A 239,516-nucleotide genomic window follows, 5' to 3' on the forward strand; every position below is an offset into this window, starting at 1 on the left:
CAGGCAAGAATACTGGAGTGGATTGTCATTCCCTCCTCCAGACGATCTTCCTGAGTCAGGGATCAAATCCAGGTTTCCTGCATTTCAGGCAGATTCTTTACCACTCAGCCATTTGGGAAACCAATGAACTAATAGATCTAGGCAATAATCATCAATAGCAGATGGCATTGCAGAGAAGAGACAGTGAGTGGAGGTTATGGAAGTATAAGATGCCTCATGAGTCGACATATATCACCTGGGTGATGGATATTCATGGAGGTTCATTATATTGGGTTGGCCAAAAGGTGTGTTCAGTTTTTTCCATAAGATGGCTCTACTAGCACTTTATTGGAGAAGGCAATGGCAACCCACTCCAGTACTCTTGCCTGGAAAATCCCATGGGCGGAGGAGCCTAGTAGGCTGCAGTCCATGGGGTCTCGAAGAGTCGGACACGACTGAGCAACTTCACTTTCACTTTTCACTTTCATGCATTGGAGAAGGAAATGGCAACCCACTCCAATGTTCTTGCCTGGAGAATCCCAGGGACGGGGGAGCCTGGTGGGCTGCCGTCTATGGGGTCGCACAGAGTCGGACACGACTGAAGCAACTTAGCAGCAGCAGCAGCAGCACTTTATTTTCTTTAACTTTATTTGGAACAATTTTTTATTGTATTGTGACAGCTGTTGTATCAGCCTGCATTTAAATTTTAACATCAAAATTGGTGAAGTTCATGTAGCTATTTTAATACTGAAAATGGGAAAGAAAAAAGCAACATTTTGGAATATTATACTTTATTATTTCAAGAAAGGCAAAAATGCAACTGAAACAAAACAAAACAAAAAAATGACCTGTGCAGTGTATGGAGAAAGTGGTGTGTGTGTATGCTTAGTTGCATCCGACTCTTTTTCAGCCCCACAGACTGTAGCCCGCCAGGCTACTCTGCCCATGGGATTCTCTAGACAAGAATACTGGAGTGGGTTGCCATGGCCTTCTCCAGGGGATCTACCCAACCCAGGGATTGAACCCAGGTTTCCAGCATTGCAGGTGGATTCTTTACCATCTGAGCCACCAGAGAAGCATGGAGAGGGTGCTGTGACTGATGAAGCATGTCAAAAGCAGTTCGCGAAGTTTTGTGCTGGAGATTTCTCTCTGGATGACGCTCCATGGTCAGGCAGACTAATCGAAGCTGATAGCATTCAAATCGAGACATTCATTGAGAACAGCCAATATTGCACCATGTGGGAGATAGCCGACATACTCAAAATACCCAAATCAAGCATTGAAAATCATTTGCACCAGCATGGTTATGATAATCACTTTGATGTTTGGGCTCCACACAATTTAAGTGAAAAAAACCTTCTTGATCCTATTTCCACATGCGATTCTTTACTTAAACATAACGAACAGGGCTTTCCTGTTGCTTCAGGGGTTAAGAATCCACCTGCCATTGCTGGCGACACCGGTTCCATCCCTGGTTAGGGAAGATTCCACATGCTGCGAAGCAACTAAGCCCATGAGCCACAACTACTGAGCCCATGGGTAGCGACTACTGAAGCCTGGGAGCCCTGGAGCCAGTGCTCCACAGCAAGAGAAATCACCACAATGAGCAGCCCATGAACCACAGCTAGAGAGTAACCTCCACTCTCCACAACTACAGAAAGCTTGCATGCAACAACAAAGACCCACAGTAGCCAAAAATACACGAATAAATTAAAACTACCTTGTTTTTTAAAAAGCATAACAAAAATGTTCCATTTTTTAAAACAAATTGCGACAGGCAGTGAAAAGCAGATACCATATAATAATGTGGAACAGAAGGGGTCATGGGGCAAGTGAAATCAACCACACCAAAGGCTGGTCTTCATGCAAAGAAGGTGATGTTGTGTATATGGTGAGATTGGAAGGGAGTCCTCTATGATAAGCTCTTTCTGGAAAACCAAACTATTAATTCCAGCAAGTACTGCTCCCAGTTAGACCAACTGAAAGCAGCACTTAACAAAAAATGTCCAGAATTAGTCAACAGTAAACACATAACCTTCCATCAGCATAATGCAAGACCTTTTATTTCTTTGATGACAAGGCAAAAATTGCTACCGATTGACTGGGAAGGTCTGCTCATCTGCCATATTCACCTGACATTGCACCTTTGGGTTTGCATTCATTTTAGTCTTTAAAATACTCTTAGTGAAAAAAATTTCACTTCCCTGGAAGACTGTAAAAGACACCTCGAACAGTTCCTTGCTCAAAAATATAAAAAATTTTGGGGAAGATGGAATTATGAAGTTGCCTGGAAAATGGCAGCAGGTAGCGGACGAAATGGTGAATACACTGTTCAATAAAGTTCTTGGTAGAAATGAAAAATGTGCTTTTTATGTTTAACTTAATAACTGAAGGAACTTTTTGGCCAATCCAATTCTCTCTACTTTTTAAAAATGTGTTTATTTTTAATTGGACGATAATTGCTTCACAATATTGCATTGGTCTCTGCTGTCCCCTCCCTCTTGAACCTCCCCCCCACATCCCACCCCATCCCGCCCTTCTAGGTCGTCACAGAGCACCAAGTTTCAGTCCCTGAGTCACACAGCAAACTCCCACCGGCTATCTGTGTCACATACGGTAATGTATACGTTTCAGGGCTACTCTCCCAGTTCATCTCACCCTCTGTGTCCACAAGTCTGTTCATTATATCTGCACCTCCATTGCTGCCCTGCAAATAGGTTCATCAGTTCCATCTTTCTAGATTCCATATATATATACGTTAGTAAATGATATTTGTTTTTCTTTCTGACTTACTTCAGTATATAATAGGCTCGAGGTTCATCCACCTCATTAGAACTGACTCAGATGCATTCTTTTTTATAGCTGAGTAATAGTCCATTTTATATATTACTACAACTTCTTTATCCATTCATCTGTCAATGGACATCTAGGCTGCTTCCATGTCCTGGCTATCACAAATAGTGCTTCAAGGAACACTGGGGTACAGGTATGTTTTTCAATTTTGGTTTCCTCACCATATATGCCCAACAGTGGGATTGCTGGGTCATATGGTAGTTTTATTCCTAGTTTTTTAAGGAATCTCCATACTGTTCTCCATAGCGACTGTATCCATTTACATTTACACCAACAGTGCAAAAGTGTTCTCTTTTCTCCACACCCTCTCCAGCAATTACTGTTCATAGATTTTTTGATGATGGCCATTCTGACTGGTGTGAGGTGATACCTCATTGTAGTTACATTTGCATTTGTCTAATAATGAGCAACTTTGAGCATCTTTTCCGGTGCTTGCTGCTGCTAAGTCACTTCAGTCATGTCCGACTCTGTGCGACCCCATAGATGGCAGCCCACCAGGCTCCCCCGTCCCTGGGATTCTCCAGGCAAGAACACTGCACTAGGTTGCCATTTCCTTCTCCAATGCATGAAAGTAAAAAGTGAAAGTGAAGTCGCTCAGTCGTGTCTGACTCTTAGCAACCCCATGGACTGCAGCCCACCAGGCTCCTCCGTCCATGGGATTTTCCAGGCAAGAGTACTGGAGTGGGGTGCCATTGCCTTCTCCTTTCCGGTGCTTATTAGCCATTTATACATCTTCTTTGGAGAAATGTCTGCTTAGGTCTTCTGCCCATTTTTTGACTAGGCGGTTTGTTTTCCTGATGTGGAGCTGTATGAGTTGCTTATATATTTTGAAGATTAATCCTTTGTCGTGTTTCCTGTTTCATTTGCAACTTTTTTTACAATTTTATTTATTTATTTATTTATTTTGGCTGTGTTGAGTCTTCACTGCTTTACAGGCTTTTTCTGCAGTTTGCTGCACGGGCTTCTCATTGCAGTGGCTTCTCTTGTTGCACAGCACAGGCTCTAGGAAGAGAGAGTCAGAGTAGTTGCTGCACGCAGGCTCCATAGTTGCAGCTCCGGGGCTCTAGAGCACAGGCTCCGTAGTTATGGTGCATGGGCTTAGTTGCTCTGCAACATGTGGGATCTTCCCAGACCAGGGATTGAACCCATGTCTCCTGTTGTGGCAGGAAGATTCTTTACCACTGAGCCACCAGGGAAGCCCAATTCTCCACATTTTTGAATATACTTGAAATGTTCTGTTTAGGAAAAAAGGTTAAAAATTATTTTGCCCTGTATCATTTCCTCAAAGCAGGGTGATTAGGAGCTCATTGGTGCTGGGGAAACATTTCTCAGGAAGTGCCAACATCTGACCCGTTTACCTCACACTCACTCTTGACCTCTAGCATACCGACGAGGGTCGAGCTCACGATTTTGCTGCAATATCCAGAGTGCTCAGTTGCAAAACCCCCTCCTCTCTAATTCCAGGTGTTGAGAGATTAAATCTCACCTCTAGTCCCCCAGAGAAAAGCAACTGAAGTCAACCTTTGCCCACTGGAGAGTGTAGAATAACACCAGCTGGAAGCTGTGAGGTCACTCTTACACATCACAAGTTGTTTTCCCCTTTGCAAAATAGATCTGATCAATTCTTGGAGCAGTCTGCCCTGGATCTAACAATTTGGCTGTGATTTCAGACTGTCTAAGGCCTAGCTGGCTGCTAGAGGTGCTGGGAGGGGGCCAGTGGGGAAGACTTGGCTTGATAAGGGCCCCAGATGCAGAAATAGTAAATGACTGTGAGTCTGGACTCATCCAGGATGTGGGAGTCTGGCCATAATAGATTGTCCTGTGGGCTGGCCCTCTGCTGGGGAGGCCGGGACAATCAGGTAGATGGGCAGAAATGACTCTACTTATTGAATACTTTCCACACCCTGGCACAGTTATTGTTCAGTCGTTCAGTTATGTCAGATTCTTTGTGACCCCATGGACTAGGGACGCACACTAGGCGTCCCTGTCCTTCACTGTCTCCAGGGGTTTGCTCAAACTCATGTCCATTGAGTCGATGATGCCATCAAACCATCTCGTCCTCTGTCGCCCCCTTCTCCTCCTGCCCTCAATCTTTTCCAGCATCAGGATCTTTTCCAATGAGTTGGCTCTTCGGGTCAGGTGGCCAAAGTATTGGAGCTTTAGCTTCACCATCAGTCCTGCCAATGAATATTCAGGTTGATTTCCTTTAGGACTGATTGATCTTGCAGTCCAGGGGACTCTCAAGCGTCTTTTCCAGCACCACAGTTTGAAGGCATGGTCCTTCAATCCATTTTGCGTGGATCTCCTCATTTAACTCTCTGAGCCACCAGGGAAGCCCATTTAACTCTCACAATAACCCTATGAGGTTGATACTACTCTTCCACTTCAGAGATGGGCAAAATGGGGGCTCGAGACTAAGTCTTTCTCTAGTTAGTAAGGAACAGAGTGAGAATAGGAATCTGGGTGGGCTGGCTCAGCAGGAGTCAGCAAATTTTATCTAAAGGCCACATGAAGCTGAATGAAATGAAATTACTCCCCAGAAAGTGCCGAGGACCAGCCCCGGCTGATCCAGGGTATTCGAAGGGGAGACGGCGTCGGCGACTATTTATTTATTTATCAAAGATATAAACAGTAATAGAATGAGGATAGCTCAGTAGGAAAATTCAGTGGAGAAAAGAGGCTGAGTAGCTTGGTTTATGCGGGAGACCAATAAAACTTCAAGACAAGAAGTTTGCACCACTTACGTAGGCCGCAGGCGCCCTCTCGAATAGCGGAAGGTGCCCCACCCTAGACACCTTCTCGAGTGGGTCTTAGAAGCCCAGGCATAATTAGTAAGCGTGGTGGGTTCCGCGCTCCAGATGGAGACTCAGCTGGAAGTTAAAGGGAAGAATGACATGGGGAGACCAAGCGTTGGTGAGCAAGGCCCGTAGCTTTATTTTTAACAGGGGCTTTTATACCCTAAGTTACACATAGAGGATAATAGGGGATGCAAAGTCAGCAGTCTTTGATTCTTATCAAAAACCAAGGTTACTTTCCTGCAAATTTATCGTATACAAATGGTTTAGGTGATTTACAACATCTTCTGGCCAGAAGGCCTACTAACATTTTATGACTCTTGACAAGAACTTATCAACAAAGACTTATTTTCTCTAAGAGTAATTATTTTAAGGTTTGGCACCATCTTCCAAAGATAAAATTGCATTCTTATAGGGCGGATGTGTAATGGGCTTACAACAAAGAAAAGAATTTATTACCTTAAGGGTCTAAAGTTACTAACACCAAGGCCACTACTTATTTTTTCTATATACCAACTATTAATTAATACACATTCAAGGATACAATTTAGGGGATGTGAAAACTTGGCAACAAGCATTGACTCATCAATGAAATCCTTTACTAGTTTATTCTGACAGTTTCTAACTCTCTGAGAGGCTCTAAGCTATTTGAATATCTTAAGCTTCCCGTGCCTCTGGAGGCTAGGAGACTGTAAACAATCGTATGCATAGCTGCAGGAGTCCGGGTAAACTTGTCAGGCGAGTTAGAGAGCCATCTGAGGGGTTTGGATTTAAACACTCCTAATTGCCCAGGAACTTTATTAATTGGAGCTGTAAGTTAACTCTTTGACAGAGAGAGCGAGATGGTGGTAGGGGACAGCCCCCAGTAAAGTCAGAGGTGAGAGCACAAAGCAATAAAGTAGGCAGACTCTGGTTTTTTGGGGGGAAATGCTCGAGAATATCCGGGCGGACTCCTGAGGCTCGATCCCGCCTTTGCGTATGCCGAGCCTCCTTCTTCATGACCTTTGTCACGAGTGGAATGCCTCACCGGCTCCCGGCAAGAAAGGTTTCTGCACCCCATGTTCATTGATGCATTTTTTTTCATAATAGCCAAAACAGGGAAACAAGCTAAGTGTCCCTCAATGGATAAAGAAAATGTAATATGCTTATAATATACAAGGGCTTCCCTGATGGCTCAGTGGGTAAAGAATCTGCCTGCAATGCAGGAGACACAAGAGATTTGGGTTTGATCCCTAGGTTGAGAAGATTCCCTGGAGAAGGAAATGGCAACCCGCTCCAGTATTCTTGCCTGGAGAATCCCATGGGCAGAGGAGCCTGGCAGGCTACAGTCTAAAGAGTTGCAAAGAGTCAAACATGACTGAGAGACTAAGCATGTATGCATATTATATATATATATATATATATCACAAATGTGATATATATTTATTTGTATTTATATAAATTGTGATATGTACAATTCAGGCATAAAATATAAGAAAGTCCTGCCATTTGCAACGGCATGAATGGAAGTTGATGGCATTATGGTAAGTAAAACAAGTCAGACAGAAAGACAAATACTGTTTGGTCTTGCTTATATGTGGAATCTACAAAAGAAAAAATGAACTCATAGAAACAGAGAGTAGAATGGTGGTTGCCAAGGGCAGCAAGTAGGGGAAACGGGATGATGTTGGTCAAAGGGTACAGACTTTTAGCTATAAGATAAATAACTTCTGAGAACCTAATGGACAGCACGGCGACTACAGTCACCAATTTTGTATTCTTGAAACCTGCTGAAAGAGTAGATCTTAAACACTCTCACCACCTACACATAAAATGATAACTCTGTGAGGTGAGGTGTTGGATGTGCTAACTAACCTTGTTATGGTAATCATTTTGCAATATATACCTGCATGAAATCATCACGTTGCATGCCTTAAACTTACACAGTGTTTTATGTCAATTATATCTCAATAAAGCTGGAGGTGGAGGATGCACATTGTAAGCATTTTCAACTTTGCACAGCAAATGGTCCCCATTGCAGGGACACCACTCTGCTGTTAGAGCATGGAAATAGTCATAGGCTAATGTGGAAACAAGTGGGAGAAAATGTATTCCAAGAAATCTTCCTTTTACATAAACAAATTGTGCTACATCCATAGAATGGAATGTTACTCAGCCATATAAAGAGTGATTCATAATAAAATGCATTGATTCAGGCTACAACATAAATGAAATTTGAAAACATTATGCTCCATGAAAAGAAAAAGCCAGACACAAAAATCACATATTGTATGATTACATTGATATGAAATATACATAATAGGTAAATCCAGAGACCAAAAGATTGGCAATTGTCAGGGGCTGGTAAATGATGAAAAAGTAACTGTTTATTGGGTACAGGGTTTTATATTGGGATGATGAAAATTTTGGTAGATCAGATACAGGTGATGGCTGAACAAAATTATAAATGTAATAATGCCACAGAACTGTACACTTTTAAGTGGTTTGCTTTATGTTAGGTGAATTTCACCTTGAAAACAAAAAACAACTGTTTACAAAAACAGATGATCAATCCACAGACTGTGGCCACTCCTGCTTTAAAACATCTCTTCACAAAACCCAGAGCTGAACTTAAAAATGTAGGCTTATACAAAACATAGAAACAATTTAAATGACCATCGAATGGATAAAGATGTGATACATATGTACAATGGAATACTACTCAGTCATGAATAGGAATGAAATGATGTCATTTGCAATGATGTGGGTACAACTAGAGGGGTTTCCCTGATGGCTCAGATAGTAAAGAATCTGTCTACAATGCGAGAGACCTGGGTTTGATCCAGAGAATCAGACAGGATGGGTATGACTAGAGATTATCATACTATAATGAAGTAAGTTAGAAAGAGAAGAACAAATATCAATACCACACGATATCATTTATACGTGGAATCTAAAATACGGCACACATGAACTTCTCTACAAAACAGCAACAGACTCACAGACATAGAGGACAAACTTTCGGACACTGAAGGGGAAAGGTGGAGGAGTGAAGGATTCCAGGATTGTTGTTGTTTAGTCACTAAGTCATGTCTGACTCTTGTGGCCCCATGGACTGTAGCCCACCAGGCTCCTCTGCCCATGGGATTTCCCAGGCAAGAATACTGGAGTGGGTTGCCATTTCCTTCTCCAGGGGATCTTTCTGACCCCCCCCCCGGATTAGCAGATGTAAACTATTATACATAAGATGAATAAACAACAAGGTCTTACTGTATGTCACAGGGAACTATATTCAATATTCTATAATAAACCATAATGGAAAAGAATGTTCTAAAAAATAGTATGTATATGTGTATAACTGAGTCACTTTGCTGTATAGCGGACACTGACACGACATTGTAAATCAGCTGTATTCCTGTAAAGAAAAAAATGTTTAACATGGGCATATGAAATCTTATCTTGGCCTTCCATGATGCTCAATGATAAAGAATCCCCCTGCCAATGCAGGAGACACAAGTTCAACCTCTGATCCAGAAAGATCCCATATGTCTCAGAGCAAATAAGCCCGTGCTCCACACCTACTGAGCTTGTGCTCTGGAGCCCAGGAGCCGCAACTACTGAGTCCATGTGCTCCAACTGCTGAAGCCCACACTTGCCCCAGAGCCTGTGCTCTGCAACAAGAGAAGCCACTGAAATGAGAAGCCTGGGGTCCGCCACTGGAGAGTAGCCCCCGCTTTCAACAACTAGAGAAAAGCCTAAGCAACCACAAAGAGCCTGCACAGCCAAAAATAGATCAAGAAAATTAATTTAAAAATAAATAAATAAAACCTTCTCTCAGAGACCCGTACACAAGTTTATCAGGGTCTTCACTCTTATTATCGTTACTGTTACCAAAGGAAGTGTAGTGAAAGTGTTAGTTGTTCAGTCATGTCCAACTCTTTGTGACCCTGTGGACTGTCACAAAGTTCAGGCTTCTCGGTCCATGGGATTCTCCAGGCAAGAACACTGGAGTGGATTGCCACGCCTCCCGAACCCAGGGATCGAACCAGGGTCTCCTGGATTGCAGGCACATTCTTTACCATCTGAGCTACCAGGGAAGCCCACTGTTACCAGAGAGAAAGTTATTAACTCCGATCTTGGCCCCAAACCCAGCCCTGCCCCCAAGCTCCTTTTTCTCTGTCCTCTGGCCTTGATCCCAGCGTCACTTTAGATCCAGATTCCAGGGCTCTGCCGGTGTGTGCTGAGCCTGGACCCAGGCGCCAGGTACTCTCATAAGACCCCTGGCCTGTCCTCAGCCTGGAGGGGCCTTGACCTTCTCTGTCACTGGGCTTCACAGAGGTGGGAGGGACGCGGGGGCGGGGGATGACTCATCATGGGAATTCCAGCCTTCCTGTCGCCTCCCAGGCCCAGCCCAGCCCAGGTGCCCTGGTGTGTGGGTGCCTGCATGTGCCTGTGTTTTAGAGCCTGCCCTCAAACTGACCCTACGTCCTCAAGAAGGCCTATCCTATACTCAACAGTCACTCCCTGCTACCCATCTGGTCTCTGAGCTGTGGTGGGCATTCTTGGACAGCCTAAGAAAATTCAACATCTTCTAGTCTGGGGGAGATGGAACCCCAGACAGAGAAACTCAGGGTTTTGTATGAATAGGTCTGGGTCAAAGGTAGGAATCCTGGGCTAGGGAACCAGAATGGAGAAACTGGGGGCCAGGGGTAATCAGGGAGGTTTCCTGGAGGAAGGGTCCTACCCAAGAAAGTCACTAATCCCAGACGGACCCTTAGGGAAATGCTGGCTGGCCGTGTCCCTGGCTCCAAAACAACCAAGCTCCTACCACAAACTTCAAGCTTTAAAAGGGTATCAAGGCTGCCCATCTGGCCCAAGAATTACTGGGTGCGAAGTTGATCTGTCGCCAGTCTTGCCTCTGACCCTGATCTCGCCACAGGATGGTGAACACACCACTGAGCTTGGAGCTCTCCCCAGGTTCTCACTGTGTGACCTTGGGCAAGTTATTTAACCTCTTTGAGCTCACCCTCCTGCTGGGTAAAATGAGCATCAGTGGGTGGTTAAGTAAAACTTCAAGGGACTTAGAGAACAAACTTATGGTTACCACAGGAAGGGGATGGTAGAAAGGGATAGTTACAGAGTTTGGGATGGACATGTCCACACGGCTATATTTAAAATGGATAACCAACAAGGACCTACTGTATAGCACGGGGAGCTCTGCTCATGTTATGTGCCAGCCTGGATGGGAGGGGAGTTTGAGGAAGAATGAATACATGATATACAAATGGCTGAGTCCCTCCGCTGTCCACCTGAAACTATCACAACTTTGTTAATCGGCTATGCTGCTGCTGCTGCTGCTGCTAAGTCGCTTCAGTTGTGTCCGACTCTGTGCGACCCCATAGATGGCAGCCCACCAGGCTCCCCCGTCCCTGGGATTCTCCAGGCAAGAACACTGGAGTGGGTTGCCATTTCCTTCTCCAATGTATGAAAGTGAAAAGTGAAAGTGAAGTCGCTCAGTCACGTCCGACTCTTTGCGACCCTATGGACTGCAGCCTACCACGCTCCTCCTTCCATGGGATTTTCCAGGCAAGAGTACTGGAGTGGGGTGCCATCACCTTCTCCATAATCTGCTATACTTTGATATAAAATAAAAAGTTTAAAAAAATAAAATGGATGACCAACAGAAAAATTATTTTTAATAAAACTGCAAGTGTCCCCCGACAGCCACAAGAATCAGAGAGACAAACCCAGGGTTCATGAGGCCTCATCAAGGTCATTTCCAGGCTAGGAATCTCATGGGATGGTCTACCTGGCAGCCCCTGGGGGGTACCCCCAGTGGATCCAGGGCCTGAATGAAGATAAAGTAAGTGAGCCACAAAGGCTCTGATGTTTTTCTGATGTTTTTCCTTTCACCTCTGGCTCCAATATGTCTGAGCACAGCACTGCCCCTGATCCTGTCTTTACTAAAATGTTGCTAATTTGTTCATCATGGATTTTTTTTTTTTTTTTTTGCTTTGCTTTTAGTCTTTTAAAACATTGCATTATGAAGTAGGGCGCTGAAAGCTGGTGCTCTGTGACAGCATAGAGGGATAGGATGAGGAGGGAGGTGGGAGGGGGATTCAGGATGGGGGACACATGTATACCTGTGGCTGATTCATACTGACATATGGCAAAAATCATCACAATATTGTAAAGAAATTATCCTCCAATTAAAATAAATTAATAAATCTTTTAAAATAAATAAATAAGTAAAACACTGCATTAGCAGGACTTCCCTGGTGGTCCAGTGGTTAAGACTCCATCTTACAATGCAGGTGGTGTAGGTTCCATCCCAGGTCTGGCAACAAGGATCCCACATGCCTCGGGGCACAGCCAGAATAAACAATTGCATTAGAATATTATTATCTTGATGGCTGAGATTTCCACCACCACCTTAAATTCTACACTCCCCACTCTAGTCCTGCACCCGACAGACACACAGCCCACATCCTCCACATGGTTCTACCAGGCAGAGCCCTTGACCCCAAATCCTCAGAAACTGGGGCTTGGGGGAGGAGATTTCCTCAGAATCTCCTGGGGAGCAGGCTTTGGGCTAAGCACCCCCCTCCCTTAGCACCTAACTATGAGCCCCCACTGTGTGCCCAGATTTGTGCTAAGCCATGCTTCAAATTTTGGAATTTTGGCAAATTTGAGGTGCCTGCTTGGTTGCGTCCGACTCTTTGCGACCCCATGGACTGTAGCCCTCCATGTTTCTCTGTCCATAGGATTTCCCAGGCAAGAATACCGGAGTGGGTGGCCATTTCCTTCTCCAGGGGATCTTCCCGACCCAGGGATCACCTTCCTAACCCAGAGACCAACCCGTATCTCCTGCATATCCTGCATTGGCAGGTGGATTTTTAACCACTGAGCCACCAAGGAAGCCCATGCTGGGTGACCAGAAAGAGGACTCTCAATAGCTAAGTAGGCCCCCTGGGGAATCCCAGGCCTGGCTCAGCCTGATTATTCCCAGGCCCGCCCAGGGCCTGCCCTCTGTTGAATGCCCAGCCTGGTGGGTCTCCTGGAAACTCCCTGGGCTGGTTTCGAGATGGAAGGCCCACAGTGAAGCAATATCCATGGCAGCCCCAGTCACGTTGAGCCCATCCCACCTGACACCAGATAAAGGGGAGACGGGCTCTCTTCAGCAGGACTTGGCCACGGACACCAGAGGAAAAGGGAGAGAACCCCTCACCACCAGCCCAGGTGAGCCCAGAAGTCAGGTCCGGGGACAGAGTCAGGGTCCCGAACACCTCCCCCGAGCCCAATTCCTGCTCTCAGCTATCCCTAGTGGCATGGGATCCGGAGCTGGAACCAGATGAGAGGTGACATCTCCGAGTCCCCCTACGCTCCCTCTGCCTGAGGCTAAAGCACTGGCATCAGATAAGGCAGGAGGTATTGTCAACTTCAGGCAGGCCTCTCCTTTCTCCACTCTCAGCACAGCCTGTCCTACCAGTTGGGCAGGCACTTGAGAGTCCCCTCTGGTGGCCAGAAGCAGCCACAAAACTATCACCATAGGAAGGGTGGAATGCTGGATGGGCCTCAGTCTACCTCTCTTGGGGAATGGGCTGACTCTGATGGAGTCTGAACTATCTGGTTTCCAACGCCCTTCCTGGAACTTACTGATCCTTGACCTCAGCCTGGGAGGAATGGGATAGGCTAGGGGAGCCCCTGAGACCCAGATGACCTTGAGGCACGGCACTCTGTACCCATGCCTCTGCTGCCTCGGGTCCACAGCTCTACAAGTGGCAGCCGTGTCATTCACCGCTGGACTTTGACAGTAGCCAAAGGTACTATTTGTTTTCCCTGTCTCCTTCCAGCCCTGCTGAGATCTCCACTGAGGTCAACCAGCTATGTCCTTTGGAAACTGGAAGCCCACAGTGGTGGTCCAGGGTATACTCTGGATCCTGTATGGATTGCTGCTGCAGCCGGAGCCAGGGACAGGTGGGTCAGAAGGCAGAGGCCTGAAGCCAGGACTCTTAGTTCAGTATATTACTGCCCCTCTGTGCCCAGCTCTTTACAGGGTGAGGTTGGACTCACAAGGCTCAAGTCTCTAGGAAACTCCAGTCTGGGAACACAGATGTTCCCATCCCCATAGGATCCGGGCAAGGGTTGGGGGAAGAAACTGGAGCCAAGAAAGCAAAAATTAGGAAGACTTCCTGGAGGAGGGGACATAAATCTAGGACAGGAAGAAGAATTTTACTTGGTGGTGAAGCAGTAAAGGACATTTTAGGCAGAGAGTAAAGCAAAGTTATAGAGGAATTACTATGTGAACTGTCTGGAGAAGAGTCTGAATTGCAGCAGATGGTGGAGTGTAAGGATTAGGACTTCCTGTGTTCAAATGCTGCCTCTGCCACTTCCTCGCTGTGTGATCTTAGGTAGGTAATTTAACCTCTTCACGCTCATAGGGTCCTTGCGAAGATTAGATGTGTTCAGTTATATAAGTCACCTACAATGGTGCCTGGCACATAGTAAATATTTAATTAATGTCAGCTATTATTCAACAACTCACCCTAGCTCTGAGCCCCACACTTCTAAGTTCCAAGTTCAGCCACTGACATTTCTCCCACATGGCACAGGCTCCCCCTCCCCTGGGCACCCTTCAAGACACCGTTCCCTCTATACTTGTGCAAACTCCAATCCACTAAGAAAAACTGTCCATCATTCCCTCAAGATACCTGGAGACACTGCCCACTCTTATCCTTCACAGCATCACCATCCTGGCTTCAGCCACCTTCACTACTTACCTCCACCCTCTCTCCCCTTCTCTACTCTGATCTGCCCTCCAAAAAATTATATTCTTCATACAGCACTCAAAAGAGCAATCTTAGAATTTCAACCTGGCGGTGTATCTCTCATGCTCATGAAGCTGTCCTGGCTCCACAGTGCCCACGGATAGTCTAAGCTCCTTAACCTTTTGTCTGTGTCTCAGCTTCCTCACCTACACAAGGGCAGTGTCAGACATCGTAAAGTTGTCCAACAAAGAGCTGGGGGCATTGAGAAGATGCAGGAGCAGCAGGAGGAGGCTGAGGAACAAGAGGTACTGGGCTGTTGGGTTAATGCCATCCTTCCTCCCACAGCGACCCTGCCCCTGCTCATGGACTCTGTCATCCAGGCCCTGGCTGAGCTGGAGCAGAAGGCGCCAGCCACTGAGGCTGGCCATAGTGCCGCTGCATGGCTGCTGACAGCCCAGGGCTCTGGTACCCACAGTCCCCTCTATCACTTCCTGCTGGAGGGGAAGAGTCTCAACACCACCGAGCTGGATCCTCCTTCGCTGAGCCCAGAGCTTCGAGGCCTGATGGGAGAGGTGGCGAGACACAGCGTGCAGGATGGGAAGGAATATGGGGTGGTACTAGCACCCGATGGCTCGACCGTGGCTGTGGAGCCTCTTCTGGCAGGGCTTTGGGCAGGGCTTCAGGGACACAGAATCGTAAACCTCTCCTTAGAGAGCACGGCCACCCCTCCGGATGCTGGAGTCACCTTTCCAGACCTTGGACCCACCTCCCCAGGGCTCAGCGATGCCTCTCCTGATGTCACCTCTGAGGATGTCAGAGCCGTGTCTCCAAATGTTAGCACCAAAGATACAGATGTCGGAGCCACCTCTCCAGAAGTTAGACCTGGTTCTCCAGATGTCCAAGCCTCCTCTCCAGATACCAAGGCCAAGTTACCAACTGCTGTGGACAGCCTCCTTGTGGTCACCCTGGCCAGAGGCCTGGGCCTGAACTTCCTCCAGGGCCCCCAGGCCTGGAATCATTCTGGACTGGGAACTGAGGGATGCTGGGACCAGCTCTCTGTTCCCAGGACCTTCACGCTCCTGGATCCTGAGGCATCACCCCTCACCACGGCTTTCCTCAACGGTGCCCTGGACGGAGCCCTCCTTGGTGACTACCTGAGCCGGACCCCTGCGCCCCGGCCACCCCTCAGTCACCTGCTGAGCCAGTACTATGGAGCCGGGGTAGCCGGAGACCCAGGATTTCGAAGCAACTTTCGACGGCACAACGGAGCTGCTTTGACTTCGGCCCCAAGCCTGACCCAGCAAGTATGGGGGGCCCTCATCCTGCTACAGAGACTAGAGCCAGCACACCCTCATCTACAGGGCATGAGCCAAGAAGAGCTGGCACAGGTGGCCACCCACGCTACCAAGGAGTTCACTGAGGCTTTCCTAGGTGAGTAGGACCCCCACCCACTGAGACAATCCTTCTCACAGATAACCTCCTCAGTGCCAGACAGGTCAGTGGGATCTATGGTTAGGGGATTCCAGAGGGGGCTGACAGGACTAGGATGCTGTTAGATTTAGTTCCCAGTGGGGGCCAGAGTGGTGTGATTGAAAAGTGAAAAAAGTAAAAAGTGTTAGTCGCATTGGACTCTTGGTGACTCCATGGACAGTGGCTAGGCTTCTCTGTTCATGGGATCCTCCAAGCAAGAATTACTGGAGTGGGTAGCCATTCCCTTCTCCAGGGCATCTTCCCCACCCAGGGGTTGAACTCGGGTCTCCTGCATTGCGGGCAGATTCTTTACCATCTGAGGCACTGGGGAAGACTGATGTGAGAATGAACCGTCCCCAAATCTGGGAGGAGACTGGACGGATGATCCTTACTTGCCCTCTTAGTGTGAGAGAAGGCTGCAGGCAGAGAAACGCTCGCTGACTCCCACTCTGGATTCCCTTCCCCTCAGGGTGTCCAGCCATCCACCCGCGTTGCCGCTGGGGTGCCGCACCGTACCAGGGCCGCCCGACGTTGCTGAAGCTGCCGCTCGGGTTCTTGTATGTGCACCACACGTACTTGCCCGCGCCACCCTGCACCAGTTTTGAGAGCTGCGCCGCAGACATGCGCTCTATGCAACGTTTCCACCAGCAGACACGCGGCTGGTCCGACATAGGATACAGGTGGGCGGGAACCTGCGGAGCGCTGGCAGGGCAGACCAAGGGGCGGTGCAGTGGAAAGACTGGATGGGCGGAGCCTGACTCAGGGGGCAGGGTTTGAAACAGAGCGTAGCAGTCAAAACAGAGGCGGAGTTTAGGGTGGGTGGAGCCAGGGTGGAGAGGGGCGTGGCCTAGACTGGGGTTGGAGTCTACTAGAAAGCTCAACAGTGGGACTCTTTTTAGTCTGGGGTGGGAACCAGGAAAGGAGTCCAGACTTGGGAGAAGAACAGGACCTGTGGTAGCGGCTAAGTCTGGGACCGAGCAATGATGGATATGATCTCAGCCAGAAAAGGGTCAGAATTGCGGAGGAGTTAGACTTGAAATAATGGGGAGGGAGCTGGGTAGAAAGAGACCGGGCTAATGTTGAGGACAGATCCAGAGAAACGGGAGTATTTCTGGAGCGGCATTTGGAGGGAGAGTGGGACATGGCTGGACCAGGTGGAGTCTGCGTGACCGGGGGAAACTTGGGGTGACGGTGGCCCTTGGCACGGGTGCGGAAACTGGGGTAGAGGGCCAGATGCGGAGCGAGACCTCACGCCGTCTGGTTCCTGCTTCCCTCTCCTCCGCAGTTTCGTGGTGGGCTCAGACGGCTACGTGTACGAGGGCCGCGGATGGCACTGGGTGGGTGCTCACACACTCGGCCACAACTCCCGCGGCTTCGGCGTGGCCTTGATAGGCAACTACACCGCGGTGCTGCCCTCAGAGGCCGCGCTGCGAGCGGTGCGAGACGAGCTCCCGCGCTGCGCTATACGCGCCGGCCTCCTGAGGCCAGACTATGCGCTGCTAGGCCACCGCCAGCTCGTGCCCACTGAGTGCCCTGGCGACCTGCTCTTCAACTTGCTGCGCACCTGGCCGCAGTTCGACAAGGTGAGTCCCCCGACGCCCGCACTACCTCGGCCTGAGGCCCCTCTGTTCACACAAGCTCAGCGCGTGCCCTGATCCTTGCCTGCTTGCCTAACTCCAGCCGGCCCCTCTCACTCCTTCCTGTAACCCTGTGCCCACAACCTCAGCCAAGACCCTTCACTCCCTTGCAATCTATTCAGGCAATCTAGACCCAGACTTCAGTCATTCTGCTTGCAACATAGCCTACTGCCCCTGCCCCTCTCCCAGCCACCCAACCTTGCCCTCACCCTTGCTCTCAACCCAAAGTCTCTCTGTCCACACAACAGTGATCAAGCCTGTGATCCTCTACAGAAAACGTCTTTGCATAGGACAGCTTCTGTGCTGTATGCTAAGTCACTTCAGTCATGTCAGACTGTTTGCAACCCTGTAGCTTGCTAGGCTCCTCTGTCCATGGGATTCTCCAGGCAAGAATAGTGGAGTAGGTTGCCATGCCCTTCTCCAGGGGATCTTCCCAACCCAGGGATGGAACCCAAGTCTTTCATGTCTCCTGCATTGGTAGGTGGGTTCTTTACCACTAGCACCACCTGGGAAGCCCACACAGCTTCTGCCCAGCCCCTAACCCAGTTGTTGCAATCCTCTGCCCAGAGCATCTCAGTCCCAAGGATGCTTGTTCAGCCCCAGGCTCCCTGACCCTTGATGACAACTTTTATGCTGGAGCAATCTAAGCCCAGTCTGCACATTCTCACCACACCACCAACAATAATGACAAAGCCACCTCTATAATCACCCCTGTACAATCAAGTTCCACTTTCAAACTACCACTCCATTTCAATAAGCTGGCTTGCAGTTGAGGTTTTACCAACTTCCTCATTTTGGGCCCCTGTCCTCTTACCCATCCAGGGTGCCACCATGAAGAGGGCAAACCCAGCTCCACTATCACCACCACCACCACCATCCCCACCTAAACTCTCTTGTCTTTTTCAGAACGTGAAACCAAGAACTGCCAGGAGGGCCTCCAGCAGATCCAAGAGAAGACCACCTCCAACGATACTGCTATCCACTGACCTCCAATAAAGAGACCTTGGAGAGACTTCCCTGGTGGTCCAGTGATTGAGAATCCACCTGCCAATGCAGGGGATATGGGTTTGATCTCTGGTCTGGGAACATTCAACATGCTGTGGAGCAACTAAGCCTGTGGTCACAACTATTGAGCCCCGGCTCTAGAGCCTGCAAGTCGCAACTATCGAACCAGAGTGCTGCAACTATTGAAGCCTTGCACACCTAGAGCCCCGTGTTCCACAAGAGAAGCCACCACAATGAGAAGCCTGAGCACTGCAATGAAGAGAAGCCCCCACTTGCTGAAACTAGAGAAAGCCCACCCACAACAACAAAGACCTAGCACAGCCAGAAAATAAAATGATTTTTTAAAAACATTTAAAAAAAAAAAGGACATGAATAGAAAGCCTGTGTTCAAGCACCATCTGCATTTGCACATTCAGTTATAGTTTGGGGTTGCCCAGAAGCAGACCCTGGGACAAGAATCCCAGTGGAAGTAGTTTGTCTGGGTGGTGATCCCAGGACATATCACCTGGGGAATAAGGAAATGACACAAGGAAGGGAAGTCATGTTGATATGGGAGGCACATGGAGCTCCATCCTACTGGGGACGTCTGGGGGACCATGTAGGGCATATACCTCACAGACATCCCACTTAAAGGGCAAGGGAGCGGGAGTACTGATCCTCCAAGTCCCATAGTCATTGGTTGAGGGCAGCCCCCTGGTTATTTTCTCTTTTTTCTGTTTAGTCACTCAGTAGTGTCCAACTCTTTGCAACCCCATGGACTGTAGCCCACTTGGCTCCTCTGTCCTTGGGATTTCCCAGGCAAGAATACTGGGGTGGGTTGCCATTTCCTTCTCCAGGGGATCTTCTCATGTCTCTTGCTTGGCAGGTGGATTCTTTACCACCAAGCCACCTGGAAAGCCCCGAGCTCCCAGGGAGGTGTTAACGTGCTGACACTTTGGGATTGCTAGCTGTACGGGCAATGTAGACTCCACCTGTCAGAAAAAAGTCCTCCAGCAAAAATGCAGGGAGTGGGGCCAGTGCACAGTGAAGAGGTGAAGGCTCAGAGATCCAGCAGAACCCTGGGAGAAGCTACCTGTGTGTGCAGTGAGTGGACCGAGTGCCGCATGGATGAGGAGGGGCGTAGCTAAGGTGTGTGCACCTGCGTGAACATGTCCAGCCCCTGGACAAGGGTTTTTGATCCTCATTGAAGACCCTCCTCCTCAGGACAGGTTATAGAATGTTCGAGGCCCTGTGCAAAATGAAATCGCAGGCCCTTTGTCCAAAAAGCAGAAACTTCAAGACAGCAACAGCAGAGCATTAAATCAAGCTCAGTGTAGAGCCCTGAGCATGGGGCCCTGGGTGACTGCACAGGCCACATGCTAATGAGGGCAGTTCTACCCATCCCATCACCTAAACGCTGGTCACCCTTGCCTTTGCACAAGCTGTTCGCACGACCAGCTTTTTCTCATGCTTCGGGTCACAAATGCCAGCTCATCATGGAGGCCCTCCTGGGTTTTTCCAGTTCAAAGTGGGTCTCTTGTGCTCAGCCTCTGCTCTAGTCTGTTTGTTTTCTTTTAAGTCCTCCCTCCTCACCAATGTAGAAGTGTCCTGTTTAGGACACTTGAAGAAGTCATGTTTAGGACTTGTCTGTCTTGCTGTACTGTGAGTTCCAGAAAGGCAGGAATCAAGTTCATCTTGTTTCTTGTCGCTTCTCCAGTACCAGCACATAGCAGGCATGAAGGGAACATTGGTTGAAGAAACAAGGTGTCCCATTATAAATCTTTTGAAACTGATGTTATCATCTTGTACAAATCAGGAAACCAAGACTCAGAGAGAGGAAGTGACTTGCCTGAGGTCACACAGTGAGAGAAGGACCAGCTGGCACTCAAACTCACCCTGGGACCAGTGGGCCAGTATTCTACTGATTCTCGCATTAACTCACTCATTCCTTTGAACAGCATTTGGACACCCTTTTTTTTTCCAAGTGAACACTTATTGTGGCATAACAGAGATGCAAGAAAGAGCACCCAAATGTGTGGTTAATGAATTTTCACAGCAGAACACACCCATGTAACCAACATTCAGCTCAAGAAATAAAAGAGGTTATATTTATACTACGTGAAGTTCACTTCATTTAAAAAAAGTGATCGGCTCCCCAAAGGCTCCCTAGTGCTCCTCCACCTCCCCGGTATCCAGCCCCTCCAAAGGGAAACCCGTCTCCTGACTTGTTACACATGTTTTGCCTGCTTTGGAACTTCATATAAATGGAAATACATAGTGTTTAATCTTCATTGTTTGTATTTTTTTGTTCAGCATTGTTTGTGATTCATCTGAGTTAGATTATTCTTATTGTTACATAATATTTCACTATGTGAAGAGACCACAATTTATCCATTTTACTGTATATGCACATGTTGGTTGTTTTCAGTTTGGGGTATCAGGTGACACAGTGGTAAAGAATCTGCCTGCCAGTGAAGGAAATGCAGGAAACACGGGTTCGATTCCTGGGTGGGGGAGATCCTCTGCAGGAGGGTATGGCAACCCACTCCAGTATTCTTGCCTGGAGAATTCCATGGACAGAGGAGCCTGGCAGGCTAAAGTCCATAGCGTTGCAGAGTTGGACACAACTGAAGCGATTTAGCCTGCAAGCATGCAATCTTTATAAGGGCTTCTCTGGTGGCTCGGTGGTAAAGACTCCACCTGCTAATACAGGCAACAGAGGAGACCTAGATTTGATCCCGGGGTGGGGAAGATCCCCTGGGGTAGGAAATGGCAACTCGATCCAGTATTCTTGCCTGGGAAATCCCATGGACAGAGGAGCCTGGTGGGCTATAGTCCATGGGCTTGCAAAGAGTAAGACAAAGAGTAGAACATGACTGAGCAACTGAGAGCACACACACACATTATGAATAGGGCTGGTGGGCATGTGTGTTGGGTGTTTACCTAGCATATACACCCAATATGTGGAACTCCTGAGTCAGAGAAGAGGTATATGGTCAATATTCAAAGATCACACCAGGTTTCCAGCTTGGATGAGTCGGTCTACCCTCTGACCAGCAGTGGATGAGAGTTCCAGCATTTGATCTGCATGTACCCATTTTGCAGAGAAGGCAACTGAGGCTCAAAGAGGGGCATAGGCTGCCTCCTGGTCACTGAGAGATTCTGGGTCCTGCTCTGTCACCTCCTCTCCTCTAGCATCCTGCCCCCTGTTGTGCCCTCCCAGCCTGGCTGTGGGGTGGGGTGGGACAGACAGGGTCACGTGGAGTTGCGTTCAGCCGGAGGAAGCCGGGCAGGGTGCAGACGGCTGCTGATTCTGAGGCTGGTCAGGAAATCAAGGTAAGAAAGGGAGTGCATGTGGCCCCCAAAGGGGGTTCCCTGGGGGCAGAGCTGAGGGTGAGGAGGGGGCGGAAACGAAGACAGCACAACCCTGTCTGGTGGGCAGACACTGGACAGAATTATCACCCTCTCATTCCCCCAGGAGAATCTCTGCCATGGACCCACCTTCACCAAGCCGGGCCTCCCAAACCCAGCCTGCAGCCCCATCTCCTTTAACCTCCTACCGCTGGCACTCAGGGGGTGGTGGGGAGAAGGGGGCTGGGGGGTTCCGCTGGGGCCGCCTTGCAGGATGGGGGAGGGCACAGAGCCACCAGGAGACCACGGCCAGCAGCCAGCCGGCCCCGCGCTCGCTGTTTCGTCGCGTCCTCTCTGCACCCCCCAAGGAGTCACGCACGAGCCGCCTGAAAATATCCAAGAGCCTCTGGGGGAAAAACAAGAGCCCACCGCTGGATTCAGAGCCGGAGCCAGAAAACCCAGGTACATGGCTCCCCCACCCAGGGCTGGGAGGCCCGGATGCAGGGAGGTTTTGTCTGCCTCCGGAGCATCAGCCTTACAGACACAGGAAGTTGTGGGGAGTGCAAAAGCCCAACAGGAAGTGGCTGGGGGCCCGGCTGGCTGCCCTCTTCCCTCTTTCCCCCTCACCCCAGGGGCCTGGGCATGGTGGGAGTGACTAGGAACCTATGAGCTGGGGGTCCATCCAGGGGAAGGGGCAGGGAACAGACTGATGGGGCAGCACTGTCCAGATGCCAAATGGCTCTTGGCCCTGGTAGGTCTCTCCTCATATTCAGTGGCCCAGGCGTCTTCTCTCCTGCCTGGATACCCATTTCTGCTGTCTCCTACTCTCCTGCCCTCCAGCCTCAATGTCTTAGTATCTCCTCTTCCTTGAGCTTCAGTTTCTCCACTGGTTAAAATGGAATCATGACTCCTATCCTGAAGGGTATATCATTCATTCATTTGGTCATTCAAACAGAGGTCTGTGAGCATTTACTATGTCCTAGGCCTGCCCTGACTTAGACACTGAGGACACAGCAGGAACAAAACAGAGGAAAGTGCCTGCCTGCCTCATGGAGTTCATGGTGCAGTGAGTGTGACAGGCAGTAAACAAGTAAATGAGGAGATGACAGATGGGGCTAAGTGTCACACAGAGAGACCTAGAATTGCAAAGGGTACCATGAGGGTTGGAGCTCAGGAATGCCTGGGACTCAGCACATTTTATGTGATCGTTAGCAAATGGAGTTATCGCTTATTCCCCTGGTGGTAAAACAGTAGGACAGATGGGTCCTCTGGGAGGGTTGATGCTGTCCTCCCATTTCTGAAAGCTCATTTAATTCTCATCACTCATATCCCCATTTTGCAGGGGTATCCCTTCAGCCCCCTCCAGGGTATCAGGTATTGCGCACTCCATAGCATCCGGTGAGAGCTCTCTGACAAGCCCCCCCCCCATTCTTCCCCTACTCAAACACCTCCCATGGCTCCTTAATACCTTCAAGATGAATCCCCATCTCCTCTAACTGACACCCAAGGCTTTGCCAATCTCTTCCTTAACCTTCCCCTCCAGCCTTTAAGCCCTCCAAGCCCTCCTCATGCCTCCCTTTATTTCTCTGGACCAGGCCATGTGCCAAATCCCAGCCTTTCCTCAAGCTGTGTGTGTGTGTGTGTGTGCTCTCAGTTGGTCAGTCATCTCCGAATCTCTGTTATCCCGTGGACTGTAACTCACCAGGCTCCTCTGTCCATGGGATTTTCCAGCAAGAATACTGGAGCAGGTTGCCATTTCCTACTCCAGGGCATCTTCTCAACCCAGGGATTGAAACTCCGTCTCTTGCATCCCCTACATTGGCAGGCAGGTTCTTTACCCCTGAGCCAGCTGAGAAACCCTGCTCACTCTGTTCATGCTACCATCTCCTCAATCTCTGTCAAATCAAATCTGCTGTTCAAGATCCAGTGCAGGACATTCCTTGGTGGTCCAGTGGTTAAGGGGTTTCCCTAAGTAGCTCAGTGGTAAAGAATCTGCCTGCAGTGCAGGAGACCTGAGTTCAGTCCCTTGGTCAGGGAAATACCCTGGAGGAGGGCACAGTAACCCACTGCAGTATTCTTGCCTGGAGAATTCCATGGACAGAGGAGCCTGGCGGGCTACAGTCCACAGGGTCACAAAAAGTCGGACACGACTTAGTGATTAAGCAGCAAATGGCAGCAGCCTTGGTAAAATGGGGGTTATAATAGCCCTTTGAATGGCTTTTGGAGGATTAAATGAGAGAAAGAATGCGGAGTAGTAAGTACAGTACCGGGCACATAGTCTGTGGGGCTGCATCCACTCCCCATTACTACCCAGGGCTACTGGAGACAAGGCCCAGAGAGGGGTAGAGGCTTGTCCCCCACCTGATATGACTGCTGGGTGGGTTGGGAAGAGGAGGCACTTAGGAGGGAAGCCTTGATGAGCCTTGGTGAGTGGAAAGGTTGTCCTGAGGGAGAAGAAAGGACTCCCAGGCCCCCAGCACCGCCTTCTCTACCCAGAACCTGAGCCGGAGCTGGAGCCCCTGGCCACACAGATCCCAGAGGCTCCCACCCCCGACGTGCCCGTCTGGAACATCGAAGCCTTCACACTACTTGATGGGAAGCTGGTGCTGCTTGGGAATGAAGATGAGGTAAGAGGGGCCACACAGGCAAGGGAAGGGGAAGAAAGGAAGGGAGCAAGAATAGCAGTAAGGGAGCATGAGGGGTATAACAGAAAGGTGTCTGCCTCTCCTTCTGTCTGTCTGCCTCCCCTTTCTGACCATCCACTCCTGCTGGGGGACAGGGTCCTCGCCAGCCCCGGATGGGGAGCGCTAGCTCTGAGAGCAGCATCCACGTGGCCTCGGGGAATCTCAAGGATCCAGGTAAGCTTGAGAGACAGGGAGAGCTGGGGCATTTGGGAACCTGTTAAAGTGGGGCAGAATCCAAGGTGATCCCACCCACCCCCACAATCTTCTACCCCTGACCACCCACAGATCGGACCCCTGGAAAGACAGATCCAGAGGCTGCTGGCCCCCACCAGATCCACAATGTTCGTGTAAGTGGTGGGTGGAGGGGGGAGGAAAGATTTCAGACCCTCAGAGGTGAAAGGGCAGACTTTTCCTGGGTGATCTTTTTTCATTAATTTCCCGGGATTTAAAAAAAATTTTTTTTCAATTTATTTGTTTTTATTCTTGGCTGTGCTGGGTCTTTGTTACTGCTCATGGGCTTTCTGTAGTTGCTGCGAGCAGGGGCTACTCTTCCTGGAGGTGTGTGGGCTTCTGATAGCAGTGACTTCCCTTATTGTGGAGCATGAGCTCTAGGCACATGGGCTTTAGTAATCACCAGTTGGGCTCCGTAGTTGCAGATCGTGGGCTCTAGAGCTTGGCCTCAGTGATACAATGCTCAGGCTTAGCTGCTCCACAGCATGTGGAATCTTCCCATACCAGAGACGGAAGCCGTGTCCCCTCCAATGGCAGACGGATTCTAACCCACTGAACCACTAGGGAAATCCTCCTGGGCAGTCTTGACCAGGTCACTGACCCTCTCTGGGCCATAGTGTCCCCATCTGTCAAATGAAGCTGGTGAGAGAAGCTCCTTCTTGGGGCTGTTTATGAAAAGTCTATAGACAGTGAAGGAAAGCACTATGTCAGGTGCTTTAGAAATGGCAGCTGTTGATTGCCTTTAATATTCCTGCAAACATAGTCCGAACTTGTGATTTTCCCCAAGATCAATAGATATTCCAGGACATCCTGGGTGGGGCGAGGAAAGGACCTGAGGAGGGAACATAGGGTTCTGCCCAGCTGATGTCCCCCTCCCCACAGGGGCTGCTGAAGCGGTTGAAAGAGAAGAAAAAGGCCAAGTCAGAGCTAGGAGCCAGTGCTTCCCGAGATGGGTAAGGGTCTCTGAGGAGCTAGAGGAGCTGGGATTCAACACTGCCCCTCCATTCCTCCTGCCGATAATTCTGATCTTCACCAAATATACCCTGTGGGCCTCTGTGTCCTGCCCCTTGTTGGGCAATGCTGGCGCCACTGAAAGACCCTTAGCATGGAGTCAGCCCTCCACTGAAGGGTGGGGGCAGAGTGTGACACAGTAACTCCAAAATAGCAGCCGAGTCAACACCTTGGTTTGGGAGTGAGTGTCTCAGAAAGGGACACTTGATCTGAGACGTGAAGGATGTGTGTGTGTGTGCGTGTGTGTGTGTGTGGTCAAGTCTGACTCTTTGCAATGCCACGGACTGTAGCCCACCAGGCTCCTCTGTCAGTGGGATTTTCCTTGCAAGAATACTAGAGTGGTTTGCCATTCCCTCCCTCCGGGGAGATCTGAAGGCTGCTGCTGCTGCTGCTAAGTCACGTCAGTCTAGATGGAAGTTAATCAGGCCAAAAAGGACAGGAAAAGCATTCCAGGCAGAAGGAACAGCAAGTGCAAAGGTCAAGAGGACAAATGAAGTGACAAAAAGAAGGCCAGTGTGACTGGAGTACACAGACAGTGAGGAATTCAGTGTCAAAGGATGGATTCACGTCCAACTTAGGTTCAAGTTCCCTCTGGCTTCCTTCCACCCTTTGGGCTGTAGGGGGCAGGTTGTGGAGGTCAAGGGAGTGAGTAGGAATGACAGCTTGCTCACGTGCGCCTTCGCCAGGCCCCCCAGTGCTCTGGGCTCCCGGGAATCGCTGGCCACGATTTCCGAACTGGACCTCGGAGCCGAGCGGGACGTGCGGGTCTGGCCACTGCACCCCAGCCTGCTGGAGGAGCCCCACTGCTTCCAGGTAAGTAAAGGCAACTCTCCACCTCGCAACCTTTTGGCTCAACCTTTGGCCTCAACCGCACTCTTCGACTCCCCCTCCTCAACAGGTAACATGGGCGGGCGGGAGTCGCTGCTTCTCCTGTCGCTCAGCTGCCGAGAGAGACCGCTGGATCGAGGACCTTCGTCGCCACTTCCAGCCTAGTCAGGTCGGTAGTGCGTAAGCTCGGACTTGGAGGCCCCGCCCACAGCCCGGGCCCCGCCCCTTCCACCCAACCCAAATCCCACTCGTGCCAAAACTTTGACCCTTGGACACATCTGCCTTCCTACACTTTTGCAACCACTCCGAGATCCTCCGCCTATTCCATGAATTACCAGCCCCTTCCACAGCTCGGATTGTATTCAGTCCAAGCCCTATTTGCACCCCAGGGAGTCGCCAAGTTTCCACCCCGCGGTTACTCCTCCATTCCCTGGACCCCGGATCTTTCCGGGAGGACCCAGAAAAGCTAGAGGATCATCGTAGGATCCCCATAGTCCCGCTGTCTTCCCCCAGAGGTCCAGCGAACCTCCTGGGAGCACGCGTCCCGCGCCTCACCTCTGGTGCGCCATGTGGAGCACCGAAGCCACGCTCCTGTCTCTGCTTTGGTCCGCAGGACAACGTGGAGCGGGAAGAGACGTGGCTGAGCGTGTGGGTGCACGAAGTGAAGGGGCTGCCCCGGGCGGCGGCGGCGGCGCCAGGAGTGCGCACGGAGCTGTGGTTGGACGGAGCGCTGCTGGCGCGCACGACTCCGCGGGCCGGCCCGGGCCAGCTCTTCTGGGCAGAACGCTTCCATTTTGAGGCGCTGCCGCCAGCGCGTCGTCTGTCCCTGCGACTACGCGGAGCGGGCCCCGGGGACGCGGTACTGGGCCGGGTGGCCTTGGCGCTGGAAGAGCTGGGCATCCCCCGGGCGCCCGCCGCAGGTCTGGAGCGTTGGTTCCCGTTGCTCGGGGCGCCAGCCGGCGCGGCGCTGCGGGCACGAATCCGGGCGCGGCGCCTGAGAGTGCTGCCGTCGGAGCGCTACAAGGAGCTGGCGGAGTTCCTCACGTTCCACTACGCGCGCCTCTGCGGGGCTCTCGAACTCGCGCTGTCCGCTCAAGCCAAGGAAGAGCTGGCCGCCGCCATGGTGCGCGTGCTGCGGGCAACCGGCCGGGCTCAGGTGCGGCGCCGCCACGGGACGAACCCGGGTGACCAGGGGCTGACCGATCGTGTGCTCCAAGGGGGGAGTTGGCGGGGACCAGCACCAGAGTGGTACTTTCGAGGGGCGGGGCACCGTGAGGGGTGGGGTCTGAACTGAGCTTCTGCACCGTGAGACCCAAGTTTCTGCTTTGATGCGGAGGTTCCCGTTTAGTTAAGAACCCCAGCAGCGAGGCCAATGGGCCTGGGCAGCAGCTGCGAGGGGCAGGGCCTGTGCCCCAAAGGTGAGGGACCCGCCAAGAGCAGGGATTCTCACGACTCAGTCCGCGCCCAGCTCAATGTAACCCCACTATGCCTAGGCCTTGGTGACAGACCTGGGCACCGCAGAGCTGGCACGCAGTGGAGGCCGTGAGGCACTGCTGTTCCGGGAAAACACATTGGCCACCAAGGCCATCGATGAGTACATGAAGCTGGTGGCACAGGATTACCTCCAAGAGACGCTGGGTGAGCAGAGTGGGGCAGGGGTCAGAAGCTTAGTTGAGCCCGCTAGGGCAACCCAGGAGAAATCTGAGAACCCTTGGGTAAACTTGGATTCTGGTAGTGGGTGATGCCCTGGGGATGCTGGGATTCTAGAGCGAACTGGAGGTTCCCCAAGATTTTAGGTGCCTCCGAAGTAGGTTGGAGATGGAACTGGAGGCTGGGTGCTGTGGGTTGTGGTCATGGTCCAGGCCCTCTCTGGTTGTGCTGGACTGCAGGACAGGTCGTGCGGCGTCTCTGTGCCTCCACCGAGGACTGTGAGGTGGACCCCAGTAAATGCCCAGCCTCAGATCTGCCCCAGCACCAGAGCAGACTGCGAAACAGCTGCAAGGAGGTCTTTGAGAACATCATCCACTCCTACAAGTGAGTGTCAGGGCACCACTGCTACAAGTGAGTGTCAGTGCTCTCAGTCACTATGCTAGCTCTGACTCCAAATTAAGGTTTCCAGATAAAATATAGGATGCCCAGTTAAATGAGATACCATATTTGTGACATACCTTTTTATACTTAAAAAAAAGTATTCAGTTTTTTAAAATCTGAAATTCAACTTTAACTGTTTTTCCTAAAGTTTTATTTGCTAAATCTGGCAACTCATTCCAATGTCATGCTACTTAACCCCAAGTAACATAGGACCTGATTCTTTGTCTTCTAGACTACAGGTGACCCCATACCCTAATTCCATGCCTCCTGACCCCAGTTAACATAGGGTCTCAATCCTACTGGGGCTTCCCTGGTAGCTCAGATAGTAAAGAATCTGCCTGCAATGCAGAAGACCCGGGTTTGATCCCTGGTTTGGGAAGATGCCCTGGAGAAGGGAATGGCAACCCCACTCTAGTATTCTTGCCAGGAGAATTCAATGGACAGAGGAGCCTGGCAGGCTTCAGTCCATGGGGTTGCAGAGTCAGACAGGATTCAGCAACTAACGCTTTCATTTTCACTCAATCCTATGATCTCTGATTCCAGTAATGCCATACTCCCAATCCCATGATCCCTGACTTTAAGTAACCCTGTATCCCAAATCCCATGTAACTAGAATTCCTAGGCTTCCAATTCCTTGACCTCTGACCCTAGGTTAACCTGTGTGCCTAATCCCATGTCACCTAGGACATCAATCTCATGATTTCTGAATCTAGATGACTCTGTGACCCAATCTTATACTACTTCATATTATGTACTCTGTCTGGCATCCCAGTTTCATATCCAGTTATAGCTGGACATGAAGCTCATGACTTCTGTCCTCCTGTGAACCTATACCCCCAAATCTAAGATTTCTGACTCCAGAAGTCACCACAATGAGTATACCACCAACAAGCCCTGACCCCAAGGAGACCTATAACCCCAACCATCATTATCCCCAACGTCTTCTATCCTGGAACTTAGCATGCAGGCATCTATTGACCCCAACCTTAGGATTTCTATAATCCATGAACCTTATGCTCATATCTTTCCCCTCTGACTATTGCCTCTTCTCTCCCAGCTGGTTCCCAGCAGAGCTGGGCACTGTGTTCTCAGGCTGGCGAGAAGCATGCAAAGCACGTGGCTCTGAGGCACTGGGGCCCCGACTCGTATGTGCCTCTCTCTTTCTGCGGCTCCTGTGTCCTGCCATTCTGTCACCCAGCCTCTTCGGCCTAGCACCAGAGCACCCGGCACCTGGCCCAGCCCGCACCCTCACACTGATTGCCAAGGTCATCCAGAACCTTGCCAACCGTGCTCCGTAGGTGCTGGGAGGCTGGGTAGCCACACTGGGGCGGTGGGGGTGGCAGATGCTGGACCTGACCCACCCACTTGGGCTCTGATGCAGGTTTGGTGAGAAGGAAGCCTACATGAGCTTCATGAACACCTTTCTGGAGGATCATGGACCTGCCATGCAACATTTCCTGGACCAGGTGGCCACGGTGGATGCAGACACAGCACCCAGTGGTTATCAGGGCAGCAGTGACCTGGCCCTCCAGCTGGCAGTCCTGCATGCCCAGCTCTGTACTATCTTTGCTGAACTTGACCAGGTGTGGCCTGAGCACAGAGCCCAGAACATGAGGTAGGGAGGCAAGAGAGTAGGGGTCTCTGGTCCTGGAGAGTTTGCTCAGCATCCTCCCTGCATGCTTTACCAGGCCACCCGGGACAACCTGGAACCGCTGCCCACTATCCTGCATGCCATCGAAGAGGGCCGACCTGTACCTGTGACTGTGCCAATGTGTCTCCCAGCACCCCGCACCCAGGGCCATTCCAGGTATCTACTTGCCTCAAGTCTGACCTGATCCAGTTCTGATGGGTGGGAGTGGGGGAAGGGCCAAAGGCATGCACAGGGTCAGAGGTGAAGACAGGATCATGTCAGGGATCAGAGACAGGGTCATGTTCATCATCAGAGACATTGTAGGATGGAGGTCAGAGGCTAGAGACAGGGTCATCTTGGGGGTCAGGGAGAGGCTCACAGTGCCATCAGAGAGGGGGGCATCAGGTCAGATTGGACTCTGAGGTGGGGATTAGGCATTGCAGAGAGAGGGTCAGAGAGATGTCTAGGGTCAGAGAAAGTGACATTGTCACTTTCAGCAATGAGGGGCAGATCTCAGGTCAGGCCCAGGGGGAGATGGGGTCAAAGTTTATGGGCAGAGTCATTTTGGGGGTCAGAAGTCAGGGATCATGTTCTTTCAGAAGGCAGAGACAGGTTCAGTTGAAGGTCAGAGGTTGGGGACAAGAGGGAGTCAGATTGGGAAGGAAGAGGGTAGAGTTTTGAGCACAGGTCAAGCTCCAGGGGGGTGGTGCTAGTGGTAAAGAACCTGCTTGCCAATTCAGGAGATGTAAGAGATGTAGGTTTGACCCCTGGGTTGGGAAGATTCTCTGAAGGAGGGCATGAGAACCCACTCCGGTATTCTTGACTGGAGAATCCCATGGACAGAGGAGCCTGGTGGGCTACAGTCCTTAGGACTGCAAAGAGTCAGGCAGGACTGAAGTGATTTAGCATGCAGACAAGTTCCGGCAGATTGGAAGTAGAGATTACACAGAGGCTCAAGTCAAGGGTAACACTGTGTCAGAGCTCCGGGACAAGGCTAGAGAGGAATCAAAGATTAGATTGAGGTCATAGAAGGGACAGTATTATCGGAAGTCCAGGACAGGATCAGAAGTCAAAATGGGATCCCTTCAGTCACAGGGCTTGCAGAGAAGTAAAAGATCAGGGGTGGAGTTATTTCTGGTGGAAGGTAGAGGTGGGGTCAGCTCAGAAACCGGTGGAAGTCTGAGCTCCCCATCCCACCCCCAGCATCTCTGCAGGGGAGAAGCCTGGCTTTCTGGCCCCCCGCGACCTCCCCAAGCACACCCCTCTCATCTCCAAGAGTCAGTCCCTGCGCAGCGTTCACGGCGCAGGTAGTTGGGCCCGGCCCCGGCTGGAGGAGGAACAGCCCCCTCGGCTGCCTCGGCCGGTAAAGCGCACTCAGAGTGTCCCGGCTGGCCGCCCCGCTCGCCGCCGCCCGTCTGCCGGACCGCGGCCGCGACCCAAAGGCTCCCTACACGCGGGACCCGCGCCCCGCGGCCGGCCCTGGACTGGAGCCTCAGCATCGCTGCCTCGGAAGCCGTCGGTGCCCTGGCAGCGCCAGATGGACCAGCCAAGAGACAAAGACCAGGCGCTGGGCACCCACCGACCCGTGGGCAAGGTGAGGTGTACAGCTCAGGTCTGCGCATAGAGTGGGGAAACAGGATTGGAAAAAGACTGAAAGATAGGCAGGTCTCGGTTCAAACACCGAGCTTGCTGTGGTCTGTGATTCAGACCTAACCCAACCCTCTCTGAGCCTCAGTTTTCCTCTTCTGTACAATTAGAGCGTCATTACCCCATAGGGCGGTTAGGAGGAAGAGCAAACGGAACAGGGAGGTCAGTCAGTGTCCGTGGGGAGAAGGGGCAGGACAGTGGCTCAGGTTACAGTTGCTCCCTCCCCACAGCTGGCGGAGCTTCAGTGCGAGGTGGCTGCCCTGCGTCAGGATCTGAAGATGCTGTCCGGCCTCGTGGAGTCACTCAGCACCCACATCCGGTCCTTGAGCGAGCAGCAGGAGCAGCTTCGGACCCAGCTTCAGCTCCTGGATTCCAGGCTCCGAGAAGGGTAAGCCCCGCCCTCTCTATTAGCTCCGCCCCAGGCGGCCTTGCTAAAGAGAAATCGGCTCAGGCCCCGCCTCCCAGTAAATCCACCCAAATCACGCCTGGCACGGCCACGCCCCCTCTGTAAGACCCGCCCCTACACATCTAAGACCCGCTTCTTGGTCACCTCCATCCACCCCAAGTCGCTGGGAGGTCCTCTCGAGCAGTCCCTCAGTCAGCTCCTTCCAAACAAGTTGGGACAGACCCGCTATCTCTTAGTCTAGGCCCGCCCCTATCCTGCTCACGACCTCACGCAGGACTGGTTGATTGGTCCTTTCATCGCAGCCAGTCCAGGTTCTAATTCCGCAGTCCCTTCTTGAAATGTATCTAGGCCCCACCCCCAGGCTGGATAAACCCCACCTCCATCTCAAGCTCCGCGCCAGAGTCCCTGACTCCAACCAGGAGCTCTAGGGGAGTCTCTCAGCCTCTGACTCTTTCCTTTCACCCGTAATTCCTACAGGACCGCGAAGTTGGATCCAGGGCGCGATCGTTCAACCAATGAGGGCCACAGGCTGAAAAGTCTGGTGAGACCCATGCCCTAGCCCTGGGACAGATTTAGGCTGGGTGAGGGAACGCGAGTTGGGATGCAACCCTCACCCGGCTCTGAGTCTACTGCCGCTGCCTCCCCAGGAGTGCCGACTAGCTGAGATAGAGAGTACTCAGGCCCAGCTGAAGGATACCATCCAGAACCTGCAGCTTCTTCCCAGGACATCGGAGTCCCAGAGCCAGCCCGTGCCCCTCAAAGCTCCCTGCATCAACGGAGACACCACTTGAGTTGCCCACTCGGCCCGATGTGCTTTGGGAGCAGAGAGAAAGCCGTCTAAGGGGCCTGTCCACCCCCTGCCTCAAACCCACGTGGCCTACAGTAGGGAGTGGAGCTGTAGGTACCAAACAGTCTGGCACTATCAGGTTCCCCAGTAAAATCTTGATTTCAGTAAAAATCGATGGTTTTTTTGCCCCTGAATTTTGCCAATCAGAAAGCAAACTCCATCCCCTCAATCCAGCTCTCTCAAACTCTCCCCTAAATTGCAGGTCTCAGGGGAGTGGGGCGATGCAGGGAGATTCTCATGAGCTCTGTGACCTTAGTCCCTCACTTTTCTCAGAGCCTTGATCTCATTTGTAAAATTGATTTAAAGTTCCTTATACAGTAAAAGACCTAGAGTTTAAAATGTTTGATAAAAGGTATCGGTCATTGTTAGGGGTAGCAGTTGATTCTCAGTAAAGCCCAGATCTCATCTCCACTAATTTCCAGGTCTCGGATGAGAGCATCTTCATAACACTCCAATTCCAACATTGGCTCCTTGATTCATTGAGGGCGTGGGTCTGGGAGACAGATGAAAGGAGTGGGTAGATATGTAGAAAGTTAAGCTCTGTGTGTGGTGGTTGAAAAAAATGAATGGGCACTTGAATCATGAGTGGGTAAATGGGTGAGGATGAGGGTGGATAGGACAATAGGCAGATGAATAGGTTAGCATTTGCTGGATGTTTGTCCTGGTAGGTGAGTAGTTGAGTAGGTGGTTAGCTGGGATGGGTATGTCTGTCTGGAAAAGGCCTGGTTCATAGTAGGAAATAAATATTTGAATTAAATGAGCAAGCAGTTATATGTACTGCATGTACATTTGTTGAGGTCTCCTGAGACTCTCAGGCTGGGCAGTGGGGAAACAATAATGAACTCCACAAACAGACTCTTGTACTCATGGAGCTTACACTCTAGTGGAGAAGACAAACATGCAATTGATGGATAGGTGTTTGGGTGACTATCTTCCCTGGTGGCTCAAATGGTAAACTGTCTGCTTACAATTCGGAAGACCCGGGTTCATTCCCTGGGTTGGGAAGAGCCTCTGGAGAAGGAAATGGCAACCCACTCCAATACTCTTGCCTGGAAAATCCCATGGACAGAGGAGCGTGGTAGGCTACAGTCCATGGTGTCACAAAGAGTCGGACACAACTAAGTGACTTCACTTTTGGGTGACTGGATGAAAGGATTATGAAAGGATTATGTGCAGGGATGGGTGGATGTTTGCTTGGTTGTATGGATAAGTAGGTATTTACATTGGTAGTGGATGGATGAGTAGGTAGATGGGAGGTGGATGGTCATTGAGTGAGTGAGTGGATGGATGGGTGGATAGATGAATGGATGGATGGATAGGTGGTGGGAGAGGTGGACGGCTAGGTGGTTAATCGACTGGATTGGTAAATGAGTTGTTGGGTGTGTGGGTGAATGGGTGGAGAGATGAATGGGTAGTTTGGATATGTGGATGGGTGATGGGTGGGAGAAGTAGCATTGTGTACATTATGGGGTCGCCTTGGCAACTGTGATCTTGGGGGTTGGGTGGAAAGGGGGGCTTTGCACTGGGGACCTAGGCCAGCTCTAGGGGCATGAAAGTACTGAAGTCCAGTGTAGGTAATGGGGAAGGAGGAAAGGAGCTTGTGGTTGGAAGGTAGCAAGGGTCTGAAGGCTACGGATTGGCCATGTGGAATCCTCAATGACCTATGAATGACCCATGGGGGAACTTCTCTGCCCCCTCCCACTCTTCTGGTGCTATTAGCGGGCCTAGCATTGGAAGAACCAGTGGGGTGATGAAGAGCCATTAGGGACAGGAGGACAAGAGTGTTGTCATGGTAACAGAGCCTCTCCCTGGACTCTCAGGTCGCGCGGGCCCTTTAAGGGTCACCCTTCTGGCCACTCCCAAAATGGCGGCGCGCCTGCTGGCTGCCCCCCCACCGGGGTGGCGCGGGGGGGCGCCCCGGACCTCCCCATCATGGCGGCGCGGCGGGGCTGTCGCGCTGAGGTCACGGCGGCGCGCCGGGGGGGCGGGGCGGCGGGGGGAGCGATTTAAAGGGACAATGTCCCCCGAGCGGTGGAGGCGGCGGCGGCTGCGGAGGCCGTGGCACCGGCACCGGGAGCCGCAAGGGCGGTAGCGGCAGCGACGGCCGCACCAAAGAAGGGAGCGCCGAGCCCCGGCACCCAGCTGGCGGCGCCGCCTCCCCGGTGAGGCCCGGCCCGGCCTGGGGAGCCCGCGGGCGGGGCGGAGCCGGCACTGGGAGGGGGAGGCCCGGGCCGGGCCGGGCCAGGCGGGACCCCCCGGGGCGGGGGGCGGGGGCGGGGCCTGTAGGGGCGGGGCCTGGTCGGGGGCGGGGCCGCACAGGTTGGGGGGAGGAGCGGGGGTCTTGGGGCAGGTGTCCCCCCCCCCAACCTCGGCGCGTCCCGCGGGGTCTCCCGCCCCGAGGTGCACGGGCGGAGGGCGCATCGCGTGGACCCTGGCGCCCCGAGGGGTGTGCTGGCGCGGCGCCGCCACCACCCCTACGACCTCCGGGGGCGTCCAGGAGGGAACCCCCTTCCCCACGCTGCCAAAGTGCTCCGAAGTTGCGGTCCCGCCGGTTCCCCGCGGGCAGTGCCCACCCGGTGGGCACCCGCAGGTGGTTCCTCGGGGCCTGGGCAGGGACCCCCACCACAACGGCCAGTCCACGGATAGGCCCCCTGGGAGCCCCCAGGCCCTCGAGGGCAGCGCCTGCAGCCAGGCCTGGAGCCCCGGCCCCGCCCCGGTTGCCTGGGATCGGCCTCCCTACCATCTCCCTGGGGAGGGCGCCTCATTCCTGCCCTTCACTTTCCGCCGTTACCTTGAAGGTATTTATAGGTGGAGAAGACAGCCCCCACCCCCCATGGCCTCCCCAGGGTCCTCATTTCTGGACCAGGAGCTCCATCCTTCCCTTTTGCCCGCAGACTGGAGAGATCTTGGGAGGGTGGGATGGAGGAACCCAGGCTGGGTATGCATGAGGGGTAACGTTGGGGTGAAGCAAAAGGGTGAAGGCTGGGGTCACTTGCGGCTGAGCGTGAGGGTGAAAGGGTTAATGCTGGAGAACCCTAAGGTTGTGTGTGGACGGAGGGTTGGAGTGTGGGAAAAGTGAGGGGTAACTGATCCAGGCAACAGGAGTGAGAAAAGTGCAGGGGTAATGATGGGGAGACTTGAGACAGTGTATGGGATCAGAGTGTAGCAGTGCTGAGGCACACGCATAGGATATGCATGTGCATGGAAGTGAGTTCACAACTGGGAAAAGTGCAACCATGAATGAATGAAGGGAGGCATCTAAGAGAAGTAATAAGTTTAATGCTGCAGGAAAGCAAGGTGTCTAAGCGTGAATGCTGTAAAGTGGGGGAAACTGAGGCAGTGCAAAGAGAGGAGTTGTGGACGAAAGCCGAGGTGTGCTGAGATTAGAGACCATTGAGATCAATGTGTAGGGATAGGGCCTCAGCACTGGGACTTGCTCATCTGTGCTTGGGGGTAAACTGAGGCACCAAACCACAAGGGTGAGGACAGAGGCTTTGAGGAAGGAGAAACTGAGGCAGAATCCCTTTCCAGCCTCCCCTGAGCACCTGTCTCTCTGCCCCCACCAGACCTACAATGCCTCACTGAGCCGGGCCAGCAGCTGAGTGGAGCCAAGCAGAGAGCATCTATGGATGGGCCCCTGGCAGGCGGCCTGGCCGCCCCAGATCGTCCTCGAGGTCCTGAGAGACTGCCTGGCCCAGCGCCGAGAGAGGACATCGAAGGTGGGGCCGAGGTTGCTGAGGGGGAAGGTTGCATCTTCCGGTCTACCCATTACCTGCCTGTCACCAAGGAGGGCCCTCGAGACATTCTGGATGGCAGAGGTGGCATTTCTGGTAAGAGGGTGGGCCCTGTGGCCCTGATGGGAGCATCCAGCCAGTTCCCCAAGGCTCAGGGAGGGCCAAGTCACCCAGCCCATCAGGAGCTGAGTTGGGATCCTGAGTCTGCCTGGGTTCAGAGCCTTTGCCTTCTGCTTGGTTGCCCATTTTACAGTTGTGAAAACAAAGGTCTCGGGAACTAATGACCTGACTAAGGCCCACCCCAGTGGAGAGCAAGGAGCTGGGACTTGACTCAGGTCTGCCTGGCTTCCTTCTCTGCTCATACTAATGGGGTCCAGATGCTCAGCTTAGCACCCCTGAGCTCCCCTCCCTGAACCCACTTGTTCTCCAGGTATGCCCCCATTCCCGTCAGTCTATTCCAGTTCTGTCTTGCTACAAGGTCTTGATGAGTCCCACTTCTGAGCCAGGGGCCCAAACAGCTTATGCCCCCTAGTGGCTGGGGAGAGACTGAGCAGTCAGGGATGACAGCCATCCCTTTATGCCTCTGTTTCCCATCAAAAGGGGATCTCGCACCATCCCCACCTAAAGAGTTGTCATTCCTTCATTAAATACTCAGCAACTACCATGTGCCAGGCTCCGTTCTAGCTGCTGGGGATACAGCTGTAAGCAAAAGCGACAAGAGTCCCTGCCCTCAGGGACCTGACATTCTAGTCGGGGAGACAGACAACAAGCAACTACACAAATAACATAAGGGCAGGTAGTGACAGGTGCTGTGAGGGTATTAAACAGAGTGCCAGGATCATGCCTAGGGGAACCTGGGAAAACCTCCCTGAAGGAGTGGAATTTGAAACAGCAGGTGCAGAGGCCCTATGGTAAGGAGGAGCCTGGTGTAGCTAAAGAGTGGTGGGTGCGGTGTAGGCTGATGTACCCCGTGTCTCCCTTTATCTCCTTGGTCTGCTCTAAAGGCCTTGGTTTCTAGGAATCTCCAAGCACCTCATCATGGGTCTCCTACATGCCAAGCCCTTTACGTGATCATCTCCTGTCATTCTCAAAAGAACTGTGTGGGGTAACCTGTTATTATTATCCATTGTTAGAGATGGGGAAACTCAGATCCTGAAGTGTCAAGTCAGTTTCCCAAGGGCCCACAGCCAGGCAGTAACCTGGCTTAACAGCCTTCATCCTTCACTACCACCCTATGTCAGGGCATCCTTGACCTGCCCCAGCTCACCTTAGTGAGGCTCATGAAGTCCAGTTACTTACAGAGCATGGCATGCTCACCTCCTCGGGGCTGGACACTGGTGCGCAGCCAGGGACCAAGCACACACACCACCTCCGCCCCTGCTGAACCCTACCATCTGGGGTCAGACAGACAGACCAGCCACCAGCTGTTAAGACGTAGTTGCACAGGTTGCAATGGGGGATGGCCAGGCTGGGGGACATCCCAGAGTCCTGGATGAGGAACCGTGAGTCAGGCAGGGGACAGGGGACATCCAGACAGGGGGCTCCACGCATGCAGTGGTGTGGAGGTGACTAGTGGTACCCAAAGATGTCATGTAGGAGCACGAGAGGGCAAGACCCCTGCTCAAAGAACCATACCCTCCCCCATACTCTTAGGAACCAAGGCCCAAAGAAAGGCAAGACTGTGTCCCAGGTCATGCAGCTGACCAGGGCAGGTCCAGGACTTTGACTCTGTGGGAGTCCTGGGGAACGGACTTTGGGACCTAGGACCCTCTTTGGATCTGGCTCTGAGGAACTGGGCATTCTGCTTTACTTGGCAGAAGTCCTAGGTCTGAGGACTTCCCTGCTGGTCCAGTGATTAAGACTCCACGCATCCACTGCAGAGGGTGTGAGTTCAATTCCTGGTCAGGGAACTAAGATTCCCATGTGCCACGTGGTGTGGCCAAAAAAGAAAAAGAAGAATGGCAGGTCTGGAGAGAGGGAGCAAGTAGGTAGGTGGGTAGATGTGTGCTCACTCCCCCTGGGGAGTCCACCAGGGTCCAGGGCATGTGCCTGGGGAGGAGGGGGGTTGTGGCTGCTGAGAGGGGACAGGTCTACTCCTAATGGTACCACTGAGCATCTAGGGCATGGGGCGAGGGCTTGACTTGGAGTAGGGCCATGGCCTGGAAGGTGGAGAAGGGTCTGGGCTTCAGACAGAGTGTCTGCCACACTGCCCTCTTAGCCCGTTCCACCCCGCCTTCCCTAGGCACCTGCCCTAGGAGTCTTGTGATGCCTATAAATAGGAACAGCCTCTGAGGCTGCCATTCCATGCTGAAGCCTGGGTCCTCCCTCATCCCCACCTAGTCCTGGGAGGCCCTTAAGAGCACCCCTGGAGGAGCTACTGCAAACTCCTCCACCTAGACATGGATGAGTCCACTGCCTCCTCTGTCCTCCATTATAGCTGTTGGCCTTGGCCTCACCTGCAGCCCCTCACCCAGTGCTTGGCTTCTCTGGTTGGCTTCCTGGGTGCACCTGAAGCTTGGGGGCTGGGATGGTCCATATGGATTTCTGAAGAGTCTGGTGCATGCCTGGCATTGGGACCAGGGAGCTAAAGGACGAACAATGCATCCTTTCTGCCCTCATGGGGTCCCTGAGTGGGCCTGAGGTTCTCGGTCAAGCCTCCACCTTCCAACTTGGGGGGTGTCTGAGCCAACCCTAAACCCCAACCTGGGCAAACCACCCCCCTTCCTCCCCCCACCGCCGACTCTCTGGATTGAGCATTTACTCTGTGATCTCCCTTGGCGCCCGTCTCTGGCCCTTCCAGACTGGGGCCGTAGCTGTTGCCCTTATATCGAGGAGGAAACAGGCTTGGAGCGAAAAAGGCATGCCCTTCAGTTTCCTGCATGGCCTTGAACTGGATCTGTCTGACTCTGATGTCTAGACTCCTGGCCACTTTGCCAAGCTGCCTGGCTTGGGCTTCAAGCTGCTCACGGACACCCTTCTCATTTTCAGTTGCTCACTTTCAGACCCTCTTGGGGACGGACCCCAGATGGCAGGAGCCAACGAGGGTGCCTCAGCACAGCCATCACTGGGGGCCGCATCCAGAGTGCCTTGTCTGACCCATAGGGACTTCTGAACCCCCTTCCAATGGTGGAAGCTGCGGATGAGCCCCCAGTTCCCCCAACAGTCTTGGATACGGCACCCTGCTTGGTCTGCTTCCTCCAAAGCACCTAAAAATAGGTGCTTCACTGGAGCCGCTCAAACAAAGAGGCCAGTACAGCCCCCTGGCTCGCGGAATTCTTAGACAACAGCAATCGCAGAACCATCGAATCTGGGACACTCGGAATCTCAGGAGCTTGGGGTCCCAGAATCTCAGAATCAGGACATCTGGACCCTCGGACTTACGTGAACTGGCTGGCCTCTCCCACGAAGCTCACGTCTGGGACTCTTGTGTTCTCAAGAGACACATTTCTTGGGGTCTCACTCCCTTAGCTGGTCCAGGCCTTCATTCCCCAAACCTCAAACCCTCTCCAGCACTCCCCTGACCCTTGCATCCGGGCTCAACCCTGACCTGGCCCTGCTCCCCATCTGTCTACCACAGAGCTTCTCAAAGGAAGGAGATTCTACCCCCAGGGGACACTGTGGCCATGTCTGAAGACAATTTTGATTGTCATGACTGCAGGTTCAAGGATAGGGGTGGCTCCTGGCATCTGGTGGGTGGAGCCCAGGGGTGCTACTGAAGATCCCACAACGCACAGGATGCCCCCCACTCCAGAGAATGATTCAGCCCCTCAAGTGAGCAGCACCACGTTTGAGAAACTGTTCTAAATGATGCAGACTCCTGTATCCCCATCACACTCTCACCTCCTGGAGGCCACGTGCCAGTCATGCGCCTTCTCTCAGGCTCCACAGAAAGACCCTTGTGGCGGTGATCACAGCCTGCTGACCCTTCCCCTCCACCCTCATCAGCTCTGAATTCTTTGGCCCCTGACAGTCGGCTCTCAATCTCCTGGGCAAATTGGAAAGTAGAGGATTGGGAAAAGTATCAGTACTAACCCCAGCACTTAGCCCTCTTTCTGGACCATCCTCAAATTGAAGCTGATCCAGCAATTGCATCTGTTGGGCTCTGGATGGGGCACAAGATCTCCCAGTGTGTTAACCTTGGCCCCAGCAATTGGCCTGTGCCCCGACTGGCATGCTTGCCTGCATCAGGCGGGCGTGGCAGGCAGAGGAGGCACAGGCCAGGATTCCTGTGGTCACTCCAGGCATTGGCTCCACAGGCGGATAATGGAGAGTTGGCTCTATCTGTGTGAGGTTTCCTAGGAGGGACGTGATTCCAAGTCGTAGGCCTGAAAGGGGGTCTGGGAGGCAGGAGGCAGGGATGGGCCCTCTGCAGCTCAGGCTCAAGGGCTCCTTACTCTTCATCTGGCAGCTGTTGGTTGAGTACCTGCCCTGTGCCAGGCACTGAGATGCTGCAGTGAGCGAGGCCCCTGGGGTGGGAGTGGGTGGCTTATGTGCCAGTGGAGGACCCTGGCAATTTCAGAGAGTGCTAAGGAAAGAAAAGAAAAAAGGCAATGAGTGAGGAATCACAGAGGCTCAGTTTAGCAGGTGGCCAGGGAAGGGTTCTCCAGGCAGAGGGAATAGCCAGTGCAAAGGCCCCAAGGCCAAAAACAGTGAGGTGGGCTTGAAGCTTCATGAGCTGTCTGGGCAGAGTGAGAGAGGGGTGAGGAGAAGGCGGCGAAGCTGGAAAGACCCGCAAAGGTCTGACCTCGCAGGGCCTTGCAGGTGGTAGTTGGGAATCTGGCTTTTATTGGAGATATGATGAGAAGCCAGGCAAGTTTTTACCAGGGTGTGACTTAAAAAAAAGAAAAAAAGATCACCCTGGCTGCTAGGTGGGGGACAAAGAGAGGAAGACTGAAGGCAGCAAGCCCTGATGGTCCCCTAGGAAAGCCAAGAGGACCCCTCCAGAGAAACCCTTTCGGGGCTCAGGAGTACAGAGGCCAGAGGCCTCTCAGGGGAGAGGGATGGGGAGCTAGCTGGGCCCTTCCAAGGTGCCCGGTTGGGCTCCCAGAGCTGGGGTGCTGTGAAGGGCCCCAGCCAGGGGGACCCCAGCCCCTCAGGGTCTCCCCTCTCTGTTGCAGATGGGCAGCCCCACCCTGGCCTCAGCGAAGCCCTTCCCCGTGCCACCTCCGCCACCCATCGGATCAGCAGCTGGTGAGTTGCCACGCTGGCCCTGACCTCAGGGAGGGCAGGGGGGTGAGCAGGACATACCTAAGCCCAAGAGAAGCCCCTAGGAGTGAGACGGGGTCAGGAGGGAATCAGGATGCTAGGCAGGAGGAGGTGGCTCCTCTCAGGCAAGCCCCTGGGCGCTCGCAGGGGGTGGTGGGAGGACTGGGATGAACACAGACAGTCAACTCTCATTATCCCTGCCGGGAGCAGGGCCAGAAGGCCAGGAGCCTGGAGGTTGGACCCTCGGAGTCCTGTCTCTGCCAGGTGACCCTTAGAATAAGGTTCGGCTTCTCTGAGTCTCAGTTTCCTCATCTGTAAATGGAGTCCTTGTAGCGCATCTCACAACCTCACCTCGAAGACCAGAGGGATGTAGCGTCGGAGCAGGAATCAACAGCAGTGCTGATGGCAGCAACCTTTTATTAAATGGCTTGAAAGTGAAACTGTTAGTCGTTCAGTCATGTCCGACTCTTTGCAACCCCATGGACTGCAGCCCGTCCGGCTCCTCTGTCCATGGGATTCTCCAGGCAAGAATACTGGAGTGGGTAGCCATTCCTTTCTCCAGGGGATCTTCCTGACCCAGGGATTGAATCTAGGTCTCCTGCACTGCAGGCAGATTCTTTACCATCTGAGCCACCAGTGAAGCCCCCTATTAAATGGATGGGCAGGCGCTAATGTGTAACAACATCCATATTGGGATTAATAATAGCTCTGTTATTTAGCACTTTCTGTATACTGTGCTCTCAGTGTGGGACTTTACCCCACTGAATCTTTGCCATAGCCCTGTGGGGAGTGGGCCCGTTAACATGGAGGTAACCCCATGATTTCTGCTCAGCCTCGCAGTAGAGCCCATCTCCACATCTGTTCCATGGGTGTGAGTCATAGCCGCTTATGGAGGCCAGATCTTGAAAATGAGAGAAATCGATCAGGAACAGTCATAATAAGAACCCACACTGGTTGTGGGCCTACTGGGAGCTAGGCTTCAGGCCAAGTGAAGCGTTTCCCAGCACTGAGTTGTGTCACATTCACCCTGCACTTCACGGGGTCAAGGTTCCCATTTGAAAGCTTGTGGTTGCCATCATTTAAATAAGCACCTGCAGCGTGTTAAGTGTTCTTTGATTACGGTGTGAGAAAACTCCCTCAGTCACTGCATACAGGCACGGAAGCTCTTGGTTCTCGGGACTTGTCCCCATTTTTAGGGCTGGAAAACTGAGGCTCAGTGAGGTTGCCGCGCCTCCCCTTGCCCCTCAAAGGAGGTCAGGGGCACTGGAGCCACAGGCTGCCCAGGGCCTGACTCTGCCCTCCTCCCAAGACGGGAGACGCAGGGAGGAAAGTGCATTCTCTTGAATGGTTCCTGCTGCCGAGTTTTACCAAATTTGCTGGAAAGAGGAAACTCAATGCACAAATAACTCCAATTTGGGGAGGACCAAGACAAAAAAAGCAGCCTGCAGCGTAACTGAAATGGGAAAGTCATCTAGGACCCTCCCAGGGGACAGATGAGAGTTGACTGTGCCACCAGACTTGGAGACATTCCTTGTGATCCCCGCTGTGGTCTCTGCACACTCCGCCCCTGCCCCCACCCCCCACAGTGGGGGGTTCCATACACAGGCATGAGCCCTGGGAGCTGAATCTCATATTTGACCCAACTGCTCTGGAAGGGTCCACACATACTCCCCCGACCTCCCAGCTGACACCCACACACTCCCCGCCTCAGTCCCCGTGGGCTGAGTTCTCTGGAACCTGTCTCAGACCGCCTGGGAACCACCCCCCACCCCCTCACTGTCCCTTGCCCAAGGAAAAGAAACCGAGGCCTGTGGCTAACCTGTCCCCATTGGCCCTTCCTTGCAGCTGCTGGGATGGAGGCAGCCTGGACTTCCAACCAGGCTCCCCCTCACCCCATCCCCTGGGCCACTACCCAGGCCCCCTGGATGGCCGGGGGCCTTGGGAGCACCCCCTGATTCAGGAGGCTGGGGAGGACCTCGCATCTGAGCAGAGGTTTGAGGACTCCGTCATCATGAGAACCGTGAAGCCCCATGCTGAGCTGGAGGGCTCCAGAAGGTTCTTGTACCACCACCAAGGGGAATCAAAGGTATTTGAGAAGGTCCCCCGGGGCCGCCCCAGGTTCGACTGGCTGCAAGACGCAGATGAGGTGGTCCCGCTCCAGGATGCGGGGCTGGACATGGACTTGCCTCCCCAGCCATCACCCCTTACCTCCTTCAGGACAGTGCTCATGCCCGTAGATGATACCATGAAGACGTTGGATGGGCCGGTGGTGGGCACCAGAGAGCACCTGGCAGGCCTGGAGGGCCTGACCCAGCCGTCCGAGTGGAGCCTGCCCCGGTCCGCCTCAGAGGTGGCCACGCAGACCTGGACGGTGAACTCAGAGGCATCTGTGGAGCGGCTGCAGCCATTGCTGTCCTCCATCCGGACGAGGCCCTACTTGTGTGAGCTCCTGGAGGAGGTGGCCGAGGGGGCAGACAGCCCCGACGAGGACGAAGACGAGGAGCCAGCTGTGTTCCCATGCATCGAGTGCAGCATCTACTTCAAGCAAAAGGAGCACCTCCTGGAGCACATGAGCCAGCACCGCCGAGCCCCGGGCCAGGAGCCACCGGCTGAGCTGGCCCCGCTGGCCTGTGGCGAGTGTGGCTGGGCCTTTGCTGACCCCGGTGCCCTCGAGCGGCACCGCCAGCTGCACCAGGCCTCCCGGGAAAAGATCATTGAGGAGATTCAGAAGCTAAAGCAGGTCCCAGGTGACGCGGGCCGGGAGGCACGGCTGCAGTGCCCCAGATGCGTCTTTGGCACCAATTCCTCCAAGGCCTTCGTGCAGCATGCCAAGCTGCACGCACAGGAGCCACGGGGCCCAGCGGCCCAGGAGCCCTTCGGGGGCAGCAGCGGGGCGGGTAGCCCAGGCCCCGACGCCACCTCCCTTGCCTACCAGCCCTATGAGGACCCCTCGGGCCTCAGTGCCTGTGTTTTCTGTGGCTTCCCTGCGCCCAGTGAGAGCCTGCTCAGGGAGCATGTGAGGCTGGTGCACGCCCATCCCCACTGGGAGGAGGAGGATGGTGAGGCTTTTGAGGAGGAGGGCCCTGCCAGCCGGCCGGGCACCAGCCAGGACGCCTACACCCGATTCTCTGAGGCCGCCGACTACTTTGGCAAAGCTGAGCCGCTCTTGGCCCCCACGTGGCAGGAGAATCCGGCTGGATACGACCCCAGCCTGGCCTTTGGCCCAGGCTGCCAGCAGCTGGGCACGAGGGATTTCCCACTGTCAAAGCCACTCCCACAATGCTCGAGCCAGAGGCCCCTGGGAAGGCCAGCCTTCCCCTCGCCACTAGCATCCGCTGCCTACTCCTTACAGGCAAGCAGAAGCAAGAGTGTTGTCCAACCTCAGGGGCTCCCAGGCCACCTGGAGGACCAGAGGCACCCATGGAGTGAAGAGGAAGATGAGGAGGAGGAGGAGGAGGAAGAATTACTGCTGGCCTCAGAAATGGACTTTCCCCCTGAAAACAGGGTCTTTGCGCCGCCAGCCAGCCCCGGCCTCATCCCACAGTCAGCCCTGGAGCTGAAGCGGACATTCCGAGAAGCCCTGCAGACGGCGGTGGCCTCGCGGGCACAGCAGCAGCAGCTCTGTGGGATGGTGCCTGTAGTGCTGGTGGCGAAACTCGGGCCGCGAGTCATGGCTGCGGCGGCCAGGGCCCCCCCAAGGCTGCAGCCTGAGGAGCTGGGGCTGGGGGGCGCCCACCCCCTGGACTTCCTGCTCCTGGACACGCCACTGGGCGGCCCTCTGGGGCTGGACCCATTCCTGGATGGGGACCCAGGGGTGACACTGAAGCCTGAGGAGCGGAAATGCCCCTATTGCCCTGACCGCTTCCACAATGGCATCGGCTTGGCCAACCACGTGCGGGGCCACCTGAACCGCGTGGGTGTCAGCTACAATGTGCGGCATTTCATCTCTGCTGAGGAGGTAAAGGCCATCGAGCGCAGGTTCTCCTTCCAAAAGAAGAAGAAAAAAGGTAGGGTGGCTCCACTCCAGCACCCACCCCCCTCCGAGGCCAAGGCCGGGGAGATGCACAGCTGGGTGGCTGAGTCCTGAACCAACAAACCCTCAATCTAAAGCCTCCCTGTAGTGCCCAGCATGGTGAAGGCAGGGAGCTGGGGCCAAGGTCACCACATCAGAGGAGATATGGGGACACCCCAACTGTCTGGCCCTTCCAGTAGCTAGAGTGTAGCCCCAGGCAGAAAATATCACTGAATCCTTCATTCGACAAATCTTTACTGAGTGAGGTCACCACAATGAACAGAACAGGAGTCCCTGCCCTTCTGGAGTGCACAGTGCCAGAGGCATGGTGGGACCCTGGCTGACTTCAGAACCCCTGGGGCTGCCTGTGAGGTATGCTGATTTCCAGGCACCAAGGTTCTGATTCCAGAGGTCTGTCTCCACATGAGTGCCCTGAGGAGTTCTGATACTGGCGGACATGGAGCCTACATGGGGAGGGGCTGGTATGGTGTTTGAGAGGGTGTGTGTGTATGCACACTGTGGGGAACGGGCAGGGGACCGACTGCCACAAAACTAGGCAGTTACAATGTTAAGGGACCTGGGCTGTGATGGGGGCAGCTCAGGGAGGGGTTTAGGGAAGCCCAGAGAAGATCCCCAACTCTGGGGGATCTGAGCAGATTCCCAGAGGAAGGCATGCCACCCACTGATCCATTGCTTCATTCAGCCAAGGTTTCATTGATAACACTGGGGTGATACAGACATGAGCTCTAGAGGAAAGAAGGGTATTAATCAAACACTTGTCCAAATGACTGCAAGTCGATCCTGGAGAAGTATTTCTGGGGGTGAGGTCCCTGATGCTTTGAGTTGTGTGAAGGGAGACAATAGAAGGCCAGGAAGAGAAAGCTTCTTTAAGTGAGCAGATGCAGGCAGGAGCGTGTACAACAAAGGGCAGGGAGGCATCCAGGGTGAGGACCAGCACGGGGTGTGTGATCCACTGGGGCAGTGGCCCTGGGAACTGGAGAGCGGAGGATGTAGAGTAACACACACACACACCCCGCCCCCTACTCAGGCAGTCTATTTCCTCTCTCTCTCCACAGTGGCTAACTTTGACCCGGGCACCTTCAGCCTGATGCGCTGTGACTTCTGCGGGGCCGGCTTTGACACTCGGGCTGGCCTCTCCAGCCACGCCCGGGCCCACCTGCGTGACTTTGGCATCACCAACTGGGAGCTCACTGTCTCACCCATCAACATCCTGCAAGAGCTGCTGGCCACCTCGGCTGCTGAGCGGCCCCCCAGCCCGCTGTGTCGTGAAGCTGGGGTGCCGCCTAGTGGCTTCCTGACCTCCCGCCGGCCCCGTTTACCTCTTACAGTGCCCTTCCCACCCACCTGGGCTGAGGACCCTGGGCCAGCCTACGGAGATGGTAAGGGGAAAGGGGGCAGGCAGGCTGGAGCCCTGACCCTTCCCAGGGGCCTGGAGGGATGGAGGAGTGGGAGGTGGGCCGCCACTCTGCTTTCCTGCAAGTGTTTTCAAGTCACTTTACCAAGTAGGTTGACTACTGTCCCACCACTTAGGGGTCCTATTTTACTCAGTGGCTGGGCCAGGGCTCTGTCTAGGTCCAGTTCCTCCCTGCCCTGCCTGACAGTGGTTTTAACAGAGGCTTACTGATCTCTTTACTAGGAGCCAGATACTCTTCTAAGCCTTTTACAAATATGAACTCATTTATATTCTCATAACAACCCTTTAAAGGCAGGTGTTATTATCCCCATTTTATCAATTAGGAAACTGAGGCTCAGAGATCTTCATTAATATGCCCAGGTCATACAGCTGAAAGCATGTGGAGCTGGGGTTTGAAAGCCCAGAAAGCATAAGCTTCAGAATCCTTGATCTTAATGATGTCTTTTACCTGGAGCAGCACTGTCTGGTGGAACTTCCTGAGGCAATGGAAATGTTCTCTAGAGACTCATACTGTCCTACAGGGTCACCACCACTGGCCACATATGGCTGTTGAGTCAAAGGCAGTTAGTACAAGGTTAGTGGTAATCCAAGTAGACAATGTAGATCTAGAGTTTACATTCTAGATTTTCAGTGGTGCCTACAGTGTCCATCTGGGCTTCCCAGATGGCTCAATGGTAAAGAATCCGCCTGCCAATGCAGGAGCCACAGGGATGCAGGTTCGATCCTTAGGTCAGGAAGATCCCCTGGAGGAGAAAACGACGACCATTCTAGTATTCTTGCTGGGATGATCCTGTGGAGAGAGGAGCCTGGTGGGCTATAATCCACGGGGTGACAAAGAGTCGGACACGACTGAGCAACCGAGCACACATGTATGCACTGTGTCCAGCAGCATTGATAACCCCTCCCTTAAGTGAGTGCTTGCTGTGTCCCAAGGTTTCACCTCACCTACACCTCAAAACAGTTCCATGCAGCTAAGGGTTTCTGTGTTCCTGTATTTTGGATAAGGAAACTGGGGGTCATCGGCTCTGCCACAGCCACCAAGCAGCACAGCTAGACTTCTGAGCACCACGTCAGGTGCTATCGTCAGAGGCTTGGGTGATCCAGAAGTAATATTTTGGTGAAGGAGCCTGGGGCAGGACTCCATGGAGGAAGTGGAAATATGAAGGACTCAGCCCGACAAAGCCTGACTTTGTGGGAGTCTTTACTGAACCTCACAGGAGAAAAACTCAGCAGTGAGGAGAAAGTAGGCTCTGAGGAATGGAGAAGGTACCTGGACAGGGGAATTGTCCAGGGGCTGCTTGGGGCTAAGGGTTCCTTCTGTTTCTCCTACCTGGAGTTTTCAGGGTCCTGGGCTTCCCAGGTGGTGCTAGTGGTAAAGCACCCATCTGCCAATGCAGGAGATATAAACGATGTGGGTTCAATCTCTTGGTCAAGAAGATCCCCCGGAGAAGGGCAGGGCAACCCACTCCAGAATTCTTGCCTGGAGAATCCCGTGGACAGAGGAGCCTGGCGGGCTACAGTCCATAGGGTCTCAAAGAGTCAGACACGACTGTAGGGACTTAGCGCACACGCGCACGCGCGCGCGCACACACACACGCACACACGCATACCTCTAGATCTGTACTCTGCCTTTGCTGGATCCATCCACAAGACCGAAGGACATTTGAGGGTCTGCAAAGGGAAGAGTGTGGCTGTTGAAGCCCTCTCCCCTCCTTGGACAAGGAAGAGATTTGAGGCACAGAGAGAGGATAGTGGTTGGTTGAGGTCACACTTCAGGGAGAGGCGGAGTGGGGCCGTGACCTCAGGCTTCTTGCCTCTGTGAAGGCTATCCCCTAGGCAATCAGCTCAGATACCTGGCTAGGTTTCCTGGTGTCTCAGTGGTGGCTGGGAGGTGCAGTTGCTCTGAAGATGGCTAGTCGTGGGTGGGAGAGGGGAAGGAGGTGAAGGAGGGGACAGGAAGCAGTTTATAGGCTCCAACCTTGGCCCCTTCTTTCTCTGAGTCCTGGATGTCAGGCTTACACCCTTTACTTGGCACCCGGTTCAGGCACCCAGGGGATGACAACACGCAACCAGCAGCCAGGTTCTGTTTCTACCAGAAGACCAATGTACCAGCCCCCAGTTAGTGCTGAGGAAGTTGACCATGTCACTGGGACAAAGGAGTCAGCCTGCTACCGCACTGGCCCTGTCCTTGGGGGGTTAGGGGTATGATCAGTCTTTCAGTGAACATGTTGTGGGTGAGGGTGTTAAGGAGTGGTTGACAAGATCCTAGAAGCCTTGAGAAACGATGTCCAACAGAAGGGCCAGGTCCGGGCACCAACCACGAGAAGCGGCCATTCTTAGAAGGATCTCCCATGCCTCCCAAAGTGGGCGGTGGGGAGCGGACTCCAAGTTGGGGGCGGGGCAGTAGTCAGATGCTAGTCCCACCCAGCTGTCAAGTAACAGCTGGGGGCAATCCGTTTAGTTTGGGGGAGGGAGAAGCAGGTTCCGCTTGAAACGCGCGGTGCCGGCCTTGTGTGGAGTTCAGTAGGATTGCCAGAGAGCGCCGTCAGGGGACAGCTGGATGCCAGCATGATGTTGGGGGATCCTCCTGGTTGGGAATCAGGTGTCTTCCAGGATTCCTGACCCGGAGGGGAGACTTCCAAGGAAGGGAATGAAACAGTGTCCCCAGGCAGGTCCTAGGTTCGCCCTTCGGGCTCTAGGAGCCTGGATGCTGTTAAGGCGAATGCGTGTGGCCGGAGGATTCCCATCGTAGTCTTAGAGATGTCCAGGGTACGGGGAGAATGTCTCGGGCCGTTGAGACCCGGCTAGAGCAGCAATTGGCAGCCGCCAGTAGCACTGCGTGCGTGAGTGCGCGAGCTCTCCTCTGGTCGGGCGGGGACAAGGGGGCGGGGGGGGGGGGGTGGGGGGGGGGGGTGCGTTCGCGGTGCTCGGCGCTCGGCTGGCTGCCCTGGGCGCACCCCGAGGGGTGGGGCGGAGCGGAGCAGGCTCTGCGGCGGCGGCACTCGGCGTTCGGCTGCTCTCGCCTGGGGCGGCCGCCCCGCGTGCGCCGGAGCCAAGATGGCCGCCTCCACCGCCCAGTGCCGAGTGACAAAAGCGGAGAGCAAGGCGGCGGCGGGGCCGCGCGCGGGGGGCGCCCGTGAGCGCGCGCCCGCGGGGGCGCCCCCGCCGGGCCCCCCGAGCCCGGGCCCCGCGGCTCTTCCCTCGCCGCCGCCGCCGCCCCCACCCCCGCCGCCGCCGCCGCCGTCGCGGGACGGGCCCAAGGCCGAGCCGGAGCCGGGGCCCGGGCCCGCGCCCGCGCCGGGTAAGAGCCCGCGCCGGGGAGGGTGCGGGGAGGGCAGAATTGGCGTCCCGCCCGGCCCCTGCTGCAGCCGCCGCCCCAGACACCCGCCGTCCAGTCTCCGGGACTTCCCCTCCCCCCAAGCGCTCCAGTCGCGGGGACCCTGGGCCTCCTGTCGCGGCTCGCAGGGTCCCGAGCTTCAGGAACACTCTCCGCCGCCACTTTGCTGAACCCTCACCCCATCTGACAGATAGCCGCTAAGCTCCTTGGAGCCCGTGGTTTGCTTCTCACCGCAGCCTCTGTTCCTCCGGCGCGGAAACCGACTCCAAGTCACTTCAGCCTTGACACGGTCGCTGCCCCGACTGACAGATGAGCCCACTCCACCCGGAGACTTTGACAAAGTCCTCGGCGTCCCAGGCGCCCACCCCCGTCGAACCCCAACTTCCTTTCTCTTTGCCTCTGTAGGACTCAGACTGAGCCCGGGACCTACCTGTCCGTCCCTCCCCACCTCCCACTGCTCATAACACGGAGCACCTCCAGGGCCCCATCTGACACACCATTCCTTCATTCTGACCTCTCTCCATGCTCTGAACGCTAAAACTCGGACTCAACAGGCCTCTCAGGCTCCTTTCTCCAAAAAATTAGACCATGAAAACTCACTTTTGATTCTGTGTCCTCATACATCTTACCCAGAGAAGCTTTCCAGCCTGATGGATGCCTCAGAAACTTCTGAGAAAGTTCAGTGATTCCCATTCTCACTGTCCCCAGTCAGGTCCCCGGCTGTTCCAGGCTCACAGTTCTTACTTTTACCCTTTCCTTGGGCTTAGCTTGAGATTAGAAGACCAACCTAGGGCCCCCAGTTGTCTTGCCTGGTGGAGATTCCCCACAAGTCTTTGGGAGCCTCCCTTCCAGTCCTGTGCTGCCTGCCTCTGCACTGCCTCTGTGGCCTCTGACCTTGGCCTTTTCTTTCCGAATTCCCTTTCTGACTGCCACCTACCCGTACCCCCATGACTGACAGATGCTCCGCTCCGCAGAGAGGAGCCCAGAGACATCTCTCTGCCTGGAGAGATATTTTCTCTGAGATTAGCACTGCGTCCGGTGACCTGTCTGTGCTGTGGTAGGTGGAAGCTGTTCCTAGTCTGTGCTGTCAGTTGGCGGCCTCGACATCCCTGCATCGTATCGGAGCTCGGGGTTATGGATGGAGCCTCAGCTTTCATGGGGTGAGCTGCGTCCCAGAGTGAGAGCAGGCACCAAGGATGAGGAAGAAGGCTCCCACTACTGCCAGCCCTACGCCCCTGGCCCTCCGTCCTCACAGGGGTAGACAACCCACACCTTACCTGGGCTGAGCCTGTCTTCCCAACCTCACAGGCCTGGGTTCTGAGGAAAACGCAATGGTGGCCATGGACTTGGGCTCCCCCCCGCTTCCCAAGAAGAGCCTGCCTGTCCCTGGGCCCCTGGAGCAGGTGGCCAATCGGCTGAGCAGCAAAATGGCTGCAGAGGTTCCTCATGGCAGCAAGCAAGAGCTGCCGGACCTCAAGGGTGAGTGGCGCAGGTGACAAGGGTGCTGACCAGGCTGGTCATGCTCTCAGGGAGCTCTTGGGCTGGAGGGTTAATGGGGGGTAGGCCCTCGGTTAGCCACAGCTTTCTCTCTGGCATCTCATGGTACCAAGGAGACCCCCGGCTGTCTTCTCTCTTGAGTTTTTGCTGCCACAGGCATGCTTGGCCTCGAGCCCTGGTCAGGGGAGGGGCATCCAGAGAGGCAGTGGGCACTGTCATCAGGAGCGCACCCCCAGACCCAGTTCATGTGCTGACTTTAATTGTCGGTAGCTGTCTGATCTTCTCCATGAAACTGCCTTGTCCTTCCGTTGATTCTCAGGTTGTTACTCAGTAACGGCAGGCACTGTGCTGGACCCTTGGGATGTGAGAGACGCAAAAGAGACCTGGCCTTTGTCTTTGGGGGTCACTGCCGTTGGGGGACAGCAAGGCAGAGAAGTAGAGATGAGGGCTCTGCAGAAAAGCGTGCAGACAGGGCCCCACGGAGACCATGGCTGAGGCCACCAGCCTAGCATCTGGGGCACGAGTTAAGCTACTCTTTAAAGTGTGTGCCTAGCAGGTCAGCGTCTGTGTGAAAACTTGCTGCCAGGACACCCTGGTACATTAGAAATGTGAACAGCATGTCACCGCGTGGACCACCAAGGGCTCTGCCTCCTGCTGTGTGCCTTTGGGCACAACTTTTCCTCCCCCTCTCTCTGAGACTCAGTTTCCTATATTTGAAAACTGAACAGGCTAAGTCCTGCCTCATTAGGGTCATTTTAAGTGTGGGAGGGGCTGACGGAAGCCAGGAGCCTGCGTGAGCGGGACCCCAGGGGGAGGAACAGCGGGAGAGCAGAGCCTGTGCAGCCTCACAGACAGCTCTCCCGGCCTCGGTCTCACCCTCCAGCCCAGAGCCTGACCACCTGCGAGGTCTGCGGTGCCTGCTTTGAGACACGCAAGGGCCTGTCCAGCCATGCGCGCTCCCACCTGCGGCAGCTGGGGGTGGCCGAGTCGGAGAGCAGCGGTGCCCCCATTGACCTCCTCTACGAGCTTGTGAAGCAGAAGGGCCTGCCTGACACACCCCTCGGGCTGCCCCCAAGCCTGACGAAGAAGTCCAACTCGCCGAAGGAGATAGTCGCTGGAGCCCCACGACCTGGTCTGCTCGCCCTGGCCAAGCCCCTCGATGCCCCTGCTGTCAACAAGGCCATCAAGTCGCCTCCCGGCTTCTCAGCTAAGGGCCTGGCCCACCCGCCCAACTCCCCACTCCTCAAGAAGGCATCGCTGGCCCTGGCGGGCTCCCCTACCCATAAGAATCCTGAGGACAAGAGCCCCCAGCTGTCTCTGAGCCCCCGGCCAGCCTCTCCAAAGGCCCAGTGGCCCCAGTCTGAAGACGAGGGGCCCCTGAACCTCAGTGAGTGCGGGTCCTGGGAGCCAAGGGAAGGGTGGGGCCTCAGGCTGGGCCTCGGGGCCCGGGGCGGATGCAGTGGGGACCGTAGCGCCTGCGTATCCTGGGTCGGCTGGGTCAGAGCGTGTTAATTAAGGTGCTGTGTCTCCGTTTGGGCATATTACCTGTCTCCCATTTCACTTCGCCATTCTTCCCCCTGGAAGTCTGGCGGTGGCTACTAAGCCTGCCAGGGTCATCCTTGCCCCTTAGAGCTGCTTTTGACCTTCTCTGGGCCTGAGGGTTGGGGCAGTGAAGGTAGCCAGGGTTCCCATGGGGCACCTGGGGTCCTGCAGGTAAACAGGTGGTCCACTAGCCAGGTAGGCCCATGCTTGGCCCTGTCTTCACATCCTCTTGTTCCTGGTGTCCTTTGCAGAGGTACCTCCGTGCCCAGGGCTGGAACTATACCTCTTGGGCTGCCTGTGGGCATGGCAAAGAAGGGCTTGGGAAGCAACTCCCAGGCATGGTGAGCAGACTTAACAAAGGCCATGTCAGGAATTCAGACCTCCCCGCACATTTGTGGGCCTCAGGGTCTGAGAGTGAGCCTAGGGTCTGGCCCCCTGACCAACAGGGCACCCCAGTTGCACCTCATGTTCCAATGAAGCTGCTTCCACGGTCTGTGCTTCCAGGAGCAAGGGTCTGAGCAGGTGTGCCCTTGGTTGTGTGATGCCTGGCAGCCAGTGTGCCCCTGCTTTGTCACCTCCAGCCCATCCTGCACAGCTTCCCTGGCTGAAGGGGGCCTGGAAGCCTCAGATTGTGCCATTAGAACTGGGCCACTGCCTCTCTACCCCGCTGTCTCCGTAGCCTTAAGCTCTCTACACTCACCTTGACGCCAAAGGCCTAGGCAAGGAACATGACTTTCTGCTGCCCCAAACCTCATAAATCCACAGCAGTGAGTCTTGGACTCCCACCAGCCTGGGCCGCCGAGACTCACACCAGGCCTTCCCGCCTCAGTCCCGGAGGGCCGGCCGAGGTGGCGGCCGTGAACCGCCCCCCTGTGTTTTGTCTCCGCAGCTTTAGATAGTGACGGGGGCAGAGAGCTGGACTGCCAGCTGTGCGGTGCCTGGTTTGAGACCCGCAGGGGCCTGTCCAGCCACGCCCGCGCCCACCTGCGCCACCTGGGCGTCAGCGACCCGGATGCCAAGGGATCCCCCATAGACGTGCTCCACGGGCTCATCCGGAGGGCCGGCGTCCAGATCCGCCTCCCACTCGGGCGGGGCGCCCTGGCCCTGCTGGGGCGGCCTCCTCCCGCTTCTGCGGCCCTCTCCTTGCTCCCCCCCCCACCGCCGGCCAAGAGGGCCAAGCTGAAGGCCAAGGGTACGGCCAGCCCCTGGGGGAAGCAGGACCTCCCGGCCGCCGCAGCCGCTGGCATTTTCTGGGCCTCTGATGTGGAGCCGTCTCCTCTCAACCTCTGTAGGTTCTCGCTTCAGCCGCCCCGGTCCTCCCTGCGGGCCCTGGAGCCCCTCCCAGGGTGGGGAGTCACAGCCCTGTCCCTCCTCCTTCCCTGCTGAGGCCGGGAGTGGACAGGGGCCCTTAGCAGTGGCCCAGTTCTGCCCAGAGATCTTGCTGGCCGTTGGCTGCTAGGCCTTCTCTCTCGGCCTTTGACCTTCCCTCAGAATGAAGGCCAAGGGTGGGGTGCTGCCTCTTGGTATAGAAGGTGCCCATGGTTGCCCCTGGTCTGGATGGCAGGGCTACCACTTCCTGCCCCCATCCCGGTTGGGACCCTCAGGGCTGTGGCGTCTTGGTTCTGTCCTTTTTCCACCAGGACCCAAGGCCCGCAGGCTCTCTCTAGAGCCTCCCTGCGCTCCTGCCGGGTGTCTGCCCCCACCCCCAGCCCGCTCCTCAGCTCCCTCCCTTGCACTTATCCTCCATCACCACCCCGGCCCCTGGACATGCTGCTGTCCACGCCCAGCCGACCAGGAGACCCGCAGGTGATGATGCTAACAGTGCCGGTGAAGCTGACCGCCCCTCTCTCCCGCTGCAGCCTCGGGCCCGGAGCCGGCACGCGACATCCGCTGTGAGTTCTGCGGAGAGTTCTTCGAGAACCGCAAGGGCCTGTCGAGCCATGCCCGCTCGCACCTGCGTCAGATGGGCGTAACCGAGTGGTACGTCAACGGTTCACCCATCGACACGCTGCGGGAGATCCTCAAGAGACGGACCCAGTCCCGGCCTGGCGGACCCCCCAACCCATCAGGGCCTAGCCCCAAAGCTCTGGCCAAGGTGGTGAGCAGCGGAGGTCCTGGCAGCTCACTGGAAGCCCGCAGTCCCGCGGACCTTCACCTCTCACCCCTGGCCAAGAAGTTGCCACCGCCACCAGGCAGCCCCCTGGGCCACTCACCAACTGTCTCTCCTCCTCCCACGGCCCGGAAGATGTTCCCAGGCCTCTCCTCACCCTCCCTGCCCAAGAAGCTGAAGCCTGAACAAATGAGGGTTGAGATCAAGCGGGAGATGCTGCCGGGGGCCCTTCATGGGGAACCGCACCCATCCGAGGGTCCCTGGGTGGCACCTCGGGAAGACATGACCCCCTTGAACCTGTGTAAGTGTGACCCTGGGGCAGGACAGGGAGAACAGGTAGAGGGGTCTTCCCCTCACTTCCCTCGGGGGTACCCGGAACACCCAGGGTTGAAATGGAAAAGGAAGTAGTACACAGGTCCAGAGAACAAGGGGCTAACTGAGAGTTCCGGCTATGCAGACCCCCAACTGAGTGAGCTGCTGCTTGATGATTCTACATTCCTGTGAAGGAGGCAGAATTGTGTCATTAGGCAGGGGTAAAGAGATTCTCTCTGCCATCTTTGACTGGTAGTGGCTACCATCCAGATTTCTAGGGGAAAAAAAAACACGCTTGTAGGGATCAATCAGTGATGTCTGCCATGGGCAGGAGTGTAAGTGCTGGAAATGAGTGTCTCTCTGATATTCCCGGTCACTAAGCACTTGGCATTTGGAGTTCAGGTTAAGGTCTCAGCTGCTCCAGAGTCCTACCAGTACTTGACTTTGGACAGTTTCCTCTTTTGGAAGATGGAGATGCTCATGCTCCCAACTCGACAGTTTTCTGAAGTGGTGTAAAGCACTTAGCTTTAATGCTGAAACAAAGCCCCACGTATGCAGTAGTTGTAACATCCCTATTACAGCAAGCAAGAGTGCTCCCCTCTCGAACTCTCACTGTGTTCATTCTGCTCCAGTTGGTTGAGCTGCTGTGTGCCGAGCAGGTAAGGAGGGCCCAGGCCTCTGCCTTAGTGCTCACATGCATTCCACGACTGCTGTAAACCACATGTTTTGAATTGCTCCGCTTTAGACCCCAGGAACACAAGAGAGGTGGTTTCCATCTCCCATTTTGCAGAGGAGGAAACTGAGACTCCCAGCTTCACATAGGGAGTCATAGCCAAGCTTGCAGCTGAGTCCAGGATCCAGGGAGCACTTGCCCCTCAATCCATCACAGCGTCAGGGAGTCATCGTGAAGCCAGCTAGAATTTGAGGTGATAGAAGCAGCAGAAGGGCTGGATCATGTACTCAAGGGCCTCTGGAGGCAGATGAGGGAGTGGGTCCATTCAGGTCTGGGACTGCATGGATGGGCAGCGGGGCACTTAACACTGACCTTGAGCTTGCAGGCTTCCTGCCAACAGCCGCCGCCTCCCTCTCCTCCCCCTACCCCGACCCACTGCAGCATCCCGGGCAGAGCCGGTGCGTGACATCCGCTGTGAGTTCTGCGGCGAGTTCTTCGAGAACCGAAAGGGCCTGTCAAGCCACGCACGCTCACACCTGCGGCAGATGGGCGTGACCGAGTGGTCTGTCAACGGCTCACCCATCGACACGCTGCGGGAGATCCTCAAGAAGAAATCCAAGCCATGCCTCATAAAGAAGGAGCCGCCGGCTGGAGACCTGGCCCCTGCCTTGACCGAGGACGGGCCTCCCACAGTGGCCCCTGGGCCCATGCAGGCCCCCTTGCCCCTGGCGCCAATGGCTGGCCGGCCAGGCAAACCCGGAGCTGGGCCAGCCCAGATTCCCCGTGAGCTCACCCTGGCACCCATCACTGGCACCAAGCATTCAGCTACCGGCTACCTGGGCTCTGTGGCAGCCAAGCGGCCCCTGCAGGAGGACCGCCTCCTCCCAGCAGAGGTCAAGGCCAAGACCTACATCCAGACTGAACTGCCCTTCAAGGCAAAGACCCTCCATGAGAAGACCTCCCACTCCTGTAAGCAGTGGGCGGCAGGGTCCAGGGAGGGCATCTGCCAGGGCCTGTCGGGCTGGGCAGTGCCATGTCGCTCAGCCCCAGTGGGGGTCAAGGCGCCTGTGGGAGGCGGGACTGACTCCCGACCTGGGCAGTGCCTTCTGGGTACCCCTGCTCCCTCGGGGCTGGGGCTCAGCAGCACCCCCTCTGCCTGCAGCCACTGAGGCCTGCTGTGAGCTGTGTGGCCTTTACTTCGAAAACCGCAAGGCTCTGGCCAGTCACGCCCGGGCGCACCTGCGGCAGTTCGGCGTGACCGAGTGGTGCGTGAACGGCTCACCCATCGAGACACTGAGTGAGTGGATCAAGCACCGGCCCCAGAAGGCGGGCGCCTACCGGAGCTACATCCAGAGCGGCCGTCCCTTCACCAAGAAGTTTCGCAGTGCCGGCCACGGCCGCGATGGCGACAAGCGGCCGCCCCTGGGGCTGGCCCCTGGGGGCCTGGCTGTGGTGGGCCGCGGTGCTGGGGGTGAACCAGGGCCCGAGGCTGGCCGGGCAGCCGACAGTGGTGAGCGGCCTCTGGCGGCCAGCCCGCCAGGCACTGTGAAGGCCGAGGAGCACCAGCGTCAGAACATCAACAGTGAGTGCTGGTGGAGGAGGGTCACGAGCTGCCCCCGGGTCCTCTGCCATGCATCTCCCCTCAGGTCACTTTCCCAGCCACCCTCCTGTTCAGTCATCCACCGTCTGTCCCACCTGTCCCGCGGTCCAGGAGGTTTCCATTCACCAGCAATCCTGACTTAAAATTCCCGCAGCATCTGCCCCTCACTCGCTAAAGGCGGGAACCTCTTCGGGGGCCTTGCCATCCGGCTCATCTCCCGTCCCACTCCCCGCTTTTCCCCACCTCAGAATTTGAGCGCCGACAAGCCCGCCCTCCAGATGCCTCTGCGGCCCGGGGCAGTGAGGAGGCCAATGACCTGCACCAGAAGCTGGAGGAGGTGCGGCAACCTCCGCCCCGGGTCAGGCCAGTCCCCGCCCTGGTGCCCCGGCCCCCCCAGACATCACTGGTCAAGTTCGTGGGCAACATCTACACCCTCAAGTGCAGGTATGCAGCCCTCCCCTGGGGGAGGGAGGAGACCGCCCGCCCAGGGCTTGGCCTCCAGAGCCTCTGGGCCAGACTGGGGTGTGGCTGGGCCCAGGGTGGGGGCTTCTCACAGACAGCGATGCCCCACAGCCTCAGGCCCTTGAGCTTTATAACCTGCAAGACCTGGGTTCAGTTGCCGGCTCTGACACACAGTTTAGTGACCTTGAGCAAGAGTTTCTTGCTCCATACCTCAATATTCCCACCTATAAAATGGGATTGATAACAGATCCACCAAGTAGATTTGTTGTCAGGATTAAAAGTTGTGTAGTTACAAAACACTCAAACTGTACCTGTCACATAGTAAGCAGTTGGCAAGTGTTTGCTGGATTAAGGAGGAAAAAAATAGGTCTTAGTTCATTGTTAGTAAAGTCCACGCATCCATCAGTGTCCAGGAAACTGAGAGTCTGGGATGCAGTGTGCCTGCCTCAGGCCACACAGGCCAAGTCAGAAGTAGGATTCAAACCCAGGGCTCAGGACCATGAGCTTGGGTTCTGTATTTGAGGCTGAGAGAGTGAGGAGTGGGTGAATTGGGACCGTGAGTCAGGTGGGTTGGAGTTGGTGTCCAAGCCCCCTTTCCCTGGCTCCCATCCTTCTCTCCTGGGGCCTGGCAGGGTTGCATTTGCTTCCCTGGGGTCCCTCTCCGCCTCAGAGCACATGTTTCAGTCACCTGGCAGAGGTGTTTAGGAAGCTCAGTGACTCATACCCAGCACCTGAGCTGGCAGACTGCCCTGAGCATAGGGGGGGTCTCTCCAGGGGGCCCTAGCACGACCCCGTGATGGATAGAGGTAGCTGTACGTAGGAGGACACCTAACTTCTGGGTCCCCCTTCCCTCACATCCTGGGCCTGCTCTGTTCACAGTGAGGAGCAGCAGGTGTGCCTGATGCTCAGGGTGCGGCCAGGGCTATGGTTCTGCCTCTCCTTACTGCAATGGCCACTTTTTCCTCTCTCTGTTCCCCATGCCCCCCCAGGTTCTGTGAGGTGGAATTCCAGGGGCCCCTCTCCATCCAGGAGGAGTGGGTGCGGCACTTACAGCGGCACATCCTAGAGATGAATTTCTCCAAAGCGGACCCCCCGCCGGAGGAGCCTCAGGCCCCACAGGCACAGACAGCGGCAGCAGAGGCACCCTAACACAAAAGCATTCCAGACCCCCTCTCACGCCATCTTTCTCTCCTTCTTCTCCTCTCTTTCCTCCCTCTTTCTTTTCTGTTTCCAAAGGAGCAAGCCAAAACCTCAAACCGGTACCTTTCACGGGCCGGGCACACTACAGCCGGGGCACCGGAAGCCAGCTAGCCACCCTTCCCCTAGCCCAAGGACTCTGGGGCCACACACAGGGCATCTTCCTCCAGCCCACACCCACCTGCCCATTTGGTTCAGCAGCGGCAGCGGCCAGGTGTCTGGCGGCAGCCAGTCGGTTCACAAGGGAGGAAGACCAGCGTTCTCCCGTGTCCAGCAGTCAGGCGGGCTATTTTTCCCATCTGTGGCCACTTGCAAAGACCCCAAGGACCCCTGTCCTGGTTCCTTCTTGCCCTTGCCCCTGTGAATATCCTCACACACGCACGCACGCACTCACGGACCTCGTGAGACCCGGGAATCGGCCCCAGCCCTCCAGTTCCCGAGTTGAACGACTACCACATCACGCCACGGTGCTTGCTCAGGAGAAGGCACACTCCCTCTGTGGCCCTCTGCCAGGGCCTGGGAGCCCCCTGCCTGAGCCCACAATGCCACGGAAATCCTTGTTGGCCGCCTCCCCCTCATCCCTTGCAAGAGGGGCCTTCCCAGCCAGGAAGAGCTCAGAGCTGACAGCTGCCTCCTGCCGTGTCAAGGCCCTCCCAGAGTCTCGGGGGCTCTGGGGCCTGGGAGGGGGTGGGGGTGGGACTCTCCTTCCCCACCCTCACCCCCCCCCCCTTTTCACTGTTGCTTTCTATGTATAGCTCCCTAGACCTTTCACTTTTTTAAAAACGCGTTTTGTGTAGAGAATAAGGAACGTCGATCTTTTTATTTTGCAATCCTGGGCCAGCTAGAAACCGGGAGCCGATTGCCCTTTTAACTTTTTTCAGTGGCCACATTTTGGTTATCGATGTACCTAGAAGTATGTAAATTAGATTAAATTTCTCTTCTGGAAACACCCCGGGGCAGGCAGCCAGCGTTGTGTTTTTCTGTCGAGTGGACAAGCTGGCATTGTCTGTCTGGCAGCCAGGGCTGGGATCAAGCACCTCCGCCAAAAGCCCCTGGAAGCCCTGGGTTTTCCTGTTGGCTGCCAAGCCCACCAGACCTGTCTGGGGATGAGCCCAAGTTCCCAGCTGTTGGCCCTCCATGGCATGGCTGGTGGTTGGGGGAGGGGGCGGCGGGTGGGTCTCTGGCCAGCTGGTGCGGCAGCTCCTGTGAGCCAAGGAGAGGAACCAGAGCCCTGGGCAGCTGGTCTGGGAAGGGAGCCAGGATTGAGCCGTGATTGAGGCCTAAAGGGCTCTCCGAGGGCAGGAGCTGTCCATTGAGGGTGTGGGGACCTTCACTGGTGGGGAGGGTGAAGTGCACAGCCGCTGAGACTGCCCTGCCTTCAAGACATGTGACCTGTGTGGGGAGATACACACGCTTCCTGAACCCAGCTAACACAAGGGGGAAAAAGAGCTGCTGGCTCATTTTCGTTGTTATTTATTTTCTCATTCTGCAAATGTTTATTGAACGTTTCTGAGATTTTAAGAGATTTTGTTGGCTGCTCCTTCTTGTTTATTGCATGTGATTTTTTAGCTCATTATTTTCACTTAAAACAGCCAGGGGCTGCAAAGTGGGAATGACCTCCTGGGGCAGAGGCCTCTCCTACCCCAACCCCATTATCCTGGGCCCCCAACCATGCCCCTGACTGGGAACGGGGGACTCACAAGCTGTGACAGTATGTACCCCCTCTCCCCAAGGGTGGTCTTGGCCTGCACACTTGGCTTTTCTGCTCCTATGAGATCAGGATACATATCTTGCCTGCCGGAGGAGGCCCTCTACTACTCATGTCTAGTGTGAGACTTTGAATGCTGGTAGAGCCTCTCTTGGAATGAGACCTGACCCAAAGGCACCACCTCTTTCAGCTTTTCGTAAGTTTTTTTTTAAACTAATACATTAGTTTTAAAAAGTGATGTAAGCTGGATGTAAAAAAGTTCAAACTATACAAGAACTTAGAAAGGAGGAGGTCCTGCGCCACCCACAGTGATGCCATGATAAGGGCCAGTCCTCGAAAGGGTTGAATGCTGTTCTTGCCACAGAGGGATCTTTCCCTAAAACTTGTGATCACACCCCTTCTCATAAGCAGTTCTACTACTTGTCTCAGAGGCAGAGCATTAGATATTAGTGAAGTCAACATATGAGGGTAAAACATAGCTGTGGTACACACCATGAAGGAAGCTATGGGATCCAGGAGAGGTGTCCTGGGACTATGCCTTAGTTTGGAGGGCAGGCAGGTCTCCCTGAGGGTGACACTGAAATGAGCCCCACAACTGGAATGCACACTAGGCAGAACTTTATGTACTTCATATGTGGAGTTTTTCAATACATTGTGAACTTTGTCCCACGTGGCAGCAAGTTTTGCATAGGCCCAGGGTTGGAGGAGTTGCTAAAGCCTTTCATGGAGAATCCTAACCACACAAAAGTGAAGTAGTAAAATGAACTGTCACCTACTCATCAGTTGTAAACTCATGACCATCTCTTCAGCTACAGCCCCTTCATGTCCTTCTCTCCATATGAATTACAGTTACCAGACCAATTAATCTCTTAATGTTTCAGCATATTTCTCTGAAGGATACGGACTTTTAAAAAGTGCCATCGAAATGAGAGATTAATATCAAAAAGTCAGTAGTGGCATACTTTAAAACAAAAAAGTACAAGTCACCCAGCTTGATGAATTTTCACGAACACATTAAGCACAAGTTTCAGTGTCTGCAGCTCCCTCAAGTCGTCTCTTAGCAGCTATAAGATGGCTCTGACAGTGGACACGTCCAAAGAGGCTGCTAAGGACACAGCGCTGGAGCCTGGCTGGGCTTCTTACTGTAGGATCTCTAAAGTCCAGAACAAACGGAGAAGGGTTTAGAGTGGGTAGTTCCAGCTTTAACACTTAAGTGTCAAGGACCCTGAGCAAGTCATGAATTTCAAGCTTCAGTTTTCTTATCTTTTTAAATGGGAGTTAAAAAAAAACCAACTTCCTCACAGAGCATTTGAAATAATACAAATATATATTTATTACATATAGTGATATAAACATGATGTGTATCTGTTATCTTTATGTAACGGTGGATAACAAAATGTAACATTTCTTTAGATCACCCGGCACCGGACTGAATTCTTCACATATGTTATTTCACATATTTGAAACTGTGCCCAGTATCTTGTTTGGCACTTAAATGTAATTTTCATTCCAACATGGCTTTACCTTGTTCGTTTTGGAGCTGAAGGCCAGGGAAGTTAGGAAAGAGAGTAGATTGGCACGACACCCCCGTGGCAAAGCCGGGACTGGAGGAGTGCCCTGTCCTGTAGACCCAGCTCCCTCTGGCGGGCCTCCAGGGCACAGGCCTTTCCCGCCTGGCCGCGCTTGGGCCTCAGGTCTTTCCGTAGTGAACAGCTCCGCCCCTTCGAACTCTGCGGGAGTCCACCTCCAGGCCGTCTCCTCTAGGCCAATCCGCGTGGTCTCAAAATAACGGGAGGCGGGATTAGGGCGGGGCTCTCATTAGATTGGCAGAGCCCTCAGCCACGGGGCTAAGGAGGCTTAGAGATGGACAGCGAGGCTATCCAACAGGCGTGAAGCCAGGGTCCGGCGCGAGCCAATGCTGTCGAGGGGCGGGGCTTAGTTGTGGGTAGAAGGGGCTCGGGGGATTGTCTCCGCTAACGCGGCGGCGTCCGACGTGTGGAGCAGCTGCCAGAATCTTCGGGTGCAGTTTTCGCTGCTGCCATGAGCTATACAGGTGGGCCCGGCAGGGTTGGTGAGGAGAGGGGTCAGGCTTCAGGTGGAGAGGGATAGGGATGTGCCGGAGCCGCGCCGGGCTCGTCCGTGCCTCCCACGGGGCTTGGACACTGCCCTCTCTGCGGTCACAAAATGGCGCCGGGGTCCCGTCGCCTCAGTATCGCGCCCCTCACGCCTCGGCGTCTCAGTTCTTTGTGCTGGCCACCTTGCGTCCCGGCTCCCGACCGCCCGAAGTTTTGGCTTCTGTCGCCGGTGTCGGTGAGTCTTGGTTTCGGCACCTGAGTTCTCGCCTCCGTCCCTGGCCCGGCCCCCTGGGCCCTCGTCGCCTCAGGTCGCCCTTTCTCGGGCCTCGGCCCTTCAGGTCGATCTGCGGACTCGGCTGCCGTCGCCATTGTCCCCCGCGCAGTTTCCCCGCAAATACCGTGGTTGCCCGCCCCACCCCCTCGCCTTTACCTGCCCCAGGCTGGGAGAGGCGCCAGCCCCTCCCTAGAGTGGGGATGTGAGTGAATAAATACATGAAGCGTTAGAGCCGAGTGGGGAACCTCGCATCCTTAGGGACTGAGCCTTGTGAAGAACGGCTGGCTTCCGTGTTAACTCATTGCACAACTGTCAAATTCATTGTGGCGTCGGGGGTTGAATAGACACTGACATACTGACGGGAATTCCTCAAGTGTTTTACAGAAGAAGGCAGACCATAATCGGGAAACGAACGTAGTATGTGTTGTGGAGTAGTCAGTACCCTGAGGACCTTGTTCTATTACGTGGGGGTGGTTGGGGACCTCTGGAGAGCATTGAGCATTTGAGCAGAGACCTGAATGGAACGTGGGAATTAGGGATATCTGGCCAAAGGGGCCCTCCATATAAAGACCTAGTGACAGGAGCTGCCTGGCGTGTTAAACGATCAGCCCAAGGTGATCAGTGGGTCTTGAGCTAAGGGGAGGGAGGGGATGATGAGATTAGAGAGGGAGCCATAGGATATGCCTGGGTGATTACAAATCATCCCTGAATGAATTCAAAGGCTGGCCTGGGACTGCTTTCGGAATAACTGATGAGGCTTTTCAGCCAAGAGCTTCCCTTGTTAATAGGGCTTGAGCTTGTGTGGTTGCTGGGTAAGCTGCATTCTACTTGGAATGTTTAGGACTGAGAATGGAATCTGAGCCTCTGGGGCTGCTCCATAGACAGCTGTATGTTGGCCTTAGATGAGAAGGTAGTGTTAGCTGTCCCTCCTCCAGGTCAGGAGCTTGGCAAGAACTCCAGTTTTTTTTAAGCAACCATCCCTTAGCCCAGTGGTTCTCAACCAAGGGCAAGTTTGCCCTCCAGGGGACATTGACAAAGTTTGTAGCGTGGTATTCGGTTGTCACTTCTTGGGGTGGAAGTTGCTACATGTGCATCTAGTGGGTAGAGGCCAGGAATGCTGCTAAAACATGCTATAGTGCAAAGGGTGGCCCCACCCTAAAGAATTTTCTGGCCTCAAACATCAATAGTGCCAAGGTTGAGCAACCCTGCCCTAGCCTTTGTGTACCTTTTCTGGTTCACCAGGGAAGTCAGTCGGGTTGATACTAACATAACTGAAATTGAAAACTGATCCTATTCACCAAATCTTATCAAGAACTGGAAGACAGTTCTGTGGTTCTTAGGGACAGGACTGCTGAAGAAACCAGGGGAAGACTGGTTGGGTGCTGGTGGATAGCTTAATAATGATCCATTTAATTTCATAGACAAGGAAGCTGATGTATAGAGGTCACAGATGGTCAAGTTTGAATTTCAGCTCCATATCTTGTAGGCTGTAATTCTGTGTTTGAGTTGGCAGTGAGGTAGCCAAGCTAATGAGGTTATGATTAGTTTTCCCCTGATCTTGACCAACTGAAAACCACAGTTGCTTTATAACGTGTGACTTTCCCTTTTAAGAAGCAGACCACTAAAGTCAGAGGCATGTGAGGACTTCCCTGGCAATCCAATGGTTAAGATTCCACTGCAGGGCCACTGGTTCATTTCCTGGTGGGGGAACTAAGACCCCACATGTCAGGAAGTGCTGTCATAAATAAATAAATGAATGAATGAATGTCAGGCATTTTATGTCACATTTTAGACAACTCGTTGCCTTTAAGAGGAATTTCTGGAGGCCTTAAAGAAAATGTTAGCATTATTAGTAAGGGTAGAAGGTGATTTAAAATGTATCTTTTTGATAACTTATCTAATTTTTTAATCTAATTTTATTATGTATACTTGAAAAAGAAGGTTCTGTCTCTACCACCAAGGGGAGGAAGATAGGAGCAGTGGAAAAACAGGACAAAAAATCCAGAATCAGATCTTTAAACAAAGGTCTGAAATGCTACCAGTCTTTTTATAGGAACATTCATCATGTCATATATTTTCTCTGTGTTAGGAATGCACAGGTGGTTTAGCTGGATGGCTCTGGCTTGGGATTTCTCATAAGGTTACATTTTGGATGTTAGTTGGGACCTTAGACATCTGAAGGCTGAACTTGGGCTGAAGGTGACTCAGACTAATGTGCCTGACAGGTTGATGCTGGCTATTGATTTCTGTACTATCTGGAGCTCTCCACAGGCCTACTAGAGGGTCCTTACTATATGCTGGCTTATAGTAAGAGTGAATAATCTGAGAAAGAATGAGGTGGAAGCCTCAGAAGTTGCACTGGGTCATTTCTGCAATATCTTCTATTAAACTGCCTCCCTCTATTTGGGAAGAGACAACATGATGTCAGAAGGCTAGAATCATTGGAGGCCATCTTGGAGGCTGATTTTCACTGGATAGTGGAGGTTGGCTGCAACCTAACCTCTTTCCTATTGTCTTCCAGTTTTTGTCACTTGATATTATTTTTTCAAAGAATCCCCTTCTAAAAAAAGAAGGAAAAGAATAAAATAGAGAAGCTTTGTGTGTTTTTGAGCAAAAAAGGTATCAGAGAGGCTGGCCAGTAGGGAGGGGCTGTGATACACAGTTATAAACCCATGGTCTGACCTTTCACTTTATAGGACCAAAAATTTGCTTATTTTATTTTTTCACTCAGAGCTTATTTTTTCATTCAGAATTTAATCAAGCTGAAAAATTGAACCAAGACAAGATCGATACTCAAGCCAGATAAGAATTGGTTCATAATTGGAGCATAACTAGCTAAAGAAGGTCCTGCCCTGGGGGCAGTGTTGTGGCACAGAATATTAATGTAGAGAGGACAGAACTAGAGCTGAGTTTGCCTTTGAACTCTGAAGGTTTGGTTGACTGATGAATTATCTTTCCTTTTTCTCAAAGAAGAATCAGGGCCCTCTCCCCTGAATATACATAGATCTTTTGCTCTATAGCTTTAATACTGTGTATTTAATCCAGTATGTATTCCTGTTAGCTTGTGGTACGTTCTAGTTGCAGCTGCAGTACCTTCAGACCATGTTACCTAAAGTCTGGAGTTGTTTTGCCAGTGGCACTATTGCTGAACAAACAGGTTTCCAGAAGCTAGTTGACCAAACAGTGGAAAAGGCCAGTGTAAGGTGGTACTTACATTGGGAGCCTTCCCCACAGGTGAACCTTCTTTAGATTACTTTCAATGTTTCTTGTGTATAGTTATTATCAGCGTTACAGTTTGGGCATCTCAGGAAGGTTCTGGGTCCCTGGAGGAAATCCATTCCAGTGTGCCCTCTTTAATTAGGGTATGTAGGAAATGTTGGATTTATATGCTTCTGTCACCAGCTCTGTTATTCCCCCGTGCCCAGTTTCAGCTCCCTCCTCTGGGAAGTAAAGTGTGGATCCACTGATCTTTGTTTGAAACCCTTGGAGCTGGGTGTGTTTTGGAATTCTAGCTTAAAAGGACATTGCATGACACCTGTAGTGGGGTTTGGGGCAGCACTTTGTAATTAAATGAAGAAAGATAAAGAATGTCCTCATGGGTCAGTTTTTCCCAAAATGCACGTTGACACCACATTTGACGAAAACACTTGGTTTTCAGACCTTTTTGGACTTTGGAATTGGCAGGGTAAGGGATCTTGGCCCTGTCCCTTTTGTTGGCTGTGGTGAGGATGAAGCAAAATAATGCAGATGAACCCCTTAGCACCCTGCACGAAAAACACTTGTTCAGTGTTGGCTGCTGTTGCTGTCCTATTTGCCGCTATGGTCTTAAGAAATGAACTGGGAAAAAAAAAAAAAAGAAGAGAACTAGAAAGAGTGTCAACAAATACTTGAATGCCTGCCCAGGGAAAGGCACTTGGTGTATGCTTTTATTGTGAAAGCTACTGGAGGTGCTGGCTTTAATTTTTAGGTCATGAGTTGGGTCTTTATGGGAACAGGCAAATGTTGCCTCTTATGGTGTCTATCATAATTTCAGTGCTAAGGGCAAATCACTTAAAAATATTTTACAAAAATATTTTAAAAGTGTAGATTAAAAGATAATCAGCATTTGAGACCAGTAGTTTCTGGTAGAAGTTCAGATTTTCTGTACTTGTTACTAATTCATTAGAAGTTGAGAAATAGTATAAGATTTGAGAAGATTGGAAATTATACATAGAATCTATAATGCTTGTTCCATATAAACATGCTAACCCCAAGTAATTACATTTAAGAGGTAATTGTAATACACTTTTTTTTTTTTTTAATGGGCAGATGAAAAATATATATAAGCTTTAGATTTGGGGGAATGGAATAGGTATTATTTACCTTAACATTGTTCAAAATTAACCCCCATTGTTATTTGAATTGGAGCTCACCTTTCAGTGATATAAACACTTTCTTCATTTACCTGAATAATTTGGGTACCCATTTATCAAAACAGGGTACTGGTTTAAAGATTTAAAAATGTTTATCCAATTCTTCTGACATAACAAGTTAAATATAGCCTGCCTTTCCTTTGGTTGATATGTTCTGGAGGTGTTCAGAAACCAAAAGTTTTGGTGGTTTTCCAGTGAGGGGAGGGTCTGCCAGGCAGTCTCCACTGAAGGGTAGTCTTAGGTCATCTTCATGTGGCTTTTTTGGAGAAATTAACCACACTGTACATATATTTAGGCTTTGTCCAGGGATCTGAAACCACTTTGCAGTCAACGTACTCAGACACAAGCGCCCAGCCCACCTGTGATTACGGTAAGTGTGGGCCCCTGGGAATTGGAGGGTGTGTGCTCTGCTTTTAGTGGCAGAGCAATCCACTGGTTTATTAGTTGCCTTTAACATTGCTGTCACACTGTCTTTTCCAAATGCAGACTTGTGTGAAATGGTATGGTGGGCTCTTAGAATAGCTTCAGGGGGTTAGAATTGCCCTTTGGGGGCAGTTATGGGAAAGAGGTCTGTTATTGAGCAAGCTGGAATTCTTGACTGTATATGATTGGTTCTTTTGACCCTTTGACAAACTGTTAGAAGTACTTGTGGCCTGTGACAAAGATGTAGGTTCAGAAAATCCCCTCGAGGGAGGGTCTGGGGAGGAGAGCAGCCAATCAAAGTCCAAAGGATTGATGTGAGCAGAAACCAAGCCATTAACTTAACCCCAGGGTAGTGCATGAGATTCCAGTGTAGGAGAGGCTGCCTGTCTGAATCTAGATGGCTTTTAGAGACACAGTCAGGCTGGTAGGCTCCTCACACACAGGGTTGAAAGTTTCTCATTGATTTCTCAACTGTGGACAGACACACTGAATCTCTAATTCAGAAGGATCCATAGATATTCTATTGGTGTCTCTCAGCAGTCCAAAACTGCCAGTAAAGCTGTTTCTCTGTGATTTGTGACCGTGACCCTAGTTCTCTGTCACGAAGGAGCTTTCTTCAAAGGGTTTTGCCTTGGTTATTGAGATGGGTAATTGGTTTTACTGCCAAGGTCTAGGGAAAGACTGAGTCTACACAGTCACATTCTCTCAGGAGTCACTGATTAAATGGAAATAAGTAAAACTCCCTGAAGGATTGTCAGATTGTCCCAGGGGAGAGAGAGACTTAAAAAAATGTTCTGAAAATGAGTAAGGAGGTATCAAATAGTTCATAAGGAGGAGAAACTTTGTTTGCATGGCTTCTCTGTCCTGCCCTCCCTGCCTCAACCCTTTTCATTAGACATAATCCCAAATTACACATCTTTTTTGAACCATTTTCTCTCAAGTTTATATATTCTAGTCCAGAGCATTTTATAAGATGTGGCATTTGCAAATATTTTCTCCCAGGCTGGGGCTTATCTATTTGTTCTCTTGATAGTATCTTTTGAAGAACACAAATTCTTAATTTTGGTGAAGTCCAATTCATCAGTCTTTTATTTTTGTTTTAAAAATCTTGCAGCTGTGCTGTGTGGCATGTGGAATCTTAATTCCCTGACCAGGGATTGAACTTGAGTCTTAACCACTGGACTGCCAGGGAAATGCCAATCTTTTTTTTTTTTTTTTGCACCGACTCTTCTTTGCAGCGCAGGAGCTTCTCTAGTTGCAAGATGTTTCTCTAGTTGTAGAACACAGGCTCTAGAGCGCATGGGCTCAGTAATTACAGCACATGGGACTCTAGTTGTGACTCTGGAGCTTAGTTGCCTGACCAGGGTTTGAACCCAAGTCCCCTGCTTGCGCTGGAAGGCAGATTCTCAACCACTGGATCACCAGGGAAATCCCCCCAGTTGTATCTCGGAAATTTATACTTAACCCAAGGTCACAAAGATTTTAAGCACTTCATAGTCTTAGGTTTTACATTTATTTTGTGATTTTGAGTTAATATTTCTACCAGGTATACAATGTAAGTCAAGATTCTTCGTTACCTTTGTTGAAAATTAATTGAATGTATATGTGTGGGTCTGTATCTGGATTCTAATTCTCTTTCATTGATTTGCCTGTCTTTAAGTTTCCTCTAGTACCTTACTGTCTTGATCACTATAGTCAGTCTTGAAATTTATGAATATGAGTCCTCTAGGTTTATTCTTTTTCCAAAATTGACTTGGATATTCTTGTTCCTTAGCTTGTACGTATAAATTTTAGAATCAGTTTGTCAATTTCTATAAAAATTCCTCTGGAGATTTGGAGTGGAATGGTCTTGAATCTATAGTTTGGGAGAATTGAAATCTTAACAGTATTAAGCCTTCTAATATGTGAACACAGTATGTCACTTCATTTGTTCATGTCTTTTTTTTTTTTTTTTTTTTAGTGTTTTGTAGTTTTTGCACCAAATCTTACACATATTTTGTTCAGTTTACAGCTAAGCATTTCATGTCTTTAATGGTATGGGATATGATAGTTTTCAAAAATTCAGTTTCCAATTGTTCATTGCTGTTATGTAGAAATTTGATTTTTTTTTTCTTTTTGTATGTTGATCTTGTAATAAAACCTTGCTAAGCTCACTTATTCACAAGTTAACTTTTTTTTCCACTAGTAACTTTTTTTTGTATTTTTTTTTTTTTTGGAGAAGTTTTACATCATGTTTTGAAGGAATAGTTTTACTTCTGGCTTAAATTGTAAGACTAATATAACAACGTTTAAATAACATTTTGAAAAACAGTCAACCAAGGTCCCACCATTTTATACTTGTCAGCATAGTTATTTTAGGTAGTTGAATAACTTACAGGCGGCTAGAACTTGTTTTGTTGTGCTGTTAGAGCGTTTCCTTGGGCAGCGTAAGGCTTAGTAGTTTCTTTTTTGATGCCTATGTGATATTACTGAGTAGGTTGACCGTAATGTGATTAACTATTACCTTAAAATCAAACATTTACATAGTTCTCTATTTTGCTCTTTAAATACTGTTTTCTATAACCAGCTCCTTTTCTTTACTTTTTCTTTCCTTCTTTCTTTTTTTGGTTTCCTTTTTAAAAATAAATTACATTCTTAAAATAGTCTGTCAACTATGGTCTCATCTCTGTGGAGATGAAGTGAATTCCAGTGTTCTTTTGCAAGGGAGTCACCAAAGAACACAGTGTAGACAAAGATTTCCCCTGAGGGGATCTGGCTGGGGAGCCCACCAGGATTACTCTAGGCATAGCAGGTAGCACATAGAGAGTGCTTGCCTGCTGCTGTCATAGGAGCCACCAGCCTGTGCTTGTGTTCAGAGTTAACGCCTACTGCTGCTTCCTTTCTTTGTGCTTCTTTGCTGGTCTGGCAAGTCCTCAGTAGTGGAAGCCTGGAGTAAGGCAGGGACACCATATTTGGGACTCAGGCATAGCCTCGATGGGCTGCCTTTGTCTCCCAGTCCTGTCTCTTTTTGAATAGCCAGTGTCCACTGTCCTGGTTGCAGACAGCCACGTGGCCAGACCCTTTTAGCTGTTGGGACTAAGTGTGCATTATTCCTTGTGTGGCTGTGCCAGCCACTCTTCTTGCCTGTTTGAATGCCTCATTCACCACTCACTCCTTGCATGATCTCCACCTGCTGTCCCTTGCTGCTCTCTAATTATTTAGGGTCTGCTTTACCACACAGTGCTCTGGGCCTGAGGAGTGCCTGGGACTGCTAGCTTCTGTTCTGTGTGCTCTGAGCATGATAATCGTTGAATAAACAAATGAATGAGAAGCCCCTGCTTTGATTTCCCCAGCTGTAGAGGATTTTTGCTTTGTGAGCTCTAGCATGTCCACGGTTCATTAGTGTTCATCTCTAGGTCGTTGCTGGTTTCCAGTGTCTCCCTATTCATTTGTGCAGTAGATCGAGGGGAAACCTGAGTATAGGATCTCAGCTTGCCCCACCTCGCGTGTTCACTCTGATTCATCTTCTCAGTGTATGCACTCTTGCCTTCCTGTGGCTGGATTCTTTTGTTCCTCACGCTCCTGTCTTGCTGAGCTTTGGTCCTGTCTCTGTTCTGGGACAAGGATGACTTGTCTCTCTGCAAGGTAGACATTGTGGAATAGGAGATAACTCTGAGGTCCCACCAGAGACACTGGGAAAGTGGTCTCCTGTTCTCATGTACTTCCTTGGGAAAGAATCGTGTGTGCTCGACTCAGAGATTGCCCTTTGCTTTGCACTTGGTCAGTTTTCAGTGGCTTTATGTTTTCGAAGGAAAGAATTTTTCTTCAGTTCAGTTCAGTTCAGTTCAGTTTCAGTCGCTCAGTCATGTCCGACTCTTTGCAACCCCATGAATCGCAGCACGCCAGGCCTCCCTGTCCATCACCAATTTTTCTTATGTGCTATAATAAAATGCAAAATACTTTTAGTTTATAAGCCAAATTGTATTTTCATCAATTCTTCTCAAGAGTGGTGTCCTGTCTTTCCCTCTGCTTATGTGTTCCAGCACAGCATACTTACACAATTCAAGGGCTTGATAGTTCTCCCTGTTAAGGCAGACGTTTGAGGGACTAGGGTGGTTATTTTCTCTGCTCCAGTTGGCTTTGTCGGGTGATCTGATTGACAGGATTTTGGAGTGGATATGAGCTCTTTGCTGAGCTTCTTTTACAGCATGGAATCAGTGTGAGGCACCAGAACTGCTTGACTCTCCTCTCATTGGTGCTTAGCCAAGGGCGAGAGTAATCTTCCAATTCTGACTTATTGCGGAAGCCATATAGGAGCTTGCAACACTCCCTGAGAGTGTTAGGAGTCGGGGGTTCCTTAAATAGCAGATGGTCAGAGCCACGAAAGATTGGGCACCAGGGCAACACGTGGCCTGGGTCAGTTATATAGTGCTCTCAAGCTCAAGGCTTCTCAGTTAGGGGAGGTTCAGCCTCCTATAACCGCTCAGGTTCTAGGAATCATTGTTTTTATGCCGGAATTAGACTCTCATCATACTGTAAGCAATTATAGATATAATTGCCCTTTTACTTTTTTGTAGGATATGGAACTTGGAACTCTGGGACAAACAGAGGCAAGTATTATTCCCATGATCACTCTTCTCTCCCTTGGGATTGGACTGGTTGAGTCTTTCTGCCACTGTGCAGCTTAACCAAGGTTTCGGAATGGGGCTTGCCTTTGGGGGTCCAAGGTGCCCTGGGGCTGGCTGTTCCTTCCCAGAAGGCTGGGCCCATCCAGCCTTGGGTGGCTAAAATCCAGGCTTGTCTCTGTGACCAAAGGTGTTCTTGTCTCTTTGTTTGTCTGTCTCTCCTCGCCCCCTCCATCTTGTCTGTCTGTCTGTCTTTCTGTCTCCATCGTTGCAGGCTACGAGAACTATGGTTATGGCTATGGCTATGGCCAGGATAACACCACCAACTATGGGTATGGTATGGCCACTTCAAACTCTTGGGAAATGCCTAACTCTGACACAAATGCAAACCCTAGTGCCATGGGTAGTGCCAGTGCTGATTCCGTTTTGTCCAGAATTAACCAACGCTTAGATATGGTGCCGCATTTGGAGACGGACATGATACAAGGAGGCGTGTACGGCTCAGGTGGAGAAAGGTGAGTGGGCACCAGCCTAGGGGCGAAGGCTTTGCAGGGTCACCCTCTGCCCCCTGGCAGTCTCCCTCTCCTGAACTTCCTGTTATATCTGTCTGTTTTCTCCTTCTTTGCTGTACTGCTGGGGCTTCCCAGAGACTGTGTAGGGTCTGTTTCACATTCCTTCTCTGGCTTGTGTCCCGTCCTCCCTCCATCCTCACCCATTGCCTGGTGGTGAGCCTCTTTTCCAGCTTGCAGAGGGCCAAGCAAGCCCACTCTGGGCTGGTTTCACTGTGACCTCTGAGTGGCTCTTCTCAGGATCATTGTTGAATGACTCTTCCCTCTGGAGACAGCCATTTGAAGTCCTTGCAATACTTTGCACCCTGCACTCTGTCAGGGCACGACCGTTTGGGTTGTGTATGAAGGATGGGGTGAGCCCTCGGGCTGAGCATGGCGAGCTGTGCCGTCCCATGTAAGGCACGGGAAAGATGGGGGCACATCCTGGCCACCCTTAGTGCCTTATCAATGTGTAGCTGTTGAGCCTCAGAAGTGCCCCTGTGGGGAGCTGTTGATGTCCTCACTTTGTAGATGAGGAAAGTGAAGCGCCCGTGGGTTGCATCTCTTACCCAGAGGCACACAGGAGCTGGGCCTCCCACTCAGATCTGCCTTCAGGTTTGTGCTTGTCTGATCTGGTGCTGGCCCAGGAGTTCTGTGCCCTAGTGAGAGGTTTCGGTGAGAAGGGCACATGTATTTCTACCACGGGATGGAGTGAAGTGGCCTAATGGCTCCAGTTGACAGATGGGAGAGAGTAAGGAGGGGCCTGGCCAGACACCGATAGGGCCAAGTGAGGCTCCAGGAGCACTAGGGCTGAGGGTGCCAAGGAGACTTCTGCTTGCATGGGCTCTCTAGCAAGCAGAAAGTGTTAGGGGAGGCCCAGCACATCCCCTCTTCTTGTGCCTGATAGTCATCGTGTTGGATCTGAGGCTGCCAGATGGTGGGGCCGGGGCAGGGGGGTTTGGGGGGTGGTTGGGCAGACATTGCTGCTGGTGCCAGCTGCCTGTGTACCATCTTGCAGCAACCTAAAGCTGGAAAGCAGGGTTCAGAGACAGAGTGACAGTTGGGTCGCCCTGGCCTCTTCTTTCATGCTGCTGGTGCTTCTTAACTACCCAGCTTTGGCAAAGAGACGTGTGGGGCCTGGGCCTGTGGGCTGCAGCCGAAGTTAGAATAGCTGTCTCTGATTCCACAGTCAGAACGTCTGGCTTGCTTTCCCACTTGCTGTGTAGGCTATGATGCCCTGTCCTGGGCACCAGGGATTATACGAGCTCATAAGAGTTCTGTTCTTGTCATTGGGCAAGCTTGCAGCGTCTTTCCTGGCAAATGTTCTGTATTCTTTTTTGTTTTCAGTGGTGAGGGGGTTTGAAGGTTTCCTGTGAAAGTTACCAGCCCCAGTGGACAAAACACTGATGCTCTGGATTGCCCACGTATTACGGGATGTTGGGATGCTTGGCTCTGCCCCTCGAGGAGCGGCCTTGGGCATTGTGACTGCCACAGACACATGCACATTTCCTGTGGCCCCGCTCTTCCCCTGAGACCTACTCTACCCTAGTAGTCAGTCCTTGTTAGGGTCTGAAAGCTGGTGCGTGGTCATATGCAGGCTTGGGGACATGAGCTGAGGGGACCTGCTAGCTTCTAGAAGTCTGCCCCGAGAAGCCTTTTAAGTTGGCATTTCTAAACGTTGGTTCTCTACAGTGGGCTGGGGTAGTGCTGGAGTGGGTCTTCTGTCCCTGAAACGGGACGGTTTGCTGGAAGGCAGGAACAGAAGGGTGAGGGGACCCGAGGCCCCCTTGATGCTTGTCATCTGCCTCTGCAGGTATGATTCCTACGAGGCCTGTGACTCGAGGGCTGTCCTGAGCGAGCGTGACTTGTACCGGTCGGGCTATGACTACGGAGAGCTTGACCCTGATATGGAAATGGCCTATGAGGGCCAGTACGATGCCTACCGCGACCAGTTCCGCATGCGTGGCAGCGACACTTTTGGCCCACGGGCTCAGGGCTGGGCCCGGGACTCCCGAAGTGGCCGGCCGATGGCCTCGGGCTATGGGCGCATGTGGGAAGACCCCATGGGGGCCCGGGGCCAGTGCATGCCTGGTGCCTCCCGGCTGCCCTCCCTCTTCTCCCAGAACATCATCCCTGAGTACGGCATGTTCCAGGGCATGCGTGGCGGGGGCACCTTCCCAGGTGGCTCCCGATTTGGCTTTGGGTTTGGCAATGGCATGAAGCAGATGAGGCGGACCTGGAAGACCTGGACCACGGCTGACTTCCGGGTGAGTGAAAGGGGCCCCTCCTGGTCTATGACTGAGAAAGTGAAGGGCCTGAAGCCGTTTACCCTGACCCTGCTCACTCTTTCTGACCCAGACCAAGAAAAAGAAGAGAAAGCAATGCGGCAGTCCTGACGAGCCAGACAGCAAAGCCACCCGGACGGACTGCTCTGATAACAGTGATTCAGACAATGGTGAGCCCGGGTGCTGGGCCCATGACCCTTGCCCTCTGCCCCATGGGCCTCCTGCACTGAGCTTGCTTCCTCTTGCCTTTCAGACGAGGGCACAGAGGGGGAAGCTGCAGAGGGCACGGAAAGCGCTGAGACTGTGGAGAAGGGCTCCAGAGCAGTAAGTGGCCCCAGCCCTGCACTCTTGTCTGTCTGTGGGTGAGGCCTGCGGACAGGGGGCTGCTTGAGCCCCGGCGCCCCAGAGCAGGCCTCTCCCAAGAAACACAGGCCAGCCTGAGTTATCCCTGCATGCAGACATGATTAGCACAAGGGAGTGGAGGTCTGGTAGAGGGCGCAGGCTGCCGGCAGCCGCTGATCAGAGGCTGGGTTTCCTTTTCAGAACATGGCCCAGTGAGGCCTCTGTGCAAGGCCTGCTGGGAGGCCGTGAGGCGCCAGCTCTATGCTGGCCTGGTACAGGGCCTTGTCATTTACAGCTGTTTGGAGCGACTGCACAGGCTTTAACACTGACAGTCTGAAATTGTGTCTTAGGAAGGAGAAGACGAAGAGGGAAAAGAGGAGGGGAAGGAAGGTGGCAAAGAGGATGCAGAGAAGGGTGAGTCTTCTGAGTGACCGGGCACTGGGGACTTTTCCAGATGGCTTGTGGCGGGAGGGGGCCAGCCAAGGGCAGGGTCTTGGCAGAAATATGCCCAACTTGGATCGTCCCGGTGTGGCTGACTATGTACTGGTAGGGAGTAACCTCTCTTCCTCTGCCTGGTTCCTACTCTGGCCCTGATCTCGAGACAGTACACTGGTTTTGCCTTCAGGTGGGCGGGGCAAGCAAAAGTGTGGGGGAACCCCAGGCTCAACCTCTGCCCTCAGGCCCTTAGTAACATGCAGTTCCAAGTCCTCAGTGGCTGGTGTCCAAGCTGGGACCCTCGGTGCAGTTTTTACGGCTCTGGTTTGCATGTCCTTTCCCTTAGCACCTCTACAGCCCCTGTTGGGAGTCCGTGTCTCCCTATTCGAGTGATGAGCGCCAGCAGGTACCTAACCTAAATCCAGCCTCAGCCTACTGTTGCCGCGGTACCCAGTGTGGGTGGGCAGGGCCATGTGAGCTTTGGGGCCTTTACCCTTGGGGGCTGCACTCAGGCCCCACCTGAGGCCTTCCTGCATTCTGCCACCTGGGTCCTCTGAACTTTTGCCAGTGTCCCCACTGAGACAGCCTCTCTTTACCTTCCAGCTTCCCTGTGGCTCACTGCAGAGTGTGGATGTCCTGGAACGTAGTGGGGTCAACTCCCCGCCCATCCCAGGGCACCCGGTCCTGCTCGCAGCCAGAGGCCTTGCTCGGACAGCTGCTTTCAGAATGGACCCCCTGGAGTAGACAGTGGATATCCAGCCAGAGGCCGTAGACTGGTAACCGTATCCTTCTGTTCCCACAGGGGTCCTGAGCGCCCAGGATGAGAGTGGCCAGGCCAAACGCAAGTTGCAGGCAGGCAAAAAGAGCCTGGACAAGCAGAAAAAGCGGCAGCGAGACCGCATGGTGGAAAGGTAACCAGCTTCCCTCCACCCCTTTGCCTCTGCCTCGCTCTGGGGCTGCCTCCAGGAGAGCAGGGCCATAGCTCTGCTGCCTCACCGCCCTCTGGCCTCCCTTGGGAGCCGTCACCTGCTCGGCCGTGCATGGACCCTGCTTTCCGCCAGGCCCAGCTCCCAAGGCCTGATTCGTCCCCTGCCCCTGTGCGGCCGCCTGGCGACCGCTAGCGACTTTGGCCTGAGATCTCACCCTGCTCAGCACCGTTGCCCAGAAGCTCCGGCGCTAGGTCACTCGGCACATGAGCCCCGAGGTGTACTGGGGGCCTGATGCCCCTGCGGGAGGGGGCCAGCTCAGCAGAGACTCAAGGTCCAAGGCGCCTGTGCCACCCCAGCTAGCTGCCAAGAGGCCGTCACCGTGCTCAGGAGAGATGGCAGCACCTGTGGGCTGTGGCAGCCTCGGGCCTGCCCTCTGCCCGGCCCGCCGGCCCTGTCAGGCCGGGCCTGTCTGCGGCTGAGCCCTTCACGCCCCTTGGTCGGGTCTGTCTGCCCTCAGGGCTCCCGCACTGGCGCTTGCCTCCTCCTCCTCCGCCTCAGACTCTTGCTCTTGCTGGACCTTCCTCAGCCTCGCCGGCGCCCGGCCCCTGGGCTCTCCAGACAAAGCTGACCCCGTGGCCCAGATAAGGACGTCCGGCAGAGGTAGGGACCTGCCCCGAGGCCTCGGTGGCGGCTGGCCTCTTCCGCCCCTTGCCACGGCGGCCTGCTCCGGCCCAGGCCCCAGACCCCGGGCTTCTGCTGTGGACACGCGGCCCAGACAGAGCACCTCGCTCAGGTGACTCCAGGCTGCCCTCTGGCAGGCCGGGCAGGTGCCCTCCTTCCAGCTCAGACTGGTCTCTTCTCAGAAGAGGAAGATGAGGCAGCAGGTGCCCAGGCCTGCTTGCCTCCCATCCCTCCCGACACTACCCCCAAGCATTCTGAGCAGAGGATGGGCTGGGTCTTTGAGCCCCTCAGCCCCCACAAGGAAGATGCAGCACCTTTCCGGGCCCTGCCTCAGGACTGCGTACTTCACTCTGCACTCAGGGCCACCTGGCTCACGCCAGGGCATCCTTCCTTCTGCTCCCCAGCTGGGCCAAGTGCACAAGCTCCTGCCCAGCCTCGGTAGAGAGGCCCTCCAGCAACCTTCCAGCGACTCCTTGCCTGTTGCAGCAGCTGCTGCCTCAGGCTTCAGCCTCCTGCCTGTGGGAAGGAAGAGCTCCTGCCCTGTCCCCTACGTTGCAGTAACTGCAGCCTGCAGATGTTCTGTCCCTTTGCACTCCCAGCCCCACTGGTCCTAGCCTGTCCCCCTGCTGGGACCACACCTCAGAGGCCCATGAGCAAGGCCTGTTTCAGGGCTCGCAGCTGGGTTGGGTGAGGCAACAGCACCCTTCCCCGGAACCCTCTTGGTCTCAGCTCTGCGTTTCCCTCCTGTGGCAGGATCCAGTTCGTGTGTTCTCTCTGCAAATACCGAACCTTTTATGAGGATGAGATGGCCAGCCACCTTGACAGCAAGTTTCACAAGGAACACTTTAAGTACGTAGGCACCAAGCTCCCCAAGCAGACAGCTGACTTTCTGCAGGTGAGCCTTGGAGTGGTTGGTACAGCTGCTGTTACCCTGCAGACATAGAGTGGCCCACACAAAGCTTGCTATCTCCTTGGTGTATCCGGCAGGAATATGTCGCCAACAAGACGAAGAAGACAGAGGAGCTCAGAAAAACCGTGGAGGACCTTGATGGTCTGATCCAGCAGATCTACAGAGACCAAGATCTGACACAAGGTGAGGAGGTTCCATCCCAGTCCTACCAGGCCGGACCTCAGCCTTCCCTCCTCTGGTTTTCAGAGTAGGGTCACAACACCCCTCTGTTCCCCCAGGGAGGGTCAGTGAGAACAACCTCAGGCCCACGTGGAAATGGCAGGGTGAGGTGAGGAGCTGGTCTGGCATTTTCCCCCAACTCCTGGGTCTTTCTTAGGTGTCTGGGACCAGTGGCGACTCCCTCCTTCTCCCCTCTACAGAAATTGCCATGGAACATTTTGTGAAGAAGGTAGAGGCAGCCCACTGCGCAGCCTGTGACCTCTTCATTCCCATGCAGTTTGGGATCATTCAGAAGCACCTCAAGACCATGGATCACAACCGGAACCGCAGGGTGAGTGGCCACCAGTGCCCTCCCACCATCCTGTGGGCTAACTGGCTTAGGCCTCTGGGGAGGTGCTGGAGTCATGACCCCTGCCTGCTCATGAAGAGCTGCCAGGGGCAGGAATATAGACACATCTCCAGCCCAGAGCAGTCAGCCACGCTACAGAGGGATGGGAATTGGTGATTCTGCCTGGCAGGTGGTGGCATCAGAGCCAGACCTTAAGAAGAAGTAGGCTGTGGGAAATGGGGACCTGCGTATGCATAAGGGCCAAAGGCCAGATTAGGTTCAGACACCAAACGGAGAAGCATATGGTACAAGTGTTGTTGGAGGAGGGATTGGACATAGTTTACAAGGGCTGGGCTGAGGGGCTTGGTCTTGCTCCTGTAGGCAGCAGAGTTTTTAAGTGGGGGACTAGAAGGATTAGGGAGAAGGCAATGGCACCCCACTCCAGTACTCTTGCCTGGAAAACCCATGGACTGAGGAGCCTGGTAGGCTGCAGTCCATGGGGTCGCTAAGAGTTGGATACGACTGACCGACTTCACTTTCACATTTCCCTTTCATGCATTGGAGAAGGAAATGGCAACCCACTCCAGTGTTCTTGCCTGGAGAATCCCAGGGACTGGGGAGCCTGGTGGGCTGCTGTCTATGGGGTCGCACAGAGTCGGACACAACTGAAGTGACTTAGCAGAAGGGTTAGAGTTGGTATTAGACTAGAGACTTTGGGTACCTGTTCTGGGAAGGAAGTGGGATCAGTGAAGGGCCTTGGGAGATGATGGAAGAGCAGTTTAAGAAAGTGAATAGGAGTTCGGCATGAGGGAGTGATGAAAGTCTGGGTTATTGCAGATTTCTGGCTTGTTTAACTGGTGGACAGTGGTGCTGCTAAGATGAGGAGGGTGGGGTAGTATATGGTACAAGAAAAGGAGCGAGTTTGGCAAGAAATTGAAAAAATTCTGTCTTGCATTCCAGTGTATTCCCAGGGCCTAACACAGAAGCCAGAGTGGGTGTTCTTTTGGTTGAATCGGTGACATCCTGAATTAAAGCTGGCTGTTAGAGATCAAGTGAGCGGGGTGGGGCTTTGCAGTAGGGAGAGAGCTGGGAGGCCCAGGGCCAGGTCTGGGCTAGAAAGAGAGGCCTGGCTGCCGTCACCCTGGATGATGCTGATAGACCTTATGAGCAGATGTAGCAGTCAAGGGGAGTGTAAGGAATCATTTCTCAACCTTTTTCCATGCCCATCAAATTCATCTCTGTTCTTTCTCAGTGCAGTGATTCTCAACAGTGGGATGGGCTTAGAGATCTGGCTGGGGTGGTGGAGGAGATTCGGGATTGGCACATACCGTTGACAGATCTGAAAAGATACAGAAAATGTCCGTTGGCTTTGGCAACAGAGAAGCTGTAGGGATCTTGCCATGGTGAGATTCTTGGATTGGTAGCTGATAAGGGTTGAAAGAGAACAGAGAGCAGACTATAGAGACTGGATAGTGCATGGTATTAAAACTTGGAAAATTTAGGTGAAATGAATGATAGCTAGCAAAATATAAACTGATTCCAAAGCAAGTTGCAAAAAAAAAAAATTAGCTGTAACAACCAGCAGCCATAGAGGGGATTGGAAGGGTACTAAAAGATACTTTGAAGACACCAGAAGTAGTTGGTTATAGAGAGTTCAAATATAAATACTATAGTCTGTAAAATGCCAGATTTAGAAGTAAATAAAAAGCTTCTAGTTATTATTAATTTTGGTAACAGTTTTATTGATGCTCAATTCCCATACCATACAATTCATCCATGTAAGGTATACAAGTCAGTAGTTTTTAATATATTCACAGTTGTGTAGCTGTCCGCACAATTATAGAACATCTTCATCACCTCAGAAAGAAAGCCACACCTTATAGCTGTCACTCTGTAACCACCATACTCCCCAAACCTTAGGCAACCACTAATTTACTGTCTGTCTCCATGTATTTCTAGGCATTTCATATAAATGCAGTCACCATAGTATGTGGTCTTTTGTGATTGGCTTCTTCCGTTGAGCATGTGTTCAAGGTTCATCCATAGTGTAGCGTATCAGAACTTCATCCCTCTGTGTGGCCTAAACCTTTTCTCTTGTATGGATCTATACCACATTTAGTTTATTCATGCTTTAGAATTTGGATTGTTTCCACCTCTTGGCTATTATGGGTAATTCTATTATGATGCAAATTTTTGTATGGACATGTGTTACGGTTTTTTTAGACAGGAGTGGAATGTCTGGGTCAAATAGTAACAGTTTAACTTCTTCAGGAACTGCCAGCTTATCTTCCAAAATGGCTGTACCATTGTATATCCCCAACAACAATGTGTGAGTTTTGATTTATTCATATGTCACCAGTACTTCACCAATACTTGTTATTATCTGACTTTTTGATAACAGCCATTCAGTCATTGAGGTGTGCAGTGAGTTGTATCTGTTGTATTTTTCATTTGCATTTCCCTGATAACTGACCAATGATTTCTAGCATCTTATCATGGACTTGTTGGCCATTTGTCTGTCTTCTTGGAAGGGAAGAAATATCTGTTCAGATACTTTATTTTTTAACTGTGTGGTCTTTATGAGTTAAGGTTCTTTATATATTCTAGATACAACTTCTTAATCACACACATGATTTGCAAATATTTTCTCCCATCCCATGGCATGGGTTTTTTCACCTTGATGTGTCTTTGCAGCACAAAAGTTTAATTTTGATGAAGTTCAGTTTATCTAAATTTTTTTCTTGTGCTTGGGGTATCATCTAAGAATCCATTGTCAAATAAAAGGTCACAAAGATTTATCCCTTTGCCTTCTTATAGTAAGGGTTTTACAGTTTTAGCTCCTACAATTTGGTTTTTAATGCATTTGAGTTAATTTTTGTATGTGGTGTAAGGTAAAGTTCAACTTCATTCTAGTCCATGTGATTTTCCAGTTGTCCCAACATCGTTTGTAGAAGAAAGTATTCTTTCTTTGTTGAATGGTCGTGGCTCTCTTGCCAAAAGTCAGTTGACTACAGCTCCCTGGATTTATTTCTGGACTCTTTATTCTATTGTTCTCTGTGTTTATCCTTATGCCATTAGCATACTGTAGCTTTGTAGTAAGGTTTAGCATCAGAAACAGACACCTGTAACTTCTGCTTCTTTTTTTTTTTTCAAGATTGTTTTGGCTATACTGTGTTCCTTGAGATTCCACGAATTTTAGGACCAACATGTCAGTTTCTACAAAGAAGCCAGCTGGTGTCCTAATGGGACTATATTCAATTTCTGTATCAGTTTGGAGAGTATTCCTTTCTCAGCAATATTAAGTCTTCCAATCCATGAAAATGGAATGTCTTTGCTTTATTCAGAATCTTTAATTTCTTTCAACAATATTTCAGTTTTCAGTGTATAAGTTTTTTATTTGGGGGATTATTAGTTTATTCCCAAGTATTTCATTCTTTTGATACTAATATAAATGGAATTGTGTTCTTTAATGCCATTTCTGAGTTGTTCTTTGTACCTGTTTCAAAATAGAGTTGATTTTTGTTTGTTGATACTGTATCCTATAACCTCACTGAAGTTGTTTATTAATTTTAATCATGGATTTTTTAGCATGTTCTGTATATCAGTTGTCTGCAGATAGAGATAGTTATAGTTTAACTGTTTCCTCGCCGATATGGATGCTGTTTAATTTTTTTTTTTTTTTTCTTGTTTAATTGCCCTGGCTAGAACATACAACACAGCCTTGAAGAGAAGTTCCTCCCTGCCCCTCCTCTTGTCCCTAGGGGAAGCATCCATCTGACCGCCCCTCCTCTTATCTCCGGGGGAAGCATCGGTCTGACCGCCCCTCCTCTTGTCTCTGGGGGAAGCATCAATCTGACCGCCCCTCCTCTTGTCTCTGGGGGAGCATCGGTCTGACCGCCCCTCCTCTTGTCTCTGGGGGAAGCATCAATCTGACCGCCCCTCCTCTTGTCTCTGGGGGAGCATCGGTCTGACCGCCCCTCCTCTTGTCTCTGGGGGAGCATCGGTCTGACCGTTGAGTGCGCTGCTTAGCTGTGGGTTTCCCATAGGTGCTCTCTGTCTTGTCGTTGAGGTCCCTTCTGGTTGTTGAATTCCAATCTGGTCGTTGAATTCCCTTCTGGTTGTTGAATTCCCTTCTGGTTGCATCTTGTTGAGTGTTTTTATTCTGGAATGGCATTGGAGTTCGTCAGATTCTTTTTCTGCATTTATTGAGATGATCGTGTGGTTTTTGTTTTTTATTTATTGATACAGTATATTTCATTGACTTGAGGGTGTTAAGCCACCCTTGGCGTTGTTGGGAAAAATCCTATTTGGTCATGGTGTATAATTCTTTTTATATGTTGTTGAATTGGCTTTGCTAATATTTTGTTGAGAATTTTTGTATGTGTACTCATGAGATATTGGTCTGTATGTTTTTTTGTGATATTTATGGGTTTGGTATCAATGTAATACTGGCCTCATTGGAGGGACTGATGTTGAAGCTGAAAGTCCAATACTTTGGCCACCTGATGAGGAGAGCTGATGCATTTGAAAAGACCCTGATGCTGAGAAAGATTGAGGGCAGAAGGAGAAGGGGACAACAGAAGACGAGATGGTTGGATGGCATCACCCACACAATGGACATGGGTTTGGGTGGTCTCCAGGAGTTGGTGATGGACACGGAGGCCTGGTGTGCTGTGGTTCATGGGGTCACAAAGAGATGGACACAACTGAGCGACTAAACTGAACTGAACTGAATACTGGCCTCAAAAAATGAGTTGAGAAGTTTTCCTTCCTGTTGTTTGGAAGTTTGCGAAGAATTGGTATTAAATTGGTAGAATGTGCTCTGAAGCTGTCTGGACCTGGGCTGTTCTTTGTGAGTAGCTTTTTTTTTTTTTTTAAATTACGAATTCAATTTCTGTACTTCAGTTCAGTTCAGTTGAGTCGTTCAGTCATGTCCGACTCTTTGCGACCCCATGAATCGCAGCACGCCAGGCCTCCCTGTCCATCACTATCTCCCGGAGTTCACCCAGACTCACGTCCATCGAGTCAATGATGCCATCCAGCCATCTCATCCTCTGTCGTCCCCTTCTCCTCCTGCCCCCAAACCCTCCCAGCATCAGAGTCTTTTCCAATGAGTCAACTCTTCGCATGAGGTGGCCAAAGTACTGGAGTTTCAGCTTCAGCGTCAGTCCTTCCAAAGAAATCCCAGGGCTGATCTCCTTCAGAATGGACTGTTTGGATCTCCTTGCAGTCAAAGGGACTCTCAAGAGTCTTCTCCAACACCACAGTTCAAAAGCATCAATTCTTCGGCACTCAGCTTTCTTTATAATCCAACTCTCACATCCATACATGACCACTGGAAAAACCATAGCCTTGACTAGACGGACCTTTGTTGGCAAAGTAATGTCTCTGCTTTTGAGTATGCTATCTAGGTTGGTCATAACTTTCCTTCCAAGGAGTAAGCATCTTTTAATTTCATGGCTGCAGTCACCATCTGCAGTGATTTTAGAGCCCCCAAAAATAAAGTCTGACACGGTTTCCACTGTTTCCCCATCTATTTTCCATGAAGTTATGGGACCAGATGCCATGATCTTACTTTTCTGAATGTTGAGCTTTAAGCCAACTTTTTCACTCTCCTCTTTGACTTTCATCAAGAGGCTTTTGAGTTCCTCTTCACTTTCTGCCGTAAGGGTGGTGTCATCTGCATATCTGAGGTTATTGATATTTCTCCCGGCAATCTTGATTCCAGCTTGTGCTTCTTCCAGTCCAACGTTTCTCATGATGTACTCTGCATATAAGTTAAATAAGCAGGGTGACAATATACAGCCTTGACGTACTCCTTTTCCTATTTGGAACCAGTCTGTTGTTCTATGTCCAGTTCTAACTGTTGCTTCCTGACCTGCATATAGGTTTCTCAAGAGGCAGGTCACTGGTCTGTTTAGACTTTTCTTTTTTTTTTTTTTTCACCTTATTTCTCTGCACTTGGGATCTTAGTTCCCTGTCCTGATATTCAACCTGGGCCCCAGTAGTGAAGGTGCCGAGTTCTAACCACTAGACTGTCAGGGAATTCCCTCTCTTTCTGAGTCAGTTTTAAGTCTTTCTGGAAATCTGTGCATTTAATCTAATACTCAATTTACTATCATGCATTTATTCCTAGTGTTCCATTATAATCCTTTTTATTTCTGTATTGTCAGTAGTCCCCTTCTTTCATTTCTGATTGCTTTGAGTCTTTTTTTTCTTGATCAGTCTTGCTGAGGTTTAATTTTGCTGACATTTAAAAAGAACAAACTTATGATTTTGTGGGTTTTTTGCCCTTTTTTTTGTGTTCTCTGCTTCATTAATTTCTGTTTTAATCTTCTGCTTGCTTTAGGTTTTTCTCTATTTTAATATAGCCTTTTATAACTGTAAGTTTTCCTCTGAGTACTGCTTTCACTGCATCCCATAAGTTTTGGTATGTCTCGTCCTCACTTTCACTCATCTCAAATTATTTTCTAATTTCCCTCTGCCTTCTTTTTCTTAGACCCATTGGTTATTCAGCAGTGTGTCATTTAATTTTAACATACTTCTAAATTTCCAAAATTCCTCTCTGTTATTGATTTCTAATTTTCTTCAGTGTAGTCAGACGGTATACATTCCATTATTTCAGTCCTTTTCATTTACTGAAGCTTGGTTTATGGCCTAGTAGTATAGAGTCTGTGCTGTTTTGTACATTTGAGAAGAATGGATATTCTGTTATTGTTGCAAAGTGTTCTTTAGATATGTTATGCCTGTTTGGTTTTATAGTGTTCAAGCCTTTTATTTCCTTGTTGATCTCCTGCCAAGTTGTTGTTTGCATTATTGACAGTGGGATATTAAAATCAGCTATGGTTGAATTGTTGTCCGGTGTGTCTATACTTAAATATCCCCCGATGGAGAGACCCTTTTATCATTATAAAATGTCCCTTTTTATCTTAGTAACATTTTTTACAGTCTGTTCATCTGGTATTAGTATAGTCAGTTCATTTTCTTACGGTTGATGTTTGTATATCTTTTCTCATCCTTTTCCTTTCTATTTATTTGTATCTTTGAATCTATTGGATCTAAAGTTTGTCTCCTGTGGAGAGCATATTATTTGAACTTGTTTTTCTGTCCAGTTTGACCATCTTTGCCTTTTGACTGGATTGTTTAATCCATTTACATTTAACGTTACTATTTTTTTCAAATATTTATTTATCTTCTTTAATGGTTTTTTTGTAAAAATTCGGGGGGGCATTATTAGTGGTTTCTCTAGGCCTTATTTTATATATATTAACTTCAAAAATTTCCTTTAGATACAGTCATTTCAGTGGGATTAAGTTACTCCTGTGAACCTCTCTCTGCATAGGTTTTTGTTATACAAAGTGGTACATCTATATGTGTTACAAACCCAATAATGTAATACAATGTAATTATTATTTTATATAATTTGTCTTTTAAGGATGCCAAAAGAAGAAAGGAGAATAGCAGTTACATATTTCTAGCTTTTATTAACCTAGACTTCTTATTGCCCATTTCTGGTTGTCTTTGAATTCTTCCTGTGGATTCAAGTTACCATCTGTAGTCATTGCCTTATTAGCCCAATACAGTTTTATTCTCCCGACCTTCTTTGTGCTCTTACTGGCAAATATATTACATTTCTCTATGTTACTACAGGTCAAGTAATACAATTATATAGATTTAAGAGGTATATATATATATTTAATATTTAAATATTTATTGTTTTATATAACTCCTTTTAAATTAGTTGAGAGGACAGGAAAAGATACTGCATTTATAGTATTTCTTTATAATTATATGATTATTGTTGTTTTTTGTGGATTTGCATTACTATCTGGGATCACTTCTTTTCATCTTGAAGGACCTCCTTGGGTATTTCTTTAAAGGTCTGCCAACAGCAAACTCAATTGTTGTTTGTTGTGGACTGTTATTGTTTCACTTTCACTTTTGAAAGATAGCTTTCCTGGGCACAGGATTTTTGGTTGACAGTTTCTTTGAGCATTTTAAGTATGTTATCCCACTGCCTTCTGGCCCCATTTCTGGTAAGACATCAGCTTTTAACTTTACTGGGGTTCCATTTTAAGTAATGATTCATTTTTCTTTTGCTGCTGTCAAGATTTTTCCATTGTCTTTGGCTCTCAGCATTTTTATTATAAGATGTCTTTTTGTGGGTCTTTTTATGTTTATTTGGAGTTTGTTAGCTTTTTGGATGTGTGGTTTAAAGTTTTTCATGAGATTTACAGTTTATAGCCATTATTCAGATTTTTTTTTTTCCTGCTCCTTTTGTCTTTCTGGTAATCTCATTATGGGTGTGATGCGTCACCTAATGGTGTCAAGGGTTGTTTGAGATTATTCATTTTTCTTCATTCATTCTTCTATTCTCCAGATTGTGTGATCTCTGCCAACCTACAGATTTTGCTTATTCTGCCTGTTCAGATCTACTGTTGAACCCCTCCGTGAATTTTTCATTTCAGTTCATTGTATTTTTCAGCTCTAGGATTTATATAGTTAACTTCTGTCCCTTTATTGATGTTCCCTATTTGATGAGACAGTGTCATCTTGTACTTCAAGCATGTTTCCTTTTAGTTCTTTAAATGGATTTATAATGGCTGCTTTTAAGTCTTTAAGTCTGACATCTGGCCATGGGCACAGGCAGTTTCTGTTGTTTGCCTGCCTTTTTTCCTGAATGTCAGTTTCCTTTGCACATCTCATAATTTTTTGTTGAAAACTAGACAGTTTATATAATCTCTTCTAGCAACTCTTTGTTCTAGACCTCCCCTATTGTAGGTCTTGTTATTGTGTTTGTTTGAGTGAATAGTCAAAATCTTTTAGTGAAATCTCTTTAATTCCCACAGTGCAAAGCCTGTTACTGTACCTCAGAAGAGGAAGCCATTGGCCAAGTGCACAGCCACTTGGCCTATGGTGGTGGTATTTTGGTGGTAGGGATGGTGGTAGTTTTGATAGGACCACATTTGTCTTTTTCTCATATTGCACCAAGCTGTTCTTCTCCATAAGTTGTTGGCTGATAGCTCTGTTGTTTTCAACAATGCCTAAAGGCATTAAATTGTTCTAATCCAACTGAATTAACCTAATCCAATTAAATAACTTTAATCCAATTAAATTCATTGTTTGAGATTTATCCTGAACCCTAGGGAGGCTCCTTCTACCTGTTTTACTGGTTCTTTTTGGAGACAGCAATGGCTTAGTTTGTGCTGCTTATCAAATCCATGCTCAGTTCAGTTCAGCTCAGTCGCGTCCGACTCTTTGTGACGCTATGGACTGTAGCCCACCAGGCTTCTCTGTCCACGGAATTTTCCAGGCAGGAATACTGGAGTGGTTACCATTTCCTCCTCCAGGGGATCTCTCCCACCCTGCATCGGCAGGTGGATTCTTTACTGCTATGCCACCTGGGAAGTATATCTACCATCCTTTTAATTGCTTTTCTCCACACCCTCCATTGTTTTGAGAGAGCCCTTAGTTTTGAACTCCCCACACTTTAAAAAAAGGAGTTCCTTTGGGCAGAGATTTGGGAGCTCATAGTTTTAAAGTCTGCCTTTCCCTCAGGCAAAACTCCTGAGTCCAGGCTTCTGAGCTAGGAGTGGTGACAAGACTCTGGACTCTGCTGCTTTAGAAGAGAAGGGTTTGGGATTTCCCTGGTGGTGCAAAGACTCAGCGCTCCCAGTGCAGGGGGCTCGGGTTCAAACTCTCTTGGGGAATTAGATGCCACATGCGTCAACTAAAGATCCTCCGTGCTGCAAATAAGACCCAGTGTAGCCAAATAAATATATATATTTAAAAAAAAAAAAAAGGAGAGAAGAGGTGTGGAGGCAGCTGTAGCCTCTGGTCAAGTTGGTTTGGTTTGCCTCTCTAGGCATGGGGCCTCTGCCTTACGAACAAGCCAGGGTTAGAGCAATGCATGGTGTTAAACTTCCATTCCATGAGTGGGGCTCGATAGGAGGGAGCCCCACCTCTCAGCTGAATTTGCCCAGAACTTAGCCTCAGCAGCAGGCAGTTAGGGACAAGATGAGAAATGTTTACAGTCCTGCTTCTGGGAAGATACACCCCTCAATGGTGATAGCAGAGTAGAGAGGGAGGCCTTTTTGTTATTATTGCTGTTGTTGTTTTTAATTATTATATATTGGCTGCGCTGGGTCTTCGTTGAGGTACAGGGCTTCTTCATTGCTGGTCATGGGCTTTCTATAGTTGGGATGAGCAGAACCTATTCTCTTAGTTGCGGTGCGTGGGCTTCTCATTGCACAGGCTTCTCTTGTTGTGAAGCACAGGCTGTAGGGTACATGCTCTTAGTTTCCCTGTGGCATTTGGGATCTTAGTTCCCAGACCAGGGATCAAACCCATGTCCCCTGCATTGGCAGGTGAATGAACCACTGGACCACCAGGGAATTCCTTTAGGAAGTCTTTTTAACCTTAATTCCAAAAATCTGGTAAGGATAATAATGAGATGAAACTATAGATTAGTTCATTGAAGAATAAAAGTGCTAAGTAAAATTATGTTGTCAAGGATGTGAAGCAAATGAAACTTTCATCCATTGATGTGGTGGTTGGTGGTTTAGTCGCTGAGTCATATACAAGTTTCCCGACCCCACGAACTGTAGCCCACTAGCCTTTTCTGTCCATGGGATTCTCTGGGTAAGAATATTGGAGTGGGTTGCCATTTCCTTCTCCAGGGGATCTTCCCGGCCCAAGGATCAAACCCACATCTCCTGCATTGCAGGTATATTCTTTACCACTGAGCCACCAGGGATTCCCAAAATATTCCTAGTTATCAATCTAGTGGTGAGTCAAATACGTAACACACTATAAGTAAAATTTGCTTCTGGAATACAAGGATGGTTCAATAAGAAATTAGCAACATTATCAGTATAAAGTCCTGGAAATGAAAACTGTTTATGTGCAAATAATGTGATTATATTCCTAGAAAAGCTGATGATTCCAGCAAAAAAAAAAAAAAAGTGTTCTTAGAATTAATAGAATTTGGTAAGGGGTTGAAAAAAAAAGTGTGAAAGTCGCTCAGTAGTGTCCGACTTTTTGCAACCCCATAGAGGGTTAGGACATACCAAAAGTAGGCTTTCCTGATAGCTCAGCTGGTGAAAAATCCACCTGCAATCCAGGAGACCTGGGTTTGATTCTGGGGGTTGGGAATCTCTGCTGGAGAAGGGATAGGTTACCCACTCCAATATTCTTGGGCTTCCCTTGTGGCTCAGCTGGTAAAGAATCTGCCTGCATTGTGGGAGACCTGGCTTCAATTCTGGGGTTGGGAAGATCTGCTGGAGAAAGGATAGGTTACCCACTTCAGTATTCTGGCCTGGAGAATTCCATGGACTGTATAGTTGCAAAGAATCTGGGGTTGCAGAGTCACAACTGAAAGACTTTCACTTTCAAAGTAGTAGTAGTTCTTATCCATTCTAATAGTAATAACCAATTAGAAACATAAATGAGGAAACATCTATTCACAATAACCACAAAATGTGTGAAATAACTGGGAATGTAAAGAAGAAAGGTATGGGATCTTAAATTCAAGGATATGAAACAAGCAAGGCCTCAGTGAATGGAAGGAAGTAGTAAGTTCTTAGATGGGAGGTTTAATAGCAAAACAAAACAAAAACCAGTTCCTCCCGTATTACTATTGACAGAGTTAAGTCTAATAGCCAGGAAAATTATACAGCAGTCAGTGAGTACAGGGACTTGCTGTGACAGATATATGACTCATGTAGAGTCATTGTAATTGAAAATAAGTGATACTGGCATAGTGATTTAAAGAATAGAGTCTAATGAAATAGCCCTCTTTGCTTTGGTTTTGGAACTCAGTATTAAAGTCAGTTGCAGATCCCTTATCAGAAACCTGAATGTTTTTTAAAATAATTTTTAGATTTCAGAACAGCTACATGATAGTATTGCCAACATCGCCAGCAGAATCTGGGAAAGTGCCTTGCAGTTAAACCATCAACAATTCTTCAAGTGACTTGTTTAGATAGGATAAATAAAGATGGTATAAAAATATGTCAGCTCATCATTTGCACCAAATGAATTTTAGAAGAAAAACTTTTCCTTTTGGATTTCAGATTTGCAGATAAGGGACTGTAGACCTCCATGTCAATTTGATGGGGGGAAACAATGGTTTATCTTACACATTTCTGGAAAGGAAAGTTGGACTCCTACCTCATACTATATATTAAATTCTCAAGATCTTAAATGTGGGGGGAAAAGAACATTTCGAAGATTGTTGACCTTGACATTAAAGGAAGCCTTCCTGAACAAGCTAGGAAACCAGGAGACCGTGGAAGAAATGACTTCATAGAAATCCGGACAGACAGCTCAAGTGTGCATATCGGATTCGCTGGTGGGCAGGGAAATGCCACGGAAGGCAGCATACATTCTTTTCTCTCACCCTACAGGAAAGACATTCAACAGTGGTAACCTCTAATGCTGATGGAGAGGCGGGGACAAGTCCACTGTCTTAGGACAGGTGGAAGAAGCACAGCCTGCAGTGTTTTTGCAGAGTACTCAGGCACTGTCACTGTAGGGATCGTGTTTAGTAGGATTAAAAACACTAGCATGGAAGTATTTAAGTTTATTCTTAATTTGGATATTATAGCAAAAATCTGAAAACTATGTTAAAGTTTGCTCAGTTGGGAGATATTCTGGTGTGTCCGTCTGTGCACCTAGAGGGCGAAAGATAGTGTGTCAGCGAGTAAGATGTAGTAGTATCCTAATTGTGCATAGTTTTTTTTTCCATTCATAAAATTATTCCACATTATATTTGGATTATTCATAAAAATCTTATAAGACATTAAACAAAGCCATCATCTCAAGTTATTTCCATGTTAACTATTTTTTTTTTTACAGCATATGCATGTTAGGCAAGTATATTTTTTAAAAAATCACAAGCAAAAACCCTGAAATTTAAACATATGAGATTTTTGTTTTATTGCTGTGCTTGATATACATGAAGTAATAGATATCAAGCAATTCACTTTTATTGCATATTTGTATATTTGTTCTTGAGTTACCTGAATACAAAGAACATGAGTGTAGCAAAAGTGATGAAAGCAAACAGCTGGTGACTTTACAAATAATGGAATGTGACACGTTTCTGCCCTTATCCAGAGAAAATTGAGTCACAGCTAAAGGAACACTTCTGTAGCTGTAGTCAACGGTGTGCACATTGAGAGTGCGTATTCCACAGATAACACATGATTTAACATATAATACCCACAGGATATCCATTTCTACTACAGCCTTGTAAGTGCTCCAGAGTTTAAAGTACCCGCAACTACACCTGTGATTAGAACCAGTTATCCCTTTTATTCCCCACCAGGGGAAACCAGTATGTAGGCAGTTTTCTTTTGTGCATCTTTAACTTGTTTCATTTTAAGCATACATGAGGACTATTTTCCCCAAGTAAAAAAGAAAAAAAGATGAAGGTGGGGAAAGGGAATAGAAACAGACAAATGAAGTGATTTTCTGAAATTCGAGGTAAAGAATTGGCTAGGGTTGAGTAGAGGTCCCAAAGGTCAGTTTCCCCACCCCTCCAAAAATAGCTTTACTTTTTTTTTTTTTTTTCCTGTTTATGACTTTATACTTGGGTTACCATTACTTGCGTTAATGATGGAAGTGAGAGTTGCCTTCACTCATGGAGAAAATCATGTAGCATTTTGATGTAAATCCCCCCAGACACTGGCATGCTCCGCACTCTGTCCCATCACACATCTTATGCCAGGGGAGAGAGAAGCCCTGTTTTAAGACTGCATGGTGGTGTTGTGAACATCTGGTTTACGTAACCACTTTTCCACTGAAGAACACTAAGCTGCTTTCCAATTTTTCACCTCTGCAGCCAGTGTGCTTGCATGTTCCCAATTTTAAATTTAGGCTAGACTCCCGGGAGGAATTGCTGAGAGAAATTTTTACTTTTGATTATTGTTCAGTCGATGAGTCATGTCCAACTCTTTGCGACCTCATGGACTGCAGCATGCTAGGCTTCCTTGTCCTTTACTATCTCCTGGAGTTGCACAGACTCATGTCCATTGCGTAAGTGATGCCATCCAACCATCTCATCCTCTGTCGCCCTCAATCTTTCACAGCATCAGAATCTTTACCAATGAGTTCTATCACAATGATTTTTAAGAAAATAAACACTTGAGCCTCTCACCAAGAGTGTAAGTGTCTCTCTTTTCAACCTTTACATTTGAGGGTATAATTCTTTATCTTGGGAATCTTATGGATTAAAAGGATGTATATCACTTAAGGGCTTCCCTGGTGGCTCAGATCGTAAAGAATCTGCCTGCAATGTGGGAGACCTGGTTTCAGTCCCTGGGTGGGTAAGATCCCCTGGAGAAGGGAATGGCAACCTACTCCAGTACTCTTGTCCGGAGAATCCCATAGAGGAGCCTGACGGGGCTACAGTCCATGGGGTCGCAACGAGTTGGAGACGACTGAGCAACTAACACTTTCATATCACTTAAACATACTGTTTGACATTCTTTTCCTGCTTTTATATCCTCCCTGTTTATCCTGCAGAGTTGTGTGTGTTTTAGGGCAGTTGCCCTCTTGTTAGGAGTTGCACATTTGGTTTTTAGTATGTTTGTTCACTGCTTATGAATTTTTATGTAAGCAAATCAGATTGCTGCAGTACAGCTGTAAAGACATGACTTTAATCAGTTATAGTTAAGTATGGCGTGGAAAGATGGACCATTGGAGCAAAGATCAAATCTGGTCGTGGCTCCATGCTTGTAGAGTGAACCCACGCTTGTACTCAAGGGTCCAGTTACAGACCTAAGGCAGTCTGGTTGTAGTCACTGGCAGTGCTGGGTCCCGAGGTGGAGGTGGAGAGGTGTGCGGGGGTGTGGGCTCTACCCGACCCGGCGGTGTGAGGGTTGGAAGCTCCTTTGGAATGCCTGGGTCAGCCTCTGCAGCCCTGCCTGCCTTGCCCGCAGCTCATGATGGAGCAGTCTAAGAAGTCCTCGCTCATGGTGGCTCGCAGCATCCTAAACAACAAGCTAATCAGTAAGAAGCTGGAGCGCTATCTGAAGGTGAGGTGCACGCCCCTGGCACGCCGGCCCAGTCCCCAGCCGTGACCCCTGCGGGTTCTCCCTTTCTTCATGTCGTGCCCCTCTCCGCAGGGTGAGAACCCTTTCACTGACAGCCCAGAGGAGGAGAAGGAACAAGAGGAGGCCGAGGGAGGTGCCCTTGATGAGGGGGCGCTGGTCGAAGCGGCCGGGGTCGCGGAGGGTGCAGAGGCCGCGCCGGCGCAGCCCCCAGTGCCTCCAGAGCCAGTACCCGGTGCCGCGCCCCCGCCCCCGCCCCCGGAGGAGGACGAGGAGGCCGTGCCCCTACTGGGCGGGGCGCTGGAGCGCCAGATCCGAGGCATCCCGGGCCTCGACGTGGAGGCTGACGACGACGAGGAGGAGGGAGGAGGAGGCGCTCCATGACTTGGGACGGGCGGGGCCCGCGGGGCCCGCGGGGCCGAGGCTGGAAGCTGAGTCTAATAAAAGTTCTTCCCATCCCACCTCGTCGTCTTTTGTCTGTGTGCTGCACGGTCCACCTGGGCGGGTGCAGGCCTCACCGCTGGGCTGTGTGTCTGCGGGTGGGACCTGGGGCTGTTGGGTTACGCCTGCGCATTGGCGGCGAGAAGGGATACGCCTGCGAGCGGTGAGGCACTTAGCACAGGAGCAAAACTAGCAAGCTACGAACACCGACCCGGAACAACCGGAAGGCCAGCCGGGGTGGTAAAGGAGGGCCCGCCGTGAACTACGACCAATGGTATCGCGTAACAGGGGTGACGTATGCGCCTGGTCTACCAGTAGAGGACGGCGGGAAGTGCGTTGAGCGCATGCGTCCTGTGGTAGCCTAGAAAAAGGAGCTGCTTGGCGGGCGGAGCTGAAGACATGGATCAGGGCTACGGAGGTTGGTGTGGGCGACTCTGCGGGGTGGGGCGGGAAGGTAGTGTCCGGGCACAGTTCCGACGCGGTGCAGGGGGCCGCGGGCCGGAGACTACACCCGAGCGCGGTTACCGCAGTTTGGTTTTGCGGAGAGGCGGCCGGGACGCGCGCGCGCAGCTCATTGGACCTCGGCCCTGTCGTTCCCGGGGCGCTGCGTGCGATTGGCCGACGGGGCCTGAGGACGTTGGCCGAGTTCGGCGGGCCGACGCTGGGGCGGACTTCGGGGGGCGCTTCAGGCAGTCGGGGTCGTTTCAGTTTTTCAGCCCCGGCTGGGTCGGCCGGGCCCTGCCGAACCCCGCCGCTCGCAGGCCCGGTGTCCCTTTTGGAAGACGCCACAAAATGGCGGCGCCGGGAGGCGGAGCCATGACGGGACTCGTGGGGCACGGGATCTGTGGCTTGGGACCGAGACGAGACCGCTGCCTCTTCCAGGGCTGTCGTGCCTGCCTGTCTGGGAACCTGCGGGGTTGGCTGGGGCCTCCGTACGGCACAGGAGGCCTGGGGCGCTGATCCCGAAGGCCGTGTGGGCTGCGCAGATTCCGACCCCTTGCCGCCAGCCGGGCGGTGCAGACAGCGGGACCTAGTGCAGCCTCTGCAGTGATTAGCCTCACTGGGCGCCTGTCGCGGACCTGGCTCAAGCACATCTGGGACAAGATACTGAGGGTCAGATGCGGGGTACCTTCTTGATCAAAGCCTGGAAACTCGTTGTGCTCTGGGGTCGTGACAGACGGTGGTTCTCCTAAAGGTTGTCTTCTGTGGTGGCCTGGAGACGCCAGAGGGGTTGTGTGAGGTGGAAAGTGCCCTTTACCCACTTGGATTTCAGGGTCTGCGGCAGGACGGACCTCGAGCGACCTGCTCTGTCTCTGGAATCTGAGCCTCCTAGGAGGCCTTTGCTGCGTGCTGGAAGCCGCGTTTACCTGCAGGGAACAGTTGGAATATGCAGGACTGGGCTTGACCCGGCGCGGATCTCTGTCCGGGCTTGTGAGGTTCAGACACGGGCGATCAGATCTTGGCTGCTTCAGGGAAGGCGCGTGTTTTGAAAGGGCAGCATTAGCAGGAGGCCAGCAGCTGAAATTGCAGAGAAGCAGAAAGGTCCTGATGTCCTGGTGTGCTTGGGTGGCTCCAAGGTCGTTGAGTGGTTCAGCCTGGTTCTCCGGTCTTTTCTGCAGTCTGACTGGATCTCACCATTCTTTGCCTGCTTCCCTAACCAGACTTTTCAGCTAGTAATAATCCTGCCTTACCTGTGCTCATAGCTTAGAGGGGTTACACCCTGCTCCCCTTCCTACCTACCAAAAAACCTTTTCAGGCTCGGTTTAAGTGCAACGGCCTCCCAGAATCTGTAGCTTTTCCACCTAGAGTTGTTTATTTCTTAAGACTTGTTGCAGTTTAAGAGTTGCTCCTTGGCCAGCGGAGGCACCTCGATCTGGGTCCAGGTCCTCCTCTTCCTGCTCCTTAACATGTTCTTGGGCAAGTGACTTATACTCTGGAACCCCTGTGTACAACAGAGTGAACAGTACCTATTTCAAGGGTCTTGAGGTTATGTGAACGGTTTATGCTTCTTAGTTAGACCAGTGCCACAGAATTGGTCAGTTGCTATTAGAATCACTACTCTGCTTTTCTGCTGCATAGACGTGGAAATCTGTGTGACGGGAGATAACCTTCAGCAGGGTGACTTCAGTTCAAGTCCCATAACATCTGAGCCTTAGCTCCCTACCTCCCTCTGAATGGCATTCTGGGATCACCAGCTGAGTGTCAGTCTCGTGTGGGCATACAGTAGGCATTCATCTAATGGTTTGGATTGTCTTGGTAAGAACATTCGTGCTCAGTCGCTAACTGACGTCCAGCTCTTGCAACCCCATGCACTGCAGTCCACGAGACTTTTCTGTCCATGGGATTTTCCAGGCAAGAGTACCGGCATGAGTGGCCATTTCCTACTCCAGTCCTGGTCGGAGAAGGCAATGGCACCCTACTCCAGTACTCTTGCTGGAAAATCCCATGGACCGAGGAGCCTGGTGGGCTGCAGTCCATGGGGTCGCTAAGAGTCGGACATGACTGAGCGACTTCACTTTCACTTTTCACTTTCATGCATTGGAGAAGGAAATGGCAACCCACTCCAGTGTTCTTGCCTGGAGAATCCCGGGGACAGCGGAGCCTGGTGGGCTGCCTTCTATGGGGTCGCACAGAGTCAGACACGACTGAAGCGACTTAGCAGTAGCAGCAGCAACTCCAGTCCTGGTAGGAGAGAAGGGAGGTATTTGAGAGAGAGGAGGCTTTGCAGAGTTGAAGTCATTTAGCAGGTGTGAATGGTTACCTGCGCCCAGCTCAGTGCCAGGCTGGAGACACAGATGAAGAGGGACCAGATAGATGCTGTCATGGGAGTGTCCGGAGGGGCCGGGGGAGCCACCAGAGAGGAATGCCATCTGATGCCTCAGGACCAGGCTGAAGCCCTGGGACTTCAAGGCCCAGGGGAGCATTGGAGAGTTCAGAGTCAAAAGAAGCAAGGCCTATAGAGGCACAGCTGTTGGCTCCAGATAATCAAAGTTTGTTCCCAGTTATGAGGTTCTTACGGCTGCTGGAGGGGCTGGGGGTGGGGACTATGTCCTAATGGTGAGTGAGCTGGTAGCTAGTCCTGTGTCTTCCTCAGTTGTGGGTTGAGGCTTAGGTCAAGGTCCCTCAGCAGGCGATGGACCAAACTGGCGCGGAGGCCCATCCTCCTCCTCTTTTTTCTGCTTTGACCTCAGGCAGGTGGAGTGTGATAATGCAAAAGCCAGCTGTGGGGTGACTTGGGGGGCATTGTTGTGGTTGTGCTGCCTTCTTGTAAGGGTGGCACTCATCCCCTTCAAGGAGATTCCTTTATGCTCCTCAGAAGCACTTGTTCTCTGGTGTGAGAAATATGACTGTAACTCACAAATATGTTCACAGGTTATGGGGCGTGGAGTGCTGGACCTACCAACACCCAGGGTAAGTGAGACCTGCTTGTCAGGGAGGCATGGGCTACCCCCCGCCAGCACTAGCATGAACATAGCTGGAACCAGGAAGCCTTTTTTGTAAAGGGCCAGATAGTAAATTTTTTGACTTTGCAGGCTACATGGTCTCTATAGTGCAGAAGCCACCATAGACAGTTTATAAACAAGAAGGTAGGACTCTGTGCCAGTAATGTTCACATAAAGACACTGAGATTTGCATGCCATGTGATTTCCATTATGTCATCGAACAGTCTTTATTTTAACAATTTCTGTTGTTCTATCTTAAGTCAATAGTTGAAGGTATAACCAAAGATTTTTATAAATAATACTTTTCAGTAGTTGTAGACTTAATGGGATTGATCAGATAGTACATAGAACTTCATATGCACACCCACAGCCTATCTTCGACCCAGGCACAATTCCCCTAATTATTATAGTTAGCAGAATGTGTTACAGTTTATAAGCCAGTGTTCATACAATGTATGGTCTATAGTTCACATGAGTTTTTACTCTGTTACACAGTTTTGTGAGTTTTGACAGATATGAAAATGTGTCCTTTGTCAGAATTTGCATTTTATGGAGTATTCGTTTAAAAACATAAAACCCATTCTTAGCTTGTGGGCCCTACAAAAACAGGGCTGTGGACTAGATTTGGCCCTGGGCCCGTCCATGGACGCTGCTCAGGAGTCCTCATCATGGTACTTAGTGTGTTCGAAGAACTAGAATGTGCTCTCTGGTGGGCCAGGTTTTCTGCTTTTTGCCAGCATTTGTTCCAGGGGATTGGTTGAAGGTTTCCTTTGTTTTCTGAGCCTGGGACTTGGCCCTTGCCCCACTGGCAGCAGGGTCGCTTTTGAGTCGCTTTTCCACCTATCACCTAGTTTCCCAGCAGGAGGCCTTCTGTGTTGCTCAGGCACACAGTGTCCCTGCTCAGTTGAGCTGGGGACATGATTCTCCACCAGTGCACTCCATGCTGTTGGCGGTGCCTTAGATCTGGCGCCGGGTGAAAACTGGCACTTTAGAACAGCTCTGCCTGGGGACCTGGCCTGGCAGCCTCTTCGCTGCTCGCCCACGCTGGACAAGCTTCCTGGGAAAAGACTGTAGTGTCCTTTCTGTTGCCCTAAAGGACAGCTTACTTAGGAGAGATGCCCTGGTTATGCTTAGCTGAGCATTTCTGTAGGAAGTGAGTTTTACAGCTAGTGGACCGCACCTTTCCTGACCTCAGTGGGCAACCAAGGGGGCCTCCTTGCAGCACTGACCTAGCCACCCCCGGCTCTGGCCCTGTGGATGGTGGAGTAAGGTGACAACCGTCCTTCAGTGTCTGGGCTGGGGCTGGGGTTGGGGTGTGGAACTAGGTCTTACATGCCTTCGTTTTGTAAACCGACATCTTGTATGTTTTTGTTTCTTCTAATTTAAGGTACATATGGAACTGGTGTGGCCAGCTGGCAAGGTAAGCCCTTCTAGGGGTCTGTGGGTGGGTAAGTAGGCCTCTGACCAGCTACCTAGAGGGGCTGGGGTGCAGGGACCCCCATCTCCCATCCTTGGTGTGCTCACAGTTGTCCTGAAGGCTCAGCAGACTGGATCTGAGATATGGGGGAGTGCTGGGGGCAGGCCTCCGAGGGAGCTTACTGGAGGTAGCGGGTAGGGAGGGTTGTGGTGGTGGTCTGTTCTTTGGTGGGTCCATCAGTCTTCCAACTGCCAGCTCCTGGGCTCTCTGGCTTTGGATGAGAAGCAAGTCCTATGATTCGGTATAAAAAACCCACTGCTCAGAGTTGAGGCCGTGCCCTCCTGCCGCCTGTTGGCAGGTGACGTGTGCAGTGCTGGGGCAGGGGCAGTAGCCCTTGATCCCAGGACCCTTTTCCTTCTTCACAGGCAGTGGGTGCTCCTTGCCTGACTTGTCCCCCAGGGACTGGTCTTGTAGCTGCTGAGATCTGACTTAGCTCTTCCTCCCTCCATCAGGTTATGAAAACTACAATTACTATGGTGCCCAGAACACCAGCGTCACCACAGGAGCAACTTACAGCTACGGCCCAGCCTCATGGGAGGCCACCAAGGCCAGCGACGGCCTGGCGCCTGGGGGCCCTGCCATGCACATGGCTTCTTACGGCCCAGAACCATGCACTGACAGTTCTGACTCCCTCATCGCCAAGATCAACCAGCGTTTGGACATGATGTCCAAGGAAGGAGGAAGGGGCGGGAGCAGCAGCGGTGGGGAGGGCATGCAGGACCGGGAGAGGTGATTATAGACCTGAGTCCTTCCCCGGGGTCCCACGTGCCCCGCTTTGTATAGAGGAAGTGGGCACCTGCTCGTCCTGGGAGGGCTCTTCCCCAGCTCCCTCCTCAGTGTAGGGCAGATAAGTTGAGCCTTTGTTGGGGCAGAGGCATTTGGTAGGACTTGCTGGTTTCCTGGGTGGTGGGCCTTAGGGCATGCCCGTTAGCTCAACTATGTAAGACCCCTTACTTCTGCATCAGGCACCCAGCATCTTCTCCCTGTTCCTGCGGCCAGGGTTTCACTCCCCTTGTTCAGTGGTGTTTCAGAGGGATTCAGTATGTTTTACTTTGTGAGCATCTCAGAGGGGTGCATGGCAGTTTGGTTTTGCTGCTCTGAATGTAGGGAGGTGTGCTTTGCAGGAGGCGTTGAGATCGTGCCTGGACAGTGTGGTGATGGGTTGTGCTTTCTTTGCAGCTCCTTTCGCTTCCAGTCGTTTGAGTCCTATGATTCCAGGCCTTGCCTGCCTGAGCACAATCCCTACCGCCCCAGCTACAGCTACGACTATGACTTTGACCTGGGGCCCAATCGCAATGGTGGCTTTGGTGGTCAGTACAGTGACTGCCGGGACCCAACCCGTGAGCGGGGCTCCCTCGATGGCTTCATGCGGGGCCGCGGCCAGGGCCGCTTCCAGGACCGGAGCAACCCCAGCACATTTATGCGCAGTGACCCCTTCATGCCACCTGCAGCCACCTCTGAGCCTCTTTCTACTCCGTGGACAGAGATGAACTATGTGGGTGGGCGGGGCCTTGGAGGCCCCTCCCCCAGCAGGCCCCCACCTTCCCTCTTCTCCCAGTCCATGGCCCCTGACTTTGGCATGATGGGCATGCAGGGGGCAGGTGGTTATGACAACTCTGTGCCCTATGGATGTGGCCGGTCACAGACCCGGATAAGAGATCAGGTAAGCCTTTGCCAAGCTCTAACCTGCCTTGTTTGTGTTTTTTTATATGTTTATCTTTAAAGTATTTTAGAGATCTTCCGAGACCTTATGTCACTTTTTTAAAGTGCAGTTCAACTTCTAGTGAAAATGTGCAGAGTTGTGCAACCTTCATTTTTCACTATTATGTAATTAAGAGTGTTTCCATCATCCCAGAAAGAAACCTGTCGTTTCCTCTTCTCTCCCTCAATGCATGGCAACAGTTAATCTAGCTTTTGTCTCTCTAGATGTCCTTCTGGACATTTCATATGAAGGCAGTCATGTAATACGTGGCCTTTTGTGTCCAGCTTCTTTCACTCAGCATAAAGTTTTTGTGTTTCGGCGGGGGGGTGAGGGTGGGAGAGGTTCCAACTATGGTGTCTTCCTTTGCTTTCTGAAAGACCTTTTTTGCCCTTGCTCTCTGACCTGACAATCCCTTTGTTCTTCATTGCTCTGGGGACAAATGGGGACCATCAGAGTAAGCAATACATGGGAGTGTGCTTCTCTTTGTAGCCTCGGCGGAGAGGGTTCAATCGCTGTGGTCCAGAAAGCTTGGGCAGGAAACGGAAGCAGCTGCAGATTTATGACGAGCCTGACACCAAACAAGCTCGAGCTGACAGTGAGGGAGATTTTTCTGAAAACGGTATGCCCTAGGGCCAGTAGGCCAGGGTGGGTATAAGATGGGTCAGCTGCATGTTTGGTGTTCTGCCTGCCTGTCTGGACAGCGCACACAGGGGAACTCAATGACGTGTGTCACTCGCAGTGCCACAGTCCCCACTGTAGTCAGGATGAGCACAGTCACTCTGGACAGTGAGTTTGGGAAGTGAAAACAGGGAGTGGGCCCACTGCCAGGGGCTGACTTTCTTTATTCCTTTGTGTTTGGTAGATGATGGAGCTGGTGACTTCCGATCAGGAGATGAAGAATTCAGGGGTGTAAGTTCGCCTTTACCGATCAACCTCCAGTGTCTCTAGTGTGGGATTTCTTCCTTTAGTGTCTTCCTCACAGAGAGGCAGGAACAGCTGCTGTGGTAGATTCAACTCCACCTTATGAGTCAATTTAATAATCAGACTTGCAGCTCGGTTTCTGAGAGTTTTCCACTTGAAACAATCCTTGTTTTCCTGAAAACGTTCCCAGCCCTCTCCCCAGCCATTCCTAGGTCCTCACAGTGATGTGCCTGGCTGCCACATGGTAACTGCAGTGGCCACGTAGGCTGAGGCTTTCAAATAGGCACTGAAGACTCATTTACTTACCAGCTCTATGCTGGTGCTGAGTTGTATCCCTGTCCTTCAGCTCTTAAAACCAGTCATGGGAGATGGGTGTCAGAGGCTGGCTCTTAGCCAGGACCAGGCACAAGTACCTGGGGTGCAAGCCTTTGCTGCCTCCTGCAAACTCTAATCCAAGTCTGGGGCAGGACAGGAAATCTGGGCGTGTGAAGCTTCATCCCGGGGCTTCTGATGATCAGATGAGGTTAGGGGCGGGGAGGAAGGCCCTGGGTACAGTGACTTTTCAGCTCCTCTGATTATCTTGCTTGTCCCTTGTCTAGATTGTTTAGATGTTGAGTCTGGGAATTTCTGTATACCTGCTGATAGATCTGTATATCAGCTTGATGTCTAAGAACTGGGTTCAGTTATATGAGTTTTTATCTATACCTGACTCGTTATCATTTTTGGTAGATGTAAATGTAGCTGGGAAATGTCATAAAGCCCATTTTCAGGAAAGAGTGCTAGGACTAGCTTTTTCTACAAATCGGGGTTTCTCGACATTGTTGATGGATGCACTTTGGGTATCCCATGTGCAGAGGTGTGCATTTGCCAGAGGTAGGAGCCTGGTGGGCTGCCGTCCACGGGGTCACACAGAGGCGGACATGCCTGTAGCAGCAGCAGCAGCAGTTCTCTAGATTTAGAAAGAACTGAAAGCTAGTCTGTGTCTTTAATTTAAAAAAAGCAAGTTAGTTGTTAGCACAGAGCCTCAGAAGGCAAGCAGGACTAGTGGCAGGACGCTCAGGCCCCATCCCGTGGCCCTGGGACTTGTCCTGACGCGCTGTGGCTGTGTTCCTGGTGGCAGGGGGCTTGGCTGCTTGTGGAGAGCTCTAAAAATTCCACCTCACATTGTGCCTTTGTGCCCTTTTTCAGGAGGACGAATCCTTTGACTCCGGGAGACAGAGAGGTAGGCATCCCCCAGCATCCCTTTGAGCTTTCTTGTGTCTGCCCAGCTGCCCTGTACTCACTGCCTGATACCCAGCTGAGCTGGGCTTCTGAGCAAGGTTGGAGGAGGGGCTGGAGACTCAGGGCAGAAGAGGGGCCGTGGCTGCCAGGTGGGCCTTGGCCTTGCCACTCACTCTGAGGCTTTGCCTTGGTGTTTGCAGCAACACTTGCTGGAAATGGGTCTGTTTGCCTCACTCAATGCAGGCCCTGGAGGCAGGGGGAACTCATCGCTGGGTGTCTGCAGTAGCTTGAAGTGGTAGGGAGGAGAGAGTCTCAGAAATGCAAAAGAGAAGAGAAAAGGCACCCTCCAGCCTGTCTTCTCTGTTCCCCCTTTGGCCAGTGCAGGTCCCTGTACTGTTTGCTCCTGGGCTTCATTCTGTCCACAGCCCCCTTGCTTGCCAGGCCAGGGCCGTGCTTCTGGCCTCTGTGGTGGGGACACTGGCACAGTGTGGGGCAGAGATCAGATGCCTGCCTGGGAGGGGCGCAGGGGGTGGGGGGCCTGGATCCTCCAGAGGCAGGCACTGCTCAGCAGGCCCCAGCAGTTCCAGTGTGAGAGACTTAAGAGTCACAAATGAGTGGCAAGAACAGAGGAACGTTGAGCCCTTTAGGAGGGGTGTGGAGAGGCAGCCACTTGTTTCTCTCCTGTTCCCGTGGGTATGTCCATAGCTGGTTTCGCACAGGCTGCTCCCATTAATTATGAAGGCCCTGACTTAGATGCTCCTTCTCTTACATGTTCAGGTTTAGCCAACCCTCTGAGGTCCTCCTGCCCTGTTTATTGAAGCGATTACATCCATAGCATGGGACCACAGAGCATTTAGCGGCTCGTGCAGCGGGGTAAATGCTAAAGCAAAGGTGACATGTTTATTGCGCACAGGTCCTGCTGCCTGCCCGGGATGACTTTGCTATTAAACAGCAGTAATAGTTTCAGGCAGTGATCTCTTGCCAAAAATCCCACACGCCCTTTTGAGAGGCTTCTGAGCAGCGCACGCCGGTCGCCATCTTCGTGGGACAGTCTCGTGACTGGCATCAGGGGTAGGGGTTACAGTTCAGATGCTTATCCAACCTTGTTTCAGCATCCGGCCCTGGCCCTGAGCCACGGTGAGGCAGCCTGGCCCAGGCTGCACCTCTGGGCTGCACGGCTCTCTCCGGAGCTCCCGCGCTGGCCCCATGGGGTGGACGGAGGACCGTTTGGTCTCTTCCCATTTTTATTTCTGGGATTGCTTCCTGCATATCGCTGGGAAAGCCAGAGATTGATGGTTCTTGTGAGTGGGAGGTAGAGTCTGGGCCAGCAGGGATTGTCAGACCTGCTGAGGCCCTAGCTCAGAGGAGGCTGGCAGGACGGCTGTCATAGCCCACCTGGCAGTGGGACAGAGGGCGGCAGAGTGGCTGGCGTCACTCTCTGAGGCCGTCCAGCTGCTGCCTGGGGAGAATCGCTTCTGTCTCCTTAAGTAACATTGGGAGAAGACCCAATGGTAGGGTGCTGGACCGGAAAAGCAACATAAGGAAGGACAGAGCAAGTGGGCCGTAGTGTGAGTGGGGTGGGCGGGCCGTGTCCCTGGCCCATCCCAACCTTATCAGGCCCTGGGGGGGGAGTGATGTGACTCCCCTGGGAACTGCTCAGGGTTCTCATCAAAGGCCCACTCCTTTTGGGAGCCTTTGACAGCCCCTTGCTGCCTCAGGGTGTCCTGACCCTGCCATGCGTGGAGGGCACAGCAGGGCATGGGGTATGGTGGCACAGCTGTGGCCCCCGTCAAAGCCCTGGTGCTCAGCACCTCTACAGGCTCCTCAGAGGGTCTGGAAGGGACTTCTCTGTTGCAGGAGAGAAGGACGACGAAGACGATGAAGTGAAGAAGAGAAGGGAAAAGCAGAGGAGGAGAGACAGGATGCGAGACCGAGCAGCTGACAGGTGAGGAGGTGAGGAGGCAGATGAGGTGAGCATAGTCAAGGCTCTCCTGAGCGCATCTGTCTTCACTCCGTAGTGTTGGGGGTGAGGGGCCTCGTCACCTCATTTCCAACCCCCCCACCCACCCCTCAGGGCCTGATAAGGTTGGGATGAGCTGGGGAGACACGGCCTGCCCACCCCACTCATACTACGGCCCACCTGCTGTCTGTGTCCTTCCCTATCTTGCTTTTCCAGTCCAGCAGCCTACCATCTGACTCTGGGTGTGTGTCAGGAAAGCCTTGTCAGGTCAATGGGAGACAAAACTTGGGAAACATACTGAGTCTTATCCTTGTTGGTGTTGCTTGCCCTCCTGCAGGCCTGTGAGGAGTTCCCTTGTCTCTTGGCTGTCATCCCAGACAGGTGAAGTGTATTTAGCCAAGCTGCCAAGGTGTTCTGGGTGCCTTGTCCATATAAATCCAAACCACTTGTGGAGTTTGACATGTATAGAAGTCAAACTTCAAGATTTAAAAGCAGCAGTGCAAACCGCAAAGGGCATTGGTATGAGCACACTGCACCTCTCCTCATAAACCACTGGAGTACATGGTTGATGAGGCCTTGACCAAGCTGGCTACTTCCCTGTGCGCAGGTTCTCTTGAAGACTTGAGAGGAAATCCTTGCCCTTAAGGCTCAAATGGGGATAATGGTTTTCCTGTGCAAGTAACACTTAGCAAAAGAACAAACAGTAGAGGCTGGAAAGCGGGGAAGGAGGAGTTCCAAGTATTGCAGAATTCACTGAAATCTTATCTTTAAACAGATGAATAAAAATGACAGTCATTCTAGATCTGTTTTCATGCCACATGGGAATTGAGATTAATTTTAAAGGAATCTTTAGACTGCCCTGGGCTTCCCTTGTGGCTCAGCTGGTAAAGAATCCGCCCACAATGCAGGAGACCTGGGTTTGATGCCTGGGTTGGGAAGATCCCCTGGAGAGGGAAAGACTACCCACTCCAGTATTCTGGCCTGGAGAATTCCAGGGACAGTCCATGGGGTCGCAAACAGTCAGACACGACTGAGCGACTTTCACTTAGACTGCCTTAGTGACTAATGATCCTCAAAAACATTGGAGAAGCTGTCACAGGGGAGGTCAAGATGCAGCAGAGAACCGGGAACCCTGTATTTATTTGGTGGCTTCCTGACAGTTGTGCACACAGGACCCAGGAGATTTTCCTCTTCACTCCTCTTTCGGGGGTATCTGCAAAGGCAAGGCTGTCTTGTGGCACTTGTCCAGCAGAACTCTGATTTGGCAGAGGAGGATTCCTGAGTGGCACAGGGCCTCTGCTCTTAGACCCATGAGGAGCAGAGCTGAGGGAAGCAACACCCAGCTCTGGGTGTTTGGGAGTCTGTCTGTAGGGTGCTCTCACCTGGTCATACGGCATGTATGTATCTGGTGAGATTTTGAAAGCACACAACGAAGAAACCTCAGTTTTCATCCTTAGGTATCATGTGTCCTTCCGTTGAGTCCCATTGGCGAACTGAGATCATGTGAGTTTTGAATTTTATGAGATCATCAGGAATTCTGTGGTACTAAATGGGGTCAGTTGTCTTGTATCTTCCAAGTGGCTGCAGAAAGAAACATCTGAGAAGCTATGGAGTTGGGTTCTAGGTCCTCAGAGCAATGGGCTAGAGACTTAGGGAATCCACAGTTCTGAAAAGTCTCCACCTCTTTGGGCCAAAAAAAGTGGTATGGTAGTAAAGTGCTACAGTAATCATTTTCCTGAAATACTTGCAAGGTTGTACTCTGATTCTTTTTTTTTTTCTTCTTTGTACTCTGATTCTTAATATGGAGAAGCTTGGAGTAACTGTTACTCTGATGCAGAGATAAGCTGGTTATCTCCAACACTGCTTTTCGTTTTGTCTTCCTTCTCCAGGATTCAGTTTGCTTGTTCCGTGTGCAAGTTCCGTAGCTTTGAAGATGAAGAAATCCAGAAGCATTTGCAAAGCAAGTTTCACAAAGAGACACTGCGCTTTATAAGTACCAAGCTGCCTGACAAGACGGTGGAATTCCTCCAGGTAAATCACACTCAGCCTCCATCACGGCGTGTCCCAGTGATCCTGCAGGTGTTGAATCCCCGGCGGAGAAGGGAAGCCTAAACTAGGTCCAGACTTCTTTTTCCAGAATAGCAGCATGCAGGTCCCTGAGGCAGAAGGACAGTGAGAGCTCCACTCATTGTAGTTCGCATTAATTCTGCCCATGGAGCTGCTCTGATGGCTGTCTTCCAATCCTGAGATAAGATAAGACAGCTGAGATAAGGCTGTCACCACCCACCGTGGGCTTGGCAGCCACCCTTGGTGAGCTGCCGCTGGTACAGTTGGAAAAATACCCACATGCGCCATCTCCCCTCATTTCATTCTCCCCTCATTCACTCCCAACCTCTCTAGGAATACATTATAAACAGAAATAAGAAAATTGAGAAACGGCGTCAGGAACTGATGGAGAAGGAAAGTACAAAACCAAAACCAGATCCTTTCAAAGGTGAGTTACGATCTGAGGTGGAGGGTGGGTGTTAGTCCAGATCACAGAGCCCAGGTCAGAGTGGCTGAAAATGTGACAAAGTGAAGACAAATGGGAGGGGCGCTTACCAGGAGAAGGAGACCTTCATGTGTGGCCTAAGGTAGATGACAGTTCTACAGGCAGCTTATTGGGGTGCTATTTAAGCACTCTGATGTTTTTCCTGCTTAGCATGAAGAGAAAGGACCGAAGGATGAGAAAAGTTAAAAATAAAGTTCCCAGGTGCGGAGGCCTTGTGTTCTGTCTCCATGTACCTGCTGGAGGGCAGGTGATGCGTGTCTCAGATTCTGGCCTTACTAAATCCTTAGGGCCATGGGGAGAAAATGTGAGCCCTGATGGGGAGTGAGTGGGAGAGAAGCATCACTTGGATGCCGACCCAAATCCCACAAGACTGGGGTGTTGTCAACAGGGATTGGCCAGGAGCACTTCTTCAAGAAAATAGAGGCTGCTCACTGCCTGGCCTGTGACATGCTGATCCCGGCGCAGCCCCAGCTCCTCCAGCGGCACCTGCACTCTGTTGACCACAATCACAATCGCCGGGTGAGTGCCCCCCTGGTGTGGGGTGGGGCAAGCAGTCCTGGCTGTAGTGCGAGGGGTTCAGAACTTTGTGTGTCTCATGTGGAAGTGAACATCTTTAGGGGCTTTTGCCATATTCCATCAAGTCCATCATTTCATGAAGTGATTGTAACATGCACCCCAGTTTCTATTAAAATGTGAGGAAAATGTGTTGCTTAAGATTGACTAAACACAGTAGCTGGAAATTTTCCCAGGTTGAGAATATTCCCTGTAAGTCACATGAGTAAATTCCCCAGTTGCTGAAAAACTGGATTTCTTACAAGCTGAGGCTGAGGACCACTCAGAGCAGAATGGTCTGGAGGACTCAGGGTCAGGGATTGGTTTGATCCTTACTAGCTGATGGGGCCTGAGGCTAAATGCCAGAGTATTGGCAGGTGGTTGTTGTTGTTTTTAAATAAAGGGTCAAACTGTAAATATTTTTAGCTTTGCCAGCCATCAGGTCCCTGCCTTAACTTGTTAATCCTCAAGTCTGTGGCTAATGGGCAGAAATGGCCACAGGCCTTAAGTAAAGGGAATGGGTGTGGCCGCATCTGGCCTGCAGGCTCTAGCTTGCCAAGCCCTGGTTTAGCATCTTTGTGGTTAGTTTACCTGACTACCAGATTGGAGCTACCTGGCTGCCCATCATCTCCTGGTATTACTAAAGACCAGACAAAAACCACTGTACAAACAAGGGATTATCATCTGAGTTAGGCTCTAAAACAGTCAAATGTTTGCAGCATTCAGACTTTTCCTATAGAATTTACTTGTAAAGTCAGAATAACTCAGAAAACTGAAAAGAAAAAGCTTGGCCTTCTCCCCTACTGAGTCCACATAGCTTCTGATCTGTAAATGTTTTTATTTCTTCCTTGCTTGTACGTGTGGTACTTGGACATCAGTGGTGTGCCTGCGCTTTTTAAGGTCTCAGACTTATCCCCACTATTTCACAGACTCAGTTCTGATTCTTCTCCAGTGCTTGCTTGCTTTTATTATTGGAGTCCAGCACTTGGGGACTTGCCATACTGAAGAAAGATTTTAGTTGCATAGGACGAATCTCAGAACAACTCAGTGTACCCAGGCTGGTTTATTCTCTCGCTCCTCTGTGCACACCATTTTTAAAAACTCATGTTTGATTCCCTTTGTAGTTGGCTGCTGAACAGTTCAAGAAAACAAGTCTCCATGTGGCTAAGAGTGTTTTGAACAACAGACATATAGTGAAGATGCTGGAAAAATACCTCAAGGTTTGTGCTTCAGAGTCCAGTAGATGGGAAAAGCTTTGGAAATGGAGGATGAACTAACTCTCTGGGTTTGGAATTCTATCCAAAGTGCAGTGTTTAGCATTTCTGAGTCTTTTGAAGAATTGAGAGATGTTGGAATGTATCAGGCTTGGAGATTCCACAACTGTGCATTCCCTGAGACTCAGTGCTTGTCTGGGAACTCTGGGAAATGGTCCTGCTTGATTAATCTGTGCAGTAGTGCTGACTATCACCATGACTGTCTCTTCATAAAATAGCAACCCAAATGATGGTGAAATGTTTACAACAAAACAAAAAAACGAAGTAGATGATAATTCTTCATGTAGATGCTAAAACATATTTTTGCTAGCAGAGACAACCGTAAGATGGGGAACAAGGAAGAGGGAAGAGCTAGCAGTGCCATGGTATCAGGAGCAGAGTAATAAAAAAAAAATCCCAAGGAGGATACCCTGGAGAGGAGTCTGGTTGGAAGAGTCTCTGGTTCCTCCTTCGGAAGCCCATTTTGCTAAGTGCTCAGACCCACGACTTCAACGTTTGGGGCTGGCAGTTAAGATTCAGCATAACCTGACTGGGACGTGTTTGCCCTCCTCTCAGTTATTAATTGCTTCAGTATTTGAAGATTCATTTCATCCGTAAAGGGATAGAATTTAAACAACCAGTGTAAGAACCAGGACTGGTCAGTGTTTTACCTTGAGGCTTAGACAGACTTAAAGTTTCTGGAGTCAGCTGTTAACTCAAGCTTCTAAATACTTGGTTTCGTTTTGGCCCTACCTCATAGCTTCTGGAATCTCAGTTCCCTGACCAGGAGTGAATCCAGGCCGTGGCAGTGAAAGCTCAGAATCCTAAGCGTGAGGCCACCAGGGAACTCCCTACACACCATTATTTTTTTGGTATGTGGGATCTTAGTTTCCCCAACCAGGGATCGAACGCACGTCCCCTGTAGTGGAAGCTAGGAGTCTTAACCACTGGACTGCCAGGAAAGTCCTAAACACTGTATTTTAAAACATTTTCTGATCTGCTAGTGGTACTGTTTAGTAAGTCTCATTTTCTTCACTGTAAAATGGGGGTAACCTTCATGCCTGGGCTGTGTGCTTAAATGAAACTTTAGAAAGAGCCTTGGGACTTTTCCTGGTGGTCCAGTGATGAAGAATATGCCTTCCAGTGCAAGGGATGCTAGTTTGATCCCAGGTCAGAGAACTAAGATCCTACATGCCACGTGGCCAAAAAATCAAAATACAAAAGAGAAGTAGTATTGTGTTAGATTCAATAAAAACTTTAAAAATGGTCCACATTAAAAAAAAAAAAAAGCCTGAACTTCCTGTTAAAATGAGGTTTGGGGTTTTGGGTTTTTTTTTTTAATTGGGTTAAGAATATCTATGACTTTTTAAACCTTTCCTCATCATTGTATGCTTGAATAACAAGTGCAAAATAGTGCTCATGAAGCTTTTCTGAGATGTTTTTTTCTGAGCATGTGTAGGATGGACTCACTTGATGTGATTTAAAATGTTTCTCTTATTGACTCTGCCCATCATGAAAACATGAACTCCCAGCAGCCTGAGCCTCAGTCTCTCGTTTGGACAGTTGTTTAGACCGCACTAACCTGGGTTTCCTCTTCTTGGCCAGGGTGAAGACCCTTTCACCAGTGAAGCTGGTGATGCAGAAATAGAAGGAGATGAGCCTTTAGGAAGTGAGGATAAGGAGGAGACCCCTGAGGAGGTGGCAGCCCAGGTCTTGGCTGAGGTGGTTACGGCAGCAGTGAGGGCAGTGGATGGTGAGGACGCTCCTGCTCCAGAAAGTGGGGAGATGCCGGCCGAACGGGACGGCCCCACAGACACGTCCGAAGCCACCAGTAGTCCCTACCCCGAAGCAGAGACTCCCTGCAGAGTGGCGCCTGGGAAGGGCAGCACTGACGGAGAAGCTGCAGGTGAAGCTGCGGAGGCTGGAGTCGAAGTGGAGGCCATGGCAGCAGAGTCAGAAAGCACCGTGACAGCCACAGCTGCTGCAGAAGCCACAGTGGAACAGACTGATGCAGAGTCCAAAGATGCTGTTCCCACAGAATGATCCTTCTTTCCCTGTTTCAAGGGATATGTTATATAATGCATTATTCTCTCTCCTTTGGTTTGTAAGTAGTACTAGGGTATGTGATACTGGAATATTATTTTGGCAAAGAGACACAGCCATTTCCTTCAGAAAAGTGTACCTCACAGGCTTGTCTCAAAGAGTCGTGTGGCTTTCTGCCTTGGTGTGAAGGCTGTAAAAGTTGTACATTCCCCCAAGTGGCTGTGACATCTCTCTTTACATGATAGTTGGAATAATAAAAGTTGGATAATTAGACCTTGCTGATACTTTGCTTGTTAAATACAGCCACTGGCTGAATGCACCCCTTTTTATTTTTTGGTCTGGGAGCAGTTCAATACTAGGATGTATCTTGCTTTATAAAGCTTTTACTGTTTTTGTTAAAGTTTCAAGAATTTACTTTGGCTTCGGTTTTTGATCTCTGCTTTTGTGGTGCACTGTGTGGTGTGTGGTCCTCCTTCACAAGAGGCAGCAGAATCTTGGTAACATGTGATTTGATTCTGTCACGTCAGTGAATTCTCAAAGGCCTGAAGAATCTTACACGTGAACCACTGGAAGCACACCTACTTACCCTCAAGAATGAGGATATTTTGCTTGGGGCATTGTTTCCCAACTTTTAGTCCTTGGTGAATCACCTTTGCAATGTTTTACCTCATTTGTGACCCACCTCTGCATTACTTCAGGGTTTCTTGTTTTTCTTTAAATTGAGTTACTTTTACTTAAATATATTTAAAAAGAAAATTTGATGTCTTGTGAATGGAAAATCAATATAAATTGCCATAGAGATACCTATCTGTGGAAAGTGAATAAACATTTTATTTTAGATAAATATTCCTTTGGAAGTTTCTGAATCTGTAAGAAAGAAAAGCTAGCATGTGTTGAAGGTTAGTAAGCAACAGTTACACTTTCATATAATCAAAAGAACTGGAAGATAACCGCCCTTTTGAAATGGTACTGCTGGGTCTGTTTTCCTGTAAGCCTTTGAGCTGTCACACTTAGGAAGGCACTGGCCAGCGGGACGTTATTAGAAAAGAGGTGATAGAAAAGAGAGCACCTGGTATACAACAGGTGGTAACTGATTCATGACAAAACTTAGGTTGTGTGCACTGCTCTCAAGGAGCCTTATTGGAGACGTGAGATGGGTATTTATGAAAAAGTCAAATGGTAGAACTAAAAACAAATAAATTGCTTAGTAAGCAAGAAACGGTGCCTCTGAATCTTTTCTACTAATCATTCCTTAATACTGCATTTGTTTTGTTCAGTCACTAAGTTGCGTCTGACTTTGCAACCCTATGGACTCCAGCATGCCAGGCTCCCCTGTCAATCTCCCAGAGTTTGCTCAGATTCATGTCCATTGAATCAACAATGTTATCTAACCATCTCATTCTCTTCCAGCCCCTACTTCAATCTTTCAGGATCAGGGTCTTTTCCAATGAGTCAGCTCTTCGAATCAGATGGCCAAAGTATTGGAGCTTCAGCATCAGTCCTTCCAAGAAACTTTCAGGGTTGACTTCCTTTAGGATTGACTGGTTTGATCTTGCTGTCCAAGGGACTCAAGAGTCTTCTCCAACACCACAGTTCGAAAGAATCAATTCTTCGGTGTTCAGCCTTGTTTATAGTCTAACTCACATCTGTATAAGACTACTGGAAAACCCATAGCTTTGACTGTATGGACCTTTGTTGGCAAAGTGATGTCTCTACTTTTTAATACACTAGGTTTGTCATAGATTTCCTTCCATGGAGCAAGCGCCTTTTAATTTCATGGCTGCTGTCACTGTCCACAGTGATTTTGGAGCCCGAGAAAATAAAACTTGTCACTGTTTACATTTTTTCCCCATCTTATTTGCCTTGAACTGATGGGACTAGATGCCATGATATTCATTTTTTGAACATTGAGTTTTAAGCCAGCTTTTTCACTCTCTTTCACCCTTATCAAGAGACTAGTTCCTCTTCACTTTGTGCCATTAGAGTGGTATCATCTGCATATCTGAGGTTGCTGATACTTCTCCTGGCAATCTTGATTCCAGCTTGAGCCTGGCATTTCCCATGATGTACACTGCATATAACTTAAATAAGCAGGGTGACAATACACAGCCTTGTCATACTCCTTTCCCAATTTGGAACCAGTCAGTTGTTACGTCTGGTTCTGTCGTTTCTTGACCTGCATACAGTTTTCTTAGGAGACAGGTAAGGTGATCTGGCATTCCCATCTCTAGGAATTTTCCACAGTTTGCTGTGATCCACAAAGGCTTTAGTGTTGTTCACGAAGCAGAGTAGATGTTTTTCTGAAATTCCCTTGCTTTCTCTATGATCCAACAAATGTTGGCAATTTGATCTCTGATTCCTAGGCCTTTTCTGAATCCAGCTTGTATATCTGGAAGTTCTCGGTTCCAGAAGCTCGAACGGACTGCTGAGGCCTAGCTTGAAGGATTTTGAGCATAACCTTACTGGCATGTGAAATGAGCACAATTGTACAGTAATCTGAACATTCTTTGGCACTGCCCTTTAAGGTTGGAATGAAAACTGACCTCTTCCAGTCCTGTGGCCACTGCTGAGTTTTCCGCATTTGCTGACTAATACTGCATATACGTGGCTTAGTCACAGGTTATGCATGCCCGTTGAAGCTTGTTTTCTTGAGGCAAAAGTGTCTGAGAGAGAATAACAAAACTATGTAACTAGGTTTTTTTGGCCATGCCATGCGACTTGGGGAATCTTGGTTCCGCAGTCACCGGTGCCCTGAGCAGTCAAAGCATGGCGTCCTAACCTCTGAACTGCCAGGGAATTCCCTTGTTTTTCTTGTAAAATTAATACAAGGCCTGCCATTGAATCTGAATTTCTATTAAGTTCTTTTTACCACCACCCTTACCACCTACCCCCAGTATGAAATGACATGGTTCATTTTATTCCTAAATTTAGGTTTAAATGAGGCCCTCATTCCCCAAGATGGGGAGTCATTACTTGGTTGCACAAAAGGATGTCTTAATATGCCTGAGATGACAGGAATAAGTTGCAGGCTCACTCATTGGAAACGAATATTTATCAGTTATATCTTATCTGTAGGGGAGAAACCTGAGAGGGAAGTTAAGTGACTTCTAAGGCCCCACATTAAAGATGTGGGAATACTGTGACATCCCTGGTGGCTCAGTGGTAAGGAATCTGCCTACCATCCCTGGTCCAGGAAGATCCCAGTGCCTCAGAGCAGCCAAGCTTCTGTGACACATCTGTTGAGCCTGTGGTCTAGAGCCCGGGAGCCACAGCTAACTGAAGCCCGCAGACCCTAGAGCCTGTGCTCCACAACAGGAGAAGCCACCACAGTGAGAAGCCCACACGTCACAGCTAGATAAAAGTCCGTGCAGCAACGAGGACCCAGCACAGCCAAAAATTTTAAAAGTTAGTTAAAAAAAAATCCACCTTCCATGCATGGGACACGGGTTCAATCTGTAGTGGGGAAACTAAGATCCCACATGCCATGGAGCAATTAAGCCTGAGTGCTTCGGGGCCCACGAGCCACAGGCGCACAAGCCACAGCTAGAGAATCTGTGCCACAACGAAGATCCCACTACCCACAACTAAGACCCAATGCAGCCAAAAAAAAAAAAAAGATGTGGGAATCTGAAATACTGAGATCAATACACAGGTCTGTTTGGGACTTCCCTGGTGGTCGAGTGGCTAAGACTCCAAGCTCCCAAGTGCAGGAGGCCCAGGTTCGATCCCTGGTCAGGCAGGGAACTAGATTCCATATGCCACAAACTAACAGTTTGCATGCTGCAACTAAAAACAACAACAACAAAAAACAGGTTTAGAGAATGTATTCTCTGCTGCTGCTGCTGCTAAGTCGCTTCAGTCGTGTCCGACTCCGTGCGACCCCGTAGACGGCTGGCAGCAAAAAAATAATCTTACGAATGTCAACCTATTAATAGTTTCAGCTTTAGGTAATACTGTGGGTCTGTGTGATCCAATTGGGTTTTTATGAAGTTACTACAGTTGCTAAAGAGGAAAAAATACAATGTAATAACCAAAGTGCTCATTCAAGAGTACATAATTAGTATTTGTAAATCTTCTCTTAGATTTTGGACCATAAAGAAATCATGTCTACTGCTGAAAGTGATCCTGGCTCACCAAAAAAGAGGCCAGGAGTGATTAGACAGGCACCACAGAGTTCCAGTAGAATTTTAGAACAAAGTAGAAGAGACTTTTAGAACTGGGCCACTTCCTTCATCTTGTACCAGGACCCTGAGGCCTATGAGGTTTAGTTGGTTTTCTATAATCAGACTTAAGAGTCTATATACTTCCTCTCAAAACGCCATCTGGTCGAGTGTATACTTTATATGTATTCGAAAGAAACTGGAATTCAGCTTGGAGGATAACATAATGTGGTGGGGTAGGGAGGAATCTGTCCATTCTCACAGGGCTGGTATCAAAATTAAGTGACATAAGGGGACCTGCCTTGTGGTCCAGTGGATAAGACTCTGCACTCCCAGTGTAGAGGGCCAGGGTTCGTTCCCTAGTCAGGGAACTAGATCCCACATGCCTGAACTATTATATGTGTTTACATGCTGCAGTGAAGATCCTGCCTGCCACAACTAAGACCCAGTGCAGCCAAATAAATATTTTTTAAAATTGTATAATAAATACTTGGCACTGTTGGAAAAAAAAGTGGTTTATAAGTTTTTTCCGCCCCAAGAGGTAAAATTCATGTGACAAAATGGGCTGTTAACCACTTTAAAGCTGATGGTGCAGTGGTATTCAGCACACTCACAAAGTTGTGCAACCATCTCTTATAACTGGTTCCAAGACATTTCTCTCACCCTTCAAGGATACTCCTGATCCACCAGTAGTTTCTCCCCACTCCTCCTCCCTAGTCTCCTGACAACCACTCATCTGCTTCCTGTCTTCATTTATCAATTCTGGTCGGCTTCTTAAGTAAGCATTCATGTTTTTGAGGTTCCTCCATGTTGCAGCCTGTATCAGTAGTTCATTCCTTTATATGGCTGAATATCCCATTGTAAGGACACACCACATTTATTTATCCAGTTGTAGTATATATATATATGATGAGATATTCAGTCATATAAGGGGATGAAGTATTCATTTATTCAGCTGGCTCCCCAGGTGGCCAGAATCTGCCTGACAATGCAGGACACGCAAGTTCAATCCCTGGGTCGGGAAGATCCCTGGAGGAGGAAACGGCGGCCCACTCCAGTATTCTTGCCTGGAAAATTACATGGACAGAGAAGCTTGGGGTTGCAAAGAGCTGGACACGACTGAGAGACTGAGTATGTACACCACATGTCATGTGGGATCTTAGTTACCTAATGAGGGGTTAAACCCATGCCCCCTGCATTGGAAGCATGCAGTCTTAACGACTGGACTGCCAGGGAAATCCATTGAGTACCTTTTTTGAGGGAGGGGGCTTTGCGGGGTCTTTGTTGGGGAAATCGGGGGCTTCTTGAGTTGTGGAGCACAGGATCTAGAGCACGCAGGCTCAGCAGTTGAGGCACATGGGTTTCTCTCTAGCTGTGATGTGCACATGTGGGATCTTAGTTCACCTCCAGGGATGGAACCTGAGTCCCCGCATTGGAAGGCTGATTCTTAACCACTGGACCACCAGGGAAGTCTCTGAGTACCTATTTTCAATTTTGCAGGGTATATACCTAGCACAGAAATTACTATATCATATGGTAATTCTTATGTTTAAAATTTTGAGGACGCACCAAATTTTTTCATAGCAGCTGTACCATTTTCCATTCCAATCAGCAATTTGCAAGGGTTCCACTTTCTCTACATCCTTCAGTTCAGTTCAGTCACTCAGTCATGTCTGACTCTTTGTGACCCCATGGACTGCAGTATGCCAGGCTTCCCTGTCCATCACCAACTCCCGGAGTTTACACAAATTCATGTCCATTGAGTCAGTGATACCATCCAAACATCCCATCCTCTGCCGTCCTTCTCCTCCCACCTTCAATCTTTCCCAGAATCAGGGTCTTTTCAAATGAGTCAGTTCTTTGCATCAGGTGGCCAAAGTATTGATTGGAGCTTCAGCTTCAGCATCAGTCCCTCCAATGAATATTCAGGGCTGATTTCCTTTAGGATTGACTGGTTGGATCTCCTTGCAGTCCAAGGGACTCTCAAGAGTCTTCTCCAACACAGTTCAAAAGCATCAATTCTTCAGCGCTCAGCTTTCTTTATAGTCCAGCTCTTACAACCATACATGACCACTGGAAAAACCATAACTTTTGAAGTGGTATGTGTCTCACTGTGAGTTTTTTTTTTTTTTTGATGACACTGTATGGCATATGGGATCTTAGTTCCCTGACCAGGGATTGAACCTGGGCCCATGGCAGTGAAAGCATGGTGTCCTAACCACTGGATTGCCAGGGAACTCTTTTACTGTGGTTTTGACCTACATTTTCCTAATGACAAATGATGTTGGGCTCCCTTCCATGGGTTTTTGGTCCAGTCCAATTTATCTTTTTTTCTCTGTTGCTTGTACTTTGGGTGTGATAGGTAAATCATTGCCAATTCCAAGGCTGTGAAGATTTACCCCTATGTTTTCTTCTAAGAGTTTTATGGTTTTAGCCCTTACGTTTAAGTCTATGATCTATTTTGAGTTAATTTTTGTATATGGTAGGAGGTGGTCTTGCTGATGCTGCCGATAAGTTGCTTCAGTCATATCTGACTCTGTGCGACCCCATAGACAGCAGCCCACCAGGCTCCCCCATCCCTGGGATTCTCCAGGCAAGAACACTGGAGTGGGTTGCCATTTCCTTCTCCAATGCATCAAAGTGAAGTTGCTCAGTCGTGTCTGACTCCTAGCGACCCCATGGACTGTAGCCTACCAGGCTCCTCTGTCCATGAGATTTTCCAGGCAAGAGTACTGGAGTGGGTCGCCATTGCCTTCTCAAGGAGGTAGTCCTACCATATACAAAAATTCTATTCCATGTGATATCCAGTTTTCTCAGCACCATTTGTTGAGAGAGATCATTCATCTTTCCCCATTGAATGATCTGGGACACAGTTGTCAAAAACAAGTTGACCATAGCTTCATGGATTGATTTCTGTACTCTGTATTTTTTTGCTCTTTATATCTATCCTCATGCCAATACCATTAAGTAGATTTATAGTAAGATTTGGAATTAGGAAATGTGAATCTTTCAATGTTCTTCCCCTTTTTCAGGATTGTTTTGGTTATTCTGCATGTGAAGTCGCTTCAGTTCAGTCCAGTTCAGTCGCTCAGTCGTGTCCGACTCTTTGTGACCCCATGAATTGCAGCACACCAGGCCTCCCTGTCCATCACCAACTCCCGGAGTTCACTCAGACTCACGTCCATCAAGTCAGTGATGTCATCCAGCCATCTCATCCTCTGTCGTCCCCTTCTCCTCCTGCCCCCAATCCCTCACAGCATCAGAGTCTTTTCCAATGAGTCAACTCTTCGCATGAGGTGGCCAAAGTACTGGAGTTTCAGCTTTAGCATCATTCCTTCCAAAGAAATCCCAGGGCTGATCTCCTTCAGAATGGACTGGTTGGATCTCCTTGCAGTCCAAGGGACTCTCAAGAGTCTTCTCCAACACCACAGTTCAAAAGCATCAATTCTTCGGCGCTCAGCCTTCTTCACAGTCCAACTCTCACATCCATACATGACCACAGGAAAAACCATAGCCTTGACTAGACGGACCTTTGTTGGCAAAGTAATGTCTCTGCTTTTCAATATGCTATCTAGGTTGGACATAACTTTCTTTCCAAGGAGTAAGCGTCTTTTAATTTCATGGCTGCAGTCACCATCTGCAGTAATTTTGGAGCCCAGAAAAATAGTCTGACACTGTTTCCACTCTTTCCCCATTTATTTCCCATGAAGTGATGGGACCGGATGCCATGATCTTCGTTTTCTGAATGTGGAGCTTCAAGCCAACTTTTTCACTCTCCTTTTTCACTTTCATCAAGAGGCTTTTTAGTTCCTCTTCACTTTCTGCCATAATGGTGGTGTCATCTGCATATCTCAGGTTATTGATATTTCTCCCGGCAATCTTGATTCCAGCTGGTGCTTCTTCCAGCCCAGCGTTTCTCATGATGTACTCTGCATATAAGTTAAATAAGCAGGGTGACAATCTACAGCCTTGACGTACTCCTTTTCCTATTTGGAACCAGTCTGTTGTTCCATGTCCAGTTCTAACTGTTGCTTCCTGACCTGCATACAGATTTCTCAAGAGGCAGGTCAGGTGGTTTGGTATTCCCATCTCTTTCAGAATTTTCCACAGTTTATTGTGATCCACACAGTCAAAGGCTTTGGCATAGTCAATAAAGCAGAAATAGATGTTTTTCTGGAACTCTCTTGCTTTTTCCATGATCCAGCAGATGTTGACAATTTGATCTCTGGTTCCTCTGCCTTTTCTAAAACCAGCTTGAACATCAGGAAGTTCACGGTTCACGTATTGCTGAAGCCTGGCTTGGAGAATTTTGAGCATTACTTTACTAGCGTGTGAGATGAGTGCAATTGTGTGGTAGTTTGAGCATTCTTTGGCATTGCCTTTCTTTGGGATTGTAATGAAAACTGACCTTTTCCAGTCCTGTGGCCACTGCTGAGTTTTCCAGATTTGCTGGCATATTGAGTGCAGCACTTTCACAGCATCATCTTTCAGGATTTGAAATAGCTCAACTGGAATGCCATCACCTCCACCAGCTTTGTTTGTAGTGATGCTTTCTAAGGCCCACTTGACTTCACATTCCAGGATGTCTGGCTCTAGGTGAGTGATCACACCATCGTGATTATCTGGATCGTGAAGATCTTTTTTGTACAGTTCTTCTGTGTATTCTTGCCACCTCTTCTTAATATCTTCTGCTTCTGTTAGGTCCATAGCATTTCTGTCCTTTATTGAGCCCATCTTTGCATGAAATGTTCCATTGGTGTCTCTAATTTTCTTGAAGAGATCTCTAGTGTTTCCCATTCTGTTGTTTTCCTCTATTTCTTTGCATTGATCACTGAGGAAGGCTTTCTTATCTCTCCTTGCTATTCTTTGGAACTCTGCATTCAGATGCTTGTATCTTTCCTTTTCTCCTTTGCTTTTCGCTTCTCTTCTTTTCACAGCTATTTGTAAGGCCTCCCCAGATAGCCATTTTGCTTTTTTGCATTTCTTTTCCATGGGGATGGTCTTGATCCCTGTCTCCCGTACCATGTCACAAACCTCCGTCCATAGTTCATCAGGCACTCTATCTATCAGATCTAGTCCCTTAAATCTATTTCTCACTTCCACGGTATAATCATAAGGTATTTGATTTAGGTCATACCTGAATGGTCTAGTGGTTTTCCCTACTTTCTTCAATTTCAGTCTGAATTTGGTAATAAGGAGTTCATGATCTGAGCCACAGTCAGCTCCTGGTCTTGTTTTTGTTGACTGTATAGAGATTCTCCATCTTTGGCTGCAAAGAATATAATCAATCTGATTTCGGTGATGTCCACGTGTAGAGTCTTCTCTTGTGTTGTTGGAAGAAGGTGTTAACTTTAGGGTTATCTTATTTTCTACACATAAGTCAATGATACTCTGGCAGCAATTACACTGAATCTGTAGACCAATTTGGAGATTACTGTCATCTGTAAAAGATTAAGTTTTTCAACTCATGATTATGGATGTCTTTCCACTATTTAGTTCTTCTTTAACTTCTTTAAGCAGTATTCTGTAGTTTCCAATGCATAACTTCTGCACTTACTTTGTCAAATTTATTCCTAAGTATTCTTTTGGTGCAACTGTAAATGGAATTGTTTTCTTTGTCTTTTAGCTGCACTGCACAGCTTGTGGGATTTTAGTTCCCCAACCATGAACCAAACCCGGGCATGGATCGAACCTCAGCAGTGACAGCAGAGTCCTAACCACTGGTCCACCAGAGAATTTGCAATACATTATTTTTTATAAAGTTACTTATATCTTTAGTAATTTCTCCTTACTGTGAATTGCATTAAGTTTATGGGGACGACCGTGTGTCTAGGTTCCTGCAAATACTCCTAATTCCAGCCAATCCATTTAAGCTGGATTCTTTAAATAAAGAACGTAAAGTATACAGCAGCTTCTTTATGAGTAAGGTCAACACATTGACTGCTGAACGCCTGCAGGGCCAAGGCATTGTGGATGCATGCATCAACTCTTTGTTCAGTAACCTGCCCACAGATACAAACTCAGGACAGAGCCTCAACTTGCCCCATGGGAAATGCTTGGATATTTTAGCCTCTTAGATGCCTACAAAGATTTGGGAGCATTTCTCTAAAGAGGAGTGAAGACAGACAGCTCACAAATATATCATAGATTTCCCTTATTTGCTGCCTTGAAATTATCTTAGGAAAAATTCCTCTGTAGAGATAAGCCCCAAGGGTCAATGACTGACTAACTTCAGGGTAACAGAATGTGTGAACTGTTTACTACAATAGTCCCCAGAAGGAAAACTCTAGCCTCCTTAGAGACCTAAGTTCCTAACTCATTCCCATTGGAAGAGAACTTAAAGATTATACTGTTTGTCTCAAAAGAACTAAGACCACAGCAATATCCCCCAGTGACTGAAATACACTTTGTCTAGTTTAACAATGCAAAACCAGGGCAACTAAAGGGGATATTTTGGGAGAAGGAAGAATTTGCTTGCCACACTGTTCATCAACCCCACGAAGGCTGAAACATGTCTTCCCTAGGGGAAAGGGTATTTGGTCCCAGGATGTGTTATTAGTTATCTACTGCTGCATAACAAACTACTCCAAAATTTACTGTTAAAAAATTAAAGCACACTTAGCATTTTATAATTTCTGGAAGTCAGATGTCACTTGGTTGGGTCCTCTGGTTGGAATTACAGGATTGTAATCAAAGTGTTGGCCTAGGCTGTGGTTTCTTCTGAAGGTTTGACTATGGATCTACTTTCAAGGGTATTGATGTGTTTGCTGGCAGAACTAAGTTCCTTGCAGTTGTTGGACTGACGGCTTTAGTCCAGTGCTGGCATTGACCAGATGCTACCCTCAGTCCCTTGCCACATGGGCCTCTCCTACATGGCAGCTTGCTTCATCAAAAAAGTTGAAGCCGAAAAGGCAAAAAAGAGTCCAGCTGGAAAGTCAGTCTTTTGTAACCTAATCATGAAACAGATACCCTATTGCTTTTGCCATAATTTTTTTGTCATCAACAAGTCAACAGACCACACTCAAGGGGAGGAGTTTAGATAGGGGTAATCTTTGGGGGCCATTTTTGAAAGCTGGCTACCAGACAATACTAGTATAAATCTAGATACAAATGCTTTTTTTTTTTTTTTTTGGCTGCACTGCTCAGCATGGGGGATGTTAGTTTTCTGGCCAGGAATCGAACCTGTGCCCCCTGCATTGGGAGCACAGAGTCTTAACCATTGGAATGCTGGAGAAGTCCCCAGATGCAAGAACCTGCTTCATCAGCGCATTTGTCTTGAAGATGAAAGAAGCAAAAAAGATGTAAGCTTTCAGTCCTGATATGTACTTACTCCAGTTAGAGCATTCCAACATGGGCTTATCCATGAAGTCCTTGCTGAAATAAATGGTCAGGTATCCTTCACCAAAATAGGCTGGCTGAAATTATAGTGAAGATCTGTCAAGATACCTTTTCTGCTCAGCAAATGCTGAAGAGAATTTTTGAGCAGTTGGGGCAATTTTACTTGACTTGTCTTTCATTTTGATGCCATGATGATTCCAGAACAGCTTGAATCCCTGTGACCACCAGTAGCTCATGATAAAAATTTTACTTCCTGGCCATACACTCAGAAGTTTGTCCATGTCAACTTCATCATTACCTTTTTCTGTTCAGTTCTCTTCACTTAGGCACAGTTTTCTTTGTTTATATAATTTATTCTTTTCTTTCCTTAAAAAATGAATATATGATACAAATATGCATAAAACATTGACCAAATAATTACAAAGTAAACACATAATCAAGAAGCAAAATACTTTCCAGCCATGTAAGATGAAAAAGACCCCTGTACAACACTGTGCTTATACTTAATGTACTATACATGTAACAATTTAAAAGGGTAGATGTAATGTTTTTTTACCACACACACACACAAGTGAATCAATAGGACCATGCGAGGTTTTCGATCTAAAAAGTTTTAAAGGAAAAGAAATAGAATACTGCTATACCTCAGAAATCGGTTACCAACCCCATTCTCTTCATCCCTTCCTGATCACCCTGTCAAGTAACCAGTGGTAATTACCTGCTTGTTTTTTATAGTTCCCACACTCCACTGGTTCTTGCCCAGAACACATCCAAATCAAGGAAAGAAGCAGCAGTCCTCCTATCTCCACAGGATTTTGTGATGCTGGATCTCAGGTTCAGAGCTTCTCAGGTGACAGGAAATTGTATAATTTCCCTAAAAATCTCCACATATTTTTATCTGTTTTAGAAATCAGCATAGAAATGGAATCATCACATATGCCTTGCTTCTTTGGTTTTCCTCTGTGCTATTGTGAGTTTCATCTGTGCTATTGTGTGTGGCTGTGATTTGTTCGTTTTCATTATACTACATTCTACCAGGCAGACATTTAGGTTGTTTTCAGTGTGGGCTCTAAGGACTATGCTGAACTTTCTTAAGTACGTCACTGAGAGTTTCCATGGATTGGAATTAGTGGGCCATGGAGTGTACAGAGCTTCAACTTCACCAAACAAGGCCAAATGTATTCTAAAATGATTGAACCAAGCAATGAGCAGTATATAAGAGCTCCTACTATCATTCCTTTGACTTCCAGACTCCTTCCTCTTGAATACTTTTATCCCATGTGTAATACTTGCATTTTCTTTCCACTTTGAAACTTAAAGAAAAAAAAATCACTTCCTTTTCAAAATTGCAATTGTATGGTTCTTCACACTAGGTCTTCCAGCACTCTCATTATTTTAAGTGTTATAGTGAATGATATTTGTAAATAATTTGAAACTAAGCAACCGCAAATAAACATGAACAAAGTAGCAGAAACCAAAATGACCCTTAGAGCCACCTTGTACCTATTTGTGGCTGACAGAATTACAGTGCTTTATTCTGAAACTTATTTTTGTTCTTAGCTAGCTTTTGAGTTAAAAAATTGGCAAGCATAATGGTTGACGAGTGTGTCGTTATATGTTTGTTAATACCCATAAGACGCACAACACAAAAAGTGAACTCTAATGCAAACTGTGAACTTTAGTTAATAATGTGTCACTATTGGCCCATTGACCCTAACCAGTGTACCACATTCTGCAAGATGGGGAAAGTGAAAGGTGTAAGGGAACTCTGTGCTTTCTACTCAATGTTAAATCTAAAACTGCTTTCCCAAAACTATTAATTAAACAAACAAACTGTAAGCAGAATAGCTTCTGTATAATGGTAAAGAAATTTCCATTTCTCTAAACTTGAGGTTCAAGAGCAGAGATCAGCAAATGTATGGGACAAATCTGGACTGCTGTCTGTTTTTCCAAGGCCTTCCAGCAAAGAATGGTTTTCATATTTTTTCAATGGTTAGGGGAAAAAAAAAAAGAACAACATTTTGTGACTTTTGAAATTTACGTGAAATTCTCATTTTAGTATCCATAAAGTTTTATTGGAACACATATTAATTATGGCTGCTTTTGTAGTACAATGGCAGAGCTACAGACTGGTTATGTTACAGAGATTGCATGGCCCACAAATGCTACCTGGCTCTTTATAGAAAACATTTATTAGGAGTACCCTGGCAGTCCAGTGGTTGGGACTCTGTCCTTTCATTGGGGGTTAGGAGGGGCACAGGTTTGATCCCTGTTAGGGGTCCCACAAAGCACATTAGGTGAGCAAAAAAAAAAAAACCACAAAAAACACAACAACAAAGAGTTAATTCCTGGGTTAGAGAATGCAGCCTTTGTGGAGTCATGAGATCTGAGTTCTAACATGTAAACATGTGATCTTGGGTGAGACATTGCTCTCCTACAAGATTTTTGGACAAAGCTTTTGGGACTGCCTTCACAGCTTGTAAATTCTCTTCAGGTTGGATTTGACTTCCAGTCATAGCCAAAAGCCCTGTAGTAAGGCCCAGTAAATCAAGCTAGATATTATGGTTTTGTCTAAAATGAAGTGTAACAAAAGACTTTGTTATGTGACTTGCAAACTGGCAGTTCCAAATGCTTCCCAAAACATGTTTACAGCAACAACAATAAATTAAGTAGATAATGCAACTAGGCTACTATGGGGAAGATGAGCTTTAAATGGATATACTCTGTTTTGTCTTTTTTTTTCTTAAAAAAGGTTGTTACTCCATATTCATTTATCCCTGTGTACTTTCCTATTCTTTTTCCATTTCTCATCAGCTTCTGCAAATTGTCAGATATGTGACATTAGGAGCCAGAGATATTCACAAATTTCAATATTCTGTAATACAGTACTAGAATAAACCTTATTAATGAACCTGTTATAATTACCTCCTTTGTTGCTGGTACTTAATAGTTTGTTACTTTATACTTTGTTAAAATAAAGGGCAAAAGTCTTTACTTTGCCCAGGACCTATCATTAATTTATAATTGACCTTAGTGAAGAGTGAGCAAACCCCATCAGTCAGGTCAGTTCTCAGTCGTGTCCAATTCTCTGTGACCCCGTGGACTGACTGCAGCATGCCAGGCTTCCCTGTCCATCAGCAGCTCCCGGAGCTTGTTCAGACTCATGTCCATCGAGTCAATGATACCATTCAACCATATCTCATCCTCTGTTGTCCCCTTCTCCTGCCTTCAATCTTTCCCAGAATCAGAGTCTTTTCCAATGAGTCAGTTCTTTGCATCAGGTGGCCAAAGTATTGGAGACTCAGCTTCAGCATCTGTCCTTGCAATGAATATTCAGGACTGACTTCCTTTAGGATGGACTGGTTGGAGCTTCTTGCAGTCCAAGGGACTCTCAAGAGTCTTCTCCAACACCATAGTTCAAAAGCATCAATTCTTCGGTGCTCAGCTTTCTTTATAGTCCAACTCTCACATCCATAGATGACTACTGGAAAAACCATAGCCTTGACTAGATGGACCTTTGTTGGCAAAGTAATGTCTCTGCTTTTTAATATGCTATCTAGGTTGGACTTCCCTGGTGGCTCTGATGGTAAAGTGTCTGCCTACAATGCGGGAGACCTGGGTTCAATCCCTGGGTTAGGAAGATCTCCTGGAGAAGGAAATGGCAACCCACTCCAGTATTCTTGCCTGGAAAATCCCATGGACAGAAGAGCCTGGTAGGCTACAGTCCATGGGGTTGTAAAGAGTCAGACACGACTGAGCGACTTCACTTTCACTTTCAGGTTGGTCATAGCTTTTCTTCCAAGGAGCAAGCATCTTTCAATTTCATGGCTACAGTCACCATCTGCAGTGATTTTAGAGCCTGAGAAAATAAAGTCTGTCACTGTTTCCATTGATTCCCCATCCATTTTCCATGAAGTAATGGGACCGGATGCCATGATTTTAGTTTTTTGAATGTTGAGTTTTAAGCCAGCTTTTTCACTCTCCTCTTTCACTTTCATCAAGAGGCTCTTCAGTTCCTCTTCACTTTATGCCATAAGGGTGGTATCACCTGCGTATCTCAGGTTATTGATATTTCTGTCCGTAATCTTGATTCCAGCTTGTGCTTCATCCAGCCCAGCATTTCCTATGATGTACTCTGCACATAAGTTAAATAAGCAGGGTGACAACATACAGCCTTGACGTACTCATTTCCCAATTTGGAACCAGTCTGTTGTTCCATGTCTAGTTCTAACTGTTGCTTCTTGACCTGCATACAGGTTTCTCAGGGGAGCAAACCCCATAAGAGAGTCAAAACTATTTGACTGCTATCCTAGTGTATCAATATGTTCTGAAAGAAGGGGACATCAGGAATTTTTTTAAATTACCTAGACTTTTTTGAAGAACTGAGTTTGCTATTTTTAAAGGATGGGACTTAAAATGCTAAAAGAGTGATAATAAGGGCAAAAGGGGAAAAGAGGTTATGGCTCTCCATATGAAAATTTTAACAGGATTACCACATTAAATTGTAAGCAACCTAAACCTAATCTCTTTGTTTTAGGGAGCTGGCTTGTGGTTTGGATTTTAAGGATGAGAAGGTCAGCTGGGGGCCAACTGCAGGGAGAGCGCCCTAGGCATAGAGTCTGATACCTTCCAGTCCTTAGATCCCAGTGGCTGGCGAGCCAGCCAAGAAAGATGCCACCCCAGCCTTGCTAACACCTCCTCTCCCACCTGCCTTCCCTCACCCCAGCGCCCCCATCGCAGCTCTCTCCCTTAACGTTCAAGCCCCATCCTACTCCAGCCTCCTCCAACACCCTTCAACCTCCCCTGCAGCGCGGCCTCCCTCAGGCAGGTGTCTCTCCCGGCCTCTGCCATCAGTCTGTGGAGCCTATCCTCACTGTCTTCCCTCTCTTTGAGGGCCTGTCATCAATCCCTTTTTAAATTTTTGGACGTCTCCCTCTGTTTTCAGATGTTTTCCCTCAGGCTCAATTTTCAGCCTTCCCTCCGACTATTCCCTCCCTCAGTCCAAGGGATCCCCTTTCTCAGCCTGCATGTCTCCTCGCTCGCTCTCAAGTGTTTCCTCTCCGTCTTCAGGATCCCAACTCTCGGTCTGTGAGGTCCCCTCTCAGTCTGAGGTGTATCCTTTTCGGTCTTCGGGGTCCCCTCACGGTCTGGGGGGGGGGGTCCCCTCTAGGTCTGAAGTATCTCCCCTCTCGGTCTGCGAGGTCCTCTCTCCCGGTCTGAGATTACTCCTCCCTCGTTCTGCGGGGCTCCTTCCCTCCGAGGAAGCGGTCCCCTACCTCAGGTGTGCAAAATCTCTCGTCAGCACTCACCCTTGGTCTGGTGTGGGGTGTGGGAGGGTTGGGGGGGGGGGTGGAAATCTCATCTCTCCGCGGGCCGCGAGCACCTGCTTTCCCCACTCACCGCCCAGCCACCAGCTCGCTTAAGCTCGCTCCCGCTGGTCACGGTTTGGGGCGCGCACGCCGGGCGGCGGCAGCGCGTGACCGCGCCCGCAGCGTGCGCGGTGACGTCAGTGCGCTGGCGGCGGCGGCGGTAGCGGCGGCACGGCTGTTTGTTCTGCTCTCCCGCAGCCGAGGAGCCGAAGCGGGGGCTGCGGCGGCGGCGGCGGCGGCTGCCGGCAGTGCCCGCGGCCGAGCTGGGCCTGTGAGCGCGGCGGAGCGGCGGGCGGGCCCCGGCGCCGCGCAGGCAGCCCGAAGAGGAGGGGGCGGCGGCGGGCGGCCGGCGGGGGCGGCGTGCGGCCTAGCGTCTCAGGTGAGGACCGGTGCCCTTCGGGGCAGCAGACGGCGTGGGGCAGCCTTCTGGGGCCCGCGGCGCGGTCCGCGTAACCTGCATTGCGTAATGGGGCTGGTGCGCCAGGAGCTACGCCATCGGCGCGGCGCGGGGGCGGGGAGGCCGGGGCGACGCGGGCTCCGGCCTGCGGGCCTCCCGCGTCCCCGCGCCGCTCGCGCCGGGCTAGGGCCGCTTGCGCCGTTGGCGTCGGGGCGGCAGGGCGGCTCGCGAGCGCCCCGCCGTTGGCGCCAGCGCGCCCCGGCTCTGGCTGGGCGGCCGGGCAGGGGCGCGGGCGGGGGGCGCGGGCGCAGCGGCGGGGCGGGTGGCCGGGGGCGGGCAGGGGGCGGGCCGAGGCGCCCGGCACTTCCTGTCGCCGCCATTTTGTCAAGTGAGGAGGAGGAGGAGGAGGAGGGAGGAGGAAGCGGCCGCCGCGGAGTCCGCGGTGCGCCAGGCCCGGGTAAGTCCGGGCCCGGCGTGGTGGTCACGAGCGCCGCTGTTTCCGGCCGCGGTCCCCGGGGCGCCCTCGGCCCCGGTGTTCACGTGGGGCGGCCCGACGCGCCCTCCCTCTGGAGCTTTGGTCCTCTGGCTCAGGCCGGGGCAGCGCGCCCCCGCCCTCATTTCCTCACCTTCCGGACTGTCCCTCGGAGCTCTGCGGAGAACGGAGCTGGTCCCCAGGTGGAGGGAGGAGGCTGCCGCCGTACACCTACCCGGAGAGAGGCCGTTGGGGGCGGGAGCCGTGCTCCGAGGGGCGAGCCTGGCCCCCTTTACCCACCCACTCCCGGCCCGGCAGCCCCTCACTGGGTGCTTTGTTTTGTTCGGTCGGTGCTCGCTGGCGTCCTTGCCACCGTCTCGTCTATTTGCAGTATTGTGCGTGGTGGTGGTTTGGGGTGGGGATATGGGGGAGTTGTGATTCAGCGAAATAAAATGACCCTCCCCTCCAAAACGGAAATAGCACAACTTCTCCCGACTGAGATACCCGTAAGGCCCAGGCTTGGATGAGGATGGGAAATCCCACTCTGGTGTAGTGGACTGTACAGATACTTGTGTTTAGGCCTATGGATGAGTCATGTGCTTTTACTGTGTGGCTGACCTCTCTTTTACTCAGGATCACGCACTGTATTTTGAAGTGTTATTTTTGTTTACTCATTTAACGTTTTGTGCAACCTGGTCCTATGTATGGTCTTGGCCCTTGGGTTACTTTTTATGTGTGTGCTGGATGCAAGAGGTAACCTCTTGGAGTCTGCGCCTCATGAGAATTAAAGTGCCTTTGCTTACCTTCAAGAGGGTTTTCCCTGCCCGTTGTTTACAAAGACCATCAGAGTACCTCTAAGCCAGTGGCTCTTAGGTGCTGTACTAATATTTGGGAGATTTCTATGAATGGGGCTGTCAGGTTCCTTAAATTGTTGGTTCTTGGGATTTAGTTCTTGGAGGTTGTAAAGAAAGGAATTCCCAATAGGATTTATGAGTATGTTACCAGTTTCAAGAAGTTTTTGGATGGCACAGTCTGTTTTATGACCTTGCCAGTAATATGATAAAACATTACTTTCTGTTGAATTTGGATGGGGTTTATCTTTCCACCAAGGTTTTAGGTAACTGACCTGTTCTCCCCCCAGTCTTCAACCTGGGAAAGATAAACTTCTCCGATGATTTCCCTCAACCAAATCGAGAAAAGTGTGATCTGAAACAAATGCATTGCTCCCTGTTACCTGCCATACCCACTTAACCTTAGTAGGAAACAGTATTTAAGGGCTCAAGCTGTGGAGTGAGTCTCTTAAGGTGGTTTTAGTTTGTCTTATCTGAGGACGTGAACCCACATGTGTGCATCTTGCTAGAATTCAGCCCCAACCAAATTGCTGAAGATAAGAAATTTTGCCAACAGATGAAAAGTTAGAACGCAAAAGTGACTGCATTTTAAGGATGGGTTGGCTGTTTGAGGTGTCTTTAAGGCTACTCTTCCTGGTTGAGAGGGTGATGAGAAAAAATATTACTTAAGAAGTGCAAGAGAATCATTGGCCACTTTGTAAAATTTCCACTAAATTATTGAATTGTTTAATGGAATTTAGACTTTGTTTCCAAAAGTTACCCTTTTGAGCCAGTTGTTGTGATCTTGGAACTAAATTGCACTTTTGCTTTTGGAGGTGGAGGGGATGCAATATTTTCGTGTTACACAATTCAGGTTATTGAATGACTTGAGATTATGAATTTTAGAGGGAGATTGGAGTCTTTTTATTTAAATTTTCAGTAAAAACCATTTGGTATCAATGATTTGAAAACCTTGGGCTGTTAAATCTGCTCTGAGAGCCCACTGTCGTCTGTATCAATAGACGTTGTCTATATCAACGTTTCAGATTCTGATTTTGAATAAAATTGTAAGTTAGACACGTTTGTCTTTATGTTCCAGGCACATCTGTAAAACGGGGGAAAAAGGGCTTGTCATTGAAAACTGCTGCTGATGTTTAATAAATCTTCGTGATTTTTAGTGTTTAGAAAAGACTGAACATTTGCAAGGTGAGAATTGGGATTCTTTGCTGATGCTGACATTTATTTCATAAGACATGAGTTTGTTAAAAATAAATAAAATTTCTTTAAATCATACTTTAAAAACAAAACTGGAATGTGAGTTCTATGAGGGCAGGGTTTTGTTTGCCAGTCTTTGCCTATTTTTATTCTTTAGTGTATCCTCAGCACCTTTGAAGAGCAGCTGTAATATTCCTTGAGTGAATAAACTGGAGAGATAATTGAAGAAGAATTTGGTATGCCCATAATAACATGCAAATAATTTTTCTTAAATCAATAAAATATTAACAGTGGGCATAATTAGTAGTGACTTTCAGGGAATGTGAATTTTAACTAAGGTAACGTTAAGGTCTCTAATTATGGTAAACTTATTAATAGTCAAAGCAGCATGGCATGCAGTTGCCTCTGTGCCCTGTCTACGGTACATTTCCCGCTTTGCACTTTGAAATGTGGTGAGTGGGTTTGGGTTGTGGTTCAGTCCTGACCTGGGAAAAGTATTTTAAGAGGGAGATGAAGTGGGTAATGTTAAGTATGGGTAGCATTTCTTAATGTGAATCTCATTTTGTCAGTAAAAAAATTTTAAAAAAACATCGAGCCCTGATTTCACGTGATTGACCAATCTATTTCATCAATGATTTTTTGAGCTTCTACTATGTATAAAGGAAGACAAAAAGATATTTGTACGATTATTTTTTTATGGCTTATATAATTTTAATGTATCTACCCCCAAACATTTATTGAATATAAATTATGTATATTTTGAGCATTATACTATTGTAAAATCTTACTGTTTTGTTTTTAGTCATTTTGTAATAGCTTTATTGAGATATAATTCACAAATGATAGTTCACCAATTTACAGTGTACAATTCAGTGGTTTTTTAGTATATTCAGAATGGTGCAGCCACCACCACAACCAATTTTAGAACATTTTCATCCCTCCAAAAAGAGATCCCTATTCATTAGCAGGCACTCTCCATCCCTTCAATCCATGGCAACTACTAATGTACTCTGTGTGTCTATAAATTTGCCTATTCTGGATATTCCAGAAATTGTACAATATATACAACCTTTTGTGTCTGGCTTCTGTTACTTGGTGTAATGTTTTCAAGGTTTTACATGGTGCAGCAGGAATCAGTACTTCATTTCTTTTATGAGTGAATACTATTTCCTTATATGCATATGTCACATTTTATTTCTCTGTTCTTCAGTTGATGGGTATTTGGGTTTCCACTTTTTTGAACTATGGTGAATGGTGCTGCTCCAAACATTCACGTACAAATTTTTGTGTGGACATTTTGTATTAATTTCTGTTGGGTGGATAGCTAGGAGTGGAATTGCTAGGTCATGGTACTTAACCGTGCTCAATGACTTTATTGCAGTGATTTTTCTAGTACTTTCATGGAGGGGTTAAAAAAGAAAAACCTTAATAGAATGTGGTGTAGCCATCTAAAAGAATGGGGAATGGAAGTACAAGGATGTCGGCGTGTTGACCTGTGGTACAGTCTGTATGGTTTGATCCCCATTTGATTTCTTAATTGTAATTGTTAGAGAACAGCGCGAAGTGCTGATGAGGCATAGAGAACAGTCAGGAAGATGCACTCCAGACTTGTGCCGTTGCTGTAAAGTGTTTAAAAACACTTAGGGTTGTTTTTTTCCCTCAGTCCAAACAGGCTACAACTGATTAAACTTGATTAAACTGCATGCACGTCTCCCAGTGTAAATCATGGGATGTATTCCATTCTAAAGAAATAGATGAAGAGTGAGTTCAGTCTCAAAGTTAGGGCAAAGCAGCCATCTGTCCATCTGTCCTGTAATAGCACTGGTTGGTCCACATCATCTGCAAAAGAGATTGTAAGGGTATTTTGTGCTTAACTTTTCAAAAAATATTGCACTGTGAACATTTCCAAAATGCTCTATTTTAAGTCGGTGTCTAAAATTCTATTATGTGAACATACCATAATTCTGCTGTTTTTGGTCATGATTTTCAAGTTTTCCCCTTTTTTCATATCTAGAAATGAAATTACCAGACCAGAGGGGGTGTGTTTTTGGAAACTTGGTACAATTTAGTTTTCTGGAAAAGTTCTATGACTCTCCTTTTATCCAGTCAAACTTTACAGTGTCTTGTTTATAAGGATGAGGCTTTTAACAGTCCCCCAACCCCCAACAAATAGCAATTAGGTAAAACCCAAGTGTGGTCTTTGTGTTCTGTGAAGCGTTCTGAGAAGCAGAAGTGTCTCCGAGATCTTGCCCTTTGACCTTTCTTCTCTCCTGCCCAGAGTTGGACTTTGCTTCCTGAAATCAGGTCTCAGAATTCCTGACTCCGTGATAGAAGTCCAGTGTAATATGAATGCTCTGGGAAAGGCTTGAACAGCCTCTTGGCATCCAGTCCTGTCTCATTTTTGCTGACCTTCTCCAAGGACTGATACTGCCAGGGTGGTACTGTTAGACCCCAGTTTGAATCCTGGCCCTCTTGCCTGCTGTGTGACCTTCAGCCTGTCACTCAACCTTCCCCAAACTTCACTTGTCCATCTTTCAGTTAAGGGTAAAGTGAGGTGGTGCTCTCTCAAGGTTATTTGCTGTCATTACCCAGGGTGAAGAACAGAAGTGGGGAGAGGCAGCCAGATATTAGAAAGTGGAGCAGCTGAGGGTTCGGAAGATGTGCCAGCTGACATGCCTGGACACTGTGTCATCAGGTGACACCAAGATCAGCGAGGTGCCTTTCAGATCCCCCTTTGTGCTGTGTCTTCCTTCGAGTGAACTCTTGAGTAGAGCTCAGTGGGGGAGGTGATTTAAAGTGTGGATTGGGTTTTTTAAGTGAGAATTTGTCTTTAGCTGATAATGAGATTAAAAGTGGAGGGTAATGGGATTAATGGAAATTCAGCAAGCTCTGGGGGTGCCCACCTTGGGCTATTGTTGGCTGCATAGTTTTGGAGAAATGATCCAGCTGGGGAAGGTGGTCCAGTGTATTTTCAGTCCTAAGATGAAACTTAACCATTTCCTTAAAACCTGGTTATGTGAACAATGGCAACAGTCGTCCAAAGTTGCTGGTCGAGGAAGTTCTTCCAAAGCACAAGCACAGCATCTTTCTATATCTTCCCTGCCTATTTTGACTCTAAAGTATGTTGATATTTGGACTTGGTGAAAGGATTCTGGTCTCCAGGAAGGTTTGTATCACAAGTCAGGGACTCCTTGGAAAGGAGGCAGGCAGTTGTATGGTGGGCCAGGAAAGTGGAGTTCCTGGCTGGGAGGCTAAATCCCTGCTGATGGACTCTGGGCCTATTGACCAGAAGAAAACCAGTCAATGCCAGTCACTTTTACTAGGGGCTGTCAGGATCCAGTTCCATGTGGAATGCGTTTTGTGTATGTCTGTGAAACCCAATTGAAGAGTCTGTTTTTTTCAGATATTGATCAGATATGAGCATTTAACTGAAAATTCAGAGCACCTAAGTGAATATGCATTTCTTCTTTTTGATCTGTGACATACTTACAAATAAAGGCTTTTTAAAGGTCATCCTAGGTATAGGTTATTCTGTGATCTGTTCCTTGACAAGTGTTGGCCTGTTCTCAATGTAGGAAGTTTCAGGACTTTGGGCTATGGCTAGCAGAGTTGGGCTTGGGTGGAGCTGCGTACTGAAAAGGGAGAACTGAGGAGTCCATGTCGGGGGATCAGCCCCACCTCCTTCTGACCTTGACCTCAGCCTCAGGCAAGTTACATAATCTCCCTACACCTCAGTTTCCTTACTGGTAAAATGGGGTGTGTATGTTTAAGCATTGACTGGGTAGACAAAAGATGGGGGTGCCTGGCATCTGGGTTGTATTAAGATGGGGAAGGGAAGGGGGTCTCTGACTTGTACTATATTTGTTTGGGGTGGGGGAGAGTGCTGCTTTTGCTTTGCCGAAGGGGTTCAAGAATAGCTGAGCAGGCCTCACTGTGCCTGTGGTCACTTCTCTTGTCTTGGTGTGCACTTAAGGCTGAAACTATTTGTTTCTAGTTGCTGTCATGCCAAGAGACACTGGCACATTGTGGAAGCACTGCCAGGAAGAGGTGTTGGGTTTGGTATTATGCAATTTCTAGAAACAGGAATTAGTAGTTTCTGTGTCTTTGTGTGTGGCTAACATCCCCAGTTGTCATACCCCAGGCAGTAACACATACATGCCTACAGGCGAGTTGGCCTTTGAGATTATTTTGTGTAAAAGAGAGAGAGTAAGATAAATTGGGGGATTTTACACTTAAAACATTTCCCACTATGTTTGAGGAGACATACATTTCAGGTGAGCAAATTCTGAAGGTTGAAACCAGAGGACTGCATGGAGTGTGAACCTGCCAGTGCACGTTGTGCGAGCATGTGCCGGCGCTTCCGCGCGCAAGAGGGAGAGAAGGAAGGAGCTGGCCTGGACTCTGGATCTGCTGTGTGCCTCCCTTGGACAAGTTGCATATCCTTCCAGGCCTCAGTTTCTCATATGTTCAGTTCAGCTCAGTTGTGTCCACCTCTTTGCGACCCCATGGACTGCAGCACGCCAGGCCTCCCTGTCCATCACCAACTCCCGGAGCTCACTCAAACCCATGTCCATTGAGTCAGTGATGCCATCCAGCCATCTCATCCTCTGTCGTCCCCTTCTCTCATCTTCAGTCTTTCCTGGCAAGACGGTCTTTTCAGATGAATCAGTGCTTTGCATCAGGTAGCCAAAGTATTGAGTTTCAACTTCAGCATCAGTCCTTCCAATGAATATTCAGGACTCATTTCCTTTAGGATGGACTGGTTGGATCTCCTTGCAGTCCAAGGGACACTCGAGTTTTCTCCAACACCACAGTTCAAAAGGATCAATTCTTTGGTGCTAAGCTTTCTTTATTGTCCAACTCTCACATCCATACATGACCACTGGAAAAACCATAGCTCACAATGTAAAAACAATACCTCATATGTAAAATGAGGTAATAGATTTGGGCTCCAGTGAACTTTGACCACAGTCTAGGTTTTAAGAGAAAGTAATTCTTGTTTCGGGTCTTGTTTTTCAAACTCTGGATTATGAAGTGAATTTAGTAGGTTGCAATCATTGTTTAAGGGGGGAGAAAAAGGAAATGTCAAAGGGTGTTACACATTCAAGGGTATTTCATAAAACATTTGCTGTGATTCTGTGTATTGTGTACACGGCGAAATCTGTTTCCTATTGTGAATCTTTTCAGACTAGTATGAAATAGCCTTATTTTAGATACCACTCATTGTTAACTGTGGGTACCTTGAATTTTTTTTTCTTTCTTTTTTTGGTGGTTATTTTACAATCTATTTCTTTATCATTTGCCCAAGGTGATTATCCTGGATATGCTTTCTAGTAGCATGTGAACTGCATTGATCTTTAGTTTCTTTTCTTCCTTGTGCTGTGCCTGCTAGAAGCTCTTTGGAGGGTAGAGTGGGATGGGGAAGTTGAGGAGGAAGCATGTGGGGAAGGCTGTCAGCAGATTGCAACAAGCAAAACAGTATGTAAAGAGTATTTTGTGTATGTGTTGGGGGGGGCAAGTTATTTTTGCTCTTGAGATAGTGTCCTCCCAACTTTTTAATCAAGAAAGATGTTAGTTCTAAAGGAAATGGCTATATTGGTTACTTACTTACGGTATCAATAACAAACATGAAACAAAAGGGGATTTGTTGAAACAAAATGGAATTTGCTGGTTGATGTAGTAGGTCTAGAGTGGACCTCAGGCACAGCTGAAATCAGGGACTCAAATAGGGACATCAGAGCTGTTTTTTATCTCTAATATCCTGACTTCAAGGTCAAGAATGATTCTTCCCCAGTAGTGCTCTGATGACAGAAGACACTGGCTTGGATGATTGCCCATCCCTGACCATGTTCAGAGTGGGAATGCCAAGCCACCTCACTCGAACATAACACATTGATTCATCTCTGCCCTCCACTTGCTTACCTCCAGTGGTGACCCCAGCAGCATCTTGCTCCTCATTGTGAGCCATGCTAGATGGGATATTTTTCTTGAACAGTCTACATTTTATGTTTGAAGTAGAGTGTATCCCCTATCTTGAAGCAATAAATTTTGGATGGCTGAAGGGAAGTTAATTTTCCATACTTGGTAATAAAAAACCAGAATTAGCTGCAATTAGCTTATAACGAGTTACTCAAGAAAAAGGATAAAGTGAAGATAGTTAAGGATGTGGGTATTCCAAATCCTTGGTCCAGAATTAAATGAAAGACATGATTTATACCAGGTTCAGGTACAGAGGAATTTGCTATGGGGACTCAGGGAGGAGTCAAGCCAAGTCTCAGTAGTCTCTTGGGTGGGCAAGAAGACTCCAGCCGCTGGTGATAGAGCCTAATTTGATCAGTAAACAGCCCTCAGAAAGCACAGGGGTGAGATAGGCTTATAACATGGAAGGAAGTGCAGGGGAAGACTGGGTTAATAGACCAGGTAGGTAAACATCAGCATATGCATTCATGAATGAAATTGTAATGGAGAATATTTCAGTAGACTGGATCATCTTTGTCCACACAAAAACTACATTTGTAATTTTGCCATTTGTTAAGCTGTTTCTATACTTAAAGTCTTGTAAAGTCTGCTGCTTGGCATTCCTCTAGTATTACAGAAAGCTTACTCAGATTTCCATAATCAAAAACAAGTGTTAAACATTGCCAGAGTAATCATCTTCCTACAGTTCTTTCTGTTGGATTTATTCAGTTCTTTAAGGAACTCAAAATAATTGAGGATCCAGTGGCCAAAGATAGATCAGCTCTGCTTCTCATTAGAGCATCAGTTCTTAACTTAAGGGGAGGTTGGAGGTCCCTTTGAAAAGGTGACAAAGCTGTGGATCCTTTCTCCAGAAAAATGCGTATGTGTGAACATTGAATAGTTGGGGGTAGAGGCATTTCTTAGAACCCTAGAGCCCATCCAAGAAGCATGTACTAAAATGAATTTCCTGGAGTTTACTTTGAGAATGAGAAATTATTATGTTATTAAATGACCCTTGATGATTTTGAAGACTTTTGTTTTTGCATGTATCCTGCTTTTCCAAACATTTGCAATTTTTATGACCCTAGGAAACAATGTGGAGCACCCATTTTGGTTTATCCTTGTGGAAAATCCTCCAGAGACTTTCTCAGAGCTGTCAACCTGTGTCAGCTTTGGTGCAGATCTGCCCAGGAGCCTTCTACACCCCTCTTTTTCAACTTGCTCTCTTTGTTGGGTATGAGGAATGTCTCAAAATGCCAGACTGGGCCTATTGCAGTGGCTGCAGATGAAGGAAGGTTTTTGTTCTAGGGCTCTTCGCTGAAGCAACTTCTGCTGTTCATAAAACTGTTTTCCAGGATTTGGTGTTGGCTTGGAGGCTTTGCTGCAGAAGGTAATCCAGTGGCCTGCTAGCTAGCCTGATCATTTGGTCGTGCTGCATATGGATAGACTTAGAAAGACTCGTGGCTGTGGTCCCTTCTGTGTCTTAGTGCTTGCTCTTAGCTGTGAGACCTTTTTTCCATGCTTGCATTTGAACCTTCAGACTGAGGGAGAACTTGTGGGATGAGAAAATAACCATTCTTCAGCGTGATATGTTTGTGCTTAGGGATTGAAGCATGCTGCACAGGTGGTGTGCATGATACCATTCTTCTCTCTTCCAAATCCTTTGTCTGGTACAAGGAAGGGGAAATTCAGTGTTATTAACTTGAATAATTCATGCTTTGTAATTGGGGCAGAGTTGTCAAAGGATGGAAAATAACTTGTATTACTTCTAGGAATAGTGCATGTTGTTTTAAAAATTCAGTGGAGTAAATTTTAAGATCTTAGTGACTTTCTTCAGTGATTTGTGAATGGAACAGCATTCTATCTAGCAGATACACGGAGCTGTACAGAGGAAAGACAGAGTGCGGTGGGGGAAACTAAGCTGTCAAAAAACAGATTGCTTGTGGCAAGGTCACTTTCTTTTTAGGGATGGCAGGGGTCTGTCAGGCAGATTACCTCACTAGTGCTGACCAGGTGATTCCTGATTGACTGGTTTTAAGATTCCATTTCTGGGAGAGCTGAAATTAATTAAGCTGTGGTTTGTTGACATGGGGCTCATTTTGGGCCTGTTGTCCTATTTTTAACAATATCAAAACCTCTTTGCTCTCCCCTAATCTCTAAAGTTTGAATTAAATTTATATGTGCTAATGGATATTTCCCCTGTTCATTTTCTGCTGGTCTTTGGCTATAATGCATTCCTTTGCTCTGCCCAGTTGAGTTACAGTCTTATGTATTGTACACACTTGGCTTTGTTGTTTAAACAGGTTGCTCTTTTTATTCTGTAATTAAAAGAAATAAACATAACTTATATGAAGGAGTTTTATAAGAGGTAGTATCATCCATGTGTAGGTTGTTTTCATTCATAATCTTCATTTAAAGTTATTTAGCTTTGAAATGCTTTCAGTTATATATATTAAAAAAAATGGCTAAGTAGTGAAGTTTGCATATTTGTGTCTTCATTTTCCTTTTGATTCCAGGAAACTGTTGAGCTCACAGATGAGTTGTCTGGAAATAACACCACCTTCATGTTCGTCCACCTTCATGTTCGTCTGTTTCAAGATAATAGCTCGCATATATTTGTAATCCCAGGAGTGCAGTTTTGAGTTCTTCACATTGGAGCTGATAGCCTGCATCTTAGCTTGCCTGTCCTCAGTGTCATTTCTCAGGACGCCTGTGGGCCTGTTTGCTCTGGGAGCCCATCTGAGTACCCTTCCCTTACACTTGGGAGAGCTGGGTTCCTCCTTTGGCCTGTGCCTCTTTAAACACCCCCGCCCCCCAATTGTTCACCTTGAGACAGTTGCTTGTCTTTGATCATTGACTCTTTGTGAAAAGGATTTCTAGCAAGTAGTTGCCTATGAACAGATTTCCCTTCAAAGGGTAGAAATACCTTTTCTGAATAGGTCTTTTTTTGTTTCTTGTTGTTTAGTTACCAAGTCGTGTCCAACTCTTGCGACCCAATAGACTGTAGCCCACCAGGCTCCTCTGTCCGTGGGGTTTTCCAGGCAAAAATACTGGAGTGGGTTGCCTTTTTTTTGTTTCTTCAGTTCAGTCGTGTCTGACTCTTTGCGACCCCATGGACGGCAGCATGCCAGGCTTCCTTGTCCATCACCAACTCCCGGATCGTACTCAAACTCATGTCCATTGAGTCAGTGATGCCATCCAACCATCTCATCCTCTGTTGGCCCCTTCTCCTCCTGCCTTCAACCTTTTCCAGCATCAGAGTCTTTTCTAGCGAGTCCATTCTTCGCATCAGGTGGCCAAAGTATTGGAGTTTCAACTTCATCATCAGTCCTTCCAATGAATATTCAGGACTAGTTTCCTTTAGGATACAGTGGTTGGATCTTCTTGCGGTCCAAGCGACTCTCAAGAGTCTTTTCCAACACTACAGTTCAAAAGCATCAGTTCTTCGGCGCTCAGCTTTCATCATAGTCCAACTCTCACATCCATACTGGAAAAATGACTACTGGAAAAACCACATGACTACTGGAAAAACCATAGCATAGCTTTGACTAGACGGACCTTTGTTGGCAAAGTAATGTCTCTGCTTTTTAAAATGCTGTCTAGGTTGATCATAGCTTTCCTTCCAAGGATCAAGCGTCTTTTAATTTCATGGTTGCAGTCTGTTTCTTACTGCTGGCCTATTCTGAAGTGGTAGATTTGCACAGAAGTCACTCTGCTTGCTGTCTGAGTCAGCCTTCATGTATGGAACTGCAGTGTGAATCACTTCCCTTTCTCCACTGTATTCCCCTGCACAGATGGAGCTTGTGCATCCATTTATGATCACTCCATTTTAGTGAATATTTGAGTGATTACTGTGTGCCAGGTGTACTGTTTGTTGAATTTCTAAGACCTTCTGTATTCCTAAAGTCCTCTGAAGATAGGTACTGGTATCATTTCTGTCTTAAGGATAAGAAATTTGATGTCTGGAGAGCTCAGTCACTTGGACAGGGTTGCTGTTAAGTGTCAAGGCCTGGCTCTAGACCCCAAGTGTTCATGACTAGGGAGGAAGGAATGTAATGCATGCAGATGGTTGGAATGGTACCTAATAGCATAAGGTAGATCTTGGAAGTACTCCCTGAGAGGTGCAGGCCAGGCACTCCTGGAAGGAAGAGTCCATCCAGCTGTGAACATTGGAAAAGAACTGATGTTTAGGCTGGTCTGTCAGTGAGGATAGCTGAGGCTTGGAGGAGACCTGGATAGTGTTGCAAGCAAACACCTGTCCTTTGGAGGTAGTCCGCATGGCAGAGAATTATCAGAGGAGAGTCATTGCTTTCACTGGATAGATCTTTTCATCCAGAATTCTGTGCCACTCTCCTGAAGAGTCTTATGAGGAAATTCAAACAAGTGGAATTAAGCTGCACCCTGAAAAGGTTTCCACCAGTGCTTTGATTTGGTTTCACCTCCATTTTCCCCTTGATAATCCAGTGGAAGTATTATGAGTACAGAAGAAGAATTTTGGGGGAGTAGTAAGCTGGAGTGTCATCTTTTGCCCAGGCACTCCACCCGGGCTTGTTAAATTGGTGTGAGCTGGATGATCTCGTATGATTACTGTGAGCTGCACAGTCTCTAAGCTCTGCTTTTTGTAGGGTGAAATTGAATTCCAGCTCTTGGGCGCTTATTTCCCACTTAGGGACTCTTATTTACAAGGAATTTCCTGCCGGAAGCAAACTTGTCGACTTGGATGATTCCTTCATCGTGTGCGCATGGGACTTTTACGTAATCAGATACTGTGTTCAGTATTCTTTGTGTGCAGTGAGGATTCAGTGATGAGTAAAAGTGTCTCCCATGTTTGTATGCCTAGTACATTTAAAATGTGATTGGGGCTTGGGGGAGTGAGACAGGTGTTTCAGAGATCTTTCTATCTTCAGTGGTGAGCAGCAACCCAGTGTTAGAACGGTGGTAATTCATTTAAGAAGTGTGCCTTGAAGAAATAGATGTTTCATTTTACTTTTAAAACTTTTCTTTCAATTTGTAAAATGACAAATGATCTCATTAAAGGTTTGGTTCGAGTATATGTGAAAAAAATATCCAGTCAAGAGAAAATGGTAGATGTTAAACAAATTCCCTGCAAAACTTGACTAGTAAGCTAGTTGGAAAGTATTGGGTTGGCCAGAAGGTTCATTTGTTTTTTTTCCATAAGATAGCTGTGGTAGTGGTTAGCTGTCTTTAATGTCATCCGAAACAACTTTGTTAGATTGTATGGTGATGGCGGTCATATCAGCATGCATTTAAAAAAAAACTTAACGAAATTGGTGAATTTTTGTGTAGTCGTCTTAAAAAAGAAGATGAAATAAAAAGCAACATTTTCAGCATATTCTTTATTGTTTCAAGAAAGGCAAAAATGCAACTGAAAAGCAAAAAGATTTGTGCAGTGTATGGAGAAGGTGCTGTGACTGATTGAATGTGTCAGAAGTGTTTTTCGAAGCTTTGTGATGGAAATTTCTCACTGCACCGTGCACCATAGTTGGGTAGACCAGTTGAAGTTGCTGGCAGTCAAATTGAAACATTAGTGGAGAATAATAATCAATGTTACACCACTTGGGAGATAGCTGATATACTCACAATATCCAAATCAAGCATTGAAAATCTTTTGTACCACCTTGGTTATGTTGATCACTTTGATGTTTGGGTTCCACATAACTGAAGCAGAAAAAAACCTTCCTGACAGTATTTCCACCTACGATTTCTCTACTGAAATGTAACAAAAATGTTCTGTTTTTTAAAACAAATTGTGATAGACGATGAAAAGTGGATACTGTACAGTAATATGAAATGAAAGATTGTGGAGCAAACGAAATGAACCACTACCAACCACACCAAAGGCCAGTCTTCATCCAAAGAAGGTGATGTGTCTATGGTAGGATTGGAAGGAAGTCATTTTATTACAATCTCCTTCTGGAAAATGAAACAATTATTTCTAACCAGTACTGCCCCCAGTTAGACTAGCTGAAGGCAGCACTTGATGAAAAGCATCTGGAGTTAGTCAACAGAAAATGCATAATCTTCCATCAGGATAATGCAAGACCACATGTTTCTTTGGTGATTAGGCAAAAATTGTTACAGCGTGTCTGGGAAGTTCTGATTTGTCTGCTGTATTCACCACACATTGGACCTTTGGATGTCCATTTATTTTGGTCTTTATAAATTCTCTTAATGGAAAAAAATTAATTCCCTGATAGACTGTAAAAGACACCTGAAACAGTTCTTTGCTCAAAAAAGGTAAGTTTTGGGAAGATGGAATTACAAAGTTGCCTGGAAAGTGGGAAAAGGTAGTAGAACAAAATGGCAAATACATTGTTCAATAAAGTTCTTAGTGAAAATGGATAATGTCTTTTAGTTTTACTTTAAAAACCGAAGGAATTTTTTCCCCAACTCAGTACATTATCAAAATATAATAGATTTATTGCTGCATAATTCTGTTGCTCTAAAACTTTAAAATTGCATATAGGATAAAATTGAAATTCCCATCCTGTGGTACTGTGAGCTCCTGGCTTTTGTCACAAGACCATCGCCCAATTCCATGTCTTGATTCTTTGCTGCTTCTGTACTCCCTCCATATTTTAGGGTCCAGTTTGGAGCATTCTTATTTTACAGTGATCTGCCCAGTTCCTAGGGTTTCCCTTGTGGCTCAGCTGGTAAAGAATCCACCTACAATACGGGAGACCTGGGTTCCATCCTGGGTTGGGAGGATCTCCTGGAGAAGGGAAAGGTTACCCACTCAAAGCAGTGGTCTCCAGTGGAACTTTCTACAGTCATAGAAACATTTGTTTTCTGGGTTATTTAGTGTGTTAACACTACACTCATGTGGCACATAAGGCCTTGAAAGTGGCTGGAAGACTAACACTGTGCTCGGTTTGACAGATTTTAGAGAAGCTGGACTCATTTTAGTCCCATGGTACTTTCAGGTATCTATGTTAACATTGGCCTGTGGGCAGGTGGCTGTGCAGTTCTAGAATTCAGGGGAGGGTTTGCCAGACTTGGAGACTTTGGGCAATTGTCAGGAAGGTGAGAGAAGTCTCCCTGGGGCTGTGGGGGTAGAAATGAGGGACCTGGGGCCAGCATTTAGATGAGAAGATAGTGGGGACTGAATCCTGATTTATGGATAGGCAGGTTTCTCCTCTATTCCTCTCTCCCACCCCTAGGAGGTTGGAAGAGGAATCACAGAAAGGGCCTGGACTTGAGAGCCAAGCCTGTGCCGGATGAGAACTCAGAGAATTAGCCCTCATCGGAAACTCCCATGGATGGAGGAGCCTGGAAGTCTGCAGTCCATGGGGTCTCGGAGGGTCGGGCACGACTGAGCGACTTCACTTTCCTGCATTGGAGAAGGAAATGGCAACCCACTCCAGTGTTCTTGCCTGGAGAATCCCAGGGACGGGGGAGCCTGGTGGGCTGCTGTCTTTGGGGTCGCACAGAGTTGGACACGACTGAAGTGACTTAGCAGCAGCAGCAGCAGGGTGAGGTCTTTGACTTCGGAAACTATTCATCCTGGAGTTATCTGGAAAAGATGATCTCTAGTCTCTGCCTGTCTTTATAGCCTAGAAAATCCCCCACCCCTCTTTGGAATTTGCTTTATCTGTCATCTTCCCTTCCACTCTCATTTTTGTGACCTTTAGGGGCAGGGCTGGGTCATTTGGCCCCATTACCTGTGTGGAGAATGTGAACTAAGGTTCAAGCAGAGACTGAAGACTGAGCTGACTAGAAGGTGCCGGTGGTGAGTCCACCTGGAGTGAATCAACTGAGCAAGGTGGGCAGAAACCTGCCCACTGAGCTGTTGCTAGTGGGCTGCCTTTGGTTTTACATGTTTCGTGGTTTACAGCTCATGAAATGTGAATATTTTCAGAGTTAATAGTGTTTATCGAGCAATTTCTGTTGCATCTCATTTGGCTCTTACACAGGCATTGTAAGGGCCATATTTCTATTTTAGAGTTGAGGAAGCTGCAGTGATGCCATCTACCTATGTTTTCTGGTCAAAAATGCATAAGACAATTTTGCCATCTTAACATTCAAGTGTACGATAGTGTTAACTATGTATACATTGTTGTGCAGTAGATCCTGAGAACTTTTTCATCTTGCCAAAACTGAAACTATAGCCACTGAAAACTCTCCCCTTTCCTCTCTACCTAGCCACTGGCAACTACATTCTACTTTCTGTTTTTAAGAGTTTGACTGTTTCAGATACTTCGTACAGTGGAGTTATGCAGTATTTGTCTTTTTATGACTGACTTGTTTCACTGTGCATAATGTCATACAGGTTCATCCATGTCATAAATGCCAGCATTTCCTTACTTTTTAAAAGGCTGATTACTAATCCATTGTATATACACATACCCATTTTCTTTATCCATCCATCTGTTTGTTGATGGACATTTAAATTGCTTTCACCTCTTGGCTATTTTAAATACTTGGCTATTTATTTATCTGTTGCGTCTTTGTTGCATCACGTGGGATCTTCATTGCGGCTGGCGGGCTCCATGCTTGAGGCATACGGTCTCTGGCTGGTTGTGGTGCGTGAGTTTAGTTCCCCATCCAGGGATCCAGCCTGTGTCCCCTGCATTGCAAGGTGTATTCTTAACCACTAGACCACGAGGGAAGTCCTGGCAGTTTTGAAAATAAGAACTTGAAACAAGCTTGCAGAGGACTGTAAACTTTTCATGTTCTAATTTTGCTCTGAAACTGATTTGTGGTTAGGGGATTTTTATCAGGCAGCTATGAAAGATGGTCAAAAGGTATAGGATATGGTTCAAGCGGTGGCACTGTGGTATTCAGCCAGCTGTCTTTCAGGGCATCCTAAAAGAAGTGACTGGTTAAAATTGAAGTGGATCCCACCCCGTCTTGGTTTCTCAGGGTCTGTCAGTTACCCCACAGCCCTGGCTTCTCAACCCCCAAAGTACCAAGACAGCCTTTTCCATAGCAATTGGTTTGACATGTCTTTTTTTCAATTGTGGTATAGTTGATACACATTATTATATGTTTCAGGTGTACAACATAATTCACACTTTCAAAAGGTTATATTCCATTTATAGTTCTTAAAAAATATTGGCTATATTCTTCGTGACTTGTGTCTTGATTTCAACCAGTCGAACCCTAAAAAGACTCACAGAATTATTGTAATTGAACATTTCTCCATGCATTGCCTCAAAATGTGACCAGAGCAGCTTACGTTTTAAATCCTGTAAGTGGGAGGGCCCTTACCAACTCATGAGCAGACATATCAGAGTTGAGAGGAGCCTATAGCACCAGTCTCAGCAGACCACGTCTCTGCATTCAGTGTTCTGTGTCTTAAGCCTGGACAACTTTAGTAATTTTTAAATTTATTTTTGGCTGTGTTGGGTCTTAGTTGAAGCACACAGGATCTTCCTTGCGGCTCATAGGCTTCTCTCTTCTTATGGCATGTGGCTCAGTAGTTGTGACCTGGGGGCTCAGTTACCCGATGGCATGTGGGATCTTACAGGGATGGAACCCATTTCCCCTGTTTTGGAAGATGGACCACTGGACCACCAGGGAAATCCCAAGCCTGGGTAACTTTAATTGCTTCATCCTGCATCCCTGTGCCTCCTGAGTACCAGGCATCTCCTTCAAAGGGGAGTGCAATAAGCTAGACAGTTTGCTCCCCCAAAAGGAAGCAGCTTAGATCCCCCCCCCCATTTTCAGAAAATCTATTGTATCCTTATGAATAGGACGATCCATTCATCAGTTCATGAACATTTCAGTTTCTACCTTTTGGCTTTTGGGAATAATGCTGCTGTGAACATTCATTTGCAAGTTTTGTGTTTTTCTTTCTCTTGGCTTTATATCTACAGTAGTATTTCTGCATCATACGTACTTTTGAGGAGCTGCTGGACTGTTGTCGGAAGTTGCTGCCCCATTTTACATTTCCATCAACACTGTATGAGGACTGCAAAACCCCATATCCTTTCTGGCACTTAAGAATAATTTTTTGTTTGTAGCTTTTTAAACCTAGCAGAAGTTAACTAGTTTTCAGCTTTTGTCCTTTTTTTTTTTTTTTTTTAACTTCCTTCTGTTCTGTGAGTTGACCAGGGATTGCAGGATTCTTTGTTTTCTCAATGTTCTTGAAGGCTGCTTCCACCCAGATGAGTCTTTTGTCATGTGACACACAAGTTACAAGGTGACTCTGAATGCATGTGAAGCACCTGGATGCGGGATGTTTTAAAGAGGTTGAATTTTAAGTGTTTAATGGACTCACTTTCTGTAAACTTTTAGTCTAGTAGTGTCTTGATTTGTTTTTAGATAATACAGTGTTGGAATCTTGGGGTGAGCGTTCCAATCCACACTCTCCTTCCCGGTTTTTAGTCATAGGCACACATGTGCATCTAAATATAAAGATGTGTTTCAGAATCCATCCTGTCGTACGTGTTGCCAAACAGCTTCTAGTCGAGGCCAGAGGATGCAGACTTGATTCTTAAGGATCTTATGCAGACTGTGCATCAAGTTTTGAAGCCAGCTGTAACTTTGAAGTCACTTTTTTTAACTGTTAAACTGCCAGTGTCATTTTCTTGTCCTGGGAAGGGAGTGAGCTAGTCACTAAGTGTTTATGCTTAGCTGAAGTTCTCTGTACCTCCAGTGTGTTTTATGCTGACCATTAGAGCATGCTGAAAATGGAATGTACTACCTGAGGAGGTGAGCAGATGAGCTGTGACTGATGGTATTGATGCCGAAAATGGACTCAACGGCTTTTGGCAGTGATCTGGCAAAGACTGCTTAACCTCTGTTCCCCTATCAGTAAAATAGGGTGATAGAAGCACTCCACCTGCCTGGAGATGGTGAAGATTTGTCTGAGGTCAAGTAGCCCTACTGTTAGGAGCATCGGGGGCAGCAGAGCATTGCTTCTGCCTACTCTGGGGTGGTCTGATTGCACAGAAGATACTGTAGTCATTCTGATTAAAGCTGCAATGGTTTTCACTTTAAATTTGAATGATTCTAATTTGTTTCCCAATTCAAGGGGACCTGGGACTACCTCATTCATTTCTGGTTTGCGTGTGTTCCTTTTCCTACACATTTTCTTGCCCCATCCTGAATTTTGAGGAGACCATCTGATACTTTTGTCTCAGTTGCTTGTATTGCTGAACGGTATGTTGTTCAGTCTTGTTTTGCAGCTTTGTTATCAATGCTGCATACCATTTGCAGACTTCTGCCACTTCTTCATTTAAAGTTCATCCATGTTGTGGTAGCTGTCTATGGTTACCTTATTTATTTTCACCTAAGTTTGAGTGTATCAAAATTTATTCCTGTTGGTGGACGTTTAGGTCAGTAGATTTGCTTTTATTGAACAGGGAAAGGAGGGTGGAAGAGGCGCTGTTAATAAGCATTCTTGCTCTAGCATTCTTCTGCGTGCTTGCGTGCATCCAAGGGGTGTGCAGGTGTCTCAAGTAAGTGCCCCGGGAGTGGGATTGCTAGGCCATGGGGGATACCTTAATGCCAGGTTACTTAAAAAAAAAAAGAAGCAGTTGCATCTGTTTACCTTCCCACATGGGAAAATGTTGAACCGTGTTTTCACCAACATTTTGACATTAACAGACTTCTTATATTTGCAAGTAAACTCAGCTCTGAGTATCTTCTCATGTTTGTTTATTGTACCTGTTTGAAATACCTGTTTCTGACTTTTGCTCATTTTCCTTTAGCTTGTTTATCTTTTAAAATTGATTTGCAGCAGTTCTTTATATTTGAGTACCAGATCTTTGTGGATAGTACATTTTACAAATATTTCCTCGTAGTTTGGTATCTCTACCACCACCACCACGTACACACACTTTTTAGTATCTTTTTTTAAAAAAATATTTATTATTTGACTGTATCAGTGTTTAGTTGTGCCACACAGAATCTTTTGCTGGGGCGCTCAGTCTGTCCAGTGTACTTGCGGGATACAGGCTTAATTGTTCCGGGCAGGTGGGATCTTATTTCCTTGACCAGGGATTAAACCCACATACCCTGCATTGCAAGGTAGATTCTTAGCCACTGGGCCACCATCTTCTAAAATTGATCGGGTTTTGCCTTTCGTCCATCAGGAAATGATTTGGAGGTATAGGGTGAAGAATCATGCAGCCTCTGAATTCCTTGCTGGCTTGGTGGCCTCATGTAAATGACTGATTTCTTCTACATCAGTGTCCTTGGCTACACAGTGAGATTCTAATCCCTACTGTGTGCAGGGTTCTTGTGAGGTCAGACAGCAAGCCTCAGTAAGCATTCAGTAATTGCTCCTTGTTCTGAGTCCAGCTGCATTCTCTAAGCATGTGGACACTCAGGGAAAGTTGGCACTTAACTGGGAAAGTTGTTGCTAGTACATTGCCTGCCAACTGCTACAGCCATCGCAGCCAAGCTGGGTTTGACTGCTCAGCAAATCCCCCGGCAGGGCACTGGTGGCTTGCAGAATGTTTAGCAGCTTGCAGACGTGCCTGGTGCGGGCAGGTGTGCGATCTTAGAGCTTATTGGTGTAGATCTCATGCATTGTAGAAGTGACTGCTTCCTAACTCCCCCATACAGTTACAGAGTTGAGTTTGGACATTCTAACCAGGGGCTGTGGTCCTTGAAAGGAGCTTAAGTGACTGCCGGTGACCACATGTGCAGACATCCAGTGAGCAGGTCCTGTGAGCAAACGGAAGGCTGGGGATCTGGTGATGTTTGGCATTTGTGTCACAGTATGCTTTCTCTGACTCGTGGAGAGAATGGGCTGGGATTGTGTGAAGTACAGTTAGAGATCCCTGTGATCAAAGAGGCTTTGCTTTTTCCTCTGGAGGAGAGTAATGACAGTGAAGGATGGGTGGACATTTTTCCATGTGTTCTGGGAGATCAGCTGTCAGAGGAGACTGAAGGCATGGATTTCAAGCATTGCTCATGGAGTCTATTATGGTGCTTACTGGTCTCTCTTGAGCCGTTTCTGGTTTCACTCTCCAGCGTTCCTGCTGCCATTTTGATCAGGGGCTTGTCATAACACCTTTCACGGAGGAGACCACTGAGCTGAGCAGCTAATATTAAGCCATCAAACATTTGTTGAGCCTTCCCAATCATATAATGTCCACACTTGAAAAACTGGAGATGTCCCAGTGTAAAAGTGCTGAGGAGTAGTAAACTTTGCCCTTTGGAGTGGCTGTCAGGTCCCGTGTAAAGGTGATAGGCAGGGTCTGTACACGTGTCCCATCAATGCCAGAGCATTGATTGTAAGTGACCCTGTGAGTTTACCAATGTGAAAATAGGTGTTCATGCTTTAGGGTGACCTTTCCCCTACTTGTGGCTTTGTTACATTTTGTTATAATAACAGCTAAATGTTTTAATCAAGAGCTCTAAAAATATAGGGCAGAATTACCCTGTTTGTTTTAACATTGCTTGTTCCCGCTGAACTGGAAGGTATTCTTTTGTCAGGGCTAGTAGGCCGTTGCTTGGTTCTCTGGCACTTGCTGTCTGGGAGTCCCACTCTCAGCCCTGCAGCAGCAAATCTTTACTAGTTTTGAGATTTAACCAAAATTGTAAAATTGGACTAAGGTCCTCAAGGAAATATTTACTATGAAAAATTGCTCTGCAGAATAGCTTTGTTCTATAAGGGTAAGTTAATTTTCTCAAAAGATTAATAAACTTTCTTGTACATTAAACCTCTTGAACAGCTGGGTATCAACTTTCTGAGCTAGGAGTAGCCTCATGTCTGCACTGATGTGAGTGCAGGAAATGTTGTGGTTGTGCAGCCCACAAGGATTTTTTTGTTACTCCTTTAAGATTGTTAGTCTCGCTGTTTTGCTGTCTTAAATGTAAACCACAAGTCATAGAACCTATTCTTTATCTTAAACTTTCCTTTCAGAAAAGCACTTCATAACAGTTGTTAAGCAGTGCTCCAGTAGCTACTGTCATCTTGGAGGTGTTTCCAGTTTGCACAAGGTGGATGGATCATTCCCAGAAAGTAGAGCAGTTTGGGTCTTTCTCAGCCCCGCCGCCCTCCAAAAGCTGTGATTGAACAGCACTGGGCACTGCACATAAGGCAGGCACTGTTTGTAAGCCTTCGAAACTTGAGACGGTCCTAAGGATGGGCCCTGTTAGCCACTCTGATTCACAGCTGAGGAGTCACAGGTCTAATGACAGTGTCTGTGGCTAAAAGTTTCAGAGATTAGCTCTGGAGGTTGACAAGGCTCAGGCCAGCCTGCTTTTGTTCTTCATCTGCAGGTCTGTCTCCACGTTCCCTGCACAGCGTCAAATCTGAAGTAGGTGGGGGCACAGACATGATTTGTTTGTTTATCCATTTTCTGTATGGGTATAGAAATACATGCTATAAAATTCACTCTGACAAATACACCACTGCAGTCAAGATAGAGTGTTGCCAGCATTCCCCCAAACTCCTTTTGTGCTTCTTTGCAGTCAGCCCTTCCTCCTGTCCCCAGCTGTACACATGAGGGTTTAAAGCAAGATCCCTAAACAATTCTCTGTGCAGCCAGAGATGAGTACCACCACCTTATGAGCTCTCTCCGGAGCGGCAGTTATGTCATGATTTTGCCTGTGAGCCTGGTGGGTAAGATGCAGAAGGAGGTGACCAGTTGCTGTAAGAAGAGAGAGCCCTGGAATATCGGGCCTTGTTCTGAGTGGTGGCTGCCTGCCTGCTGTTGTCGCTGCCTTACCTGGGGAGGGAGGAGGAAGCTTGAACATGATGCCACAGCGTGCACTCGTGCTGAAAGCTATAAAAGTGTGTCCCTCTTGTGTGCCTCTCTGCATTTGTCCATATTGGGAGTTCTGCCTGAGGCGAAGGCCTCTCTTGCCTGGAATCACAGAGTAAACTGCTTCTTAGCTGATATTGGCCATGGTTTGGATGCCCCAGGTCCTATCCTGTCCCTTCATCCTTGCCCCCACCCCTCTCCCCCACACCCAGGGACTCTTGAGTTGGTTACTGTGCCTATGGAGCACAAAGAAAGAATTGTGTGAAAATAGCAAAATTCTAAGGAGAGGATTTTATTTTTTAATGGCAAGAAGGGCTGCTCTACCCATTCCATGCATGATGGTCCCCTTCTAGTGAAATGCTGGGTCCTTCTGTGAGATAGTCACATGGGTCACAAGTGTGAGCAGAGCCAGTGTAGAGCCTAAGGCATTCAGGTGGGCAGTTGGAGGTAGCTAAGCATGTCTGCTCCCCAAGGAGCGTCTGTATCCGCAGGTGTTTATAGTGCCCGGCTCTGTGCCAGCAGAAGAGGGCTGTTGGCGACGGTGCCAGAGGCACAACATACAGAAGTGACGGCATGAAGTGTCAGCGGTAACCCAAGTGCTGGAGTCCCAGGAGGTAGCCTGGACTGCTTTGGGAGCTCTCAATGTGGCACTGATTTTCTTTCTCGAGGCCTCGGGTAGAGTTGGATTGACTTTGTATTCTAGTCGAGATAAACAATTTGGCTTTCTTTTTTTTACGCCAATTTTCTGATTGTAGGAAATAGATTGTTGTAATTTGGTCTAGTTCACAAGTGTTAGGGAGGCTGTAGAGAAGTGTAGTTTCATCCCTTTTTCAGGGATGGAGTGAGGAGAGGAATGATGTGACTGCAAGCTTTTATATTAAGTATGCAAGGAAAGCATTTTGTGCTTCTTTTCTCAACTACCATTGGAGTTAACCACCGTCTTGTATAGACTTAGGCAAGATTTGGGCGAAAAGAAACCAAATATCCCAGCAGTACTTACAGTAAATATTTCTGTTTGTGGAATTTTATCCATGTTTGTGTGTTTTTGCAGAGCCCACGAAAAAAACCAGTTTAAGAATCAAGTCCCAGTTGGGTTGTGAGTCTTTGCGCCTGCTGTGTGCCCCATTGCCTTTGTAGAATAGGCTCAGAGGAACCTTTATCACAGTTAGCTGCTGCATACCTGGTGTCTGGCCGCCTGTTGTGCTGTGGCTCATAGTGGTTCTCCCATCTGGGGACATTGCTGGTTGTAACAACTCCCTGTTGTTAATAGCTTCACCTCGAAGATGAAATTGCAAAAATACCCGAGATTGGGAACGAGGACGTGCAGACATCACCTCTTCCTTCCTGCTGTGAGGGTGTTTGCTTTATGGGCTTGGCCCATCTATGCTGCTGTTTCCATTTTCAATTTCCAAGTGAACCAGCTGCTTTCTGCCTTTTGCCACCTCAGATAAGAGAAAATGAGGACTCTCCTAGATGGAGCCTACCTCTGTTTTCCCTTTATCAGCAAGTCGGGCATCTCCCACTAGACCTGAGCCCCTTATAAAGATAAATCTAAAACCTGATGACTGAAGCCTTGAAATCAGATGACTATTGTTCCTTAGCAGGAAAACTATGACAAACCTAGACTCTGCAGGTTGAAAAGCAGAAAAGTTAACATTACTCTGTCCACAAAGATCCGTATAGTCAAGACTGTGGTCTTCCCAGTGGTCATGTATGGTTGTGAGAGCTGTACTGTAAAGAAGGCAGAGTGCCAAAGAACTGATGCCTTCGAACTGTGGTGCTGGAGGAGATTTCTGAAGGTCCCTTGGACAGCAAGGAGATCAAACCAGTCAGTCTTAAGGGAAATTAACCCTGAATACTCAGGGTTTGAAGGAATAATGCTGAAGCTGAAGTTCCAGTGTTTTGGTCATCTGATGTGAACAGCTGACTTGATTGGGGAAGTCCCTGATGCTGGGAAAGATTGAGGGCAGAAGGAGAAGAGGGCATCAGAGGATGAGATGTGTGAATGGCATCACCGATGCAATGGACACGAAGTTGGGCAAACTCTGGGAAATTGTGAGGGACAGGGAGCCCTGGCGTGCTGCCGTCCATGGGGTCGCAAAGAGTCGGACATGACTGGGTGACTGAGCAACAGCAACAAAAGCTGATGAAATGTCAACAAGCCCCTGAAGGAGGGTTAAAAGTGAAATTGTTAGTCTCTCTGTCATGTCTGACTCTTTGCCACCCCTATGGACTGTAGCCAGGAACCTGCCAGGCTCCTCAGTTCATGGAATTTCCCAGGCAAGAATACTGGAGTGCGTTGCCATGACTCCTCCAGGGGATCTTCCTGACCCAGGGATTGAACCCAGGTCTCCCACGTTGCAGGCAAATTCTTCACCGTCTGAGCCACCAGGGAAGCCTGAAGGAGGCTTATTAACTATGCAAATAGAAAGTTTCTTGTACTTGTCCAATAGAACAAAGGAGGGTATGGGAGTGTGTCAGGCTTTGGTAAGTAGAAGATTTGAGAAGCAGCTGAAGCCATCCGGAGATTTACACACTTAGTGAAGATAGGTCTGGGGCTCTAACTATTTCTCTGTCTTGTTTGTGCATTGCTTGTTTGTGGCAATAAGGGGGTAACATATTCTACCCGACCTTTTCTTAGAGACCGAAAAGAGAAAAAGCTCTCATTAAATTTAGAACTGTGAAGAACAGTTTGGAAAGTCCTCCAGTTTGTGTGGCCTGGTCAGCAGGAGGGTGGCAGGATACCCTGGCCTTTCTGACATTTGAAAGTGACGTAATGCAGTGATGCCAGACCTGGTTGCCATGCTGTGTCCCCCTCCCTTTTTTTTTTTAAAAAAGAAGCAACCATTCTTCTTTTTTAAATTAATTTTTGTTTGCACTGGGGCTTCATGCTGTGTAAGGGCTTTCTCTAGTTGCAACAAGTGGGAGCTACTCTTCATTGAGGTGCGTGGGTTTCTCGTTGCAGTGGTTTCTCTTGTTGCAGAGCACAAGCTCTAGGTGCACAGGCTCAGCAGTCGTGGAATGTTCCTGGCATGTGGAATCTTCCTGGATCAGGGATTGAACCTATATCCCCTGCATTGGCAATCAGTCTCCTATTCACTGTAGCACCAGGGGAATTCCATGCTATGTCTTTCCTGAGGATTATGACACTTGTAACTGAGGGCTACTAGTGTTTCACAACTTGTTATTACCTATTTGTGTGTGAGAGGGGAAGGAACTTTTTTTTTCTTTAATCTTTTGCTGGGAGCTGTACTAACTTCTTATCCTTTTTAGTTTTCAGAAGAACACAAGAAGATAAGACAAAATCCCAGCAGAAGAAGGCCCCTGGCTAAGGTGCCTGCCTAGGGTCACGAAGGCAGTATCTGAACCAAGGTCTTCCTGGCTTTGAAGTACTGATAAGTCTTTCACCTGGGGGAATCACCACCATCAGAGACCAATCCCCCAGGAAAGGGAGGCAAAGGGAGTTATGTGCTTAGAGAACCAAATTAGAGGTGCCTTTTCCACACATCTCATTTGTTAAGTGGATTTTCAGAAGATTGAGAGTCAGTTGGTTTGTCTCCCCTTTGTTGTTTAGTCGCTCAGGCCTCCCTGTCCATCACCATCTCCCAGAGCTTGCTCAAACTCACGTCCATTGAGTCGGTGATGCTGTCCAACCATCTTGTCTTCTGTCGTCCCTTTCTCCTCCTGCCTTCAATCTTTCCCAGAATTAGGGTCTTTTCTAATGAATCGGCTCTTCGTATCACGTGGCCAAAGTATTGGAGCTTCAGCATCAGTCCTTGCATTGAATATTCAGGATTGATTTCCTTCAGGATTGACTGGTTTGATCTCCTTGCAGTCCAAGGGACTCTCACGAGTCTTCTCCGACACCATAGTTCAAAAGCATTAGGCGTCTGGATTTCCCAAACTCAAATTTAAAGCTCTGTCCTTGGGTGAAGTGCTGCTTCAGAAGCTCAGTGTGTTTAGGAGGTCAGTACACTGCACATTGGGCTTGCCAGGTGGCGCTAGTGGTAAAGAAACTGCCTGCCAATCCAGGAGACAAAAGGTTTGATCCCTGGGTCAGGAAGATCCCTTGGAGGAGTCATGGCAACCCACTCCAGTATTCTTGCCTGGGGAATCCCATGGACAGAGGAGCCTGGCAGGCTGCAGTGTACAGGGTTGAAAAGAGTTGGACACAACTGAAGTGACTTAGCATGCACGCACTCACACTGCATATTGTGGGGCCACCTTGATGATCAGTGATTATCATTGTTGATGATCCACCCCCGACACTGATCCTCTAGGTTCCCTGTTCACCTTGGCTGACATGTCATACTCTGCATTACGACGGTCTGAAGACACACTGACTTGTCTGCAGACATCCTGCCCTCTCTCTCTCTGGGGTTGGGAGGCCTCTGTCCCAGGCTTTGGGCTTTGCATAACTGGCAACTGTGGTTGGTTTCTAGCTTTCTTCGAACTTTTATTGAGACCTTTCAACCTGTCAGACACTGACTTGATGTTGTCTGTGGCAATATGAACTTGGAGAAGGAGAACAAACATGATCGCAGATCTGTGTGTGCTGTGGTTATCATTTCCGATTGTTCATTGCTGATATATAGGAAAGTGGTTGGCTTTTGTACATTAACCCTATATCCTACAACTTTGCTCTAATTGCTTCTTAGTTCCAGGTGGTTTTTTTGATTCTTTCAGATTCTTTGTAGATGCAATCATGCCGTTTTCAAATAAAGACAGTCTTGTTTCTTCCCAGTCTGTATTCTTTTTATTTCCTTTTCTTAATGCATTTGTTAGGACTTACAGTACAGTGTTGAAGGATTGGTGAGAAAGGACATCCTTGGACTTCCTGGTGGTTCAGTGGCTAGGACTCTGCCCTTCCAGTGCAGAGGGCCCAGGTTCTATCCCTGGTCAGGGAACTAGATTCCACATGTCACAACTAAGAGTTCTCATGCTTCAACTAAAGATCCTACATACCACAACAAAGATCGAAGGTGCTGAGTGCCACAACTAAGACCCAGTGCAGTCAATAAATAAATAATAATAAATACTGAAAGAAAAGAAAGGACATCCTTGCCTTGGTCCAAGATCTTAAGGAGAAAGTGTCTAGTTTCTCAGTAGGAAGTAGATCCTGTGATTGTGATAAGACAAAATCTGGCCACAGGAACTCTTGGGAAAGCCCCCTGAGGCACACTTGGGGTGGGCAGCGGGTGGGGACTCAGCAAAGGCTTCTTGAAGGAGAGTGGTGTGCTAGGATGGGGAGCTGTGGAGAGCAGGGTGTTTTTAGACAGGGAAGGCCTAGTATAGTGAAAAGAAGAAGTCAGATGTGTTAGAATGGTACATATGTGAGTAGCAGCAAGCATCTTTTTGAGAAAGATGGGGACTAGGAGGAGGATTCTGGCTAGAATCCTTGGGCTCCTGTCATGGGCCCAATGCCCTGAGATGCCAGGGACAATACCTGCAGACTGCAGGAGGAGTTTAGTTGTGGTGCAGCTTCCTTCAGCATGCTGGTTCTCTAGTGTGGGCAGACTCTACCAAGGTTCGGCTTCAACTCTGTGGCTTGTTCCCTGGGCCACTGGCCCTATTCGTGGCACCTCCAGTCGGGACCTGATTTTGAAATTCTAAACAAGATGAAGTAGTATGGTATTAAGTGTTGAGACAATTGGGGAAACGATCATAACTGAAGAATAATCTTATCTTTTCTCTTTTTAAAAACAGATGTGTTAGTTCTTTGTTCTCTGGCCTCGGGTCTGGGACAGCCTGCCCCACCATTCATTAGCCTTAACTGTATCCATGACTGCTTTGCCACTTCACCACACAGGACCTAAACTCCAGGCTTTGCGTCACACTGACTCGCTGCATCCTGGGAATGAATCTTGGATGTCAGCCAGATATTAGAGCCCTAGGCTCCAAGGAAATCAGCCTGTTCACTTTGGATTAGTCCTGGCATCCAGCCATCTTTTACAGCATTTTTCCCTGGGAACCCAGCAGAGACATCCCAAGAGCTGACTTGATGAACCTTTGGAACAGGAGCCTGCCCGAGGTTGCTGTGGTATACTGAGAAAACTTTTCTGGGAAAAAACAGTGGAAAGAGGGAAGTTCCACACCCAGAAACTGGCCCTGGAATTATAGTCAAGTTTCAGTTGTATTCAGTGCTGGCAGTGGAATCTTATTCCTCTTCCTGTCCCCTTGGCTTCTGGATTGGAAAGGAAACGAGGACCCAGGAAATCTGCACAAGGTGGTTTTCCTCCTAGTTGGCGGAGATCACAGATGGTCTGATAGATGTATTTGTAGAGGCCAGCATGTCTTTCTCTTCCTCTGTGAACTTGCACCTTCAGACCTTTATTTTATCAGTTACAGCTGAAGAAATGCAGGGGGAAGGAGAACCTTAGATTTTGGTGTTTTCATTTGTGTTTTACTCAGCATACAGTTTGAGAAAGTTGTTGTGAAGTACATTTGTGAGCACTCCAGACCACTGGTGTGTCCTAGCGTTGGCACCCCAGCTCTTGGTTTGTACAGTGGGTCAGTCTTGCCTTGACTGTTCAGAATCCCCTTGGGAGCACGTGAGACTCCTAATACTTGGCCCTTACCCAAGACTCTTGTCACTGGGCTCTTTGAGGAGGGGCCCAGGCGTCTTTATTTTCTTTCCTTTTTTAAACTATTTTCCAGATGCTGCCAACTGTACAGGTCTGTAAATTATTGTTTACCCAGATATCACCCCAAGTCGAGTACTGAGTATTGAGAATCTGGAAGCTGCACAGTCTTGTGAAGAGAGACGTACACTGGGCAAGTCACAGACTCTTCTGGGCATGCTTGGCTTAAAGTCACTGGTTTAAATCTGGTACTGGATTTTTCCCTTGCTATCTTCGTTGTAGAGCACCTTCTTAGTGTGAGGACAGAGGGAATGGTGGTCTGGTTTATTATTAAAGCCCAGTTAACTATTTGGGCTATATTTGGGCCTTGTTAAAATCTGGAATGCAGGCCCCTGACTGACTGAAGTGTTGAAGCCGTTTCTGCCAGTCAGTTGGAGATGGACCACGCTCTGAACAGAATTACCAGCATCTCTGTCCTGAGGCAGAGAGCTGGGCCCTCACCATTGCTCACACCGCCACTCCTCACAGTAGTAAAAAGCTAGGAGCAATGCAGATGTCCACTTGATGAATGGTTGAACAAAGTGTGGCATCTCCATATAATGGAGCATTAGTCAACTGCGGAAGGAAGGAAATTCGGACATTTGGTTACAACCCGGACAAACCTTAAAGACCCCGCCAAGTTAGAGAAGCCAGGCCCAGAGGACAGACGCTGTGTGATCTCACTTAGGTGAGGTACCTGCAGCAGCCTTATTCGTAGAGACAGGAAACAGAACACTGGTTGCCAGGAGTTGGGGGAGGGAGGGGAGGGGGAGTTCTTGTTTAATGGGGACAGAGTTCATGTTTAGAAAGATGAAAAAGTTCTGGAAATGGATGGTAGTGGTGGTTGAATAACTGTGAATGTACCTCGTGCTATGGAACTTTACACTTTAAAATTGTAAACCTTATGTATATTTTACCACAATTAAAAAAAAAATGCGTGTACCTTACCTCTTCCAGGTGACTAGCTGTATATTGATCATATTCACTGCAGACTAATGGCTTCTGGTCTGCACGGGTTGCCTAAGGCTGTTCTTCTCTGCCATGGTGGCAGTTAAATCGTTGGCTCTTTTTTCATTTAGTAAACCTGCGTAATTGTCTCCTTGTCTGCTATCGCATTGCCAGCTGTTGCTTCCTCCTGTGCCTTCAACTGCTCCTCTCTGCTTTCAGTGGGCTGCTTCTAATCTGGTGTCCTGGGAATGGAGATAAGCTTGTCTTCTTAGTGGTGTTGGGCTTTGTGGTAGCCTTACCCGATGCCACCCTTCTGGGCTTTCAAGTGGCCAGAACCACCCCCCTCTTCCAAATAGCCACTGTGGTTGTTGGGTTTCACGGTTTTCCCAGCTTAGGTTTTACACTGTTATCTGAGGTTCAGCTAATCTTGTTTTGAGTTAAAGGTGACTTTATTATTCATGGATTTTTTTCCATCTGGGTGTTATTGACTCGAGTGCTGCTTCTCTTGGCCCCCTTGAGCTGCTGGCATCGATGGTAGATGGCTGTTTTCAGGACCCCCGGGTGTGCACTGGCATGGTGGTCTTGCATGAACCAGCCCTTGCAGGGGCACTGAAATCCAAAAGGAGGTGCTCACCCTCCGCCCTGCCTGGTGAGGAGGACGGATGTGCTCGCCTTCCTTTGCTGGGATCCTCTGCGGCCTGAAGACTGTGAAACCCAAGGCCTGGGCCGCTTTAGGTTGGGGTCTTTGTGCTTTTCTCATGTGCTCACAGTGCTGTATTTGGCAGGTTTCTTCACAGCCCATTGCTCAGTCCAAATAATGACAAAGACTTTCCAGCAGCAAAGAGGAGACCCTTAGGGTGTAGATTAAATTCCCCGAGTCAGCAGTCATGGATAGGGGTTGTGAAGGCACCTCTCCAGGTGAAGGCACACTTTGCCTTTGGCACATGGGAGCTGTGAAACTTCTGAGGATTCTGAGTAGGTGATTAGGATAGGGAATGTGTAACAGTAATACCCCAGTTATTACTAGGGTACTCTCTTTGACCTGCTTTCCTAATTAAAGGTGGAATATGTTTGTGAAATGAAAAATCAGGCTTTGATCAACTGAGAAGTTATCATTCGGCAAGGCTTACAACTGTGACATTTATTTAGGGAATCATTTTGTTTTTAGTTACTAAGTCCTGTTGCACTGCATAGTCTGTGGCCTGCCAGGCTCCTCTATCCATGGGATTTCCCAGGAAAGAATACTGGAGTGGGTTGCCATTTCCTTCTGCTGGGGATTTTCCTGACCCAGGGATTGAACCTGTGTCTCCTGCATTGCAGGCGGTTTCTTTACTGCTGAGCCACCAGGGAAACCCATAATTTTGTTATTGCCACCCAAGTAACTGGTGTACCAGAAGGAACTGCATTCTTCTGGCTGTAACAAGGTAAACCTAGGATTTGCTGTCTTTGTATCCTGCCTGAGGGGTGGAATCAAGGATGACTTGCCTCTCAGACATGACTCTTTGCAGGAAAATATGCTGTGTAATAAATGTGAATGGGCTTCCCAGGTGGCCTTAGTGGTAAAGATCCTGCTTGCCAATGCAGGAGACATTAGAGACACTCGGGTTCAATCCCTGGGTTGGAAAGATCCCCTGGAGGAGGGCATGGCGACCCACTGCAGTGTTTCTGCCTGGAGAATTCCATGGACAGAGGAGCCTAGCAGGCTGCAGTACATAGGATCACAAAGAGTTGGACACAACTGAAGTGGTTCAGCGTGCATGCATGCAATAAATGTGTAGGCAAAAAGTGAATTTGTAGTATGAACTGGCTTAATGAGTTCTTTTGTCTTATATGTAAATTCTGTAAGGTAAATGAATTCTGTCCTTTTTCAGTATCTTTAAAGGTGAGCCTGTCATGGGATGAAAGCTGTGGTTTTAAGTAAGCCACAAGCCCCTGAGTTCAAAGTAGATAGACCTGGGAAACCATCTTTAGAGTAATTTGCACATGAATTAGATATTTTAATGGAGAAAATTTGTCAGCTAAATTCCTTGAATACATCATATAGATGAAATGGGGAGAGCTCAGAAACCACAGTCTTGCTTTTTGTGAAAGTCCCAAGGAGTAGTTACTTTTAAAAGCTCCAATGCCATATGCCCCCTATCATTTCTTTTTTCGATATACATCACATAATTTTAGTTGTTATTTTAGTTCTTGGTTGCCTGTCTGTCTCCATTGCCCCACCTCTCGGCCAGAATGTAAGCCCATGAGGGTAGGTGTCTTCATACTGAATCCTCAGAGCCTGTAGAATTAAGAGATACACAGTAAGGTGTTTGTTGAAAACTATAGCAAATCCAAAGTTTTCACCTAAACTAGGAACACCTCAAATGACAGGGTTATACCCAGTCATCCCCAGGCCTCTGCTGCTTGGCCAGACTGGACCAGTTGGTTTTCAGCTTGTTCTTAATCTTCAACATCATCTCCTTACATACTCACACAACACAAATACGTGTTATATTAGCATATATCTGTGTAGTGAATGAAGCAAAAGTAAGAAGCAGGACAGGCCAGATAGATACTGGTTAGTGAGGAGAGCAGTAGTTGGATCACAGGAGCAAGTTAACAAGAAAGAGGAGCAAGCTCAGCCCTTTTTGGAACCCCTTGATTTGGGGTTCTGCGGGGTCTGGAGTACCATTGTGCCTGTCTCTTCGTCTAGGTTTGCTGGGGACCGTTAACCTCTGTAATGCAGTAGGCTTTTCTCTTTTTAAAGAACACTTTTTAAAATGTTTCAAATCATGCCTTGGGTTGAAGTCAGATCCATAATAGCTTATATCTCTGTCCTTACTCACTAGAGGAAGTGAGCCTAACTCACTAGGGAAGTTGAATCCACTGGGAGTTAAAGCTTATGCTTTCAAATATGGGTCCATATAAAAATGGAATAAATCAGGAATAAAAGAAGACTGGGCTTGGAGTGGGAATGTGTGTGCATGAGCTCTGTTGCCTCTGGTACGTGTGCCCAGGCTGGGAGCAGGGTGTGGAGGGTCCTGGTCAGGAGGATAGTCGGGCCAGGTTGGCTGTATTTCATGGGAGGGTCTTTCACAGGCCTGGTGTTCTATGTTTGTGTTGAGTGAAATTTCCCTTTCTTCCCCAGACCTGGAGCACATCGGTTTGAGTCATGTTCTTGGTATACTTGTACCCATTTATTTTTAAAGGGATTTGAGTTTGAACTGGGTTTGATAAGGGTTTTTCTTCTTAAGCACCTATGGTGCATTTCTACACCTGAAAGTATAATACATTTTGATGCCATTCCTATGGCAACCAGTGAACTCCAAGGGAACAGATTCTATTTTTGTGCTTTAACATGGTAACAGGATTAGTGAAGGCACATCGAAAATGCCATTATAAGTTTGTTGCAGTTTGAAGAGAATTTAAATGGTCCAGCACCAAATTTTCAACATTGACTTCATTTGAGTCCACTTCCAATAATCCATCTGCATGGCAGTCAAGTTAGTCTGGTTTTAAATGTCATTTGGTTGGGTGGTGGGGGTGTTGATGGAAGCTTATTTTTAATCCAAAATGGGTCTTCGGTAAAATGTCCATTCTCTGGGTTTCAAAACTTTGTTTAGAGGTTTCTATCATTGGGGATTCTTGTGTTCAAGCATGTAACTCTCTACCCCAGCCTGAGCCTGGAGATAGGTGATTTTAACTTATCTTGCCTCTTCAAGAGACAAAATAAAAATGTGAATTCCTTCCCCAGGAAGCCGTCCTTGACCTGAACCCCTTGCTGAGGTGGTGGTGGCATATGGAGAGAGAGTGCCCTGGGCCTTCCTCTCTCTGTGGATATGGTCTTGGCAATGGGTGGTGCCCCAGGGGGAGAGAGCAGTGGCCTCCACAAACCACACCTTTCCCAGCTTCCATTCTCTTGATTTCATCAGCTTGAGCTATCCTGTTAGCAGTTTGGGGTTGGGGAAATGCTCGCCTATTTTCTGATTTTAAGTTGGTAAGAAGCCTAGCTCTCTGCTGGAGTCATTTGGAGGCATCTTGGTGAAGCATCTCTACCCTCGCTGGCTCTGGGTGCTAATGTCTAAGCTGAGAAATGGGGGTGGGGTGGAGGGTGAGTTGGGGACGTGGAGTTGAACAGGGCAGCCAGAGGTGGAAGTTATGAAGCTATCCTGAGATGGTTCTGCACTTTGGTTTCCCCCACTTGTTGCAGAGACTGTAGCTCACATGTTGCAGCTTTTCATGTTAAGGCCTTGCCTGCTCCAGCAGCCTTGGCAGGGTGGAGAGCCAGGTGGTGATTTTCACCCTACTCTGGAGGGCTGAGGACGCAGTGCCTGTTCTCTGACCTTTCTCTCCTCATAGCAGATGGCACTGCTGCACGCTCTCCTTTCCCAGTGAAAGAGCTCATTCATGCCATTCGTTGAGGGTGACTCTGAGCTCTGCCTTCCTCCATCTGCCTGGGTCGGTGCCCTCCACCCTATTCTGAAGCCACCCTCACGGGCTGACTTCCTCACATCCGCCTGCTGCAGCACACGATCCTGCGTAGCACCAGCTGCTGAGGCCAGAACAAGGGAAATACAGAATGGCTCCGCGCTCCTTTATATTAGTGGGAGGAGCCACCCGAGTTTGTGGAGGGCTCAGGGCAGGGTCAGTAGTTCTGGCTGAATTCTGCCTGTGTCTCACAAAACAGCCTCTGGGAAGGAGCTGAGTTTATAACTAAAACTTGTGTTCTAGTCCCCTCCCTCTAGTTATGAGGACCGTGGGGGCCCTGCAGGATCATAGCCCAGGCTCTGGAATCTTCTTTGAAATTTATTTTCTTCTGGGTTTTTTGCCTTGATCTAAAACTCTCCTTCGGTGTCTTGATGCTTTAAAAGCCTTTGTGTATCTCACATTTAATGTTTTCTGACGTATTTTCTACTCCCTCCCCTTTCACACCCATTATTCAACTTTGGGAGGACAAAATTGTATGGTTTGAGTCCCCCTACCCTCACCCCAGGTTGCCAACCGCCTCATTGAAAACCCAGGAGCAGCCGTGATGCCTGAGACCGTGACCCACACCTACTGCCTCTAACCTGTTTCTGTGGTGTCGCCATTCAGGAGGCTGCTGATTCCAGTGCCTCTGTCTACCTCCCTGGCAGGGATTTCAATTTGGGGCACTCTCATCTCTGGGCCGGAGAAGGCAATGGCACCCCACTCCAGTGTTCTTGCTGGAGAATCCCAGGGACGGGGGAGCCTGGTGGGCTGCCATCTATGGGGTCGCACAGAGTCGGACACGACTGAAGCGACTTAGCAGCAGCAGCATCTCTGGGCACAGTGTCCTGAATGGCCTCACTCAGCCTGGCTACTCTGCTGTGCTGTGCTCTGCTCCTATAGCCAGATGCAAGTCTGTCGTGTGATGGCTCATCAGTTAATTCTGGTCTTCCTTTGGGCCTCAATGGCTGGGATTTGTCCCCTTAAATTATCTTTGGGTCTGACCCCATCCTCCGCATGCATCTGCCCTGCCCTGCCCCGCCTTGGTGCTTTGTTCCTGCAGTAGCCTCCATGATAAATTTGCTCTCCAACCCCTCGGTAGTGTTCCCAAATTGTGGGATGCCTAACCCCTAAGTGGAATGACTTTGGCGAGTGCCAGGGCTAGCAGTCCTCATGAGAGAGGGGCCTAGTTACATTTTCAGTCTCCCACAGTGCTTCTGTTCACTTTGAGGAAAAAGTGTCAGCTGTTGTTAATCTCCCTTGGTGCACTTCCAATGCCAGTGAGAATCTTGGGCCAGTAGTCATGCCAACATTGCTTTCATTGTCCTTCTTTTTACACGGACTTTCTCTTCATAGCAGCTGGTGCTTGTTTTTAAGTTAATGACTTTTTCTTTTATTTTTGAAAATTTTCATAGCTTCAAAAAGTAGATTCACCAGTTAATATTTTGCCACGTTTGTTTTATTTTTCAGTGCACAGGTTTCCTCCCACCCCAGTCGTTGAAAGTAGGTTGCAGATGTGATATTTTACCTCATGTACTTCAGCAAGCATCTCTTTCAGAATAAAGGTGTTTTCGTGAAAGCAGGGACTCCCAGCAGATATTTGTGTATCCGTGTTCATAGACGTATTGGTCATAATGGCCAAAATAATGGCCAAAAGATGGAAGCAACCCAAGTTTCCATGGAGGGATGAATGAAAAATACAGTCTATCCACATGATGGAATATTATTCAGCCATAAAAAGGAAGGAAATTCTGATACATGCTACATGTATGAACCTTGAGGACATTATGTTAAGAAAAAGAAGCCAGTTACAGAAGGACAAATGCTTTGTGATTCCACTTACATTAGGTAGTGAGAGTAGTTGGTTTCATAGAGACGGAAAGTAGAATGGTGATTACTAGGAGCTGGAGGGTGGAGGAAATGGAGAGTTAGTGTTTAATGGGCGTGGAGTTTCGATTTTGCAAGATGAAAAGCGTTCTTGAGTTGGACAGTGGCTATAGTTGGCCAACTGTGTGGTTGTGCTTAGGGCCACTCACCTGTGTGCTTGCGTGCGTGCTCAGACGCTCCAGTCATGGCCGGTTGTTTGTGACCCCCACGGGCTGCAGCCCGCCAGGCTCCTCTGTCCCTGGGATTCTCCAGGCAGGAATCCTGGGGTGGGCTGCCATGCCCTCCTCCAGGGGAGCTTCCCAGCCCAGGGATTGAACCAGTGTCTCCTGTGTCTCCCGCGTTGCAGGTGGATTCCTTACCCACTGAGCCACCTTGCAAATGGTTGTAATGGTAAATTTCATGTTATGTGTATTTTGCCACAATAAAAGGATAAATAATATAAAAGGCTACTGAAGTTTTTATTATTTTTTTTTAAATAAGGGCATTGTCCTATTAAACCACAGTAAATATTATGGAAAATCAACAATAATTGCATTCCATATTAAGAATTCCCATGTTGTCTCAAAAAATGTCTGTCTCCCATTCAAATAGGTTGACACATCACATGTGATATGTTAGCATTTTATTTTAAATAAATATATTTAAATTTATAAAAAGCAAGTTGATGTAATGTGCAGGTGAATGGGTTTGAAATCGCTAGGGTCAAATGTGTATAGTGATCTGGGCTCTTTGGCCCCAGAGCTGAGTTTCTAACATGACTGCCCCAGCCTGCCTAGCTTCTACAGGAGGAACCTTCTACATCTTTACAGTCAAGGTCAGTACTAACCTCATCAGGCTTTTAGGCCTCATCAAAATGTGGTACTGCGACTGAGGAACTGAATTTTAAATTTTCAATGAATTCTAATTAAAAATTTAAAACTGGTGCCACCATTTAGTTTTGGAGAACTTTTTAAGTATGTTTGGAACATCTTGGGCACGTGCATCTATTTTTTTCTTTCTTTGGCCATGCAGCATGGTATGCAAGATCTTAGTTCCCCGACCAGGGATCAAACCCATGCCCTGTGCAATGAAAAGGTTGGAGCCCTAACCACTGGACCTCCAGGGAAGTCCGTGAATCTGCTTTAAACATCAAACTTTATAAAATGTACACACAGATCAAATATTTTGAATGAAAATTTAGCTCCTGAATTGAGATGTGCTGAAGGTGTGGAGTACACACCAATTTAAGACATTTAGTATGAAAAATGTAAAATGTCTCAGTTTCTCTTATGGTTACACATTGAAATGGAATTTTGAGTATATTGGGTTCCACGAAATATACTGTTAACTTCACCTTTTAGCATTATAATCTGGCTACAAGAAAATGAAGGTGCTTGAATGGTCACATTTATTTCTGTCAGACACATGTAGATAGGATGTAGGAGTGAAGAATCTTTTCCTCTGTGCGGCAGCCTGCACTACCATCTTCTACCAGGTCCTTCTCTGACTTCTGAAGACTCCTGAAAACTTTTGGGCCCTGCTGTTTTTTTTTGGTGAATTCTCAGCTGGATTCTCTTTCTCACTTCTGTCCTGTCTTAATAAGGCCTGGGAGCACCTAAGCCCTGGGCACACCTCTTGAAGCCTTTGCTTCTCCACTGAGTGTTAGACTGGTGGAGGGAAGGGGCCCAGCCACATCTCATCTGTGTAAGGCGTGTGGGGGATGGGAGTTACATGGCAGCCCATCTGTGTTCCTGGTTAAACGGGTGGAGAACACTTCTTTGCTCCTCTTCTGTCTAGCTCTTGGCCCCAGGTCTGAAGCTGCACAAAGTTTGGGGATCGTTGGTGGGAGTGCACTGAGACCCCGGAGAAGATAGTGGGGTCACTGGCCCTGTTCAGCTTTGCTCTCTTCTGGGTGAGATGTACCTGGCATGGAGTCTAGAAGAACTCAGAATTCCAGAGAGTTATGTGGAGAGATGGGGAAGGGCCAGGGGCCTCAATCTGCCCAGCATGTGGGTCTCCAGCTTTCCCCATGCACTGGGAAAACCAGTTACTAAATCCAGTGAAGGCAGTTGGCATTCCCAGCCAGAGACGTGTGTGCACACATTTTTTTAATTCAGTCATTCTGTGCACTGGGCCTTGGTTTGAAGCTTCATGTGGGGTGTATGTTAGTTCCACATCCTTAAATATTTTTCCTGATATTAATAGAAAAGTGGCAGAGAGTTCCAGGAAATACCGTGGGTTCATTGGGAGTGTGGTAGTCTATGCACTGGGGCAGGGGTTTTGGCTTCTGATGGGCTGAGAGCTCCTCACCAGTGAGCAACCCTTACTTTCCCAAGTGGACACTGGGGACAAGCTGACCTGATTGTGTCTAGCAGGGAGTAAACTTGGGTTGTGCAACAAGATCTGAGCCTGTGAGATTCTGCTGCAGCTGAGGTTCCCCAGGGCAGAGCACTGCCTGTGACAAGACCCCCCTGCCCAGAGCACAGTGGCTGAAGAGATCATATGTGCCTGGTGAGGTTTGACCTTTTTCTCTCCAGCACCTGTATCCACCTTCCTGTCTGTCAGAGTTGGGGTACTTGACTTCTGTGAATCAGCTTTTGGTGGAAGTTAGGTGGAATTAATGACAAACAGAAACATCAGTTTTTACAAAGAAACATCCCTGTCACCTTTTTTTTTTTTTTGCTTCCCTTGCTGTTCTCATCTAAAGCAGTGTTGAGTTTTGTCCTTGATTGGCTTTGTACTCGGAAAGTTACTGAGATCTAGAGGAGGTTGGTTGTTTAAATCCACACGTCCTTCTCAAGCTGACGTGGTGAGATTGTGAGGGCAAAAGTCAACACTGAATGTTTCCTGAGGGTAGAGACCTCCTTGCAGTGCATGGAGGTGGCTTGCCCTTGCCTGAGAGAAGCACCTGTCTGAAAATCAGTGCATTTTGGAGGCCAGGGCCCCTCGGTCTATTTGCCTGGGGCAGCTTGACTCTCAGAGCACCAGCCTTTTCCTGTAGCCTTGGCAGTGGATGTCTAGTTCAGACACTGTCAGCTCTCGCTATTATTTGAGTTCTGTACCTGGTGAAAGGTGAGGGGAACAGGTCATCCTAGCTGGATCCTCCTCTTGAGAGTGCCTGCTAATGACAGATAATTCCTTTTTCTGAGATTTTTCTTTTAAAGTTCAGCTTCACAGTGAAGGTCAGAGGGTAGTATCATTAAAGAAGAGGTCACCCATAAGCGTTGGCTCTTCATCAAGGTAAACAGGCTCTCCTGCTTCGCTAAAGCCCAAGTCAGTGTGTGCCCTTGTCCTTGATTGATGCATCTGTTCCTGCCTCCTTGGTGGTCATGGCTGAAGATGTTGGGGTCATGGTGTCTTGGGAAGCTCTTGTGTTAGCCCTCTTCCTGAGCCCCATTTGTCCCCAGTAAGTGTAGTTTTAAAAAATATTTATTTAGCAGCACTCAGGGTCTCTAGTTGTAGCATGTGAACTCTTTAGTTGTGGCATGTGGGCTCTAGCTCCCTGACTAGGGATCAGACCTGGGTCCTCTGTGTTGGGAGCATCGTCATAACTGGACCACTAGGGAAGTCCGAGTTAAGTGTGGTTTTGAGTCTCCCTCTCAGCTTCCATTCTGCTGCTTTGGAGAGAAGCTTAGAGCCATGATAGGCTTTTGTGGGATATCTCCCACCTTGTTAGCTTGGCCTTCTTGTGGAGGCTGCTTCTCATTTCAGGGAATGACTTTATGGGAAAGTTGGTTGGGATGTTGCTGTTGCCACTTAAACAAAGCAGACCTGTGTGCCTGTGAGCTGGCATGTTCTGGAACATTTCAGCCACGGACAGTAGACTGCCTCTCCCCCGTGTGGTGCTTCCTGTTGCCTGTTGCAGGTGGTTCATCATCTGCACTTCATACCTTCCTCTTGGCCTCCCAAATTCCCAAACAGCTCGACTTTGACCACTAGCTTGAAGGTTAACACTAACGTGTTTTCCTGGTGTTTGGTGTTCTAGAAATACCACAGTTGTCTTTCTTGTACTAGTTTTAGTTTTAAATTTTGTTCATGAGGATCATGAACTTACATTTTATCTTTTTGTTGGAAATGGGAGGGTTATAGAGAATCAATGTGACAGTTACAGAGAACCAGTGTAGCATCACCCTCAGAAGCTTTATGGTCTACATGCAGGTCACCCGTAATACTACGTCAGCCTCGTTTGGCTAATCCTAGTTTCTCAATTCTCAGACATTTTCCTCATTTCAGTACTTTCTCTGTGTTGTGAAATGAACACCATCTCTCATTCTTGCTGCCTTGCAGATTATTCAATTCTGCATTGTTCCCTATGCTTCCTTCCTACTGGGAAACTCTCATCTAGGCAGAGGAAGTGCCTGGCCTCTCTGCCTGCCTTGGCTTTGCGGTCTGCATGTCTCTGGCCATATTGGAGTCCACCTCTCAAAGCGAGCAGGAATTTTCTGCATGAAACAACAGTCTGTTCTGTTGGCATTACGTGTTGTAGTGTGGGTTAATCTTAGTGTTACATACATCAGAACAGCTCTTTTGGAAAATAAAATCACTAAAAATAAAAGGTTTAAAAGTAAAGGCAGATAGAATAGTAGTAGTAATAACTTTAAAAGAGGCAACCAGAAGAAAGTATTACTCTTACCTTAACCTATGAAGGGCACAACCTTAGACCTAGGTCTGTGGGAATGGAGAGTTTGAATTAATGGCAGATTGTGTTTCTGTCAGTCTTCCAGCCTCTGATTTACAGACTTGGGCAGGTCAAGGCTGCTTTGAGAAGCAGTGTCTGGAGGCCAGCTCACCAGGTAAAGAGGTAGACAGATCAAAAAACCACCTCAGCAGAGGTCAGTGGGGATTTGTGAGAGGGGGGGCATATTGTTGGTTGGTTGGTTTTTAAATGTAAGTAGGTATAGTCATGGAGAAGGCAATGGCACCCCACTCCAGTACTCTAGCCTGGAAAATCCCATGGATGGAGGAGCCTGGTGGGCTGCAGTCCATGGGGTCGCTAAGAGTCGGACACGACTGAGTGACTTCACTTTCACTTTTCACTTTCATGCATTGGAGAAGGAAATGGCAACCCACTCCAGTGTTCTTGCCTGGAGAATCCCAGGGACGGAGGAGCCTGGTGGGCTGCCGTCGTCTATGGGGTCACACGGAGTCGGACACGACTGAAGCGACTTAGCAGCAGCAGTAGGTATAGTCACCCACAGAGCTGCCACCATGTCTCACTTCCATTTTATGGTTTCATGTACGCACCCAGTTATCTGTCTTTACCTAATTTCATCTGTAATTGTGTATTCTGCTTTTCTAACATAGCACTCATGTTACTTAAGAGTTCCTTCATTTTGACACAAAGTCTAGAAATCTATGAAACAGGGGTTGCAAACTGAGGCCTGCCGACTAGTCTGAATTTTACTGACACACAGCCACCGTTCCTCGTCCCAGGATTGTCAGCAGGCTGCTTTCATGATACAGCAACAGCAGAATGAAGTGTTACAAAGACTGTTTATCCTGCATAGCTGACTGTTTTTACTCTCTGGGAAAAATTAGCCTCCCCCTGCTGATGTATGTTTTAGTAGTTTTAGTCTTGTCCACATCAAAGTTTTGTTTTCTTTTTAACTGCCTGCCCATCTCAGGAACACTTTAAATTCACAAATCATCTGTCCAGATTTAACCATCAACACCATGATGTAAGCCGTATGTAACAATGGAGCCTTTTATTGGACCTCCAGCTGCTGGCAGCTTTCATAGGGAAGCTAAAGATGGTACACATTTTTCACTGCCCCTAATGTAATGTTTTTGCTGATTGGTTTCTAAAGCAGAGCGAGTGGATTTCTGATTGGCGGGGTTGTGGCCTGCCCAGCCTTCTGGGTCCTGGTCTTCCGGCTGCAGGGTCCTCATGGGCCTGGTTCCCTCCATTGGGAGACAGAGAGCATGAGTGAGTCTGTGCATGCTTAGCAGCATGGCTGACTCATTTCCACCTGGAGCTGCTGGGCTCAAGGCAGCTGCCAGCTTGATTCTGAGGTGATGGGGCCCTGTTTGGCAAGTCCAGGGGTCAGGGCATGTTCAAGCTGCAGGGAGGAGGATTAAGGCTTCTGAGAGCTTCCTCAGTGCACAACCACTGGCCAGCCTCCAGACACCTCAGTCTGGCTGATGACATGATTGCTGTTCTCACCAGCCGTCTGAGCCGGTCAGATGGAAGAGTAATCCTGTTTGTGCTTCCCCACCGACACAGATTGCACAGTGAAATGGGCTTTCACTGTGAACGGGAAGCAGCTTCTCCTCTGGGACCAGGAGGAACATGCTTTCTGATATTGGTGTTCCGTAACCATTGTAACTAACATTTCAACAAAGATGTTCCTAGGACAGGCTACGATTTGCTGCACATTAACTAGTATTGAAAAATTGCCAGGTTTTTTTGTTTTTTTTTTTTAACCAGAATCAAGGGCCCCTATCGCCTTCAGTGTCTCCTTCTTATAGAAGAACCTTGTAGTAGTGAGGAGGGGAACTCCTTTGTCTGAAGGGTGCATGCTCCTGTCAGCTTATACTTTCAAGAGATGCTGGGGTCATCTGGCATTGGCCAGCTTTTTTTCTTGGCATGAAACCAGTTAAAGCCACAGCCCCTCCAGCCCTTTACTGCTTGGGAAGCATAAATAATTTGGTCTCCGCTCCCCTTGACCCTGCTCCGCATGGCATCAGCAGGGGAGTGTGCTGCTGATTTCACCTATGATGTTGTCCAAGTCACAGATGGCCAGGTGCTGTGAGAGTTACCTTGACTTTGGTACATTTGCAGGGGTTTAATTCTTCAGAAGCTAACCTCATTTACTTGAGGGTCATGTGACATTGAGCTGCTTCTGCAGAGAGAGCAAGTCTGTTGATTAAAATACATGCCAAGGGCTTCCCTGGTGGCTCAGTGCTAAAGAATTCGCCTTCCAGTGCAAGAGACACAGGTTCAATCGCTGATCTGGAAAGATGCCACATGCTGCAGAGCAACCAAGCCCCTGTGGCACCACTATAGAGCCAGTGCTCTAGAGCCTGGGAGCTGCAACGAGAAGCCGCTGCGGTGAGAAGCCCGCACAGCACAGCTGGAGAGGAGCCCCTGCTTGCCTCAGCTAGAGAAAGCCCATGCAGCAACGAAGGGCCAGCACAGCTCAAATAAATTTTTTAAGAAATAACATACCAGGATATGGAAGTGGGGTGCCCTCAGCCAAACCACACGCTCTGGGCCCAGCAGTTGACTGGGCCTTTGCCCCTGGGCTTCATGAACAGAAGCAGCTGTGAAACAGAGCAGTCAAGAGACACACAGCCCTGGCTGACCTCCTGCTGACCAGACCAGCACCCATTATGCTGCTTTGTTGCCAGGACGATGAAAGTCTTGCCTTGAGGATTAAGTGAGTGTTCAGTACAGGGCATCAGCCCAGGAAGCAGCAGTTATCTGCTGACAGGCTTTTCTAGGTCCCAGCACAGATGTTGAGTATTGTCACTGTATCTCACAGGAGAGTTTGTAAGGCTTCCCAGTTAACCTGCACTGCTCCTGCCTTCTCTGGCATCTTACTGCCTATGTGCTTTGTCACTTTAATTCAGAGGTGAGTGAATGGATGGGAAGGAGTCAAGGTGGGGTCACTGGGTTTGTGGGCCCTCTGGGAGGTCAGGAGTTAAGGTGGAACTGCAAATACAAAGTGTAACTGTCAGCCTGTCTCCAGAGACAGAGCTGGGACTAAATCTCCAGGAATCAAGTCTTTCTCTTGTCCTCTCTCAGTTACTTACAGAAGCCTAGACCCAAGCCTCTCCCGTGTCTGTCTCGCCTCCTACTAATCTCCAGGAAAGAAAATATTTCTGTTGAAATTTGAAAAACATTACAGTTGTATTGTCTGCTAAACAGTGTCCTTAGATGAGTTGGAATGATAGCAAGCAATATTCTTCACAGCAGGAGTAATTAATCAGGGGACTGTAAACATAGGAAAAGAACTGGCATTTTGGACTTCCCTGGTGGTTTACTGGTTAAGAATACAGCTGCCACTGTGTAGGGGACAAGGGTTCAGTCACTGGTCCAGAAGATTCCACATGCTGCCAGGCAGCTAAGCCTGTGTGCCCTAGAGCCTGCGCTCTGCAGTGAGAGAAGCCACTGCAGCGCAAAGCCTGCACACCAGAACTCGAGAGTAGCCCCCTCTCGCCACTAGAGAAAGCCTGCGAGCAGCAATGAAGACCCAGTGCAGACAAAAATAAATAGAATTGACATTTTAACTTTTATTAGTCAACCCAGAGGTTCCCATACTTTAGTTCACGGCAAAAGTAGCGTATCACTTTTTTTAATCATGATATTAGGCCACAGGGAATACCTAACAAGCTTGTTTAATGGATAGTTAGGTACAAACAACAAAGTAAGTACTAATATCCCAACAACAGTTTACACCTGTTTGAAGAAAACACATGAATTGAAAGGAAAAAATATTATGTTCTTGCATTACTACAGCCAGTTGCTTATGGAATATGTGTGCCTGTTGGCTACAGCACAACTCCTTAAACCTTAGAACTACAACCTTAAGACATCTGTCACCCACGTTTTGTATCCTGTGTTGAATTTTACATGGTACAGCCGTCCCTTGGTATCTGTTGAGGATTCCGTTTTAGGACACACAGCCACACAATCACACCCACTGCCAGGCACCCACATCCAGAGGTGCTCGAGTCTCTTACATTGCAGCAACATGGATAGATTAGAGATTATCATGCTGAGTGAAGTAAGTCAGAAAAAAAACGAATATCATATAATCATTGCACATATCATTTCTCTTGTATGTGCAATCCAAAGAAATTGATAAAAGTGAACTTAGTTATAAAACAAATCAAATCATAGATGTAGAAAACACTGTTAGCAGTGGGGGGAGGGGGGAGGGTTAGATTGGAAGATTTGGAATGACATACGCACTGGTCTATATAAGATAGAGAACTTTTAAGGACCCACTGTGCAACACACAGAGCTCTACTCAGTACTCTGTAATGACCTTTACAGGCAAAGAGTCTAAAGCAGCGTCAGGGACTTCCTGGTGGTCCAGTGGCTTGGACTCTGCACTGCCAATGCAGGGAGCTCAGGTTCGTTCCCTAATCAGGGGACTAGATCCCACATGCCTCAGCTGGGAGTTTGCATGTTGCGACTAAAGATCCCACATGCTGCAGTGAAGATGGAAGATCTGTGTCCTGCAACTAAGACCCAACACAGCCAAGAAATCAGTATTAAGAAAGAGTTGGTATACGTATAAATGGAACTGATTCACTTTGTTGTACAACAGAAACTAACACAACATTGTAAATCAGCTAGACTCCAATAAAGAAACAAAATTTGATGGCATAGTGTTTGCATATAACCAACTGCGCGTCCTGTCCTATACTTTAAATCATCTCTAGGTTATTTATAGCTAATGCAAGTAAACATTATGAGAGTAATTTAGACAGTGTAAATTCTGTGTTGCCAGTGCATACCAGTTCAAATTTTGCTTTTTAGAACTTTCTAGAATATCCCCCCCCCCCCCATATTGTTGATCTGCTGTTGGTGGAATCTGCAGATAAGAAGGACCAGCTGTATTTGCTTTTTATGACAGTAACTGCTGAATGCAGGCTTTGGAAGATGGGACATTGTTGAATATAGTAGGGTGTAACATTATCAATTACCTTGCACTGATAGTTCCCACTGTGACACTCTGTGGTGCCTCAACAGTCAGTCTTTGAACCAGGACACTGACCATCCAGGTTTTCTTCATCTTTTTCTTCTTCCTCTAAACTGGGAACATGCTGTAAGATAACTGTTGGGAGTAGATCCAGAATTGGACACCCTGTGGGGTCTTTGAGCCTTCTTTGGGTTGAAAACAATAAGTGAAATCCTCTTCCTGTCCCTTGACCTTCCCCTGTCTCAGCTCAGTACCTGGTGGCTCCTGCCTCTTAGCCACAGGTGAGTGTGGAAACAGGGGACAGCATTTTTGAATCTTTCAGCTGTAAAACTTTGGTTGAATTAGTTGAAGGCCATTTATACTTTGTCATGAGAATTAATAAATTCCTCCATATCTGCAGATTGATAAGTTTGACTTTTCAGCCTCCTCTCTCTAAAGAGAGCTCTGGTGCTGAGAGCTGTTCATTTCCTGTGGGACTCAGGGGCAGACAGAGAGCCACCCTGTGTTCACACTCGTGATTTACCGTGTCCCTGCGCATCCCATCTTCTGCATCTGTAAACAGCATGCTGCGGTGTGCAGGTATAGTTGAGGATGAAACTATATTCCAGGCAGGAATGAGATTCTTTATAGTCTTTACCTCCTGGTGTCCCTAGAATCAGACCTCAGTGCCTCTTCCACCCCCCTTGCCCCTTTCACTGTCTTCCCTGCCCCGCAGTCAGGGACTTAGGGAGGACACGAGGCCAGCGTGGCCACATGCTCCTGTGTGTCCTCCTCTCGGCTCTGCACGTGCACTGGTGTCTCTCCTGCCTCCAGGCCCGTGCCTGTGTTACTGCGTCAGTGGCACCTTCCCCAGGCCATCACAAGCCTTGTCTCTCTCCACATTCCCCACCACAGGCGTGCCCTTCCTCAGTGTCAGTGGTCACAGCAACCCTGCCATTCTTTTTCACAGTACTCGCCCAAGTGTTGCTTAATCACTTGGAGGACATCATGTGGACTACAGAGTCCCCAAGCGTGGCTTGTAACTCAGATGGGATGCATTGGCTGAGCAAGTGAGACTATAGGAGTCACATTTTCCTTGTGAGAATGCTAGCTGGTTTCCTTTTCCAGAGTTTTGAAATTGAACTAGAAGCCCCAGAGTAACTGACCATTGTGTGTGGTCAGTGTAGGGTGACTTCGGTACTTGAGTCATTCAGTAAACACCTGTGTGTTAGGAGGACAAGAGTGAAGTAAAGATGGCCCTAGGGCTCCCAGCTGCATGTATAGGGGAGGCTGACCATCAAAACCATGAGACAGATCAGGGAAGCACCAGATACAGCAAATGAAGGTCGTGAAGGTGACAAGAGAAGGAGCCCGTTGTGGCCACCGTGTTGTTCGGAGTATTGATACTAGGCGCTGGGACAGTGCAGGCTAGGGGTGACTACTGTGGGACCAATGTACTTGAGATGGCAACCCAGTTGGATCTGTACCTTAGAAAAGGCATCCTGGCTCTCACACAGCGCTGCTCACCAGTGCCTCTCTTTCTTGGCCCATAACAGATTAGAGATTCTTGGTTTCCCTGGTGTTCTTGCCACAGTATGAATGAATGGCTTCTCAAAGTTTTCTAAGGAGTTTACTTGCCCAGTTCTTACAGGCTTGAAAGGATGTTTTGGTTTCTGTCATAGACGTACTGGTTTAAAATAGAGATGAAGCAAAGTTAAAGGGTCAGATTTTCTGTAGAAAAAGTATTCATTTTTTTGAGCAGAAAATTTAACTTCCTTGGCCCAAAGGCCCCTGTGGGCCTGCCTTGAAGGTGAAGGAAAATGGTTGTGTCCAGAGTTCACCGTCCTTTGACTTTGCTGAGAGTCCACTTGAAAAGAGAAAAGGCACAGCCCAGCCCTGAAGCTTTAGAAGTCATTTACTTTGACTCCCTCTTGCCTTGGGGACACTGCTTGAAGATTTCCAGGATGTCATTACTTAATGGAAAACATGGGGCTGATTCCTCCTGGTGGGATGTGCTTGGCTCCACCCTCTGGCGGCTTGCATTCTTGTAGCCCATAGAGCTCCACTGCCCTAGAGCCAGACTGTCTCCTTCAGGGTGGGGTGGCTCCTGTCCCTTGCTTGCTGTAACTCACCTGGCTCGGGCTTGGCTGTGTAATTCTAGAGCTTCTTTCTGGGAGAGATCTAAGGAGAAACCAGACTGTGCATCAATCTTTATCCTCATAGCTTAATTCCTCCCTTCATCATGGGTCACAGTTAACATTAGTCCCCTTGTGCTCCTCTGGACATGTTGGTCCTGCTGCATAGAAACCCTCCCCCAGCCAACTCCACGTGCTCTTTTTTTTTTTTAAATAAATTTATTCTCCATGTGTTCTTAGATCCCACTGACATATTTCCTTCTCTGTGTGCTGCCCCTCTGTCAACGCTTATGTCCCGCACTCAGCATATCTTATATCTCTGTGTATCTTGCTCATGGCCACCAAACTCAAGGCTCCTGGCCAGCTGGTGTGTTGCCTGTGTCATTTGTCCTTCTGTCTCCCTCGTATTGGCCCAAAACCCCAGTTTCTGTTTCTGCTCAGTAAATGATTACCTCCATTCACTTACCTGTGGAGGGCTTCAAGGGAACGCTGCATAGTCTCCGCCGTCTTGGGGATGCCTCTCCATCTTCCCTCCCTCTTCCAGCAGTTTCCTGCACATTTTCCTAGCCTACTGGCTTCCCTGGGCTTCCCTAGTAGCTCAGCTGGTAAAGAATCTGCCTGCAATGCAGGAGACCCCCAATTCAATTCCTGGATTGGGAAGATATCCGCTGGAGAATGGATGGGCTACCCACTCCAGTGTTCTTGAGCTTCCCAGGTGGTTCAGCTGGTAGAGAATCCACCTGGAATGCCAGAGACCTGAGTTTGATCCCTGGGTTGGGAAGATCCCCTGGAAAAGGGAACATGTACACATTCCAGTATTCTGGCCTGGAGAACTCCATGGATTGTATAGTCCATTGGGTCGCAAAGAGTCGGATACGACTGAGCGACTTTCACTGGCTTCCCCACCGGCAACCTGCAGTAGGTCTCGCCTGGCTCCCCTCTGAAGAGGATCACAGGGCAAGACCAGGTTGCCCTTACAACTCCTACTTAATTTTTGTCATGTCCTATCTTGATACTTGTATCCTTTACTGTGTTGTTTTTTTAATCAGTTTACTGTTTTGTTTATAGTACCTTTATTTTGAAAGGAAACTAAATCAGGAGTCACGCGTGGATATTCAGTTACATTAGAAACCATGAGAGCAAAACAGTGTTGTTAAATTTCATCCAGAAAATAGTATTATTGTCTGCTGACACCTCTAAGTGTCACTGGTACAAACAGGAGCATTTCTTAGCAATCAATGCTGGGGTAAGAATAAAAAGAAATGAAGAGGGGAATAAGTAATTAAATGGCAGCTACCTAAAGGTGGTCTGCATTCGCCTGCTGCCGTCAGGGACGCAGTTCTGTGAACTCGCCTGCCTGAACTTTGCCATGCCTTATTACTCTGCGGGTGGCTGTAAGACCTAGCTTCTGTGAGATTGAGGTCCTGTTCTTTTATCAGCTAAACCTCAGAACTAGAGAAATTTCTTCTCTTCCTTGTCACTCACTTCAGGAGTGAAGGCATGCTTTTTGTGTGCAAGGTTCCACGTGCGGCCAAATGCAGCTTCCAGGGGGCCGCCCTCCACATCCTGCTTCACCTGAGGTCAGCAGTGACATGCTCTCAGCCAGATTCCTCCCTTCCTCCTGAGTCACACTCAGTGTTGGGTGATTCAGCTTAAGCCCTTGTCCTCTCCACCTCTGTTCTCTGAGCACTCTTTCTGATGACTCCACACCTTATCCCACCCAGCCTTTGGAGGCTTCGCCTCCCTGAATCTGTATGTGACCTCCTTCCTCCTTTCACTGGGGTGTGTTTACTCACCTTAAGGCTCCAGTGTCCACCCCGTCCTCTCCAGGCTCCCAGCCCGGTGTGCTTTATGTACCTCCCTCCCATTAGGAGCACCTCCATCCCCACTGTCCCACCACAGCTCATTGCATGACACGTTTTCAGGACCACATGGCCCTTAGTTCTGGCCATACTTGTACCAGAAGTCCCCTTGGTGGAGAAAGGAAAGTGCCTTGTATCCTCAGAGCCTGAGGCAGACCTATCCTGTAACGTCTGCCTTTGAAAACTATTGTATTTCAGTAGTTGTGGTCCTGAGAGCTTGTTGTGCTATTGCAATATTCACTGGCCCACCAGCAGATTAAGTTGCTTCTGGAAATGCCCGTTCGTGGTCCTCAGCTCCTAGCACACTGCCGTCATGGCTTGGAGGATGCTTTCCGCAGGTTGCTGGCCCATCAGTCTCCATCACACTTTTATGCCGGACACCTATCTGGTTTTAACTCTGGGTGCCCCTTCTTCATCTCCAGCACCATATGTGCAGGAGAGGTACCAGGAATCAGCTTTGCACGTGCAAAACCCCTTTTCCTGTAGGCGTTGTTAGAACTGGGTTGGTGTTCTCCTTGTAGAGAGCTTAGAGGTTGCTGTAGGAGCTGTCCCTTCCTTCTTGGGTCTTGGGAGTTACCTGGAGGGCATAAACCTTAAAGTCTTACTGGCATATTGGGAGCAGCTGGACATCATTGAATAGATGCATGACCACCTCTAGACACCTAACTGGCACTGCTGTAACACACCCTTTCTCTAGCATTGACAGTATTGACCTTTCCTGTGAGTTAAATGATGAATCACTTACTCAGAGTGATGGGTTTTTGTTTGAGTGATTGGTATCCCATCTCAGAATAGGCAAATGGCACTCTTTCCTGGTGGTTCAGAGGTTAAAGCATCTGCCTGCAGTGCGGGAGACCTGGGTTTGATCCCTGGATCGAGAAGATTCACCCGAAAAAGGAAATGGCAACCCACTCCAGTACTCTTGCCTGGAGAATCCCATGGACGGAGGAGCCTGGTGGGCTACAGTCCATGGGGTCACGAAGAGTCGGACACGACTGAGCGACTTCACATTCACTTTCACTCTTAAGTTTTATATCTATATGGTGAAAGGGGGTAGAGAACAGTGCTTCCTCTTAAAGCAAACAAGGATTCAGATCCCTAGGATCCACAGTCTGCCATGTGATGGCCATGGGCTCCCCACGTGGGTTCCTGCCCCCGCATCAGCCTTTTCTTCGGAGCAGCGCTCTCTTCTTGGGTTGTCTAGCCACTTGATAGCTAGGTCTGTAGTCAGCCAGAGCACCCTGGAAGGAAAGCGGTCTCCCTGGCCATGTTGGCTTTGTCAGGCCTCAGACCAAGAGGTTCAGCTCTCCACCCCCTCCACGCCATGACGGACTTCACTACTGAGTTGCTTTTATGTAGTGAGTTCTCACCTTGTGCATTTAAAAATTAAGTGATTTTCCAGTCCTTCCTTGGAAGGACTGATGCTGAAGCTAAAGCTGAAATACTTTTGGCCATCTGATGTGAAAAGCTGACTTATTGGAAAATACCTTCTTGCTGGGAAAGAGTGAAGGCAAAATGAGAAGGGGGCAGCAGAGGATGAGATGGTTAGATAGCATCACCGACTCAGTAAACTTGAATTTGAGCAAATTCGGGAGATACTGGAGGACAGAGGAGCCTGGCTTGCTGTAGTCCGTGGGGTCACAAAGAGACATGACTTAGTGACAGAACAACAACAGTAACATTTTGCCAGAACTGCATTTATGGAAACCATTGTGAAAACCTTGTTTTAAATTACACTTGGACTGAACCAGAATGCCTAGTATGTGCTGAGCGTCTTCCAGAAAGAAAGCTGGGACAAAGCGAGCCAGCTTGCCCCATTTTTTCTTATCCCCTCTGCCTGCCAGAGTCCTGTTGTCCCTCTTTGCCTAAGCCCTTGCCTGACTTCCTCAGCTACGGAGGTTTTCTTACCCTCACTGAACTCCTGGATTTATTACTGGAGTTGCTCGTTACATGGAAGCAGCTCCTGCCTCACTTTCTGATTGTTCCTTCTTGCTAGTAGTAAAGTGTCAGAAAAGTACTGCACAAGAGTGCAAATGATCAGTACGCTTTTAAGCAGATGTTTCTTCTCATTAAAAGAATGAAAAGTAAGGGGTGGGTTAGTGTGTTTTCTGAGGGGCCGTTTGACATTAAAAACATGAACCCACTTCCCTGTGGTTGTCCTATAGAATAACTGGACAGGTGCACAAAGCCACCGTTGCAAGAATGTCCATAGTATGGCTTGAAGCAGGGGTTGTTGGGGGCAGTGCATGGACAGAGTGCTAATAAGGCACTGATTGGGGTGGGGGGAGGTCACATGTACTGTCCCCCACCCCAAGCCCCCAAAGAATCACAGGAAGTGCCCCTCTATCCCTTTATAAACAAACTTTGAAAAGCTGGTTAATAAAACAGTAGGTCAAGTATGGATTCATTTTTATGTTATCAGCAGTTACCGTGTGGTATCTCTTTAATCTCCAAACCTACATTATGTAAGTTACCAAGAAAATATTTTTCGTAAGTGTGAGCACTCAGCAGCGGACTGTGTGGGCTAAAAAAGGTTCAGGCAGTCTGGCCTTCCTGCTTGGCCCCCACTCACCAAGTACAATTACCGACGTGGCTAAATGTTTCATGAGCCACAAATATAAACAAAAATATTAATGAAGAGATAATTTGAGGCTTGCAAATCATCCTCTCTCACAGTGTCCACTAAAAACTCAGAGGTGAAAACTTGGTTTGTTGTTTATTATATCCACCTTCCCCTGAACTCCTTAGCTCCCACAGCCCTTTTCAGCCCCTGGCTGACTCGAGACTCCATGGCCTGGCCCTCAAAGTTGATTCCTGGTTCTCTTCCCTACTGGATGATGAATCTTTGAGGGGAGCAGACAGTGGGGCCCTTTTAGTCAGTGCCTGGAGTGTCTCTCCAGCCGACCCAGTCGGTCTTCATCAGAGGGGCTCGGCCTTTGTAGGCCACAGCCCTCGGGGCTGTGTCATTGTGAATGGCTCCGCTCTACTGCCTCATCTCTGACAGTGGCTTTTCCTTTGTAGATTGCCCAGTGAAGAATGTGATGGGATCAGTAGCATGTCTGCGGAGAGTGGCCCTGGGACGAGATTGAGAAATCTGCCAGTAATGGGGGATGGACTAGAAACTACCCAGATGTCTACAACGCAGGCCCAGGCCCAACCCCAGCAAGCCAACACAGCCAGCACCAACCCCCCTCCTCCGGAGACTTCCAACCCCAACAAGCCCAAGAGGCAGACCAACCAACTGCAATATCTGCTCAAAGTGGTGCTCAAGACACTATGGAAACACCAGTTTGCGTGGCCTTTCCAGCAGCCTGTGGATGCCGTCAAGCTAAACCTCCCTGTGAGTAATCGGGGCAGGGTCCAGGGCTGCCTTCCTCCAGGTCTCCTCCTGTGTTGCTCCTGTAAGGATGGATTGATGGGAGGGTGGAGCCAAACTCCAGTATCCTTGAGTGAGGGGTTTTAGCAGTCCTGATGAATGGAAGTGGGGAAAGAGAGAAGTGCTGACTGAATTAAATAGTAACTGGTTTCTTTGATACTACGATTTTGGGACATGTTGTGTGACGAGATTGAAATAGAAGTGGAGGGTTGCTTGCAGATTGCCCTTGCTTCGGGGGACTTGAAGTGGGGTCACTTGGTGGTCCAGGCCCTCCCTCCACAGACTTGGTTGGCCAGACCGACCCAGTAGGTTCAGCAGACGTGGTTGGTCAGATTCTGAGAAGAATTGGCTTGCTGCAGTACCTGTTCTGGTACTGGCATCCTCGTTGTCACCCAGAGCATGGGCAGGGAAAGGTGGCAGGATGGAGCCAGGTACACGGAGGTGGCCTGGATTGAAGAGGGGTGTGTTGTGGCCATGTTACACCTGCTGTTATTCTTTTGTGCCCCTGTTCCTCTCCTTTTTGCTTTGTGAGTTCTCTGTTTGCCCACATTGCTAGCAAATGGCTCTGGAAACTCAACTTCTGCCTTTAACTGAACCTTGGGGAGGAAACAGGATAACGTGTTAATTTTTTCTTTCTTCAAAGCATCAAGGACTAATTGTCTTTAAATTTTCTTCTGTTGTTTGCCAAATCCCACACACACCTGGACAAGGGCGTTGGAATTAGATGATTGTTGCAGCTGACCCAGATGTGAATCTGCGAGGCAGAACTGCACTGGTGCAGGACCCCAGCCTCTGCCGGGCACTTGGTCTCAAGGAGGAGGGACCCATCAGTGCGACCTTCCTTGCTTGACGGTCGCTGTATCTCTGACAGCTGTCCAGTACTGTCTGTCCGTTGAATACCCATCGTGTGCACTCAGGAGGAGAGTCAGGTGGGGGTGCTGCAGGCTCAGGTCATGAACTGGTGGAGGAAAGCCGGTGGGAACAAAAGAAGGGTCCTCATGGAATCTGGGCTCCAAAGGTCTCTCTCCTCATTGACCACAGAGGCATTGAGCCCATCACTGGAAGGAGGCTCTTGGGAGAGCTTGCGGTACCAGCTTCTAGCTAGACTAAGGAGTGGGCTGTGCAGGATCCACAGGTGAGGTGACCTTCCTAGAGCACATGCAAAGAATGGGGAGAGAAGGCACTGCAGTTGGAATCCAAGGGGGCCCACAGCTTTTATAGCACTGGAGGGAGCAGGAGGCTAGGAGGGTCACCAACAGAGAGCAGCCTCTCAGGTGTCCACATCAGAGACTACAGGAAGGTCAGAGAGCTGAGGATTCCACCCTGACCCTCCTGTTGGCCTTTAGGAGGGCATTGGTGACCTTAGGAAGCTGTGGCGCAGAAGTAGAAACCAGATTCGCAGCAGTGTGGACAAGAAGGTGAGGATGTGAAGCCACCGGTTCAAGAAATTTGGCTTTGAAGGGAAACTGTGGCAGGGCCAGGTGGAGGAGGGAGGGGTTGGTTTGTTCAGGTGAATGCGGAGGGAGCAGAGGCACGGAGAGCTAAGACGGTGAAGACTGAGCAGAAAGGGGGTCGGGGGACCGGAGATCCTGAGAAGGCGGCCCGCCAGCCAGTGGGACAGACAAGGGTGTGCGTGGGCTGGCAGGCTAAGGGGTTTGGGAGTTTGAGGTCATTCTCTGAAGTAGAGGCCAAGCTCCCCTGGGGTCCCAGTGTGACTTGGTGTCACCCTCAGCAGCTCCAATGGAGGAAGAAGAAGCTGGGGGTGGTGGCACTGATCTGGTGCCTTCACAGAGGTGGCCGAGCTAGGGGCTAACCTAGAGGGCTGGGGCAGGGCTCTTTGGCTGGGAACAGTGTCATACTGAAGCCCAGTTTCCAGGGACAGCCCCCTCCCCAGGAAATGGGAATAGGGCCATCTCAGGAAAGAGTTTATTCTTTTTCTATTTTCTGATCCCTTCCAGATCTTTACCTGTGTCTCGGCCTCTGGTCCCTGCTGGCCTTATTGGAATGCCTGCTTCTGTCATTCCATACATGTGTGCAGATGGGTGGTCGTCTTGCCCCTTAAGCCCCTGCCTCCCTTTCAGTCCCCCCGCCCTCACCTGTCACTGTCTCACCTCATCCTCCTGCTCTGTCCTCAGCTACTGTCTTGTTGGGCCTCATACCACTGTCGGCACCCCACGGCCGGTTCAAGCGCCTGACACCAGTCTGAGGTGGTGACCCCACGATCTTGGGCCATGGAATAAAATCTGAGTTTCCCCCAGGGCAGATATATTTGGACTTCGTTCTCTTGGGAAAGGTGGTCAGAGCAAATACAGTGTAGAAAGTCTGGTTCAGTCTCCTCTTGAGGCCTGTTCGCCAGGGTACCTAGGCCTGTGCCGCAGCCCCATTTGGGGCAGGGGTGTGAGCTGTGCCAGCTCTCAGGTGTATGCCAGCGACTTCTGTTCCTTTCTCGTGGGTGTCAGAGCAACTCAGAACCTCACACCCTTGGCTTACTTTTTCAGCATTGCCCGCCTCTGTTCTTAGGCAGGACCTCGATGCTTGCCAGAGCACCGACTTGCCCCGCTGCCATCAGGCTGCCCCTGGGATGTGATGCGGTTCTGGTACTTCACCTGGGCCTGACTGTGGGAGCCTTGGAGAGAGTGGACCTTAATGGGGCGGCGAGCTGTGTGCAGGTGCACCTTCTCGCCTGCCCCTCTGTGGTCCTTCCTCCTGGAAACCCAGGCCCTGTCTGATCATAAGCATTTGCTTGTAAGATAGGTTTAGATTTTGGGAAAGGTATAATGGTAGAAGAGAGTTTGATTGGAAGGGCTTTTGCCACATCTACACCTGCTGTCTGATGTCTTCTGTTCAGCACTTGTAGAATAAGATCCAGAGGTTTGAGGAGTGGGTCTGCTGGAATTTTGAATTTTTGTTTTTTTTTTTTTTTAAAACTAAGAATAGTGAGGACTCTCCATTTGATTCCTCATCTGGCACTTAACCTGGTTAGTTGTTGAACTGTATCCAGATACTACTGGATCCTTAGTGATAGACTATATGTAGGTAAAAGGAATGGAAGTGAGATGAACTGGATAGAGGCTTTTGGTCCATGGTGCTTCAGTGTGACAGGAAGCAAGGGGTCCAGTTGTTGAGGCTTGAATATATTTTATGGATGTGGATAATTTCACATGGTGGGGAGAAAGTAGAAACTCCCGTGGGTTATTTTACCAGATAAGAACCACTTTTTTAAAGGTTGAGTGACTTTGCCTGTTACTTATTCTAAATTGCCACTCAGCTTTTAGCAACTCTTCTGTGAACCACTTTATCTTGGAGTCCATCCATGAGATGGCTCACTGATGCGGTGGCAGAGCTTAGGTCTGCATGTCTGTGGCGTGAGGCGGGGTGAGATCCGCGCCCCACCCATGAGTGCTGCCTGGCTGCAGAGGTGACATTGGCCTTTTTGCTCTCTCTGCTCTGCAGGATTACTATAAGATCATTAAAACACCTATGGATATGGGAACAATAAAGAAGCGCTTGGAAAACAACTATTACTGGAATGCTCAGGAATGTATCCAGGACTTCAACACTATGTTTACAAATTGTTACATCTACAACAAGGTGAGACGTGGGGGCTGATGGAGAAGCAGAAGGTAGAGGAGGTGGTGGGCACGTCTGGAACTCATGGGCAGGGGTGCGGGGTGCAGGTAGAGTGGGGTCTGGCCAGAGGAGACCGCTGGCAGCAGAGGTAGGTGGGGCCGTTGGTTTTGCGTGTGAACTGGGTTATGTGTCTTTTGAGGCCAGTAGCCTTCTGGCTGTGTTTCTCAGCCGTCCTTGTTAGCATGTGCTTCTGGAAGCATGTGCTTCTGATGCCCTTGGGACTTTGGTTCTTGAGCATGTCTAGTAGAGAAGATGTGAAAAGGACAGTAGTGAATCACTAAAAAGTTTGTTAGGAGACTCAAATTGTCAGGAAGGAATCTACTGAAATGTAGAGAAAATGTAAAGAAAGTGAAAGCTGCTTAGTTGTGTCCGACTCTTTTCGACCCCATGGGCTATACAGTCCATGAAATTGTCCAGGCCAATATACTGGCGTGGGTAGCCGTTCAGTTCTCCAGGGGATCTTCCCAACCCAGGGATTAAACAAAACGTATCTCCTGCATTGCAGGCGGATTGTTTACCAGCTGAGCCACCAGGGAAGCCCAGTTGTAAAGAAAGATGTGCTCAGACAGAAACCTACATGTGAGAGAGGGTACAGTGTGGGGCCTGCTGCATTTGCAACTGTGGACATGACCATCAATAATAGCCTGTGGCCGGAGAATCAAGTATCCCCTTGTAGGGTCTTACCTGTAGGCCTAAAGATCACATCTTAACCCAATAGCCAAGCCATTCATCTTGGCTATGCCGTGAAGCCAGATCATTTGTTTAAAGTCTCAGCTCTCATCGCTAGGTTTAAGGGAAATATGTACAGTTAGAGTTCTCCATTTAGAGCTGAGTGGGTTGAGGGATGTTACAGGTGAGGTGACAGAGTGGAACCCATGAGGCAGTAAGGAATGGGCATTTCCCCAGGCCTCAGTGAGCTGCTTTGGCAACACCCTGGGGAACGTTATTGGAGCCCTGCTCATGTATCCTATGTAATCCAAGTAATTCTGGTGAAGTTGCATCGTGTCAAGGGAGGGACCCCAGTCTGTGGTTGGCAGTGCTCGATAAATACTGCAGGCATTAGGATGATTTCTCAGGCCAGAAGTTAAAAGGCTGGAGAGGCAGCAGACTTGCAGGCCTAGGAAGCCTCTGCAGTGCCAGGTAGTATAGCTGTGTTGTGGCCCTTTGGAGTTCAAATTGGAGGACTCTGAATACGATGCTCCACACTTTGGGACCTAGGATGGGGAGCTCTTGTTCTGTCTAGAAAGGTGGGGAGGGCTTGCCAACCCTCACTGTGTGTGTCTCCTCTTTTAGCCTGGAGATGACATAGTCTTAATGGCAGAAGCTCTGGAGAAGCTCTTCTTGCAAAAAATCAACGAACTGCCCACTGAAGAAACTGAGATCGTGATAGTCCAGGCAAAAGGAAGAGGACGTGGGAGGAAAGAAGCAGGTAGGGTACCTTCAGTGGCCCTGGCACTCTTAGCTTCACATTGAAACAGCAAGAAAATTGGCTTTCTCTCTCCCCAGTTGGCTAGCCTTCTCCGAGTTCATTGGGAGACTAGAGTGGTGGGAAGACGGCTATATTATTTGCTACCTGTGTTGTTGTGTTTTGGATATGGTGGAGCCAGGTTCATCAGGGGAGCCAGCTCAGAGGGTCATTTGACCCTCCAGCGGAGTAGAAAACATTGGGCCTTGCCTTTCTCGATGGACTTCAGTTAAAAAGAAAGTGTAACTTTTTTTTTTTTTTTTTTAAGTATTTCACAATTTGAGTTCTTCATCCCACCAGTGCCATAGACCGTCTTTTTCATTTTGGGTAAAATTGATCTGATCAAGGGCAGTCTTAGTCTTAATTAATCCTAGAGCCTTAAGGTTTGTCACTTGAGTTATCTTAATCCACTTGTGTCAGAGTCATACCTGCTACTGGATAGTCTTCTGAAGTCAAACTCTCTCTGGTCTTAGCTCCCACCCCGGCCCTGCCCCCCAGCCTGACATACCATTCTGAAGGCCAGTTGGTAGGGAGTAGCCTACTCGTGAAATGTTTCTGTACAGGAAGTTTTCACAACTGCCTTCTGCATCTTGCCATCTGCAGCACCCAAGTTGCAGAAAGATGATGCTTGCAAGGTGGCCTGTGCTGTGAGTTGTTTGCTCTAAGGAGCAAGCTTTCACCTGACTTCCTGTCTTGCTTGGAAGGGGTAATTTCATGGGAGTGAAGGGGGTTGGCTATCTCCGTTGCAGTGCTGAGGGGTAGCCAAGGAGAGCTGGTCTTGAGGGTCACCCCCTTGGCTGTGGAACCTGCCCACGGGTGTCCAGTATACTCAGAACCAAGGAGCCGTAGCCTCCCTGCTGGGAGGGGTTTGGGCTTCATTCACCTGGGTAGTTGTGGGACCTTGTGTGTTTTGGCTCACCCACACTGCTGCAGGGAGGCAGTGTGAGCCAGTCCTGAAGGGCAGCAGCTGTCCATCCTGCCCCTGTGATTCAGAGGGATGGTGGGCTGCCAGTTTCCAGAAACCTTGGCTCGGGCTGCTGATCCTGGCCTCCTGCCAGAAATGCTTACTCAGAAGGCAGCGTTTCTGGGAATGAGGACAGCTCTGCCTGAAAGTGCCAAGGAATATTTTTTTGCTATCACTGTCATGGTGCTAAGTCTCAGCATGAGTTTCCTGTTCCTTTGGCTCACGCCTTCATGCTCATGAAGGGGTCTCTGTGCCTGAGTGAGGACTTGCAGCCAGGACACCCCAGGAAGTGTGGCATGTGGTGTGCCACTGCTCTTGGAGCCTCCTAGGACAGGTGGACAGATCTGTCTGAGGGCCAGGGTGTTTGGGCTGTTCCGTCTCTTAGACAAATTGTTCTGGTGACTGTGTGTGCCATGCCCATGCCACTGTGTGCTCACCACGTGTGGCAATGTCCCCACAAGGTCAGCCAGCGTGCAGGCCTGGCATCTAACCACCTGTCCCTTTTATGATTGATAGGGACAGCAAAACCTGGCGTCTCTACGGTACCAAACACAACGCAAGCGTCGACTCCTCCGCAGACCCAGACCCCTCAGCAGAATCCTCCATCTGTGCAGGCCACACCTCACCCCTTCCCTGCCGTCACCCCAGACCTCATCGTCCAGACCCCTGTCATGACAGTGGTACCTGCCCAGCCGCTGCAGACGCCCCCGCCAGTGCCCCCCCAGCCACTGCCCCCACCTGCGCCAGCCCCCCAGCCCGTGCAGAGCCACCCGCCCATCATTGCAGCCACCCCACAGCCTGTGAAGGTGAGCGTCCTGTGTATGTGTGGCCCAGCCTGGCCACTCTGTAGGTCCCGCCACGTCAGCTAAAAGAACCCCTTTCCCACCCCCCCAGTTGCAGTGAGGCTTACAGGAGACAGTCACCCATCCTTACCAATGCTTCTGGCTCCCAGGGCACTTGTGGGTATTTCAAGGGGGCATCAAGCTGTGTTTAAATCAGCACAGCCCGAAAGCTGTTGACCCAGAGATCCCATAATTGAGTAACACCTTCCAGGTGGTTGCTGCCCCCTTCCCGGTTCTAATGTAGACTGTGTGTTTGCAGATGCCGTCTAAATAGTCTCTGAGTGTGCCTTCCGTGGGTGGCCAGTGACAGGGGTGGGCTCTGGGAGAGGTCCCTGGCCTGTGGGAAATTGCTCTCAGAAGTCTCTTTGGCCTCTGGTGAGCAGATCCCACACTCGGTTATGTGCTTTCTCCTGCCACTGGCAGGGTCCTGTCCCAGCTGCAGAACAGAGTGGTGGGACAGGGTCTCCCTGTTTTCAGTCCTTCACCTTTGGGCCCTGTTCCTGTTGAGAATTGAGACCCTAGAAAGGACTTGGCTTCAGGAGTGACCCTGAGGGCCCGCTGTGCCAGCCACTGCCTCTGACCATGCCTGTTGCGCCTGTGCTCTTGGCAGACAAAGAAGGGGGTTAAGAGGAAAGCAGATACCACCACCCCTACCACCATTGACCCCATTCATGAGCCGCCCTCACTGCCCCCGGAGCCTAAGACTGCCAAGCTGGGCCCCCGGCGGGAGAGCAGCCGGCCTGTTAAACCCCCGAAGAAGGACGTGCCTGACTCGCAGCAGCACCCGGCGCCAGATAAGAGCAGCAAGGTCTCAGAGCAGCTCAAGTGCTGCAATGGCATCCTTAAGGAGATGTTCGCCAAGAAGCACGCGGCCTACGCCTGGCCCTTCTACAAGCCCGTGGACGTGGAGGCGCTGGGTCTGCATGACTACTGTGACATCATCAAGCACCCCATGGACATGAGCACAATCAAGGTGAGTGGATGCGTTCAGGACAGGAAAGGCCAGCACCTCTGAGGCCTGTCCAGGAGGAGAGCCCAGTCTCAGGAGCTGTCTAAATCTCCTCACCAACCCAGAGTGGCCTAGTGCCCCCTGCTGGGGGTTGTGGAGGCGTGCAGCCCCCGAGATCCTGGGACCCTGCTGGTCGCGGACAGCAGTGCTGCCCCTGCCCCCATCTGAGGCCAGCCATCTGTGGTCCCGAGGCCCAGTGCCCATAGCCACCTTTGCGTGGCAGGCACAGGAGGGTTTGGACAGTGGTGACTTTGACAGGCTCTTGAGAGGCACGTGAGTGCTGGCATTTTAAATATATATATACATATATGTTTTTTTCTTTGGCTGTGCTGGGTCTTAGTTGCAGCACATGGGGTCTTTAGTTGCAGCATGCAGGAGCCAGTTCCTTGACCAGGGGTTGAACCAGGGCCCCCTACATTGGGAGCTCTGAATCTGAGCCACTAGACCACCAGGGGAAGTCCCAAGTGCTGGCATTTTCTTGGCATTTTTGATTTTGTTTATTTTAAGCCTTTGGCATTTTTTCCATGTGGGAGTGGAGTAAACCTGTCCAAACTTGGGCAGAGCAGAGGACATTGCTGTGTTCCTTTTGATTGGTGTCCTGTCTGACGTCAACAGGACAAATACAGGCCAGGTCAGAACTAGGGCCAGCCCTCTCTTTACAGTTAGTTGTAGCTTAAGCTTCGTCTCTCTGGATCCTGTGTACTCTTGCCAGGCACAGTGGGTTAGACACTAGCCTTGAGACTTGCTGTTAGAGTATCTCTGTGTCCGCTTGATGCTGAGGACTGAGGTAATAACTTCTCCCCATTGAGGTCTGGGTTAAACTCCGAGCCATTGAGAAGTTGACTTGCTCCTGCAGACAGCCCTTCTTGGAGCATAGGCAGCCGTGACTAACCAGGACCCGTCCTGTCTTTTTAAGTCTAAACTGGAGGCCCGTGAGTACCGTGATGCTCAGGAATTTGGTGCCGATGTCCGATTGATGTTCTCTAACTGCTACAAGTACAACCCTCCTGACCATGAGGTGGTGGCCATGGCCCGCAAGCTCCAGGTGAGGCTCTGGGGCAGCTCCGGGTGTGGCGTCCTGCAGCAGAGCAGGCTGGGGTCCTGGGTGGGCCAGGCCTCTGTGGGCCTCAGCAGGTTTTACTTTTGTCGCTTGCTTTGGTATAATGCCATGTTGCTTTGGAAGAGTAGACTCAAGTCAGAGTAATACATATATTTTACATTGGGATTATTTCCTTTTGATTAAGGTAGGGTGGTTGGTTTTGGTCTTGGGCATTTTGGGTTTTGGGGTGTTCCACTGAAAGCCCCCCCAACCCCCCACCCCCACCCCCCTGCATTCGATTCCCCTTGGCCGGAAGAGTGCGCATCCTGTGCATGGCCCAACTCTTCTCCAAAACAGACCTGTCTCAAGTCGGCGAGGGACACTCTTGCCAGGTAGACACTTTGTCCCAGCTGTGAGCTGAAGTAGCTGCTCATTTGTGGGCATTCACTGGAGCCTTGAGAGCCATGATGCGTGCCTTCCCGCTGCAGCGCGGCTGCCTCTAGACGTTCTGTGTGGCTACGGAGCCCTAGTGGGGTGGGATTCTGGCCCCTTCAGGTTGATTCTAGGTGGTGTGTGCTGTGGAGTGCACACGTGGGTGGGGGCGAGGGGGCAGATTACAAAAGAAACGCGTGAACTAGCTCTTTTCTTTTTTTGTTTGTTTTTTTGTTTTTAAAAAGAAACAAGGAACAACTATGCCCAAATTTTAGCAGAGACATGTCTTTTGAGTAAAAAGATCAGGAGTTAAAAATTATGGAGAATAAAGTCAACATTTAGTACTGTTACCTGTTTTCATTATTATAATTTTTTGAAATCACATATAATGAAAATTCTCAGCCTCTTCTCCCCAAGACCCCAGGTTGCACTTCTGCTTTCAGGGTCAGAGCAGCCTGGACCACCCGTTGTCACACGGTCCAAGTCACACATCCTGCGACAGGCTCTCCTGGGGTCCTGGTGGGGCTTCCTCACCCCAGGCTTTTCTCTGTCAGCTGTGGAATGCTTCCAGAAGCGAGGACTTGCACAGGGCCTTTGATGGCCTTGAGTCGGTGTCTGTCGGAGACCACTCCGGCTCTGCTGTCCACCTGTCTCCTGGCTCCGCTAGCTTCACACACTGTCCCACACTCACCAGCATGTTGTCTCCTGTGTCATCGTCTTGGAGCCAAGATGTTCTTTCACTTGGGCTTGTCTGGGTCAGCCTTTGGTGTCCTGAAACTCTAGGTATTTAAAAAGAAAAGAACACCTGACTAGTATGAACCTGGTTATTGTTAATTAAACATGCACTCAGACTTGAAGGTTCTGATTTATGCTGACTGTGTATTACTTTATTTGAGGTTTTCTGTTTTTGGAAGGGGCACTCTCTTCAGTTTGGTGCTGTGTTGTCTGCTTTCCTCACAAGGTTGCCTTTTCTATTTACTTTTGCATTTGCCATCCTAGCTGCTCAGGCGTCATACCTGTGCTGCAGTTCTCAGACATCACCACCAGGTGGCAGTGGTTCCCTCAGAGCCACACAGACACACACACAGCATTTTTCTTGTTCTGGAAGTGCCATGAGCATGCCCAAACATGGGATCTACTCATAGCACGGACACTGAGGTGTTTGCCACATGGCAGCTCTTTTCTAAATGTTGGTTCCAGATACAAGGCTGGAATGGGACAAGGTCCTTGCCCTCGAGGAGGGTCCACTTAGGTGGGAGGCAGAGGGCAGTGCCCAGTGGGCGACTCAGTGCAGGGCTGCCTCTGCCCCCAGCTTGCTTTGCCCTTCACAGGGTGGGTCTCCATGCTACTGAAAGTAAAACGCCTGGAAGCAGGTTGGGGTGTCTGCTTCGGCAGAGTTGACGTGGCAGGTCCCTTGTGGGCATTTCTAGAACACACTTCCTATATTTTGTAGCATTTAGAGGTTTGTTTTTCTTCTTTCTTTCAAAGTTCTCCAGGATCAGCATGGTTTAGGGGGCTAGATTGCCTACTGGGGAAGAGGAGCAAAAAAATTCTGGCCCTTGTGTGTGTCAGTAAGAAGAGTTGAGACCTGCTGTGCCCAGGGGCTGAGGTTGACCCAGAAAGTTTTACTGGAAAGGATCCACTTTATGTTTTTTGTCCAGCCTCCAAATGCTGGATCTTTAGAAAGCCCACATCCCACCTCCTGGCAGCTGTGGTCACAAAGATAGCTAGGAACCCTTGGGTTCACAGTGTCCTTGGGAACCTGCAGTTGACTTGAGCTGAGGGTTGCTAGCCTAGCTTCTGGGCCCAGAGCTGCTGCTGGTACTGTCCATTGCTCTCTGTTCTGCTGTGAAGGGAGGGGTAATTTAGGAAGTTTTGTGCTTACGTGGATTACCAGAGTTTTATTTTAGCAGAAAGTGCAAATTCATGGTGGTACACAGTTGTTTTACAGCAAGGGAAAAACATTAAACTGAGGAAGGTACATACATAGCCAAGGCCCCAGTGTACCTCCAGTGTATGTATGGTTGTGTGTGTTCGTGTGTGTATCTTGAGTGTCCCCTCATGGCTGCATCTCCAGCACCTGGGGCCAAGTGGGCCTCCATGGCCTGAATTCTACTTCTCACTTGCATGTCCCCAGCCCCTGAGCCTGGTATGCCCAGGTATGGCTAAGCCCGAAAGCAGTATCCAGGTGGGGCAAAGACGGGCTGACTGGACAGCACCTCCCCTTTGGTCTCCAGCTGTGCTCAGCTGAAGGCTGGTTTGCCTGGGAGTCTTTGGACACCACCGCCTCCCAGCAACTGAGCGTCTCTGTCACTAAAGAGGGTAGGGAGCTTCCTCCATGAGTCTGATAAAGTCCAGAGTAGATGGCCCTGGTCAACACTATAGTGAGAAGAGATGCTTGCTCTCGGAAGCCAGGGTTCTCTCTGATGTTGAGAATTGCGATGTGGCCCAGGTCCTTGGAGTGGGATGGAGGTCATGTCATACTAGGCAGAGTAGATGGGTACACCTCAAGACACTAGCGTCCTAGCACAGAAGGCCTGAGCCCTGCTCCCCTGGTGTGTGCTGCTGATCACTGCTCCTTCCTGTCACTCCCCCCTTCTGAGACACTTGCCCTGGGTGCAGCTCATTGGGTTTTACTGTCTCTTGCCTGACCCCACGCCACTTTGACCTTTCTCTCATTTGTACCATCCTGTGTGTCTGCAGCCTTTGTTACCCTCTTCTCATTCTTAGGTCTCAGGTTCCTCCACAGGCTCTTGGCCAACTCTTGCTGTTTCTGCCTTAGCGCTTAGGACACATTATAACAATCTGTGTTTGCCCCTTAAGGACAAGGAGCACATCTGTCTTGTTTACCACAGAGCAGGTGCATGTTCGGAGAAGGCAATGTCACCCCACTCCAGTACTCTTGCCTGGAAAATCCATGGACAGAGGAGCCTGGTAGGCTGCAGTCCATGGGGTCGCTAGGAGTCGGGAACGACTGAGCGACTTACACTTTCACTTTCATGCATTGGAGAAGGAAATGGCACCCCACTCCAGTGTTCTTACTTGGAGAATCCCAGGGATGGGGAAGCCTGGTGGGCTGCCGTCTATGGGGTCGCACAGAGTCGGACACGAGTGAAGCGACTTAGCAGCAGCAGCAGCAGGTGCATGTTTGTCTGGGTCACTTGGGAAGGTTTTCTGCAGCAGCCCTTAGCTCACTGGCACACAGGCCCAAGTGTGTCCCCGGGGTGTCCCCCCTAGGGCTGGAGCAGACACGGGGATGATGGATCGTTCAGCTGGGCACAGCCCAGGAGGCTGGTGGCCCATTTGGCCTTCTGTTCCATGCTCCTTGCTGTTTGGTTTTGGGGCCTTGGTAGGTCAAGGGCCAGAAGCAGCCAGGGAGTGGAAGGAGGCTTCATTTCCACAGCAGCTGTAACCTGTGGGGCAAGAACAGGGGTGCCCTTGTGGTAAGGTAGAGCTCTCTGACGGCTGGCATGGGGGCTGGTTCACAAACTAGTGACACACGTAGCTTCTACTTGGTAAAGGATCACCTCCCAGCAGCACCAGGTGCTTGCAACTGTCCTGTCTTGGGGTCCAGCTGCCCCACCGCCTTCTTAAACACACTTCTCCAAGTGTGGGCCCGGTTCTTCTAGATGCTTGTGGGGGGCAGTCGTGGGCCCCTGCCCACATTCAGGGGCCCTGTGGGCAGAGATGGGCTTGCCCACAGGTCTTGCACCTGGCAATCTGAACAATGATAGTGTCTGGTCATCTCTCCTGTTTTTCTTCTTCATTGCCCTTGGATATGCTCCAGGATTTATTTCTGAATAAATATAGAAAGCTATTGTCCTTCTTAACCTCAAACCCACTCAGCAGAGTTCAGGCAGGCACCTTATTTGAGAGGAGAAACTGCCTTGGAGGAGGTCAAACTGAGTAATCTGGAGCAGAGGGAACAGTCCCACAGTCTGCTGCCCAGATCATGCTTCCCCATGTCTCTGGGTGGGGAAACCTGAAGATGTGTCTCTAGAGCATCGAGAGAGTCTCCTAGGTTGCGCCCTGTCAAACACACCCCAGTTTGAAATAGCAGCCTTGCAGTTTGACCCTGTGGCCCTTCTGGGCCCTGCTGTTCTCTCAAGCATCAGCTCGCGCTTGAGAAAGGTCCCCCTGCTTCTGTTGTGTGAGTTGCTGTATTAAACTGGGCTTAAAACAGGTCTCAACATCCTGCTAGGGAAACAGCTCTGTTCCTTCCACCACTATCAGTTCTGAGTCGTCATTGGATTTCTGGTGACAAAGTCCCTTGGGTAGAGAGGGAATGGCCAGCTGGCAGGCGAGGCAACACACAGTTGAACCCCTGGAGCCCAGGAAGGATTGCTGCCCCGCTGGGTTCTGTGACCCATGCAATTCCATCAGATTTCTGAATCTCAGAGTTGAAAGGTCTTGGGATCTCCTGGGGTAGGATTTGGTGCTCAGTCCACCCAGGGTCTCTGCTCAGGTAGCTTTCGCCTCACAAAGCCAGCCCTCTCCCATAGCCGGTCTGCAGTGCTTCACACCTTTTCTGTACTTTTCTCGTATTGTGTCCTGGAGATGCCATCGCCAGTGAGGACCCGATCACTGCAGGCTGTGGGCTCTACGTGGGGCACACTCCCACCTTGGGGCCTTCACTCCCTCTGGAACTCTAAACCTGCAGGCCGTGTCTGCTGCCTGTGGGGATGTGACCCGTGAGAGAGCCTCCTGTTCTGTTCAGTATTGTGCCCTGCTGCCCAGCCCAGCGTCTGGCAGGCTCCCCTGGGGGGTGCTCACTGAGCACCAAGCTGTCAGGAGCCTCAGAGCACTTTCTCTGCGAGTCTGTCCAGGTCTGCAGCTGTCAGGGGTGCCCAGCCTGATGTCCTCATTGGGCCAGCCATCTACTGTGAGGTGGGTCCTTAGGCCACATCTCTCAGGGAGTGGGCATCAGGCCATGTTGGGAGTGCCTTTCACCTCCAAGTGAGATTTGAGAGAGGAGTTTTGGAAGAACTACTGGGAGCCCTTGCACACGCTTCAGCTTAGTGGCAAGAAGGGGGTCACCGCTGACCCAGCCCTCTGCTTCCTGTCGAGTCAGCTCTCCTAGCCAGGAATGGCTTGGTGTGGGGCCACAGTCCAGGTGCCCGCCTCGGGCACCTAGCAGCCCTCATGGGCACGGCTTCCCCTCCCTCCCCCACCTCCAGGATGTGTTCGAGATGCGCTTTGCCAAGATGCCAGATGAGCCCGAGGAGCCTGCAGTGGCCGTGTCCTCTCCAGTGGTGCCGCCTCCCACCAAGGTTGCTGCCCCGCCCTCCTCCAGTGACAGCAGCAGCGACAGCTCCTCAGACAGTGACAGCTCCACTGACGACTCCGAGGAGGAGCGAGCCCAGCGGCTGGCCGAGCTCCAGGAGCAGGTGAGGGCAGAGGCAGCCCCGTTCTCCATCCAGCTCCCACCTCTGGCCTTGCCAGTCCATGGCCCGGGCAGCCCTGCTAGAGGGAGGTGTCCGCATGATGCCCTTGGCTTTGCATGCCACCAGGTCCCCCTGTGCCTAGTCAAGTGCATATTGTTCATACTTATATGTACACTGTGGGTATGGATGTGGGCTGATGTGGCCGTTCTCTGGGCAGAAGTCAGGCTTCTGGAACTTCTGGTGTCTGGAAGGAGGTGGTTGAGCCAGTTTGTCCGTCTCCTGGGGCCTCCTGGATGGTCATCTCCCTACAATTTGGCCTTTAGAGCCCACACATGTCTATACACTTGCCCAGCCACTTTAGGGACCCTCTTCCTGGGACCAAGGATGGTCATGGGGCTTGAGTGTCAGCTCCTCTGACAAGGAGGACACTGGTCTGCCTTGGGGGTTCAAGGGTCTGGGTGGGCCTGTGCCCCGCGGATAGCTGGTGAGATGGCAGGTCATGACAAGAGTGTGTCTTGCTTGTCTGCACCACAGCTCAAAGCCGTGCACGAGCAGCTTGCAGCGCTTTCACAGCCCCAGCAGAACAAACCAAAGAAAAAGGAGAAAGACAAAAAGGAAAAGAAAAAAGAAAAGCACAAAAAGAAAGAGGAAGTGGAGGAGAATAAGAAAAGCAAAGCCAAGGAACTTCCTCCCAAAAAGACCAAGAAAAATAACAGCAGTAACAGCAGCACGAGGTCTGTGGCCGCCCCGCCTGACAAATGCCCCCTCCCTGGGACGGGCCTTGAGGGGAGGATGGTAGGGCATGGTGGGCAGCGAGATGCCCCCAGCTCACCGGTCTTGGTCTCAGCCACAGCTCCGCACTCACAGAAGGGTGTTGCCAGCGTCCCCTGTCCCCTGTGAAGACCACTGGGAGGGGGTGTAGAAGCCTCCCCAAGCCCTAAACGAAGGGATGGGTGCCCCACTTTCCTGCAGAGACCCATTCCTAACGGTATCTGCATCACCCCTTCATAGCAAGAAGGAGCCAGCACCCTTGAAGAGCAAGCCCCCTCCCGCCTATGAGTCGGAGGAAGAGGACAAATGCAAGCCCATGTCATATGAGGAAAAGCGGCAGCTGAGCCTGGACATCAACAAACTGCCTGGCGAGAAGCTGGGCCGCGTGGTGCACATCATTCAGTCGCGGGAGCCCTCCCTCAAGAACTCCAACCCCGACGAGATCGAGATTGACTTCGAGACCCTGAAGCCATCCACCCTGCGTGAACTGGAGCGCTACGTCACCTCCTGTTTGCGGAAGAAGAGGAAACCTCAAGGTGCCCTTTGGCCCTCTGGGGTGGGGCTGGGGCGTTCCCAGTCCCGGGTGAGGGAGAGGGCTGGCAGGTGGGGCCAGGCGCTGCCCTTGCACCCCTATTAGCCAGACCCATTGGCACCTTTAGTTAACTTGGCCTTCCAATCCCGGCCCTCTCCCTCTGCAGGCTATTTAAATTTCTGATTATGAAGTCTGTGTCCTCGACATAGAAGCCTCTGGAGGGTTGTGACATCAAACTCGACCCTAGGCTGTGGGGCGCCTTTCTTGACCTCTCTGGCAGATGGCCCTTGGGGTCTTAAGCCTTGCTCTGACCAGCAGCAGCCTTCATCCTCAGTTGCCACTTCTGAGTCTTCCCCAGAAGGCACCCCCCCACACACACCTCTTTGGGGTCTCTGGGGTGGGGGACATGGCTAGGAGAAAAGCATTAGATTGGCACTGCACCTGCCTGCTGTCTTCTCTAGTTCCTTGTGACCCGCTCTGCGAGTCTTTGAAGTGGCTCTTTGGTGTTATCAGTGCCTTGTCTTGGCTCATAGTTTTGTCTCAGGACCAGTAGAATTTAGGATCTGAGTCAGGGTTTTGCACACAGCCTTCATTCCAGCCCAGACTGACTTGGGGTCCTTGGTACTCCCTCCCCTCTGTTCAGGGTGTCACACAGTGACACCGAACCTCACTCTGCACGCTGAGGTGCTGGGAGGTCCCCTGGGGCCTTTTCCTTGTCTTGCTTTGTCTCTGGTTGTTGTGTCCCCTTTAGGTCTTCTCCCCACTGCCAGAAAAGTAGCTGAGGGAGCATACTCCCAGCAGTGCCTTGTTAGGGAGTCCCCTCCTGTCCTGGTCTCCTGATCCTCAGTGAATCCTGTGAGAGGGAATTTTGAGAGATTGAATGGGCCTTGAAAGTTGAGTATAAGCCAGGATTTTGGCTGGCATGGGTGGTGCCAGGCTAGCTGCACCCTTGGGAAGTGTGGGTTGGGCCGGGGTCTGGAAGGACAGCAGCCGGTCTTTGGGAGCAGCCCTCTGGCTCATGGGGCTCTGGGCCCTGCCTGACTCTGTTGTCCCCGTTGCTTTATTGCAGCTGAGAAAGTTGATGTCATTGCTGGCTCCTCCAAGATGAAGGGCTTCTCATCCTCAGAGTCGGAGAGCACCAGCGAGTCCAGCTCCTCTGACAGCGAAGACTCTGAAACAGGTTAGGTGTCTTTGATGTTGTCTCACCACACTCCTGCCTGTGTTCCACGCTGTGTCCAGGCTACCAGAGAGCAGAGACGGCAGTCATAAGAACCTGCTGGGCCCTCCCGTCTGTCCATCTTCCTGGTCACCATGTTGACCTCTACCTAGGGTGGTGGGTATCCCAGCACCTACCTCCACCCCACCCCTGACCTGGGCTGGGGGCGGAGACCAGTGGCCAGTGGTATTAACACTGCAGAGCCCTGGGAAAGGAGGAATAGGGGCAGATGATGGAATTGATCTTGGCGTGACCCCGCCCAGCCTCAGAGTCCCCCGGCAGCACTGTTGCATGCAGCTCGGCCCTTTCCATTGATGTGCTTCGGCAGGGGTGGAGCAGCCTGCTTTTGGCCCCGCTGTTCCCGGGGCTTAGAGCACTGCCATTCTCCCCGGAGTTTGCTCGCTGCTGCATTGGCTGCTCCTAACTGCACGCACTTGGACATGCGTGTCCTGTATTTCTTAACAGTTCGTTCTCTCCATGCTCCACGGGCGTGCACGTGTGCCCCCTGGTGCGGCTAAGCAGCAGCCTTGACGTGGGAGGCGGGGGCAGGTGGAGATGCTGAGAGCTGTGCCGGTGGTGGGGCAGGGGACCTTTCCTCCAGACACAAGCATTTCTGGTTATTCTTGGGAGCTGATGCTCAGACTGGCCCAGAGGAGAGGCTGAGAAGAAGCCTGGTGACTAGGCTGCTCTGAGGTGGAGCTGACTTCTGTGTCTGGGTGAATAGGGTTGTTGGTGGGCAGGCAGGTGTCTTCATCGGCTGAGTTAGCAGTCTGCAAACCGCCCACGAGCCTGCCTTGGGCCAGTCCCTCCAGGCAGGCTGCAGTGTGCACCTCACAGTGGGCAGCAAGGCTCCTGGCGTATTCTTCCGTATGCCTAATCCTGTCTCTGGTACTTTACTGTAACTGGAAGGAAATGACAAGCTCCACTTAGTTCACATAGATAGATAATGTGATCCGGTGGTGCCGAGGAGGTATGAGGATTACTTGCAGCAGTTGAAGAGTGGTGCTGCTCTGAGGTGTGTGGGTCTTGTGGGGCAGGGGTCCCCTGGACCTTGTCACTGTTCCTTTCCCTTTGTAAGGACTCTAGGTTTCCCAGGGGACGGGGGAGGGGAGCCTTCTCTAGGACATCAGTGCTCTGGACTACCTCCTTTCAGTGGGCCCAAGTGATGTGAAATCCATTGAGGATATTCTGTATTTATTGAGCTCCTGTTGTATGCAGAGACTGCTGTGGGTAGTTTGCTGGTCATGTCTCTATCCTTTACCCTTTTTCTTTCTTCCTAACCAGCTCCCTTTTCCAGTGTGTTTTTAAAATCTGCTGGCCAGTAGGGGGAGCCATACCCCGTGCTTGCTGAGGCAGAGTGGGGCCTTGGGCCAGGGCCCAGTGCACTGGCCAGGGTGAATGGCTGTATTCTTGGGCCTAATTAGCATTCCAGGTGGCTGCTGACCTCTCACTCTCAGTTCCAGCCAAACCTCAGGTTTGCCTTTGCTTCTGGGGTTTTGTACCTCCTGTGTTTTCTAGCAGGCTTCTCCTACTAGGGGTTTTGCAGCCTTTTCCCCTAAGGATCTGAGCAACCAGAGAAAACCCCAGAGATTCAAATTGGCAGAGGACCTGAGGGCTAAAACCCGCGCGACCAGGCCCACGCCTAGCGTGGCGCCTTACGGCATCGTGACCATCACACCTTGGTGTCCCAGTCCTGAGTTCGGACTGTGGCCTTTGTCCCTGACTCCTGAGCTTCTGAGTGCCCTGCACCCCGCCTGATGCCACCTCCTGTGGAGTAACCATGACGGCATTTCCAGCAGCTCTCTGCTGCTGCCGAGACTTTTTTTTTTCCTTCACATTTTTCCCTCCTTTAAAGAAAGTGGAAAGATTGTGCAACAAGTAATCTGAGAGTCCTGGGAACAGCTGTCCTGGCGGGAAAGAGGGCAAGATTTACAGTCTTGGAGCCGCCAGCCTGCAGGCTCCCAGGCTCCAGCAGTCCAGCCCTGGCGGCTCCCTCGGCTGCCTCAGCTCCTTCTTCTCCCCAGGCGCCCTCCCCACCTTGAGTTTTGCGAGGCCGTTCTTTGTCTTTGTGGTTCTGCCTTTTCCTTTGCCATCTGTGTGCTCCGGGGACCGACTGAGAGCTTCTGCTCTCGGGAGGGACCAACCCTGTAGGTTTGTGCCCTGCACCTCAGGTGCCCCAGGCTCCAAGTGGGAGCCCGTGTCCTGGTTCCAGGGGATGGGCTGTCTGCCACCACCCTCCTGCACAGGAAACTGCTTACTTGCTGGGTGGTTCCTCATGTGGGGTCCATGGAGCTGGGTAGATTGCTGTGACTAGGTACAGGTGGTTCTGCCTTGGCAGGGAGGGGTGTGGGGGCCTGGTGGGGGGCACTGGGGGGATTTCTCTTGGTCTCTGGGGGCTTAACTGTTTCGCCCTTCTTGTTCTTGTGTTTCCATTTGGATTAGAGCCGAAATTCCTGAAGGGCCTGTATTTGTCAGTTCTGCCAACACAGCCCCAGGACTCAAATCACCAAAAGAAACTGACCAGAGGCACTAACTTGGGGCTAGGGCAGTGGTACGTGGTCTCATCTCTGGCCACTGTCCATAGACAAGGATGCTGCCAACTGCTCAGGACAGGGGGGCTGGCTGTTGGGACAGGGCTACTGTTCAGGGATGCAGTGCATCCACAGACTGGGGTCAGAGGGGAGGGGGGGTCTTTCCGCCCCAGGCACCATGTGCTCCTCCTCCCGTGAGCAGCAGGCAGCACTGTTGGCCAGACCCACCACATCTTTAGAACCCAACTGTTACCTGAGTCATAGTCTTCCATTGAGCTTTGATTGTGCTTAAACTCTGAATCTGCTTGAGAGGTTTAGTATTGGGACAAAGACAGTGGTACAAGGGCCACCCTCCCACTACCCCTGAGCCAGCGTAAACTTTTACCCCATCCCATTGCTGATTGATGTCTGGCTCCTCCCCAGTGCTACCCACAGGTTTTATGGGCACACAGGGCTGGACACCACCTCCTGTCCCTCTCAGGAGCATCCCTAGCCTAGGCTAGGATAGGAGTTCAGAGCATTCTCCTGGACTTGGTTTTGGTCTTCTAGTTGCAGAGAGAGCATGCACCAGCTATTTTAGTCTCCTGGTTTCCTTTTCCCAGGATTGGAGCATGTGGGTGTTTCTTAATAGCTCCAGGGGGAAAAGGAATGCTTTATGTTTTGGAAAGATTTGAGCTGGAAAGTGCAGACAGAGGCCGTGGGGCATTCTTCCTAGACAACCAACCTCAACTTCCGCGACCCTGGGTCTTGGAATGACTCGGTTCCTGTCCCATCTTGAGGCCTGCTGCTGCCCACTCCAAGGGTGTGATGCTTGCTCTTGGGGAAGGGCTGAGTCCCTGGCGGGGGTGGGGATAGGAAGAGATCTGGAGGATGGGGCTATAGCCAATCTGCCTGCAGTGCCAGGCGACCCCTCACACCCACACACATGCAGGGAGGGATGCAAGGGCTTCCCGGGCGAGGGCGCGCCTTGTGGAATGTGCCTTGAATGAGAGAGCAGCCGGTGGGCGGGTTTTTCCCACACACACACACACACTTGGGGATCATGGGAGTGCAGTGTTGGTTGCATCCGTGATTCTAACAGAAGCATCTGCTCTGCTCTGTGGGTGGGAAAGAGCCCCAGCCCCTCTCCCCAGTCAAAGGAAGCTGCATTCGATGCCTGGGAAAAAAGAAAGGACAACTTTCTTCCTCAACTTGTTTTTATTTTTAATTTGTTCTCTTCCTTAACAGTGTATGTCACTGGCTCCTCTTTTTTATAGTTTTGCTTGTTTCTTGGAGTTCAGAGGAATGCAGAGGCTAGTTAGCTAGAGGTCCTGCACTCCAGAGCTCCTTTCTTAGGGGCATTCCCTCCTTCCAGCTGAGCCCCAAGGCAGGGTCAGCATTACCTCGCTGAGATAGGGTGCAGAAAAGTGGACCCTGGAGGGTAAGGACAGAATCCGTGGGTGCCCAGTGGGTGTGGCACACCACGCAGGACTTCAGAAGTGAGGCAAGGAGAGGACAGGCGGGGTAATCTCTCAGCCGCAGAGCCCAGCAAAGGAGACCCCAGCACGCAGTGCACACACATGGAGCTCGTTACTGGAAGCCATTCTGTCTAGAGGCATGAGCGGGCTCAGGCGGTTCTGGAGACATCTGTGCGTGCCTGATCTGAGGCCCTTTTCAGGGGAAGGTGGGCCTGTCCCCACCCGCAGCTGGCCAGGCAGGGGTGGAACTCCCAGTTGCGGCGCTGTCTTCTCGTGCCCTGACAGCAGGCGGGGCACCGGAGGCTGGCTTGGTCTGCAGTTCTTCTGTTCTTTATGACTTGAACGGTACATTCCACACCATTTCTCTCACACTGGTTTCTCTCTCCCTCTACGTAGGTCCTGCCTAATCATTGGACACGGACTCTTAATAAAACGGTCTTCAGTTCCAGATTCCTTCCCAGCAAGCTATAGCTTAAGTCCATTTTCTTCCGTGAAAGGGACAGGACTCCATCAAGTTATGGAATTCCTCAGAGCCCTGGGCCTGTCCCCCGGGGTGGATTAGTCATGTCCAGCAGCTCACACCTAGTCCCGCCTCCGGGAAGGCTGCCTGCCTGGCTGCCCGCCCGCCCGGGCCTCCTGTGTAAAGACTGCCTGGCTGTTCTGCCCAGCCTCCCTGGTCGTCTGGGGTCCTCTGAGTGGGTGGCATCTCCCAGAGGGTGATGACAATCCCCCTGCACACACATTCATGCGGTGCTGCTCCGTGTGCAAGGCCCCGCCCGTCACAGATGCGTTTTCTGTCTCCACCCCTCCCTCTTTTGGGGGGACTCTGGATCCTAACTGCTTCCCTCCTGGACCTTCCAATGATGTTAGCCCAGGAAAGATCTCACTCAACTCAGCCTCAGGAAGAACATTGTGACATCTAGAGTTTCCCCAAGTGAGGAGCGAGGCTTTAGAGGCGAGGCCAGCTGGGCCCACGGCTCCCTGGGGCTGTCCCTCAGCCTGCCTTCTCTGGTGGCCCACTCGGCTCTGTTGGCCAGAGGCGCCCACCAGCCACAGCTGACCCACAGCCCCCTGGAGTCCTCTCTCTGTTTTCATCGTTCCCACTGTTGTCTGTTGGGCATCTTCCCAATTTCTTTGGCCTCTTCTCCTAAAGTCGCACAGGGAAAGTACCTCCTAGGCGGCCTCCTTGCCCCTCTCTTCCCAGGTACATAGACGCAGACCGCAGGAGCTGCCAGGCAGGCCGGGAGTGAGGGACATCTGGGGAGACGTGGCCGTGCCGCCGGCTGACCTGACTCCTGCAGCCCACAGTCCTTGCCCCCGCTGGGGGTCGAGATCTGGGCTAGTAGCACGAGAGGGCTGGACCAATCAGTGGTGAGGGCATTGGAGCCTTTGGGCCCTCTTCGTGCCCATGCAGGTACTCCCCTCAGTTCAGCCCCCAAGAGTGATGGGAGCCGCCGGGTGGGCCACATCATCCAAGCCCTCTGAGAGGCACTGGATAGGCTTTTTTTTTTTGGCTCTAAAAATAAACATCAGCCCTTTTTTGGTCATGAATCCAGCATCTCAGCAGAAAACTGCCTGGCGTGTAAAGTCCCCTAAGGAATAGCGTTTGTTTTAAATGTAGTTGGTGTGTACTTCGAGGCCTGACCGTCTCCTGGCATTTTGGGATCAGCCTCCTCCTGCACCTTGGAGTGGGCTTGAGGAGGTGCAGTTGGCCAGTGCCTGTGTGGAAGCCCTGGCCCCCTCCCCAGCTCCTTGGGACCTTGAGCCCAAGCAGTTGTAACAGCCCCAGACTGCTCTTGGCCTTGGGTTCTGCTCTCAGCCTCCCTGGAGCCCCTCGGGCCCTGCAGTGATACTTGGGAGTTCCTCAGCTGCTCCCGGATTCTCCAGCCGGTCAGCTTCCAGTTGAGCTCGTTTGCCAAACAGACTATTTTGAGCTGCCCTTTGGCCTGTTCCTGATGTTTCCAGTACTGCTTGGCCTGGCTTGGGTCCGGGGGCTTCATGCCCAGAGATTCCCACAGGACAGTTGGGAAGCTGCTGGCATTGTCTTTCTGGGAAGATTCTGCCGTCTTGGAGCAAATGGCAGGCTAGATTCCCATGGCGTCAGCCTGTGTGCCACCCCACCCCTTCCCGCTCGTGGGCACAGAGGCTGTAGCCCCAGGCCAGCTCTTCCTATGTGATCCTTGCATCTTCTCTGTTCAGGGGTCCTGTCCTTGCCCACGGTGCTTCCGTCTGACAGAGAACTTGATCGTTCGATTCGGGCTGGCACCGATGCCCCAGGAACAGCAGAGCGAGCAGAAGCCCGCCCACCCTTTCGGCAGCCTCCAGTGTGCGGGCGCTGGCCGGTGCCAGCCGGGCCTGAGAAGTTGCTCTAGGGAAGGGTGGGAGGCCGGGTGTCTGCTGGTGCGGAGGCTTCCAGTCTGTTCAGTTGAGGGGCTCTGCACCTCTGCCCTTGCCTTCCGTCCTGTCTCCTTCCCTTGAGTTGTGGGGGAGTGGGGAGGAATCAGTGTTTTAATCAGATTTTACAAAAACGTTTTAATTCTTTGTACAATTACCATCTTATGTAAAGCTGAAATTTGTGTTGAGTTCAAGATGTTCATGGAATAAAGATCACACAGTACTTGAGGCCATCTTCATGTAACCCTTTCTAGAGAGTTTTGTGTGGGGGGTGTCTTGGGGCTGGTGTGTGGTGAAGTTGTACACTTCCTGTCTTGTCTTCCTACCACGAGGCGAGTGGTGCATGTGAGCCAGCTGTGACAGCCCCAAATAGGCTCCAGCACCCCTTGGTCCCTGCCGCCAGCCCCTTGAGTCCTCTGGTCCTGGTGGTCTGCTGGGTGCCTCCCACCTTCTCTCCCGCTCTAGGCCAGCCCTACCCCGCACTTCTGTGCAGCTTGGGGGTGATACTCCTGGTGACCTTTCTAAGGCAGCTGATACCCACTCCCTGGATCCTTAAGGGCCCCATTGCACTTTGTCCCTTCTAGTTCCCCCAGTGGGCCTCTCTTGCTCATGGCTGCAGGGAGGTGGTGAGGGCTCAAAGCCACTTGTCCCTCTTCTGTGTTGGAAAAAAGTGTTTTCCCCACCAAGGCTATGAGATGAAAGGCCATCTCAACCCCATCCAACCTTTTCCCTGCGACACAGTGTCCTATCCAGGTCATACTTAATGCACTGACCGCCTTCCTGCCCCCAGCCTCCCTTGAGCTGCAATTTCTGTTGCTGGCATCTACCCTGGGAGGGGAGCCCGGCCTGGGAGAACGCCCCGTCCTCTTCCTCCTGTGTGCCATGCTCCAGCCTTGTGTGTGTAGGGTCCCCTCAGCCCTGGGCTTCCATCTTCTGTGTGGCCCAGCGTTCCTTCACCCCGAGGTCCCAGACACCTGGCTCGTGGCCCAATCCTGCAAATTACCCAAAATGCTCCCTTCATACGTTGTGACTGGAGTGTCCTTTCTACCAGGTCTCATACGTGACCTGTAGAGTCCTGAGCCCTGTATCCTGGTGTCTCTAGTATCTGGGTTTGGGGCTGGGCCTGCAGTTCCCCCACCCCAGGTGTCCCTAGTCACTGCCACTCAGGTAAAAACGTGTCTGTAGCCGCAGAGTTCTGTGTCACTGTCTTACCTCTTGCATGGAATGGTGAGTTCTGGCAGGGCACGAGGTCTCCCTCACCCCTCTAAGTGGCACACTACACCAAGGCCGTACGCCTCTCCAAAGCTTCCTTAGCACTGCCCTCCGTGAAGCAGCTACCAGCGGAGCTAGCCCCACTTTGGGCAAAAAGCATGTGTCCTCCAGCACCAGCGGCAAGAGCCGGTACCCTGGTGAGGAGCGCAGGGGAGGCCACGCGAAGCGACGAGATCCCAGCTCCCACCTGGTGGTCGGTGGCTTCCCTTCCCAGCCTTCGAGCCCTGGCCAGGCTTACCCTCCCTGTCTCCCGCTCCAGGATGTGCACCCAGCGGTGTTTGGCGAGGGGAATCCTGTGGGCCAAAGTTCCTTAGCATGAAGCTCTATAGAGGTGGGGTAGAGGGGCTCAGGATGGCTCTTGCACACTCCTCACAGAGACGGGCACACCCCAGATGTGCCCACACAGTGGCAGCAACAAGCCATGGGCTCCTGAGAAGCCAGGACACATACTTTGTCTCCCTACAGCACATGAACCATGTCCCAACACAGGGACTTCTCTGAGGCTGGTCTCCTGAGAGGAAGAGGAGTCTGGCCAGTGGCCGCTGACTCTGCTGGCCACAGCATCGAGTGCCTCCCTCATTGGTTCCTGGGTCGTCCAGAGAGGCTGGCTGGCTGGCTTCTCTCCCTCCACAAAATGCACAAGCTTGTCAGCACTTCCTGCTTGTCAGCACTTCCTGCTTGTCAGCACTTCCCGCTTGGCAGCGCTCTCCTCGCCTGTCCCACGGCTCTGTGGCCAGGGCCTTGGCCCGTGCTGGCACCAGTGGTCCCTGTCACCACCTGTACATATCTGCTTCTCCTGGGACAATGGGAAGGCGCAAGTGTCAGAGGGCAGTGCAGCTGGAGGCTGCCGAGTTGTTACTTTTGGGCTGTGTGGCTGGGGCAAGTCCCTCAACTTCTCTGAGCCTTACTTTACTAGTTTCTTAAATGGATAAGATCATTTCAAGCACCGTGGTGGTCCCAGGGTGAAGCAGGTTGGGGTGCAGATGCTCAGATCCCTGTGGAGGCCTCTGACTAGCCAAGAAGGGGAGACGGTTGAGCCAGGAGGTCCCTCGTAGTTCAGTCCCCCACACGCTTGGGTGTGTTCTTGTCATGAAGCTGATGGTCTGGAGTTTGGTGGGGAAGCTAGGCATGGTCCCCGCTAGGAAAAAAAGCCGCAGGCAAATGGGTAGGTGACACCCACACATCTTTCCCTCCCCTGTAACCCCTCCCAGACGGAACCCGGCCACCCTCCCTCTCACTGTCACTTGGCCTTTCTCCTGAACTCACCCTCTGTTTTCTCCTCACTCTGCGTGGAAGGCCCACTCCCAGTCTTCTCCCTTAGAGCCTCACCGCCTTCTCTTTACCTCCACAGAGATGGCTCCGAAGTCAAAAAAGAAGGGGCACCCTGGGAGGGAGCAGAAGAAGGTAGGTGGTTTCAGGGGTGTCTTTGAGCAGGTGGGCAGTGGCTGCCTGCTTGTGTGGGCCCTGGCGGGGAGGGGTCCTGTGCTTGGCCCAGACACTGTGGCCTACCTCATGTCAGCCTGTCCTGTCTGTCTGCAGCACCACCACCACCACCATCAGCAGATGCAGCAGGCCCCGGCCCCCATGCCCCAGCCCCCGCCGCCACCGCCACCCCAGCAGCCCCCGCCGCCGCCGCCGCCGCCCCAGCAGCAGCCTCCACAGCAGCCCCCGGCCCCGCCCCCGCCCCCCTCCATGCCACAGCAGGCGGCCCCCGCGATGAAGTCCTCGCCTCCACCCTTCATCGCCGCCCAGGTGCCTGTGCTGGAGCCCCAGCTTCCAGGCAGTGTCTTCGACCCCATCGGCCACTTCACCCAGCCCATCCTGCACCTGCCACAGCCCGAGCTACCCCCTCACCTGCCCCAGCCTCCTGAGCACAGCACTCCGCCTCATCTCAACCAGCACTCGGTGGTCTCTCCTCCAGGTGAGCGGTGACCGCGCCCACTCAGGTCTTAGTACGGTGACGGGCTCCTCTGAGCCACGGGTAGAATCCCTCTTAGCCTCAGTTGTCTGGTTGCTCGGGGTCGATTAGCCGCTCCTTGGCCCCATTCTGGAAATGATGCCAGAAGTGTGGACAGGACAGGCCTTGCGAGGAGAGACCGTGCTTTGGTGCAGAAGATACTGATTCAGGTCTGGTGGGCCAGGCCTCGCAGTGCGAGGTGGGAAAGGATGGGACTCCTCTGTGGCTCCCAGTCAGGGGTGGGAGGGCATGAACTCTCATCCTGCAAGGGATGTGGGGATGACGAAAGACCTGGAGGGTGAGTGGAACGGTTGGAGGGGAGGGAGGAAAGTTAGGGGCACGGAGCACAGGGCAGGATGATGCTGGCGGGGGGGGGGCTTCTTCCTGTAGCCCTCCCTGGATGCCATCCTGACTCTCGAGTTCTGGGGAAGCCAAGGAGGGTGGGGAGAGGTTGCCAGTTGAAGGGAGACAAGTCAGAGGGCGGGATGGAGGAGAAAGGCTGGGCTGGGGGCCGCACAGTGTGTGAGCCTCACCACCTGGCTCCCGTCCTTGCAGCTTTGCACAACGCGCTGCCTCAGCAGCCATCACGGCCCAGTAACCGAGCTGCCGCCTTGCCCCCCAAGGCTTCCCGTCCCCCCACTGTGTCGCCCGCCCTGGCCCAGCCACCCCTCCTCCCGCAGCCCCCCATGGCTCAGCCCCCCCAAGTGCTGCTGCAGGAGGACGAAGAGCCGCCTGCCCCGCCCCTCACCTCCATGCAGATGCAGCTCTACCTGCAGCAGCTGCAGAAGGTGCAGCCCCCCACGCCACTACTCCCTTCCGTGAAGGTGCAGTCGCAGCCCCCGCCCCCCCTGCCCCCCCCTCCCCATCCCTCCGTGCAGCAGCTGCAGCAGCAGCAGCAGCCGCCACCCCCACCCCCACCCCAACCCCAGCCCCCACCCCAGCAGCAGCACCAGCCCCCCCCACGGCCTGTGCACATGCAGCCCATGCAGTTCCCCGCTCACATCCAGCAGCCCCCGCCGCCCCCTGGCCAGCAGCCACCCCACCCACCCACAGGCCAGCAGCCACCCCCGCCGCAGCCTGCCAAGCCTCAACAAGTCATCCAGCACCACCCTTCACCCCGGCACCACAAGTCAGACCCCTACTCCACTGGTAAGTGTCCCCACCCTGCCCCCGGGCTTTGGGGAGGCTGGCTCCAGGCCCAGAATCTCATCCCCGAGGAGCCAGGTGGGTCAGTTGGGCACAGCAGGCTGATGTGAGCTCAGAGCTAAGTCTCGGAGGCTCTGGGTTGGTTGGAGAGACACAGCTGAAAAGAGGCAGTGATACAGTGTTTTAATCAGGTGTGCATCTTGCTTTCAAGCCAAGGTGACAGATTAAGCCCTCAGTTGGTCAGTTTTTTGGAACTCACAGTCAAGATAGCATTACAGTGCATGGTGATTCCTGTAGGAAGGGGAGCTGAGAGCCCAAGGAAGGTACCTCCTCTGCCTCTGGGGGTTGGGGCAGGCTTCCTGGAGGTGACCAAGATGAGCAGGAGCTGGTTTAACAAACAGTGGGGTATAAGGTCCAGGCTGAGCCAGGAGCAAATCTGGGCAGCAGTGGCTCTCTGGATACCTGCCTGAAAAGGTGCTCTGCTTTTGGTGTCAGGAGGCCCCCCTGGTGGAGCTGGAAACATGTCAGGGAGAATTGGGCTGAAGCCCAAAGGTAGCGCACAACTTTCTGGGAAACCACTCGTGTCTTCTGCTCCCAGTCTCTAGCCTGACCTCCACTGCCCATTTTCAGTCAGCAGCATCGGGCAGGCCAAGCCCTCCTGCCTTTCCTGAATACTTGTTTTCTAGGTGTCTCTGACCAAAACAGTCTGGCAGTATTCTTGTTGATGCCTCATGGTGTGGTGACATGTGAGGGTCAGAGCTGAGGGTCCTGGGCTTGGCACATAGACTGTGCAGCCTGACCTGAGGGGTGCTGTGGGTGCTGCCAACAAATTGAATAAAGCTGTTGGCTTAAGGCTGTGATTTTTCCTAAACCTGGTAAAAGCTGTAGGTGCCAAGTGGCTCGCTGTGCACCCTGAGCTGAGAGCAGCTGGCCGTCGTTTCTCGGGAAGACCAGTAACGGTCCCAGCAGCTTGCAGATGGCTGGGGGTTTCCTCGAGTCTGAGACCAGGGCTCGTCTGGTGATGAGATACCTTTGGAAGAGTCAGCATCTGGAGCAGGGCAGGTTCCCTCTGGCTGCCTGTGCTTACAGTCCCTGGGCCCATTTCCGCTTGAGTTCTGTGGCCTAGACTGGGTCACAGGGAGTGATGTGTGTTGGAGTCCAGCTGGGGGCTCTGGGTCAAAGGCCAAGTTTTTGGAGGCCAAGGAGGCTTGGCAAGCGACTCTGGGGAAGGCCAACTTGCAGGCATTGCCCCAGGCTGCTCGGCTCCCCTTTAGGTCCTGCTGAGTGAGCCACCAGGAGGCAGGAGATGCCTCCATGTCACAGGCCTGGGAGCCATCAGCTAGATCCTCCTCAGAAGGGGCTCCCAAGGGAGCGACCCCCCCCGCCGGAGGGGGCTTGTTGTACTTGTGTGTTTGTGGATTTCTGGCAGGCCTGGGCCAAGGCTGCCTGGGTCCCCCCAGCATTGGCTTGGATGAAGGTGGGTGTGCCGGGCCCTTCTCCCTACTCTGTGGGCCTTGCAGGTTGAGTTGTGTTGGGGAGGTTCCTGGGGGTCCGGCCTTAGACCCGAAGCAGCTGTCCAGGCAGACTGGCCTAGTCACATGGGGACAGCTGGGCACCGAGGCTGCCTGCTCTGTGGGGTTACTGACATCCGTCGTGTTTGACCCAGATCGTACCATCGGACCACCTGAAGAACTTTTAAAAAGGACTTAAGTCCAGACCCCACGTAGGCCCAGATGTATCTGTACTTCTTAAAGTTTCTTAATGAAGGCTGTTTTTCCTGACACACAGTGCTATCAACCAACCAGAATTGAGTTCATGGCTCCGTAGAGCCCTGTTTTACAGTGAGCGCAGTGAACATAATGAGCCCAGCTGGTGAGGAATCCGCCTGCAGTGCAGGAGACCCTGGTTTGATTCCTGGGTTGGGAAGTTCCCCTGGAGAAGGAATTTACCCATTCCAGTATTCTTGCTTGGAGAATTCTTATGGACAGAGAAGCTTGGTGGGCTATAGTCCATGGGGTTGCAGAGTCAGACACAACTGAGCCACTAAGCACAGCACAGTGAGCAGAGGGCCCGAGGTGCCAGGGGCTGAGCTGTTGTGGCGCTTCCCTGGCTGGGCTCAGGGCCTGTGACCTCCACACCAGATTGGCTGATAAGCTCCTTGTTCCTTCTCTTAGGTCACCTCCGTGAAGCCCCCTCCCCGCTTATGATACATTCCCCCCAGATACCACAGTTCCAGAGCCTGACCCACCAGTCGCCACCCCAGCAAAATGTCCAGCCTAAGAAGCAGGTAAAGGACAGGGCTGGGCATCAGCCCCCAGGGGTGGGGACAGGCGGGGCCAGAGGTGGCTGTCTGCCTCACCAGCTGCCATGCCTGTGCTGTCCCAGGAGCTCCGAGCGGCCTCTGTGGTCCAGCCCCAGCCTCTGGTGGTGGTGAAGGAGGAGAAGATCCATTCACCCATCATCCGCAGTGAGCCTTTCAGCCCCTCACTGCGGCCGGAGCCCCCCAAGCACCCGGAGAGCATCAAGGCCCCTGTCCACTTGCCCCAGCGTGAGTGCCCTCTCCAACCCCTGCAGAGGTTGAGGGTCTCCGGGAGCCTGCACTGGGTGTGAGCTTTCTGTGGGCCGGTCAGCCATGCCCTGCTGAGGTGGGTAGGGCCCAGGCCCATGGGCTGTTTGTGTTCCAGGGCCTGAGATGAAGCCTGTGGATGTCGGGAGGCCTGTCATTCGGCCTCCTGAGCAGAATGCACCCCCACCAGGGGCCCCAGACAAGGACAAACAGAAACAGGAGCCGAAGACGCCAGTTGCACCCAAAAAGGTAGGAGCAGTTGGAGCCATGAATGCCCTTCACTCCCACCCCACCCAGGGCACTCAGGGAGCTGCCTGGGTGGGTGCATCCTCACACTTCAGGCCTCTTGAGGAGTCCAGGCACAGCAGAGTGCCTCACCAGCCCCGTGGTCTATCTGTCTCACAGGACCTAAAAATCAAGAACATGGGCTCCTGGGCTAGCCTGGTGCAGAAGCATCCCACCACCCCATCCTCCACAGCAAAGTCCTCAAGCGACAGCTTCGAGCAGTTCCGCCGCGCAGCCCGAGAGAAGGAGGAGCGCGAGAAGGCCTTGAAGGCGCAGGCTGAGCACGCAGAGAAGGAGAAGGAGCGGCTGCGGCAGGAGCGCATGAGGTGGGCGTGGGATCTGGGTGGGGCGTGGGGCTCCCTGGGCTCAAACCTGTCCCCATGTGGATGCTGACACAGAGCCCTGCCCTGCTCAGGAGCCGGGAGGATGAGGATGCGCTGGAGCAGGCCCGGCGAGCCCATGAGGAGGCACGGCGGCGCCAGGAGCAGCAGCAGCAGCAGCGCCAGGAACAGCAGCAGCAGCAGCAACAGGCAGCTGCTGTAGCTGCCGCCGCCGCCCCCCAGGCCCGGAGCTCCCAGCCCCAGTCCATGCTGGACCAGCAGCGAGAGCTGGCCCGGAAGCAGGAGCAGGAGCGAAGGCGCCGGGAAGCGGTGAGCCGGGGGGCTTTGCTGGGCACTGCTGGGAAGAGATCCACCCCTGGGGGAGTTGAGAAAGGGGACCCTGAGGTCCAGGAGGTGGCGGGGGCCGAGCTCTCCTTGTTTGTGCTGTGCTGGCCCTCTGGGCCTCCAGGGTGCTCAGGCCTGATTCAGGAAGTACTACAGTGTGGGCTTGTGGGGAGAGCCGTCGATGGAGGGCAGGGCGGGGATTCTGGGAGCAAGGGCAGAGCACGAAATTTCACTTCCTCTTACCCTCCTCTCTCCTCCAGATGGCAGCTACCATTGACATGAATTTTCAGAGTGATCTGTTGTCAATATTTGAAGAAAATCTTTTCTGAGAGCACCTGGGTGACTTCTGACTTTGATTTCCTGGCAAAACGTTGACTCTCCATAGTGTTAGGGGCAGCAACGGAGGCAGTAGCAGCGGCGAGGGGGTGTCTTCAGGCCTGGCTCTCCTGCATGCTATGCCTGGGGCAGGCCTGGTGGGCAGCTGAGGATCGCAGAGCCTGTCTGCCTTACAGCCAGCCGCACGTCCTGCCACCCCCACAGGACATCGGCACAGGGCACGCCTCGCCATGAGCAAGTGCCGGCTAGACCCAAGCCCCGAGTCCCCGCGTGTGGGGCAGAGGCCCTTCTCTCTGCCAAATGTCTACACAGTATACACAGGACATCGTTGCTGCCGCCACCGTGACTGGTTTACTGTCCCCAAGAGCGTGACGTTCGTGACGTCCTGCCCACCGGGAGTCCTTTCCCACACCCCAGCTGCCGCTGCCCACACCCAGGAGACCAGGGCAGGCTTGCAAGAGCTGGAGGTGGCAAGGGCGCTGGCCCACCCCCTTGCTGGCACTGACTTTGCCTTGAACAGACCCCACCCCTCCCTTCCCCTCCCCCCACAAGCCTTTAATTGAGAGCCGCTCTCTGTAAGTGTTCGCTTGTGCAAAAGGGAATAGTGCCGTGGAGGTGTGTGTGTGTCCATGGCAATCTGGAGCGAGGTGACTGTCACACGCGTGTGTGTGGGCCGGCCTCGCCTGGCGAGTGAGGCCACCAACCAAAGTCAGTTCCTTCCCACCTGTGTTTCTGGTTTTGTTTTGTTTTGTTTTTTTCTATATATATATTTTTTGTTGAATTCTATTTTATTTTTAATTCTCTCTTCTCCTCCAGACACAATGGCACTGCTTATCTCTGAAATGGTGTGATCGTCTCCTCATTGAGCGGCGGCTGCCACCGCGCTGTGGGTAGTGTGTGACCGTGGCTGTACTGTGTAGTGAAACATAGTTGGCATATCTTTGTTTGAAGTTTGTTGGTGACTCCACCAAACTGGTGTAAAAAAAACTCAAAAAAAAAAAAAGAAAAACCCACACACACACAAAATACAAAACACACAAAAAAAACTGCCTACATTTTACTCAGTTTCAAACTTTTACTAGTCTGTTTTTAATTATAAAACCAGAAAGCTGCGTTTTCTTATTCTTTTTTCCTCCCCCCATTTGTTGGCTTCTTTTTATTTTTAATGTAAAATCTGTTGGGGTTTTTTTTTTGTTTGTTTTTGAGTTTTTTGAGTTTTTTTTTTTTTTTTTTAAACCAGGAGAGGAAGGGCCAGGGGGTGAGGTGGGCACAAGGGGCCATTAGCCACAGACTGAGGCAGAGACTCCCTGCCTGGCGCTTGGCCCTACCAACCGGCTGCCCCTTCCCGACTTTTTTTTTTAATTTTATAATTGGAGCCCTTGGTGAGGTTACGCGTGCCATGAGAACCCACTCTACACCATGACGCTGGCGCCTCAGTGTTGGCCAAACTCTGGAGTCATTGACTGGTTTGACTTTCATACGGTGAATATGCATTTGGTCTGTACTGATCATGGAATAAACACATCTCTCTTTTTTAATGCTGGCGTCTCCCTGATATTTCTTTGTGAACCACCTGTTGTTGCCTAGGCTAAGTCTGCGCCCCCCCCCACCGCCCAACACACACACACACGCACACACACACGCACGCACCACCTTGGTACAAGAACTACCGCCTGGGACCACCTGGCCTGTCCCTGGGCAGGAGCTGCTCCCTCTAGACTGAAGCTGTTAACTGGGAGCCCAGGTATCCCTTCTCCCTGTGGACTCGAAGTTGGTGACATGCTCCAGCAGAACCTGGCCAAAGTCCAGACAGTATTCTTTCCCTTTGCCCTTCCTCCATCCTGATCTCCCACTCGCCCAAAGGACTTGAGCCACGTCTCCCACCTTGCCTGCCTCTGCCGAACTCCTTTCATTTAAGCTCAGGGTTAACAAGATACTTAGATAATGTACATCTCCCCAGATAGGATCCTCACCCCACTCCACCCCCAAGCCTGCTGGGTGGACACCCTGCTGGGCCTGCCTGTGCACCCATCTGTACACACATGCCCCAGCCACAGGGCAAGGGCAGTACTCAAGAGCAGCCCCCAGTATGTGAGATGAAAGTTTATCACTTACACGTATGCAAAGACACAGTGGTTGAAACATTTCCAGCACTGTTTATTAACCCACACTCTCCTTTTTTTCAAGCAGAAAGGCCCTGTATCTTGGGTTTGGGATCTGCCAAACATCCCAACTGATGGTATATGTAGTTCAGGCATTCAGCCAGAGACCTGCCCCACTCCTGCTCCACACTCCTCCCTACCCTCTTCCCCCTCCCACAGCACTTCCTTATAAACAAACCACTGTGCTGGTTCAAGTGTGACTTATATTTTGGTTCCATGGGGTTTCTTCCTTCTCATCCCACTCTCATTTTTTGTTCCGTGTTTTGTTCAGAAACTTGCCCAGGCCAAGTCTGTTTAGCTGGAGAAACGGTTTGCACCTTCCTTCTAAAGATTTAACTCTGCCATGGCCCTCTCCACACCTCCCTGAAGGGTGTTTCTCTAACTGGGTTGTTATTAGAACTTGGATCTACTATTTAATTTCTCTGGCCACTTCCCAACCCCTCCCACAGTACTAGAAATCTTAGTTCTATACAAGAGTAAGAGGTGTGTACGAGCCCATACTGTACTGTATGCACGGATCGTTTGGCCAATAATTATGTCAGTGAATCTGAGACTTGTATTAAACACTTTAGACATTTGTAGAAGGGAATTCGTAGACTTTTCACTTATATACTAAAATTTTTTTTTTTTTTTTTTGTGCAGTTCTCATTGCAAAAATAAACATTTGTACTGAATATAAAATTATCATCCTGTGACTACTGCTGTCTTTTTGTCTAAGGGTAGAGCTTGGGGATGGGTGTGGGTAGGGGGAATGTAGGAGTCAGTGTTCTGCAGAAGGGAGATCCACAAACACCCCCCAGCTATGACTGGTTGGTGTGTGCAGCAGCCAGGTTAGAGGCCTCAGGAGGAGGGATTCCTGGATCAAGTGGTTGGAAAATTGATTTGATGGGAAATGTAAGTGAAACCAAAGCCATGATACAGGCTAACTGTGCAAGAAAAGGTAGGTGATAAATGTGAGGTGAACAACTGTTTGTACATTGATACGCAATGTAATCATAGATCTCTGTTGGGCCCTGAAATGAACTGTTTACTGAAGCTGCTGCTGCTAAGTCACTTCAGTTGTGTCCGACTCTGTGTGACCCCATAGATGGCAGCCCACCAGGCTCCCCCGTCCCTGGGATTCTCCAGGCAAGAACACTGGAGTGGGTTGCCATTTCCTTCTCCAATGCGTGAAAGTGAAGTCGCTCAGTCAAGTCCGACTCTTAGCGACCCCATGGACTGCAACCTACCAGGCTCTTCTGCAGAACCACATAAACCAGATTTCCCTTAAATAGGCACCTGTGTGGTAATATCAGCAAGAAAAACAAGGAATGGGCCTATCTGAACACTGATTGACCTTACGTATAAAAGGAAAAAACCAGGTGTATAAAATGTTTTCCATGAGAAACCAGGAAACTAGTTTGACAGTGGTCGATAACACGTCCCCACAGCTCTGAGGTGCCTGTTCACTCGCCCACACCATCCCCAGCCCTTCTCTACTGGCTGCTGTTTTAAAGTTTGCCCTTCCTTCCCCAAATTTGGATTTTTTATTACAGATCTAAAGCTCTTAAAATTTTATACTGATTAAATCACTACTGCAGTATTTGATTAAAAAAAATAAATAGGGACCTATGAACTTAATATGGTGCCAGGACAAATATAATGTTGAGCAGCTTTGACAATACAAAGGCAAGGTTAACTGGTAGATGGGAGATTTGATGATGGTGTTCAGTAGCTAAGTCGTGTCTGACTCTTTTGTGACCCTGGGTACTGTAGCCCACCAGGCTCCTCTGTCCATGGGATTTCCCAGGCAAGAACATTGGAGTGGGTTGCCATTTCCTTCTCCAGGGCATCTTCCCGACCCAGGAGTCAAACCTGCATCTCCTGCATTGGCAGGCAGATTTTGCCACTAAGTCACCACAAAAGTCCTTGTGAGGAAAGATGAGAGGTGACAAAATGGGGTAAAGTTAGAGGAAACCAGTAGGAAAACTAAACATGGATACAGCTCCTGCAGTGGTGGTGACAATGATAGTCAATGCCCCAAACTGGTAATCAAAAGATAAAACCACATAAACACATTTAGAGATAGCTATTAATAAATATCGAAAGTCATCCCAAAGGCTGCCTCTGGTTGGAGGAAGAGGTGGAGCCCAAGACTGCTGTTTTTCTCAAGTCCTTGATTGCTGTTGAGTCAGCTGTTAGGCTTCAGGCAAATGACTTAATACTCGAATTTCAGGCTCTTGGTTTATAATACGGGAAGGTGATAGTATCTACACTTAATAGGATTATTATCACGGTTAAGTAATGAGTAACTTTGAAATGTTTAGGATCTTGGGAGGAAGATTGCAAAACTGGAGGAGGAAGAAGCTACCCTGCCGGGCTTCTCGTCCAACCCTCCCTGCTCTGTTTCCTCTTTTGACCAGAGTCCCAGTGATTCGACCAGTCCGGTTCTCCAGGGCCCGGGCCGGGCCTGCCCTCTAGGAGTTAAGCTCTGGTCTTCACTGGCTGAGTCCCGGTCTCAACAACTGCGGATTGGCTCCGGGGCTGGACCTGTAGCCTGCACGTCAATAACCGCCGCTATCCAATCACAGGCGTGCAGGGGGGGGCCAACGGATCCGCTGGACCAACTGGAGCCGGCGCGGGGTCTGGGCGGCTGGACCACCGTTGGAACCAGAGCTTAGTGTAGGTACTGCCAGGTCCCTTGGAGTCAGACTGAGGGGAGGATCGCGCGCTCCAGGGAGGGGAGCTCCTGGGAGATGAGGGTAGCGGCAGGAGCTCCCGAGGCCTCCTTGGGCCGCGGCGACAGCCCGCGATTCCCTCCTAACCTTCGCCATGGCACTGCCTATCCCCCTTCTTCCGCTTCCGGGCCCGCCTGACCCGCCATATTAGGTTCCGATCCCGGCCCGCCTCATTGGCCCGTAACCAGGCCGACTCCCAGCTCATTGGTCCATCCCTCTCACCGAAACCATCCAGACCCTGCCTCGGGGCTTCTCCGCCCAACTTAGGGCCCGCCTTCTCTAGGCTCCATCCTCATTCCCGGCCTCCTAAGCCGCGCCCCTAGCCCATATAAGGTTCTTAGGCCTAGTTGGGGCCCACATTTCCAGCTAGTAGGTTGCACTTACCCTGCATTGCCCCGCCCCTTTGCCCCAGACCCCGCCCATTTCACCCACAGCGCCTGCTGTCTTCTGTTCAGGCCAGACCCCAGTCTCCCTCTAGATCGGGCCCCCCTCACCCGATCACCCAGCCAACTCCGTCGTCCTACTAGACCCCCGCCCCTTAAGACTCGCCTAAGCCTTTCTAGATCCCTCCCACAGCCCGAGTCTTTAGCATCCCTTCTCCCCAAGGTTCCACCCCAACCACCTGAGTCTCGTCCTCGCAGCCTCCTCCCCCGCACCTCGAGCCTTGCTCCCTGCCACTGTCGCGCCCAGGTGTTTATCTAGCACTTGGTTGAGTTGTAAGCCATGGCAGTTTCGGTCTGAGCCGTCCGCCTCTTCTCTCGGTGCGTTCAGCAAAGCCCGACGACACGGAGGGGCTCCAAACCAAAGGCGGCGGGCTCGCCAGCCCAGATCCCGCCTCGCTGCTGCAGCCCGCACCCCTCGCCCATACCCCAGACGGCAACGCGGTAGTCCCGGGACGCGGAGCCATGCCCGAGCTGGTGGTGACGGCGCTACTGGCGCCCTCGCGCCTCACTCTGAAGCTGCTTCGTGCCTTTATGTGGAGCCTCGTGTTCTCGGCGGCGCTGGTGGCTGCAGCTGTCTATGGCTGCATTGCGCTCACACACGTGATGTGCCGGCCGCGACGCGGTTTTTTGGGGCGCCCCCGGCACACCCCACCGGTCTGCTTGAGCGACCCCACGCTGGGAGAGCACTGCTTCCTTATTCTCAGGGTGAGCATGACGGGGGTGCGGAAGGGGGCGCCGTCACCGGGCTTTCGAGGTTCAAGGATCCTGGAAGGCCGGCCCGTGTTGGATTGGTGCGGAGTGGCAAATGGTTGAATCCAAGTCTGAGTACGCATGTGACCTGGGAGAAGGGAGGTGTTCAAGCCCGGGGAAGAGGGGTTTCCCAGGTCTCAGACTGTGCCCTCCTCCAGAGCTCGGGCCTGCGCCTGCACTATGTCTCCGCTGGACGCGGCAAAGGGCCCCTCATGCTGTTTCTGCATGGCTTCCCTGAGAACTGGTATGTCGGAGGCCCAGGGTCCTGGGACGCACAGGACCGGATGCGCGAGGAAGGGGTGGGGTCGGGCGGGCGGGAGGGGTGGGGTGGGGCGGGAGGTGTGGAGCTTGGACCACTAGAGCACTGAGGAGACGGAGACAAGGGCTGGGTAGACTGGGAGCCCCTAAGGCAAAGTATATTGGGCCTAGACTGGAGGACAGGAGTCCAAACGGAGATAGATGGAGACAGAAGGCCCTGAAGGGATGGGACGAAGAAATATCCATGTTGAGGCTGTCCAGAATCCAGGGCGCAGCTGACCTGCTGTGGTTCCCCATCCTCCCTTCTGCGAAGTCCTGGGCAGGAAAGTGGGGGTCACCCCAGGGTCCCTGCTGGGCATCATGCAGAGGTGGCTGCCCTGGTACCCTGACTCAACCTCCCTCCCTGGCCCGCCTAACAGGTTCTCCTGGCGCTACCAGCTCCGGGAGTTTCAGAGCCGCTTCCACGTGGTGGCTGTGGACCTGCGGGGATACGGCCCCTCCGATGCGCCAAAGGATGTGGATTGTTACACCATAGACCTACTGATGGCAGATATCCAGGATGTCATTCTGGGCCTGGGTAGGGAGGTGCCCCCGTCCCAGCCCTGGCCCCCCTCACCCCTGCTTCACCTCTACCTGACATCTCACTTACACAGTTTCCTCTGACTTCCCCGCCAGGTTATTCCAAGTGTATCCTCGTGGCCCATGACTGGGGTGCACTCCTAGCCTGGAATTTCTCCATCTACTACCCATCCCTGGTGGAGCGAATGGTAGTGGTCAGTGCTGCCCCCATGTCAGTGTACCAAGGTGTGTCGGGGAGTCCTGGATGCTGGAGTGTGCTTGTGTGAAGGGGTGTATATGTCTGTGTCAGCACTTCTATGTCCATCCATCCTGGTCACCACTCCAGGGGCTGGGGGCACAACGGTAAACCTGGCTTCCTTCCCCCATGGTGCTGTCAATCTATAATCCATGACAGTACACCAAGGAGTAATCCACATTTTTGTGAGCACTTACAGGTTACAATTGCTTTTTTTCCCCCCAAGATCTACTATTTATTTATTTTATTTTTGGCTGTGATGGGTCATCGTTTCTGCACGTGGGCTTTCTCTAGTTGCCATGAGCAAGGACTGCTCTTTGTTGTGGTGCATAGGCTCCCCATTGTGGTGGCTTTTCTTGTTGCAGAGCATGGGTTCTAGGTGTGTGGGCTTCAGTAGTTGTCACATGTGGGCGTCATGCAGAGGTGCTGCCCTGGTAGCACCTGGGAGTTGTGGCTCCCAGGCTCTGGAGCACAGGCTCAATAGCTGTGGTACACGGGCTTTGTTATTCCACAGCATGTGAGATCTTCCCAGACCAGGAATTGAACCCATGTCCCCCTGCATTGCAGGGTGCATTCTTAACCACTGGACCACCAGGAAAGGCCCTACAATTGCTTTGACAAGGAGCCTGCATAGAGTAACCTACACAAGCCTCCTGGGCTTATGAAAATGTTATTATCCCATGGTCCAGTTGGGGAAACAGAAGCAACTACAATAACATTTGAGATGTCATTTCTCTGGCCACCAAGTGTCCATCACATCACCTAATTTTAAATCCCAGAATTGTAGTCAGAGCTGTATTATCTCTCTTTCTTTTTTTGTTGTTTCTTATCTGTCTCCATCTCCAGCTTCCTGAGGGCAAGAGGGTTTTGTCTGTTCCATTCACTGCTATATCTCCAGAGTCTAGAACAGGGCCAGTAGGTGGTCAATAAATGTTAGCTGAATGAGGCAGGAGAAACGCATTCAGACATGGCAGGGGGAGCACGCCAGTGGCTCAGGGAGCTCCTGGGGACTGTGGAGGAAAGTGCCCCCATTCTGTGGGTACAGTGGCCACTTAGGAGAGAGACAAGCTTATTCCCTGGCCAAGAGAACCATTGAGTGTCCCCACAGGCTCAGGCAGGCAGCCATGGTATTCCTGAGTCTTGGCATATCTGTGTGCACGATCTGGGTGTGTGTCAAGTGCAGAGGTGTGGGGCCTGCAGAAACCCAGGCCTCACACCTGCCTCCCTCTCCCTACCCTAGACTACTCTTTGCACCACATCGGCCAGTTCTTCCGTTCCAACTACGTGTTCCTATTCCAGCTTCCCTGGCTGCCCGAGAAGCTGCTATCCATGTCTGACTTCCAGGTGCAGTAGGGTGAAGGCCCAGGGCTGGGTGGAAGGTCGTGGGCTGGGACTGAAGCCGGCGTCCTGTTGTTATGCCCAGATCCTGAAGACCACCCTCACCCACCGCAAGAGGGGCATTCCACAGTTGACCCCCAGTGAACTTGAAGCCTTCCTTTATGACTTCTCACAGCCTGGTGGCCTCACCGGGCCCCTCAACTACTATCGAAACATCTTCAGGTGAGGACCCAGGGCCTGACAGGCTCAGGAGAGTTGTGGGCATGGGGGTGGGGGTGGGGCAGCCATCCTTCTGCCTGTCTGTCTGTCTGTCTTGATCATAGGACCTTCCCCCTGGAGCCCCAGGAGCTGGCCACACCCACACTGCTGCTATGGGGGGAGAAGGACCCCTATTTTGAGCAAGGGCTGGTAGAGGCCATCAGCAGCCGTTTTGTGCCAGGCCGGCTCGAAGCCCACATCCTGCCAGGCATGGGGCACTGGATCCCCCAGACCAACCCTGTGGAAATGCACCAGTATATGTGGGCCTTCTTGCAAGATCTGCTGGACTGATGGCCCTAGCTCACTGGCTTGCATGCACCCAGGAGTTCTCATACTGGCTTGCATGGTCCCAGGTTGTATATATACGGATGGACTCTTGATGCACACGGATGGAATTCCTAGACTGCACACAAGTGCTTCTGTGGATACCCTCAGGCACACCACCCTCATATGCTCACATACAGGCAGGCATGTATGCACGTGTGAGCAAGCACTTTGACCCCTGGGAACCAGGTGTGCCTCTCTGGGGAGCTAGATACGAGTGTCCTACTTCTCCTTTCCATGAGGCCCCACCCATCTTGCCAAAGTCAAAGCCCAGAGCTGCGTTGACCATGAACTATGACCTTTCTGTCCCTGGCTTCCACCGCCAGTCTGGAGTCCTCAGCTAAATGCTGCTCTGTCCAATACAGTACTTGTAGCCACGTCTGGCTACTTCCATGTTAATGCAAGTTAATTAAAATTAAATAAAGATGAAAAATTTAGTTCCTCACTCACACAGGCAGGTGGAGGTCCTCCTCTCCAGCCAGGCCCTGGGTAAACTCCTATGATCTCCCTCCCGGTCATGACTCCTGGCCTTATGAGGTCAAATTCTCCCGCCCCAGCCTGGGAAAGATCCCTGGGATCTCTGTCTCAGATCTATGGGAAAACAGCTCTTGGCTCTGTTAGGATAAGTAAGATTGTGGACTCAGCACAGGAAGGGACCAGCTCCCTAAATAGCCATCTGGGGTGTCTGGCCTGCCTCCCCAGTTCCTGGACTCTTCTGCTCCAAATTAACCAGAATTTCTGCTGATTCTTCCTGGGGACTCTTGGCTCCAGCCTCCAAGTGAAGATCATACACATCAAAGGTGAACTATCCAGCCCCAAGCCGGTCACAGCATTAACTTTTATCTCCCTAGGCCTTGTCCTGGCCTCTGGGAACACTGTCAGGACTTGTAGCAGTGTGATGAATCAGTCTGAGGGTCTCAGAAATATTAATACCTTTCTCTTATCTCCAGGGGTTTCTCTGGTGGCTCAGATGGTAAAGAATCTGCCTGCAATGCAGGAGACCCGGATTTGATCCCTGGTTGGGGATGATCCCCTGGAGAAGGGCATGGCAACCCACTCCAGTGTTTTTACCTGGAGAATCTCCTGGACAGAGAGCCTAGTGGGTTACAGTCTATGGGGTCACAAAGACTTGGACATGACTGAGCGACTAACACTTTTTACTTTTTCACTTTTATCTCCGGGATGGGCCTGCCTAGCCAAAGCCTGCCTGCTGGTTATCCGCTCTGTCCTCCTTTGTCCCCTGCATAAAAATCCTTTCACTCATCATATGTGTCAGGAGCTGTTCTAGGCCCTGAGGATAGAGTGTATTCAAGGACACAGGCCCCCTTCTGGAGTTAACAGAGAAGAGGCAGAAAGAGCAACGTGGGTGTGTGACCAGTCCCAGGAAAGGTTTTCGTTTCAGGGAGTGGGAAGCAGTAACAGGAAGGTCAGAGGCTGGGGTATGCTTGGGCTACTGGAGTAGCAAACAGTGTGGAGATTAGTGCCTGCTAGGGTGGAGCGAGGGGGCAGGCTCGAGGAAGAGGCCACAGCCAGACCGCCAGGGGCTTCAAAGAGTTCGGATCTGATTCTCAAGGGGAGCCAGGGAGGGTTTTCAGCAGGGGAGGGACATGGTTTGCATTTTGAGAAGCTCCCTGTGGCGGCTGAACTTCTCACGCAAGAGTGAGAGCGAGGAGATAGGCCCAGAGCCGCGCACAGCCTCAGAACCAGATGGTCTGTTAGCCCCATCTGAGCCGGGACCCCCAGACCCCACCCATTCCACCTCCTCCCTCTACTCTTCCTCGCCGCAATCGAGGGGCCAGGAAGATGAACGAGAGGAAGAGGGAGCCCGGGACCTTAGTTAAGGTTTAGGTCGAGGAAGCCTGTGTGCAGGATGAAGACGGTGTGTCGCGGGGGCGGGGGGCGGGCAGGGTTGGCCGTGGGTCTGGTGACCGTTGCTAGGGTGACGGGGAAAGGGCTGATGGTTAACCGGAACGGGTAGAGGTTGTCTGGGTGACCAGAGGGGCCCAGGAGAAGGCTGACGGGAGGCCTGGAACAGTTGCCAGGGCGACGGGGGAGGGGGTCCGCAGACGGTTGTCAGGGTAACGAGAAGGCGCCGTCTTACGCCTCCGCGGCTGCTGGCGGGCGAAGGGCGGTGTGGTGGGCAGAGGGGAGAGGCGATCGGGTTGATTGGGCAGAGTCCTGGCAAGTGAGCCAATAGCAACTAGAGGCTTGGCCAAAACCCGCCTCTCTCAGCCTGAGCCAATCCGGGAGCGTCTTTCTTAGAGCTGAGGAGGAGCCGACACCCGGAGGTTTTGGACTCTGACTGAGGCCCCTCCCAGACACCGAGTCACCCTCTTCCTGCTCCGGACTCCCGTCTCCAGATCACCTTCCATCGTTTACTCACTTATCATTCACTCATTCATTCGCTCACCCACTCGTGTACATGTCGTTGCTGCTGCTGCTCCTAAGTCACTTAAGTCGTGTCCGACTCTGTGTGACCCCATAGATGGCAGCCCACCAGGCTCCCCCATCCCTGGGATTCTCCAGGCAAGAACACTGGAGTGTGTTGCCATTTCCTTCTCCAATGCATGAAAGTGAAAAGTGAAAGTGAAGTCGCTCAGTCGTGTCCGACTCTTAGCGACCCTATGGACTGCAGCCCACCAGGCTCCTCCGTCCATGGGATTTGCCAGGCAAGAGTACTAGAGTGGGGTGCCATTGCCTTCTCCAACATGTCCTTGCTACCAACTGTAATACGTGGTCCTGCACCAGTGGACGGACAGGGGAGATACAGCCGGGCAGACTCTCCCAGCCCTATGTGGTCAGACCCCAGTGGAATGAGGGACTAGGGGCGAGGGGATGGGATGGGCACCTACCTGGAGGAGGCGGCCTTAGAGCTGAATCCTGCTGGAATGTGCTCCAGTCCACAGAAACCTCCCGTGCACAAGTCATTTAGCATTTCTGTGGGACTGGGAGGAAGGTTTGGGATGGGAAGACGTGGGAATGCAAAATGATTCCAACACGAGGCCAGGAGCCACATCTCCAGTACGACCAGGGCCACAGGGAAGGGTCCCAGACAGATCTGCATGTCTGGAATATTACTTGGGAGCTGGTAAGGGGGCAGGACCAGAGGGGGAAGACTGAAGGTGGGGAGGCCTGGAAGGAGAATGGGTGTGGTCCAGGCAATAGAGGATGAAGTCCAGGCACTCGAAGGAGGAGTAGAATCCCAGAGAAGACCAGAAGCACGTTTGCGGCATATTCAACCTGAGGGAGCGGGACCCCTGAGGCAGGAACCTGGAAGCATCTAATAGGTTAAAGATAAAGATAATCCCTGGGCTTATCCTTAAAGATAATGGGCTTCCCTGGTGGCTCAGAAGTTAAAGCATCTGCCTGCAATGTGGGAGACCTGGGTTCGATCCCTGGGTCGGGAAGATCCCCTGGAGAAGGGAATGGCAACCCACTCCAGTATTCTTGCCTGGAGAATCCCATGGGCGGAGGAGCCTGGTGGGCTACAGTCCACGGGGTTGCAAAGAGTTGGACATGACTGCGCAACATAACTCACTCAAAGATAATCCAGCAAGCATCCATGTTTGGTGAGGCAAAAGGGCACTGAAGCTGGGAGAGAGAATGAAGCCTCCCCAGAACAGAGTGGAGAACAAACAAGACTTGGGAGCCCCCAGCATCTAAGAGACAGGCAAAGGAGGAGGGGTTAGGGTTAGGCAGCAGAGGAAGTAGGCAAGGGTGATGCCCCAGAAATGGTGGGGGAGGAGGTCAAGGAAGAGAGGCATGCACAGCCCATGGTATCAAAAGCTACTGAGAGATTTGGAGGATTGAGCCATGCAGATTGTGAGGGAGGAAACCTGAGAATTCAGGCTGAGGACAGTAGACTTGGATGCTCTGAATGCAGTTAAGTGGAGATGGGAGGGAAGAGTGGGGACCCCAGTCGGGAGCCTGGAGGGAACAACTGACATTCAAATGGAGCAATTTGAGACAGATTTGCTATAGGGACCATATACAGTGGGCAGGGTTTGAGGAAACCAACAGGGGTTAGTGCAGCAAACCCCAGTGAGCACCCCTGAAGAGGCATGACCACTTCCGGATCCCCCTGCCTAGGAAGGGGGAAGGAAGGATGTTAGCAGAGCCCAGAGAGAGGTTTGTTGTTTCAGTGTTGTTTGTCGTTCAGTCGCTAAGTTGTGTCTGACTATTTGCGACCCCATGGACTGAAGCACATCTGGCTCTCTGTTCTTCACTATCTCCTGGTGTTTGCTCAGATTCATGTCCATTGAGTTGGTGATGCTATCTAACCATCTCACCCTCTGTTGCCCCCTTGTTTCCCAGGGGACAGGGTCTTTCCCAGCATCAGGGTCTTTTCCAGTGAGTCAGCTTTTCACATCAGGTGGCCAAAGTATTGGAGATTCAGCTTCAGCATCAGTCCTTCCAATGAATATTCAGGATTGATTTCCTTTAGGACTGACTGGTTTGATCTCCTTGCTGTCCAAGGGACTCTCAAGAGTCTTCTCCACACCACAGTTGAAAAGCATCAATTCTTCAGCACTTAGCCGTGCTTATGGACCAACTCTCACATCCATACACGACTACTGGAAAAACCATAGCTTTGACTATACAGACTTTTGTTGGCCAAATGATTTCTCTGCTCTTTAATACCCTGTGGATTGTATGGACAGGACCTTTGGTCCAGTGATACAGTCAGCTGAAGTGGTGACCCTACCAGGAAAGATACAAGTGAATTAATATCCTGTTTTCTCCTCCTCCCTCCCCCTAACCCCTGCCCCACCTCTTCATCCTCTGCCAGTGCCTCCTATTGGCCAAACCCACTTGGAAGCCAGAGGACAAGGATGTCCATTGATACAGTCTGTAGAGGTCAGCCTCTTGGGGCGTAGAGCAGAATGGAGAAGGGGAAGAATGGAGCAAGCAGTGGGGAGAGATGCAGGGGAGAGAGATGAGCTCAGGGAAGGGGTGTGCATGTGAAATGAGCGTTTGCTGCAGGTTTCACTTTATCATAGAATCCCTGGTGGCTCAGATGGTAAAGAATCCGCCTTCGATGATGAGACTCGGGAGATGCGAGTTTGATCCCCTGGAGTAGGAAATGGCAACCCCCTCTAGTATCCTTGCCTGGAGAATCCCATGGACAAAAGAGCCTGGCGGGCTACAGTCCATAGGGTCTCAAGGATTCGGGTACGACTGAGCAACTAACACTTCACTTTGTCACAGAAGAGACCTCAGCCTATGGCCAAAGAAAGAGGTAATGAAAAGCCAAGGTGGGGGGAATGCTCCCCTTCTCTGAAGCAAGAGGAAAAGTGCATGGGTGGGGGACAAGTGCCACACCTGCAGGGGAGAAGGAAGACAAGTTTCAGGAGCTGGGGCGGCAAGGAAGTAATAAAGGGTGTCAGAGTGTTTGGGGCTTCCCAGGTGATGCTAGTCATAAAGAACCTGCTTGTCAATGTAGGAGACATAATAGACACGGGTTTGATCCCTGGGCGGGGAAGATCTCCCGGAGGAGGGCATGGCAACCCACTCCAGTATTCTTTGCCTGGAGAATCCCATGAACAGAGGAGCCTGGCAGGCTACAATCCCTAGGGTCGCACAAAGTCTTACATGACTGAAGCAACTTAAAAAATGCACGCACGCACACACACAGAGTGTCTTAGTTCAGAGGTGAGCTGGAAGAGATGGGGTCCTGGGTGAGGCCCTGGGCAAGGAAGGTTGGAGTGGTCTGACCACACAGCCTGTGAGGCCAAGACATCCATTGGGATGTCCTACCCAGTGGAGGGTCTTAAGGCAGGGAAACCACTGCCTGCCCATCCCCCACCAAGGGTGGGAGTATGGCTTCCCTTCTTCCCCTGCCCAGAGCTGTTGAGCCAGTAGGTGCTTGATGGAAGTGAGTTCCTTTCTTTTCACTCCCCTTTCTTCCACTTTAAGCCTTCCCACCCACTCCTCCTTCAGGAGGCCCTATCAGCCCCCCTCTGACTGAGCCCTGGTCTAACTGAGGCCAGACATGTCCATGTCCAGATAGGGACTGGTTTCGAGCAGGTTCAAGTCCCAGCACCTGGGTCCTGCTGTTCCTCTGACACGTGCTGGGTATATTCATTCATTCATTCAGGTGACCGTTATTTCACCTACTGTGTGTCAGGCTCTATACTAGACATCAGGGATTCAGCAGTGAGCAAGCCAGAGGCCCACAGAGCTCAGAATGCTATGGGAGCCAGGTAGGATCACAGGGAAGGGTCAGAGTGGAACTGAGAGAGGCCATGGGAGCCAGCAGAGCCCATGGGAAACTGCAAGGAAGGATCCCTGGGAGAAGAAATAGCAGTGTTGGAACTTCCCTGGTGATCCAGTGCTTAAAGACTCCACGCTCCCAATGCAGGGGGCCCGGATTCAATCCCTGGTCAGGGAACTAGATCCATCATGACGCAACTGAAGATCCCACACGCAGAAATGAAGATGCCACCTGACGCAACCAAGACCCAGCACAGCCAAATAAAAAAATTTAAAAAAAAAAGGAAATGGTGGTGTTATTGTTTCCAACCTTTTTTTTTTCTTCTTTTTTTTTTTCGTTTCCAACCTTGATCAGGTCAGCTTCCCTCGGCCTAACCCCTCCAGTGGTGTCCACTGTGCTTTTCATTTAAACCCAGATCTTTGGCCCCTTGGAACTCGGCCCCCATCAGTTTCCCTGAGCACCTACCCCTTGCTCACTCTGCACCCAGCACCCTGGCCTCCTTGCTGTTCCTCTTAGCCACCCACCCCTCTCTCCTCTGGGCCTTTGCACTTTCTTTTCCTTCCACCTGGAACATGCTACCAGACTGTTTGCCTCTCTGGCTTACAGCTTACAGTCTGAAAAGCTCCTCCTTTCAGATCACAGTTCTTTTAGCTCAAACCAGTCTATCCTAAAGGAAATCAACCCTGAATAGTCATTGGAAGGACTAATACTGGAGCTGAAGCTCCAGTACTTAGGCCACGTGATGTGAAAAGCCGACTCATTGGAAAAGACCCTGATGCTGGGAAAGATTGAGGGCAGGAGGAGAAGGGGGTGACAGAGGATGAGACGGTTGGATGGAATCACCAACTCAATGAGTTTGAGCAAACTCCAGGAGATGGTGAAAGACAGGGAAGCCTGGCATGCTGCAGTCCATGGGGTTGCAGAGTCGGATACGACTGAGCAACTGAACATAACATAAATATATTTATTCATTTATTTTTTTGGCCTCACTGCAACACATGGGATCTTATTTGCCCGACCAGGGATGGAATCCGCACCCCCTGCAGTGGAAGCACAGTGTTTCTACCACTGGACCTCCAGGGAAGTCCCTAAATATTTTTATTTATTTATTTATTTGGCTGTCTTAGTTGCGGTACATAGGATCTTCGATCTTCATCGTGGCATTCGAACTCTTAGTTGTGGCATGCAAACTCCTTAGCTGTGGCATGTGGGATCTATTCATAGTTCCCTGATCAGGGATGGAATCCAGGCCCCCTGCATTGGGAGCTTGGGGTGTTAGCCACTGGACCACAAGAGAAGTCCCATGTCTTAGTTCTAATGTTCCCTTGTTAGCAACTCCCATCTCCATCACCTACACTGAAATCTCTTCACCTCTCATGTCCCATTCTAGGCTTCTTATTTGTTTACCTCCTTGTTTCTTATCTGTCTCCCCTATCAGGGCAGGAACCTGCTCGGTCTTCATCACCTCTACCTGTAATAGGGTCAGGCATGAAGTAGTTGCTCAGTGTGTGTTTGTCAAATGACTGAACGAAGGTGAGGAGAGCTGGAGGGCCAGAGTGAGCTGTCAGGTGACAGGAGTCTCCCAAGTTGGAGTAAGGTGTTCCAGGCAGTGGGTACAGCCATTGTGAAAACTGGAAAGGCTGAGGGCTTCCCTGGTGGCTCCATGGTAAAGAATCCACCAGCTAATACAACGGAGATGGGTTCAATCCCTGGTACCAAAAGATCTCATGTGCCACTGGGCAACTAAGCCTGTGCACCACAACTGCAGAGCCTGTGCTCTGGAGCCCGGGAGCCACGACTGCTAAGCACACGGACCACGACAACTGAAGCCCGAGTGCCCTAGAGCGTGTGCTCCGCAACAAGAGAAGCCACTGCAATGAGAAGCCAGCACGTTGCAACTAGAGAAAACCCTGCACAGCAGCCAAGGCCCCAGCACACAGCCAGAAAAAAAGCTAGGACTGGGAAACAGGGAAGAGAAACTGGTGAGGAAGATGTCGTTCTGGGCAATGGGAAGCCATGAAGGGTTTGAGCATGAGAGGGCTCCAGGGAGGCAGTGGTCAGGATCGCTGGCTGGGTCTGCAGCCCACAACCCCTGGGGTCCATCCCTTCCCCCCATTGCCCAGGCCCCATAACCCAGCGGCCCTCACTCCTGCTGGTTCTTGTTAGGCTCCCACAGCCTGGGTGTAAGGGCCTAGCCCCAGTTTTCATATGCAGAGGACAGGACTGTGGTCCCAAGAGGATAAGCGAAGGGCACATTCTCAGGTTCCCAGTCAGCGGGCCGGGGCCCAGCAGCTGTGTCTTGGCCTGGCCCCAGGTCCTGCATCCCTGGGGACTGAGCTCATTGAGGAGAAATGCAGTCCCTGGCCAAGGCAACCAGCAGGGGCAAGGGAGACGGCTCAAACCCACCCCTACCCCCACCATGTTGGGAACTGGGTGTCTGCCTGCTGCAAAGCCATGGGAATAATTGCTCTGACTGTCCTGACCCCCAGGGATCTAGACACCTTGGGCTATTCCTGCCACTGTGACTGGAGGGCAGAGGAAAACCGGAGCGGGGACCCTCACTTTCTGCCTTGCTGAGTTGGTGTCCTCAGAATTTGGGGGCTTCAGAAAGGGACTGACAGGGCTTCCCTGGTGGCTCAGTGCTTAAGAATCCTGTTTGCAACGCAGGGGACGCTGGTTCGATCCATGGTCCGGAAAGATCCCACGTGCCGCGGGGCAGCTAAGCTTGTGCACCACCGCGACTGAGCCTGAGCTCTAGAGTCCATGAGCCGCAATTACTGAGCCTGTGTGCTGAAACTACTGAAGCCTGCACGCTGTAAAGCCCGTGCTCCACAGCGAGAGACGCCACCACAATGAGAAGTCTGAGCACCGCAACTAGAGAAAGCCTGCATGCAGCAATGAAGACCCAGGGCGGCCAAAAAGAAAGTAAATAAATAATTGGAAGGGAAAAAGAGAAGGATGCACAGTAGGGGCTCTGTAAACGTATCTTCTTTTTGTCCTCACTCCCCTTGTGCTATACTCAGCCTGTTTTTTCATCATTACTGCTTCCTCTCTGTCTCTGTCTGCCACAGGCCAGGGATCATTGGGTCAACAGAGTAGGAGACTTTGGACTTCCTGCCTAGCAAAATGTGTGTCCAGGTTCTTGGTTGCTCCTTGTGATGGGGAGCTCAGCACCCATTAGGGCATCTATTGCAGCAGAAAATCCTTTCTCAGGGGGGTCAGGGGAGGCACTGAAGTCTCTACCTTTGTCCCCTGGGCCACTTGACCCTTTTCAGGACCCCCAGATACCTAGAAGTTACTGAGGAGAGTCGTCTGGGCCCCCAGTGGTGGCTCCTTTGGACTGAGCATGCCAACTCCTTCAGCCAGTTCCCTCCCACGTTACCCCCTCAGTGCCCACCTCATGTTGTGTGATGTCTGGCCACTGGTGAGCCCCCATTATAGAAGAGGGGATAAAGGCAGGATACAGACACTCCCAGCCCCTTGTGGACAAGCCAAGTGGTAGGGTGAAAGTATGCTAGGAAAGCCAGGGGTGGGGAGCAGAGAGGACTTCCTGGAGCTGAAATCTTAAAGAATAGGAATTTACCGGGTACAGGAATGGAGGTGAATAGGCATGCTAGAAGGAGGGACCAGCACGCGCAAAGCCACGACATGTGCAGGAAATAGTACAGCATTCCCTATAGCTAGAAGGAAATGCATTTTAAAATTTTTATTTATTTATGTACTTTGGCTGCACCGTGCAGCTTGTAGGATCTCAGTTCCCTAACCAGGGACTGAACCCAGGGCCGCAGAAGTGAAAGCCTGGAATCCTTCGCCCTAGGCCACCAGGGAACTCCCAGGAAATACATTTATTTATCTTTATTTTTGGCTGTGCTGGGTCTTCATCACTGTGCACTGGCTTCCTCTGGTTGCAGCGAGAGGGGACTACTCTTCATCATGATGCACAGACTTCTTCTTGTGGTGGCTTCTCTTGTTGCATTGCATAGGCTCTAGAGCCAGCAGGCTTTGGTAGTTGCGGCACATGGGCTCAGTTGCCCTGTGGCATGTAGAATCTTCCGGGACCAGAGATCAAACTGTGTCCCCTGAATTGCAAGGCAGATTCTTAACCACTGGACCACCAGGGAAGCCCCAGGAAATGCATTTTTAAAAAGAACACATCTACTATGAGTTCCTGCTTGGGGAGGAAGCAAAAGGGTCCTTCTAACTAGCTGGATGTCCCAGGCAGAAAGAAGAACCTGAGCAAAGGCTGTGAGAGTGCAGAGCCTACTGGGTGACTCAGTGTGATGATGAAGGGAACAGGAGGGGCTGGGGAGTGTCTGAAGGCTCTGAAAGCAGGGCTGAGGGGCTTGGATTTCCTCCCGGGGTGATGGGTATGAGAAGGACTTAAGCTGTGCCTTCCCTCATCCCCATGGGCCTGTTGACTCAGCACACTCACAGTGAGTCAGCTGTGCCCCTTCTGATTATGCAACTTTTGTCTTTTTCTCTTCCCAGTCCCCACCCCAACCCCACCCCACCCCTCCCTCTCATTCCATGTGGCCCGGAGTTACTGGGTTCAAATCTCAGCTCTTCCTCTAGAAAGCCTCCAGCAAATCATCATAAGATGGGCAGAGACCCACCCCCATGAGGGTTGACCCCGTAAGATGGGTGAATAGCTCCCCTCCCAGATGGAGGTTGCACTTATAAGCTGAGAGGCTGGGACACCCTCAGTTCCTGTCCCCTGGTGCTTGACTCTCTGCCACCCTCAGCAGGGCTGGAGATCATCTCCTGTGTTGGGCCCTGGTCAATTGCTCAACTTTCACCCTTGGCTTTTCATTCTTCTTTCTCTCTAATGGTACTTCTCTGCCTCTACCACCTCTTCCTCTTCCAGTGTTTTAATATCATCCAAGGGGACTTCCACAGTGGTACAGTGGATAGGAATCCACCTGCCAAGGCAGGGGACTCACATTCGATCCCTGGTCTGGGAAAATTCCACATGCCATGGAGCAACTAAGCCCAAGAGCTGCAACTACTGAGCCCATGTGCTGCAATTACTGAAGCTCACCCACCTAGAGCCCATGCTCTGCAACAAGAGAAGCCACCAACAGGAGAAGCCCGCGCACGGCAACGAAGAGAAGCCCCTGCTTGCTCCAACAAGAGAGAGCCTTCACGCAGTAATGAAAACTCAGTGCAGCCAAAAATAAATAACTATGAAAATCATCCCAGGTAAACAGAGGAATGGATCAGTAAAATGTGGTGTAGCCAATCAATGGAATGTCGTGCCTGCGTGCTAAGTCGCTTCAGTCGTGTCCGACTCTTTGCAACCCTTTGGACCGTAGACCAAGAGGCTCCTCTGTCCCTGGGAGTCTCCAGGCAAGAATTCTGGAGTGGGCTGCCATTCCCTTCTCCAGGGGATCTTCCCAACCCAGGGATGGAAGCTGCATTTTTTATATCTCCAATGGAATGTTGCTGCTAAGTCACTTCAGTCGTGTCCGACTCTGTGCAACCCCATAGACTGCAGCCCATTAGGCTCCTCTGTCCCTGGGATTCTCCAGGCAAGAACGCTGGAGTGGGTTGCCATTCCCCCCTCCAATGCATGAAAGTAAAAAGTGAAAGTGAAGTCGCTCAGTCGTGTCCGACTCTTAGCGACTCCATGGACTGCAGCCCACCAGGCTCCTCCATCCATAGGATTTTCCAGGCAAGAATACTGGAGTGGGGTGCCATTGCCTTCTTCAATGGGATGTTACTCAGCCATAAAAAGGAATGAAGAACTGACACATGCTACAAAATGGATGAACCTCTAAAATATTATACCCAGTGAAAAAAGTCAGACATAAAAGACCACATGCTGTATGATTCCATAGATGTGAAACATTCAGAACAAGGTATATCCATGGAGACAGAAACACATTAATGGCTGCCAGGGACAGATGAAGAGTGACTGCTGACGGGGACAACATTTTCTTTAGGGTTGATGAAAATGTGATGAGACTAGGTAGAGCTGGTGGTTGCACTAAATGCCACTGAACTGTACACTTTAAAATGGTAAGTAATTTTATGTAAGGGAATTTTATCTCAATTAAAAACAAAATCATCAGAGGCAATCACCAATAAATGCTCCAAACAGTGGTGATAGTTTGACAGGCATCGGGATAGTCACACAGTCTCAATATATCTCCCCACATGATATTGATATTTACTCATTACAAGAGGGGATGGGAAGAGAATGGTACATTTACAGTAGAGAAACTGGACCAGCTTCATTCAAGCGATCAAAATCTAACAAGACCAGTGTTGAGGACTCATATCAGGTGCCTCCTGATACAACCCATGGAAGAGTACCAGCATCACTTCTTTGGCAGTTCTTGCCAAAGATACAGAGCCTGAACCTGGTCACGAGGAAACTGCAGCCCAGTTCACTAAGGGATGTTCTGTGAAACAGATGACCTTGCCTATCCAAAAATATCAACATCATGACAAACAAAGAAAGGCTAAGGAACTGATACAGATTAAAGGACATGAAGAAACATAACAATTAAATGCAACACATGGTCAGAGATTAGATCCTGGACCAGCAAAGAAACATGCTACAGAGGATATAACTGGAGAAACCAAAAACTGTCCGTATGGAGAAAACTTGTGTGTTTGTATAAGAGGATGCCCTCGATCTTAGGAAACATTCAGTGATGATTTGGGGGGCAAAGGAACATCATAGCCACATCTTGCTTTCAAACACGTGTGCGTGCTAACTCGCTTCAGTTGTGTCTCACTCTTTGTGACCCCATGAACTGTAGCCCACCAGGCTCCTCTGTCCATGGGATTCTCCAGGCATGAAGACTGGAGTGGGTTGCTATGCCCTTGTCCAGGGGATCTTCCTGACCCAGGGATTGAAACTGCATCTCTTATGTCTCCTGCACTTAGAAGGTGGGTTCTTTACCACCCATCTGGGAAGCTCTGCTCTCAAATACATATATTATATAATATATTACATATAATTAAAAATTATATATAATTTCTTCAAAACTATGGTTTTTCCAGTAGTCATGTACAGATGTGAGAGTTGGACCATAAAGAAGGCTGAGCACTGAAGAACTGATACCTTCAAATTGGGGTGCTAGAGAAGATTCTTGAGAATCCCTTGGACAGCAAGGAGATCAAACCAGTTAATCCTAAAGGAAATCAACCCTGAATATTCATTGGAAGGGGATGCTGGGATGCTGAAGCTCCAATACTTTGGCCACCTGATGCGAAGAGCCAACTCTTTTTCAATACTTTGGAAAAGATCCTGATGCTGGGAAAGACTGAAGTTTGCAAAAAGAGAAAGGAGTGACAGCGGATGAGATGGTTGGATGGCATCACTGACTCAACGGACATTAGTTTGAGCAAACTCCAGGAGATAGTGAAGGACAGGGGAGCCTGTCATGCTGCAGTCCAGGGGGTTGCAAAGAGTCAAACATGACTTAGTGACTAAACAACAATAATTATAAAGTAAATTTGGCAAAGTGTGGGCCGAGTTGGTGAAGCTGGATAAAAGGCCTATGGAAATTGCATTTTAAATTATTTCTAAATGAAAATTTAAAATTGCTCAAAGAGCTCTGGGGTGCCCAGGTGACTGTCTCTCACCCTGGTGCCCCCGTGCTTAGCCCCAGTGCTCAGCTGCCTCATGGGTGAACCTCAGATTCCTGGGTTTCAGCACCTCACCCCCAACCCATTCCTCCTCACTACAGCCTCATCACCATGCTAAACACCTACAGGTCGGCCTGGTCTCTTTCTCCTTCTCCTCAGGGCCAGGGTGACCCCTGACCTGCCCACTCTCCCCTCCTTCCCTACTTGACTCGGCCCCCTCCTCTGTTTGCGAACCTGTCCCTCTCCTGAAATGTCTTTCTTTCAGTTCTGGGCTGAGCCCCCACTGAACCCTTCTCAGGGAAGCTCTCTCCTGGAGAGGGCAGGGGAGGTGTACT

General features: G+C 50.1%; 7 protein-coding genes and 2 long non-coding RNA genes across 28 annotated transcripts; 7 read left to right on the forward strand and 2 right to left on the reverse strand.

Moving 5' to 3' along the window:
- The first annotated feature begins 12,728 nt into the window (after positions 1–12,728).
- On the forward strand, positions 12,729–18,493 carry PGLYRP2 (peptidoglycan recognition protein 2). The gene is made up of 6 exons (XM_061421777.1): positions 12,729–12,845; positions 13,460–13,583; positions 14,720–15,805; positions 16,314–16,524; positions 17,130–17,427; positions 18,388–18,493. Exons 2-6 carry the CDS (start codon positions 13,493–13,495, stop codon positions 18,475–18,477), a joined length of 1,776 nt encoding a protein of 591 aa, XP_061277761.1. The 5' UTR covers positions 12,729–12,845; positions 13,460–13,492; the 3' UTR covers positions 18,478–18,493.
- Positions 18,494–21,704: 3,211 nt separating this feature from the next.
- On the forward strand, positions 21,705–33,530 carry RASAL3 (RAS protein activator like 3). Of its 3 annotated transcripts, XM_061421791.1 has the most exons (18): positions 21,705–21,801; positions 21,944–22,278; positions 24,313–24,443; positions 24,596–24,674; positions 24,786–24,847; positions 25,614–25,684; positions 26,429–26,555; positions 26,641–26,739; positions 27,184–27,726; positions 28,064–28,208; positions 28,460–28,604; positions 29,719–29,955; positions 30,043–30,244; positions 30,350–30,468; positions 31,495–31,885; positions 32,169–32,326; positions 32,822–32,885; positions 32,992–33,530. In XM_061421791.1, exons 2-18 carry the CDS (start codon positions 21,957–21,959, stop codon positions 33,133–33,135), a joined length of 3,039 nt encoding a protein of 1,012 aa, XP_061277775.1. In that variant the 5' UTR covers positions 21,705–21,801; positions 21,944–21,956; the 3' UTR covers positions 33,136–33,530. The 3 variants fall into 3 exon arrangements, with proteins under 3 accessions (XP_061277775.1, XP_061277776.1, XP_061277777.1); XM_061421792.1 differs by lacking the exon at positions 29,719–29,955; XM_061421793.1 differs by lacking the exons at positions 30,350–30,468; positions 31,495–31,885; positions 32,169–32,326; positions 32,822–32,885; positions 32,992–33,530 and having other exon boundaries at positions 29,719–29,926; positions 30,043–30,133.
- A 1,682-nt stretch (positions 33,531–35,212) lies between these two features.
- WIZ (WIZ zinc finger) lies at positions 35,213–61,258 on the forward strand. 10 transcript variants are annotated; one of them, XM_061421779.1, is made up of 13 exons: positions 35,213–35,353; positions 36,758–37,021; positions 42,043–42,115; positions 43,976–46,137; positions 47,219–47,542; positions 52,223–52,393; positions 53,295–53,798; positions 54,843–55,241; positions 55,813–56,364; positions 57,490–58,017; positions 58,211–58,630; positions 58,897–59,092; positions 60,100–61,258. In XM_061421779.1, the coding sequence occupies exons 2-13, from the start codon at positions 36,817–36,819 to the stop codon at positions 60,257–60,259; spliced, it is 5,694 nt and encodes a 1,897-aa protein (XP_061277763.1). In that variant the 5' UTR covers positions 35,213–35,353; positions 36,758–36,816; the 3' UTR covers positions 60,260–61,258. The 10 variants fall into 10 exon arrangements, with proteins under 10 accessions (XP_061277763.1, XP_061277764.1, XP_061277762.1 ...); XM_061421778.1 differs by lacking the exon at positions 35,213–35,353 and adding an exon at positions 35,619–35,989; XM_061421780.1 differs by lacking the exons at positions 35,213–35,353; positions 52,223–52,393 and adding an exon at positions 35,618–35,989.
- Positions 46,381–50,457, reverse strand: LOC133250490 (uncharacterized). Its single transcript, XR_009737337.1, has 2 exons — positions 48,908–50,457; positions 46,381–48,320 (listed from the first exon to the last, which is right to left on the reverse strand). It is a non-coding gene; the product is annotated as an uncharacterized LOC133250490 (long non-coding RNA).
- Positions 61,259–63,977: 2,719 nt separating the features above from the next.
- On the forward strand, positions 63,978–95,997 carry AKAP8L (A-kinase anchoring protein 8 like). Of its 2 annotated transcripts, none has more exons than XM_061421797.1 (14): positions 63,978–64,068; positions 69,072–69,146; positions 73,756–73,788; positions 74,078–74,318; positions 76,165–76,618; positions 76,710–76,806; positions 76,890–76,960; positions 77,329–77,392; positions 78,216–78,324; positions 79,777–79,918; positions 80,011–80,116; positions 80,353–80,483; positions 95,426–95,521; positions 95,612–95,997. In XM_061421797.1, exons 1-14 carry the CDS (start codon positions 64,056–64,058, stop codon positions 95,918–95,920), a joined length of 1,941 nt encoding a protein of 646 aa, XP_061277781.1. In that variant the 5' UTR covers positions 63,978–64,055; the 3' UTR covers positions 95,921–95,997. The 2 variants fall into 2 exon arrangements, with proteins under 2 accessions (XP_061277781.1, XP_061277782.1); XM_061421798.1 differs by having other exon boundaries at positions 74,078–74,135.
- LOC133250489 (uncharacterized) lies at positions 81,622–82,616 on the reverse strand. The gene is made up of 2 exons (XR_009737336.1): positions 82,463–82,616; positions 81,622–81,819 (listed from the first exon to the last, which is right to left on the reverse strand). It is a non-coding gene; the product is annotated as an uncharacterized LOC133250489 (long non-coding RNA).
- Positions 95,998–96,182: 185 nt separating the features above from the next.
- AKAP8 (A-kinase anchoring protein 8) lies at positions 96,183–113,373 on the forward strand. 2 transcript variants are annotated; one of them, XM_061421795.1, is made up of 14 exons: positions 96,183–96,395; positions 99,350–99,388; positions 100,808–100,840; positions 101,350–101,626; positions 102,077–102,560; positions 103,089–103,218; positions 103,462–103,508; positions 104,709–104,742; positions 106,599–106,686; positions 108,591–108,732; positions 109,102–109,195; positions 109,641–109,771; positions 110,929–111,024; positions 112,663–113,373. In XM_061421795.1, the coding sequence occupies exons 1-14, from the start codon at positions 96,377–96,379 to the stop codon at positions 113,098–113,100; spliced, it is 2,052 nt and encodes a 683-aa protein (XP_061277779.1). In that variant the 5' UTR covers positions 96,183–96,376; the 3' UTR covers positions 113,101–113,373. The 2 variants fall into 2 exon arrangements, with proteins under 2 accessions (XP_061277779.1, XP_061277780.1); XM_061421796.1 differs by lacking the exon at positions 96,183–96,395 and adding an exon at positions 96,422–97,090.
- A 16,883-nt stretch (positions 113,374–130,256) lies between these two features.
- BRD4 (bromodomain containing 4) lies at positions 130,257–217,842 on the forward strand. Of its 2 annotated transcripts, XM_061421789.1 has the most exons (20): positions 130,257–130,346; positions 184,057–184,375; positions 187,865–188,002; positions 189,335–189,470; positions 190,987–191,276; positions 191,923–192,285; positions 193,238–193,360; positions 198,964–199,179; positions 199,711–199,910; positions 200,188–200,483; positions 201,549–201,659; positions 210,701–210,753; positions 210,889–211,270; positions 211,862–212,455; positions 214,627–214,739; positions 214,838–215,000; positions 215,137–215,267; positions 215,424–215,629; positions 215,719–215,953; positions 216,229–217,842. In XM_061421789.1, exons 2-20 carry the CDS (start codon positions 184,091–184,093, stop codon positions 216,295–216,297), a joined length of 4,104 nt encoding a protein of 1,367 aa, XP_061277773.1. In that variant the 5' UTR covers positions 130,257–130,346; positions 184,057–184,090; the 3' UTR covers positions 216,298–217,842. The 2 variants fall into 2 exon arrangements, with proteins under 2 accessions (XP_061277773.1, XP_061277774.1); XM_061421790.1 differs by lacking the exons at positions 211,862–212,455; positions 214,627–214,739; positions 214,838–215,000; ... (2 more) ...; positions 215,719–215,953; positions 216,229–217,842 and having other exon boundaries at positions 210,869–211,157.
- A 2,402-nt stretch (positions 217,843–220,244) lies between these two features.
- Positions 220,245–234,786, forward strand: EPHX3 (epoxide hydrolase 3). 6 transcript variants are annotated; one of them, XM_061421802.1, is made up of 8 exons: positions 220,251–221,127; positions 221,955–222,331; positions 222,535–222,620; positions 223,054–223,211; positions 223,310–223,438; positions 224,689–224,792; positions 224,872–225,008; positions 226,319–226,631. In XM_061421802.1, exons 2-8 carry the CDS (start codon positions 222,089–222,091, stop codon positions 226,395–226,397), a joined length of 936 nt encoding a protein of 311 aa, XP_061277786.1. In that variant the 5' UTR covers positions 220,251–221,127; positions 221,955–222,088; the 3' UTR covers positions 226,398–226,631. The 6 variants fall into 6 exon arrangements, with proteins under 6 accessions (XP_061277785.1, XP_061277786.1, XP_061277788.1 ...); XM_061421800.1 differs by lacking the exon at positions 226,319–226,631 and adding an exon at positions 225,110–225,813 and having other exon boundaries at positions 220,624–221,127; positions 222,057–222,331; XM_061421799.1 differs by having other exon boundaries at positions 220,625–221,127; positions 225,110–226,631.
- The last annotated feature ends 4,730 nt before the right edge of the window (positions 234,787–239,516 follow it).

The sequence above is a fragment of the Bos javanicus genome, chromosome 7 (assembly GCF_032452875.1).
Source record: "Bos javanicus breed banteng chromosome 7, ARS-OSU_banteng_1.0, whole genome shotgun sequence".
NCBI classification, from domain to species: Eukaryota; Metazoa; Chordata; class Mammalia; order Artiodactyla; family Bovidae; genus Bos; species Bos javanicus.

Excerpts from the sequence above, each read along its gene's own strand:
- EPHX3 (XM_061421800.1), top strand. The coding sequence starts at position 222,089 with ATGCCCGAGCTGGTGGTGACGGCGCTACTGGCGCCCTCGCGCCTCACT. Across the intron at positions 223,439-224,688 it reads CCCCATGTCAGTGTACCAAG|ACTACTCTTTGCACCACATC; the intron begins GTGTGTCGGGGA and ends TCCCTACCCTAG. Across the intron at positions 225,009-225,109 it reads TACTATCGAAACATCTTCAG|GACCTTCCCCCTGGAGCCCC; the intron begins GTGAGGACCCAG and ends TCTTGATCATAG.
- WIZ (XM_061421779.1), top strand. The coding sequence starts at position 36,817 with ATGGATGGGCCCCTGGCAGGCGGCCTGGCCGCCCCAGATCGTCCTCGA. Across the intron at positions 46,138-47,218 it reads CCAAAAGAAGAAGAAAAAAG|TGGCTAACTTTGACCCGGGC; the intron begins GTAGGGTGGCTC and ends CTCTCTCCACAG. Across the intron at positions 58,631-58,896 it reads CCAGCGTCAGAACATCAACA|AATTTGAGCGCCGACAAGCC; the intron begins GTGAGTGCTGGT and ends TCCCCACCTCAG.
- AKAP8L (XM_061421797.1), top strand. Across the intron at positions 77,393-78,215 it reads CAAAGAGGATGCAGAGAAGG|GGGTCCTGAGCGCCCAGGAT; the intron begins GTGAGTCTTCTG and ends CTGTTCCCACAG. Across the intron at positions 95,522-95,611 it reads AGCTGGAGCGCTATCTGAAG|GGTGAGAACCCTTTCACTGA; the intron begins GTGAGGTGCACG and ends CCCTCTCCGCAG.
- PGLYRP2 (XM_061421777.1), top strand. The coding sequence starts at position 13,493 with ATGTCCTTTGGAAACTGGAAGCCCACAGTGGTGGTCCAGGGTATACTC. Across the intron at positions 16,525-17,129 it reads TGGTCCGACATAGGATACAG|TTTCGTGGTGGGCTCAGACG; the intron begins GTGGGCGGGAAC and ends TCTCCTCCGCAG. Across the intron at positions 17,428-18,387 it reads CCTGGCCGCAGTTCGACAAG|AACGTGAAACCAAGAACTGC; the intron begins GTGAGTCCCCCG and ends TGTCTTTTTCAG.
- RASAL3 (XM_061421791.1), top strand. The coding sequence starts at position 21,957 with ATGGACCCACCTTCACCAAGCCGGGCCTCCCAAACCCAGCCTGCAGCC. Across the intron at positions 29,956-30,042 it reads AACCTTGCCAACCGTGCTCC|GTTTGGTGAGAAGGAAGCCT; the intron begins GTAGGTGCTGGG and ends GCTCTGATGCAG. Across the intron at positions 32,327-32,821 it reads GATTCCAGGCTCCGAGAAGG|GACCGCGAAGTTGGATCCAG; the intron begins GTAAGCCCCGCC and ends TAATTCCTACAG.
- AKAP8 (XM_061421795.1), top strand. Across the intron at positions 103,219-103,461 it reads GGGAGATTTTTCTGAAAACG|ATGATGGAGCTGGTGACTTC; the intron begins GTATGCCCTAGG and ends TGTGTTTGGTAG. Across the intron at positions 104,743-106,598 it reads TGACTCCGGGAGACAGAGAG|GAGAGAAGGACGACGAAGAC; the intron begins GTAGGCATCCCC and ends TCTCTGTTGCAG.
- BRD4 (XM_061421789.1), top strand. The coding sequence starts at position 184,091 with ATGTCTGCGGAGAGTGGCCCTGGGACGAGATTGAGAAATCTGCCAGTA. Across the intron at positions 201,660-210,700 it reads CAGCGAAGACTCTGAAACAG|AGATGGCTCCGAAGTCAAAA; the intron begins GTTAGGTGTCTT and ends TTACCTCCACAG. Across the intron at positions 214,740-214,837 it reads ATGTCCAGCCTAAGAAGCAG|GAGCTCCGAGCGGCCTCTGT; the intron begins GTAAAGGACAGG and ends GTGCTGTCCCAG.